This window comes from Chelonoidis abingdonii, chromosome 17 (assembly GCF_003597395.2).
Source record: "Chelonoidis abingdonii isolate Lonesome George chromosome 17, CheloAbing_2.0, whole genome shotgun sequence".
Classification (NCBI taxonomy): Eukaryota; Metazoa; Chordata; order Testudines; family Testudinidae; genus Chelonoidis; species Chelonoidis abingdonii.
The window spans coordinates 8440521-8722954 of record NC_133785.1 but is presented as its reverse complement, the minus strand read 5'-3'; the positions used below and the strand labels follow the sequence as shown (position 1 = coordinate 8722954).

General features: G+C 50.9%; 7 protein-coding genes and 1 long non-coding RNA gene across 8 annotated transcripts; 5 read left to right on the top strand and 3 right to left on the bottom strand.

Moving 5' to 3' along the window:
* The first annotated feature begins 3278 nt into the window (after window positions 1-3278).
* LOC116836213 (solute carrier family 22 member 6-B-like) lies at window positions 3279-11702 on the top strand. The gene is given in 8 exon segments (XM_075073086.1): window positions 3279-3647; window positions 6029-6132; window positions 6387-6544; window positions 9041-9215; window positions 9545-9668; window positions 9906-10024; window positions 10898-11115; window positions 11590-11702. Coding segments are annotated over 8 exon segments (1380 nt in total).
* A 10612-nt stretch (window positions 11703-22314) lies between these two features.
* Window positions 22315-60207, top strand: ATG2A (autophagy related 2A). The gene is made up of 42 exons (XM_032797711.2): window positions 22315-22609; window positions 29270-29432; window positions 30406-30549; window positions 31633-31735; window positions 32157-32319; window positions 32670-32816; window positions 33095-33191; window positions 34424-34588; window positions 35141-35283; window positions 35519-35603; window positions 36560-36797; window positions 37394-37553; window positions 38430-38528; window positions 39589-39762; window positions 39921-40173; window positions 40864-40966; window positions 41289-41448; window positions 41904-42046; window positions 42729-42889; window positions 43237-43394; window positions 43978-44128; window positions 44969-45162; window positions 45668-45748; window positions 46594-46700; window positions 47330-47422; window positions 48239-48309; window positions 48840-48916; window positions 49299-49469; window positions 50708-50834; window positions 51257-51480; window positions 51753-51982; window positions 52071-52206; window positions 52452-52646; window positions 53068-53169; window positions 54877-54961; window positions 55364-55550; window positions 56052-56124; window positions 57219-57301; window positions 57604-57725; window positions 58105-58259; window positions 59233-59385; window positions 59603-60207. Exons 1-42 carry the CDS (start codon window positions 22439-22441, stop codon window positions 59837-59839), a joined length of 6084 nt encoding a protein of 2027 aa, XP_032653602.1. The 5' UTR covers window positions 22315-22438; the 3' UTR covers window positions 59840-60207.
* A 3599-nt stretch (window positions 60208-63806) lies between these two features.
* Window positions 63807-74713, bottom strand: LOC116835178 (inositol-trisphosphate 3-kinase B-like). The gene is made up of 8 exons (XM_032797769.2): window positions 74616-74713; window positions 71172-71949; window positions 67623-67707; window positions 67136-67349; window positions 66655-66859; window positions 66198-66299; window positions 65774-65845; window positions 63807-65396 (listed from the first exon to the last, which is right to left on the bottom strand). The coding sequence occupies exons 2-8, from the start codon at window positions 71616-71618 to the stop codon at window positions 65157-65159; spliced, it is 1365 nt and encodes a 454-aa protein (XP_032653660.1). The 5' UTR covers window positions 71619-71949; window positions 74616-74713; the 3' UTR covers window positions 63807-65156.
* Window positions 74714-82114: 7401 nt separating this feature from the next.
* On the top strand, window positions 82115-97369 carry LOC116835160 (atypical kinase COQ8A, mitochondrial-like). The gene is made up of 15 exons (XM_032797735.2): window positions 82115-82221; window positions 87645-87790; window positions 88389-88673; window positions 88985-89051; window positions 91130-91207; window positions 92435-92557; window positions 92841-92926; window positions 93062-93202; window positions 93701-93782; window positions 94235-94328; window positions 94678-94819; window positions 95127-95234; window positions 96195-96260; window positions 96423-96509; window positions 97032-97369. Exons 2-15 carry the CDS (start codon window positions 87653-87655, stop codon window positions 97308-97310), a joined length of 1776 nt encoding a protein of 591 aa, XP_032653626.1. The 5' UTR covers window positions 82115-82221; window positions 87645-87652; the 3' UTR covers window positions 97311-97369.
* Window positions 97370-122194: 24825 nt separating this feature from the next.
* On the top strand, window positions 122195-151898 carry EHD1 (EH domain containing 1). Its single transcript, XM_032797755.2, has 5 exons — window positions 122195-122738; window positions 126851-126948; window positions 142419-142831; window positions 147736-147900; window positions 149123-151898. The coding sequence occupies exons 1-5, from the start codon at window positions 122335-122337 to the stop codon at window positions 149645-149647; spliced, it is 1605 nt and encodes a 534-aa protein (XP_032653646.1). The 5' UTR covers window positions 122195-122334; the 3' UTR covers window positions 149648-151898.
* Window positions 151899-157939: 6041 nt separating this feature from the next.
* CDC42BPG (CDC42 binding protein kinase gamma) lies at window positions 157940-216075 on the top strand. The gene is made up of 36 exons (XM_032797784.2): window positions 157940-158096; window positions 179824-179915; window positions 180322-180405; window positions 180774-180869; window positions 181374-181522; window positions 181694-181787; window positions 182063-182263; window positions 183571-183819; window positions 184095-184174; window positions 184641-184756; window positions 185490-185611; window positions 185948-186190; window positions 187371-187481; window positions 188082-188281; window positions 189479-189572; window positions 191936-192060; window positions 192592-192706; window positions 192914-193062; window positions 193545-193633; window positions 194651-194703; window positions 195377-195481; window positions 195870-195938; window positions 197691-197796; window positions 198129-198262; window positions 198710-198849; window positions 205570-205651; window positions 206146-206362; window positions 206771-206833; window positions 208507-209094; window positions 209513-209610; window positions 210062-210146; window positions 211256-211376; window positions 212236-212353; window positions 212757-212871; window positions 213338-213423; window positions 215423-216075. Exons 1-36 carry the CDS (start codon window positions 157940-157942, stop codon window positions 215486-215488), a joined length of 4812 nt encoding a protein of 1603 aa, XP_032653675.1. The 3' UTR covers window positions 215489-216075.
* A 2212-nt stretch (window positions 216076-218287) lies between these two features.
* On the bottom strand, window positions 218288-218552 carry LOC142047877 (uncharacterized). Its single transcript, XR_012657178.1, has 2 exons — window positions 218469-218552; window positions 218288-218437 (listed from the first exon to the last, which is right to left on the bottom strand). It is a non-coding gene; the product is annotated as an uncharacterized LOC142047877 (long non-coding RNA).
* A 1920-nt stretch (window positions 218553-220472) lies between these two features.
* On the bottom strand, window positions 220473-248998 carry SCYL1 (SCY1 like pseudokinase 1). The gene is made up of 18 exons (XM_032797799.2): window positions 248814-248998; window positions 247008-247148; window positions 245784-245906; window positions 244391-244611; window positions 243386-243476; window positions 241915-242070; window positions 241008-241166; window positions 239927-240034; window positions 239210-239323; window positions 235634-235789; window positions 234937-235125; window positions 234629-234704; window positions 234349-234531; window positions 231926-232065; window positions 222710-222811; window positions 221360-221662; window positions 220957-221023; window positions 220473-220873 (listed from the first exon to the last, which is right to left on the bottom strand). Exons 1-18 carry the CDS (start codon window positions 248928-248930, stop codon window positions 220749-220751), a joined length of 2571 nt encoding a protein of 856 aa, XP_032653690.1. The 5' UTR covers window positions 248931-248998; the 3' UTR covers window positions 220473-220748.
* Between the last annotated feature and the right edge of the window lie 33436 nt (window positions 248999-282434).

The following is a 282434-nucleotide window of genomic DNA, read 5'->3' as shown; positions in this document are numbered from 1 at the left end:
TCCCCGAACAATGTTGCCAGGTGTGACTGTACCTTGCTGGTGTATATTGGCCTGACACCCGCCCTGCCCTCCAGCCAGGTGGGGCTTTAAACTGTCTCCTGTGGGTGGTGTGTATTGGCCTGGCACCTACCCCTCCTCTGGCCTGGCAGGGCTGTGAACTGTCTCCCTCTGGTGATGTATATTGGCCTGACACCTACCCCTCCCTCCAGCCTGGTGGGGCTTTAAACTGTCTCCTGTGGGTGGTGTGTATTGGCCTGGCACCTACCCCTCCTCTGGCCTGGTGGGGCTGTGAACTGGTGGTGTATATTGGCCTGACAGCCCCCCTCTAAAGTGACCCTCCCTAGTGGGGAGCTCCGCATCTGTGGCCCATCCAGCCAGCAATGATGGTTCATGAGATGCAGGTTTCTGTCCTACTGCGAGCTGAGACCCAGCCAACAGATTTCATAGCTGCTGAGGAGCCACTACCAAGCTGGGCTTGGACCGGATCCTGTGGCCGAACTGATGCTTCGACCCCCTTTGGGGAAAATTGAGCAGAGTGGGGAGAAGGGCCTGGGGCTCTGAAGGTGTTGAGGGTGCCCTATTAGGTGCAGGGAGCTGGGGGGGAACTAGGCAGCTCAGCGAGGCTGTACAGGAGGTGGGGTAGCTGGATCCAAACTGCAACATTCACCAATGGGGCTGGAGTTTGGCGTGACCCTTCCGTGTTTGGTATGAGCCCCCAGGCAGCAGGGACAGGATGTGTGTGTGGTGGGGAGTGCCTAGGTGAGATTTCCTGCACCTCTTCCTGTGGCCTTCTGTACATTTTGCCAAGAGGTGGTGGACTAGAAAGGGGCTAGGGAGGGGTAGATTGGGGGTACCCCAGGGATGGGTGATTGGAGGGGCAGAGATGAGTGCCCCAGTGGCTGGGGTGGGGCAGAGAAGAGGGATGTGCAGTGATAGATCAACAGACCCACAGTTTAGGCTGTAGGGGGATGTGAGAAGTGCATGTGGGTCTTATCCAGGGTGATTTTAGATGATCTCCCAAGTTTGCTATTGGGCTGGCCCTGGACTGGAAGATCTCCTTGGGCTGGTGCCTGCAGGAGCATTCCTGGCCCCGATCCCTCCTGGGGGTGTAGGCGGTGCCCCCTGCTCACAGAGATACCGCACTGCTCACCCCCAGGGCTGCCATCTGGAGAAATGACACGGCTAGCTGAGTGCTGTGGATGCAAAGCAGAGCAGAGCCCTGACAGAAGTGAAGTGGTGATGGCCTGCTCACAGGAACAGAGCCCCTGCTCTGATAGGGCAACACCTTGAACAAAAGGGGCCACTGATGTGGGGTGCCCAGAGTGACACCTTGGCACCCCAATATTCACCACTGTCATGTAATTAGGATATGTCTTGTACAAAGTATGCCTTGTGAGGTATCGTTCTAAAAGTCTTGATCCGCTAGACAGTAATATCTCGTTGGATTGTATGTTCTGTGGTCGTATGTGAAGTTCTGAAGCTTGGCTATGTATGTGTTACTGAAATGTACCGTGAGGTTGCAAACACCCACAAGCAGCCTTTCAGGTACAACAGTAAAAAGGCATAACAACGTTAATGTCTTATTGAGGAAATGCACACAAGCACAAGGATTACCCCAGCGACTGCATACAACAGAAACCTCTCAGAGATCGCACTACACAATGGGAATTGTTTGACCCAGGGAGAAGACATAAAAGGGCGAAAATGACATTATGAGGGGGCCTCACTCTCTCTTCAGCAACGCACCTGGAAACACCTGAGGAACAAGGACTGAACTGTGGGAAGTGATGGTCACAGGCTAGAAGGATTTTTAGCCTGTGTATGAAAGCCTGGGAAAGCCAAAGCAACTTGTGCTTGGAGAATTTGCCAGCCTGTTTATCACTCAGGGTAAGAATTTGCTAATTTATATCCTACCCATCTAGTGTGTTAAGCTTAGTTTGGGTTTTTGCTTATTTACTAACGTAATCTGCTTTGTTCTGTTTGCTATCCCTTAGTATCACTTAAAATTTACCTTTTGTAGTCAATAAACTTATTTCTTGTTTATTTCAAAACCCAGTTTGTGCAATTCATATTGGGGGGAGGGAAGCTGTTCATATCTCCCTCCACGTTGAGGGAGGGGGCGATTTTTAGTCTGTACAGATCTCTCTGTACAATGAAAAACAATGTGATTTTGGGTTTACACCCCAAAGGAGGTGTGCACGTGAGTGCTGGGTAAAGTCCTGAGCTGAATCCTCCCAAAAGCTGATTTCAGTCTGTGTCTGCAGCTGAGTGTGTCCTTACCTGTGTGTGCTGGAGAAGGCTTGAGGGCCTAGCACAGCAAAGACAGGGTGAGGAAGCCCAGGCTGGTGGAACGGGCGGGCTAAGTGGAACCCCAGCACATCACGTGGCATCCTGGACGAGGGGTCTAATCCATCACAGTGAGAATAATCTGTTTTTTGTCTGTTTGGATAGTCAGGTCTTCTGGACCGGGACTATCTTTCACTGTGTGTCTATTCAACATGATAGGGGCCCAGATCTTGGTTGGGGCCTGTGATGGACCTGGCACAATGGGGCCCTGATCTGGGTTGGGGTCTGTGACGCACCTGGTACAGGACCTCGCTCATTCCCAATCCAGGTCTCTAGGCTCTACCCACCCACAAAGTTCAGTGCCAGGCAGGGGCAAAGCTGCGTTGGGGGTCTGCTCCCATTCTGGTCAAATCCTCTCTCACCAAACGCAACACTGCTGTCTGTTGCCCACTAGGTCTCCGTGGCTCATTAATGCCGCATGCTCTCAGAAGCATCCATGACGTGGGGGAACTGGAGCGGCACTCAGTGGATTCCACAGCTTCCAACCATGTGAGCCATCATGTGGGAATGACTATCAGTCACAGAGGCAAATCAGAATCCAAGCCCTAGAAGGAAATGCCCCAGTATCCCATTCCTCACAGCCCCTACCAAGCCAGCACCCCACCCTGGCACTGAATTGCTGCAAGCACCCCCTAGAAGGGAAAGAGTCTGTGTCCCATTTCCCATTTCATGACCCGGCTACTTGCCCCATCCCCCCAGCACCTTAGTAGATGAGTAATGCTTCTGAGACATATGTCCTCTGCTGGACCTTGTTCCCTTCCCCACTTCCTCCACATTTTCAGCCTCCCATTCAAGCCTGCCCTTGATGCTGGTCAAAGATTTACCAGGGCCAAAGGCCAGGCTAGAGCAGATAGATTGACTGGTATACGAGCCAGGGGCTCTGGAGAAGAAGAGCAGCCAGACAGTCAGGAGGAGGTTTCCTCCCAGCTTCCATGGCCCCTGGTGTCCAGCTGGAGAAGGAGCAACGTATGGGCTTCTTCCAAACCATCCTTGTCGCCCTGGTCTTCCTCCCTCTCCTTATGGTGGCCTCCCATAACTTCCTGCAGAACTTCACAGCTGCTGTCCCCAGGCACTGGTGCTACATCCCGGCGCGAGACAATGCCACCACAGAGGTGACTGGAGACCTCCTGAAGATCTACATTCCTATGGATGGCAACCAGGAGCCAGACAGGTGCCTGCGGTTCAGCACTCCGCAGTGGCAGCTTCTGGCCCCTAATGGCACCAGCACCAACACCACTGAGCCCTGCCTGGATGGATGGGCGTACGACAGGAGTGTCTTCAACTCCACCATCATCACGGAGGTACAGAGGGGAGCGTGAGGGATCATTCCAGGGGAGTGGGGACCTGGAGCTGTGACAACATTACGGGCTGGTTATCTATCCAGCCTCCTATCCATTCACCGACCCATCTATCTATGTTCCCACCTAACCACCTATCCATCCATCCACCCGTCCTCCTTGGTTTTGTGCTCTCACCCATAGTATCCGAGCCTGTCTCATGCGTTAGACTGGCATAGCAAGGTGTCTACTTGACTACATGGCGTCTCCGGCTCTCCTTCCTCTTGGGCGCATACAGACTGTGCTTGATGTAGGGTCTGTTGGATCAGTTTGGTGGCAAAGTGCTATCTAACAAGCAGCGGGACTATCGGGCTGTGGTTTAGCTACATGTCCTCTGGAAGTTCTCCTGTGGGCCTGAACCACTTGGCTGGCCACACCTTATCTCTGTGGCAGCTAGCCTGGGCTTTGTGGTCGCCGTGGTCCTGCAGGAGCTCCCTGCCTTGGCCAGCCTGACATGGAGGAGATGTCTCCACTGTAGCTATGATCTGATCCATGAATGCCTTTGTAAAGCAGGACCAAGGCTGTGCCCTGGCAGGGCCTGGAGCAAAGGGTGGGTGCTCACAGCCCTGCGGTACAGGGACCCCCGTGCTGCCCTGACTCACTAGAGGGAGCCCTTGCATAGCCTGCGCAGTCAATGTCAGCCAGGAGGTGACACAGGACGGGGCTTCTGAGCCAGCTGGAGGTGGGAGGAGGTAGCCTGGAGGCTGCCCGGTTGGCCATGCTCCATGATGACTCAGTGAGATCCTGAGATGCCCTCTCAGAGGTTTCATCACTTAAGCTAAGGCCCAGCTAGTTCAAGTAGTTGGATGGAGACCCTGACAGAGTGCTCAGCTTCTCTGGGGAGCCAGGCAGGGGCTCACTAGGGGCTGCTTTTCCCGTGGAGTCTGCACTGATTGTGCTGCTACAGGGAGAAGGGGGGTGGCTCCCTAGGGGGTGCTCTTATTGCTGACCCCAGCAGTAGGGGATGTCGTGCCACAGGAAGCCAGCTGGGTAGCTCAGCAGGGGGCACTCCCCTCTGAATTGGTGCTGGCCCCAGCGTGGCACTGAGAGTCTCTGTGCTTTAGGGAGCCAGGTGAGGGGGGACCTAGTAGGGGGCACTGCCTCCTCGCAGGCAGTGCTGACTCCAGTACCCCAGCGCAGTGCTAGGGGGGGCCTCAACAGGCGCTGGTGTGCCATGGAGCAGCGCCCGGGCTCAGTCCTGCTCTACAGAGTGGCACCTCTGCCTTGGCATCACCCCTTCTGGCGCTCCCCAAGGGCCTGTGACTCTGTGCCCCTCCTGCCAACCCATAGGGGCCTGCTGTGGCAGAAATTCAGCCTGAGTCACCCCTCTGAGAGCCGGGATAATGGATGACAGTCTGGTGTTTTCCTTGGCAGGGATCCTGTGCCAATCCCTTCTCCTGTTCTTAGCGCACCCGTGACATGTCATGCTGCCAACTGGCCCATGCCCAGCTGGGTTACACAGTAACCCGCTTGGAACAACCCATGATCCCCTGGTCCAGGCCCCACCCATCATTCCAGACCCCAGATTTGGCAGGGAAGGAGGGACACTGTCCTGTCCCCCCAGCCCTTGTGCAGGGCTGTGGAATCTCAGCTCCAGTCCTGGCTGGATGGACAGTGCCGGGCCAAGGCGGGGCTAAGGGCTTTGTCAGCAGCAATGGGTGGTACACGGGAGTGTGGTGGAATCAGCAGGGCATAAAAGGGGCAGAGGGCATATGAAGGGCATGGGTGTTGGCAGGATTGGGCACAAGGTGTGGGGGTCACAGGGCTCAGGTGGGCATGGGAGCTGCAGGTGGGCATGCAAGGGAGGTTCTGACCAAGTGGGTCTAGATGGCTGCAGGTGAGCTCAGATGGCCCAGTGGCAAATGGGGAAGGGGCACAGATGGGCACTGGGAGACCATCAATGGCTTTGGATGGCACAGGAGGGTGCTGAGATTTGGAGACCAGAGTTGGGCTCAGATGGGGCTTAGGTGGAATGGGGAGAGCTCAGGAGACGGAGGTGGGCTCAAGTGGGCATGGATGGCGCAGTTGGGGATTCCTGTCATAGACAGGCATGGGCCGCACCAGTGTGGGTGCGTGGCACAGCTGGGCACTGACTGATGTGGGAGGCTCAGCTGGACTTATGCCTGGCACAGCAGGGCCCTGGCCTCTACTTGCTGCCAGGGTACAGATACTAGCCAGGACTCAGGTAGCTCAGGTGGGCAGAGAAGACATAGGTGTGGTTCCTGGCCCTTTGTGCCAGCTGTGTCCCTGAAGCCCATCTGACTATGCAGTCAGCCCTTTGCCCAGCAGTGCGTAGTGCCATTTGGCACCCCAGGATTCACACCCCTCTCCCCACTCCTCCCCAGTGGAACCTGGTCTGTGGCCAGCGCGCTCTCAAGGATTTTGCCCAGTCCATCTACATGTTGGGGGTGCTGCTGGGAGCACCGGTCCTCGGGGGCCTGGCGGATAGGTGAGTAAAAGAGTATCCCCCCTCCCTGCCCCCCCCGGATCATGCCATGGGCCCATCCAGCCTGGTATCTCCCTCCCACATCAGTCCCATGGGCCAATCCAGCTGGGACCCCCTCACACATCAGCCCTATGGGCTCATCCACTTAAGTATCCCCCCTAGATCAGCCCAGCCTACTATCCCACCCTGCATCAGCCCCATGGGCCCATCCAGCCCATATCCCCCTTTCTCCAATGGTGTTATCTCCCCTGCTGCAGACTGGGGCGCCGGGCACTGCTGCTCTGGTCCCTGCTGCAGATGGGTGTGATGGGCACCAGCGCCGCCTTCGCCCCCAACCTGGCAGCCTACTGCGCCTTCCCCGCTTCTTCAGCGGAATCGGACTGCAGGCGCTTCATCCTCAATGCAACCAGCCTGAGTGGGGGGAGGGCTCTCGGGCGTGGGAAGCTTGGCATGGGGCGAGTGTGAGGGGGGGGCCTGAGAGATTGGGTGTGTGAAGAATGGGCGGCAGTGAGTACGTGTTGTAAGGGATGGTTATTGGGTAGCGGATTGCGGCTTGTGTGAGGGTGTAGAGGAGCTGTGACTGGAGTTTGTTGTGGAAGGGACTGTGTGGGGGGCTTGTGGCGGGGTGGGATATATGCAGGAAGTGCTTGGGAGGGAGGGATGTGTATGGGTTCTGGGGGGTGGGCCTCTGGCGGGCTCTTATTGGGGTGGGCATGCTTGCCCCCCCATGCTCCCCACCCTGCCCACCCAGCACAGGGGATGGGTGAGGCTTGAGCCCATTGCTCGCTAGGGTTTGGGCAGGCAGGGTGAGGTTGTTGGGTTGCCGTTCTCATCCTTAGCCATGCTCCCAGCCGGAGTGAGATTCTCATCCCCAGTTTTCGGTGCCACTGAGTGGTCTCACCCATTCTTCTCGCAGTGGCCAAGTCCTTAGTTCATGCTCCATGTTAAGCAGTATGAATTAAACTGCAGGTGTAAAATCCAGTCTCTGGAGAACATCCCCCGCTAGGGATGGTCATCAGTCTTTGTTGCCGAGCTTCAGATTTTAGCAAAGTCCCTCCAGAGGTAGAAGCAGGATTTAAGACAAAACAGGCAGATTGAGGGCCTTCGCCTTATATAGACTTTTCCATGTGTCAGAACACTCCTTGTTCCTACTGTTGGAAAAGTTACAGCAAAAACTGGACGTTTGCGAGTTCACATTGGGCCCAGTTTCCTTGCATGACCTCTGCTGAGTCACAAAGGCGTTATTTGCCTCACGTCTCATGGGTCAGTCTGTGTACGGTGATGGCCTTAATCGCCATCAACAGGCTATAGCTGAGCTGACACCAGCCTGTCTGCGGACTTTTTCCAGTGAAACACCGAACAAGTTTGAAATCATACAAATACACAGCCCAACATTTCATCACTTCAACTACAAAATATAAGACAACAGAACAGCACAAGCATAACCAGTAACCCGTAACCTGGTCTAGACAACCTTATAGATGACCGCCTTTACATAGGATTTGGTCTGCCACTACAGAACCTTGGTTGCAATCATGTTCTGGCTGTTGCCAGTTTTATATTACTAACGTCACAGGGCGAGTGTGAGGTTGGGGGTGGGGGCTGAGGGATTGGGGGGTCCATAGTATTCTTTCTCAATCTGAAACCTTTATGAGTCCAAAATGATGGTACTAGCATGAATTCCTCTAAGGCTTAATTACCAGCTTAGATCTGATACGCTGCCACCAATCTGGACTCTGAGTGCCCGATAAACTCTGGTCTCCCCAAAACCTTCCCTGGGCACCCCAAGACCCAGGGACCCCCTGGATCTTAATACAAGGAAAGTAAACTCTTTCCCTCACTAGTGCCTCTCCTAGGCTTGGGCCCTCCCTGGGTTACCCTAGAAGATCACTGGGATTCAGCTCCTTGAATCTTTAAACAGGGCTTTCCACCTCACCCAGAGGCAATACAGATTTCAAGCTCGTGTGAATCTAAACAAAGGGGATTCCCCTTCCCCTCCCTTCTTTCTCCCTGTCTCCCCACCACTTCCCTGGTAAGTACAGACTCAATTCCCTTGAGCCTCAACTGGGGAAAAAAATCAGACAGGTTTTTAAAAGGAAGGTTTAATAAAAGAAAGAAAAAATAAGAAATCTCTGTAAATACAAGAAGTAATATTTACAGGGTTCTTTCAGCGTATAGACATCAGAGAGAAAAGCCTCCCCCCAGCAAATTTACAATTTACACACACTTCCAGCAAACTACACATCTGCAAATAAAGAAATAACAATTTAAAAGACTATAACTGCCTTTCTATAATACTCACTCTTCTGAATATATAAGAGGACTGTAGCAGGGAATTGGCAAGACACCTGGTTGCACGTTCTAGTCCCTTCTGGACTCAGAGAGAACAAAAAAACCCAAAAAACCTACAAACAAAGGCTTCCCTCCACCGAGATTTGAAAGTATCTTGTTTCCTGATTGGATCCTCTGGGTCAGGTGTTGTTTGTTAACCCTTTTACAGGCTGAAAGAACATTAATCCTTAGCTATCTGTTTTATGACGGGGTGTGTGAAGAATGGGCGGCAGTGAGGGTCATGTGTGTAAGGGGGATGTTATGTGGGGCTGGATTTGGTGTGTGGCTGTGGGGAGCTGTGACTGGGGCTTTGTTGTGGAAGGACTGTGTGGGGGGCTGTGTGGCGGGGGGGATATGAGGAAGGTTGTTTGGGGAGGGAGGGAAGTGTATGGGTTCTGGGGGGTGGGGGGGCGGCGGGCTCTTATTGTGGGTGCTGCATGTGCGGCAGCTCTCCCTCCACTGCCCCCACCCTGGGCCCACCCAGCACAGGAGGGGTGCGGGCTTGAGCTCCATGCTCCCTAGGGTTGGGCAGGCAGGGTGAGGTTGGGGTGCCGCGTCTCATCCCTACCATTGCCCCCAGCCCTGGAGTGACGATCCCATCCCAGTTCCGGCAGGCCATGGTGTCCAACCATCCTCGCCTGCAGCCTGACGCTGGGCCAGCTGCTCCTGGCTGGACTGGCATACGCCATCCGTGACTGGCGCCAGCTGCAGCTGGCATCCTCAGTGCCCTTCTTCCTCTTCTTCCTCTACAGCTGGTAGGTGCCCTTGGGGCTGAGGGGCACACATCCACAGGGAGCCACGGCTCCAGGCAGGGGTGGCATTATGGGCTCAGGAGCTGCAGGATCCTGTGTCTGGGAGCCCAGAGGGGGCCCACAACCCATGGCAGCGGTAGCCTGTCGCCTGGTCCAAATGGAGACCCTGCAGCCCTGTTCTCCTGATAGACCAATTGTCAGGGAAGCACAAAATCCCAGATCTGTTGCCCAGAGCCCTGGGGACATGGGTGCCCGGTCTTCAGCAGCCACCATGCCCTCCTCTCTCTCTCTCTCTCTCTCTGAGCCCCGGTCCAAACCCCCCCTCTCCCCAGGTGGATCCCAGAGTCCGCACACTGGCTCATCGTCAACCACAGGCCTGAGAAGGCGCTGGGGAACCTGCGACGGGTGGCCCAGATTAACGGCGAGAAGCTGGAGGGGGAGGGCATCTCCCTGGAGGTATGGCGCACAGGGTACAGTCTCGGATCCAGTGGCTAGAGATGGAGGACCTGGGAGTCAGAGCTCCTGGGTTCTATGCCTGGCTCTGCGAGGGGAGTGGGGTCTAGTGGTTAGCGATGGTGGGGCTGGGTGTCAAGCCCCAGGGTTCTCTTTCCCTGGCTCTGCCCATCTCCCTCTCTGGAGAGGAGAGGTGATTTTTCTGCCCTGCTCTCAGCTCCAACTTTGTCTCCCTCCCAGACACTGAGGCTGGAGATGAAGCAGGAGGAAGAGAGCTCAGGGCCCTCCCGGCGCTCTGCCCTGGAGCTGTTCCGGACAGCGCCCATGTGTAGAGTCACCTGCTGCCTCATGCTGGCCTGGTAAGGGGCTCCCCTTGTCCCTATAAGTATCCCCCCAGGCTAACAATACTAGTGCGATGAACTAACTGGGGAGGGTGATTGCACCATTGTCTTCTGTTGAGTGGGATTCCCGTGGACTTAGATGGCAGGGGGCAAGGCTTTAGGGCAGCTGTGTGTCAGAGCCCCTATACTGCTAGCCAAGCAGGGGGATTCCTCAGGGCTTAGACAGCATGAGGTGAGACTTAGGAGGAGAGGAGGGGGATTCCCCTGGGGCTCAGATGGCAGGAGGTGAGGCTTAGGGGCAGAGGAGGGGGATTCCCCTCAGGCTTAGGTAGGTGAGACTTAGGGACAGATGTGTGTTAGAGCCCCTGTACTGCTGGCTGAGGAGGGGGATTCCCCTTGGGGCTCAGATGGCAGGAGGATCTGAGTTTTAGTCCCCATGCTGCTTACTCCCGCAGAGGATTCCGTAGTCAGGATGCGAGCAGAGTGTTTATCCCCACAGCACTGATTTAAGCTAAGAGGAGGCAGGGGGGGAGGCTCAGTTTTGCTTTGGCCCCCAAGTGTCTGGGTTTGTAATTAGGCAGGGAGTTTCTCCAGTGGGGAAACCCCCTGTAAGTAAATGTGGGTGTCACGAAAACCCTGCGGGGATCCCCCCATGTGAACAGGAAAGTCTCTCTCCCCTCCTCCCTCCCGAGCAGCTGGAGACAAAGACAGACAGAAATGGGGAGGGAGAACCAGACAGACCAGAGGACGGGAAGAGGCAGATATGAAGGAGAGACAGACAGAAAAGAGAGAGAGAGACAAACAGACGGGAATGGGTCTTGGAGACAGCCAGACTCTCTCCCCATTTGAGCCCCCCCCCCTCACCTCAGTTCTCCCTGTCCCATCCGACAGGTTCTCCAGCAGCTTCTCTTTCTACCACCTGGGCCTGAACCTGCAGCGCTTCGGGGGCATCAGCATCTTCCTGGTGCAGCTGATCTTTGGCGCTGTGGACATGCCCTTCCGCATGCTGGTGGCTGTAGTCGCCAACCGCCTGGGGCGCCGGCTCACGCAGGCCGCCTGCCTGGTCCTGGGGGGACTCTTCATCCTGGCCAGCGTCCCCGTGCCGCAGGGTGAGTCCAGGGCATTCGGCCAAGTCAGCATAGCACTCCCCGCTGCCCTGGGCTTCACCAGCATGCAACCCAGCCCAGATCAGACCCGGTAGCCCCCACTCCCTGCCATCTCAGATCAGACCAATGGGCCCATCCAGCCTGGTATCCCGTCCTCCCTGCTGTGCAGGAAACTGAGCCGGTGATGGTGCGGTGGAAGCTGGGGTGGCTTTGTTGATGGGAAGGAGGTTCGGCCAGTGGCCAAGATTGTAGCTCTACAGGTGGCCCAGGGGACTGGTAAGTGTCCGGTGCCCCTGCCCTGCTATGGCGCCATGAAACTCCAGCGTGGTGGGTTTGGTCCTGGGCTGCCCATCACCCAGTGCTGGGTCTCTGAGTTAGTGATAGGCACCCCCAGAGCAAAAGGAGATACAGTGCATTGGGGTGGGGGCTCTTCTCAGCCTGATGCATTCTGGGTCCTCCTCCCTTCTCTCCCCCTAGGCATGGAGGTGCTGCTGATTACCCTGACTGTCCTGGGAAAAGGGCTCTTCTCCTCCTCCTCCAGCTGCTCCTACCTGTATACCACTGAGCTCTACCCCACTGTCATCAGGTGAGTGGGGTGGCGCCCTCTGCTGGACAGCATCAATGGAGGCAGCATTGCCTGAAGCACAGGGAGCAGGGCTGGGAGCCTAGTGACTTGAGATGTTCAATCTAATACCCCCCGCACGGTGAGGAATGACGCCCTGAGGCCCAGCCTAAGCGTCCCATTGCTCAGGTCCAAGGTGTCCCTCCTTGGGGTTCCTCCCTCAATCAGCTAGCCATTCCAGTCCCTCCTCAGCTGGGACACGGTTGAGCTCTGTGGATGTCTCCAATTATCTGCGCCCTCCGGTCCTGCTGGGGCAGATCCTGCTGAGCCTCCCCATTTAGCTGGGACACTCCTGATTTCAGCTTCCCTCCCACCTGGGGTCTAAAGCAGCTGCTTCAGTGTCCCATTGGGAGCCCTGGAGCTGGTGCTGGGGACAGATTATGGGGGAGCGGGCCAGTGATGTAGTTAATGTGTCAGTAAAGGTGGGCAGCTGATGAGCTATGGTGAGATGGAAGTGGATTTGACGCAAGGGGGATATGCCAATAAAGAGTTACTTAGTTCAATAGGCAAATTTACGAAATCTGCTTATATTACTAACTTACCACAATGGTTGCTCAGTCCGTGGTCTTTCTTTCCCCAGGCAGACAGCGGGGGGTCACCTTACATGGAGGCCTCGCTGGCAGGCGTGGCAGCCCCATGGTGTAGATGACCCAGGCTTTGTCTCCTCCCTGCACCCTGCTCCTGTTTGGGCAGTGCCCATGCACAGCGGCTCCTGGTCATTGCTTACTGCAGAGACTTGCGTGGGGTCCCACTAGCCGACGGCAAGAAGCAGGTGGATGGACTAGTTGGTATGATGGGCACATTGAGGGTGAGCAGATCGGTGTGTCTGAGCCTGAGGTATGTGTCGGAACATGAGTGTGTGTGTGTACATGGACACGGTGCTGTGAAATGTATGAAAAATAGATGGATGCAGTGGTGGTGTGATGGATAGAGGGTGGTGTTATAGGAAGGCTGATAGATAGCGGGTGATTTGGGAGATGACTGGGTGTTGTGCATGGGCAATGGATGGATGGTTGCTATCTAGGAGGTTGATAGGGGATGGATAGAAGGACAGACATTTAAACACTTTACACAAGCCTTGACAGATAAAGACAAGCTTAGTTATGAATGTTCTTTTATTTATGATCTGCGTTTGTGCTTTGTGTCTTCTTTCTCCTTTGTTTTCAGAGGCATAAAGAAAAGGAGCAAAGAAAGAACTGAGAAAGAAGCAGGGAACCAAGAAAACCAAATTTAAAACACAGGCTCCTGTGTCAGCACTGGACTGGAACTCTGGAGACATGAGTTCAATCCTGGCTCCCGTGAGTGGGACACGTGTCCACTTCGTCACTTCAAGTGCCACATTGTCCCATCTGTAAGTGGGGCTATAGCTTCCTGCCCGCGATGGTATGGGCTAAATCATCAATCTATGGGAGCTTCAGATACTACAGATAGAGACCACACAGAAACTAAGATAGAATAAGAACCAGACAACCAGTTTTTTTCACAGAAGCAAAATTGAAAGGTGCTTTTAGCTGGGATCTGCAGCTTGGTTTTAGTTTTTTTGGTGACACTGCCACAAGGATGAAAGGGGGACATCTCCCACTAGACGACCTGTAAACCCTTGAGAGCTAGTAACATCTTTCCGGCACATATACAATCTACCAGAATGACCTACTTGCGTGTTGCACAACTGATTTACAGTCATGGCTGATCAGGGACTGGCAAATGCTGGGGGCAGAATTGGTGTGTTAGGAAACCCCTGCTGCCTCATTACCTTATTGCCTCATTGGATCTTTTATTACACGAGTTGATGGATCAGGCTTTGCATTTTTATTGATTATAAATTAAAGGGTACTAATTTCATTGGTACTGACAAGTATATGACACCCGATTAAAAGTCACCAGCTAAACACTGCATGGCATCATTCTAGCAGTAACTTTATAGGATTTATTTAGCATAAGTATGCTTGCTAAGGCCCTGTTGGCCTAGACCTGAAATGAAACAACTGTCTGTGTATTTAAATCAGTTTGCTCTATTATAACCTTGGTAAAAGGCCTATGATGGAATTCCTAGGAACCAAGCTGAGTATTTAAAAGCCTTGCTTAATCATGTATTCTAGGTTAAAAGCTTGTTTATTAAGATTTAAAACAATTATCAGGCATAGAAAGCCACTCTGGAATTGGGGAACTGGACTTCAGTCACAGGACCCTAAAAAATGGCCTGCACTGACCTGCCAAAAGTAAACGCAAGTAGGGATAACGGAACATCAGGGGCTATGTCAGTCAAGCGAATGTCGTAAGGAAGTAAAACAATTAGTCTTGCATTTTTGAATATTTTATGCCATATAGGGGAATATTAAATGGTTTGTGCAGTAAGCCATATATAAGCAAATAGTAAGGAATATGACTTCAAAGAATATGCTATTTGCGTTTTGAGCTATATTAAGCATTGATGTTGATTTTGTCTGGGAGAGAGCTGAAGCCTTGCACGGGGACATGCCGTCTCTCTGCCCACATAGCATATGTTATCTGATATATCAAATAAAGGTGCCTCAGCTGTCTGATCAAATCACAAGAGGTGGGTTGATCTTTCCCCCAGCAGTAGATTGGACTTTGAATGTCAATTTGCTTAGGCATATTAACATGGCGGTGTTTAATTTGTATACTTAACTTTTCTCATATCACTAGCTGTATTAAGAAAATCCTTTGCTAGTAAAGGGTTTGACATGGAAAGCTTTGTGTGACTCTGTTGAAATGCACCTATTTAATATTGCCTGCCATCGGCCAAAGGTGGGGTAGAACTGTAAATTGGTCTTCTATCCAGAAGGAGAAAGAAGGGAGACACGAGAATCAGTCGTATTTTCCTAGTGTACCTGTTTAATCCCCCTGTGCTATATCACCCGTCTGGAACAGAAGGGACCAAAACGCATACAGACAATCCTCTTTTGTAAAACCCCCCAACCCCCGAAACACCCATAGCCCAGTTCCAGGGAGCATACTCTTATCCCACCAGAACTGTTGCGTTTAAAAAGATTCAAGCAAAGAGCAGATTCTCTTGCTGCTTGCAACAGCAGACATCTTAGAATAGAACATATTTCATCACCAAACGCAACAGTGATACAGGTAGTGGGCTCAAAGACTCAAGGCTGGGGAAAAAACCAGTAAGGCTATGTGTGACAGTGCCATCGTGACACTCCCGCTGCTGTGAGCATCATCCAGCTGACTAGAACCCTCAGCTGAGGGAATCAATGGAATGCTCTTCCTCTGAAGTAGTAGTCGATGCAATGGTCAAAGCCTGGCGGATTGGTAGTGGACGGTATGCAGTCGTTGTTTTTGCTAGTTAAGTAGCCAGGTGGACAGCCACCTGCTAATATCTCTGGGGTCAACTGTACCAGCTTGTCGAATGCCTGGTTTCAAAATGGGCACTGGTGTTGTGTGGGAGGTGGCTCAACCTGCTGGATCCCCTTCCTGCTCAGCCCCCTCTGCTGATGAGCCTCTGATCCGCCTGTCCCTTGCTCTGGCTCAGGGTTATACCGCTCCATTTCGTGAACACCTTCTTGAGCAGTGGGACTGTAGCCCGTGTTTAGATTCCCTGCCGAAACAGTTGCACGTCTAAGTCCGCCCCCGAGTCCTACTAAGTTCAACTTATCCTAATGGCTCATCCTTGGAAACTCTCACACACTTAAGGCGTAGAGAGACTAGAGGTTTTCCTAGAATAACGCATGAGTTGCACAAGAGTGAGATAGATCAATAAGGGCACAAAGGAGGTAACTAAGGTTCATATAAATAGTATGATAGCTTTAAATGGCGTTAATGTTTCTTTTAGCCTGTAAGAGGGTTAACAAATACGGAACCAAACCCTGACAAAGAAGAGGACGCAATAGAAAACTGGATTTTCAAAGTCGGGAGGGAATTTTTTGGGGTCTGAGTCTTTTTCTGTCTCTCAGCTATGAGAAGGTTCTTCATCTTCTAATCTTCTTCCAATTGAAAGTACAGGTAATGAAAACAATATAGGCTATGTTGGTTTGGTTTATTTCCATGTGTGTTAGCTGCTGGAATGTGTCAAATTGGATATCTTTTTGAATCAGACTGTTTATTCATTTTTTCTTCTAAGCAATAGCCCTTATGTCATCTGAAACAGAAATATTGATGTCTTTTTCTTTCTTTTTTTTATATAAAGTTTCTTTTTAAGACTTGTTTGAGTTTTCCTCTGTGGGTAGGCCTAAGGAACAGGGAAGGGGGAATCTTTGAGGGAGATCACGGAGGGTAAACGCTCTGCAGCACCAGGGAATTGTGGAAGGGGACGGAGAGAGAGAATGCTTTTCTGTTTCCTTGTACTTGGGGTTGTCTCTTGGTGGATACGAGGAGAATGCTCTTGGTATTGTGAGTGTAAAAAGATTGCATCAGTATCTCCAGTTAGCCCAGAAGAGGAAGTCGGGTGGGAGAGAGGAGGGGGAAGGGAATGGGTTATTTCCTTTGTTGTGAGAGACTCAGAGTTCTGAGTCTTGGCGTAGCCCCAGGGAATTATCATAAGCATCTTTCCATTTCTGAACCTTAGCAATCCAAATGTGGGTGCCTAGCAATGAACCCCCAAGCTTAATTTACCAGCTTGGATCTATCCCTGCGCCACCGAGCAGGAAATTATGCGCCTGCCTCTCTCTGGTCTCACAAAACCTATCCCTGAAGGACCCAAGACTCAGAGACTTCTGAGTCTCACAACAAGAGGAAAACAACCCATCCCTTCCCCTCTTCTCTCCCACCCAGACCTTCCTCTCTGGGCTAACCTGGGAGTACTGATGCAACTTTTATCACACATACAAGAAGCATGTCTCCTCTAATCCCACAGGACAAACCCCACAATACAAGGAAACAGAAAAGCATTCTATCTCTCCTCGCCCCTCCCCACCCAATTCCCTGGTGACTGACAGAAGCTTTACCCGCCGTAGGAATCTAACACAAAGAGAATTTCCCTTCCTTCGTTCTTTAGCCTACCCAGGAGAGAAAAACTCAAATCAAGTTTAAATGAAAACTTTATATAAAAAAAAGAAAGAAAAAGACAATCAATATTTCTGTATCAAGATGACATACTAAGGGCTATTGCTTATAAGAAACAAAATGACATAAACAGTCTGATTCAAAAAGATATCCAATTTGAAAACATTCCAGCACAGCTACACCACATGTAAATACAACCAAACACAACATAAAAGCCTATATTGTTTTCCTACCTGTACTTACAAGTTGGAAACAGAAGATAGAGACAGAAAGACCTTCTCATAGTCTGAGAGACAGACGAAAGACTTCAGACCCAAAATTCCTCCTGACTTTGAAAAATCCAGTTTTCTGATGGGTCCTCGTGGTGTGTGGTTCCCTTTGTTACCTTACAGGTAAAAGAAACATTAACCATTAGCTATCTATTTTATACACGCCCCCCAAATCACACGACAATGGAAACTTCACACTGGCGCTGGTGTTTTTTCTAAAATATTTAAAACTAACAGTTATATAAAACCATCACTTTACATATACACCTAAGATGTACTACAGACTTCTACATCTTAAGGACAGTTTTATCAGCTGTATTCCGGGAACTGTCACGGGAGAGTGCAACCAGCTACTTTGTTAGAAGCTGCTGAAATGTGTTGAATTTTTCAAAATGAAATCTTGGAAGCTAGAACTCCAAAGAAGATATCTGTGTTTTTGGCTGTATGAAGCCACTTAGCGCAGCATGGGTCAGTTTGTAGCTGGAACCCCGTCCCCAAACATATGAACGCACACACCTAGCAAGGAATTTCTTAGGTGCATGCGTGTGGTGCTTGCACACAAAGCAGGCTCATTCCCTCCGGCTGTGGGCAGAGGACGACACGCGCACACACATGCAAAACACACACATACACACACTCTCTTAAAGTGTTGGGAGAGTTACAGGTCTATGGATTAACAGCAAATTCCGCACTTCAGCCCCTTTAAAGGCCCTGGGTTTGTCCCAGCCCTTTGTGGAGGCAAGCGTTCCTTCTGGGTGTGTTGTTTCTGTGGCCATGGAAATGCCACCTCTGGCTGGAGAAGCACATCTCTGCCCCTGTGATCAGGTGCAGTTGTGTGTTCAGGCTTCTGGGAAGAGCGATTCCCTTGGCATTGCCGTAGCTACCCAATTGTTTCCCCGGGAGACAGCCATTCAGTGCTGATGCCCTTTGATCACTCCGTCACAGCTCACAACCCTCACAGCGGGTTGTGGGTATTCGAAGTTCACATTGATTTGGGATTTGCATTTCAGCTGTGCTAGGAGCCCCACTTACGGGCCAGGGCTCCATTGTGCTAGGTGCTGAACATATTATTCGTGCTGGTGGAGGCCAGGCAGTACACTTGATGAGAAAGAACAGCATCATGTTACTGCTTGTAATTTTCCTAAGCAGCAGCAGGTGGCTTCACAGAGCTTCCTCTGCTTGCTGCACCAAATCGGCCTTATTGTAGTGGAATCTGGGCTCTTCCGGTTTTCCAAATTTCCCCATAATCCAGAGAGTGCTGCCCATTGAGACCTGGAACAGTCCGTGAAATGTTGGAATTGATTGTTCCCTTCTAGCCACTGATTTTGTGATTGCTGAGGAGCTTGTGGAGTTGCCTGTTGGAGGCAGATGGAAAATATGATTATTATTGTTAGAAAATAAGATGACTGTGGCGTTCCCCTCTGGTGTTATCCAGACTGGTGATCTGCTATGTCACTCCAATCCTTGATGCTGGGAGCCAACTTAGCCCTGCTCTGCTGTGAGAACCACCACTCCTCGGCTGTTCACGCACAGCCTTTAGCACGTAAGCTGCTCCTTGGATTGTGCAACCGAATGACACTAGCCAATATCTCTGGTCCCAGACACAACCCTAGGAACCTCCTTCTTGCAGTGTCCAGTTGTGCTCACTGGACGCTGCAATCTCATATAAGTTCATCAATTTAACAAATTGATATGTGCCAGGCTTGTTATCCCAAGGGGAGTCTCTGACACACTTCAAACCAAACACACTGCTTCAGGTAGAATAAACAAACAAATTTATTAACTACAAAGATAGATTTTAAGTGATATTAAGGCAAAAAGTCAGAGTGGTTACCAAAATAAAATAAAAGATAAGCACGCAGTCTAAACTCTCAGCCCTATTAGACTTAGCGACATCTAGATTAAGCAGCTTTTCTCATCCCATTGGATATTGCAGTCCTTAATATACAGTTTGTTCCTTAAACTTGGGCCAGTCTCCTCTGTTGGAGTATTGTCGTCTTCTCAGTGTCTTAGTTGCTTGCAGAGAAGGTGTGGGCAGAAGAAGGGCCCAGTATGTGTCCACTCTGTCTGTTTTATACACTCAGTCCATGTGTTTGGGGAGCACATGTCCAGCCATGTCAGGGGGGCATTCCTGAGTCTCCCCAGGCAAGGTTGAGCAATTCCCTGGTGTGGCCTCATGCAGGTGAGTCATTGCATTGTAGTTCCCTTGCTGGACAATAGCTCTTGATGGGATGTTTGACACCCCGCCTGTTGCCTCTGGGGAGCTAATATCTGGCTGATTCCCCAATTTACAGCATGTTTTAGTGACCACCATACAACACAATTCTCATAACTTCATATGCATTAATGATGAGCATATTATGGATAGAGAAATGACTTTCAGCAGATCATAACCTGTCCACTGATACCTTATAAGGCATGCTTTATATGTAAGATCAGATTATATGAAATGAGGAATATGGGGGTTTACCAAGTGGATTCTGCTCCGGCCCTGAAAGGGTTAAAACAGCCCAGAAAAGGGCTGGGGCTGGAGCAACAGCCTTTTGAGCTGGGCTGATTGGGGAAGTGGCAGCAGCTGGGCCATGCCCCAAACTGAGTCACAGGCCCTTATAAAAGGCAGAGAAGCCAGGAGCCCAGAGAGTCTGCCTTTGCCTGTAGAGGGAAGGGCCTGGTTGCTGAAACCAGAGCAGGTACCTAGGGAAACAGTGCTGGGGAAAGGCAGAGGAGCTGGGGAGTTCCTGCCTGGAAGCCCAGGGCTGTGCCTAGATTAGGCCAGGAGGTACTGGGTTGGTTGGGTGCAACCCAGGGGTAGGCCAAGGCAGCAGGTCCAAACCCCTTTGCTGATGATGAGTGGCTGATACTGCAGTCTGCCCCAGGGCCTGGGGCTAGACAATGACTGGCAGTAGCCAAGACACTGAAGCAAAGTGGGGATAGAGGGTGGGGGGTTCCCAGGGAGGGGAAACCCTTAAGAGAAAGGGATTACTGCTGGGGGGCAGAACCCCATGTAAAAGGGGCACTGGGGTCCAGGGGGGGACAAGGGGCCAGTAGCAGAAGGTGGATCACTGGCCTACAGCAGGTGCTCCAGTTGCAAGTTTGAGCTAATTCCCAGGAGTGACCAGCAGGAGGCACTGCAGGGGTGAGTCACGCCCGGTTACAAGGGGTTACAGTACACTCCCCCAAGGTATAGAATGTCACACTATTGTTGGTTGTTCTCTGTACTGAAGTAACTCTAGGAGTTGCAATGACGGAACAGGCCCCAATTGTGCTAGGAGCTGTACAAACACAGAACAAGTATAGAAAAGGAATTGTCTAACCACGGCTGAAGCTGCTGCCCATCGTGTATTCTCCACAATCTTCCCGCTTTCCTTGTGGAAGATTCAGTTTGTGGGGTTTTGGCAGCTGCCAGGAGAATTTGGGGAGACCATAAGATACCACAGCATCCCCTCCATAGGCCATGCTGCTGCCTGGGTTGTCATGATGTTGTTGTGCTCGATGCTGCAGCAGCATATGGACACCAGCTTGTGGTGCTGTGCCACAGCGAGGGCACTTTGCATGTCCTGCCAGGGTGACATTTCTGCACTACCACTGGGAGGACATTCTAGTGCAATTGGGTGATGTTTTGACAATGCCTCACTGGGTTTTATCCATGCCAGTTGTTGACATTTTCCTGGGGTGCAATGGCATTGTAACAACACAGTGCAGCACTATGACATCACACAGCTAATCACAATGTGATATCAGAATGTGACACGGTGACATCACAATACAGCATTGTGACGACATGAGGAAGCACACTGACATCACAATACAGCTAGCATGATGGTATCACTGTCATAGTGACATCATGATATAGTGCTAGGACATCACAAGGCAATGCAATGACATAATGCTGTGCTATGACATCAAAATACAGTGCTATGATATCACAATGTAACACAGTGATGTTACAATGCAGCACTATTGTTGTTCATCAAGTTTAGTATGGTATTGCCTAAGGAACAGCCAAGAACGCTACCCCATGGTGCTAAGGGCGCACAAACACAGAGTAGCAGGCAGATTCTGCCTCTAAAATCCTACATTCTCAATAGATCAGACAGACACAGCATGGGGGAAGGGGTATCTACACAGGCAGAGCAATCTATGTTATGGCAGCAAATAGCATGCTAGTTTAATGATTTTTGGGGGTGAGGAGGTTTTATTTTAGAGCGGGGGGGCTAAATCGGAAGAAAGGTGTAGAAAAGGATGATGAGGGGGACAGAGCAAGGGAGGAGATGGTAAGAGAGACAGGTGTAGAGTGAAGCAGGATGAAGAGAGTGTGAGGGTGGTAGAGGGTTAGAGCAAACAGCCAATCAGCATATGGCAGAGAAAGTCCAACCAAAACTGTGGGCAGTTCTTTGGCTGTCCAAAGGTCCTTGTTTTGGCTGCTTTTGTTCCTCCCAGCTGGAGTCTCTTGTTGGTTTAACAGTTTCACAGAATTTAAGGCTAGAAGGGGCCATTAGATCATCTCCAGTCTGACCACCTCTATATCACAGGCTAGAGAATTTCACCCAGTTACCCGTATATTAAGCTCAAATATTTTAGTTAACATCACAGCTAAAGCATTTCAGTCCCCAGGAGACTGAACTGGTATGTGCTACGGGCATGGCCCTGGTTGGGCCCAATTTTATTATGGCATTACAGGAAGGTGAAATGACATCACTACACAGAATGATGACATCACATTCCACTGAGAAGACACTGCAATGTTATTGCATCCTGCTAAGTCCCCGCCAATGTTTAATTGAAGCTTTCCCATCCCTCACCATGTCCCCTTCCAGGCATGGTATTATCTGGGGCTCTTGGCTGACGGTCCAGTGGCTAGGACTCAAAAGACTCGAGTCTAGTCTCTGCTATTTATTTGTGTGTGACCTTGGGCAAATCACGTATCCTCTGCCTTAGTTCCCTGTCTGTAAAATGGGGCCTTAGAAACTATTTCACGCCACTTCCTCGTATTGGCCCCTTCCCGCATGCGCTGTGCGGACGAGTGGGTGGCACCTATCTGGCACTAGGGGTGTCGCTTTCTAGCTCAGCCCACTGCGCCTATGCGCAGTAAGGAGGCGTCGGGACCTATTTAGCACCCGCAGAGTCCATTTGTTGCTCTGGTCAGTGGGACGCCTGCACGGTCCGAGCCTCGTCACAGCGGCAAAAACGCGCGCACACGCAGTCTCGGTCTCTGGACTCTATTTCATACCTGCCTGGGTCGCTTTGTGGCGCTTTACCACGGAGCCAATCAGAACAGAGCGCGAGGGGACGGGCCACATTCTCCCAGCCAATCACTGCGGCGCCTGCCCTGCCAGCGGGCCAGTGCTGGGAGAAAACAAGCCGGCCGCGGAGCCGAGCGGGGCAGAGGGAAGTTGAGGTGGGGCGGGCGCACCCCGGGCCGGGTAGAGCTGCCCCCAGGCCCCCTGTCCCCCACCCAGCCATGTCCCGCTGGTTCTTCCCCTGGTCCAGCTCCATCAAGAAGCGGGCCTGCCGCTACCTGCTGCAGCACTACCTGGGCCACTACCTGGAGGAGCGGCTGAGCCTGGAGCAGCTCAGCCTGGACCTGTACCAGGGCGCCGGGGCGCTGCGGGACATTCACCTCGACATCTGGGTGAGGGGCCGAGGCAGGGGTGGGGGCGCTGCGGGACATCCACCTCGACGTGGGGGGTGGGGAGCTGGAGGGGAGAGGTTGTGTGCTGCACGACATCCACCTCGACGTGGGGGGTTGGAGTGGGGCTGGAATCTGTCCTGAGGCATTGGAGGTGGCATGGGCCTAGATCTGTAGCTGGGAGCTGAAGGGGAAGAGGGGAGAACCAGGTGATGTGGGGAGCCCAGATGGGAGTCATATCCCCTGATCCATAGGGTTGAGGGCCTGGGATGGGGCTCAGGGAGGAGTAGCAAGGATCTTGAGAGGCATCTGCCTATATACGTAGATGAGGGACACAGGGCAGTGTGACTGTGGGGGAGGGGTAGGCACTAGGTGTATGCAGGGCCAGAAAGTAGACTGGTGACTGGGAAGAGAGGGTGGGTGCGATTAGTGACAGTGACTGATCCCACTAGGAAGAAATTAGCTTCAGGATGGGTTGTCATCCCTTGTGTGTTTCACTGCCTCCCAGCTGCCCAGGCAGTACTCCATGCTCAGGGTCATGTCTCTGAAATACCCAGCTTATAGAGCACTAACTGCACTGTGTGTTTTTGGGACGAGGCGGGGACGGACCACTTGGGAAGTGGCCTCATGGAGGAGTTGGTTAACCCAACTCCCACCCTGTGTGCTAGGATGGTCCGTGGGGTGCTGATGCTGGTATATTTCCATGGCCTGTTCCTTGCGGATTTCATTTGCTGGAGTGAAGTTCCATTGAGCCTATCTGGCCAGTCTCCTGGCTAATAGTCTCCTGGCTCCTGTGGGGGAGGGATAGCTTAGTGATTTGAGCATTGGCCTGCTAAACCCAGGGTTGTGAGTTCAATCCATGAGGGGGCCATTTAGGGAACTGGGGTAAAAATCCATCTGGGGATCCTGCTTTGAGCAGGGGATTGGAGTAGATGACCTTCTGAGGTCCCTTCCAACCCTAATCTTCTATGATATGAGACAACCAGGAAAGGGCTGGACAGACACCCACCCTCTTCTAGTCCAGTGCTCTGTCTCGTACCCCTACCTAGGCTGGTATGAAGCTAATGCTAGAAGTTTCACCCCCACTGCTGTGGAGCCGAACTCTGTAGTCTTACACCTTGTGGGGTGTGTGCTTGTGTCATAAATGGATAGGTAGGTAAGGGTTAAGTTTCTTTTACCTGAAAAGGGTAACCGAACACCTGACCAGAGGACCAATCAGAGAACTGGATTGTTTAAAGTCAGGGGCGGGAATTTGTATACTCGGGGTCTTTGTTGTTTTCTTAGCTATGAGGAAACAAGTCTTCTTCTAATTCTCTCCTAATACTTCTTCTAAACATCTGTAAGTACCCAGGAACCGCAAAGTAATTCAGCTATGATGGTCTTTGGGGTGTATTTACCTGTATGTTAATTTGTTGTGCTGGTTTAATTGGGCTATCTTTTAAATCAGACTGTTTCTTTATATTTTCTTATAAGCAAGAGCCTGTATTGAGTTTCTTAATGCAAGATGATTGTTTTATATTTTCTTTCTTTTTTTCTATAAAGTTTTCTTGTTAAACCTTGTGAAAGTTCTTTTCCTAGGGAGGCAAAGGGAAAAGCCAGGCTGTGGGCTATTTTCCTATTTGGGTCCAGGGAAAGAGCAGACTACGGGGAAAGAGACGAAGAATTCTCTCTGTTCTCTGGTGGTTACAGTTTTTCCCTCATTCCTGGAGCAAGGGGGGTGGCAGAGCCCAGCTGTGGGTATTTTGCATCTCCATTGTCCTGAGGGAAGCAGAAAAGCTGGTTTCTTGGGTCACACAGGTTAGCCGCGAGGCAAGCCTGATAAGGAGGGGGAAGGGGTTATTTTCCCTGCTTTTAGCATCCAAGGGATTGGGAATCTGGGTGTCCCACCAAGGGAGGGTTGGGGACACCAGAGGGAGGAAAGGGGGGATCAGGCCCCATAGATTAATTCCTGATCTGGTGGCAGCGAGAATATCCAAGCTGGTAGTGAGCTTGGGGGAGTTTCAGGTAAGCCCCCAAACTTTGGACGCAAAAGTCCAGGTTTGGGACAGGACCAGACTGGTGGACACTAAAGTCCAGGTCTGGGACTGGACGGCTAGATTACCACAGCTTGTATTTGAGCCATTCACCCACTTAGCCCACCCTTACATTTCTTCCCCTGGTTTATATTAGCAGCAGTGCAGTGCCTCAGTTTCTCCACCTTCCTTGGAGCTGGGCCACCGTTCCCTGTCTTCTGCCCACCTTGAGTTGGGGGAGGGGCTGCTGTAGCTGCTGGGTTAATAACCTTGCTGTCACCCCAGGTATAGTGTCTTAGGGAAGTGGGGTATGTCCCTGAGTGGTGGGTCGTGTCACCATGTCCCAAATAATAGCCCAGCATTGTGTTGTGGCAAGTGTCAGGCCCCGGTTTCCAGTGCCCCAGTGTGAAGGGAATGAGGGGACAAGGAAGCTGCATGGGGCCTGGGGTGTGTTGCTCGTGGGGTGGGGGAGGTTGGGAAGGAGAATCAGAGTGGAGCCACTCAGTGAAGCTGTGGCTTGGAATTGAGGGACGTCAACAGAATGGGGGGGAGAGAAGAGCCTAGGGGGCTGAGGGATGGGTTATGCTCAGTGGTTCTCAAACTTTTGTCCTGGTGACCCCTTTCACATAGCAAGCCTCTGAGTGTGACCCCCCCCCCAAATAAATTAAAAACACTTTTTCAATATATATTTAACACCATTATAAATGCTGGAGGCAAAGCGGGGTTTGGGGTGGAGACTGACAGCTTGTGACCCCTCCAGGTAATAACCTCATGACCCCAGGAGGGGTCCCGACCCCCAGTTTGAGAACCCCTGCTTGCAGGCATGTGCCGTGACTCATCTTTGAACTCTTGCAGAGGGGAGAGCACCCCCTGCTAAGTCCCCAACCCACTTTCTGAAGCACAAGCCCACCCAGCACCACTCTGCGGCTGGGACATTGGGTTCAGCACTGACGGGGGCGGGGGGGGGGAAGTGCTGCCTCCTGAGCCCCTCACTCACTGCAAGTGTCCCTGGCACTATGGGTGGTGCTTTTGTGTGATACGTCCCTGGTGGCAGTGGTCTGGTTCTGGTCCAACCTTTGGGAATTGGACTCTGGCAGCAGATGGCTCTTGGGTGTCTGTTTCCTCTGGAGCTGATCCACCTGCAGTGTATGTCTGTACCTCTGCGTCTTCTCTGGGCTGCTAGAAGCTTTCATGGCTGCTGCCTGTGGGGTCATTGGTCATCGAGCCCCCATTATTGCATCACATGCTGTTAATGGAGATGGAGGTGGGACAGGGTCACGGTCACAGAGAGGGCGGTCACCACAGAAGCTAGGTGAGTTGGCTGGCCTCCAGGTTTGGGTGCTGTAAAGCCATGAGGCGATGCATGTGGCCATCCACCTTCCCATCTCCTGCCCCAGTTCTCCACTCCCCTGCCCCAGAAATGCAACCACCTTAGGGGTGGGGCAGCTGGGAGGATTGGGGGTGTGGGGAGAGTCCCCAAAGGTTTCTGCCACCTGTACCGTCTCAGATCCTGACATCTCGTGGCTGGTGGATATTTGGGCCCTGGGATAAAGGAAAGGGGAATGGGGTCTGATTGGAGCAAGGTGGCATGGGGGGAGCAAGGCTGTTGGCGGACAGTCTGCTAATGGGTTGTGGCTGTCTCTTGCCCAGGGATCCCTGCCTGATGCTGCCCCCAATGCCTGCACTGCTTCCCCCAGCTGGTAGGCCCTGACAGCCAAGGGGGAATGGGCTCCTCATGGCATCTGAGGTACTGCAGCCTCATTTAATCCTGTTCTGTCCACAGTTGCCTGGCCACTCTGGAATTTGCTAGGGTCTCTTTGGCTCCCTGTTTTGGGAATGGACCCCCTGGGCTCTGCTAAGCTGCATCTGTGGCATCCTCTGTGGAAGCCTCACTAACGTTAATAATAGATTTCTCCATTTCTCTTCCCCCGAAAGGTCATTTTACACATGGGTAAACTGAGGCACAGAGCAATGGCAGTGACTGGCCCAAGCTTGCATGGAGGTTCCGTGGTAGAGTGAGGAATGGAATTCCACTGCTGTGTGTAGCAATTGAGGGGGAGATATTTCTGATGTCAATATCAAAATGGGGGAGTGGGGTCAAGAGGGTCAGAGTGGGGCAAAGAGCCAGAACTCCTGGGTTCTCTCTCCAGCTCTAGGCCCTCAGGTGGTGGTGCTGTATTGCGAGTGGCTTGGTAATGCCAGTTGCTCTTGGGTGTGCCCTGCTGGTTGTTGGGGATAGCCTGGCACCGCGGGTGAGGCTGCGCTGGATGTATATATTCATGGTGTGCCATGGATACAGAAAATACCAAAGGGGGAGGGGAGAGTGTGGGTAGGTGAGTGATCAGACCCCAGGGCTGATGAATGCCCTGAGCTCACGCCAGCACCGGAGCTGCTCATTAATCTGGTCTGTGACTCAGGGTTTCCTGACTGGCTTCAAAACAAGCACAGAGCTTCCGTATGGGGAGAGGGGAGGAGAGGCATTGTCTCTGATTGGGAAACTGAGGCACAGGGGCTGCACCTCCCAGTGGCACACAGTGAGTTAGCAGGAGAGCTGGGATAGAACCCAGGAGTCCTGTCTCCCAGCCCCCTGCTTACTGCTAGACCTGACTCCCAGCCCCCCCCTGCTCTAACCCACTAGATCCCCTCATGAAATCTGCTCCCTCTTGTTCTCTGCACTGGCCCAGCCCTGCCTTAGTTTCCTTGCCAGCCCAGGGGGTGGCAGTGGGGGATGTTGCCATTTTGGGCTGGCCAACCAGCCTGTAATCCTAGTGCCAGTGAGACCCGCCCCTTGCACAGAGGTGGCTGTTGTCCTACCTGCTGGGGAACAGGGCTGCTGTCCTTCATCAGTGCGTTATAATTAGCAGCTGCGGTCACTGTACACCTGCTAGAATGATGTTCCCCTGGCATGTTGGGACTGGCTTTCTGTGTCCCCCCACCGCCACTACTGTGTCCCACTGTCCCTCCTTACTTGCCCTCCCCTCCCTGCCATGTCTCAATCACCCTCCCTATTCTTGGCTTTCCAGGAAGCTGTTCCATGAGGCACAATACAGCCTCAGCTGGCTGCCGCTGGACTGGCTGCTTCCTTCTGCTCCTGTTAAGCTGTGTGTGACACATGGTGGCAGTATGGTCTAGTGGCCAGGGCACTGGCTGAGAGGCAGGACATTTGGTTTCTAGTCCCAACTCTGCCACTGTCTCTCTGTTCCTCAGTTTCCACTCCCATCCTTTGTCTGTTTCAATTAGAAGCTCATCAGGTCAGGGACTAGCCAGCACTGTCCTTGTGGGGGCTGATGCAACTGGGCGATCCTGATCTTGGTCTGGGGGGGGGTCTGTGTGACTCCCAGCCCAATGGGGGCCTCTGATTTGGGTTGGGGGGGGTCTGTGCAGTGCTGGGGGACCTTGATCTTGGTCTATGCGGTGCCTGGTATGATGGGGAACCCTGATCTTGTTGTGCACAATGTTTGGTGCCATAGGGCCCTTGATCTTGCGAGGGGGCGAGGCAGGGCTGTGCAGCCTCTGGCCTGATGAGGAGGGTCTCCAATCTGAGTTGGGATCCCAAGCATTATTGTCAGAATAATCCAGTAGCCTTAATACTTTAGCATTTTTATGAGGCCTACAATTAACTAGCTGGAAACCTTGTCCAGACAGCCTGCTACTTCCTCTGCTGAAATAGTTTTGCAACCAAGTCACCTGACCTCCCCAGCCCTTGTCACCAGAGTAGATTTTAGAACAACAATCCATGTCATCTGGCATCAGAGGGTGGATTCCCAGATAAGAGTGCAGCATGCAAGAATCAGCTAGCCGCTGGTGACATACAGTCAGCTCTGGAGTGGGGCACTACAGGGCATGTTAGCCTAGGACAGGAAGTGCAGCTTGAAGTGCTCAGGGTATTTGTACCCTGCTAGAATGTGGACAGGCCAGTTGGATTCGCACACTTCGCCACTCACCATTGAGGTTAACGATGGGCCTGAAGTGGAATCTGGCTGTTCCAGGCACTAGGAAGTTGTGAGCTGCCTCTGCTTGGAGTGGGGAATGCAGTGCTGAGTCAGCTCCCTGTTTCCAAAAAGGTAGCAAACTGCAAGCCAAACAGTGGCTCAAGCAGGGGTGGCTGCTGGGAGTCAGGACTCTTGGATTTTATTCCTAGCTCTGCCCTGGCTTGCTGTGTGACCCCAGACTCCCTGCCTCAGTTTACCTCTTCAGAGAATGGTAGGTATCAGAGTTACTTGGTGTGATGCTTAACCCCTCTGTCCTTCATTGGGGAAGGTTTGAAGGGGTAGGAGCCCTTGAGAGTGCAGGAGCTTAGTGGTCTTAGCAACAAGTTGGAAATCCCTTGACTCAGAGATGCTGCCAGTTTGAATCCTGACAAAATCACTTTGGGGCCTGGAGGTTAAATAGATGTAAACTCCATGAAGCTCTCAGCTGAGGGCAGCTCTGAAAACTGACATCCACTTTCTCTGCTGTCTTTGGTCAAATAACCCTATGCAACAGTGAAGGGAATATCTGCTGGCTTCCGCACCCCACTCCAGAGGTACCTGTATCAGCGCTGGGCAAGGGATCCTGGTATAAACAGCCCCCTTGCCCCACCCCAGAGGTGGCTGCATCTTTGTCCCAGGTGAGTGATCTCTGTCTGAATGTTCCTCTGTTCTCCTTGCAGTCGGTGAATGAGCTCTTGGAGTCAGTGAGCACCCCACTGGAGATTGTGGATGGCTTCATCAACAGCATCGCGGTCACCATCCCCTGGTCGGCGCTGGTGACGGAGAACTGCACCGTGGAGGTGACAGGGCTGCAGATCACGTGCCGGCCCAAGTACCGCAGCGGTGAGAGCTGGACCTGTGGGGTGGGGCTGCTCCCAGCCTCCTCCTAGTGTAGGGACATGGCCACAGCAGCCTGCGCTCTGGCTAGTGCCTGCTCCCCGTGCCCATTAGGGGTGTTGCTCCTTTAACTCCAGCTGTGGAGGCCTGAGCTCTCAGAGTGTGTGGTCCCAGGGGCAGACTGATAGCTGGCACTGGTGTCTTAATTTGCTGGTCTTTCTCCCTGCAATGCAAAGGTGCTCAGCATCTCTCGCCCTGCTTCGCATTTCCCATAAGCCCTGGTGATGATCGAAGGTTACAGCTGGCCAACTGTGTGAAGTGGGGTCCCCCCCATGTGAGTTTTGCCCTGCTACCTGCAGGAGAGGTGGTTTTAACGAACCTCTTGGGGATCCTGCCACTGTCCCAGCCAGGCCTCGATTGGGATCTCTGCTAGCGCACCGCACAGAGATGGACTGCACCTGACGTGAGGGCTCCAGGGTGGGGACTGACCTCACCAGCTGGAGTTCTGGGAGCGGGTGGCTGCTTCTGGAGGGTCGTTAGCCCTTTCAGAGCTGGGGGGCTTCTTGGATGCCAGCAGAAATAATTAATAGGGGCTCTTAAAATTGCTCCTACAGGCATCTCTTCCCCTCCCCTGCCCAGGGTGAGAGTATGAACCCCGCTACCATCACTGCCAGGTGCTGCACAGACCCCTCCAGGCCTGAGACCAGGCCCCCTGGGGCTGGGTACTGCACAGACCTAGTGAGAGACAGTCCCTGCTTGAGAAGGAGAACTATCCCCAACGTTAGGTGTGGAAACCAAGGCCTAGTGCTAGGGTAGCCTGGGGCTTGGATCCTGTTTCTGCCTGAGTCCCTTTCCTGTTCTGTGCTTTGAGGTGGACAGTGAGTGTGTGCCTGCTGGGCATTGCCTTTGGTGGATGGGGCTGTCAGTGCCTTCAGGGTTCACTGCCCCTCAGTAACGAAATGCCCCTCCGTTCCCGCAGCCACCCCGGGAACAGAGTCTCAGAGCTGGTCATCTTGCATGACCACGAGCATGCAGCTGGCCCAGGAGTGCCTGAAAGACCAGGCTGAGGAGCCCCCCCAGCCTCTTGAGGGCCTCGAGATGTTCGCCCAGACCATCGAGACGGGTGAGTCTCTCCCAGGATCTTCTAGGGCAAGAGCCAAGGAGAGTCTCATTGCAGATGGGGAACCATGAGCAGGTGGAGACCCAGGAATCCTGACTCTTGGTCCCACCCTGCTCTAACCTGTTAGAACCAAATCCAGTCCCAGAGTTGGAGATTGGGTCTTGGGTTCTGGTTCCAAGCCTCCCTTGCTCTAACCCACACAGACCCCACTTCTGTCCCAGAGCAGGGAATAGAACCTAGGAGTCCTGGCTCCCAGTCTAACCACTAATCTCAGTGGTAAGCAACTTTTCTTGTCTGTTATAAATTCAGGGTAACATAGAATCATAGATCATTAGGGTTGGAAGGGACCTCGAGAGATCATCTAAATCCAACCTCCTGCTCAAAGCAGGACCAATCTCCAAATGGCCTTCTCAAGGACTGAACTCACAACCCTGGGTTTAGCAGGCCAATGCTCAAACCACTGAGCTATCCCTCCCCCCCATGTACAGAAGGGTAGCACAGTGGTCTCCAAAGTGGGGGGTGCGCGGCAGGAGGAGCGCTTTTTTTTTTTTTTTTTTGGCTTTGGCAAAAATGGTAGAGCCAGCGCAGCAGGGGTGCATGCTCAAAACATTTTTATTGATAGGGGTGCGCATTCAAAAATGTTTGGAGACAACTGGAGTAGAAGATAGATAAAATGCTCCCATAACATACCACTCCACTGCACCCCCAACCTCCCAAAGGGGAGTAGTTGGAGAGAGAGTGTGGCAGACGTCAGCTGTGTGGCTGAAAGCCAGATAACCTGCCCTCCATAAGAACCAATATGGGACAGAGGAGAGAGGCTTAGTGCAGAGATCCCTGGGGTGGGAGATAGTATGGCCTAGTGAATAGGGCACTGGAGTAGGAACTTGGGAGACCTAGATTTTATTCCCAGGTCCACCACTGTGACTTTGGGCAAATATCTGTGCTTCCATTTCCCCATCTGTAAAATGGGGATAATAATACTGCCCTCCTCTGTAAAGCACATTGAGAGCTACAGATTGAAACAGAGGTAATTACTGCAAGATGGTCCCTTAACATCTCTGGTTCTCTCCGGCATCCCCTGCCCAGTGCTGCGGCGGATCAAGGTGACGTTCCTGGACACCATTGTTCGGGTGGAGCATGTACCCAGCAGCTCTCAGACTGGGGTGGCCCTAGAGGTGCATATTAAAAGGTAATGGGGGTTCTGCTCCTGAGTGTGGAGGGGGGTATCCGATGAAGTGTGGAGAAGGAGACTGTTCCCCTGGGGATCCTGTCAGAATTTGAGCTAAGCTGGGTCAAGTCAGGCTGGTACCTGGATGGGTGACATCCCAGAAGGAATGGAGTGGTACGGGAGCCATGTGGGGGCTTCAGTGAGGGATGCTCTTCCCCCTCTCAGTGTTTTCCTGATTCTCAGCATCCCTTGCTCTAACCGCCAGGCCCCACTCTCCCCCCAGAACTGGGGATAGAACTAGGAGTCCTATCTCCCAGCCCCCCTCACTGCTCTAAGTGCTAGTCTAAGTGCTAAGTACCCAGCTGTCTGAGGCCACCTTTGGCCCAGCTCTGGTACCCATGGAGCTGTGTCTAACTCCGTCCCCTGTGACTCGCTCCCGCAGGCTGGATTACTGCGACGAGGCAGTGAAGGACCTCAACCAGGTGCTTCCAGTTGACATCCACCAACCCCCGGCCTTCGTGCACAAGATCTTGCAGCTGAGTGGTGTGCAGCTGTACTACGAGGAGTTCCCTGAAAGCGCAGCCTCGCCTGTGCCTGGCCCCCAGGTATCTCCAGGCACAGCCGTGGGAGGGGAGAGGTGGGCCTGCTTGAGGGAGGGGAGTGGGTCTAATGTATAAGAGTCATGGCTGCCAGCCCCCTGCTCAAACCACTAGACCCCACTCCCTTTTCAGGGCTTAGGAAGGAACCCAGGAATCCTGGTCTGAACACAAGGCATGGGATTGTAAGAGAGAGCTTCTGGGTTCTCTCCCCAGCTGTGTGTGTTGGCAGCTCGGTATGCCCTGGCTGCCATGCGGGGAGAGCCCACTGAATCCTTTTGGGATGGGAGGGGCTGCTGGTCCCAAACCAGCCTCATCCATTTGTAGCAACCAAACTCTTCTCCTTTCCATTTTCCCAGCCCCAACCCCAGATGAGCGAGTCATTGTCCTCAGCCAGTGGAGAGGCGCCCGCGTCTCCTGACCGTCCCCTGCAAATTGGCAGCTGTTCTGGCTACATGGAGATGAGGATCAAACTCAAGCAGAATGAGGCCTTTCCCGGGCCCAAGGTGAGAAACATTGGGTGAGGGGGATCCCAACTTCCCGTTTTCCCAGCTGAAAGGGGGTCTCATGGAGATGTGGCATAGTGCACCACCTAATGTTGTTCACCTGTGGAACTCGCTGCCTCAGGAACATCCTGTGGCTGGGAGGGGAGCCAGAATGGATGGGCCCATTGGTCTGATCTGGGAGGAGGAGCTGCATGGGCCCATTAATCTGTTCAGTGGAGGTGTTGGGGGGGGAGAAGGAGGAACCTGCCTAGTGAATTCTGCTTGTCTCCTCTCCCCAGCTGGAGCTGGATGGGAAGCTGGGATCCCTGCACCTCTTGGTCTCCCCCCAGCAGATTTTCTACCTGCATGACCTGCTGACAGCACTGAGTGTCTCAGGTGAGCCACCGCTGGGAGGTCGTTCCACCCTTTCCTCCACCCCGGCTAAACACAGCTCTTGGTAACACCTAGAGAGGCTCCTGGGTTTTGTCCCCAGCTCTGAAAGGGGAAAGGGGTCCAGTGGGTTAGAGCTGTAGGAGGCTGGGAGTCAGGATGCCTGGGGAGAGGACTCGGGGGATCACTACCTGGTTTGCTGGCTTGATGCTCCTTCTGTTGTGAGAATCTTGGAGGAGCTGCTGCTGTGATCTGGGCTCAGCTATCCATGCCTAGTATCCCTGTGCCCCTGCTTTCGGGGCTCGGCTGTCTGTCTGGGCACCACATGCCCTTGCCACCTCTCTGGATGCTCTGCCAGTGACAGGTGCTGGCTGGGCTGCAGCCCTGTCTGGGGAGGGCGCCAGAAGCTTCAGCCCTTTACCTGAGTTTGACCCCTGCAGGCGGTTGGGGGGAAGCTTCTTCTGATTGGCTGTCTGACCCACTTGCCCACCTCCTGGGGCAGAGCAACCAATCAGAGCTGCTGAAGGAAGAGTTCTCTCTCCCTTGGTCAGCAACCTGAACCATTCCCCCAGGAGGGGAGGTGGAGGGGAGAAGCGCAGTCCTGAGGGTTCGCTGTGTGTCCCCCTCCCCGACCCCATGAGAGAGGCTTAGGTGGGCTGAGAGGAGGAGGGAGCAGCGAGAGCCCAGCACCTCAAGATAGCTCATCTCCTGCTCTCTCCCTCCTTGCAATGCCCAGCTTGGGAGAAGAGGGTGGGGAGAGAACCCCAGGAAGAGCTGAAGTGAGGCCACAGCAGATGGGGCTGGGGGAACAGGTTTGATTGGACACTGGGGAGGCAGAATTAAGTGCTGGGCAGGGGAGGAACAGAAACAGCCTCTGCTGCAGGAGCTCTCAGCCCCCTGCCCTACATCACCTTACCTAGTCAAGGGGCATGGGCACCGCACCCCCTCATGCATGGAACGAGCAGGGCAAGTCCAGAGACAGACCAAAGCCGTCATCTTTTCAGACGTCTCGTGACTCTTGGGGGACTGACTTGTCCCAACTTCCCGAGATCAGTACTGCCCTTTGGGTGGGGAGATCCTCGCTCAGCGGGGCTCAGCTGTCTCTGCCTGGCAATCCACGTGCCAGTGGGATCCAGCCCAAGCCCCTCTTTCCCCACCAGTACCCCAGCTGGTCCCCAGGGGCTATCTCCTCTCTGCACCTCCCTAACCTCCACGGCTCCTCCTCTCCCCAACCCAAGAAGCCAATGGCCTGCAGGAGAAGCTAAGCAAGAGCCGCCCACTGGACTCTGAGGACCTGAAGCTGATAGAACAGGATCTGAGCCAACAGCTGCACGGGGGCCAGGGCTTGGGGCCAGGCCGGCTTGAGGAGGAGTTGGAGAGCTTCGTGGGCCTAGAGAACAGAGGTGACGTCTGGGTGAGGTGCACTGTGGAGGAGGGGTGTTAGTGCTAGACTCTGCCCTACATCGGGGCCTGTGCGCTGCAGACAAACCCCTAACCCTGCCTGGGGAGCCAGGATGAGGAGCCTTGGCCCATTGGCTCCAGAAGCAGCATAGGCCACTCCCACTTGAGCTCAGGGAGGATTTCCCTCAGCTGGCAGCAACAGCAGGTCTCTTATCCTTTGTGTGGCCCTGCCGCTGCAGGGTGATGGAGATTACACACCGGGGCACTACAAAACCAGAGCATGGAGTTGTGCAGCCAGAGACTTTCACTGAGCTCTTCTGGTGTCCCTCAGTCCCAACCCACCACCTGTGTGTTATCCCAGCCCTACTCCCCTTTCGCCCCAGCTCTGCTGGTGCCCCTCAGCCCCCTTAGTGTGTGAAACCTTATATGAGGGCAGCAGTTTCTGGTGTGCCTGCCCCCATGCTGCATGGTCTCCCAGTACAACAGGCTGCCTGTCCCTCTGCTGGGGCTCCGCCTCCCTCCCGTGACCCTGCTTCTTCCCCTTTGCCTTCCAGAGATGTTCTTCTCCATGGCTGCCATGACAAGCAGCGTGACCTCCGTGCGCTCAGTCAGTGATCTCTCCGACATTGAGCTCGATTCCTCTGTGCACAGCGACTACAGCGCCTGCCCCCTGCAGCCGCCTTCCTTTGCACCAGGGGTGAGAATTTGCTGGTGTGGGGCGGAGTGGGGGGGCATAGCTGGCAGCATCTGGCACTGTTCTCCCTCAGCTCCCCCCTTTTCCCGTGTCTAGAACCAGGCGGAGCCCTCTGGAGCTGTCTGTGCCTGCTCTGCTCCCAAAGCCACATGGTCCCGGGAGCACCTTGCTGCCACCAAACCTTGTCTGTGCCACCCTGGTCTGGCTCTGCATCCCTAACCTCCGCTTCTCTCTGCAGCTGATCCTGAGCAGCCCCAGGCGCTACGGCCATTCCCCTTTCGCTGCTACGCTACCGGGCCTGCAGGGCTTGAGCAAACTGCCAGGTGAGTGGGGCCCATCCTGCTGGGTTCGTGCTGCACCTCAGTGGGGAACATGGGGTTCCACCCAGTGCTGGGAAGGCAGTGGGGTTTGGGGTAGAGCAGCCTGGACTCCTGGGTTCTATCCCAGCTCTGGGATGGTAAAGGGCTCTAGTGAATCAGAGCAGGTGGAGGCCTGGGAGTGTCTGCTTCTGGGTTCTATTCACTGCTTGGGGGGCTGCAGGCTTAGAGTCCATCCCTGAAGCTCACTGACTGTAGAAGTCATCCTTCACTCATGGCTGAAATCTGACTCAACCATCTAGGGGTAAGTGTACACACCTCTGGGGTGGAGCGTGGGCGCCGTTTATACAGGGATCCCTCACCTGACACAGAGATGCAGCTGCCTCTGGGTTGGGGCATGGGGGCTGCCACGTCCAGGTGAGTTTGAGAGGTAGAAGGCAATAACCCCCCACTGTAACTTGACTGGGGCAGCTAGGTTAGTGCCTCACCCCTGCGGGAGATCAACAAGCAAGAAGGGCCTCGGTTTCCCCCTCCACCCTGACCCTTCCCCTTTGGAAAGCCACACCTCTATTGGCCTAAGCTCTCTTTCTCCCTGCGAAGTTGTGGGGCCTAGGGCTCCTGAGTTCTATTCCCAGCACTAGGCTCCCGCCATCCCCTCCCTGCCCCCCACCACAACTCTGCCATTGCCTGGTAATCCCAACCTGCAGCCTATTCTGCTGTGAGGCATCCCCTGCTTGGAGGGAAGAGTGCCCTAGCAGGTTTCCCAGAATCCTCTGGAGGTTGGTTGTAATGCACCAGCTTTGCCTAGTGTGGGAGACCTGATGCGAGTCCCGCAGTGGGGAGAATGGCCAGTTGTAGTCCCTTTGCTAGCCAGGCTAGCCCAGGAGTGTTGGGACTAGCCTAGGGGGTGGGGAGCTCTCGCTGCCAGGACTGTCTGATCCGAGGTACCTGATCTGTTGCAGGCAAGGCCCCCCAGCTGCCCTCCCTGGAGAGCCTGCGGCCAGAGACGCTGCTCAAAGTTACGGTGGGCGGTCTCACCCTGACGGTCCCGCATCAGTGCCCCGGCCCGCCTGCCCCTCCCCAGCTGGCCCAGCGTTTCTTTGCCAAGTTGGCCTTCTTCAAAGACTCTGCCTTCGGTGGGCGGGACTTTGGGCATCTGCGCCAGTGCTTTGAGAAGGCCTGTCCTTGCAGTAACCTCAGGTAGGCTGGGTGCAGCTCCCTGCCCCTCGTGGGGAACACATGATACATCTTGGCTACTTCCTACCCCAGTCTGGGAAGTGGTATGGAGACAGGTACTAGGGGATGTTTTAGATGAGTGATCTCCAGGGGACTGGGGCATTGGGAGGGAGGGCCAGCATGGATTGTGAAGAGAGGGCACGGCACCCCTAGTGCCATGCTGGGGTATTGGGGCCAGCACTGATTGTGAGGGGAAAGCGCCCCTCCATCCCACTTCCTGCAGCACAGTGCCCCCTAGCACTGCACTGGGGTTGGCGCTGACTGAAAGAGGAGAGCACCCCCTCCTTGTGGCACAGTGCCCTCTAGTGCTGAGTTGGGGGAAAAGGAGAGCACCCCCGTTGCACTCCTTGCAGCACAGTGCCCCCTAGTATCTCTCCTGAGGCACTGGGGTAAGCCCTGACTGTGAGGGGTCAGCATCCCTCCACACCTCACTCCTTCAAGTCTCCCATCCATGTGCTGACTGTCCCTGTGCCTGCTTAGCTTGTGAGGTCTGCCTGGGCCACAGCACCGGGGCTGTCAAACCCCTCCTGCAGGCTCTGACTCTGCCTTCCCGCCCCCAGGCTTACTGGAGCAGCCGTACAGGTCACTTGCCAACAGAGAGCAGCTGGCTCCCTGCACATGCTCAGTTCGGAGGTGAGCTTCGGCATGCTGGAGATCCTGGAGTGCCTGTGGGCCAGCGCCAGCCAGGAGCGTAGGCAGCAGAAGCCAGAGTACACCGAGGTAATGGGTGGTGAGCGGATGGCAGAGTCACACGCAGGGGTGGGCACTGGGGTCATGGCTCTCCGTCCCTCCTCACTTCTTCTGACCTGACCGTGGCTGTTGCTCGGGGGTGTCTAGGGGGATGAGACCTCAGACTGTAGTCATGGTGTGCTGAGCCCCAGGGTCAGGGCTGGCTATAATGGGAAGGATCTGTTTTGCCTGGGAGCGGAGCAGTGCAAACACAGTAGCCTGGTGTGTCCACCAGGGGGCGCACGGCCTCACCAGAAATGGTCTATTGAAAGTTGATGGTCCTGTTTCAGCTTCTCAGACATGGTCTGTTTTCTGCCACAGACCAAAAGGTCTAATCCACACAGACTGTTCCAGTCACAAACAGCAAATGGAATTCATCAGTCATAGACTTATTCCCTAAGGTGTTATCATAATAATAGGAGATATACCAATCTCCTAGAACTGGAAGGGACCTTGAAAGGTCATTGAGTCCAGCCCCCTGCCTTCACTAGCAGGACCAAGTACTGATTTTTGCCTCAGATCCCTAAGTGGCCCCCCTCAAGGACTGAACTCACAACCCTGGGTTTAGCAGGCCAATGCTCAAACCACTGAGCTATCCCTCCCCCATGATATGCTGGACTGGCTTGGAGAACCGACTGTGTGGGCTAAAGGAAACGAGACTTGATGACTCTGTCCATTGCTAGGAGGGGACCAGGCCACCTGAGCCTTCTGTCCCTGACAGCTACTGTGCCAGCAGCCAATGGGATGAAACACTAGAGAAGGGTGGGTGGGTGTGGGGCAGCTTGAATCTGTGCTTGGGGAAACTGACAAAGTCTCTCATGTTTGGACCTGCTGCACAAGCCTTCACCCCACCCCTTTTCTCTACAGCTAATGACTTTCAAGAACCCCAGTGCCTTCACCTATAACTCCTCGGCCCGGCCCTGCGCCCAGATCTACTACAAGCAGTCTGAGAAGCTGCCATCCAAGGTGAGCAGCAGCCTGAGGCTGAAGGGTGTCTGAGATTCAGCGAAATTGGCGTGTTTTTTCTCCCTTTCCACCCCACTCACAGGGAGCAGAGCCATTGCAGGTTGCCGCTTGATGGCATTGCACTGGGTTCTTTCAGCAGGGAGGTGGGGGGATGCTGGTTGTCCTGGGTTATCGGTTTTGCTGTGATGGCAGCACTCCTGGGAGCATTGATCCTGCCCCTCTTCCAGGGAGTAGAAGTGCTCATGAGGTCAGGGCTTTGTTGGTTTTGCGTAGCTACTATTAAATTGTATTTCAGTAGCACTTGGAGTCCCCAGCTGAGATGCGGAGGAAGAGGGAAAGCCCTATTGTGCCGGGCACTGCACAGTCACAGCGAAATGGTCCCTGCCTGAAGAACTCAGTCTGTTCAGACAAAGGAAGGGTTATTCTCATTTTACAGATGGGGAAACTGAGGCAGCAAGTGGAGAAGTGACTGGTCCAAGGGTCACACAATGGAATAGTACCAAAGTGTCCAGAGTCCATTCCAGTCCCTTAAACCACATGCCCACCCTTCAGCAATGTGCCTGAACGGGTATGGGGAGAGGAGGTCTCTTGTGGTTGGTGCTCTATTGGCTTGGCCTGCGGGTGGCAAGAGCTCTCCTGAGCTTGGTACTCCATTTGCCTGGCCTGACTGTGGCAGGAGCTGTCCTGTGGTCAGTTGGCTTGACCGGACATGTGGCTGAGTGCCAGTAGATCTCAGTTCCACACGCTGGGACCTGCAGGGACATGTAATCTTACACATCTAGATCGGGCAGGGTTGCATCAGCAGCAGAGAAAGCCAAGCAGGTGGAGAGAGAAGGAAGCCTCAGCCTCCCTGGGTGATCCTAGAATAACACACTGGCAATCACAAGAGACCCTACACTAATACAACAGTCTGTACAGTCCCAGATGACTGGGGCCAGCACCTGAGTTTTCCCCTCACTCCAGTGCTCTGTAGAACAAACCCCCACCCCCACGCAGAGCAGCATCTCCCCTGGCTGGGGGGGTGTTCCCAGGGCTCTGATGGCTCTACCTCTCCCTGCAGAGCAATCTCAAGAAGGCTGGGGCTAAGCGAAGCTCAGAGCTGTTGGTGGAGCTGGCAGAGTTCCACTCTGATGTGGACCTGGGTGTCCTAGACCGGCTTGGATCCCTCCTCCATCTGGCAGCATCGGCGTCCATGCACGATCAAGCCCCCGGCCTCCATGCGGACATGCATGTGGTGAGTGTAGGGGGATGGAACATCTGCCAGGAGGGGGCATTGTTCTCAGATGGCTGCAGAGCGAGAGATGCTTGTGCCTGCAATGGGCACAGGACCCAGAGGGAGACCAGGCCCCTGTTAATCCTTTCCTCTCTCCCCGTCTTGTGGCTGGGCGCCAGGCAGAGTCTCTCCATGCCCCCGAGAGGCACACAACCGTGCGGCTGGCAGCACCCAAGGCCACCCTGCGCTTGCAGTTCCCAGTGCCAGACCTGCGGCCCGAGCCGGAGCGGCAGCCCTGGATGGAGAAAGCCGTGCGCAAAGAGAGCCTGCGACTGGAGCTGACTGATGTGGTGTTCCAGACGGAGCTGCGGGCAGGGCCAGGGGGTCACGGGGAGCCCACCCGGCTGGAGGTGACCTTAAGCGACCTGCATGGTGAGCATGGGAAGGGCTGAGTTGCAAGGCCTCCTGGGAAGTCTATTGCTGCTCACTATTCCCTATGGAGGTTAGGAGGCTGCTGTAGCCTCTGGGCTAGTAGACTTGGACAGTGGCTGCTCTGGCTCTAGACTCCATAGGTCCAGGGTTGGGTCCCTGCTGCCAACGACCCTCTCGGGGGTGTCTTGTTCCCTTGAGGAGCTGCAGGGACAAGGCATGAGGCCCACAGGGACCCCCTCTGTTCAGGTTGCATTGTGGGGAACATGGGGCCCCATGTCTCCTGCTGTAAAATAGGAAGGGGATATTTCTAAATGGATCCCTCTTGGTTTTGTAGACCCTTCAAAAACGTGAATGCTCTTACCAGAGCCATCCTGACACCGTTCTTCATTCTAACCAGTAGACTGCGCTCCCAGTCTGCCAGATCTAGGAATAGAACCCAGGAGTCCTGGTTTCCCACTCCCACCTCCATCTGCTTTAACCTTTAGACCCCAGAACAGAACCCAGGAATCCTGATGCCTGTGCCTCTCCCCGCTCTGCTCCCAGAGCTGGGGATGGGATAGCCAGGAGTCCTGCATCTTCACTTCTCCCCCAGCCTCCTTACAAAGCCCTCCTGGATGTAGGGTAGAAGGGCAGTGTTTGGGAGGGGGTGGGGATGTGTCTGGGCACTGAGTCCAGCCACTCTCCTTGCAGGTCTGTACGAAGACGGTGAGAGGCTCTCTGTACCCTGCATCCGGGTGAGCAAAGCCCTTGACCCTGCAGCCAAAGGACCGGGCAAGAAATACCTCTTCCCAAAGTGAGTCTGCTTTGGGGGGCTGATCTCCCTGCCCCATTTGCACCCCAGTAGGGGCAGCTCCCTCTGCCAGAGCCCCTCCCATCCCACCAGCTCCCTCCCTTATCTACATCTCAGCTGATAGTCATCCAATCATACATCCTCTGGTTGCATGGAGCACCCCCTGTTGTGGCGCACAGGGTTGGTGGGGGGTGGGGAGCTCAGATGTGTTGGGGGCAAAATTTCACTGCAGCATCTGAGAAGGGGTAGGTAGCCCCGTATAGGGTGGGGGTCTACATGGCTCACCCTGTGCCCTCTGACTTTCCCTCCCCCTGGCCCTGCGCAGGATCATGGTGACCCTGACCCCCCAGCACAGCCTGTCCCAGTGGGACTTGGCGATGGACAAGGAGGAGATGGATCTGTCAATGGTGGAGAGTCCCTGTGAATTGCGGCAGCCCGAGCCCTCCCCCTTCTCTTCCAAAAGGACCATGTATGAAACTGAGGAGGTAAGGGGGGCGGCCCTCCCTGGCGCTCAGTGGGGAGGCGATAGTGCTGAGGGTGGGAGCATGGAATGCCACCCTGCCTGCCAGAGGATCTGATCCCGCCAGGAAAGGTGTGAGTGGTCTCTTTGGGGCAGACGGCTTGGTTAGCCCACCAGGATACAAGGGATGCAGCAGGGAGGACCTAGGGTATGGGCTGAATGATCCTGAGGGAGGAGCCTCGGAGATGTGAGAACAGCCCAATTGGCGTTCTCAACCCCCTTCCATATCAGGTCCCCTTTCCATCTAGCTTGGGCTCTCCCCTCCCATTAACCAGTAAGGAAAAGACAGGGAGGTCATGACCCCTTACATGGGGGTCACAGCCTCCATGCTGAGAACCCTCCGGTTTAGTAGTTGGTTGGCCAAAGCAGGTGCCTGTCCCTTTAAGTCTTTAATCCCTCCTGTGCTGGCCTCTGCACAAGATGGTGATCCCTGGAGACCCTGAGGAGATGGCGGATTTCCAGGCTAAGACAGTGGCTGCCTCGCAATATGCCCTAGAAGTGACCCTGCCTAGTGTCCATATCTTCCTGCCCAGCAAGCAGTTCTACGAGAGCATCTATAACAGGTATCGGGGGAGGGAGGGGAGGGGAGGGGACATCTAGCTGTGTATCCTGGCTGGCAAGGAGCAGCCACAGGGCCAGGCAGCCTCTAAGGGTCAGACCCTGAATCCTCCCTGCCTGCCCCCTGGACTGTTGACCTTCCATCTGCAGAACGGGGCACTGGCAGTGTCCAACTCACATGGACCTGGCCCTGCCTGTGCTTGGGGTTGGAAGAGCTGTTGGCTGGGGCAGGCCAGGCCTGAGCAGATGGATCCCAGGTGGCCCAAGACTCTTGGGTTCTGGTCCCAGCTTTGCAAGGGGCGTGGCTTCTAGTGGTTGGAGCAGGGTGGGGCTGGCAGTCAGGGCTCTTGGGTTCCATCCCCACCTCTGCTGCCAACTTGCCGGGTGATCTTGAGCAAATTGCTTCCTGTGCCTGTCTCCCTACCTGCAAAATGGGAGGTGGCGCCTATTGAGTGGCACATCTTGTTCCCTGCAGCACCCTAGAGGCACCCCGTGAGAGTACTCGGTGGTAAGCTCTCTAAGGCAGGGGCTGTCTCCTTCTGTGTCAGTGCCATGTTCAGAACCAGGCAGGCCAGGTCTAAAACACCGCTGGGCCTGGGGAAGGGTTGGGAATGCTTTGAGGGGCTCGTGGGCTAGGGGAGGCAAAGGCATTTGTGGGCGTGAAGCATCTTTCCTTTACTTCCCCAGGATAAATAATGACTTGCTGATGTGGGAGCCAGCCAGCCCATTCCTTTGCTCCTCTGGGCCTGCGGGGGGTGCTGCACCTGGGGCCTTCTTTCCCAGCCACCCGCCCCCTCCCAGATATCGGCAGGACAACTTCAAGATGTGCAAGTCTGCCTTTAAACTGGGTAAGGAGCCATGCCCCTCCCCCCCAACCCAGAGAAAGGTTCCTATCACCCGCATTGACCTGTGACGCCTTAATGAAAATAGGGAGTGAAGGATTCTCAGTAGGGAATAGCATCACAGTTGCTTGCTTTGTGATGGATGCAGAATAAGGAAAGGGCTTGTGGGTCCAGAGTCTGGCTCTGTGAAGGTAGCAAAGGTCTAGTGGTTAGAGCAGGAGGGCTGAGAGTCAGGACTCCTGGGTTCTATACCCAGCCCTGATGTGACCTTTAGCAAGACCTGCCCCTCTGTGCCTCAGTTTCCCCATGCAGCAAGAGCTGCCACTAACCCTCCTCTTCTCTGTCCCCATCAGACTCAGACTCTGAGGATGAGGACTCTCACTTCTATTCACTGGACGAGGCAGTGGCTCAGCGGAGGAAGGGGGAGCAGTTGAGCCAACGCCAGCAGAGCCGTTTCTCAGCCGTGGTCTCTATCCTGAAGGGCAGGGTGACGGCTCTGTGCGAGGCCAAGGTGAGGGCAACCCCCAGGGACCCACTGCCCAGCCATCTCCTCTGAGCTCCAGCTAGGCAGGGCCTGGCCTGGGCACTGCTTGGATGGGAGATCTCTGGGTGCTGCAGGGAGCAAGGGAGCGGAGCCCTTCCCTCTGAGCTAGTGGGGATCCCAGTGTGGCACTGGGTGGTACTGTACTGCAGGGACCAGGATGGGGGCTGCTGCTTTTCCCTAGAACTGAGCTACTCCTTCTAGTGTTCAGGACAAATTCAAATCTGGTCATTCTCCTCTGCCTCTCCAAATGCCCACCTGCCACCCTTCAACTCCCTCTGCAATTCCAGTTAGGTACTGGATCCTTCCCTACTGTACCATGCTGCTGTGTGCTGTTGCTGTGTGCTGTTTAAATAAGCCTGGCACCCTTCCTAAGAGGTGACTGCATTTGAGCCCCAGGTGAGGGATCCCTATGTAAATAGCCTCACATCCAACCCCAGAGGCTTCTGCTCCTCAGTGCTGGATCACTGTTGCCATCTGACCCTTTGGGCTGGAAGGACAATGGTCTGCACTGGGGCATCTGACCCTCGTCATCCTTCCCCTCGGCCCCCAGGGTGAGGCGGGGAAGAAGGTGGATGACTCCCATGGAGAGATCGTGCTGGATGTGGACAACTGCACCATCTTCAGCGTGTCCCAGTACAAGGGCCAGGAGGAGCTTGGCTACCTCTTTATAGAGTCAGAGAGAGTCACTCTTTATCATAAAGGTATGGTTCAAACTGTGGGGGCGGGCTGGAAGTCAGGACTCCTGGGTTCTGTCCTGAGGGGGATCTCATCTGTTAGAGTGGGGGTTCTGGGCCTGATGCAGTGGGGGCTGGGAGCCAGGACTCTCCCACTGAGCCATGGATTCATACCTATCCCATGTAGTGGCTGGGGCAACTGGCAGGGGCCCAAGGTTACAGAATAGATCCCAGGGCTGCCAAGTTGCAGCCCTGCTCCCTGGCACACTGGACCCATCTGCCTTCTTCAGAGCCCTCTGGGGGGCGCTGTAGGGATCTCATGAAGTGCGGTGGAGCTGGGGTTTCACTTGGCCCATGCAGTCCAAAGGGCAGCAGGTCAGGCCTGTGCTGCCCTCTGTGCCCAACGTTGCGGTGACTTCCGGTGGAAGGAGCCAATGGGCCAAAAAGGCAGCTAGGCTAAGGCCTGCCAGGAGGCAGTTCCCTGCAGTGGGGATTGCAAAGGAGAAGGCTCTTGCATCCAGCGGCAGCTCAGAGTGGGGAGGGGGGACATCTAGGGTGGAGGTGGGTCTTAAAGAGACAGAGCAATGCTGGAGAGGGTGGGGATGCAGCTGCAAGAGTTAATACCAAGGTTACATCAGTAGCTGTCGGAGTGGGTTACGAAGGAGGTCAGGATCATTACCCCATTTTACTGAGGGAGAGAGGGGCAGTGACTCTCTACCTGGCATCACCCAGCAGGCCAGTGGCAGAGCTGGGAACAGAGCGTAGCTTTCCTGAGTCCCAGGTTAGTGCTGTGTCCCACAGGGCACTGGGAGGGGGTTGGTGGGAAGGATGGCTGGCCAGCCAGCCAAACTCTCTGTGTCCCCTCAGCTGTGGTAGAAGACTACTTCCTGGCCAGTCGTTTGGAAATCCCCAGCTTCACCCCCCCTGACAGGCTGCACCCCACGATCTACTCCTCGGAGGAGGGGGTGCTGAGCGGGCTGGCAGGCAGCAGGAAGGACAGACCCCTCAAGATGCTCTCGGCTGCCATCCGCATCAACCTGGACTTGAAGAAGAACATCAAGGTATCTTGTCTCCACTCTCGGGGTTGTGGAGGAGGGGAATCGGCTGGACAGGCTCCCTCTGCTCCCCCTTCTCCAAACAGGCTAAGAGCCAAAGCAACTCCTCTCTGGGATGGAATATTTATTGTTTTAACTTTAAAACATCTCAGCGCCAGCTTTCATCTGACTTGTCTGTTCCTGGAGGGTATTTCCTTGTAGGATCTCCTCTGTTCCTTCCCCACCTCAGGGAGCCACTGGAACAGTCCTGTCTCCCTGTGCTCTGCCCCCTGTGGGGGTGACTTGGCATGAACAGCCATGGGTCTGGACGGGGCCCAGCTGGGGTGGACTGGCATGTGGGGGTGCTAGAAGCCTGCTGGCCTGGTGGGTTTAGGTGGAGATGTACTAAGGGGGTTTATAAATGGATTCCCCCCCATCCCACCCCTTGCAGAGCCTTTCCCCATCTGGGGTGGTGGTCTCCCTGCTTTTTAACTTTGCTTCCCCAATCTCCCCTTTTGCAACCCAAATCCAGGAGTTCTTGGTCACCTTGCGGCTCGAAGGGGCCACCATGCGACATCATATGGCACTGACCAATCAGAGCTGGTACACACAGGTATGTCCTGGGCTGGAAGCACCCATCCTGGGGTGAATAGCAGAGGGAGCTCTGCAGTGTAGCAGCCTTGGGGCCAGGAGTGGAAGCTGGGACACCACCAGCATGGCTATAAGGTGTGGAGCTTTCCCAGGGGACAGATTGGATCCTCCATGGCTTGGACTCGCGCCCTGCTGTCCAGCTAATGGGAGTCAAACTCATTCATTGGGCAGGGCCCGAATCTCTGTTTAATTGTGGCAGTTCTTGCCCCTTGCAGGCGTAAGCCCCCACCCAGTTCCTTCCGCTGCCGTGATTAACTGTGGAATAGGTGATCTGGACCAGAGGGGACATTGCCCAGGGGTTAGGGCGTTCGTCAGGGACTTGAGACCTGGGCTCAATTCCTGGCTCTGCCATAGGCTCCCTCTGTGACCTGGGGAAAGTCTTTAGGCCTCTTTTTCCCTTCTTATAAAGTGGTGCTGGAGTGAGGCTGGGTGTCTGAATGGCTAGAGCACTGCACTGGGACTCAGGAGACCTGGATTCTATTTCCAGCTCTGCCACTGGCCTGCTGTGACTGTGGGCAAGTCATTTTGCTATGAAATTGGTTATACTCTAGGCACATGGAGAAGGCTGTGAGGCCTAAAAACTGACTCCTTTTTTCATGAAATCTGAGATTCCGGCCAACAGGCTGGATCTGTATGTCTGACACCCCTGGTCTAAAGAGAATCCTCCTAGTTCAACCACAGGGGATGGGCTGGATGTAGGGGATGAGGGGGTGTCCTCCAGCTCAGGGGATTGGTTCTGGTCTTTCTGCCCCCATGAAGACCTGTTGGCTGGGGTGTGCACGCTCACACTCTCACTCTTTCTTTCAGCTGATTGACTTCTTGGACGTACTGGATGATCCGATTCTAGGCTTTGTCCCCCCAGCTGTCATTACGGTGCTGCACACCCACCTCTTCTGCTGTGCAGTTGACTACAGGTACTGAGGGGAGCAGAGGCGAGTGGGCCGCCCGGGGAAAATGGTGGCTGTAAAATAGGAGAGGTCCTTGGCTGATTGTACAGGAAAAACAGAGGTGAAACAGAGAGAAGTTAGATTGGCAGATCTGGTCCTGGGTTCTGTCCTAGCTCAGAGAGGCAAGTAGAGTCTAGTGTGTTAGAGCAGGGGGCTCTGGGAGCCAGGACTCCGGGGTTCTATCCCCAGTTCTGGGAGGGGAGTGGGGTCTTTGTTAAAGGAGAACCTGGCCTGATCTGTGCTGTAGGCTCTCCTTCTTACTTTGGCATCCTGGATACGATGGTGGGAGCTTCTGTCACCTTGAGATAGTCTCAGCAGGGACAGGAACACTGGCCTGGCCAGACATGATCAGAACTGAGGTCCATCTGGTTCAGTGTTCTGTCTCTGGCTGTGGCCAGTACCGCGTGCTTCAGAGCAAGGAGTAAGGACCAGCAGAGGGCAGCCGTGGTTCATCTGTCCCCTGTGAAGTCTGCAATCCATCTTGGTGGGGGGCATGTGGCATAACCCTGCCATGCAGGGACGCTCCCTGGCTCCTTTAGCCCTCCCATCACACCCCACCTCCATGCTGGTTCTGTCACTACTATCTTGCCCCTCAGGCCTCTGTACCTCCCCATCCGCGTACTCATCACGGCTGAGACCTTCACCTTGTCCAGCAACATCATTGTGGATACTTCCATCTTCCTGCTCAGGTAGGTGTCCTCCAGCTCGGGACAACCCAAGGGAGCTGCCCTCTCCAGGGAGGGCCTGTCTCTCCCCGGGCTGGTGAGACCAGGGGGCTTGAGACCTGTTCCCTCTGGGTCGAGACTGGGCTGCGCACAATAACCAAGTGGTGCCATGTGTGGAAGAAGTTGGGGTCAGTAGCTCTGGAGCCGCCATCATGCTGCTGGTGGTGGTGGTGGGTGTGATAGAAGGAGCCCAGTACGATGGAATCCTGAGTGATTTCCCTACCTGTGTCTACTCCAGTTACCTGGGGAGTAGCCGTGAACTGCTGGGCCGGGCACGCGTATTGCAGGAGTCTCACCCCAGCATGCACAGTCTCTTCACGCCAGCCAGCACCCTGTATTCCATTCCCTGCCCCCTTGGGGCCAGGACAGAGCCAACACTCCTAGAAGGCCCTATGTCCGGTTCTCCATCATCTCGAACCAGCCAGTCCCACTGTTCTGGGGCCAGATTAGAGCCAGCGCCCCTAGAGGGGAAAGGCCCATGTGCTATTCCTTGTCTTCCCGCCCGGGGCTGGATTGGCACCAATGCCCTATAGAGGGGAAAGGACCCATATCTTATTCCTTGAGCCAACACTCCCCAGCACTTACTCCCTTGGCCCAGGGTGGGAGTCAGGGTCCGTGTCACAGGGCCAGAAGGCCCTGCTGATACCTATTGCACTGTGTGGGGCCCTTGGGTTCATGGTTACTGTACAGTGATGGACAAGATCTTGATTGTACCTGATCTGGTTGGCATGTGCCTACTGGAGGGGCAGCAGGGTTTAAGTCGCTCACCCCTTCCCCCAGGTTTATTCTGGATGACTCTGCCATCTACCTGTCTGACAAATGCGATGTGGAGACGGTCGATCTGCGGAAGGGTAAGAGCTGGATGGGCCGCTTGTCCGTCCTTCTGCTGTGCTCTGGGCACTGAAAACAGCAGCTATTTGAAAGGCTGCTGGGGAGCAACAAGTATCCCCCAAGCATCATGCCCCCATAGCCCCTCAGGCTGGGCTCTCAGTAGGTCTTTCAAGCTAAGCAAGCTTGCACCTGGTCAGTATTTGGATGGGGGAGCTGACCCTCTTAGCCCAGCATGGTGGCAGGCAGCTCTGTAGAAGACATCCCATATTGCTTAACAATTTTCCATCTGTGGATGTCAAGGGGCTTCCCAAATATTTGAATGGATTTAACCATCCCCCGTCCTGGGTGTGTTAATTGCTGCAGGGAAACTAATGCACAAAGAACAGGGGGGAGGACATGCCCAAATTAGAGAGAGAACGTGGAACAGAACCCAGGAGTCCTGACTCCTAGCCCCGGCTGCTCCAACCCACCAGGCCCTGCTCCCTTCCCAGAGCCCAGGATAGACCCAGGGATTCAGTCAGGCTGAATCTCTGCTCTCCCTTGGCCTCAGATTACGTGTGCGTCCTGGACGTGGATCTGCTCGAGCTGGTCATCACCACGTGGAAGGGGAGCGCTGACGGGAAGCTGGTGAGGCTCAGCCCAGCCAGAAAGGGTGGGGTGGGGGCAGGCCTGGTAACTGCAATGGAAATCCCAGAAGAGAACCCCCCACTTAAGAGGTGACTGCGCAGGGTGGGGAGGACGCTCCATGTGGCTGGATGCAGGAGGCAGGTGACTTCCCAGCCCTCCTTGTCCATCACTGTAGCCTTGCGGTGTGAGAGTCTCTTCTCCAGTGCAGCTTCTGTGTTTTTCGAAGCAGCCTTGCTGCGTTTTGAGCCTGTGGGACCTAAACTGCCCCACCTCCCGTCAGGAGCCCTGCACTGACCTCTCCCAAGGACCTGGGATCCCATTGCTCGAGCTCCCCACCCTAGTATGACGTGTACTGTCTCTCACTTGGTGTGTTCCACCCCAGACCCAGCCGCTGTTCGAGCTGCGCTGCTCCAACAATGTGGTGCATCTCCATACCTGTGCTGACTCCTGCGCCATGCTAGCCAACCTTATCCAGTATGTGGTCAACCACGGGGACCTCCACCCACCGCCCAGGCAGGACAGCCCAACGGAGATCGCTGGCCAGAAGGTGCAGGTAGGGAGAGGAAGACTGGACTGGTGTCATCTCTAGCTGAGAAGGTCAGGCTGGCTTGGTGCCTGGATGGGGGACCTGCATGGGGATCTTCCAAAGCTCTAGCTAAGCAGGGTCATGCCAATTCAGTGCCTGAATGGGGGACATGCTCAGGGATTTTTGGTAGTTGAGTTAGGTGGGGCTGAGCCAATTTGGGGCATGGCTGGAGGACTGAGATCCAGTACCTGAAGCTGCACCAATCAGAGGAGAAATAAGGCACTTTTTTTTAGCAGGGAGAGATCATCATTGCAGCAACTTATGCAGGGATGTGAGGTGGGCTCCAGGCCTTTAAATCAAGACTCTGTGTTTTGTCTCTGAGCTGCACTCTAGCTCAACCATCAGATCTGCGCTGGATGCAGGGATCTCATGGGGAAGTTCTGTGGCTTGCGGTTTGTGGGAGCTTGGAGAGGATGATCTGATGGTTGGGCCTTACAGCTGTGAAGGAAAGGCATATGCTGGAGGGATGGGGAGAGTTCAGTAGGTGGTGCTCTGCCCTAGCAATCATGCGGTGCTAGGGGGCAGTGTTCTGCAGGACAGGAGGACCCAGGCAGTGTTTCTTCTAATTTTTTTACGTCGAGGTGGGGAGTGAATTTTATGTCCACCAGTATGGAGGTGACGTGTGACACATCACCTCCATATTGATGCACATAACAAAATTAATGTGGTGGAGGAGGGGCCGAGAAGTTCAGTGTGTGGGAGGGGGCTCAGGGCTGGGGCAGAGGATTGGGATGAGGGCTCAGGTGGGGCTGGGAATGAGTTTGGGGTGCGGGAGGGGGCTCAGGGCTGGGGCAGAGGATTGGAGTGCAGGGGGGTGCAGGCTCTGGGCGGGGGGGCAGGGATGAGGGGTTTGGAGTGTAGGCTGCCGCAGGGCTGCAGTGAGGAGACAGGACTCCCCCTAGCTCTCTCCCCATCTACGGCAGCTCCAGCTGGACTGGGCTGAGGGAGGGGCTCCTCTCTCCGCAGCTGAGGAAGGTCTGTGCTGGGGCCTGTGGGGCTTAATAGGAGGCTGTGCAGCTTGGAGGGACCTTAGCTCAGTAGAGGGTGTCTCCCCTGGCCGTCAGCGCTGACCCGAGTGCCCCCCCACAGTGCTAGTGTGTGCTGTGCCCCAGGGAGCAGGGTGGGGCTGCTCTCCCCTGGCAGGGCTGATCCATGGGTACCCATCACTCAGTACATAACACCCCCTGGTTCTCGTTGGCCCTCAGCTGTCAGAGAGCCCAGCCTCGCTGCCCTCCTGCCTGCCTGCTGAGACGGCCACCATTAACCAGCGTGACCTGACTGACGCCCTCATCGACACCGACCGCAGCCTGAGGGACCTGACGACAGAGTCTGGTAGGGGGTGTCAGTGAGAGCCCAGGGAGCTGAGGGGACCACATTGTCCCCTCGTTGCCTCTTCAACCCCTTAGGGGCTGCTGGGCATGGTGGGGGGCAGAGGGGAATGGTTGGGGGCTGGGTGGCATGTGGCTGCCTCACTCCTGCTGCAGGGCTAGAGAAATTAGTTTCATCCTTAGCTCCCAAATGGTCAGCTGGCTGAATGGGCTATTCCAGGGATGGAGGGCCCCATTGGCCTGATCTGGGGCTTGGGAGGGGAATGTGGGGCGGGAGAGGCTGTTGACTCGATCCAGGGGCAGAGCGGGGGGGATGTCGGGCAGGAGGGGCCCGTTGGCCCAATCCAGGGTAGGGGGGATGTTGGGCGGGAAGGCAGGAGTATCTCATTGGGGCTGATCTCACCTATGTCCCTCTCCCCTCCCCAGGAGATGCCACGCAGTTGCACCAAACCTCCCCCGTTTCAGTGTATCTCTTCCCAGGGGAGAACAGTGCTGGGGGCAACTCCTGCCGCCCACCCTCTGCAGCCCTGCCCCCAGCCCCCATGGAAGTGGGGCTAGATTTCTGCTCCTCAGAGGGCAGCGAGGAGGAGAGCGAGGCCACCGACAATGACGACTTCTGCATCCTGGACGCGCCCGGCATGGGCATCCCAGTAAGAGGAGGCGGAGGCTGTGGGGCACATGGGGATAAGGGACCATGGGGAAGGCCTGGGGGGCTGTAACTGATATGGGGTGGGGCTTTGGGGTCCATGGGGAGCTGGGAGGGACAGGGAAAGGTTGAGGGTGGGGCAGGGCAAGGCCGGGTCCAAATGCCTGAATTTTTTTAGGAAGGATGAGGTAGTGGGATATTTGGGGGCAGGGCTTGGAACCTGGGTCCACTGATTTGCTCTGAGGCCTGCCTCTGTGTGTGTCTCACCCCCTCTAGCCCAAGGATGGAGAGCCAGTGGTGACAAAGCTGCTGGAAGGGCCAGTGCCCATCAAGGACGGCTACTTCTCACGCCCGCTGGGCAGCACAGACCTGCTGAAGGCCCCGGCACACTTCCCATTGCCTGAAAGCCGAGTCATGCTGCGTGAGATCTCAGTGGTCTGGCACCTTTATGGAGGGCGGGATTTTGGGGTTGGGCGCATGCCCCCAGGACACGCCCACTCGCCCAGGTGAGACCTCGCTGCCTGGGAGGCATGGCCTGCCCTGGGGCTGGGCTAGGCTAAGCAGCTCTGATCCTGTCTCTCCCCCGCCCTGCAGGATGAGACCCGGCCCGTCGAGCGCCCGCAGCTCCCCTTCCCGCTCCTCCATGGCCAACCGGCCCCAGAACACCTGGCGCACGCAGGGTGGGACTGGGCGCCTACATGACCTTCTCATGGAGATACAGCTCACCAAGGTGTGTGTGTGAGTGGGTGGGACTTACATCCCTCCCACAAAGGCTCTTCTGGGAAACTCCCTGCCACAGGATAGCGGCTGGGTAGGCTCATTGGTCTGACCTCCTTGTCATAGACATGATGTTCAACTCCCCCAACACTGCAGAGCCGTGTTCTGCTCCCAGCTCTTCTGTGGGGGGTGTCTGGCTTGTCAGGACCCCACACACACACACTATTATCAAGCCTTAGCCTCTTCCCCTCCCTCCAGGTGAGCTTCCAGCATGAGACCTACCCCACTGGGGCAGAGAAGCCGTCCGCGGAGCTGGAGGAGCAGCCAGTGTCGCGGCAGGTGTTCATCGTGCAGGAGCTGGAGATCCGTGACCGGCTGGCCTCCTCCCAGATCAACAAGTTCCTCTACCTGTACACCAGCGAGAAGATGCCACGCCGGGCCCACTCCAACATGGTACTGCCAAGGGGTTGACAGAGGGATGGGTAAGGGGCTGGGGTGGGATGGAGCAGATTACTAGAGTTAATATGAGGTGAGGGCTGGGGCTTAAGGAGAGGTTGTGGGGTAGGATCCAGGGCTGGGTTAGGGGTGAGTTCTGAGGGCTGGTGATATGGGGCAGCCACTGCAGCTAGGGGATGGGGAAGGTATTTGGGGTGGGCACTGGGGTTGGGAGAGGAGGCAGTGGACTCTGGGGAAAAGGGATGGGATCTGGGCAGGGGGAGGGCTCTGGGGGGAGCGTTTTGGTGTGGGGTGAGGGCTGGGTATGAGATCTGAACTGGGGGAGGGTTGGGGTGCTTGCTCCATCCCTGCTGAGGGAGGGCAGTTGATTGTACACCCCGCCTTTCCCCCCATGAGTGACAGCCACCTCCCCTCACAGCTCACCATCAAGGCCCTGCATGTCTGCCCTGAGGCCGGGCTGGGCGGCCCTGAGTGCTGCCTGCGTGTCTCCCTCTTGCCGCTGCGCCTCAACATTGACCAGGTGAGGGGGGCTGCAGATAGCTCCATGGGCCCTGCCTAGAGACTCTCTGCCCTGGCCCCACACCCTGGTTGAGCCCTGATCCAGATACATTTTTTCCACCCCCCAGGTCCCTAATGACCTGGCTCTGGATTCAGACCAGCACCCCCTCGAGGGGAAGGGCCATGTATGTCAGTTCCCTGCTGTGGGGCTGGATCAGAGCTGGTGCCCCCTAGAGCAGAAAGGCCTGTGTCTACATGTATGAATGGAATCGACTTTCTCTCCTAGAGCTCCAACTTCCTGGGCTTCAGCATTGTCCCTCCCCACTCCCCATTCAAGGATTCCCCCTCCTCCCACCCCCTCCTTTCCCAATGATGGGCTCTGACTGTACCTGGTGCCCCTTTGGCCTGAGCGATTTTTCCAGCATCTGATGTCTCGCCAAGAGTTCTTGTTTCCAAGAGGAGGAGAAATTGATGATGCGAAGGGGGCAAGTTCTCTGGTGCAATCCTGTCTGTTTACAAATAACTTCTCCACAGTCAGGGGTGAAAGTAATATTAAATTCTTACCAGGTATAGGGGCCAGCTCCAGCCCCTGGAATGGGCAGGGCCTCGGGCAGAAGGGGTGGGCTGGGGAATCAGGGGCTCTGGCAGCAATTTAAAAGGGTCTGGGGCTCCGGCTGCTGCTGCAGTGGTGGCTGGAAGCATAGGCGCCAACTTTCCCCAGCGCTGGTGGGTGCTTGCCCCCTACTCCACCCTTTCTCCACCCCTGCCTTGCCCCCATTACAACCCCTTCACCAAGTCCCTGCTCTAACTACGGCCCCTCCCTGCCCTATTGGACCCCTTCCCCAAATCCCGGCCCTGGCCCCACCTCTTTCCGAGCGCGCCGTATTCCCCCTCCTTCCCAGCTGTACAAAACAGCTCTTTCGCAAGCACTGGGAAGGAGGGGGAGAAAAGCGGGCTGGTGGTGCACTCGGAGGAGAAGGCGGAGCGGAGGAAGAGGTGAGCTGGGCGGGGAGCTGCCGGTGGGTACTGAGCACCCACCAATTTTTCCCTGTGGGTGCTCCAGCCCTGGAGCACCCATGGAGTCGGCACTTATGGCTGGGAGTCCCGGGTCATTTTAAATCGCTGGCCTCAGGGCAGCTGCCCCTTTTGCCTCCTCCATTGGCGGGCTGGCAGGGCTGCTGACAGGGAAGGGGCAGCAATGTTAAAACACTGTCGCAGCAGCACTTTAACATGGGCTGCATACGGGATGGTACCAGCTTTTTACCGGTATGCCCACTTTCACCCCTGCCCACAGTCCTGTGTCCCTGATCACTCCAGGAATGAACAGCTGGTTGCTTGCTCACAGTTTCCAAGTCTGTCTCTCCAGCTAGCCCGCTGTCCAAGGAGCTCTGTCCCCCTGCTGACTTCCAGGGGCACACTCACCTCCACTTCTCTTGCTGTCTCTTGGCCCTCTGCCTTGCACCCACACCCAGCTTTCCAAGCAATCCCCCAGCCCCTGCATTTGCAGGCGGTCTGGAAACCCCACAGTCCACATGGCTCAGGCTTGCAGCCTTGGGCAGTGGCTTCTATTGTTTCCAGCTCTTTCCCTCATAAAGGAGTTAACTTCTCCTTCCATTTAGCCTGAAAGAAGGGTAATTAGCGCAGCCAGGTCTGTGACTGACTGAGGGCTTCCCACCTTCCAGTATAACACTGCCTGTTGCTGCCTCTCCCTCCCCGCCCTCCCCACCAGGATGCCTTGTTTTTCCTGAAGGATTTCTTCACCAGCCTGGCTGTCAGCATTAACCCTGTGTTGCCCTTGGAGGCTGGGACAGAAGGTAAGTTGCAGAGTAGCCCAGACGGGCTGGCTGGCTGGGGAGGGATAAAACTTCCTCCTCTGAGGATCTTCTGGATCTTTGTAACCCTGGCATAAACCTTGCTCATGCTGGGGAAACTGAGGCAGGGGGGCAGACTCTCAGGCCACATGAGCGTCTGATCACACTAAGTGTTACAGTGACTGTAACCTGGGCTCCTGGCTGCTTTTCATGGGTTGTGCCTGCTACACTACCACCTGTCACCACAAGATAGGGGTGTTGCTAAGGCCTGAGCTGCCAAGAGCATGTACAGCTTGCTGAGAGAGAAAGTGTGTGTGTGTGTGAGTGTGTGAGAGAGAGAGAGAGAGAGAGGAAAAAAAACCTCTGCTCCATGACCACCTTTTCCCTCTCCCCTCCCCCCAATAGCCCGCCCAGATCCAGGGGTCCGAGCCAGCCCAGCCACCGAGTCCGAATCGCTGGGGAAGGAGCAGGAGGGGAGCCGGGGGCCAGGGTTGGTGGGGGTAGAAATGACAGCTTCTGTGGAGACTACGCTGAGTGAAAACAGCTCGTCCTCAAATGCCTCGTCCTCCACGGACCAACCCATCTACTTCAGGTATGAGATGCTGCTGCCTCTGGGGTGGGGCGCAGGAAGTGCTGCGAAGGGGAATCTTATTTTGAATTGAAGCGGTGGGTAGGGGAACATGAGGGGTGAAGGAGGCAGAACAGAAATGATGGAAGCTAGGACAACTGCCTGGATCACAGGGTTTCCCACAGCCTGATCCATAGAGAAGGTACCAGGGGAACCATTAATGACCATGCAGCAGCAGGACCTTAGTTACACGTTTTTGTCTGACAGAGTGCTTCATACTGATCTCTGCTCCCTGCAGCACAGCGCCCCCTAGCACCCCGCTGGGGTCAGCACTCACTGCAGGGGGAGAGTGCCCCCTGCTGAGTCCCCATCCCGCTGTCTGCAGCTCCAAGATTTTGGTGGTCTCCATCCAGGCTCGGGCCCTGTTTAGCATAAGATCTGTGCCCATGAGGTGGCCTGGCTGTAAGTCCTGCCCCCTCGTCTGCCAGTCTCTCTAGCTCTCTGTCCCGATTGGTTGATCCCCAGGGAGTTCCGGTTCACGTCAGAAGTGCCCATCTGGCTGGACTATCATGGGAAGCACATGACCATGGACCAGGTGGTAAGTGGGGCGGGGTGGGGAGATGCCAGTGAATCTCTGGGTGGGGCAGAGGTGGCGGGTAATTCCAGACCCCTGCTCCCTCCACAACTAGCCAAAGCCTCTTGCCTCCTGCTGGAAGGACTGGTGGTGGAGGGGGATAGTGTTGGATGAGTTCTGTGGCTTGAGGGCAGGATCTGGTCCTGGGTAGGAGTGGGCATGAGGGTGGGGGTTGGTAGTGGGGTGGCATCTGGCACTGGAGGAGGAGTGGATCTGGCCCATGGTGGGGTGTGTGTGTATGGGGGCGGGGACGACTCTGGTACTGGTAGGGGTTGGCGTAGAGCAGGCTCTAGAGTTGTGTCGTGGGGATGCTGCTCCCTCTCTGCTGGGTCTGGGAGTGCAGTGCTGAGCAGCCTCTCCAGGGGTGCAGAATCCACCCCTTTGGCTTATTGTCAGGTGGGCCTTAATGTAGCCCCAGGAGCTGACACTAGAGGGGGACAGTGGGACCATCCATGATGCCTTTGACCCTTAGGTCACTGGTTTGAATTCTGCTGGGGTCAGGGTGGAGTTAACTGGTGTGGAACAAGTTAAAGTGGTGTCAGTTGAAATCAGACTGGCCTAGGGAGACCCCATCAAAACTGACCTGGTTGCCTGGGCTGTGGGGACAGAGCTAACCTCTCTTGTAACCTGGGGGTATCTGGAGGGTGGGGGTGGAGACATGCCTGCATTTGGGGGGGAGGTGGTGGTTCATAGGAGGTGTAGTCCCCATTCTACAACTGGGGAAACTGAGGCAAGGAGGGCTGAGTGTGGGAATCAGGTTTAGAACAGAGGAGTGCCTGGCTGGTGGCACTGCTATTCGGGGGAGGAGGTTGTGGGGGTGTGCATGGCACTGTGGGGTAGAACAGTGCTGGGGGATGGGAGCAGGGGAATGCAGGGTACACATGATACAAGGGGAGTGGCGTTGGGGGGGCTGTGCATATATGGGGGAGCTGGATGGAGGTGTGGAGAATGGGTGAGGGATAGGGAGTGTTGTGGAGGGGAGATGCAGGGGTGGGCTGTGGGGAGGGGTTTTGGCTGTGCATCAACAGCGCTTTAACGCTTTCTCTCCCCCTCCTCAGGGCACCTTTGCCGGGATCCTCATCGGCTTGGCCCAGCTCAACTGCTCTGAGCTCAAGCTCAAGCGCCTCTGCTGCAGACATGGGTGAACTGTGGGGCCTGGGATGTGCCCAATCCTGCTAGGCTTGGGGGTGGGGGGAGGCGGAGTCAATGCAGGCAGAGGGTGTGGTCTGTGCCCATGCAGGGCTCAGACTATGGGATGGCGCTGTTTGTTTCTGCCCCGCTCTCTTACCCTGACTGGCACCACTGATCGCTGGAGTCCTCCTAGATTCTGGGAAGGGGCTGGGGTGCAGTCTGTAGGATGGCTCCAGGGCTTAGTCCTCTCTAAGAAGCATGGTGGGGGCGCCTCATTCTTTCCCACAATACTCTCTGTCTGTTCCTCACCAGGCTCCTGGGTGTGGACAAGGTGATCAGCTACGCCCTCACTGAGTGGCTGACGGACATCCGCAAGAACCAGCTGCCAGGCATCCTGGGTGGTGTGGGGCCCATGCACTCCGTTGTCCAGCTCTGTGAGTTCCCAGCACAGTGTCCCCTTTCCCTCTCCTTGCACAGGGATGCCCCCAGCTTTGTGCTAAGCCCCTGTGCAGGGAGAACCACCTTTCTCTAGATCAGTGGTGGAAGGCATGGGGCAGGAGGGGGGGAGCTGGGGGATGGGGGAGCTGGGGTGAGCGTGGAGAGGTGGGTGGTAAGGGGGATGGAGGTCTGGAGTGAGTGTGGAGTGGATGATGGGCATGGGGTCCCAGTGTGGTGGGGGTGATGGAGGCAGGAGGGACGCGATGGTGTCTGGAGGGGGAGGGTTGATAGGGGGCTGTTCACCTGTGATCTCTGCCCTGGGGTTCCTCCACTTCTGGCTAAGCTGCCTTTTTTTTTCCTTTCCTCCCCCCCTAGTCCATGGTCTGCGTGACCTGTTCTGGCTGCCCATTGAGCAGTACCGCAAGGACGGGCGCATCATCCGGGGGCTGCAACGTGGGGCTGCCTCCTTCGGGACCTCCACAGCCTCGGCCGCCCTGGAGCTCAGTAACCGCCTGGTTCAGGCCATACAGGTGAGAACCCTCCCTCCCATCCATCCACAGCCTGCGACAGGCCACTCCCCACCCCGGGGCTTTGGGGCAGGGCTGCAGCATGGCCCTATCCAGAGAGTGGGGAAGGTGGAGAGTGGGGAAAGGAGCAAGGGTCTGCAATAGCATCGGAAAGGGCTTTTCAGGTACTAAGCCCCCCATCCCCTTGTCATGAGGGAAACTGAGATGGGAAGTATCAGAGGGGTAGCCATGTTAGTCTGGATCTGTAAAAGCAGCAGAGAATCCTGTGGCACCTTATAGACTAACAGACGTTTTGGAGCATGAGCTTTCGTGGGTGATTACCCACTTCGTCGGATGCATGTAGTGGAAATTTCCAGGGGCAGGTGTATATATATGCTAGCAAGCAAGCTAGAGATAACGAGGTTAGTTCAATCAGGGAGGGTGAGGCCCTGTTCTAGCAGTTGAGGTGTGAAAACCAAGAGAGGAGAAACTGGTTCTATAGTTGGCAAGCCATTCACAGTCTTTGTTCAACCCTGAGCTGATGGTGTCAAATTTGCAGATGAACTGAAACTCAGCAGTTTCTCTTTGAAGTCTGGTCCTGAAGTTTTTTTGCTGCAGGATGGCCACCTTAAGGTCTGCTATAGTGTGGCCAGGGAGGTTGAAGTGCTCTCCTACAGGTTTTTGTATATTGCCATTGAGATGGGAAGGCACCTGCCCAAAGTTAGTGGTAAAGCTGGGAACAGAACCCAGGAGTCCTGGTTCGCAGTCCCCCACTCTCCTCTAACCAGCTAGCCCCTACTCCCCTTCCAGGATGCTTTCTTCTTGCCCTGAGTCAGTTCTGGCTCATAGGCCAGATCAATGGGGACTACGAGTGTCTCTGGGGAGAAAGGACCTGTGTGTATAGGGTGTGGGGGAAGAATCTGGGGTGTCAGGAGGGTCTCAATGGGGGGTGTTGTTGGGGTCTCTTTATCTCTTAATGTAACCTCCCACCCCCCAGGCCACAGCTGAGACAGTCTATGACATCCTATCTCCAACCGCCCCTGTGACACGGACCCTGCTGCATAAGAAGCACGCCCGGAAACTGCGCCGGGGCCAGCAGCCAGCTGACCTCCGTGAGGGTGTGGCCAAGGCCTATGATACCTTCCGAGAGGTATGGTCCCTCCCTGCGCTAAGGCCCATCCCCTTCCATGTAGGGGGCCAAGGCTACTCCTGCCACTGGAGAGTCCCTCCTAACCCTGCTGGGTGATGGGCCCAGAAGCATTAGGGTTGGGAGTCTTATCATTCGGATTCCAGTTAGAGCCGGTGTCAGGTACTTCCACAGGCTAACCCTGACCCCCCACTAACCGCTCCCCTTTGCTCCCTTGCAGGGCATGATTGACACAGCCCAGACCATCTGCGACGTGGCTGCCCGGGGCCATGAACAGAAGGGCATCACAGGGGCGGTGGGCGGAGTCCTGCGCCAGATCCCTCCCACCGTGGTTAAGCCCCTTATCATGGCCTCGGAGGCCACCTCGAACCTGCTGGGGGGAATGCGCAACCAGATCAAGCCAGATGCCCGCAAGGAGGAGTCTCTCAAGTGGCGGCTGGAGGAGAGCCAGGACTGACTGGGTACAGACTGTGCTACAGAGCCCAGCCCAGCCCCCCAGATGCTGCGAGGCTGGCCATCCCCTCCTCCTCTGAGGGGGGCGCCAAATCCCCTCCCCTTCTAGGAGCCGCTGGCCCCTCCAGCCAGGCCGTGCCAAGGACACAGTGCGGCAGGGACTGCAATTCAAACCAAGGAGCTGTAGTGCGAAGGGGGCATGTTGTCAACTTGAGACAAGGGAGGGGGGGCTAATTTACCCCCCCCGTGGTTGCTTGGGACTTGCTTTTATACTGATCAGCCCCTTGAGTCCTCCCCTGCATGATCCCTGCAGCCCCCTTCCCCCAAAACCAAATGAGGAGACTGAGTATTAAAGGAAGTGAGTGGTTTTCACTTAGTCCCTTGGCCTGACTTTTCCAGCCCCATGTCCCTCCCCAAGGGCCAGGCATCAGATCACAGGGAATAATGACCTTGGTCTCCCTCTTGCCTCTGTCCCCAGCCACTGGCATTGGGGGGGATTGTGGGGTAACAAGATCTTTGGCTGAAACCATCTGCCTCACCTGACCTCGTGTGGGGGAGGGTGGCCCTGTCCAGGGGTGAGGGGCCCAGATGCCTGTCCTGTTGCTGGCAGTGCCCACCTGAGTTATGTTCTCCCCCTCCCCCAACTTTGGTAATGCCCTACTTGCTCCTATCCATGCCATCCCAATTGTCGTTTTGCTGTGTTATAGAGCTGGCTGTGCAGCCGCTGGCACATGGTACTAGCTGGTGCCACTGAGCTGCTTTGAAAGAGTCACCCCCTTCACCTTCTTGTGCTGATACTGAATAACCTGAGCTGCTTTAGTCTGTCACTGCAAGGCAGGTGTTCTGGGCCTCAAACTGTCCTGGCACCCCTTCTCTGCCCCCCCTCCTCCCATTTGTATCCCTCTCTGGAGCGCTGCAAAAGTCTCTACAGACCTGCCAGCCAGTGGAAAGCGGTGCACCCATTGCCTGGCTTATTTTATCCCTAAGGGGGTGCAAGCAGGAAACAAATCTGGCACCCCGAACCTCCTAGAAAAGGCTTGTACCAACTGAGTTAAAGGAGCTTCTCTGTCAGCTGGGAGTGGCAATAGGCTATTATCCCCTAACAGCCACATTTGCCCCTTGCCCAGGCTAAACTGCTCCAGCTCTGCCTCCTGGGTCCTATCTTGCCTTTGCCTCTGGCATTGGGAAGCTCTGCATTGAGGGGCAGGGCCCATGCTTTGGGGCAGAGTCAGCTTCCTAGGGAAGCCAGGGGCAAATGGAAGGGGGGTGCCCCATAGTTCTGTCAGTGCATGAAGATGACTGGGGGAGAACGGGGGCCCCTGCACCTTCCCTTTCACCCAGCTGAACAGTCCAACACTGGAACCCTCTTTCCCCTGTCTGTGTAACACTGAGCTTCAGCCGCCAGGGGGAGGAGCAGCAGCGTTCTGTGCTGTGGGCCTTGGCTGGATGGTGGCTTTGGGGCTGGATATACCCCCCCGCCCCCAGCAGGTGGCAGGCTGGCACAGTGGAGGTGGCTGCTGCCCTGGGTTGGTGCTGGGGGGTTGGACATGGTGGGAGTAGGTAAGGGGGCCGTGCACCCTCTAGCATCTTTCCTGGCTCGACTGCTGTCAGCAGCAAGAATCTTGCAAGCCGAAGCCCCAGTTCAGCACATGGGCGTGGAGAAACCAACACGCACACTTTAGAAATCCGGGTCTGCCCTGTGTGGGTGCTTCAGCTCCCAGGCCCCATTCCTGCTCTCTGCAGTGGGGGTAAGAAACTGCAGCTGTGTCATAACCAAGGGCAGATTAGAGGCTAAGGGTGATTCCCTTCTCCTGGTTTTTGGGTTTCAGACTGTAACACACACATTCCCAGTCTATGGGTGTGGATGTACAGGGCCAGCTTTAGGCCGATTCCCATGAATTGGGCCCTGTGCCTAAGAGGGCCCCACAAGGTAAAGCCCCGGAAGACAACTGCTGCTGAGGAAGGACTCTCTGCCGAAGTGCCACCGGAAACAGCGACAACCATTTGAGCTGCCGCCGAATCGCTGCCATTCCATCGCTGCCGCTGTCTTCGGCCACATTTTGGCGGCAGCTCTTTCGAATTGGGCCCCGCCCATCCTAAAGCCGGACCTGGATGTACTGAGTGTCCTATTCAATGAATCAAGGGTGGGAGGGGTCAGCCCTGTGTCATGGTCAGTTTAGGGAAGAGACTGTGAAGGGGTAACTGCATCATGGTTGATAACATACAGGGGCCTAGGAGGCAGGCACCCTGGGGTGAACCCCTGCTCTGGCATAGGAGCTTGGGAAGTGCCTGTAACTCTCTGCGCCTATAGTGCCCACCAGCCCTGCTGGAGGGCTGAGGATAAATCCTGGAAAGATGGTGAGGGGCCCAGATACTCCAGGGAGTGGGGGGAGGGTGGATAGGGTCTCTAGTTGGTGTTAACCAGGAGCTCAGACAACATGCCCAGTAGGGTCCTTTCTGGTCCCAGAAATCCTTGTGGTCTTTGTCTCAGTGGAAGCGACTTCCCTTTCCAGGCAGAGACCTCTAAGCCAGGAGGCAGCCCAAGGAAAAGAGCCCCTGGGCTGGGAAAAGCAGGCTTGAGCCTGAAGCGAGCAAGAAGTTTTTAGCAGTGGGAGCTTCGATGGTTTAGGTAGATATGGTGGAGGGGGCACGGCAGGTGGAGCATGCCCACACTATGCCCAGGGGGAGCTGTGTCTCCCTGGCCTGTGCCAGCCGTGCAGGGGCAGGCTGATGGCCACAGGTGCCTGTGTGCACAGCTCTGGAATGAGCTGGTTTCCCTGGTTTTTTTCTCTCCCCAACCTGTAACCTTGGCATCAAGTCTCCATGGCAACACAGCCTGTGATTGCCACCCTCCCCCATGCAGCTCTAACAGTGGAGGGGGGCGGGGAGCCAGCTCTGGGGCATTGTCTTCAATAGGGGCAGGCATGAGACCCACCAGCACCGAGAGCAGGCCCCCACCAGCCCCAGGGCAGAGAGGGGAGAGGACAGCACTTGGTTAAGGAAGCAGAGGTGGGGCTAGAAGCCAGGAATCCTGGCTCTGCTGCTCTAACCACTAGACCCTTGCCCCCAGCAGGCATAGAGGTGCAGGAGTCCTGGCTCCCCAGCACCTGCAGGGAGGGAGCCCTTGGCTGCTTTCCCCACCCCCCAATCCCCTTCCCAGCTGCCCTGGGGGAGTTGCTGGCACAGCCCTGGGCCTGGATGTTTGTGCCTTGGTATCCATGGTGACAGGGTGGGGAACCCTCTGGAATGTTAGCGGGCCCTGACCACAACATGCCTGCAGGGAACCCCACATGCACACACACAGCAGCACTTCAGGGGAATCCTCACACACTGTGCCACAAAGGGGCCCAACCCCCATCCTCCCACACTGACCCTCCTGCTGTACTGTGCTAGGGGCCTCCCAGCATCCACCCCCTGCATGTGATGGGCTAGTGCATGTAAACAGGTGCACCCCTTCAGTGTCTGTGGGTGTGAGAGAGACATGGAGATGTGTCCTGGGGGGTTAGGGGTGATAGACACTTGCAAGAGGGGGGGAGCTGGGTGGCTGAGGGACAGCACATGGGACTGAGATAAGATTGAGATATGTGGCTGCTTTGGGGAGCTGGGTGGCTGACGAGGGAGTGGGGAGGGGGAGAGTGTGTGTGTGTGTGTGTTGTGTGTGCACACGCGCACACACACACACGCATCCCTGTGCAAACGAGAGGGTAGGGAAAGTGATTGTGTATCCCCCTACTCTGTGCCCACAGCTGTTGCCAACATTAGAACCCAGGAGTCCTGACTCCCAACCCCCTTGGGTGCTAACCCCTGGACCTTACCCCTTCTCCTTGCACAAGCATTCGCACACACCCCTTCCCCAGAACAGTTAGGCTCAGATTTATCTGTTCATTAAATGTCCCCCCACTGTTCCCCCTCAGCCAGGGGCCTCAGGTGCCTCTACGCAGACGGGAAAGCAGGGGCTGAAAGACTGCTGCTGGGTTAAGATACACTAAGGTTTTATTAAGGGGATGATGCAGTGAGCTGGGCTTGAGGGTTGTAACCTCCACAGATGGGGCCACCTCCCCCGGTGCCACCATCTCCTCCCTGGTCATTATGAGCCTGCATCACAGCACCTCAGGTGTGGGGAAGTGTCAGTCCTGTTCCTAAGGGCTCCTGGCACTTTCTGTAGGGGGGGCAACTCTAGCCCCTGGGGTAAGGTGATTGGTACCTGCTTGGCGGGACTGACACCTCATTAATTTTCCTCCATGGGGGGGGTGACACCTCCAGTTGTGGCTGAAGAAGCAACATGAGGAAAACTAGCAACCCTCCCCCGTTCTAGAATCACAGAACTTGCTGGGGCTTAAATTTAAACCCTGCCCTAACTTCTGATCCCCTGAAACTGGAGCAGCACCGGATCCTCCAAGCTAACTGGCCAAGGCTTTAATTGTTCCAGTTTTTCTTGGTCAAATTCCACCTCCACCCCACCCCTTTTTGTTTGTCCACCTCTCCTCTCCCCCTCCCAGCATGAGGAGCAGCCACCTATGGTGGGGCATACAGGCTGTCTGTACAGGGACCCCTTGCCTGGTGCTGAGAGGTAGCCACCTCTGGGGTGGGGCACACTGTTTATCTGCACACAGCTGTTTATCTGTTTATCTGCACACTGCATAACATGTTTTTTTGTATCCAATTCAAGCTTCAGCAGAGGAGGTTAGTAAAGGCTGCCCAGGGCGGCGTAGCCTCAGGGCTGCCTGGGGCAGTGGGGTGCTGTCATCTTGACTTCACAGCGGAAAATCTCCTTCCCATTTCAGGTGCCCAAGGGGGTTTTAGACTCCCTCCCCCTCTCCCAATTTGGGTAACCAGATCCACGGCCAACACTGCCTGGTGCTTGTTGGCAATTGCTACTAAAGGCGACCCCAGGCTGTGGCTATTGGTAGAAGCAGGGCCAGTCTGGGCCCTGACCCCACCGCCCATCCCCTCCTGGTGCTGACTGTTAGGAGTTAGTAGCATGAGTCCAGGCTGTGGAACCCTTGGCCCTTCTGCCTGAGAGCCGGGTCCCAGATTTCAGAGGCTGCGCTGACGGATACGCTGCACTCTGAGTGTGGTGGCGTTTCCTGGGGTGTCCTGTGGAGGAAAGACCCACTGAGCCCTGCCCCACCGGGGGAGGCACCATCAATGCCAGCAAAGATGCACTGGGGTCCTGGGGAGCCCCACACAGCTCCCCCACAACGGCCCTGGAGAGGAGGCGGGTGAGTCACATTCAGATGAGGTCTCACAGGGCCCCACAACGTAAGGCTCAGGGTGAGAGCAGTTCTGGGGCTTCCACAGAGGAGGTGGCCGCCCAGTCCTCAGGGTGCGCTGGGGGCTGGCATCTCCTCTGGCCCCAGAGTACGCTGCGCAGCCTGCAGGGTTTGGGTGAGGTGGTGCAGGCCGATCAGGTAACCGTCCTCGTGGCTGCCACGGGTCCATGCCACATCATGGCGCAAGGCCAGCTGGGGTGGTGCCAGCAGTGTCTTGCCGAAGTCGATCATCCACACATTGGCCCGGCCCTGGCGGTCATGGACGAAGAGCAGTGAGCTCCCAATGACCTGTGGGGAGAGATCAGGGGCATTTATAGCTAAGGGGCACCACCTATGCTACAACCCCAGGGAGGTGAGGAATGGGAAACAGGGCATTTCCCCTCCTAGGGAGCATCAGCTTCAATCCAGCCCCAGGGCCAGGGCGCTGGCTGACATGGGGGATCCCTTTCCCCTCTTGGAGGTGCAGGCTCATGGCTTGTGGGGGGTTGTCACCTTATTAGGGGGGTGGGTTTTGCCTCACACCCCTCTGCTCTACCGGGGGGCTGCTTTTCCCTCCTCCCTCTCTGCCGAACCTGTTCCTTCGCCCTGCACCTGGTGCTGTGGGCCCTCTCAGACTGTGCTGGGGGAGGGGGAAGTCTTGGATGCCTGGGTTCCCCTAGACTCACCTCGTGGGTGCGGAAGAAGGCTGATTCGAGCAGTGCGCTCCGCATGCTCTCCAGGCGGCTCTGGTAGGCTCTCTGTAAGGTAAAGGTGGGGGAAGCAGTCAAAGGGTACCCAAGAGAAGGGGGATGTCTCTGCTCTGTGGGGCAGAGGGGCATGGAGCAGGGCAGATAACCAAGCTGCCTCTCCCCACCTGAGGGCAAGTCCAGTATAGCATGACCACAGTGCCCCATGGCCCCGTGCTTTAGCCCCAGCCCTCTGGAGCTAGCCCCACAACTCAGCTGAAATTCCCCGATTGCTCTCCAAATACCACCAACCAGCCTTGTATCACCCACTGCCCCTCCCTGGCCTACCCGCTCCCGCAGTGCCATGCAGTGGGTGGCAGGGGTCCAGGCAGTGACCCCATGGGACCTGGTGCCCCTCCCTTACCAAGATGCTCCCCTGTCTCTTGGTGAAAATCAGGAAGGTGTCGATGATCTGCTCCTGGGTCCGGGTCTGTTTGAAATCCTTCTGCACAGCTCCCCCCTCTATCTGTGAGACACACGGCAGGGTTCAGGCAGACAGGCAGCCCCGGGGAGACTTCCCCGTACAGCAGCCATCCAGTGAGAATATGCAACTGCCTTGCGAGTTGATACAGGGCCCCTTCGCCTGGTGTGGAGATCCAGCCACCTCTAGGGTGGGGCACAGGGGCTGTTTATGTAGGGCCCCCTCGCCTGGTGCTGAGATGCAGCGACCTCTGAGGTGGGGCACAGGGGCTATTGATGCATGGATCTCTTGCCAAGTGCTGAGATGCAGCTTCCTCTGGGGTGGGGCTGTTTATACAGGGAGCTGCAGCGTGGAGCAAAGCCCCTGTATGGCTGGGATCCCCTATTTCCCTTTCACTCACTGTCACGCCCTCAATGCGGAAGCCCAGTGAGGCAGTGGAGCTGATGTGCTCGCGCCATTGCATGTAGCGGGGCTTGGTGACCGCCCTCTGGCTGTGCTCCTCGGCCGTAGCAGCGCTTGGATCCACCTTCACCATCTTCTGGTACATATCCTTGCGGGGGGTTGGCTTCAGCAGGGCCTTGGTCAGCTCTTCCTCCAGGTACGTCCTATGGGCAAAGGCAGAGGGGTGGGGAATGGGACGTGGGGGCCTTTTGCTTCTAGGGGGTTCCAGCTTCAATTTGGTCCCACGGCAGTGGGGCAGGAAAGGGATATGGGGCCTTTTGCCTCCAGGGGGAACCGCTTCTGATGTGGCTCCAGAGTGGAGTTCCAGCTGGCTCAGGTGGGGAGTGGCACAGAGGCCCGTTTTCCTCTAGGGGGCATCGGTTCCACTCTCCAGTGGCAGGGGGTTCCACAGGCGTATGTCCCCCATCCACTGCACTGACCTCACCCCCATCTTGCAGTCCATGATGCTGGGTGCGTCGAGGCCACGCAGCAGATCGTCCATCTGGATGTAGTGCTCACCGTCCTTCACCACCACACCGTGGTAGGCAGGCACGTAGGGCCGCAGTGCGTCATCCATCAGCGCCTCCAGGCAGGTGTTCTCCACGGTGCTAAACTTCTTCAGGATCTGGCCCCCCTCACTAGGCTTGAAGTTACCTAAGGAAAGGAGTAGGGGTAATGAGGGCCAGGCAGGAACCCTGGCATCCTGGGGCTAGTTGGGAACAAATGGGTGGGGGGCAATACCTGGGCAGGGAATTCCCCTGGTCAATGATGCTGCCACACTGAGAGACAGTGGCAAGGAATCCCCCAGGCCACCACTGTCCCCAGGCACCTGGACATCCAAGCCACCATAAAATGGGCTGAGAACCCAGCAATTCTCATTCTGCAGTAGGAACCTGGCCTGGAGTGCCCCCCAAAACCCCTTCTCACCTTCATGCCCTGCCAGCTGCACCCAGGAGCTATGACGCCGCAGGGACCAGTGCACCATGGTGAAAAATGTCTTCCATGACTTGGTCTAAAGGGAAAGAAGGCAATTGTCAGCATGGCAAGGGATCGTTCCCCAGTCTATTTCCCCTCCCCTCTGAAAGCGAGACTCTCATCCTAGCCTCCTAACACATAAGCAGCCCCTGAGCCACACCCCAGAGGTAGCTACATCTCAGCACTGGGTGAAAGATTTCTATTTAAACAGCCCCTCTGCCCCATCCCAGAGATGGCTACAGCTCAGCGCCAGGGGAAGGATCACTGTAAGAGCTAACCTACAGCAGCAGTGCTTTAATGTGGCTTGTGTGGTCGCAGCACAGCGCTGGGAGACAGCTCTCCCAGTGCTCTTAAAAAACCACCACTGGTGCACTGTCTACACTGGCGCTTTACAGCGCTGAAACTCGCTGCGGTCAGGGTGGTGTTTTTTCACACCCCTGTGCAATGAAGTTGCAGCGCTGTAAATTGCCAGCGTAGATCAGCCCTAAGTCCCTGCGCCTCACCTCAGAGGTGGCTGCATCTCGGCAGTGGGCGAGGGAGCTCTGTATAAACAGCCCTTGCGCGCCATACGAGAGGCGTCTGCATCTCCAGCTTGCGGTGTCCCCAGCTCATTGTTGTGTGAGCTGCCTGGCGCTGAGTCACTCCGGTGCTGGGGCTCAACCGTCCTTCCTGCCACCGGAGCTGGCTGCAGCCGCCTTACTAAAATGCGCCTGGGGGTCAGGGAGAGGCTAGTGCTTGCATGAGGGATGGTGCACGCTTCGGGGAGCAGGTGTGCTCCCGTCTCCCACAGAGGGCTGGGCAGTCCCCCGTAGTGCTATGGGGAGCTAGGGTGAAGGGCTGGCTGGGTTTCAAAGGGGAAGGTGCAGCTCTGCCAAGGAGGTGGAGGGGCTGTTTCCTGGATGTGTGTGTGTTCACAAACATGCTTGAGCGACTCCAATCTCAGCTCAGCAACCTTGGTGGGCCTAGGCCCGCAGGAAGGGAGCTCCCAGCTGCCTCGCACGTATGCACCCAACTACACACGCTGCAGGCAGAGTGGGTCTGGTGTGTTCACGCATTGCACAGCCTGGTGTGATGCACTGCTACACACACACAAACTGCAGGAGGGCTGATCTGGGCATCATGCCCTGTTGCTCACACGGGCATCCTGTACACACACTACAGAGCCCTGGAGCCAAGGCCCCCTGCAGTGATGCAAACACGCATGCTGGATGCAAACGAACCCCTAGAAAGCCTCTGAGCTAGGTATAGAGCAATGCTGCATATGAATATATGCTTTGCAGAGACACAAAGCCAGGGGCAATGCATTGATACACACACACACTTTGCAGAGGCACAGAACCAGGTGCAATCCATTGCTGATCTCTCTCACACACACTTTGCAAGTGCCATGCACTGATCCCAGCCTTGAAGCTTGGCTGCAGTGCCCTCCAGGGAGAGCTTGCACTAGGCACACTTATGCAATCCTGTGAGTGCCCTGTGCCCTCCAGGCAGGGCGCTGGGCCTGCTCCAAGCAGCACCCGCTCCCAACCGGTTTGCAGGCTGCAGAGGAAACCCAAGGCCTGGCACCCACCCAAAAGAGCTCACTTTTTCCACAACAGTCCGCTCCAACCAGCCCCTGGTTCTGTCAGGAGTCATATTAACCCTTCAGGGTGTGGGGGAAGCTGGGAAGGAGTGGGGGGGGGGGTAGATTCTGGAAGCAGCAGAGGCAGGTGTCCTGGGGAGCACAGGACAGGCTGGGAGCAGGGAAGGTTCCTGGGGGCAGGGGAGGTGGGAGGCATGAGACATGGGGAGCACAGGGAATCCCAGCGGGGGGGGGGCAGGAGGAGAGAGATGGGGGACTTTCCAATCTTGTCCTCCCCCAGCAGGTCCCTGGGGAATTCATCTGTCCAAATCTGAGTGTCCAGAGTGGGTGGGGCTGAGCTGGGTGCTGGTGGGGGAAGGGTGCAGGGAGGGGACGTGGATCCCCCCCTACACCCACCCCCCACTTCCTTCCCTGACATGCCAAGAGAAAGGTTGGAGCCAGGATGCGCCCTCGTATCCCTTCCCTACCCCTGCCTAGAGACTCATAGACTCATAGGTCAGAAGGGACCAATATGATCATCTAGTCTGACCTCCTGCACAAAGCAGGCCACAGAACCCTACCCATCCACTTCTATAAAAACCGCTAACCTATGTCCAAGTTATTGAAGTCTTCAAATTGTGGTTTGAAGACCTCAAGCAGAGAATCCACCAGCAAGTGACCCATGCCCCACGCTGCAGGGGAAGGGCAATGGGGTGTTGTGGTAGCAGATGCAAGGAGGGTATTGACTTTCCAGGTGCCTGCTCAGCCCGAGAAGGGAGTAGAGGGCTGGAGAGGGAGGTTCCCTGCCCCTCCCCCCAGCAGGCAGCTGGCACCAGTGATGCACAAAGACATGGACTGGCATGAATCCAGGGGGAGGGGCAGAGAACAAAGCCCTTGGCCCTGGTGCTGGCTACAGGGGACCCCGGAGGCCTTTAAGGGCAGCCAGCACTCCCCCCCCCACCCCCATTAATCACTGCTTGGCCTCCGCCTCCATGGCACCAGGAAGCAGGACCCAGGCACTGATCCAGCTACCAGGGGGATGCCCTATTTCCAGCTGCTAAGCCAGCCAGCCCTCCCCCAAACAGTTTCCTGCTCTATTGACTCATGGGAGGGGGGGCCATTTTCTCAGCCAGGGCTGAGGAAACCACATACAGGGAGGGGAAGTGATGTCACAGCCCAGAGGGGAATCCTCCTGCAGATACTGAGAGACTGAGCAGGGAGAGACAGGCAACCCCCACATAACACAATGAAGGCCTGCCCCACGCCCCTCTCCTGCAACACAATACAACCTGCATGCACAGCACAACCCCTATCCAACAAGCCCCTCTGTACAGCATGCACAACACAACCCCAACACAATACAACCCCTCTGTGCAGTGCAATCACAACACCACGCAACCCCTACCCAACACAGCCTCTGTGCAATAACTCCTCTGTGCAGCATGCACAACACAGCACCACACAACATCTCTGCAGTAACCTGCATAGGCCTATCCCCAGGGCAATGGCTGTGTGTGTACGTGTGTGTAGGGGAGTGTCACTGCACGGGCAGGGTGAAGCTAATGCACCCAGGGACCTCCTCCCGCCCACGCCTGCAGCAGGGCCAACCTCATGGCCGTGGGCAGGAAGGCGTGGGAGGCAGCAGAGATGCGGGGGAACGGAAAGGGGCCGCTCTTCCCACCCGCCTCTACAGCTCCAACCAGGCCTGAGGTGCTGGGGGGGAGGGAGTCTGAGAGTCACCTAAGGGTGTGCCAAAAGCTGGTACCCCTCAGTCCTGACCAGCAGCCCCCTGCTATCCCAGCCCTGGGCTCCTCCACCAGTTCTGTCAGTGCCCCTCAATCCCAATCTGTAGTCCTGTACTATACCAGCCCAGTTCCCTGGTCAGACCATCACACACCAAAGGCAGCATTTAGCTTCACCCCCCATGCCCTTTGTCTCACCTTCCTCAGCATCTTCCTCCGCCTAGGCTTCCCCTTCTCCTCTTCCTCACTGAAGACCTCATCAGACTCCTGCGAGGACTCGAAGGAGGAGCAGGTGGAGGAGCTGGAGACAGAGCGGCCGTGGCCACCACTAAGCCCACTCATGGCAAGATGCTGGAGCTTGGGGGCTTCTAGGGAACCTTCATTCCCCTTGGTCCCAGGAGGAAACGGGGCCTGGACTCCCTTTGGAAAGCCATCCTCAGGAGATGCCTTTGCTCCATCCAGGGCCAGCCCTTCTCCACCCACATTGATGGGGAACCCTGGGCCCTGGACCAGCTCCCCTTGCCACTCGGGATCCTCCAGGGCACCCTCCTTTGTCAGACAGGGAGCAGGGCAGCCCTGCCCTCCCTGAGCCAGAGCCTGGGAGATGCCTTTTGGACAGGCCTTGAGGCCATTAAGCCCCTCCATGGCTGATCCCGTTCCTAGATTCTCTCCCCAGGGCACTCCAATTTAGGGCTCAGCTCAGACTGACTACAGGTGGCATCTCCTTGCCCTGGGGAGCCTGACAGAGAGCGGGTTGGGGCGCTGCATTGCTGGAAAAGGGTGGGGTCTGCCTTGCAGGGAAAATAGCACAGAGAGGGAAGGGTTAATCTGATATGCTGGGGGCGAAGGGGGATGCTTGGTGGCAGCCCTTAGGAGCACCTTCCCCCTACACTCCCCCAGCCAGCCCAGCTCCAGGCCTGTGATCTCTGCCTGGCATGAACCCCAGGGCCAGGAGAAAAGTGATTTCACAACGAGCCTGAAAGGGGAAGAGAGAGAACAGAAAAGAGCTGTGAGGGAATTTTCCTAACCAGCTCTGCACCCCCAGAGGCCCAGCCCATCTTGGATAGGGTGAACAGATGTCCTGATATTATCAGAACTGTCCCAGTATTAGGGGTTTTTGTCTATTACCGCCCCCCCTTTGCCCTCCACAGGGCCCTATCAACCCCATCCCAATTTTTCACTTCTGCTATCTGGTCACCCTAATCTTGGGGATGCCAGGATCCCCCTTCTCCAGGAGATGCAGCGTTACAGACCAAGCTATGTTTCCCCATTTGGCCAGGAGAGAAACTGAGGCACAGAGCAGAGTCAGGGGGTCTGTCTCCATGATCCAGAACTCAGGACTCCTGCTCCTATCCTCCCCTCTACTTTAACCCACTAGACTCCACTCTCCCCCCAGAGCTGGGGAAAGAACCCAGGAATCCTGACTCCTAACTGCAAGTGGTCACTTTTGATTCCCTATGATCTAGTGTGATTGCTTGTGATCCACTACAACTGTGATCCATAATCTAGTACATCTGATCTGTCACAATCAATTGTGATCTATGTCAGTCAACATTCAACCAGTGTGTGATTTACTCCAGGATCTAGCCTGGTCTCTCAGGCTGTACTGTGATCTGCTGTGGTCTGGTCAGCTATATAGGGATTGTCATCTACTCTTTTGTTCTGTTAGGACCTGTGGGAAACAATTTTGATTGGCTGAGAGCCACTGAGCTTTCCTGTGATCCATTCAGATCTGCTGTCAAGTACTACGGTGGGGTGTGGACTTTGTGAACTGCTGAGAGCCAATGAGACTGTGATCTACTTAATGTGTTGTGAGTTCACTGACACCTGTTGAGATGTGTTGTTATGTATTGTGATTTGCTGGTATCTATTGAGAATTACTGTCATATACTGTGACCTGCTGAAATGTCCCCACAGATCAGCTGAGATGGGTTGTGTTCTGCTCTGGGGTTTACCAAGATCTGTGGGATCTGTTTTTATCTGCTGTAATCTCATTGTGGTCTTCTATGATCTAGTGAGATCCGATGAGATGTACTGCAATCTTATCTTCAGGGCTTCAGCCGGTTACCTGCTGGGGTCAGGAAGGAATTTTCTCCCCACAATTCACAACCGAACAGAGGGATTCAGGGCAGAGGGGGTCACCTTCCTCTGGAGCATCAGAGATCAGCCACAGATGGAGAGGGGACACTATACAGGGTGGACAGTTGGTCTGAGATGGTCCAGAGATTCCTCTGTCTTAGCTGCTTGGCTGGCAGGTCTTGCTCCCATGCTCAGGGTGTAACTGATGGCCAGATTAGGGGTTGGGAAGGAATTTCCCCAGAGGTCAGACTGGCAGGGGTGTCTTTGGGGTGTGATATAACGAGATCTGCTGTGGCACACTGGGATCTACTGGGACATTCTACCTGGGGAAAGGCCTTCGATCCTTAGCTCTTTGTTAATTGAAAACTAGATTCGCACAGATCCCTGGGGAATGGACCACAGGGACCAACACTGTCCTGAGTCCAAGAACGGGGACGGGTAGCTGGGTCTCCATGCTGGAGACAGCGGCTCCAGGCTCCAGCGCTCCAAGTGCATGCCTGGGGTGGCAAGCCATGGGTGGTGCCCTGCCAGTCCCTGCAAGGGCGGCAGTCAGGCAGCCTTTGGTGGCGTGCCTGCGGGAGGTCCACCGGTCCTGCGGATTCAGCAGCAATTTGGTGGCAGGTATGCCGAAGCCATGGGACTGGCGGACCTCCTGCAGACAAGCCTCTGAAGGCAGCCTGACTGCTGTGCTTGGGGTGGCAAAAAAGCTAGAGCCGCCCCTGGCTGGAGAGTGGGGGAAGTCAGGGAAAAGTGGGTTAAACACCACCACCACGCCCTGCCTCTCAACAGGGTTTTCCAGCCTGGCTCCAGGCCCAGCACTCTCCCTGGCAAAGAGTCCCCGCTTGGGGCTTTTCAGAAGAGGGTTGGGAATGAGATGAACAAACTGAATCCCAGGCCAGGGTTGTGGGCACAGGGGGAGGGGAGCCTGCTGGCCTGTAGCCATAGGGCAACAGCTGGGAGGGGGTGAAGGAGGCTGGGATCGCTCACTATGAGCAATGAGCCTGTGCGCCCCCTGCTCTACCCACTAGATTCCTTTGTGGGGCAGAGAAGAGCATATTATTAGGGGACGATGTGCGTGCAGAAAGGGGACTGGGGGGGAGCTCTCTCTGCCCCAGAGATGCACAAAGGGGTGAGGAGAGGGGGTGTCCTGCTGCCCTTCCACAATGATTCGTGTGCATGGAAAATCCCATGGACAGCTGCAGCCATCAATGGGTTCATTGGCCCAAGGGGGCGCTATGAGCTGGGGGAGAGGAGGAGGATCGGATGTGGGGACTAGAACCCAGGAGTCCTGGCTCCCAGCCTAACCGATTAGACCCCACTCCCCTCCCGTTCCCGGAGTAGGGGTTGGAGTCCTTTCCGCCATGTGGACCAGGAAATGCTGCAGTGACCCCTACCCCCAAGGAATTCCCGCGCATCGAGGACGGGCGTGGATCGGGGGGCGGCGTCCATGCCCCCGGGGGGGGGGGCGTCCTGCTGCGGAGCAGACGGGACATCTCCTCTCCCCCGATTTCAGTTGCCCCCACCCCGAGGGCCCTCCCACCCACGCTGCGCGATGTCCCCTACCTTCCGAGCCGGGGTCCGTGCTAGTGTGGCACAGGCATCCCCGCGCAGCGAGCCTGGCCGCGGCAGGGAGAGGGCGGGGATGGCGCGGGCGGGGGAGGGAGAATGGCTGACAAATTGCCCACTTAAAATTAGACCTGCGCTGCCCTCTGCTGCTCAGCGGAGGCACTGAGTCCGTCCAGGCCCGGGGGAGCTGCAGGAGTTGGGGAGGCTGCGCCTGGCGGTGGCGCTGGAGGGTGGCTGTGATTTGGGGCGGGGTCCGGACGCGGAGGGAACCACAATGGGGCATGGATCAGAGTTCAACAAGTCAAGAACCAGCGTCAAGTGTAACAACGCACAGTCAACCTGTGGAACTGGGCCGGGGGATGTGAAGGTCAAGACCATAACAGGGTTCAAAAAAGAGCTAGATAAATTCGTGGAGGATGGGTCCATCAATGGCTATTAGCTAGGCTGGGCAGGGATGGTGTCCGTAACCTCTATTTGCCAGAAGCTGGGAATAGGCAACAGGGGATGGATCACTTGATGGTTTCCTGTTCTGTTCATTCCCTCTGAAGCACCCGGCACTGGCCACTGTTGGAAGACAGGATAGTGGGCTAGATGGACCTTTGGGCTGACCCAGTGGGGCTATTCTTATCTTCTTAATTCTTTTAGAGCAGAACACCAAACCCTAGGCATCGCTCCATCTACCCACCCATCCTCAAATACACCCACCCGTCCCCAGAGCCACAAATCAACACACACCCCCATCAATCCGTCTATTCACTCATCCATTTGCATATAATCCCATCCATCAACCCAGCCCCAAATATACCCACTCATCCATTCCCATATCCATCTGTCCATCCCCCATCCTCATATACACCCACCCATCCTTTCCCATATCCATCTGTCCATCCACCCATGCCATGTACCCCCACCCGTCCATTCCCATATCCATCTGTCCATCCATCCATCCCATATACACCCATCCATCCTGTGATGTTGCACCTCGTACTGCTTTATAGAAATATGATTATGAATGTAAATAAGACATATCTGGAATATGTTTTATGCTAGATATGCTATGTACAGGGGCAGCTCCAGGCACCAGCATGCCAAGCGCGTGCCTGGGGTGGTATGGCATGGGGGTCGCTCTGCCGATTGCTGCAAGGGCAGCAGGCAAGTTGCTTTCGGCAGCATGCTTGCGGAGAGTCTGCTGCTCCCGCGGCTTCGGCAGATGTCCCGCAGGCTGCCGCCAAATCCACAGGACCGGGGACTTCCCGCAGACAAGACGCCGAAGGCAGCCTGCCTGCCGTGCTTGGGGCGGCAAAATACCTAAAGCCACCCCTGGCCATGTAACATATCTTTGCAAAGGTTATGATCTACTGAGTGTGTTCATCCTATTTGTATGAATGTATCATTTTTGTTTCTGAAAGTAAGAATATAAAATATAACTCTGAGGTCCTATTGTAATTATGCAAAGTGTGGCCATTAATGGTGGTTTGGAATCTTGATGGCTCCAGTTAACCAGGACAATTGGTTGTAAATGGCTCTGTTTACTTGTAAGTCTTCCTGTATACGTGTGTGCTGGCAAGTGGGTAATGAAGTCTTATAGTGACATGTGATCACATCACCTGAACTGGAATCCACCTTTAACCTGGTGCTTTTCCATTCAGAAGGAGGGGTGGGAACCCAGAGAGAGACAAAGGATTCCCATCTTATGCCAAAGATATATAAGGGGGTGGAACAGAACAAAGGGGGCTGCAGTCATGAGAAATCCCCTAGCTACCACCTGAGCTGGAACAAGGACTATACCAGGGGAAAGGATTGTCCCCAGACTAGAAAGGCGTCTAGTCTGTGAAAGACGCTTATTGGAATATCTCTGAGGGTGAAGTTTCATCTGTATTCAGTTTCTTACTGTATTAGGCTTAGACTTGCGTGTTTTTGTTTTATTTTGCTTGGTAATTTACTTTTTTCTGTCTGTTATTATTTAAAACCACTTAAATCCTACCTTTTATATTTAATAAAATCACTTTTTGCTTATAAATTAACCCAGAGTAAGTAATCAATTCCTGGGGGAGCAAACAGCTGTGCATATCTCTCTATTAGTGTTCTAGAGGGCAAACAATTTATGAGTTTATCCTGTATAAGCTTTAAACAGAGTAAAATGGATTTATCTGGAGTTTGGATCCCTTTGGGAACTGGGTGCTAGAGACGAGAATGCTTTCTAAGCTGTTTTCAGTTAGTTTCCAGTTTTGAGGGGACGTGGTTTAGACCTGAATCTGTGTTTGCAGCAGGCTAGCATCTGGCTAAAGACAGGGTATTGAAGTCCCAATCTGCCAGGGAAAACGGGCTCAGAGATAGTCTCAGCACACCAGGTAGTGGTCCCAAGTGGGTTTCTGTAACCCAACCCATCACACATCCACTCAGCCCCATACACACCCACCCATCCATTCCCATATCCATCTCCCCATCCACCCATCCCATATAAACCCACCCATCTATCTATCTCATATACTTCCATCCATCTGACCATACCCCCATCCTCTACATACTCACTCATCCATTTCCATATCCATCCATCCATCTCCATATACACACATCCATCCACCTAGCCCCATAAAGACCTACACATACCCTCATCCCCATAGCCACTCATTCATCTACCTATTCCCATTCACCACCCAACAATCCCCATATGCATCTTTCCACCCATCCATCCATCCACATACAAGCCCCAGCATCCACCCATCCACCTCCATATCCATCCTGCTGTCCCTATATCCATCCACACACCCATCTATCAATCTATCTATCTATCTAATTCATTTCTACTTTTATTCATTCTCTCTCTCTCTCTCTCTCTCTCTGGATCTATAAACTTCAGCCTCCTCCATGCCCCACCCCACTATCTCAGTTTTTCTCTATCCTTGTTTACATAATTTCTTCTCCAAGTATCTCAAAGCTTAGATTCCTTCATACACTCTTCCCTCCACCTTCCACATCCACCCCTCAGTGATTCCCCACTCCAGTCCCCTTCCACCCTCTTCCCCCATCCCTGCATCATTGATCCTCCATCTCAATCCCCCACCACTTCCCCCTTGCCTCCCCCAATCCTCTTGCCCCCTGTCTCTCCCACAGCCCCACATGCCATTCCCCAGCCATCTCCCCGCAACAGCATCAGACAGAGCAGGCTTTCCACTCCTTTATTACCCCTTTACTCAGAGTCCTCTGAGATCTCATAGACAGTGACATGCAGTTTGTCCAGGTCCCACTCTGCTGGGCAAATCTCCTCTCCCTGGGCCCCCCAAGCCCCTTGCAGCCCCTGAGTTTCCAGCGCCTCCCTGCGCCTCCGCAGCTCATTCAGGAAGCCCTGCAGCTCTCTCTCCATCTGGCTCAGCCTTCGTAGGTGTCTCTCCTTGGCCTTCCTCGGTGTGCATGCAGGGCGTGGAGGCACAGCCACTCCCTTGCTGCCCACCTCACTGCCTACCGTGCTGCAGCCCTCACTGGCCTGGCCGAGGGGAGAGAGTTGGGGTCAGGGCCAGGACAATTCCAACCTCTTGTCCCCTGGGGGAGTCCCAACCACCAGGGATGGACGGATGGATAGATAGAGGGGGATGTGTATGCGGATGGTTTGACGGGTGAATAAATACACAGATTAGCATGTATAGGGCTAGATGGGGGGATGGGAGGGGAGCATGGAGAGGATAGATGAAAGAACGGGTATGGGAGATGGAGGCGTGTGTGGGGATGAATAGATGGAGGGGTATATATGAAGGCGGATAGATAGAAGTATATAGTGGCCCCGCACATTTTGCCATCCTCCCCCATCCTGACATTTGTAACTGTCTCCCCGGATCCTCCAAGGACCCCATGGCAAACCCTCCCTGGCAGGCCAAGGGCAGTGTGTCTGTCTCATGTCGTGTGCCCCCCACTCTCCTCACCCCCGTCTGTCTCCAGCTGCGATGACCCTATGGGCGGTTTCTCTGCATGCCTGGCCAGCAGTGTATCTCAGATACAGAGGGCAAGGGCCTGGGCCTGGGATGTTCAAGGCAGGCAGCTAATCCCCCTGTGTCAGCAGGATTCCAGCCCAGGATGCAGGGACCATGGGAGGGTGTGTGATGCACTGGTCTGGAGCCACATGGCAGAAGCTGTCAGCCAAGGGACATGTACTCCAGGCTTTAGTCCTATCCTCTTTGGCAGACTGATGTAGGCTTTCACCTCTTTGCTGGACTGGTGGTCCCCCCCTCCCCTTTGCCAGGCCACTTTTCCTGCCCCCACCCTGTGCCAGGCCAGGGGCTCCACCTCCTTTGCCAGACTGGTGTGTCTGCCCCTATTCCTGGCTAGGGTTCTGCCCTCTTTGTCGGATTGGTGTCCCCACCTCCTTTGCCAGGCTGGCGTCCCTGCACCCTCACCTCACTCTGTGCTTCCTCGGCCTCCTCCTCTTCCTCACAGTCGGGATCCGTTGCCACAGCCTTGATGAGGCCATACAGCACAGCCACAGCCATCCCACACACCATCACCACCTGCACTGGGCTCTCTGCCCGGCCCTCGGCCCCAGGCCCTTCTTGCCTGATGCGGAATTGCTTCTCACAGGGTCCCTCGGCCCAGCCAAGGGTCAGGGTCCCGCTCAGGACAGCCCAGTGCAGCAGGAAGGGCAGAGACCATACCTGGGCAGCCATGGCCCGATCCCCAAGGAGTTGCCACAACCTGGCACATGGGCTGCTCCAGAACCCGCCACGACCTCACAGCCATATCCCATTGTGTCCTCACCACTTGGGGACCTCTCAGCTAGAGTGGCTTGGGGGGAAGGCACCAGACTGGGAGTCAGGAGGTCTGGATTCTGCCACAAGCACCCCTGACCTCGGGCAAGCAATTGAATCCCTCTGCTCCTCAGTTTCCCCATCTGTCAAACAGCAAGAATAATCCCTCCTTTGTCCATCTAGACTGGAAGCAATTCAGGGCAGGAGCCACCTCTCACTGTGCCCCACCTGGCACAATGGGGGCCCTGATCTGCCTTGGGGTCTGTGCAGCACTTGGAACAATGGAGGCCTGATCTCAGTTCGGTCTTCTAAAAGTACTGTCACAATAATAATAGGTAAAGCAATTTTGCTACCCAGAGACAGGAATAGAACATAAGAATCCTGGCTCCTAATCTTCTTGTCTAACCAATACTCTCTTGTTTAATGTCATCTGGAATTTGACATTCCAGACATCAGGAGGCAGTGCGTGTGTGTGTGTGCGTGTGTGTGCGCACATGCATGTGTGTGCATGTGTGTACACACTCACACAAACACAGAGCCCTGGTCTTTACTAAAGAGTTAAAACAACGAGGAGTCCTTGTGGCACCTTGGAGACTAACACATTTATTTGGGCATAAGCTTTCATGGGCTAAAACCCAATTCATCAGATGCATGGAGTGAAAAATACAATAAGCAGAGTATATATAGCACATGAAAAAATGGGAGTTGCCTTACCAAGTCGGGGGGGGTGGGGGCAATGCTAACAAGCCAATTAAATTAAGGCTGACAAGTTGACAAGAAGGTGTGAGTATCTGCAGAGGGAAAATTACTTTTTGTAGTGACTCAGCCACTCCCAGTCTTTATTCAGACCTAATTTGATGGTGTCTGCACCTTCTTTGAAATGGTCCACCTTGATTGCATTGGCCCCATTAGCGCTACAAAAAGTAATTTTCCCTCACTTGGTATTTTCCCCTTCTTCTTAACTATTGAGAATAGGCCACTTCCACCTTAATTTAATTCGCTCATTACCACTGACCCCCCCTTGATAAGGCAACTCCCATCTTTTCACAAAAGCTTATGGCCAAATACATTTGTTGGTCTCTAAGGCGGCACAAGGACTCCTAGTTATTTTTGCTGATACAGATTCACATGGCTACCACTCTGAAAACTAAAGAGTCTGGCCAACATAAAACAGCTTATGTCTACCTAACTCTGTAAGCCTCTATACTAAAATGTCGTTTATATTGATGTCACTTACCTGCTCCGCTGCATTAATAACTCCAGTTCCACAAGAGGTGTAGAGTCAGTGTTGATGTAGTTAGATCAACACAGTGTCAGTGTAGACACTGTGGTGCTCACAACTGCTGTTGCTGCCTTTCAGAAGCCATCCGACAATGCCCCACACTGAGAGTTTAGTTGGTACAAGTGCTCCTGGCGAGGACACATCACAAGGAGCAAATGTAGACATGCACAAGTGGTGTAATTACTCCAGTGTCTGTATGCCAACATAAATTAGCTTGTCAATTCTGTATTGTAGACGTGCCCATGGTCACTGACTGTATGTCACACACACATAGTCTTGCACAAGCATTCAATCTCTTACACACACATATGCTCTCTCCATCTCACACTGAGTGGCTAATACACAATCACTCACACATATTCTCTGTATTTCTAACAGTCTGTTTCTCTCACACTCATGCACTCACCTCTCAAACACAGTCCCATACACACTGTGTCTCTCAGACGTAGTCTGTCTAATATACACACACACAATCAAACACACATTCTGTCGTGCACATTCTTGTGTACACACACTATCTTTTAACACATGTACAGTCTGTCACACATACACACAAAACATCTTGTGCTCACACATACCCTGTGTCATGCACACACTCCCAGAGTATGCCTCTCTCTCTCACACACACAATCTGTGTTCCACACACACAATCTTTCTCCCGCTTTCGAACTCTCCTTTGTCATGATGCCTACAAAAACCTTAACAGTTAGGCTGCTGGTGTGCGAAAACCACTGTCTATCAAGCTAATAATGCCTCCTCTGTCCCTATCTGCCTGTTGTCTCTTATTCTTAGACTGGAAGCTCTTGGGGGCAGGGACCATCTTTCGTTCTGCATAGCGCTTAGCACAATGGGGGCCTGGGCCATGAGTGCGGCTCCTAGGTGCTACCACAATACACATCATAAAAAGGAAGCACGTCTTGTGTTTTGATTCAATTTTTGATGCTTTTTATTTCTCTTGCTAGGAACTTCTCCACCCCTCATCCCCCATGCACCCTGCACATCCAGCAGCCCCCCCCACACACACACACACACTGCACCTGCACCATGGAGGCTAACTGGGCACCCTGGGGGACGTTTAACCTAATGTCTCCCTGGACATCCCACTGCAGGCTCCCCTCTGGCTCAGGAGCAAGAGAGTCCCCTACAAGGAGCTTGTTGCCACCTTGAGTCACAGGTTGCTGATCCAGCCTGCCGACCCCTCCTTGTGAGCAATGAGCCTTTGGATGACCCTGTTATCCCCCGCCCGCATAACCCAGCGGAGGGTTGGTGGGCAGCGAGTGGCTCGCTTCGGGGAGCTCTGTGGGCACCATGCCAGCCCCGTGCCATAGGGCAAGCCGGAACGCTGGGATGCGGTGGGGGGGGGGGGGGCTTGGTGAGGGACTCGCCTACTTAGTCCCCATTGGCCAGGATCTACGGCGACGTCATTGCACGGGCTTGGGGAGCTATGCGGGCTGACAGAGAGAGGCTGAAAACAAAAGTGCTCGAGCAGCAGCCGGTCCAGACTTCGGATCAGGGGGTCCAGCTCCTCCCGCCCCAGGATCCGACAGACTGAGACCCCCCCGCCGCCCCTCTGGGGACCACGGAGGTAAAGAAACAACCTCTGGGTGCGGACAGGGGCAGGAATGGGGGGAGCGGGGCTGAAGGGGGATGTCCAGGCGGGAATGGGGGGAGCGGGACTAGAGGGAGGATGCCCGGGTGGGAATGGGGGAAGCGGGGCTGGAGGGGGGATGCCCGGGCGGGAATGGGGGGAGCGGGGCTGGAGGGGGGATGCCCCGAGCGGGAATGGGGGGAGCGGGGCTGGAGGGGGGATGCACAGGCGGGAATGGGGGGAGCGGGGCTCGCAGGAGGTGGAGGGGGATGCGCAGGCTAGGTTGCGGGGAGCGGGGCTGGCGGACTGTGTGTTCTGGCTGCGGTGAGAGGATCGGGGCTGGAGGAGGCATATGCCCGGGCGGCGATGGGGCTGGAGGGGGGATCCCCGGGCAGGGATGGGGGAGCGGGGCTGAAGGGGGATGTCCAGGCCGGAATGGAGGGAGCGGGGCTGGAGGGGGGATGCCCGGGCGGGAATGGGGGGAGCGGGGCTCGCAAGAGGTGGAGGGGGTGCCCAGGCTAGGTTAGGGGAGCGGGACTGGCGGGGTGTGTGTGCTCCGGCTGGGGAGAGAGGATCGGGGCTGACGGGGATGGAGGGGGGTGCTCGGGTGGGAGTGGAAGAGCGGCGCCGGGGTTGCCCCGGCTGGGATGAGGGGATCAGGGTTAGCAGCAGGGGGCGCCCGGGCTGAGATGGGGCGGGGTTTGCAGGGGATGCTCCTCAGGCATGAGCCCCGCCCCTCCTCCCCCCGCTGGTGGGGCTGGCGCTAGGTGCCAGGGGACGTGGTAGTTGCCCATGCGAACCTACGTGCATTTCTGCACACAAGCCCCGGGCTTATGCTGTTGCAACGCCTGGGCTGGGCTGGACTAGTAGGAGCGAGCGGGCTTGTTGGCTGCAGCACTGGGAAACAGGGAGGGCGCTGTGATGCACAGATCCCCAGCAGTGGGGTCTGAGGGAGGGGGGAAAGACAGGGGTACAGACAGAGGGGAGGGAATCTGAGCCAGTCATAGCCCTGGGATCCAGCCCAGTGGTCAAATTCTGTGGTGCATCCAAATTAAGCTAGTTCCTGGAGCCCAGACTAAACTGCCCTGACCCCTATGTCCATAGCCTGGTCAGTTTCCTAACCCCATGGCTAGGGAGTGAGGGGCAGCAGCAATGACCTCTGATTGCTGGCTAGGAGGAGGTCAGTTCTGACTTACTGTAAACTGTAAGGGAAATAAGCGATACAATATATTAATGACATGGGAATGATTGGGATGCAGGGCCTTTCCCTTGCAGGAAACACTAGCAGATCCAGCCCCTGACTGGGCCTTTGCCCTCTAAGCTAGTGGTTCTCATGAGGACCCTTAACAAATTTCACCTGAGGACCCCTAACAAATTTCAAATGGATGTGCGTACCCCTTTGGAAATCTTAGTCTGTGGATCCCCGGGGACCACGGCTTGAAAACCACTGATCTAGGCCACCAGTTCAAATGCCCAGACTAAATAGGCCAGCAATCAACAAATATCTTATAACAGCAAGATCTCAACCCTGTAACTAGCCTCACAAAGATGTTTATTTGTGGGAGCCCCTAGGAGCCCCAGTCATGGACCAGAGTCCCACTGTAAGAACATAAGAGCTGCTACACTAGGTGAGACCATGCTCCGTCGTCAGTATCCTGTCTCTAGCAGTGGCCCATACCAGAGCTTCGGGGGTGGGGGTGTAGAGAACAAGTCAATTATTGTGTGATTTACCCCTGTCTTCCACTCCAGGCTTCTGTTAGTCAGAGGTTTAGAGTCTCCCCGAGCATGGAGTTACATCTCTCACCATCTTGGCTAATCCATTGACCGACCATGAATGTAGCCAGCTCTTTTTTGAACCCCATTATATTGTTGATCATCACAACATGCCATGGCAATGAGTTCCGCAGATTAGTTGTGTGTTGTCTGAAAAAGTACTTCCTCTTGCTTGCATTGAACGTGCTACCTATTAATTTAATCGGGTGACCCCTGTTTTTTTTTTTTTGTATTGTGTGAAAGGGTCAATGACACTTCGCTAGTCACTTTTTCCACACCATTCATTGTTTTATAGACTTTAGTCATCTCTTTTCTAAGCTGGATAGCCCTAATCTGTTTAATCTCTCCTTGCCTGAAGCTGCTCCGTACTCTTGACCATCTTTGTTGCCCTTCTCTGAACCTTTTCCAGGTCCACAATATCCTTTCTGAGATGGGGCAACCAGAACCAGACATGATATCCAAGGTGTGGGTGCACCATGGATTTATAGAATGGCTTGACCATATTTTCTTTCTTATTTCCTATCCCTTTCCTAATAGTTCCTAGCATACTGTTAGTCTTTTTGACTGCTGCTGTACACTGAGCAGAAGTTTTCAGACGACCTTCCACGGTGGCCCCAGGTCTCTTTCTTGGGTGGTAAGCTAGGGAAGCTTTCTTGTGCTAGACACAGTACAAACAAAAAGATGTCTCTGCCCCAAAGGGCTTCCAATATAGCTGTGGAGCCCCAGTGCTGGAGTATCAAAGGTTTCTGGGATGGGGTAAGGTGGGAAATAGACTGTATGAACCTCTCCCCACCCCAATTTCCCATGATAACCTCACAATTTGTTTACATGGAAAGAATTTTACAAATCAAATTTACATGGAGCTCTGTGTGTTTTCCCTAGATTGCTAGATTTTCAAGCCAGGTGGCACCTTTCATTCCTCTTAGCGCAGACACTGAAAACCGATCTGTCAGTCTCCACTTCTGATTATGGAGTCAGTTTCTAGTCCATTTCACCCTCAGGGTCTCAGGTCCCAGCTCAGTGCTTCAGTGTTTGATTACAAATACCTCAAGGCCAGGAACAGATTTTGCTTTGCTTTGTTGTGAAATAAAAATGATCCCCACTGGAATTTTAAAAATTCCCAACCCCTTTCAGTTGGTCTCAGGTTTTGTGTAGAGCCAAATTTGACTTTACAGCAAACTCTCTAAAATCAGAATGGACAAAATCCTAAACTGTTTTGTATAGTATTGTTGTGCACTGTTAAACACATGCCATGTTCCATCCCAGAGATGGCTGCATTTCAGCACTGGGTGGGGGATCCCTGTATAAATAGCTGACGCGATCCCAGCCCAGAGATGGCTGCGTCTGAGCAATGGGCGAGAGATCCCTGTTTAAATAGCCCCTGTGCCCCACCCCAGAGGTGGCCACATTTCAGTGCCGAGTGAGCAATCCCTGTGCAACATTGCGGTTAATAATACCTAGCTCTTATATAGCACTTTTAATCTTTAGTTCTCAAAGCACTTTACAAAGGAGGTCAGTATCATTAGTCGTATTTTGCAGGTGGGGAAACTGAGGTACAGAGAGGTAAATGCCTTGCCCAAAGTTACCCAGCAGGCCAGTGACAGCTGGGAATAGATGAACTCAAGAATCCTGGCTCCCAGCCACCCCTTCCCTATCTATTAGACCCCACACCCTTCCCAGAGCTAGGAATAGAACTGAGGAGTCCTGACTTCTAGTCCCCCCTTGCTCTGATGAGTAGTTACCTTTCGCCTGCCTATATGCCCTGGAGAAAAATTCAATAGCAAGCTTGTGTGACTTCTCCAAAACTATATTTGGGGGCAGTGAGGAATTGAACCCCAGATGCCCTGTACTTTGCTTCTGGGTTGTATTCCTGACTCTGGGAGAAGAGTCGGTTCCAATGATTAGAGCCGTTCAGAGTTTGGACACCTGGCTTCATCCATTGTCTGTTCCTCCTCTCTGCTCCAGGCCTTGTGCTCTGTGGGTGTCCCCGAGCTGAGGGAACAAATGAGTGGAGGGTCACAGGGTGAGACAGGGTGTGCATGTGCATCTCAAATTCCCTGGCCCCCAGCACGTTTCAAACGTACTCCTGCCTGAAGAGACTAGGTGACTCAGAGGAGCAGCACAGCCTTTTTCCTGACCACAGCTGCGTCTTCCAATGCAGAGGAAAGATGCTGACTCAGCAGCCTCTGGGGACATGCTCTGTCTGGGGGTGCTCCCAGTCAGGGAGCTGCAGCAGAGAGAGCCGCCCCTCCCCACAAAGCCACCATGCTACCCGTAGCAATGGGTCTCTGGTGTAACACCTCTGGTGGTAGAAGGGAACTCGGTCTCTGGCCTGTTAGTCCTTAGCCTCTGTTGAAGAGAGAGGGTGAGGCCATCGGAGGCTGGGAACCAGGACTCCTGGGTTCTATTCCTGGCTGTAGAAGAAAGATAGCGGTTAGAGCAAGGGGGACTGAGAGGCAGAACTTCTGGGTTCCATTCCCATTCTCTGGAAGGGGAGTGGGGATTAGTGGTTAGAGCTGAGATTTAGGCTCCTGGATTCTGTTGCAACCTCTGGGAGGGAAATGGGGTCTAGTGGTTAGAACACAGGGAAACTGGGAGTCTGGACTCCTGTGTTTTATCCCCAGCTGTGAGAGAGGGGCTAGTGGATTAGAGCAGGGGGAGCTGGAAGCCAGGAGTCTTGGGTTCTGGCCCTGGAAGGGGGTGTTGTCTAGTGGTTAGAACAGTGGGGAGGGCCTGGGAGTAGGACTCCTGGCTCTCTCGTCAGCTATGGGAGGGAAGTGTTCTCCTGTGGTCAGAGCTGAGTGTCAGGATTCCTGAGTTCTGGCCCTGGCTCTGGGATGGCAATGTGAATGCTTCAGAGGAAGGGGTTGGTCAACTAGGGGAGTGAGTGGGCTAACGGTTAACATGGCTCCAAGGCAGTGGCCAGCCAGCCAGGGGCACCCAGATAGGGCTAGGCCTCTTTGCTGGGGTACACTGGCCGCCCTGCATGTAGCCTTATGCTAATGGATTAGCAGTATCTGTGACCTGGGGCGCAATGGCTAAGATCGACTGGCAGCTGTCCCTGCTGCCTCCTCTGCAGGTCCCCAGGGGATTAGCAGCAGGGTTAACCCCAGAGCTGACTGTGGGAGGAGGGCTGTAGGGCAGAGTGGAGTAGCTGGAGGCAGGATGCCAGCCTCACTGTCCAGCCTTTTAAGGGCTACACAAGATCAGTCGGTGAGGAGGCTCTCCTGCACCCCTGCTACTTCCGAGGGGCTGTAGTGATTAGAGTGGGGGAGCTGGGATTCAGGACTCCTGGGTTCAATGTCCAGTTCTGGGCAGGGAGTGGGAGTCAGTACTCCTTGATTCTTATGCTGGCTCTTGAGCAAAGTATATTAGGCTGGTGACCCAGTGAGGATTTGTACAGTAAATAATCCTGGATAATTTAATATTAGATTTTGTAATATTTATTAACAGAACCCCGACGCCCTGTGCCCCTGCTCTAACCACTAGCCCACCCTGCCTGTACACTCTGGGATCACCCCAGGTCATTCCTTCACATGCTGGGTGTCTGTGTCCCATCGGTGGGTTCAGGACATGTATCCGGACAGGGCTGTGTGTGTCTCTGTTCTGCAAGCTCCCTTGAGCTTTTAGTGGTTCCCTCTCTGCAGAGCCCTCCATGGCTGAGATCATGATGAAGAAGGGGCTCCCCCTGGCTGGCCGGACCCTGGGGGAGTTCCCAGTATCCCCTCTTCGCTTTGTGTCAGCATCGGGGGGCCGCCAGAGGAAACTGGACCGCTTCAGGAGAGGAGACAAGGTACAGATGGGTCTGGCCAGAAGCTTAGAATCATAACAATGTAGAGCTGGAAGGAATCTTGAGGGGTCATTAAGTCCAGCCCCCTGTGCTGAGGCAGGGCCAAGTAAACCCAGAGCATCCCTGACAGGTGTTTGTCCATCCTATTCTTAAACCCCTCCCAGGACAGGGATTCCCCTGGAGTTTAACTACCCTTAGAAAGTTTTTCCTAATATCTCACCTAAATCTCCCTTTCTGCAGATGAAGCTCATTACTTTGTGTCCTGCCTCCAGTGGCCATAGAACAGTTGATCCCCGTTCGCTTTATAACAGCGCTTTACGGATTTGAAGTCTGTTATCATGTCCCATTCTCTGATGGGAGTGTGCGTACTGGGAATGGGATACGGGGCCTTTCCCCTGTAGGGGGTGCCAGCTCCAATCTGGCCCCAGCATGGGACGACTGGATGACCCAAGGGGGCTAGGAATGGTGCCTGGGGCCTTTCCTCTCTAGGGGACACCGTTGCTGATCTGACTATAGGGTGGGAGGACAAGCTGGCTTGTGAGGGGAGGAGACTGGGACAAGGCCCCACCTATAATGGGGTGATATTTCTTCCCTTTCCCAGACTTGCAGCTCTGATGGGACCATTACATCTGGTGTTATCCCCAAATCCTTTTCCAGTCCCAGATCTGCTCGCCCAGGGTGCTGGTCTCCTGTGCTGGGGCAAGGGGCTGGCTCTCTGCTCTGGACACCACAGCTGGACCACGGCCTGTCCCTCTTCCTGGTCCACTCCATGGGCCCCTGGCGCTTGTACCATCACAACTCTCCTGCAGTGGGCAGGCTGACAGCTGAAGACGTGCAAAAGGCCAGAGGCACCAAGGTGCCACCCATCCGGCCCTACAGACATATGGTAAGGGGGTGGGTCTAGTGGTTAGGGCAGAGGTCAGGGAATCAGGGTACCTGGGCTTTATTCTCAATTCAGGGAGGGGAGGAAAGTAGTGGTTAGAGCAGGTAGTCAGGACTCCTGGGTTCTATCCTCAGATATGGGAGAAGAGTGGGGTCTAGTGAGTTAGAGCAGCGGGGCTGGGAGACAGGACTCCTGGGTTTTATTTGTGTCTGTGACCAGGCAGTGGGTAGGAGTACACAGGGCTTTCTGCTCCCATGCTGCCATGGGATGAGACAGGTGCTGCCTGGGAGAGTCACCCCTGCTCTGTTTTGCAGCTCAGTGACAAATCCTGTGAGCGGAAGGTCCCCGCGACTCGGCTCGGCAGGCTGGCCAGCTTTGGGGGTAAGAAGCTATAACAATGCTGGTTCTGGCGGGACCCAACTGAGAGTGCCAATTCAGGACAGATTGCTTAAAGCAGGGCAGTTACAGCCCACCTCTAAGGCAAACCAGACCAGCCAGCCAAAGAGGACCTTGATCTCACCCCACTGGCTAACCACAAGTCACACAAGCAATTCCCTTAGACACTCCAGTTTCCCAGTATCACCACCAGTGCCACTCGTCATGGGGATGAATAGTTATGAAAACCAGCACCCCAGTAAAAGAAAAAAGTTCTCTCGATCCCAAAGAACCAAGCCCCAGACCCAGGTCAATATACAGATTAGATCTTACCCACAAATCACGCTGTTGCCAATCCTTCAGAATCTAAAATCTAAAGGTTTATTCATAAAAGGAAAAAAATATAGATGAGAGCTAGAATTGGTTAAATGGAATCAATTACATACAGTAATGACAAAGTTCTTGGTTCAGGCTTGTAGCAGTGATGAAATAAACTTGAGGTTTAAATCAAGTCTCTTGAGTACATCCACAGCTGGGATGGGTCATCAATCCTTTGTGTAAAGCTTCTGTTTGTAGCAAAGTCCCTCCAGAGGTATGAAGCAGGATTGAAGACAAGATGGAGATGAGGCATCAGCCTTTTATAGTTTTTTCCAGGTATAAGAACCAGGGGCAGCTCTAGGTATTTTGCCGCCCCAAGCACGGCAGGCAGGCTGCCTTCGGGACCAGCGGACCCTCCACAGGCATTCCGCCGAAGGCAACCTGCCTGCCGCCCTCTCGGCGACCGGCAGAGTGCCCCCAGTGGCTTGCTGCCCCAGGCACGCGCTTGGCATGCTGGTGCCTGGAGCCACCCCTGATAAGAACACCTCTTTGTTCTTACTGGGGAAAATTACAGCCAAATGGAGTCTGGAGTCACATGGACAAATTCCTGCATACTTTGCTGAGTTATAAGGCGTATCTGCCTTCTCTTAATGGGTCAGTTGTATAGCTGATGGTCCTTAATGGGCCATCAAGCAGGCTAGGCAAAGCTAACACCAACTTGTTTGGGATGTCACCCAGAAGCATAGCTTGAAGTACAGACAGTACAGAGCCAATATTCATAACTTCAACTTCAAAAATGATACACACATATAGACACCATAATTATAACCAGCAAACCATAATCTTATCATAGACACCTCATTTGACCTTGTTTATACATGATTCGGTGCCACTACAGGACTTTGGTTGCAACCATATTCTATATGGTCCCAGATGATGTCAATAACGTCACAGAAGCATCCAGCGCATGCCCTGATAAGGGACAGTCTTCCCTGCACAAGGGCCCCAGCTGACCCAGGAGATGGGACATGGGGCATTTCCCCTCTAGGCAGGGCCGGCGCTTACATTTAGGTGGCCTAGGCAATCGCCTAGGGTGCCAGGATTATTGGGGGGCCGCCTTTTGCCAGCGGAGGGCGGCAGGCGGCTCCGGTGGACCTGCCGCAGTCGAGCCTGCGGAGGGTCCCCTGGTCCCATGGCTCCAGTGGAGCTGCCGCAGGCATTCCTGTGGATGGTCCGCTGCTCCCGCGGCTCCAGTGGACCTCCCGCAGGCAGGGGTGTGGCAGCTCCACCAGAGCCGCGGACCAGCGCGCGGGGCGGCGAAATGGCCATGCACCTAGGGCGCTAAAAACACTAGCGCCGGTCCTGCCTCTAGGGGGTCCCAGCTTCAATCGTCAATCTTGTCAGAGGGGCCCAGCGTTGAACAGGTCATGGTGGGGGATGGGTCCCTGTGGGGTCAGGAGACGCAGCTCAGCAGGGGGCGCTGTGTTGTGTATAGCATTAGCCCTGCTGCACCCGGTGTGGATGGACACACACACAGGCTGGCAAGCTGGTCTCCAGGGCAGCAGGAGACTGTAGGTCAAGAAGGAAAGTGTTCCCAGGGGCCGTGTCAGCAGCTCCATGGAGTTTAAGGGGTGACTTGTCGGATGCTTTGTGCGAGGGGGGCTCTGGAGGTCAGTGTGAGGGTGGCTTGGTACCCCCCTCCCCCGGTGGAGCAATGAAGTAGGGCTGGTTGGCCTGGTGTGTTATTCCTCCACTCTGTCCCCTAGGCTTAGCCGTGAGCGTCGGGATCGGGGTCCTGGTGGAAGCTGCCAAGAAATCCTTCCAGGCACAAACAGTTGTGAAAGGTGAGTGAAGGACACTGGTGGCAGCCCACTCACATGCTTGGACAGGCACAATCAGAATCTCCCTCGCACGCTCAGACACACTGGTGGTCGGGTATGGACACAATCAGAATCCTTCTCACACATTCAGATATGCTCCTGGTCAGATACAGAGATAACTGAAATCCCTCTCGCACACTCAGACACTCCTGTGGTCAGGTGCAGACAGTTGGAGTCCCTTGCACGCTCATTCACATGTACACATGTGGACATACGTGCTCTGGTGAATACACCTGGGACCCTTTTACACTAACTCACCCCCAACAGTAGCAGTGTTGGAAGCTGCCTTGGGGGCAGGGGCTCAATGCACAAGATGCTTGGGCACCTGCTTACATAGAATCTCACACTCCATGGCTCACGTGCACACTCAGTGTCTTGCACTATTGGACACCCATTTCCATGGTGCACTGAGGCTGCCTGGAGACCCCTGCCCTGTGTGTGCACAGTGGGAGTGGAGCACATCTTTCCTGTGACCTCATTGTCTCCTGTGGGGATTGGGGGAGAAAAGCGGGTCACAACCAAAGGGCTTGAACCTGTAGCTTGGGCTGGAGGGCAGGGCACCAGCTGGGCCAAATGGCCGGTGTGATTCTAGTGCCAGAGGGAGCAGGGGATTTGGATGTGGCCGCCAGGCAGGGCGGGGCCCCTTACCAGCAGGACTTTTCCAGTGATGTGGGGGGTAGGGGCACTACTAGCGCTGGCTGATTGGAAAGGATTCATGGAGGGGGGAGGTGAACAAATCAATTTATTTGGGCTTCAGAGCCTCTGGAAACGATTTGTCACTGGTAATGAAAGGACATGTTAGATCAAAAAGTCGTTTCAAGTTGCAAAATTGCAATGTTTTGTTTCAGAGCTGACCCAGCTGGCCCCTGCAGTTTCTCCTGAATCATGCTGAAAGATTGAAAAATGTCTTTAAATGAAAAAAGTGGCAAAATCCACATGCCTTTGGGAGAGGTTTGGGGGTCGTGGAATTGCCGTTTGTCAGTGAAGTAACGGGTGGGGTGAAAAGGATAAGCCAGCTCCAGTGAGCAACACCCCTCCCTCCCTCCTCCTCCCGAAAGGGGTACTTGGCTGCCAGATCTGTGATGCTGTGGTTGACAGGCAGGGATCCATGCTGTTGGGGGGGGATCTCCCCAGCGGTTATGGGGGGTTAGCTCTGACCTGACCACTCCTTTGTTCTCCTGCCACCTCCAGGTGAGCCATCACCCTCGAGCTCAGGTGCCCTCCTGTCTGAAGCCAATGCAGAGAGGATCGTCCGGACCCTGTGCAAGGTGCGGGGCGCGGCCCTGAAACTCGGCCAGATGCTGAGCATCCAAGGTGAGGAGGCAGGAGGATTGGGAGGGGGGCAGCCAACACCCCCAAATCCAGGGCAGGATTCCCTACAGCCTATTTGCCAGGGCTCCCTAGCACTGAACTCCACTGCGTCCCCCAGGTGTGGGGCTAGCTGCGGAGACAGTTCCCCAGCCAGACCCCCCTTCGCTCTGCGCAGTATCACGCCACTGCTCCTTCCCTACAGCCTGGCATTGTGGGGAGTGGCATCCCCAATGTCACATCCCCCCCAATGCAGCCTCTGATGCTCCCCCTGCTTTGTACCCCCCAGATGATGCTCTTATTAACCCTTCGCTCCAGAAGATCTTTGAGAGGGTCAGGCACAGCGCTGACTTCATGCCCACTAAGCAAATGATGGTGAGTGGGGTCTGGGAGGGGACAGACTTGGAAGGTGGGAGGACTGGGGGGGTGGGGGGCATGGGAAGGGAGGGGCCAAACCTGAAGTGTGGGGGTAGTTGGCATTGACCTTGCAGTTCTCCCTTCTCCATGCAGGGGGTGCTGAACAGCGAGCTGGGCCCAGACTGGCGCAGGCGGCTGGCCTGGTTCGAGGAGCGCCCCTTCGCTGCTGCTTCCATTGGGCAGGTGCATCTGGCGCAGCTGCTGGATGGGCGCAATGTGGCCATGAAGATCCAGGTATCAGCAGGGCTCAGGCGAGCCCAGATGCCCCTGCAAGCAGCCCAAACTCCCCGCAAGCAGAGCAGCGGTCATGTGGAGGCTGGTCTTCCTGGGTCGCTGGTGGCAGCCATTAGAGGCCGCTTCCCCTGGAGCACTGGGCAAAGGTGGCCATGTTGGAGGCCAGTCCCCCTGGTGCACTGGTGGCCATGCTGGAAGCTGGTTTCCTGGAGTACTACCTGGCAGTGATTTCACCCCATCCAACTGGCCACCATGTCCCAGTCTGGCCCTCTGTGGCTGATGCCTGTTTGCCCAAGGGGCTGATGAGAAAGGTCTAGGCATCTGTATGATTGGACTGAAGGAGCTTCCCTCACCCATCTGCCGGTGGCTGCATTTAACCTCCCACTCTGGCTCCTTTGAGGACCTCGATACCCCCGTGTACCCCCTTTGGTTCATGACATCTGTGCCATGGGCAGGCCCTGTGGCCGCTGGGTCTGACCCTATTTCCCTTTCCCCCAGTACCCAGGCATCGCCCAGAGCATCAACAGTGACGTCCGGAACCTCATCTCCCTGCTGAGTCTGAGCAATGCGCTGCCTGAAGGTACCAGGTCCCAGGCCCAAGGGCCGCATTCCTCCTGGGTGCTACCACGCCTTGCCCCCTCCTGGTCCCAAGAGAGCCCAAGCCATCCTAGGCCTTTCCCCAAGAGTCGGGACCCTGGTGTCCTGGCCAAATCCCACCTCTTCTAATGACATTCTGTGATCGTGGTATGTGTGGGGACGGGGCTGGGAGCCAGGACTCCTGGTTTCCATCCCCAGCTCTGGAGGAGAGTGGGGTCTAGTGGGTTAGAGCAACAGGGACTGGCAGTCGGGATTCCTGCGTTTCAAGCTTGACCATATATGGCTTTGGGCAAGACCCTTTCCCTCTGGGAGCCTCAGTTTCCCTGTCTCTGGAATGGGGATAGTGACAGAGGGTGTGACTCACTCTGGGCTCCGAGGTGCTGGGCTGAGCTGGGCGCTGGCACTGACGTCCCTTCCTTGCCCACTTCCCCGCAGGGCTTTTCCCTGAACATGCCATCGAGGTGATGAGCCGTGAGCTGGCCTTGGAGTGCGACTACAAGCGGGAGGCTGCCTGTGCCACGAGATTTCAGTAAGTGCCCATGTCAGTGTCACATCCACACTGGCCCAGTCGCCCAGGAGATGGTACAGTCAGCCATTCTGGCATACTTGCCTGGGGGCTGGTGTTGTCAGCCACACTGGCACAATCACTTGGAAGAGTGGTACAGCTGGCCACTCTGGCACAGTTGCCTGGGAGATGGTACACATTGGCCTAACCGCCTGGTAAAGGGATTGTACGGGCGGCCGCTCTGGCACAGTCACCATGGGGATGGTACAGGCGACCACTCAGGCACAGTCCCCCATTGTGTGTGCGTGTTGGGGGGTTAGGCTGGTACAGAGCCCACACTGACACAGCCTCTTCTGTTTCGTTCCCCCCACAGGCAGCTGTTGCAGGGCGACCCGGTGTTCTATGTCCCATCGGTGATCAGTGAGCTGAGCACCCAGCGGGTGCTGACCACAGAGTTGGTGCCCGGCTTCCCCCTCGACCAGGCCCAGGGGTTGGACCAGGAGACACGCAACAGGGTGAGGCGGGAAAGACACTTGCATGCACATGGGATCCCACGTGCTGGGACACACTCCTAGTCTCTCTCTCACCCCCTCTTGGGATCCTCCCATTGGATGCCCTCTGCTCACGCCTGCCTCAGGATCCTGAGCCCGCAGACCCTGTTCCATGCCTGACCCTTTTCCCCTTAACTCTGGGACATGGAGCCAGTGCTGCTGCTATCGGAGAGGGGCAGTTCCCAGCCTGATCCTAGTGGGGGAGGGGGCCTGTCATGGGGAGGGGCAGAGCAGGGCTGGGGGCCATTGTGTTCAGCTCTCGCTCCCACAGATCTGCTCCAGTATCCTGGATCTCTGCGTGCGGGAGCTCTTCGACTTCCGCTACATGCAAACCGACCCCAACTGGTCCAACTTCTTCTATGAGCCACACAGCGGCAAGGTACGGACACCCCCCGTTGCCCTCCATATCAGAGCCATCCAGGAGTGACCCCTTTCCCTGAAGGGGCGTCCCTCTACAGCTCCACCATGTCGGAGCCAACCAGCCATGACCCCCTTCCCTAGGGTGACCAGATGTCCTGATTTTAAAGGGACAGTCCCAATATTTGGGTTTTTTTTTATATGGGCTCCTATTACCACCCACTCCGTCCCAGTTTTTCACACTTGCTGTCTGATCATCCTACCCTTCCCTGAATGGGGGAGCCCCCTACTGCCCTGTGTTGCTGCAACCCTCTTCCCAGCATAGGGAGAGACCCACCACCCCACACATCTGCCCCCTCCCCACTGCACCTCTGTCTTTCCATGTCACAGCCTGCCAGCCATGCCCCCTCCCCAACATGGGGGGATTCCCCCCTTCATCCTGTCTCCCTTCTACAAGCAGTGATCTACTACCCCCACCCCACATGTCCCCGCACTATGTCCCTGCCCCCCATGCCACAGCTTGCCAACTGTGCCTGAATGGGCTGAGGCCCACCCTGCATGGCTGACACCCCCACTCCCTCCCTCTTATCAGATCCCCCTCCCCCAGCTGCACCCCTCACTATGAACCCCTCAACCATGTCCTACCACCCCGCCACGTGCCTAGACCATGTACCCCACCCCAATCATGCAGGAGATATGGTCCGGATGCTCAGCGCCAACCTGCCCCACAAATGTAACACGTCCCACAGTACTGTCCCTAGGGCACAGCTTGGGGGCCACCCCTGACCATGGGCAGCAGCACTCCTTTCCCCCAGTAGTGTCACTCAGTTTGGGTCCAGACAGCCCAACTCCTTTCCCGCCCAGCACTAACAGTGTGATCTGTGGGGGAGGGTGGGCTGATCCCTCCCCTGCCCCCATAGCTCATTCCAGACCTGGGCTTCCCAGCTGATTCTGACTCGCTCTTCCCTGTGTTGGACACCAGGTGGCGCTGCTGGATTTCGGAGCCACCCGCAGCTTTGACAAGGCCTTTACGGATCAGTACATTGAGGTGAGACTACTACTGTCCAGCAGGGGGTGCTGCAGGGAGGAAGGCAGGAACTCTGGCTGCTGATCTCTCCCAGCAGAGGGCGCTGTAGGGAGCGGGGCAGGAGTGTTTTGAGCCCTGTGCCCATCTCACAAGGCCTCTGGGCTGCTCTGCTAATGGTTCCAGATCATTAAGGCTGCGGCTGAGGGCGACCGGGCTGGGGTGCTGCAGGGATCCATTGCGCTTCGGTTCCTCACGGGCTATGAGACTCAGGTGAGACCCTTGGGCCCCTCCCTGGCCACAGCATGGGGACTGGGGGGCCAGTGCCCAGATGATGGGGGGCAGAACCCTGCTCCCCCAGCCATCTCCATGCCTCCAACCTCTGCCCAACTTCCCTGGCTCTCCTAGCCAGTTCCCTGCACCTACTCCTGTCTGCCTGTGTGCTCCCCTCGGTCACCTCTGTGCTCCCGGGTCCTGCCAACCTCCCCATACCTCTGACCCTCAGCTCCCTCTGTCTCCCCTGCTACCTGACCCCACCCTATGTCTGCCAGGCCCTGCTCACTGCCTCATCCCTCTATGCTCCCCACCCTGTACTCTAACCCCCTCCATGCCCGCCTCGGTCCCGTCCACCATGTTTCCCTCCAGTCCTTGCCCACCCGCTCAGCCCTCTCTGTGCCCTCAGGTGCTCTCACACTACCATGGCCCCTCATTCCCCCAAGCTCCCAGCCTACCCCCCATACTCCTCCTGCCCCTAGGCATGCTACCCTGGGCCTGTCCTATGCTTCTCTCCCCCAGGCAATGAAGGATGCCCACGTAGATGCTGTGATGATCCTGGGCGAGGCCTTTGCTTCTGATGGCCCCTTCGACTTTGGGGCCCAGAACACGACGCTCCGGATCCATGCCCTGCTGCCCATCATGCTGCAACACCGCCTAACACCGCCCCCCGAGGAAACCTACTCCCTCCACCGCAAGATGGCTGGCTCCTTCCTCATCTGTGCCCGGCTTGGTGCCCGCATCCCCTGCCGGCCCATCTTCCGCAAGGCCTACACCCGCTACTGGGGCCAGGAGGGCTGAGACTGCAGAATGTGGGTGGCATCCTGGTAGGGTGAGGGGCCCCAGCAGACATTTGGGAGTGTGGCACCAACAAGGGGGTCCTGGGAGCTTACGGATGCCATCGTGGAGAATACATTGGGAGCCCTTGCGCCTTTGAATGATTGCAGTTTCAAGGAACCTTTCTGGGTTGAGCTAAAGGGATTTTTGAAGGAGACTTCATGGAATGATGGGAATTTCAAGGGAGCCCTCAGGTTCATGACACTTTCAAGGGGGCTCTCAGAGACTGGAGAATTTCAAAGGGGCCCTCATAGAAGGGTGAAACTGGGAATTTCAGGGGACCCTTATGGGTAGGTTTCAGGTGAGTTTTGAGGGAGCCCTCATAGAATGAGAGGCGTTTTGAAGGAGCCCTCATGGAATGAGAGGAGTTTCAAGGGAGCCCTCAGGGATGTGGGAGTTTCAAGGGTCCCTTATTAGGAAGTCTTATTTGAGTTTCAAGGGAGCTCTTACAGGATGATGAGATTTTTGAGAAAACCTTTAAGACAGGGAACGCCAAACAGAGGGAACCGGGGAGGGGGTGATTGGGTAACTGTCATGGACTTGAGGAAAGGTGGGGGGGTTCCCCTTTCCCACCCTGGTCATGCTGGTGAATTCTACACAGGGGAGCCCAAGGCCTGTCGCCCACTGTAACCCTTCCCCCCACCATGAGTCTGCCCTCCATCCATCTCCGCACCCAACTGGGATCCCCCACCCAGAAACAGGCCCTGTGGCTCCATGGGGAACCCTCCACTTCATGCTGGCATCAGAGGCAGAGCAAAGGAGTTGATGTCTTGACCCTCTCACAGCAGGGGAGAGACCCCATCTGTCTCCCCATCTGCACGTATCTCCCCAGCCAGTGTAGCCCATTGCATTGTGGGGTATGCCTGTCTTCCCCTAGGGGCAGCACCCGGCATTACACCCCATGCACACTACAGGGTGCGTGCGCGTGTCCTCACCCAGAGCCTGAGCCAGGCATTACAGCCCATGCACTTTACTGTTTGGATATCTTCCTCCAGGGGCAGCACCAGGCTGGGTGTTTGTGCGTGTGTGCATTTCCAAGTAGGGGCTGAGACAGGCTGTTGCAGCCCATGTACATTGCTGTACGGCTTTGTCCCCCTAGTGGGAGAACCAGGCACTGCAGCCCATATACAATGCAGTGTGTGTATGTCTCCCCCTAGGGGCAGAGCCAGGCATTGTAGTCCAGGCACATTGCATTGTGTGTCTCCCCCTAGATGTAACTAGGTAATGCAGCACATGTGCACTGCAGTCTGGGTGTATTCCCAGAGGCAACTCTGAGGATTGTAATCCAAATGCAGCAATATCCCCAATAAAAATGAAATGCTGAACGGGTGTGTTTGTGTGTGTGTGTGGCAAAGCCATGGGGGGGCAATGAATGGGACTTCACAATGGTGTCAAGAAAAGCTCGTGCCCGACAGCCCAGTGTGAGGCATGTCTCCCCCTGCAAAATGGGGAGGGGAAACTAGACCCGTGGATTCAAGGATGCTCTTTGGCTATTACAGGGCCTTTTCTGATAGCCAGGTCTGGGAGATGCAGGTGGGGCAGGCTCTTCTACTCTGCTTCCAGTTGCTGCATGGGCTGAGTTATAGGTGGAGTGACCCCTGCTGGCCAAAGATGAATAGCAGAAGAGAGTCGATTCCAAGCATAGGGGAGAGGACTCAGACTTGTGCCCCAAAGGTGGGCAGTGGATCTATCCTTGAGGGCAAGATGGGTTAGCAGTTTCAAAGTGTGGGTTGGGACCCCAAAGAGGGTTGCAGTCCCATTTGATTGGGGTCACCAGGGCCGGGCCAGCGTTAGACTTGCTGGGGACATGAAGCCGGAGCTCTACCCCCACCCAGAGTTGTGGGGCTCTGTCTCCGCCCCCTCCCCCAGGGTCAGGGAGTGATTTGGTTGCCTGAAGCGCTGGGCTAGGGGCTGAGGGGCTATGTTCGTACATTGCACTACTTGCAGTTAGCCTGTGGGGGCAGAGTGTCTCAGCCCCTTCCATTCATGCACCTTTGTTCCTGGTGGCAGGAGAAGGGGATGGAGCACTAGGGTACAAGCAATAAACTCCCAATCCCTCCCCTCAGCCACATGGGGAAGATCAAGGACAGGGCTCCCAAGGGGAGAAGGTTAAAAAACTGCACTTCTGCCATATGACCACTAAGTGGCATCCCTCAGGCTGATTCACCCAGTGCTGAGATGCCGCCACCTTTGGGATGGGGTGCAGGGGCTGTTTATACCAGGATCTCTCCCCTGGTGCTGAGATGCAGCCACCTCTGGGGTGGGGTGGGGAATTGTTTTAACAATGCTGCTCAATAGCTTAATGCAGAAGAATCCTGTATCTCACTGAAACAGCAGGGGGCATTTACGGAGGGAGCATGGAGTGTCCGTGAATTAGCACTTGCCCCAGACACATGACATACAAGATCATTGATAATGATAGGAGATATACTTATCTCCTAGAACTGGAAGGGACCTTGAAAGGTCATCAAGTCTAGCCCCCTGCCTTCACTAGCAGGACCAAGTACTGATTTTTTTCCCCCAGATCCCTAAGTGGCCCCCTCAAGGATTGAACTCACAACTTCAGGTTTAGTAGGCCAATGCTCAAACCACTGAGAGGTGGCCGGAGCTGAATTTCACTTTGAGGCAGGGCCCTGAAGGGTTAAAGGACTGTATAGCTCCCATTACAGACAAGGGCTCTGATCCCCAGGACTCTGGCTGCGAGGGTCTCCTCTTCCTAGGAAGTCCTGTGGGAGGCATTGAGAAGAAACCCTTTGTCTAGCAGAGACACCCCTCTCTTAGGCCGAGCTGCGCTCACTCCAGCGACCTACATTTAAGATCAAAGTGCTGAGCGACGAACATGACTGACCATTTGGAAAGGAGGACACATGGAAAGCCAGGGCATCTATACCTCTACACATCCATTGCTGTCCACTTCCCTTTCCATCCATCCCTGCACTCATCTACCTATCAGTCTGTATCCACACCAGCCGGCCAGACACATACCCTACAGCCAACCATCCCCTCCCCCTACCTACATCTCTCTCTGACTGAGGTTCTTTCCAACACGCCCTGACTCTCAGTGCAGGGCTGAGGTTTGTGGCATAGGCCGTGATTCCTGGAAACTGATTCCCTTTGGGATGGGCTCATCACACACTTTCCCCCCCTGCCCCACTGTATCTCCAGGAAGTGGGGAGCTCACATGCACACACACATGCACACACTCCCCACGCTGCCCTTGGCCCTGACACGCCACCCAAACCGAAAGTTCTCTCCCCTCCGCCCCTGGGACCCGCCCTGCAGGCTAGTGAACTGCCTGGTTGCTTTCTAGAGATAAGGTTGGCGAAGGATCCCCAGACTGGGCCTCCCCCCTGTGTGGGACACATCCCAGAGTCATGCGGGGGGCCCCAACTCCCCTGTGTAGGGTCAGAGCTGCAGGTGCCAGGGCAGGGGAGCCAAGAGTGAGTATCTGTGTAGTACCCACTGCAGGCTGGTGTTCAGCAGGGGTGTGTGAGCCCTTCTGGGGGAGGAGGTTTGCACACGTCCTGGGCTTGGGGAGGGGCTCTTCAATCATGATTCAGGGTGGTGGGATTTGGGTCCACATGTTATTCTCAGAATGACTCCCAGCCCCCACCCACCTGTCCTAACCACTAGACCCCACGCCCTTCCCAGAGCTGGGGATAGAACCCAGGAGTCCTAGTTCCTTCTGGGGTGTGTCCCCACACCCCTAGCACAGGACTGTTTATCTTTAACCTTTGCCAAGCACTGTCGCTGAGCTTAATTGCCCCTCTAACCATGAGAGGGGAAGGGAGCATTGCTTGCTTCCTTTGCCTGGGTCTCTGACCCACCCCCCAGATAAGAGGGTTGATGGGAATGGGGATATATAACGATTAATCCTGGAGTTCTTACAAGGGGTCAAAGCCAATGCAGGAGGAGGGCTGGGTGCGTTAGAGCTGGGGGTGCTGGGAGCCAGGACTCCTGGCCTCTATCCCAGTAGTTCTCAAACTTCTGTCCTGGTGACCCCCTTCACACAGCAAGCCTCTGAGTGTGACCCCCCCTTTATAAATTAAAAACACTTTTTTACATATTTAACACCATTATAAATGCTGAAGGCAAAGTGGAGTTTGGGGTAAAGGCTGACAGCTTGTGACCCCCTATTTAATAACCTCAAGATCCCCTGAGGGGTCCCGACCCCCAGTTTGAGAACCCCTGCTCTATCCCTAGCTCTGGGAGGGAAGGAGGGATCTAGCAGGTGAAAGTGAAGGGGGCTGGGAGTCAGGTCACCTGGGTTCTCGCCCCAGCTCTGCGAGGGGAGTGGGGGCTGGGGTTAGAACCAAGAGGTCACGGACTGAGCTAATCTTTTGACATTTAGCCCCCAGATGGGGTCCTTCCATTTGGCCTTTGACTCCTCCGGGGGGGGCTGTAGGGGCAGCCCCTCCTTGCTGTGGGGGAGGAGGGCTGGGTTGTGGCTGGCTGTACTTTGAATCCCGAGGTGCTTATCAAATATTTACAGCCAGGCTAATCATTAACTTTCTGGTGCTTTATGGGCCTGGCCTCCTGGTGAAAAGATAGCCCAGCCCTGCCTGGCCCATCAGTCCCTCCAGCCCTGGCACGGTAGGGGGTGGCGGAGGCACAGCAAAGGGGAGACAGACAGACAGACCGACCCTAGGGAGATGCCGAGGTAAGACTCTTTCCAAGGGTTTTTTTCAATCCACCTGGTACCCTCCTCCATTTCTCTGAACCCAGCATTGATCTTTTAACCTCTTCATTTCCAGACAGGTTGATGTGCCTGCAGGGCAAGAGTCTCACCTGCCATATCTTTTCCCGACCCCCTTGGAGGGACTCAGGGGCCATCTCCGTGGCACCCTGGAAGGTGTCCCTGAATGCTTTACCTGGCATAGAGATGCAGGCACTCATGGGCTGAGGCGCAGGGGCTGTTTACTACAGGGGCCTTTACTCATCAGTGAGATGCACCTGCCTCTGCAGACGGGTGCGGGGGCTGCTCATACAAGAATCCCTTGCCTGGCGCTGAGATGCAGCCACCTCTAGGGTGGGGTACGGCTGCTGTTTAACAGCACACAGCAACACAACAGTTTGAGACGAGCAGTAAAGGGGAATCTGGTCTCTCATTGACATGGCATGGGGGATAGAGGCCGGATGGAATCAGCCCAGCTGGGATGTGCCCATCACAAAGGCCTAGTGTAAAGTAGCTTGGGAGCTCGACAAGCCAAACAGGCTTCAGAGCGCTTGGCCTTTTGATGTCATTGCAACCTCTCAGTTGCACAGCAATAGGAAGGGACAGAGCCCCATGCGGGAGTCAAGACGCTCCTAGGTGTCTGAACAGGAAGTAGATATGGCTTTTCAGTCTGCTATTCTGGGATTCGGGACTCCTGGGTTCTGTCCCTGAATTTGAGAGAAGAGGGGTCTAGGGGCTGTTGGGCATCAAGACTCCTTGGTTCTAGCCTTAGCTCTGAGAGGGGACTGGGGTTTTCAGGTCAGAGCAGGCAGGCTGGGAGTCAGGACTCCTGGGCTCTATCCCCAGCTCTGGGAGGGGAATTTGGGGGGAATGAGGGGGAGGGGGCTGCTGAATGTCAGGAATCCTGGGGTTTACTGCCCCCTCTCTGCTGCCCCCATGTGAATTCATTTGTCTTACCAGAATCTCTGTGTTTCTTCCTCTATTTCCCTACCCAGCCTGGCCCATGCTCCTGTGTGCCCTTGTGTCCCCTCCCTGGCACTGGGTCCTGTCCCGACCGACGCCCCAGGGTGCGGGATCCAGGCACAGTTTATGAAGGAGAAAGGTCTGGTTTATTTCCTTGCTCCTGTCCACACTTCTGCCCTGGAAGTTATTGGTTCATAGGGAATAAGGCTCAACCACCCACCAACTGGGAGCTCCTCCCTAGAGATTGACTGGCATGGAAGCCCCCCACACCACTCCCTACAGCACAGTGCCCCCTAGTGCTGCACTGGGACACTGACTGAGTGGGAGAGCACCCCCACCCTGCTCGCTGCAGCACCAGGAGCTTTTTCTATCTTGATCCCTGCTGAGATCCATTTAGGTCATTTGGGGCCTGGTACAATTAATAAAATCCTTAAATCTTTTTCAGAGTTTCCTCCCCCATACACTTCCTTGAAACCCTGGACCTTTAGGCATCCAGCCCACAATCTGTCAGAGACCTTGGGTCCCACTGGATCAGAGTCCTTTTCTTATGGCTCCTTATCAAGGAGCTGCCTTTAACAGCACTTGGCACCCCAGATGCCAAGGGACGAAGTTCAGCTCCAGGCCTGGGTGCTGCAGGCAGTGCAGATCGTAAAGCAAGCAGGCGTCATTGCTTTATTGCCCCACACGCCTTATCGCCCCAGCTTCCTTATTGCCGGGGATCTGGGCTAACGATCCCGTGGATGGTGAACTTGTGACTCTGTGCCAGTTTCCGGGTGGCTCAGTAGGGAAATCTCTCCTTTCCCTGCCCATGCCCCAGTGCAGCACTAGGGGGCACTTTGCAGCAGTAAACAGGATGGGGGGGCTCAGAGGGGGTGCTCTCCCCTTGCAGCCAGTGCTGTGCAGCCCTCAATGTCCCAATGCTGTTTAGGAGTGGCTGTGCTGCAGTGAATGGGTTGGAGGGCCATTAGGGGGCACTCTCCCCTCACAGTCAGTATTGATTTGACACAGTCTGGGCACGTTATCATTTGGGTAGCTCCATTCTGCATCCTTTATTCGTGTTTCAGCAAATCTACTTCTCTTCCTGTCCTAAACCTTTGTGCAGCTGCATCTCAGCGCCAGGTGAGGGATCCCAGTAATCCACTTTTGCATCCCACTGCAGACAGCTACATTTCAGCACCACACAAGGGCTCCCTGAATAAACAATTTCCATTTAGCTGGTGTTACAACTTCCACATTTCTGACCAGAAGTTTTAAACCACCAAAGAAAAGACTCCCCTACTGTGAACCAGTCCGTGGGCTTGTACTGAGTCCAGTGCTTGCTGGGACAAGATTCTGGAGTACCGTGTAGGTACATATGTAGTGCATACATGATCAAGGCTTGTGGCTATGTATCTCACTAGCAAGTCACAATGTCTTTGTTTTAAATTGCTCCTAGTAATTTAGCCCAGAGCTGGCTGCATCTCAGTGCTGAGAATCACTCTCTGGGATGCTTTGGGATGCTCTAGAAATATTCATAAGATTTATTATTAGGCTAATATCAGAAAGAGGGAGAAACAACTCAGGAAAGGAGAAAAGACAAAGCCGTATCTGCTCCTGTGTTTGTATGGCACGTCGCATCTCTGGGGCAATTCTTGGCTGGTCCCAAAGCACTTCCATGATAAACATGAAGATCAATCCATAAAAAATACTAATAATTGGTACTGGTTTCCTTATTCCTTCAGGCGCCTAATTCAGGATCCCCTGTCCCTGGCAGGTGACTATCTCTTTCCCCACCTGAGTCTGGCACACAGCTATCACCTCCCACCAGTGATGGACTGTCCAAGCATCACCTGGAGAAATGCTTCCCCTCGAACTCGGATCCTGAGTGCAGGAAGCCCCCATTGCACATGATCCCCTGGGGCTGGAAGTGACCGACCCTGCAACACAAACTGCCTTCTGCCTCGTGGGAGACTGCCCGCTGCTGGAAGGTGATGCCTATTGGATGTAACAGCAACTCCATGTGGAAGGTTTCATCCCTTTTCCAGTGGGGCTGCTGTTATTTTTGATAGGCTGTCAGGAGCATCGCATGGAGCAGAGGGCAGAAGGGGGGAATGTCAGCTAGAGAGTGCTCGGGATGGGGGATAGGAGATGCTGGCTCGAGCCCCACCCCCACCCCCAGAGGGTGTATACGGGTTAGGGCCTCTAGGTATTACTGTAATACTCAGAATAATGCACATACCATAATGGGGATCTTAAGCTCAATTGGGGCCTCTGGATGCTACCGTAATACTATTAATAATGCACACATAATTGAACCCCAATCTCAATCAGGGCCAGGGCCGGCTCTAGCAATTTCGCCGCCCCACGCAGGGCGGCACACTGCGGGGGGCGCTCTGCCGCTCGCCGGTCTCGCGGCTCCGGTGGAGCTCCCGCAGGCGTGCCTGTGGATGCTCCACCAGAGCCGCAGGGCCAGCGGACCCTCTGCAGGCACGCCTGCGGGAGCTCCACCGGAGCCGCCTGCCGCGCAACCGGCAACCGGCAGAGCGTCCCCCGCGGCATGCCGCCCCAAGCACGCGCTTGGCGCGCTCTGGCCTGGAGCTGGCCCTGATCAGGGCTTCTAGACACTACCATTCTACCACTAATAACGTGCACTCCAGACGGAAACCTGATGTGGGTTAGGAACTCCTACTGTTACCATAATACTGCTAATCATGTGCATCTCACAATGGCATTGGGCCCTCTAGATACAACTTTTATACTACTATTAATGTGCACCCCCTAATGGGGCCCCGATCGCAGCTGGGGCCTCTAGGAGCTACCATAATATTACTAATAGTGGGCATGACATAATTTGTTCCCCCTCCAAATGGTACAGTAATACTGCTAATAATGCACAAGCTTTAAGGAGGCCCAATCTCAGTGATACACTTCACACAAGCTGACAACAGCCAGTCCCATGCTGGGAATCAAGCTGGAGATTCAGAGGGCTCCGGCCAGCTCTCCCTTGTCTGTTGTTCTAGATCTAGACAGTGGGGCGGTGGGTGAGCAAAGATAGGAGGGGAGCTAGGGAGCCGGTTTTCCACCTGAAGCAGGGCTGGAAGGCGGCTCTGGGACACAGTGGCTTTAAGACTGGATGGGGGCAGGGCAAATAGGGAGCAGCCCCCCAAGACCCAGTGCACAAGACTATGACCTATGAATTGACAGCCAGTCCTTCTGCCGCCTCCTGGCTGTCAGTTCTGTAGGGCACAGGTATGTTCACCTCCATGACTTCAGCATGGTGATGGGGGTGGGTGTGCCAGGGAGCGATGGGTTATGTGGGGCTGGGGTGGGGGAGATGGGGAAGACCTGAGAAGGGGAAATAAACTGGATTCCCAGCAAAGACGTGTGAGGCTTCTTATTGGCTCTGCAATCCATGTGGGAGGCTGGGGGGAGCTTTTCACCAGCATCTTCTGGGCACCACGAGGTTAATGGTATAGCAGGAGTCCCAGCAGGAGCGGCGCCAGGGTTTTTGGCGCCCTAGGCGGGGGTCCTTCCACGTTCCCGGTCTTCGGGGCACTTCAGCTGCGGGTCCCGGAGCGAGTGAAGGACCCGCCACAGAATTGCCACCAAAGACCCGGAGCACGGAAGGACCCCCCGCCACCAAATTACCGCCGAGGGTGGCATAATGCCGCCCCCCCAAATTCTGGTGCCCTAGGCGACCACCTAGGTCACCTAAATGGAAGCGCTGGCCCTGAGTCCCAGATACCAGACCCCCTACCTCATTAGCTGCACACTCTGGGGGATGGGCAGGGGGAGCTAGGCTCTGAGACCGTGGGGGAACTCATATCGGAACACAACCATCAACCCCCATCCCAGGACCACAACTACTCACCCCAGCCTGAAACCCCTCCATCCTGAGGGCTGGTGCCAGGCTGAGGGGTGTGCCAGAAGCTATGGGTCAGGCCAGGCTTGGAGGGAGTGTGTGCCAGGAAGTACATGTGAAGCCAGGCTTGGGAGGGGTGTGTGCTAGGAGGTCTGGGTCAGCCAAGGTAGGTAGGGGTGTGTGTGTGTGTGTGCGCGTGTGTGCCAGGAGGTCTGGGTCAGGTCAGGCTGGGGGGGTGCTGGAAGGTATGGGTCAGGCTATGCCTGGGGGGAAGGGTGTGCCAGGAGGTCTGGGTCAGGCTGGGGTGTATGCCAGGAGGTTTGTATTATGCCAGGGAGAGAGGGGCAGGAGGTCTAGGTCAGGCCAGGCTGGGAGGGGGTGTGTGCCAGGAGGTCTGGGTCAGGCCAGGCTGGGAGGGGGTGTGTGCCAGGAGGTCTGGGTCAGGCCGGGGTGTGTGCCAGGAGGTTTGGATCATGCCAGGGGGGAGGGGCAGGAGGTCTGGGTCAGGCCAGGCTGGGGGTGTGTGCTAGCTACGGGTCAGGCCAGGCTGCTGCTTGGGGGGTTTCCAGTCCCCCGGCCAATCATGATAATCCGGTTCCCCCGCCAGCGAACAGAGTACACCAAGCCCTCCCTGCAGTAACCAACTGTATCCACCAGGGGGCGCGCTAAACTCGCGTTTGTCCAAGGTCTCACAAGACGCTAGCAGCAGAGCTGAGGTTAGAAGAACCCAGCAGTCCTGACTCTCAGGTGCCCCTTCTTCTGCTCTGATTCACTAGGCCCCACTCCCCTCCCAGAGCTGGGAATAGAACCCAGGAATCCTGCTGTAAGCAGTGGGGAAGGCTCCCCCTCAGGTGACACAAAGGGGACATGTGGCCCCTGCCCAGGCTGGAGTTTAGCTGGTGCTCCCTGGGGTAACGGGGTTCCCTGGCCAGCATCCCTCCCCCGTGGTCAGCGGAGGCTGTCTGGGCTAGGCACGGGGAGGAGGATATGAGCTCATGGGGTGTTGGCTGCTCTCTCCTGCCAGCTGCTTTGCAGTGAGCTCAGCACTGGGCTATGAGAGGCCATGGCTCCAGGGATGGGAGTGGGGAGGGGTTTCATATGATGGGAGGAAGGAGTTGAGGCTGGGGCTGCAGCTGCTCAGAGGTTAATATACGTGGCTTCCTCCTTTGGACTCCAGCCATGCTGGGGAGTGGGCCCAAGCGGGATAGAGCTGTGGCTCTCAACCTTTCCAGGCTACTGTACCCCTTTTGGGAGTCTGATTTCTCTTGCGTACCCCAAGTTTCACCTGACTTAAAAATTACTTGCCTACAGACTCAGACGAAATACAAAAGTGTCCCAGCGCGGTTACTGAGAAATTGCTCACTCTCATTCATACCATATAATTCTAAAATAAATCCATTGGAATATAAATATTGTACTTACCTTTCAGTGTGTAGTATATAGAGCAGTATAAACAAGTCAGTGTCTGTATGAAATGTTAGTTTGCACTGACTTTGCTAGTGCTTTTTGTGTAGCCTGTTGTAAAACTAGCAGGGGCGGCTCTTGGTATTTTGCCGCCCCAAGCATGGCACGCAGGCTGCTTTCAGCGTCTTGCCTGCGGGAGGTCCCTGGTCCTGCGGATTCGGCGGCAGCCTGCGGGAGGTCTGCTGAAGCCGCGGGACCAGTGGACCCTCCACAGGCAAGCCGCCAAAGGCAACCTGCCTGCCGCCCTCGTAGCGACCAGCAGAGCGCCCCCCGTGGCTTGCCGCTCCAGGCACGTGCTTGGCGTGCTGGTGCCTGGAGCTGCCCCTGAAAACTAGGCAAATATCTAGCTGAGTTGATGTACTCCACAGAAGATCTCTGTGTACCCCAGGGGTATACATACCCCTGGTTGAGAATCACTGGGTTAGAGCAGGGGGCTGGTAATCAGGATTCTTGGGTTCTATTGCCAGCTCTGGAAGAGGAGTGTGGTTTAATGGTTAGAGCGGAGGAGTGCTGGGAGTCAGAGCTCCTAGGTTCTGTCCTCAGCTCTGGCAGAGGAGTGTAGTCTAATAGTGTGGGGAGGAGGTGGGAGGCTGTGAGTTAGAAACTGGGATTGCCAACTCTCCAGGAATTAAAGATTATGTCATGTGATGAAATCTCCAGGAACACATCCAACCAAAATTGGCAACTCTGGTCAGGACTCCAGGGTTCTCTTGCAAGGCTCATATCAGTATGACCATGAGACGAACTGGATAAGTAAATATATTTGTGTAAGTGTTTGCAGGACCAGGGAGGATTTGATCTAGCAGAACATATGGGAGTATCTAGAGGCCCTGATCAAAATCAGGGCCCTCGTCAGGCCAGGCACCACACCGGCAAAATTGGGGCCCCTATTGTGCCAGGCACTATCCAGAAACACAGTCTCTGCCATGAAGAGCTCACAGTCAGGGCTGCCTCCATCTTTTTTGCCTCCCCAAGCAGTGAAGAGGAGGGGGGGAAAGCTGATCGGTGGCAGTTCAATCGCGCCGCTTCATTCTTTGGCAGCAATTTGGTGACAGCTCAAAGAGGAGGAGAGGGACTGAGGATCCTGCCGCCGAATTGCCACCAAAGACCTGGACGTGCTGCCCCTTTCCATTGGCTGTTCCTTCACTGGTGTCTGGAGCTGGCCCTGCTCACAGTCTAAGCAGACCAAGCCAAGATTATTCCACCCCATTTTACCTCTGGGGAAATGGAGGCACAGTGTCTGACCCAAGGTCACACAGGCAGTTTTTAGCAGAGATGAGACTAGAACCTAGCTTGTCTAGCTCCCCATAGACTCTAGGACTGGAAGGGACCTCAAGAGGTCATCAAGTCCAGTCCCCTGCCCTCATGGCAGGACCAAATACTGTCTAGACCATCCCTGATAGACATTTATCTAACCTACTCTTAAATATCTCCAGAGATGGAGATTCCATAACCTCCCTAGGCAATTTATTCCAGTGTTCAACTACCCTGACATCAAACATCATAACCACAAGCTCATCCTTTAATAGCCTGGGCATAGGGCTAATTGTTCCCACCAACTGTCCTCTGCCAGTGCTGACCATGGAATGAGAGCTGTCCTGAGACATCATCCGGAGCCAGGATTTTATGGAGGAAGCAGCCATTCTGCCGGGCAAACACCCCAGCTTTGTTTACAAGGTGTGACCAGCCAGATGGGCTAGGGAGAGGGAGCAGTAGAAGCAGGAGCAGAGCCAGTGAAACAGCTGAGAAGGGGGAGGTGTTGCAGTGGAGAAGGCTCTTGCACCTTGCTCTATGCTAATACCCCCTCAGACTCCTCTGCATTCACTGTAGTGTCCCTGTGCCCCAGGGCCCTTGATCTCCCTCTCCTCGCATATCAATGCTCTCCACTTTCTCCATCGACTGGGTGCAAGAGCCCTCTTCTCTGGAGCTACAGCACGCCATGCTTGGGGAGAAGGGCATGCAAGAGCTTCTTTCACTGCAGCCCCCACCCTCACTTTCTCTAGGATCTGGATTATTTCACTCCGAGAGAAGCTCTGAGTTTGGGACTCTGCCAGCATCATGATAAGTGTTAAGGCTGGGTCTCTTCTGTTTTCAGAGAGGAAGCATATTAGCATGTTACATGAACAGGGGAGCATTTGCTGTTCAGGCAGGGAAGTTTCCTGGTTTTCAGAGCTTGTTAGGGAGTCTAGACTCCTGAGTTCTGCCCTCAGCTCTGGGAGAGAAAGCGTTAGGGCTCCTGAGTTCTATTCCCAGGTCAGGGAGAACACTGCTCACCCCCTGCTGAGTGCATATGGCCTGCAGGAGCCTAGCTTCTGAGCAGATGTTGTAGGGGTTGGGACTCTGCCTAAGACCCTATTGTCTGAATCTCACTCCATGGTCATTTTCTAATTAGATGGAGTCTTCTGTCTCCCTCCGAGCTGGTACTTTCCCCTACAGGTGGGGACATTAACCCCAAAGTCGAAGCCAAATCCTAACACACTCAGTCCCATGCTGCCTCCCTTCAGTTGGACACAGGGTCATCCTTCACTTCCTGTCTTAAACTGATGCTGCATGCAGCAGCCCCCTGTCCCCCACCCCAGAGGCTGCTGCAACTCAGCATTAGGTGAGGGGCCCCTGTGTAACTAGCCCCCCACATTCCACCCCAAAGGTGGCTGCATCTCCTCACCAGGTATGGGAATCCCTGGATACTCACAGTGGCCCACCCCTACAGCTGGGATCCCTTTATAAACAACACCCGACCCCAAGCCAGGGGTGGGTGTATCTCAGCCTCCACAAAGTTCAGCTGAATACTTGAGGGGGCGGGAGAGGGGAATGACAGGGCATGAGAATTGCAAAAGCCTTTTGCAGTCCCGGAGGGGTCAGTGAGAAGCACAAACAGGGAGTGGTCAAGCCTGAATTCTTCGGCTGGTTGGAATGTGAGCCAGGAGGGTGAATGGCTGGGCAGGGTTTGAGGAATCGTTGCCATGATCCTCTCCCTGTGAGTCTTTGGTTTTTACTGCCTGCTTTCCCACTCCTTCCCCAGCTCTGCCATGAGCTACAGTTTTTCTTTGCTTGGGAACCTGGACAGCAAACTTTTAATAGCGGAAAAAATGAGGCACCGGCCCCTTAAGGGGAATCCGCAGCCTCTCTCCTCCTGTTCTCCCTTATTTGGAAGGACAACTGGGCTGATTTTGTTCTGGTTTCTTGGCTTGGGTTCTCAGAGGCATTTTTAGCCATTGGTATTTAATCCCCAAGCAGCCCAATGGCATCCCCCATTCCCACAGCCAGCTGGAGGGGTCCGCTGGGACAAAGGCTGGTGCAATGAGATCTCTTTGGAGTAGGGCTTTGCAAAGAGCATTGTGTCACGGAGTATGGGGGAGTCCGGTCTTGCACCCCTCTTCCTGGGACTCACAGTGACTTTCAGCCAGCCGGTAAAACAGAAGGTTTATTGGACAACAGGAACGCAGGCTACAGCAGAGCTTGTAGACACAACCAGGACCCCTCAATCAAGTCCTTCTGGGGGTTCAGGAAGCTTAGTTCCCAGCTTGGGATTCCCTGAATTCCAACCACCCAGCCCAAAACCGAAACTGAACTAACCCCCTTCAGCCGACTCCTTCCTTTGTCCGGGTTCCTGGGCAAAGGTGCTGACCCCCTCCCCCCCACCTGCCTCAGGTTACAGGCTTAGGTCCTGTCCCTCACCTAAAGTCCTCCCTGGCTCTCCCATCCCCCACACAGACAGTCCCTACTGCATCACACATTGCTTGCAAAGCTAGCCCTTTAATGTGGTTACAGACATGGATATGGTTGGGCTGGATCAGACCCATGGGCCCACCCAGCCCAGTATCCTGTCTCCAACATTAGCCATCATCAGACGCTTTGAGGGAACGTGCAAGAAAACTCTGTAATGCACAAGCATGGAGCAGCTGGCCCCATGGGCCAGCAGTCAGGTCAATTCTCTTTCCATTCCAAGGGACAGTAATAAATGTAACCCCAGGGTGGGCAGTGGAGCGTAGAGCCCCAGCACAGGATTGTTCTATATAGCTCACGCCTCCCGAGAAGGGCAGTGTGGTCTAGTGGGTAGGGCTGAGGTTTGGGACACCTGTTTTCTAGTCCTGGCTCTGCTATGCGACCTTGAGCAACATTCCTTTTCTCTTTTGTATCCCCTTCTGCTGGTATTGTAAACTCTTTGGGGCAGGGACGGTCTCTCACTCTGTTTGTATGTGCAGTGCCTGGCACACTGGGGGCCCCCATCCTGGTCAGGGTCTCTGCAGAGCCTAGCACAATGGAGGCCTCAATTTTTGTTAGGGTCTGTCCAGTGCCTGGCCTGACACTACTCCAGTCTCAACTGAGACTTCTAGTTACTACTGACAGGTTCAGAGGAGCAGCCATGTTAGTCTGTATTCGCAAAAAGAACAGGAGTACTTGTGGCACCTTAGAGACTAACAAATTTATTTGAGCAGAAGCTTTCATGGGCTAAAACCCACTTCATCAGCTACATGCAGTGGACAATACTGTAGGAAGATATATATATATACACAGAGAACATGAAACAATGGTGTTACCATACACACTATAAAGGGTACGTCCAGACTACCTGCCGTATCGGCAGGTAGCGATCGATTTTTCAGGGATTGATATATCGCGTCTCATCTAGACGCGATATATCGATCCCCTAATGCACGCCCGTCGACTCTGGAACTCCACCGGAGCGAGCGGCGGTAGCGGAGTCGACGGGGGAGCCGCGGACATTGATCCCACGCCATGAGGACCCGAGGTAAATTGACCTAAGATACTTCGATTTCAGCTACACTATTCATGTAGCTGAAGTTGAGTATCTTAGATAGATACCCCCCCCTCCCCCCAGTGTAGACCAGTCCAAAGAGAGTGATCAGTTAAGGTGAGCTATTACCAGCAGGAGAGAAAAAAAACTTTTTGTAGTGGTAATTAAAATGGCCTATTTCCAGCAGTTGACAAGAAGGTGTGAGGCACTGTAGGGAGAAAAAATAAACATGGGGAAATAGTTTTATTTTGTGTAATGACCCATCCACTCCCAGTCTTTATTCAAGCCTAATTTAATGGCATTCAATTTGCAAATTAATTCCAATTCTACAGTCTCTCATTGGAGTCTGTTTTTGAAGGTTTTTTGTTGTAATATTGCAACTTTTTAGATCTGTAATTGAGTGACCAGGGAGATTGAAGTGTTCTCCAACTGGTTTTTTGAATATTATAATTCCTAACATCTGATTTGTGTCCATTTATTCTTTTACGTAGAGACTGTCCGGTTTGGCGAATGTACATGGCAAAGGGGCATTGCTGGCACATGATGGCATATACCACATTGGTAGATGTGCAGGTGAACGAGCCTCTGATATTGTGGCTGATGTGATTACGTCCTATCATGGTGTCCCTTGAATAGATTTGTGAGCAGAGTTGGCAACAGGCTTTGTTGCAAGGAAAGGTTCTTGGGTTAGCGCTTTTGTTGAGTGTTGTGTTGTTGCTGGTGAGTATTTGCTTCAGGTTTGGAGGCTGTCTTTAAGCAAGGACTGGCCTGTCTCCCAAGATCTGTGAGAGTGATGGACCTTCCTTCAGGATAGATTGTAGATCCTTGATGATGCGCTGGAGAGGTTTTAGTTGGGGGCTGAAGATGACGGCTAGTGGCGTTCTGTTACTTTCTTTGTTGGTCCTGTCCTGTAGTAGGTGACTTCTGGGTACTCTTCTGGCTCTGTCAATTTGTTTCTTCACTTCAGCAGGTGGGTATTGTAGTTGTAAGAATGCTTGATAGAGATCTTGTAGGTGTTTGTCTCTGTCTGAGGGGTTGGAGCAAATGCAATTGTATCGTAGAGCTTGGCTGTAGACAATGGATTGTGTGGTGTGGTCTGGATGAAAGCTGGGGGCATGGTAAGTATGAAAGTATGGTAAGAAAGCTGGTAAGTGTAGCGGTCAGTAGGTTTCCGGTATAGGGTGCTGTTCATGTGACCATCACTTATTAGTACTGTAGTGTCCAGGAAGTGGATCTCTTGTGTGGACTGGTCCAGGCTGAGGTTGATGGTGGGGTGGAAATTGTTGAAATCATAGTGGAATTCCTCAAGGACTTCTTGACAGCTCTGGGGTCCCCCACCTGCCCATGCAGCTCAGAGTTTCCGGGTCTCCCCACTGTCCACGGAGGCTGGGAAACTGTGAGGGCCCCCACTGCCCATGGTGACTGAGACCTGTGGGGCCTCCCATCATCTGCAGAGCTCCAGGGCCCCGCCAGCTCACAGCTCCATCCCTGCCACCCTGGGGCTGAAGCAGAATATGTCACAGAGGTCTCTGGAAGTCATGGAATCTGTGACCACTGTGATGTAATCTTAGCCTTATTGACAGGCCTCTTCAAAAGGGTCCATATCTCTCCATCTGGAATAGACTGGCCTTGTCAAGGTTTCTCTGGCTTTTCAACCCAGAACAACAAAATGGCTGTTAGGATGTAAAATGGGAACCAGCCTGTAAAAATGGAAGTCATTTCACAAAGCAGACTTCACAATGTGATCTCCCCCTGTCAGTCAGGATGCCTGGGTTCAGTTCCTGGCTGTACCCTAGACACTTATTTTGGGCCAGGGTTTCAAGCCCTGATCTTTATGGAAAATATGCAAAGCCCTACTCCAAAGAGAAGGCCAATTCTTTTGGTGCCTAAAGGGGGGCCCATAATTGCTCTGTGCCTCAGTTTTCCCTCTCTGCAAAATGGGGATAATGGTACATCCCTATTTCACAGTGGGGAGTGCAAGGATAAATACACTAACATTGGCAAGGTGGTTAGATGCTACAGTCACGGGGGCATGTAAGTACATAAGAACGGAAATACTGGGTCAGACCAATGGTCCGTCTAGCCCCATATCCTGTGACAGTGGCCAGTACTAGATGCTTCAGAGGGAATGAACAGAACGGGCAATTACAGAATGATCTATCCCCTGTCATTCAGTCCCAGCTTCTGGCAGTCAGAGACTTGGGGACATGGGTTGCATCCCTGACCATCTTGGCTAAATAGCCATTGAGGGACCTATCCTCCATGAGATCAGGGCCGGCTCCACACACCAGCTCAGCAAGCAGGTGCTTGGGGCGGCCAAGGGGAAGAGGCAGCACGTCGGGCTCTTTGGCGCTAATTTGGCAGCAGGTCCCTCAATCCCTTTCGGAGGGAAGGATCTGCTGCCGAATTGTCACCAAAGAAGAAAACAGCGCAGTGGAGCTGCCATCGATCATGATTGCAGCTTTTTTTTTTTTTTTTTTCCGCTTAGAGTGGCAAAAACCCTGGAGCCGGCCCTGCGTGAGATCATCAAATACTTTTTATAATCCAGTTATAGTTGTGATCTTCACAACCTCCCTGGCAATAAATTCCTCAGGTTGACTGTGCGTTGTGTGAAGAAATACTTAATTTTGTTTGTTTTAAACCTGCTGCTTATTCATGTCATTGGGTGGCTTCCTTATTCACTTTCTCCACATCATTGATTATTTTATTGATCTCTCTTGTAGCCCCCTCTTAGTCGCCTCTTTTCCAAGCTGAACAATCCTAGTCTTTTTATTCTCCCCTCGTACAGAAGCTGCTCCATCCCCCTAATCATTTTTGTTTCCCTTCTCTGTACTTTTTTTCCAATTCTAATACAGCTTTTTTGGGATGTGGTGATCTGAACTGCATGCAGTATTCAAGGTGTGGGCATCCCGTGGATTTATATAGTGACATTATGATATTTTCTGCCTTATTACAGTTCCTAACATTCCGTTAGCCTTTTTGACTCCTGCACATTGAATAGATCTTTTCAGAGAACTATCCACAATCACTCCCAGATCTTTCTTGAGCGGTAACAGCTAATTTAGATCCCATCATTTTGTATGTATAGTTGGGAAAATGTTTTCCAATGTGCATTACTTTGCATTTATCAACACCAAATTTCATCTGCCGTTTTGTTGCCCAGTCACCCAGTTTTGTGAGATCCCTTTGTAGCTCTTCGGAGTCTGGCTGGGTCTTAACTCTCATGAGTAGTTTTGTATCAGCTGCAAATTTTGTGACCTTACTGTTTACCCCTTTTTCCAGATCATTTATGAATATGTTGAACAGCGCTGGTCCTAGTAAAGATCCTTAGGTGACATAACTATTTACTCCTCTCCAATCTGAAAACAGACCATTTATTCCCAACCTTTGTTTCCTATCTTTCAACCAGTTACTGATCTATGAGAGGACCTTCTCTCTTATCCCATGACCGCTTACTTTACTTAAGAGCCTTTGGTGAGGGACCTTGTTAAAAGCTTTCTGAAAGTCTGAGTACACTATATGCATTGGATCACCCTTGTCGACATGTTGTTGGCTCCTCAAAGCATGCTAATAGATTGGTGAAGCACGATTTCCCTTTACAAAAGCCATATTGATTCTTCCCCAACAAACAAATCCTGTTCATCTATGTGTCTGAAGTTAGGCTTACTGGCCTCTAATTGCCGGGATCACCTCTGGAGCCTTTTAAAAAAAAATTAAAAATTGGTTGTGATGGGTTGGGTCACAGAGACCCACTTGGGACTGCCACCTAATGTGCTGAGACTACCTCTGAGCATGTTTTCCCTGGCAGCTTGGGGCTTCAGTGACCTGCCTGGTTTGAGCCAGACATGCTAGTGTTGCAAACACAGACTCAGGTCTGAACCATGTCCCCCAAAAGCTGCAGGCTTAACTGAAAACAGATTAAGAAGTGCTCCTGTCTCCAGCACCCAGACACCCAGTTCCCAATGGGATCCAAACGCCAAATAAATCCACTTTACTCTGTATAAAGCTTATACAGGGTAAACTCATAAATTGTTCGCCCTCTATAACACTGATAGAGAGATGTGCACAGCTGTTTGCTCCTCCAGGTATTAATTACTTGCTCTGGGTTAATTAATAAGTAAAAAGTGATTTTATTAAGTATAAAAAGTAGGATTTAAGTGGTTCCAAGTAATAACAGACAGAACAAAGTAAATTACAAAGCAAAATAAAACAAAAACACGCAAGTCTACGCCTAATACAGTAAGAAACTGAATACAGATGAAATCTCACCTTCAGAGATATTCCAATAAGCTTCTTTCATAGACTAGACTCCTTTCTAGTCTGGGCCCAGTCCTTTCCCCTGGTACAGTCCTTGTTCCAGCTCAGGTGGTAGCTAGGGGATTTCTCATAAGTGCAGCCCCCTTTGTTCTGTTCCACCTCCTTTTATAGCTTTGGCTATATAAGGCGGGAGAATCTTTTGTCTCTCTGGGTCCCCACCCCTCCTTCTAAATGGAAAAGTACCAGGTTTAAGATGGATTCCAGTACCAGGTGACATGGTCACACGTCCTGGGAGACCCCAAGCCTTCATTCTTCCCAGCCTAACTCACAGGAAGGTTTGCAAGTAAACAGAGCCATCTACAGTCAATTGTCCTGGTTAATGGGAGCCGTTAAGATTCCAAACCACCACTAATGGCCCACACTTTGCATAATTACAATAGGACCTCAGAGTTATATTTCATATTTCTAGTTTCAGATACAAGAATGATACATCCATACAAATAGGATGAACATATTCAGTAGATTATAAGCTTTGTAACGATATCTTACAAGAGACCTTTTGCATGAAGCATATTCCAGTTACATTATATTCACACTTATTAGCATATTTCATAAAATCATATGGAGTGCAACGTCACACCCTCCTCCTGAACTTACTGCCAGAGACTTGGACAGTGACCATGGCGGAGGCAGTATACCTAAAATTCCTCATTGGGCTCCCCTCTGCGGCAGACACTCCTGTGTCCCCAAAAAGGGAAGGTGACCTTGATCTAGCTGTGGACTCACAGCTACCAGCTATGACTAACCCTTCTCTGGCCAGCAAAATCCCCCACCCTCTCCCCTTCACTCAGGTTGGGCTTGTTTTCAGGTTCAGGGTCCTTGGGGTCTGTTCTCACTGCAGCAGTCACCAGGACCCCAGCTTCCACCTCCAGGATACACGTCTCTGTGTACCTCTTCCACTTCATTACAGCCAGTTCATGCTTCTGGGACTCAGTTTGTGCTTGTCTCTGGGCCTCGATTGCTTTGTCTTTTAAGTCCAGGGTTTGCTGGTGGGCAGCAGTTTCTTCTTCCAGGGCAGCCTTTTCCCTGGCAAATTGCACATCAGTTTCCATTCGTCTTCCCTTGAGACCATCACTCGATGAGCTGGGATACCACAGAGAACCCCCTCCTGCCAGAAGAGGCGCCCCTCCACTCCTGTCTTGCTGAGTTAGACGCTCTAGTCAGCTTCAGCGTAGACACAGAGGTTGGGCCACACCCCTCTGCAGTTCACTGAAACTAAGATGCACTCAGCTCAAGGGCTTCTTAGTTAACAGAGACCTTCTCAGTGCCCAGCACTCATATGAAGTGCAATGTCACATTGGTGTCACATTAGCTATCCTCCAATCTCCTGGTTTAAGTGATAGGTTACATACTCATATTTGAGTTCCTTCAGAATACCATCTGGTCCCCATGACTTATTACTGTTTAATTTATCAGTTTGTTCCAAAACCTCCTCTACTGACTCCTCAATCTGGGACAGTTCCTCAGATTTGTCATCTAAAAAGAATGGCTCAGGTGTGGGAATCTCCCTCCCATCCTCTGCAGTGAAGACTGATGCAAAGAATTCATTTAGCTTCTCCACAACAGCCTTGTCTTCTTTGAATGCTCCTTTAGCGCTTCGATCATCCAGTGGCCCCACTGATGTACTTAAAAAAATTTAAGGCATCCTGCTTCTGATGTACTTAAAAAAAATTTTTGTTTGCTGTTTGTTTTTTATTCTTTTACTAGTTGCTCTTCAAATTCTTTTTTAGCCTGACTAATTATACTTTTACACTTGACTTGCCAGAGTTTACGCGTCTTTCTATTTTTCTCAGTAGGCCTTAACTTCCAGTTTTTAAGGATGCCTTTTTGCTTGTAACTGCTTCTTTTACTTTGTTGTTTAGCCATGGTGGCACTTTTTTGGCCCTCTTTCTATGCTTTTTAATTTGGGGTTATACATTTGAGCCTCCATCATGGTGTTTTTAAAAAGTTTTCATGCAGTTTGCAGGCATTTCAATTTTGTGACTCTAACTTTTAATTTCTGTTTAACTGGCTTCTGCATTTTTGTGTAGTTGCCCTTTATGAAGTTAAATGCTAGTGTGGAGTAACTATGTAGATGGTCCCCAGAAGATGAACTAAAGGCTTGATCCCACACACATTGACTGACGATTCCCAGCGACTTGATGGGACTCTTTTCACTGGCTTCAATGGGCATTGGATCACACCCTAAGTCAACTGTTTCCCCTTTGGAACAAGCAGTTTGCCAACACTTGGGGCCTTGCCAGGCTGTTTCTGAGAGGAGTAGGAAGAAGAGAATGTGAGGCAGGTATCTTTTCTGGTGCAATCTTATTTATTTGCAAAGAATGTCCACACTGTCCTGTGTCCCTGATCACAGCAGGAACAACCAACCAGCAGTGTTCATGCACACAGTTTCCAAGCCTGCCTTGCTAGTCAGTCCTAGAAGAGCTCTTTGCTGCCTCCCAAGCCCGCACTCACCTCTTCTCCTCTTGCTGTCTGCTGGCTCTCTGCCTCTCTCACATGGTCACAGACTCAGCTTGCCAAGCAGTCCTCCAGCCCCTGCATTTGCAATCAGTCCCAGGGAAACCCCGCAGCCAACAAACCTGGCTTAGCCATGCTCATGCTTTTCCATGCAGCTGTTTGCGTTGGGTGGTTTCTGTTGTCTCCAGCTCTATTGCTCCTTGCGTTTTTTCCGAAAGAAGGGTGGTTCGCACAGCCAGTGGCTTTAATCAGGCTGCTATTGATACCTGCCAGCATGCGGAGAATTGTCCGGGAGGAGGATCTGAAAGGAGCTGGGTGATGGGGCATAGCAGCAAGCCTTTACTTAACAGTGACTCATTCCAGAACTTTGCTGACTTCACCCGTGATGCAAGAGCCCACTGACAAAGCAAGGTTCCAGATCGGTTGTTAATGACACAGAGGAAGGTGAAAGGAGCGGCCAAAGGGGCCAAAATGGATGAGGGCAGCTCGGGTGAGGGTCAGGCCATCTCTCTTTGTGTATATATGTATATTTGGGGAGCTATAGACAGAGGCAGTGATAAAGGGGAAAATGTGTTTGTCCAGCACTGAGATTCTCCAGGAGGAGAAATGGCAGTGACTGGGCGGAGGGCATGATTCACTCCAGACAGGAAACTCCTCAAATGCTAGAATAGAAACATGAGCGTGATCCTCCCTCAATCTCCTCAAATCTTTCTCTCTACCCATTGTCTCTTCCCTGTTTCCTAGAAACATAAGAACAGATCAGTCCAGGATTACTCCCTTCCCCACCACACTGAATCAAACCAATGGGCCCGTCTAGCCTGATATCCCTCCTTCTTCCCGCCTAAGATCACCTCACTGGGGGTAAGCTAGCCCAGTATTCCCGCATCCCTTTTTTCAGCAGTCCCAGATCAGACCCATGGATCAATCTAGCCAGATATCTAGCCTGGTGTCAAGAAGACAGTGTCAGGGGATTTGATGGGATGATGTCAGGCAGTTTCAGGGATGATTTGGAGTGGCAGCATCCAGCAGGATAGAATCAGAGGGCAACTGGGGAAATGGTGTCAAAAGATTGGGGGGACAGCATCAGAGGATTTGTAGGGATGGTTTCTGGAGGATTTGGGGGATAAATTGGGTGGATTTGGATGACAGTGGCTGGAGGACTGGTGTTGGGGCAATGGTATTCAGGAGGCTTGGGTGTTTAGGGGGGTAGTGTCAGGAAGTTGATGGGTCATTTCAGTGGACACTGTCGGAGTTGGGGTTTGATTTCAGTGAATAGTGTCAGTGGCTGGGGGAGTTGATTTTAGTGGCAGTGTTGGGGGTTGAGGAGTTAGTTTCGGTGGTCAGTGTTGTGGGGTTAATTTTGGTGATCAATGTTGGGTGTTAATTTTGATGGGCACTGGGGAACAGGCAGGTTGATTTCAGTGGGTAGTATCAGGGAGTGTGGGGTTGACTATTTTGGACAATGTCATGGAGTTTGGGGGTTGATTTTGGTGGTCAGTGTCAGGTGTTTGATTTGGTGGTCAGTGTTGGGGAGCTGATTTAGGTGGGCATTGTCCAGGGATTGTGAATCGATTTCAGAAGGCAGTGTTGGGTTTGGCCTGTTGATTTCAGTGGGCAGTGTTAGGTGGTTATTTAGGTTAGGGTGACCAGATGTCCCAGTTTTATAGGGACAGTCCTGGTATCTAGGGATTTTTCTTATATGGGTGCCTATTACCCCCCACCTCCTGTCCTGATTTTTCACACTTGGTATCTGGTCCCTCTAATTTAAGTGGACAGTGTCAGAGGCTTTGGGGTTGATTTCAGGATAGAATTGCCAGTTTTGATTGGAGGTTTCCTCACATGACATAATCTTTAATTAAAGATTAATCTTTAATTTCTGGAGATGCCAGGACAATCCTGGAGGGTTGGCAACCCCTAATTTTGGTAGGCATGTCGGGGCTGGGGGTTGATTTTGATAGGTGAGTCAGGGGGTGGTCTGAGGAGATTTTGATTCACTGACAATGGTATCTGAGACGCCCACCGTGGGGGGAATCGGGCCAATGGGGTGGCGAGGAAGCACAGGGTGAAGACAGCCACCCCTCATTGTAACTGTGGCTTTGGTCAAACTCCTGCAGCCCCTGAACACCACATGATCCCACATCAGCCTATGGTTGAGGCTACTTTTGCCTCAGTAACTGTCATGGCGGCTGGTGGGGGGAGGGGCGGAGTTCCACCTCGGTAACTGTCATGGAGGGCAGCGAAAAGCAAAAGGCGGACGAGAGGGGCGGAAGTGACGCCATTACGATTGTGGCGCTGTGCCAAGGAGCGTTTGGGGATGAGGGAGCGGGGCGGAAGCGGCCCAACTGATGGGCACCAATCAACTTGTCAGGGGCGTGGCCGAGGGGCGGGGATCCATATAAATACAGGCACTGAGGGGGGCTCTTCATTCAGTGGCAGGCGGCTGAGCACAGTGGTGGGCGCTCCCGTCCCGGCTTGTAACGCAGCCTTCCCCGCCCCTCCAGTCCCCGCAGCCATGTTCAGTTGGGTGAGCAAGGACGCGCGGCGGCGGAAGGAGCCAGAGCTGTTCCGCACGGTCTCGGAGGGGCTGAAGCAGCTCTACGCCACCAAGCTGCTGCCCCTGGAGGAGTATTACCGCTTCCACGACTTCCACTCCCCGGCGCTGGAGCCGGCCGACTGGGAGAACAAGCCCATGGTGCTGCTGGTGGGGCAGTACAGCACCGGCAAGACCACCTTCATCCGGCACCTCATCGAGCAGGACTTCCCGGGCATGCGCATCGGGCCCGAGCCCACCACCGACTCCTTCATCGCCGTCATGGGCGGCGAGACCGAGGGCGTCGTCCCTGGCAACGCCCTGGTGGTCGACCCGCGGCGGCCCTTCCGCAAGCTCAACTCCTTCGGCAACGCTTTTCTCAACAGGTGAGCCGGGAGGGGGGGGGGGCACGGGGGCCTGCAGCGTCGCTCGCCCCCTTCCTTCCCCACGTGAGGGCGGGGCGCGGGGGCTGCGGCGCCCCTCAGCGCCTTTCTCCCTAGGTGAGGGCTGCCTGGGGCCTGCATGGCCACTCATGGCACCGCAGCCTCCAGCTTGGCACCGTCCTCAACAGGTGAGAGCCTGAGTACGGGGGGACCTGCAGCGCCGTACTCAGTAGGTAAGTCTGGGCTGGTGGGTGGACATGACTGGTACTGCATAGCAGCTCCAGTTTGAGCTTAGTGCCATCTCTAAGAGGTGAGACCCTGGTGTGAAGGGATGTGGTGGGGGAGGAGAGACTGCCAACACTACTTGTCAGCCCCCAGACTTATGGCAACCTTCTTCATGCAAATCCCTGTACAGACTCCTGCATAATACCCCCTCTCCAAAGCTAGAGTTGAGGCTTTCATCTGTTGAGGAACATGGTCACTGGGGTGGCACCCTGGTAGGTGGGGATGGGAAGCTGCTATTGTACAGTTAATGCTGAGCAGAACCTAACTGAGACCACCTAGGGCCTCCACTAGACTATTTATTTACAGGGTCGTGACAGGCCCTATACGTTCACAAGTGGGTCCTGAGGCCAAAAGTTTGAGAACTGCAGCTCTAAGACATAGTTCTTGGATGCCTCACTCTATAAACTCTGCAGCCAAATTCTCTTAACTCCCTCCCTGCCCATAAGCAGTCTTTTGCCTCTGAATGGCCTCCGGCAGAAGGGGATTTTTGTGCGGAACAGCATAGTGATTTCCTATCTGTCTCAGATTTTGATAGCGTTATTTTGGCCACCTCTAACTGGTGCATGGAGGAGGCTCTGAATGAAATTGACTAGGAACTGACCCTAAACAAACATGAAACTGACTGGGCATTTTCCCAAGCTGAAATGGGAGAAATTAATATTAAAGCAAGTTAATTGAAACTTCCCAGATTCCAATCATCAAAACCAAAGATAGTAACTCTTAAGAAGGGGGCATAGTTCTTTCTAAGTCTCTTAACATGGCAGCATTCCTTCACAACTGAAAGTCCAATTCTCTGGTCCTGCAAAGGGGTTCAGGAGCTCCCTTGGAAGCAGAAGTATTGCAGAGTACTCCTGCCATGTATCCCTGCTCCCAGGGCTCGCATGAAGCCTCTGTACCAGCTGGGAGGTCCCTTCTTGCTCAGTACTATTGGCACCTGTAATAGCTGTTGGCAATGTAAAGGGACCTGATTTAACTGAAACACCCACTTAGAGCTTTCCAGGCTCTTAAGGTAACATCCCTGTTTTACAGATGGAATAACTAAAAGGCAGGGTTGAAGTGACTCAGCCAAACCTGTCCACAGCTGGTGGTAAAACCCAGGTCTCCTGATGCCTGCTGTAACTTTGAGCTTGTTGATGGTTTGTCACCTAAAAGCAATGAGTTGCCAAGTCTAACTTCTCTCAAACTAAACCAATATCTATTTTAGGATGGGTTTTCCCCTTGGGCTTCCCTGGTCTTGTGCAAAGGTGTGACCTCCATAATACAGAGGGTCATGGAAATGTTCTGATGCCCTAAGGCTCTGCTTGAAACCTAATGTTAGCAGAAATTTCTTAGCATGTGGCTGCTTCTGTAGTTGAAAGGGGAGAGTGAGATTAAAATAGAAAATTGTGACAAAGTGAAACCCATAAGGAAGTGGGTAATTGAGGCGCATCCAGCCACAGGTTCTCATAACACTCATAATCATTCAGAAATGGGTTCCCTGTCCTTGGTAATAGAAGATGATTTCATAGCTGACCATGAGGGTGTGATGCAGGAAGGCATGAATGAAACACTTGAAAGCCATACTAGTAGCATAGCATGCAGCTTGAACTCATGATCAGGGCCCCTCTCTATTCATGGCTGCTTCCTCTCTGCCCGGAAGGATGCCTTTTGGACAATTCTAGGTCAGCCTCTACTAGCTGTTTGTGGGCTGGCTTGTTTATAAACTAATTCTAGATGGCCTTTAAACATCAGTGTTAAATGGTCTCTGGAATGTTGGCCTCTGGTCTTCCTGTTGGAGGAGAGTGAAGAGTGTTAATGCTTAACCCAAGTTGTCTCCTCTTGATGGGCTAGTATGTTTAAAAAGGGGTACAGCAACTTTAATACAGTATCTGTTTAATCTAACTGTCCTAGCCAATGGGTTCTTCATCTGGCATGTAACAAAAGCTGTCTCTTGCATTCATCCTAAAGCTCCTTAAAGGAGCACTCTGGGGTCTCTAGGCTCAGTAAAGGAGTAACAGGTTTATTCTCACATCCTTGTTTTTCCTCCCCCTACCCCCACAGCTGTGCGATAATCACTATGCTAAGGGTGTCTGTGTATGAGCAGCAAGACATGCAGTTTGAAACTAGGATTTTTTTGGTGTCTGGAAGAAAATGTAGAATGTCCAGCTTTTAAAACTGCTCAGTCTCTTCTGAAACACTAGGGCTGGGGTTGGCAACCTTTTGGAAGTGGTGTGCTGAGTCTTCATTTATTCACTCTAATGTAAGGTCTCGTGTGCCAGTAATACAGTCTAATGTTTTTAGAAGGTCTTTCTATAAGTCTAATATATAACTAAACTATCACTGTATGTAAGTAAAGTTTCAGAATGTTTAAGAAGCTTCATTTAAAATTAAGTTAAAATGCAGAGCCTCACAGATTGGTGGCCAGGACCCAGGCAGTGTGAGTGCTGCTGAAAATCAGCTTGTGCGCATGTCATAGGTTGCCTACCCCTGCATTAGGGATTAAGGCTTACATGAGTCTTGTGCAGGAGTTGAGAGAGTTCCTGCCTCCTTATGAAATCCATGTCAGATCAGCAGGATTGCTTTGCTGTTTTAGTTGATCAGACTCTTCCTTTCTGCATAGCTAACTGAAATCTCCTCCCAACAGAAAGGAGCTGCTGATTCCACTAAGCAACTAAAATTGCTGTGGACTCAGCTTCTGAAATAAGAACAAGCTAAAGATCTTTCCAGTTCTGCCTAGTGGAAAAATAAATGAATTCCAGCAAATTATCCCTCTTCTAGATGACTCATCTTCAAGAGAAGATCTGATCAAAAGTTAGGAAACAATGAATGGAAGCATTAGATTACCAATCATAGTATTGGCACAGTGGAAAGGTTAGGTGTAGAATTCTAAAATCTGTCACTCTTTACTTTAAAAAATATGCTGTTTTGGCATCAAGCTTGCCACTCTGTCAACAGCTGGAATGTATAAAGTGCACTAACTTGCAGTATTGACTGACATTTCCAGTTAATATTCCTAATGACTCACATTGCTGCTTGCATCTAACATTTTGCTATTGGGCTTAAAGGTTTCAGATACCAGAGAGGAATAGATGTTGGGCTGGTGTAAATCAGAACTCCATTGAAGCTGGTCTACACCAGCTGAAGAGCAAGTCTGTTGTCTTTGGGGTTTAATAGAAATGTCTCTAAACAGCACTGCTCCAGTATGGCTCCCTTTTTCTTTAGCCTTTTTACAGCATATAAGGCTGAAGAGAAGGTGTGTTGATCTGTAGATGATGCACTAATGACACTCTAGGTTTAATTTAAAGGGAACTGATACACTGGTACCTTAAAATTGGTCAACTGCTAGTAAATCTGCCAAAGAAGCTGCAGACTCTCTCCAGTTTCTTTCACATACTTGTAATGCAAGAGATGAACCTTCCTAAGGTAGCCACTTATAAGACAATGAATCACAGAGGTGGAGTGACTTAGATGCCCAAGGGGCTGTACAAACATAATAAATGACAGCCCCTTCCCCAAAGAGCCTGCTATCTAGCTTAGCACTCCTCCTCCTCCCACATACCTGAGGCTGGATTTATGCTTACCATACCCTGTTAGGTAAAACTCTCCCTGCCTTACAGATAAGGGAGTTAAGGCAGTGGGGAGGGTGGTGGGGTGCCAGAGGGGTGGGGACTTGCCCCTGGTCACATAGGGAGTCTGGCAAAGTAGGCGATTGAATCCAGATAGCCTCAGACCCAGCCTACAGCCTTGACCACGTAGCTGATCTTCCTTGTTTTTTTTCTTGCCTCTGATCTTTTACATACCACAGAAGGAAAGTGCCCAGCCTCTCTAATTGAGTATCTCTTCTCATATAGGTTCATGTGTGCCCAACTACCCAACCCTGTCTTGGATAGCATCAGTATCATTGACACACCTGGTATCCTCTCAGGAGAGAAGCAGCGCATAAGCAGAGGTAATTGTTTGCTTTAAATGCATACCAGTGCCAACATTGTATGAGAATTTCCAGACTGGATCTGACAGACCAGTGGGACCATGGAGCCCTGAAGTGTGAAACCAGGGATACCACATAACAGAAAAACAGACTAGCTTGAGCCAAACTTGACTATCCCTCACTCTTTTTCGTTTCTTATAGAGATGTGGTCTGAAGTACATGCTGCTGTTGTACCAAATGCTTTGCACACAAGTTACTGCTCCAAGCAAAGGCTGCTGGATTTGTTTCACCTCAAAGGCTAAATAGCTTGACATGCTTAAGTCATCCACTTAACCTTCCTGGTTCTCTGTCTACCAAGGCTTGAGATTTGCTCCCAGTGTCAACTCCTAATATAGAAGTGATTGGCATCACTAAATCATATTGCACTGGTGGCTAAAACCCACTGCTAGTCTGGCGTTCTGGAGCTGTCTGGTGTCTTGGGAGCTGTGAATGTTCTCTGGTTTTTGGGTTTGGAAGAGAATAGTGTAGCAGAGGTGATCCCTCACTTGGAAAATCTGTCCGAAGACTAGCTTGAAGTAGATCTGAGGAGCTGAGACTAACTGTGAAGCTGAGATAATGCATCTGATGTCCTAATACAATGGTTCTGGAGTGGACAAGTCCAGTTCATCATGGGAGGCTAGCATGGCACCTCCTGGATGTATGCAGGATCTCTTGTTGGGTTGTCAATGCTTTAAGGCTGTTTGGAGGAAGAGCAGCATGATCTAGTGGCTAGTGCATTTAACATGAAGTTGAGGAGTGGTTCTATTCCTGGTTCTGCTGTGACCTGGGACAAGTCACTTCCCCTCTCACCCTGTCTGTCCTATTTAGAATAGAGGCTCCCTTGCTGTGTGGAGGGCTATGAAATAAGAGCAGGCTGTTGGGGGTCAGTACTCCTGGGTTCTATTTCTAGACTGAGGAATGCAGTGTAATGGTTAGAGCTGGCAAGTTGGCTCTCCTGGGTTCTAGTCCCATCTCTGCTTTTGCTCTGGGGTAAGTAGCTTAATGTGCCTCTTTCTGTAGCATAAAATGGGGATGACACCCTCCCACCTTAGTTAATTGTGTAGCATGCTGCTGACAATGCTTCACAAAGCATGTCAGATCATCTAAATGAGTTACTTAGCTGAGCGACCTCTCAATGAGTGTATATGGTCTGTTTCCTTTCCACTGCACTGGAAGTAGGGACAATGGCTGGCTGAGTTTGCATGTTCATATCAGAAAAGCTGCACCTGTTCAACTAAATCTAATTAAATTGATGTAAACCTCAGATGTGTTTAGCCCTTACTTAATCTTGTAACTCCTCTTACAAGCAGAACCAGTTTAAAGCAAGTGTTGAACAAGATTGAGTTCAAATATCTAATGTGGATGCAGCAGTGTAAGCTAGGGGTATGTAGTCACTGTGGGGATCTTAGGTGACAAGCACCCGGGATAGTTAACGCCAATTGGCTTGCAGCATGGCTGCTAACATACTTGCACTACTGTCTTTGCAGCTATTGCATTCCCCAGATCATTAGGATTTGTGATGGTACATCCCATGGTGCTTTGTATAACAGTCTATGCTACTTTGTTTTTGTGAATTGTAAGAATTCATCTCCTAAGTGCACAGAAAAAATTGTGGGAAGGCATTGGAGAACTAATAGTACTTGAGTGATTTAGCCTGTCCTCACTGCAGGGTGGCTTACTAGCCCAAGTGAAACAGAACCTGGACTCTAACCCCCAGCCAGGCCAGCTGAAAGTCCCTGTAAACCTAGGTGAGAGGGCTTTGTGTATGATGGGAGTAGAGTGCTAGGGGCAACGCATGGCTAAAAGCTTGGGCTAACTCTCTGCAGCAATATATACCCAAAATAGATGGGAGACCTCATTCAAGGTGTTCCCATGATACTTGGGATGATGGACAGATAAGAGATGGGGTATAGTTATGCTCGAAGGTGTTTGATCTATAGACATTGCAGAGGTGCTTGAAGCTGTGGCTGTGTTAAATATGGCAGTGGCTTCATGCTCTCCCCCATTTTCCCCCCCAAATCAATAGGGTTTTATCTGAAATGTTGGAATTAGATGTACTGGTCAAAAGGGATCATGTTGCATCCTGACTAACACCTCATGGCGTTGAATGTAGGGCCCCACTAATTCAGCAAACCAGCTCTCTGGATGGTAGGCCACTATTGTCCCTGTCCTACAGATTTGGGTGGAAAACCTGAGGCACAGGGTGGAAGTGATTTGTGTAAGATAGGTGAGCAGCAGGGATGGGGAATAGAACCCTGGTGTCTTGATCATCCAGTAACTCCTGATCTAAACCACTAGACCTACTGGCTATAGACAGGAGAACCAAGGAGTCCTGGCTCCCCATTCTGTGCTCTGGTGAGTTACCTTTCTGCCAGGTGACACTTCAGCTCTCACTTGACTGACTCTCATTCTAGTATTCTTCAGCTTAATGCTTTTACCACACTAGCTGCACTACAGATTCAATGGACAGTTTTCCAGATACTACTGCTTAATGTGTGCAGTGATGTTGCCTCTGAAATGGCTTCCTCAGCTGTAGCCTGCAGCACCTGTTGGTGCCATGAGACCTCTGGAATGCTAAAGCCAAGTGGCATCTGAGCCTGGAAGCTAGCTTCCCTGTAGAGTGAGCTCAAGGTGGTGCAATTTGGAATGATCCTTAGTTCCTGGGGTATTTTGATAGCCACTCTGGCTTCCTGAGAGCTGTCTCCTGCATAGATGAGCTTAAAGTAGAAACCTGAAGCAGCATTGTCAACCCTAGTCCCCATCCCAGAGCTGTTGGCTCCTTTAAGTGCCTTGGGAGAAACACCAATATCTTGACCTTCATCTGAGAACCCACTGTAAAGAGGGCAGGACAGGCTGACTTCTGATTGCCCTAGTCATAGGTAGGCTTGGCAGAACCTGATTTTTAGCACTTTCCCACAACATGATTTCTTTAAGTCCAGGAGGGTAGGGGTCAGACAGTTTAATGCCATGTTGAGATTCAAAATACAATCTTTAACAATTAAAACAAACTGTCAACATATGCCAGAATATACAGAGTAAATATCCCTCCAGCTAAACTCCTTTGCCACCTCTTCTCTGACAGCAACTTTTGAGCACTAATCTGTTGGCATGCATAGTTCCTAGAAGTCACAGCAGAGATTGGGGCAGAGGCCATCTTTGTGCGTGCACAGGGCCTAGTACAATAAGACCACAAAGTGAGAAGGAATATTTATCCACATTTTATGGAGGGGTGGGGGGGAAGGAACTGAGTCAGTAGTAACTTGCGCAAGTCTGCAGAGTTGGGACTAGTGCTCAATCTTGTGAATCCCAGCCCATTTCCAAAACCACAAGACTAGCCTGCCTTTCCTTCTAGAGCAGAGGTCCCCAAACTGTCATGGAGGAACATTCAGGGTGTGGCAGGGCCAGGCCAGCCCCCACAGGGGGCAGGGAGAGGTGACCCACTGGCCCTGCCCCGCACACACCCTTGGGCTGATTGCAGCCCAGTTGCAGCTCCACACTTGGCCCTGGTCTCAGACCCACCCCCACCTGCAGCTTTAGCCTTGGCCCCCTTACCTCTGTCTACTGCCCCACTCCTGGCATTCCCCTGAAAAGTTTTTGGGGATCACTGTTCTAGAAGCAAATGCTCTGTACTGACCTAGCTCTTCTGGCTCCCAAGCAGCATAAATATTTACCGCTAGCCCCATTGGTTCAGAAGTTCTGAACCAAATCTCAGGCCTTTTATTGGTCTATTGGCCTAGTGCTGGCTATGATCCAGGTCTTGAGCTAGTGTTTCACTTTCTGTTGGGTTCTCAATGTTTCTGCCAAAGGATCTCACTCTTCTGTACCCCACACAGCTTCAAAGCACCCCACTGTGACTACTCCCCAGTGGAGAAACTGGGCTTGTCACTTCTGTGCAGAGGCTTGTCCCTGTGCATTCCTTTCTGTGTCCATCTCTCTGCTTGTTCGGATCTCTGCAGAGTCTTGTAACTTAGTTTGGCTCTTCCTGAGTATCAAAATCCTGGCATTTGATTGCACTGCTCCAGAAGCTCTTGCTGTATTTGTGACTTCTTGGTTATGGCAAAGGCCGGAAGGAAAAACGTCTTGCTTATTAATCACATCAGCCTTTCCAAACTGATATTTTTTCCAGTGACTAGTAATGCCTGCAGGAAACTGCTCTCAAAGATAAGGCTCTTGCTGCCCCTAGTCAGAAAGAAACCAGGATGTTCCACAATTCATGGTGCTTTTTTAGTGTTACAATTCTACCCCTCCCCCTTACAAACCACAATTTCTTTATAATGTAAGAGCTTAGCTGTATCTTATTCCTGTAGTGAGACTTTTGAGCCACTTTAGAGAGAGAGGCAGGTCGCTTCAGTCCCCAGAACATCTTGTAGGAAAACAAGGTCTGAAATTCCTTTTTTAATTTCCAAACTTTCATTGGGACATACTCTGCAATTTCTGGTCTTATGCTAGTGCTTCAGGTATGGCTTGCATGGGGGAAGCCTGTGCTAATGATGCAGGTACATAGTTGTGATTCTCCATGGCTGACATTTCATGCCTCCAAGCCTGGCTTCCAGTCTCAGGCTGCTAGGTAGCCTATTTATCATCTGTTCCCTTTGTAGAGAGTTGCACTTAATATAAATTTCTACATGTAAGGATGGTGTGTATGCAGTCCAAGCAATGACTGAGGGTATAAGAACTTCAGACGTGAGAGGCTGGAATGGTGCTTTCAGGTGGTGCAAAGAATCCTGACTTAGCTGCCTGGCTAGCCTGTGCTCACATTGCCAGGGTCTGTCTTTGATCACCAGATTTGATGTAGGAAAGGAATTTCCCCTAGGTCAGATTATCATGGACCTTGAGGTATTTTGGCCTTCTGCAGCAAGGGGGTCTGGGTCACCTGCTGAGATCACCTAATGTCTCAGCTAATTCCCTGCTGTCACAGGGGCCTCAACCATTGGTGGGCCTTGAGCTATATACACTACAGCTTGTGAGTATGTCACTCAGGAGTGTGAATAAGCCACCCTTGAACTACTTAGATTACACTGACCTAAGCACTGGTGTGGGCAGTGTTGCAGCATAGCTATTGCTGCTCATGAGGGGGCTGGAGTAATTATGTTGGGGAGGGGGGGAAGAGCGCTCTCCCATCAGCTTAGAGCGGGGATTGGCAACCTTTCAGAAGTGGTATGCCGAGACTTCATTTATTCACTCTAAGGTTTCATATGCCAGTAATACATTTTAATGTTTCTAGAAGGTCTTTCTGTAAGTCTGTAATTTACATACAATAGTTTTGTTGTATAATTAAGGTTTTTAAAATTTAATCTTCATTTTAAATTAAAATGCAGGGCCCCTGGACGAGTGGTCAGGACCTGGGCAGTGTGAGCTGATTTTCAGTGGCACTCGCATGCTGCCTTGGGCACCCTTGCCATAGGTTCCCTACTCCTGGCTTAGAGCATCTGCAGTGACACAGCTGTAAGTTCTGTAGTCTTGGTCTCAGGAGACTTCTGTCCCAGACACAGAACATGAGGACTGAAATGTTCTAGTTTAACTGAAGTCATCAGACTCAACATAAGGGTATTTGGGTAAAGTTTAATGGCCTATGATACACAAGAGGTCACACTAATGGTCCCTTCTTGTCTTAAAATAAGGTCATCTGACCAAGGATGGCCCCAGAAACAGTCACTATTAATGCTGAGTTTTCTCAGCTGATGAGAACTGTTCATAGTGTTTCTCTAGAGCAGGGGTAGGTAACCTATGGCACAGGTGCCAAAGGCAGCACCTGAGCTGACTTTCAGTGGCTCTCACGCTGCCTGGGCCCTGGCCACTGGTCCAGGGGACTCTGCATTTTAATTTTAAATGAAGCTTCTTAAAGCTTAAAAACCTTATTTACTTTACAATGGTAGTTCAGGTCTATATTATAGACTTAGAGACCTTCTAAAAAGTTAACATGTATTACTGGGATGCTAAAACTAAAGTTAGAGTGAATAAATGAAGACTTGGCACCACTTCTGAAAGGTTGCTGACCCCTGGTCTGAGGAATACTCATTGGAGGAGCCATCTGCTACGTGGAAAATAGCCTTTATCCAGTCTAAATCCTCCCCAATGTTCTGATCTTAGCCAATTAGCATTCCTTCTGTTGGAGTCTGGAATCTTAGCTGCATGAAGGGTGCCAGATGAGGTGCTCTTGAGATTTCAGTCCTGTTCTCAGGCATTTCAGAAATGTTTGCCACAATGGTTTAAGGACCTTTCTTAAGCAGGAGTGGTAACTTCATCTGTGCCCTATGTTGTCCCTGTGGTTAAAGTGCTGGACAGGGGGCAGGGTACTTGGCTTCAATTTCCAGACTCCCTGTGGTCTTGGGGAAAGCTGCTTTGTCTCTATACTTCAGTTTTCCCACTTAAAGCCAGAGAACAATCTTTACTTTCCAGGGAAGGTGGACTAGAAAGGGATCAGGTTCCAAGGTTATGAAGGGGCAGACATGGGTGGACTTGCTGACACAACCAGCAATTCTGTTGGTGACTTGGATACACACCTTGTTCATGGGTGCAGACCCACCAGCTCCTCACCTCAGATGCTAGTGATTTCCCATAATCTTGGCTAGGGATTAAACACACATTCTAGGGTGAGTGGCCCTGCATCCCTTCCACCCCATGTGGTCTGAAGCAAATTAATGCCCTTGGATAGGCTGCCTGTAAAGAGCTTTGAGTAGTGCCAGACTGCTGTGCAGAAGAGCTAGCTTGATCTACTTCTACCTGATGCTGCTAACACTTTCTTCTGAAGGTCTGCCAAGTTTTCAGTGGCAAACTGAGACTGGAAGTTGTAGAGTTGTAATTTACTCTTAACTCAGCGGGGGAATTGAGAATCAGGAGTCCTGGCTTCCCCAGTCTGACCATACTGCTAAGGCATAAGTGCATATCAGAGCATCTCAAGAATGCACAGGTCAGCTGGGAACTTGCTGTTTAGAACAGCTTTGAGCACAGCTTGCTTAACTCTTTCTGTTCCTGATTTACATAACTGTTCTGCACAGTATTGCCTTCCATTGTGGGTCTTGCTGAGTCACAGGAAATCTGGAGTCTGCTACATGCAAACTTCTATTCTGTGATGTAAGGGTATTGCTCAAATCAAAAACAAATCCAGTCCATGTAACTAGGGTAAGAAGGGGCTGGTGAACATATGTGAAGACTGTCTTTTGCAGCTACAGAGGTGCTGTGGGGATTTAAGTCCTGTGCATGGCTTAATGTTCCAGCATAAGCATACTTCAAATGATCTTAAGTTGGCTGAGATTTTAGACAATGCCTAAGATGAGATTTTAAATAGCTGAATTTGCTGCCCTCTGCAACTCATGGCTTGCTGCATAAACTGTAGTCTTCTACCTCTGACTTGTAGCAGTGCATTCTGGGGCCTCTAATGCACCAGTACCAGCAGTCCCTACTCTATTAATAAATATGGACTGCTTTGTATGGGGGAAAAGCTAGTTGAACAAGAGCTTCCCAACAACACCAAGGGAGAGGCTTTTTGTGTAGGCTGGCCCTGAGAAGAGCCATCAGTGATTTTTTTTTTTTAAGTGTGGGAAGGGGTGTGTGGCATGGGGTGGTGCTGTATCACTGTCAGCTTAAGACACTACAGCCAGTTACACTCACTTGGTTTTGCCTTTGGGAGCAAATCAAAGGCATCTCTAGCCCAGTGGTCACCAACTGTTCAATTGTAATTGACTGGTCAATCATAGAGGATCTCCCAGTCAATTGCAGTCTCCAGCAATGCAGTGTGGCTGCCACTAAGGCAGGCTCCCTGACTACCCCAGCTCCACACCACTCCCAGAACTGCCCAGTGCCACCCTTGGAGGTGGGGCAGGGGTCTCCCTCTGCTCCTGCTTGAAAGTACCACCCCCACAGCTTCCATTGGCCAGGAGAACTGCAGGGGTGGTACTTGCAGAGGGGCAGGGTGTGGACCACATGCCCACTGACACCCTTCCCTTGGGCCAGAGGGGCACGTTGGTCCCTTCCAGGAGCAGCATGGGGCCAGGGTAGGCAGGGAGCCTGTCTTAACTGCAGCTATGCTGCAGTACCTGTGGGTGCTGCTAGAGGTAAGGGCTGCCTGGTAGGAGGCCACACCCCAGCCCTGAGCGCCCTTGTGGAGCCTGCACGCTCTTGGAGCTTGCACCCCTCACCCCCCTCCTGCACCACAACCCCTGCCCAAGGCTCAGCCCAGAGCCCCCTACCCAGCTTGGTGAAAGTGAGGGTGGAGGAGAGCAAGCAACATGGGGGAGGATGGAGTGAGGGGGGCAGAGCCTCAGAAGGGGTGGGATGTATCCTGGGTTACCCATAGATTCAGGAAGTGGTCTTGGGCATAAAAAGGTTGATCACTGCTGTAGCCTCTAAATGACTGACTCAGTTGCTGACGAGCTCTGGAGCCTAGGACATCTAGGAGCTGTTGCACAAACATAACTACATCTTCCCCTTGTAACATTCCACCTATTCACCACTGAAACTAGCTTTGCCACTGTTAACTTCAAGGCCCTACCCACAGATAAGGCAGTTACTTCAGCCTCTGATGCAAATATTACTCTGAAATGCAGCACATGTTTGAGGGAAGCACTGGATGTGAGAAATTGGGCAGAACCACCCAGTGACTTGAGATGAGCCTCCCAAGTGACTAATTGCTGGACGCAAAACCCTAAAAGCCTACATTGTAACACTTTATTAAACTACATTGCAAAGTGGCAACAGAGTAACTTACTACAATGCATAGTGCACTGCAACTTGTTTACTACATGATGTAGTCTTTCTGTCCTGTATAACCTCAGTAAAGAGAACAGCAGCTCTGGCTAGCCAGAAATGGGAACACTGAATGAGGAGCACCAAATTTCAAAATGAAAGGGAAGAAATTCCTCTACAAATGGAGTTTCCTGTGGAACTTGGTGTCACATAAGGAGCCTAGCAGAGTTCCAAGAGTCGCTAATGTTCCAGGGAACATTCAGTTGTTACATTTTCAGCTTGTCTTGTGGCAGTACCTGAAGCCCCAGACATGGGCAGGACCCCATTATGCCAGGTACTGTACACAGACAGCTCAAAGATCCCTGCCCCAAAAATACAAGCAAAGGACAAGAGCCAATAGGTGGATGCTCAACTGAGACCTGGTCTAGTGGATCAAGAACTGTCCTGTCTCTAGCGCTCAGTTCAAAAGCTTGCAGGATACTGGGGGTAGAAAGTGAGGAATAGGATAATGACTTGATTCTTAGGTCTCTTACAGTTGAGACACAGGTCAGTGAGGTAATCCTTATTGGACCAACTTCTATTGGTGGAAAAAGCAACCTTTCAAGCTTACACAGAGCTCTAATATTGTGGGACCAACTTGGCTACAACATTGCAAACTTGCAGTTCTGCAGAAACATGGGATGTTTGTGGGTCACTGATTCTGCTTGAATTTGTCAAGGGGAAGACAGACTTTCTTTAAACCCTACTTGGCAAAACTTGCCAACCAAGGCACAAAATTTACTTGTGTCCTTGTCATCACAATATAACCCAACCTTACCTATAGATTGCATTGCTCCACTCACAGGAGAAGCAAAGACAAATCTGTTCCCCTTGAACAGTCCCATGCAGTGTCCATGACTTTTCTTAACCTCTAATTGTGCTCTTCCCAGAAGCAATTGAGAGGCTGTAGGGGAGAGTTCCTCATTTGACCAAACAGGCCACAACTCCAGGAGGAAGTTAAAGGAAACTTTCTTAAAACATTGTTCTCTCAAAGATCAGACCCATAGCAGGGATCAAACTTGCTGATTCACAAGCAGCTGTGGGATTGGAATGTGTCTAACATTCCTCATGTATTGTAGGAGCACTGATCTCCAATTCTTTCCATTCCTGACTCTGCAATTGACTAATGTTGTCTTGTAATGTGAGTCAAGGCAGATAGGTGGGGAGAGCCAACCTCCACAATGTACCCTGTACTCACCAGAATATGCCAAAATCTTAACAGGTTCCCTATAAAGTTATGATTTAAGGGGGAGGAAGCAGGGGAGGCCCCAGGGCAGAGGAGACCTACTTGTGGGGCTAGGGGCCCCTGCAGGGCCTGGGGAAAATTGCCCCATAGCCCCCCTTTACCTTGTCAGCAGCTCAAAGCAGCAGGATGACTCAGGAGCTCAGCTGCTGGCCGCACTGCAGGGGGGGACATCCTTGTGGGGCCAGGGGCCCAGGGCAAATTGCCCCGCTTGCAGCCCCTTTACCTTGCCAGCAGCCCAGAGCTCAGCTGAGCTGCCCTGCCCAGCTGCTGGACATGCTGCAGCTCTGTGGGGTGGGGAAAGCAGAGGAGAGCCCAGGGGAGACATCCTCATGGGGCCAGGGGCCCCTGCAGGGCCTGGTTCCGGGGCAAATTGCCTCACTTGCTCTTCTTCCCGCCCCAGGTGGCCCCAGAGCTCACAGCCACCCCTTACCTTGACAGCTGCTCAAAGCATCAGGATGAAGCTGGAGCTCAGCTGGCACTGGCTGGCCATTCTGCAGCTCTACAGGGGGGAGCAGGGAATCCTGGGAGCTCAGGTGGGGGACAGTATGGTCCCATGGGCCAGAGTTGTTCTCCCTGGCTGGCTCTTTAACAACTGGTTCTCCATTGGCATCTAATTTAGCAACCGATTCTAGCAAACCGGCTGCAGCTCACCACTGGGTAATACTGAGTGCCTTCCTGTGAGGAAATGTCAGGTCAAGATTGCAACAGCACTGTGTATTGTACCTGTCAGGTGTGGTTCAGCAGCCAGGGATAGTAAGGGAGCACACTGTCTTAAAGGGCTGTGTTCTTTCTGCCTTGCTTTAAAGGAGCATAATGCCTTATCTGTGTTCTGTGCAGGTTAAACCTCCAGACATCCCATAAGGGGGCGGGGGTGTACTCAAGCTTATGTTGCCAAAGGTCCCAGTATAGTGAATTTGGCAGAGCTTGTGATAAAACTCAAGTGTCTTGACTTGATTCCCCTGTCCTTTCCATTAGCCATGCTGCTATAATTTCAGCAACCCTTGGTTTTTTATATTGGCCTTAATGTGTATCTTTCTTTGTGGTAAATAAGATTACCCCAAACTTCTAAAACCAATTAGTCATACAAAACACGATGGCTTGTAGTCAAAGCCAGATTATTTCACGGTATAACATCTGGGACATAAAAGACAGGCCCAAGCACTAGGAAAGTAGGCTGGGGCTTCAAGTAATCCTGAGATTAAGACAGATCTGTTTTGTCATCTGGCTTGGGGCTTTAGTAGTCCTACTTTCAAACTCTCCCTACTGACCATGAGACTTTTTTAAGGAGTGTTGTATAACATGGTTCTGGGAGCCAAGGCTTTAAGAAATGACATCTTGTGAGTTGGCGGGGCCCATACAATGCAGGTCTCTGCCTTTTGGGGTTCTTCCAGAGGAACTGGCAGCTGTTGGTATATTGGTTTGTAGTGTTTGCTCTTAGACAGACAGAATTCCCCTCTGTAGTTCTGAGAAGCCACGGTCGGTTACTTCCCATTTTCAGTTCATTGTCAGTAAATTGAACTCATTTTGCCACTGAGTCAATAGTTCATCAGCAGAGCAATGGACTCAAGTACTTACACTCCAATCCTGTGTACATAGCCAGATGTAGGAGGCAGAGGCAACTGGGATTCTCCCATGACATAAGGGATTCGATTATGCTGTGCAACTAAACTTGAGAAGCTATCTTTGAATCTGGGGAGATAACATAGTCCCAGCTGCCTTGCTCTAGACACTGGAGTTCACTCCTGGGTCCTTTTCCTAGTGCTGCCAGTGATCTTTGCTGTGACAAGTGCCTTCCCCCTGTGTCTGTTTCCCCTCTACCCTCCTATGCTGCCAGCTCTAAGTCGGGTGTCTAGGCACAATGAGATCTTGATCTGAGCTGGTGCAGGTCCTTTAGGCACTATTGCAGTACAAACTGACTCTGGAGTACATCACATCACTCCATTCTTGATACCAGGTATCTAGAGCCTTTGTATATGAGTGCTCTAAAAGGGCAAGAAGTGTAAATGCTGTAGGATGCTTACCAGTGCCACCTTCTGAAGTTTAGTCTGAGTTCTTGAGTTTAGGGCAGGCAATATAACCCAGTGGGCAGGCACACTGGATTAGGACTCCAGCTTGGGTTCTGTTCCTAGCTCTGCCCCTGGCCTAGTGTGAGGCCTGAACCAGTCATCCCCTTCCCCCTATTTGTGCCTGAATTTCCCTGTTTGAGAATAATGCTCCTCTGTAAAGCAAGGCCTGTGGAGCGGGAGAGGGAATCAGATGGTATCCAACATAGTTTGCATAGCAGTGGGGCTGCTACTTAGAATGATTGAGGGACTCTTCTTAATGGTGAATACTGTTGAGTCCCTCTGAAAGCTCCAGAAGCTACCCATCTTTGCCACAATCACCCTAGCTAAAGGACTCTAGTCTCAGGAGACTGAGATTTGAGTCACTTTATAAAACATATGCAGCATTTAGCTGAATGCTGGGAATTCTCAGGATGGATTTAGTCTCTGCTTCAAGAGTGAAGTCAATATCACTTCTCCATACTGCCCTGGAGAGGAAGGATGGATGGTGTAGTGTGCTTAGGGAGCATCTTAGCACTTGGGAGTTGAACCCAGGTCTCCTAGCTCAGACAACTTCCTATGTGACCTTGGGCAAGTCCTTCAGTCTCTGCCACCAGCTGTACAATAGGGATGATAGTACTGCCCTGCCTCGAGATGAGAAGCTAAAGGCATTGGAGATTGAGGCCTTTAAATATGGGAAGGGGAGTGACTACTGAAGTGACTCTTTATTGAATGAGTGGCTAAAGGTTAGCGCTCTCCTATGTGTAGAGGATCTTACATCTGTTACACTTTAGATTGAGGGGTCCATGAAAGACTTAGACTGAAAACTGAATAGAATTCAGCAATATATACACAATGGATTTCCAAATGAGTCTGCCTCCTTTTAAAATTTTGTAGGGGTCCACAAACTTAAGACTGTAAAGCACTGAGATACAGCACCTAGTGTGCAGAGTTGCTGACTCAGTCTAAATAGACAGAGGGAGCTGAGGCACAGGGGAAAGGAGTTGGCCAAAGTAACATGAAGGCTGTAGAAGAGTTGGGAATCAAACCTGAGGGTCCCAGTCCAATGTCTTAACCCCAACCACCAATTCTCTCATGTAGAGAGATTCTGCTGGCTGATCATGGAGTCTGCCTGGTGTGCAATTACACCTTTTTAGTGAAAGGCTTAAATGCAGGCATCCTGATGTCTCTCCAAATGCACAAATACAGGATGTTACTGTTGCCAACTTTCACATTGTAAATCAATCTAATCCCATTTCAAAATAAGCCAGTCCCTAAGAACCCCAACACTCTGACTAGATCCCACAGCATGCAGTCTGGATTGTGGTGGGACTGCTGTGCACCCCTAACTCTCACCCCTCCTTGCCCAGAGCCTATTTAAAAAAAAAAAAAGCAGCAGCAAGCTACTAGGCAACAAGCAAGTCAGTTAAGACAGAAGCCTGTTTTTATGGGGGTTTGACATGTCTGGAAGAGAGCTGAGATGTTGAAAGTCAGCATGAATAACCCATCCTGCAGTGCTGACAGTGACATCTAATTGTTTTGCAAAAGGGTATGATAACATAGCTGCCATGCAGCCAGGCTCAAGCTGTGACTTGGGCCTAGCTAGATCATAAGCTCTCCCAGGAGGCCCTGACTGTATTGTACTTAGCACAAAGGTGCTGTGATCTTAGTTAGGGCCTAGGGTCCCTAGGTAGGTGGCACTTTCCCTGAGTTATAAGTAGATGTGGGTGGATTTTTTTGGTCAAACTCTTTGGTGAAAATGCAAATTCAATAACATGCTTCACAAATTCATAAGACAGGGTGGGTGAGGTAATATCTTCTATTGGTCCAACGTCTGAGAAGCTTTCATAGCAGTTTTGCTCCATTTTTTTTTTAAAAATTGACAACACTATTTGAACAAAACACTTCAATGTCTTTCCCAGTTTCCTTGAAGCTTATTAAAATTCAAGACCTGTAAATGGTCAAATTCAAAACACTTGGTTCAACCCAGAACAAGTTGCTTTCAAAATTGCCAATGGACCAAAACATCCTTGTCCAGCTCTATCACCCTGAGGTGCAGTTCATAAGCTCTGTGGCATTTGGTGCAATTTCCCAGATGAGATGGGGAGCAAAGCTTAGCTGGCTCTCAAATGAGACAATCCTTTTGTGATGACAATTGTCAGCTGTTAGAATCTTGCTCCAGAGGTGGCAGCACTTTGAGCTAAGCAATTCTTGTGTAACTTGCATATCTGCTTGGGGCATCCTGTGTTCACATGGCACTGCACTGCTGGAAGTGAGATTTCTTAGACTGGAGTGCATCTACTACTGCAGGTAGCAGCCATACAGCACTGTCTCTAGCATTACTAGAGGTTAAAGTAGCAGGCCATGCTCCTGCTGCAGAAAGTCTGATTGCAGACTCAGTCATGTGGGGTTTGCAGTTCCAGGAGGGTGTTCAGTCTCAGGAATGTGGAGAATGCTCAGTCATTCCTGTAGTGGCCAAAGCACAGGCCTGGGACATTAGGAGACCTGTAATGTTTGGGGGCTCTATCATGGACCAGATCCTGTCACAGTTCCTGCTCCAAAGAGCTTTATTCCTAGGTTGTCCACTGGCCTGCTGGTTGACACTGGGAGAAGACACTTTCCTCCCTTCCAGGTCAGATTTGCAGAAACAGGGGGAGGGGTGGGCCTTGCACAGGCAGAGGTTGCCTTCTGCAGCATGGGTCATCTGCTGGTATCACTAGATGTCTCACTGCAACAATTCCCTGCCATTGCAGGGGCCTCTGGCACTGACAGCCCTTTGGTTTCTCTTGTTTTCTAACTGGGGCTCACAACAGGTTCATCTCCTGCGGGATGAAATGCTTTGGTTTCACTCAATTGTTTGGTATGGGGGTATCTGGTGAAACTGAATGGCCTGATAGACAGGAGGCCAGACTAGATGATCTGATAGTCCCCTCTGGCCTTAAACTTTCCCTTATCTTTAAACCAGGGGTAATGAGATCTTTAAGATCTAAGCTTGGAAAAATAGTGTGTGGAAAGCTCAGCACCAGTACTTCACCTATCTAATCCTGTGGCATGAGCTGGGGTTCTAGAACATCAGTTTCCTAGATGTGTAGTATAGTTTGCACTGACTGGTAGTTCATCTGATCCTGTTGTGCTAGGTGGTGGGCACAATTCAGTCCCTGATTACTTTGATTGGAAGTTCTCAGAGGCAGTCAGTTTGCATAGTGCATAGCACAACTTCTGTTCTGTGCCTGGTGTTGAGCCTCCTAGGTGCTACCCCAACACAAATGAGTAAAACAAAAGATGAGAGGAAACTGAGGCATGGGGGCAATGATTTGTCAGGGTCAGTGACAGGACTGGGAGTGTAGACCCAGGGTCTCCAGAGTCCCAAGTTGATGCTCTCCTCACTAGCTGCTGCCTTAGCTGCAGTCCTTGTGTATAAACATCCCTCTCTCTCGCAGGCTATGACTTTGCTGCAGTACTGGAGTGGTTTGCAGAGCGTGTGGACCGTATTATCCTCCTCTTCGATGCTCACAAGCTGGACATCTCAGATGAGTTTTCAGAGGTGATCAAGGCCCTGAAGAACCATGAGGACAAGATTCGGGTGGTGCTGAACAAAGCTGACCAGATTGAAACACAACAGCTGATGCGGGTCTATGGTGCCCTCATGTGGTCACTGGGGAAGATCATAAACACCCCAGAGGTGGTACGGGTCTACATTGGCTCCTTCTGGTCCCAGCCACTCCTCATCCCTGATAACAGGAAGCTCTTTGAAGCAGAAGAGCAGGATCTCTTCAAAGATATCCAGTCCCTGCCCAGGAATGCTGCACTCCGCAAGCTCAATGACCTCATCAAGAGAGCCAGGCTAGCTAAGGTATGGTGTCCCAAGCATTCCCTCTAGTGAACCACAGACAGTGCTACATGGGTGGGATTTGGTCTAGATGAAGCCTTCTGACCAAGGACGATACTTGACTAGCATTTCAGAGTTCCCCTGACCAAGTGCAGGGATGTGCCTATTGTGCCAGGTGTCTGATCTCAATCTAGGGGGAGAGGTGCCTGCAGAGTCCCTAGCAAAGATGGGGAAGGGGGAGACATTACACTACTCACTGCAGAGCCCTAATGAGACAATACCTGCCCCAGAGAGCTCAGCCTGAATATCCACAGGGTGGGAAGAGACATCAAGCGGGGTAGGGGCTCATTCAAGGTTGCACAGTAGACCTGGGAATAGCAACTACCAGTGCTATCTCAAGCTCCCTGCTCTAACCCGCTAGGCCACATCTTCCCACTCAGGGCTGGAAGAGCACCTAGAGTCCTGACTCCCAATCCATGTTTCCACTGCTTTAGCTGTGTCAATATAACCCCCTAATGTAGATGCACTGGTGCAGATAGTATCTGCCATTTAGTGCAAGCTCCTAGTGCGATAACAGCCATGGCTCCAATCCGAGGCATAGCTTGTACTGCCTGCTGACCTGCAGTGGCTTGTTCTCACCACTCCATTCAAACTAATGGCACTCTAGTCCCAGAAGTATGGGTTTTGTGATAAGATAGAATAGGGATCTTCTGGGTTCTATTCCTGGCTCTGCCACAACCTAACTGACAGCTGCATTTTACAGCAGGGAAACTCCTCAGATTAACGTTCCTTGCTGGAGAGTCTTGAGTCAGTTATGGGACAGAAATTATGGAAATTTCTCAGCCATGCTGAGGAAATTCCACCTTAAACCCCAGTGGCCTTAAACTATTTACCTTGCAATAGACTCTGCACCATTCTGGGCATTATCTCTTTAAGGCATCACTCTTGCAGATAAGCTATCTGCTTGCTAGCCTAGCTAGAGAAATGCAGCTCTTTATGGGAACACACTGTTTTTATGGCTGTTTTCAGTTTCTTTGAACTAGCTGGAAGGAGCTGTAAAAATCCTGATTGTTTCAGAGAAACCACAGGGCTCAGCATTGACATGGGTCAGAAATAGCTCCTGAACCCAGAGCTGGCACTAGGCTTCTCAAAGATCCAAACTGCTGCGTGGTTTCAGCACAATCCACATTAGAAGGAACAAATATCTAGCTGGCCAGGCCTTCTAAAAAATAGTGCAATTTCAAACCCTAACTCTGATTAGTCTAACAGATTAAATTCTTGTTCTGTGTGCATGACTGTAGTACTTACAGCATGTTTTAAGTCATCAGATATGTAGGAACACAAATGGATGGGACCACCTGGGTCATGGCATCCAGTCCCTGCTATTGTGGGCAGCAGTAGTCACATCCTGGTCAAATGGATCCAGCTCCAAACTAGTTAGGTTGTCTTCCTACTGGGAGGCTGTTCCAGAATCTCCTTATTTTCAGCCTCAGTAGATTCCTGGTCAGTTTGTATTGTTCTTGTGCCAATATTGTCTTTGAGCTCCTATAGCTCTCTTCCCTCCCTGAGGTTTATCACCGAATGTATTTATAGAGAGCAATCAGATCCCCTCTTAGCCTTTGTTTTCCCTTACCCCCAAGACAAAACAAGCACAACTCTTTTTAGTCTCTTTTTGTAAGATAGGCTGATCAGGGGCATGAAGAGCCAAAGAGCCCTTCTCTGCATCTGGTCCAATTTGGATTCATCTTTCTGTTGATGGTATCAGTTTGGATACTAGTTTGTAATAACTCTCTCTCCCTGTAGAGTTAGTTAATTCAAGTGGCCAGGTGAAATGCCCAGCACATACCTGTTAAGGCTCTGACTCAGACATTTCACTTAGATTGCCACTTTCCCTGGTACTGTCAGTGGACTCCCCAGGTGGGTGTGGGGGAACAGCTTTACACTGTCTAATCCTGTCATGGCAGGCTGCACCCCTCAAAGCAAGTCTATGTACACTAGCCACCTGAAATGATGCTTTGGGATGCAGTGTGGGTTAAGGTACCAAGTGGGAGTCAAAAACTTGGGTTAAATACCTGGCTCTGCCACAAACTTTCGGAGGGGAAGAGACTTCCCAGCTTAGTCCACTTCGCTTGAAAGCAGTTCAAGAGGCTGTCTGGCATGTGACTACCTTGCGAGTTGGTCCCTTCCCCCCACCCCTTGACTCTTGGAGTATAAAAAGACTGAATCCTGATCCAAATAGCACTGGTTTGACAGTAAAGACTGCCCCAGGCAGGATAGCATTTCCATGGTAAACTCTATCCTTGTCCTGCCACTGCAGGCATAAAAGCCATCAGTGCAGCAACATGTGGGGGAGGGCAGAGAATCTGCCCATTAAATGAGCTGTGCATACAAAGAGCAAGAATCCGGTTTCATGTGATAAGTTGTCCAACCTTTCCAAGGTCCTCATGATCCTAGCATGCCTTGCAGATGGATGAAGGCTTTGAAATCACTGCTCTAAAAAGCAGAGAAGTTTGAACAGATCTCAAAAATGAATCCAGGAAATCTGCTAAGCCAGCAAGACTTGCTCAGTCACAACTCTTCAGAGACTGAAGAAGGTCCTACGCTCAAAGCACTACAGGAATGCCAGTCTGCTGCAGTGGCAAAGCACTACTAGTGTGCATGCAGCTATACTGGCAAACCTGCTCTTGTTGGAATGAGCCATACCAACCTCCTGAGCAAAATGGGCTACACTAGGAACACTGTTTAGGACTCAGCATAGGTGCAGCTCACACCAACCTGCTAACAAGGTGGCATGTCAGCATAGCTGTGTGGAACAGTATGATTTCCCAGCATAGCTACAATGGCAGCAGTCAGACCTGGGCCAAGAGGTAACTTGTCACTGTCTGAGGCCCTGCATGAGAGAAATTTCTGATGGCAGGTGGCTCTTCAATCAAGCAAAAGGCAGAATGAGATGAAGTAAGACATTCAAACTAGAAAGATGCAGATGTTTCCCAGTGAGAGTGGGTGACTGTTGCAAGAACTGACTAAGGAATGTGGTAGATTCTCCATTAAGCGGGGTCTTAATGGACTGCATGTTGCTCCAAAACAGATGCTATAGCTTCAAACAGATTATGGGCTCCATATAGCTAGGTGAAGTTCTCACTCTACTTTAGTGCCTTACAATCCTAAATATACCTGTGGCATCCTGGAGCCAGTATCCCCATTTTACTGCTGATTCAGTTTTCCAGCCTATAAAGTGGCTTGTCCAAGGTCACTCAATGAAGTCTCAACTCCTAGGCTAGTGCCCTAACTACTAAACCATCCTTTCTGTCTAGCCTTTTATGCAAGAGGCTGAGCTAGATCAAGGGTCTTCTGGCCTGAATATCTGATGGCTTGGGCCTGATGACTGCTCCGTAGGCTGTTATCACCCATTCAGACTCCAGTCTTAGGATAACTATCAGAGTGCCTCAGGAACTGAAGTCTCAGTGAAAGTCAATGGGGTTTAAGGAACTAAAGTCACCTAGATGCTCTTGAAAACTTTATCCCTAGGCTAGTGCCAGTTAAGCCCACTTGGCATTCCATGGGGAATGCATTACTAGGTCTAACCTGGCACTTGCCAGACCTGGGTTCAAGTCTGGATCTGATCTTGATGTCCAAGGGAAGAGACTTGCCCAGTTCCCCACCTGTAAAATAGAGAATCCTTCTGTACTTCAGTAGTGAGGATAAAATCCATTGTGATGCTTAAATGCCCATATCTAAATAGAGACAGAAGATTTGTGGGAAATATTGAGCAAGAGGCTGGGAAGCAAAGCCAAGCCACTATCGCTGCAGGTCAGTGAGGTACCAGCAGTCTGTGGCTAAGCTTCCCCACAGGCTGGGTCCTGAGTCAATGGTCCCTGGTGTTCCAGTAAGAACAGCTATACTGGGTCAGACCAAAGATCCATCTAGCCCAGTAGCTTGTCTTCAACAGTGGCCAATGCCACATGCCCCAGGGGAAGTGAACAAAACAGGTAATCAAGTGATCCATTCCCTGTCACCCATTCCCAGCTTCTGGCAACACCATCCCTGCCCATCCTGGCTAATAGGTCCATCAATGGCTATCTTCCATGAACATATTTAGTCTTTTTTATAAGATACATATGCAAGTAACAATTCTAGATTTGGCCACCAGGTAAATACTGATTGGATGGGAGAAGCTGCTACAAACCCTCCCTGTGTTAAAATAATGGAAGCTCCCCACCCCACAAGGGCCTACATGACTGGGGCCAACAATCAGAGCTTTGCTTTTTAACACAGTAAAGGAAGGGGACATCTGAAAGCAGGAAGGCAAAACCAACAGGTAAAGCCTTATGGTACTGACTAAGGATCTTATTGTATCTACTGATATACTGGCAAGAGTTTGACAAGAGAATCCTCCAAAAACTTTCTACCTCAGTGAGACATGTTACATTCCCCAAGTAAAATACTCCCCTCCTTTACTCAAAAAAACCTCCAGTCATCTCCAAAACTCCTCATGCTTTCCAACTGAACTCCTTTAGATCCATCAAGTTTCCTTCCCTAGCACCTGATGGAGGTTCTGTTAAGTGATTCTGTTCCTGGCTCTGCTCCTGCCCTGCTGGATGACCCTTCCCCACCCCTGTACCTCAGTTTCCCCTCGCTAAAGTGAGAATAAAGCTACTTGCCCTATGTATGGAACTACCTTTGAGATTGACTCATGGGTTTTGTAGAGTGACTAGGGCATCTCACTGGGAGTCAAACTCATAGGCTCTATTCCTGGCACTGAGGGGAGTGTGGTCAAGTGGGTTAGAGCAGCAATGAGGCTGGGAGCAAGGATGCCTGGATTCTACTTCCTGCTCTGGGAAGGAATTGGGAGGTCTGTATTAGGGCAGGGGAAGTGGGAACATTATACTGTCAATCAGGCATCCTAGCTCATCTCTTCCTTTCCCTAGGTCCATGCCTACATAATCTCTTCTCTGAAGAAGGAGATGCCCAATGTCTTTGGGAAGGAGAGCAGAAAGAAGGAGCTGGTGAACAACCTGGGCGAGATCTACTTGAAGATTGAGCGGGAGCATCAGATTTCACCTGGGGACTTCCCCAATCTGCGCAAGATGCAGGTGTGAAGTCATGCTGTGGGCGTGGAGGCTGAAATGCAGTTTACCCTAGGTCTTGAGCTATCCTGATGAGTTTTCATCAGACATCTAGGCTCAGTCACTGCACCTGATGTTAGCTAAGGTCAACTTCTTGCATGCCCCAGACTCCTGTTTGCTGGTGGCCTTAACTGGCTTTCCTCTGGCATGGAAATGAATCTCATTAGTGGCCCCCCACCACTATGGATGATTAGGACCATCCCTGTCTTATCTGGTCCTCCTGCTGCACAGGTGATCCTGTGATTCCAGGTCAGAGTTGGGCCAAGACTTCATCTTTAAGGCAAGAGAGATTCCCTCCATGCCACTGTTAAATCCAGCATGGCACTGATACAAGGCAGTGGCTGGGCTTCTCTAGTAGCCTGGAGGGAAAGTGCTCTTGCCGTCCAGGACTGGGGCTCCTGAGAGCAGGGCTAATCTGAAAGGAAATGTATTCTCATGGGAAGAGCAGAGGGTGCTGGGAGCCAAAACTCCTGAGTTCTGTCCCCAGTGCTGGGAAGAGTGGGGTCTAGTGGGTTAGAGCAAGAGGTGCCTGGATTTGGGATTCCCTGCATCTAAAATACTTCCTGGAACCACAGGCTAATCTCCTGTCTGGGATAACTTATTTCCACTCCCTAAGGAAGGTGAACAGGCCTCTATGCAGGGCACACATGGGCTGTTCTGGGGCAGACCGAAACAAGCTGCCAGCTATCCACAAATGTGGAGAATCCCTGGCTTCTTGCTTAGGGAAAAACCTTATTCCTATATGCCCTTAACAATAATTTCCCATTCCCCATGGTTCAGTGTGCCACTTGGAAGCTGTCCTCCATTCCAGAGGTGGCTGCAGACAGTGCTTCACAGGCCACTTGTAAAGTCTAAGGCCTGAGTGTCTGGAATGAGGGTTGTATCCAGGGGCTGGGGGGAGTGGTCCAGGAGGGGACAGATGAATTGAGTGGGTGCAGCTCAAGGTGGGCACTGGGGATGGGTTAGGGATGGCCTTGTTTAGGAGCATAGGGGGATTTTGGATGGAGGGTGTATTTCAGCCTGATTAAGGGATAGATGGGATTGGGGACAGCTGGGCATGGCTGGGCAGGGGAATGTGGGGATTGAAGAGTGGATTGGAGTTGCTGGGTATTGGGTAGGATAGGGGAGCAGACTGCTCCCAAGTGCCAAAGCCCACCCTGAATGCTAATCTCTGCCATCTCTTTCCCAGGAGCTCCTGCAGAGCCAAGACTTCAGCAAGTTCCAGCTCCTGAAGCCCAAGCTGCTGGACGCAGTTGATGACATGCTGGCCAATGACATTGCCCGGCTCATGGTGATGGTGCGGCAGGAAGAATCTCAGATGCCCACCCAGGCAGTGAAGGGCGGGGCCTTTGAGGGCACTATGAATGGGCCCTTTGGCCATGGCTATGGGGAGGGGGCTGGCGAGGGCATTGATGACATTGAGTGGGTGGTAGGAAAGGACAAGCCCAGCTATGATGAGATCTTCTACACCCTCTCACCTGTCAATGGTAAGATCACAGGGGCCAATGCCAAGAAGGAGATGGTGAAATCCAAGTTGCCCAACACCGTCCTGGGCAAGATCTGGAAACTGGCTGATGTGGACAAAGATGGATTCTTGGATGATGAGGAGTTTGCCCTGGCCAACCACTTGATCAAGGTGAAGCTAGAAGGGCATGAGCTGCCTGCAGAACTGCCCCCCCATCTTGTGCCCCCCTCCAAACGCAGACATGAATGATTCCCCAGGGTCCTTTAAATGGGGGATGGGGGAAATGGGCAGCCAGATGCCTGGATTTCAACCTCTAACTCTGCTAAAGATCCACAACCCCTGAGAGCTGGTGGACAATTTGAATTTTACTTCAAAGGGCACTGAACTTGCACCTTCCTTCCAAATGCCCCATCTAAGCGAGTGATAAGACCTGAATGAAACCCTCATACATGTCGTATTGTGCACAAGAATGCTATTTTAATATATTCAAGGCAACATTTTTGTTCCCCTTCTGTTGTTTGGGTTGCTGCCCCAGGAGCTGCTAATGCAACTGGTTTGTCTTCCTAAGGTGTTGAATGAAGGCCTGTGTGTGGCAGAGCAGCATGGCTGAGCTGCAAACATCAGTTCAATCCCCATGCCTGGGAGAACTGCTCACAATCAGCTTTACCCTTGTGCTGGGATGGCACAACTGTTCCCCCCCCAGCTGTCTGACTTTTTTTTTTCTGGGGAAGCAGGCACTGTAACTTCCCATAGTGGTGAAGCAGTTCTAATTCTTTTTGGAATGTGGTCCAAACACATCAGTTCAGTTCTCAGCTGACTTCCCCCATGTACAGAGCAGTTTTTATGCTAATGACCCAGGTGGCTGGTTTTAAGATGAAGTTGGGTCACTTCTCCAGGGCTTCCTGATCTCCCCATACAAAAACATTAACAAGTTAATTACTCTTGGCTCTAGCTCCCAAAAATGTAGACTACTAAATTGGTGAGGGGTTCTTAAAGGAACATGGACAGACCTCTCTTTGGTGGGGGAACCCTGGTGCTGCTTGTTGTGCCTTTCACTCCTGGTCTCCTCTTATGGAAGACAGCAAGTCTCATACTTGCTTTGAATCCCCCTCAGAGCCCTCACTTCCTCTTAGACACCTTCACTAACCTGGCTTCTTGTCAATTTCACAGTCACGCTTCCCAGAACTGAGATGTGGAATTTCTCAAACAGGAAGACAGTCTATTCCAGAGAATGCCTCTTCCTTAAAATGCCACAGGTGTGATACCTCACCTCACTGTCCCAGGCCTTGTCTCATCGGTTGCTCCAGTGCAGACTGTTCCCTCTGGTTTTGCCCTTAAGTGATGTGCAAGGTATTGCCTAATCTGAGCCTGTTAATTCTCACCCTGTGTCACTGACACTTTGCACTGCATCACATGGTCAGGTGTTCACATCTGTCTAGAAACATTGATCCTGGGAAGCCTTGGAATTACCCTCTATGTAGGGTAAAGACTGTTACTCTGGTAGCATGCTTCAGTCTGATGCTAGTGGTGGTCATTAAACTCAGCCTCTTTGTCAATCTCCAGGGCTAGATCTGGAACTGTTAGGAAAACTTGTTGGGAAAGGGTGGCCATGTTCCTGTTTCACTGCTACACAGGCCATGATTGCAGTTCCTTAAAGGTGCCTGAGTTTTTTGGCCTTCTCTGTCAACTTCAGGGCCCTGCCAGCAGCCCTCAAAACAACTCGTCTGCTTGCAATTTTAACCACTCTGTGCCAACATTGAGGACCTAGCCCAGAGACTGCAGCCTTTAGGAGCACCTACAGTTGGGTGCACAGAATCCTTCTGGGATTGGGCACCCAATTTAGGCTGTTCTCAAACCTTCAAGAGGCAGAGCTTCCTGTGAAGCAATGGTATCAGTCCTGGGAGAAGCCTAAAGGGTTTGCCTCAGAATCATCCTGCCAGGCTGTGAGATGGGGATGGTTAAAGTGGAACGCTCATGTGCCTTATTCTTGCAACTGTTGGAGTGGAGGCAATGTGCATAGATGGGTTTCTTAGTGCTTTCACAGGCAAGCAGCTAAAAATGCTTTTTTCCAGTATTCCCTATCGGCTGCTTAACAGCCTGGCTCTGCCCAGTATACTTGGTTTGTGGGCTGACTCCACTGATGGAGAATCAAAATCTTTTTGGTATCTTATTGCCAGGGGAGGAGGAAGGGGGTCCAGTATTTCTGGCTGAGTCCATGTGATAGTCAAGAGACTGAAGCTCTGATACTTCAGGTAACTAGCTAGAATGTTCCCAGCTTCTGGGCTTCTCTCTGGACTCTTGTGCCAAGGGAATGTCAGACTTAAGGACTCTGCTCCAGCATCTGTTAACTATGTATAGTTACCTCCTGTACAATGAAGCAGTTCTCAGTAGGGGGGCTAGGGGAGGGCCTCCCCAAGCCTGTGCATCAGAGGGAAGTGCGCTCTGTTTAAGCCTGTCTAAATCTTTTTTGAAACATTAAAATGTATTGGCAAGTTCTGCAGCTCCTGAGTCTGCGTCCTGTCCTGGGAAATGCTAGGGGAGGTGGCTTCTGAGGTTTGTTAAAGGGACTGCGTCACATCATAACAGATGGACTTGTGCTGCAAGAACTTCTACCAACATGGGGCTCCTGCAGGAGTATCTCCTGAGCTGGGGAACTGCTCTTCAGTGCAGGCCCAAAACACCAGCCTAAACTTGACCATGGACCCACATTAGGAGGTGGCCCTAACATTGCATAGTTTCTGTTTGGTGGAGGGAGAGGTGGCCTGTGTGTTTCTCCCTGAAAAGAGAAATGGGGTCAGCTGCTGCTTAGTTTACCTAGTAGAAAGTTATCAAAAGGGTAGGGGGGAGAGGGAGAAGGGACTCCACTAAAGTCAATGGCAGAGCTGGGAATAGAACCCATATGTCCAGAGTCTGATACCCTAACTGCTGAGATGCTGCTTGCTGTCTGGAGGAGGAGGATTAGTCCCCTTCATCCACTTTACAGATGGGGAAACGGAGCCAAGGGGAAGCTGGGATTTTGAACCAAGATATCTCGCCTGCCAGTCCATGGCCTTTAACCACAAGGCTACCTGGCCTCTCTAGTGCAATGTATCCCATGGGGAAATGCTTATCCCTCCTTAAGCATGGCTAACTCTGCTCCTGAATGCAGCTGTTATACCATGTTCCAGCTCCTGTAATGGAGTGAAGACTCCACTGAGTGAAAGCAGTAAGGGGAGTAGGGAAGGGGATAAAGAGCTGGAGGGAAGAATTGAAGTGTGGGGAAACCTGATCAGCTGAACAGGAGCTGTTGAGGAGGCAGCTCTGGCATAGCTGTGGGGTTGAGGGGTAGGAGTGCAGGAGCTTGAGAGGGACAGATGTTGGGCAGTATCTGTTTACAACCAAACAGTAGCTGTTGAGTCTGCCTAGAGGAGGAAGCTGCTGATGCTCTGGACCTTCAGGGCATCTTCCTGGTGTGATTAAGTGCATGTGTACACATGCCCATACCCTTCCTGTCCCACAGCTTCCCTCCCTTCCCAGCTGGTGGAGGGGATGGGATTTTCCTATGAGACCTGTTCTGCATCCTCAGTGGGCTTTCCTGGGCCCAGTCCCAGAGTGTTCCCTGGGCCCAGTCCCTTCAACACCCAAGCTCCTATTATTAATCATCCATTCTAACAGGTGACTGGCAGGCTGTGTGTGGGGAGGATGGGCTGCTATGCCATGGGGCAGTGTCTCACTTTTCCTGGAGAGGGTGTAAAGTTTCCCTCTATCAGAGGGAAAGGATCGACTCCTCAAGGTGAGAGTTTGTATGCAATGGGGTTGGGGGAGGTGGAAGCATGGCAGAAAGAGAAGCTTGCCTGCAGGGCTACTGCTGGGAAGGAATGGGTTGGGGGAGTAGTGGCACCAGTGTTGAGACTTGGTGAATTCTGTGGGTGGGAAGGGTGGAATGTGGGAACAAGTAGTGGGTGGAGGCAGCATGTAATGAGACTGGATTCTGCTGTGTGGAATACAGAAAAGGGCGGAAGGGTGGGATGCTGCTACCCTCTCCTGTGTGGAATGGATACTGCAGTTGTTCCAAAAGCCTTGTAGAGCCAGTATCCAAGAGAGTGGAGACTCCTGGTCAAAGCTTACTCCTTTAAGAGCTGCAGGATCTGAGTCCTTCCATCCTTGACATGCAGCCTTGGATGCTGGAGTTCAGCTGGAAGGGTCTTTTTGTACCCCCTGCTGCTGAAATGCAGCTGCCATTTGTCTGCAGGGAATTAGTTTTAGGGCCTGGTATTAAGCAGGGGGGAGGGGATTGTTTGGCACCAGCAGCTCTGAACAACTGAGGGTGGGGGATATGTAAAGTGCAGCATGTCACAGGGTTTAGAGGCCCACTCTGCCTTAGTTGGGGCTTTTCAACTGAGGGAGGGTAGAATCCAGGATTGGGCCCTCCCATTAAAAATAAAATGGCCTGATTGTACTGCACCCACTGGAAGTGTTGAGTAGGGGCAGACCTAGAGAGGGGAGGAAGATGGGCGACCATGATCTCACCCCTCGTGAACTGTCTGCTGCCAGATGGCCAAATGTTCTCACGGTTTCCATGCAAGTGCAGGTTAAACAAAATGCTTTGTGGGAATGTCAGTTTCACCAACTGTTGGAGTGGAGCGATGTGGGGAGTCAAACTCTTTGAGACTCCCATATTGTAACTGTTCAGACTTTAAAATTTTAAATAGATTCTATTGTAACTTTCAACAGGCAGTACAGTAAATGTATTGTGCTCATATTAGTCAAAGTCCTTTCACTTTTGAGCTGAATCACATGTTGATGTTCCTGAATCAAAATTCTATTTTGTGGGAAACTTTTTCTTGCAATTTCAGCTTTTTTGCCTCAATTTGGAATGGGGAAGGGGGGGGAGTGTTGTGAATGGTGGAATTTTATGCAGAGGAGAAGTTCTTGGAGGTATTTTCACTAACTTGGTGAGGTCACTTCCTAGGCTAGGACTCCCCCTGTATTCTCTATGCTGGGAATAAGTGTGGGGGATTCCTGCTCAAGGCTGGATTGCATCTACAATCCAAAACAGCTAGTGAGTTGCTGTAGGATAAGAACTTCTAATGTACCTTTAACCCCTTCCCTGCTGCGACTGCCACCTCCTACTGTCAGATGAACTGAGGGGGGACACAATCATTAGATCAATCTTTACAGCATGTGCTGTGAGATGGGTAAGTATAACTATTGGTGGGAGAGTGGCTTGCCTGAGGACAAGCAGTCTGGTGAAAGTAGGAATAAACCCAAAGTCCTGACTCCCACCCCTGTCCTTTTGCTATAAGGAGATGTCACCACCTCCCAGCCTGGCCCATGCTGTCTGGGAAGGCTGTACAATGTTTTGGGTCAGATGAGCTGTGTGGGTCTGGCATCAGTTGGTGCTGCTCTAGCATGAGACCTTGTCTCATTTCTCCTAATGACTGGGCACAGTGTTCATTGGAAGCTTTCTGCTGCGGTGGCCTAACAGCAGGGAGAAGTCTCTCTTCCTCGACATGCCAGCTGGGAGAGGGATGGAGTCTGAGCTTGGAGTCAACCCTCAAGCTTCCTTGGTTTAGCTTGGTCTTAACTCAATAACCTGCCTTTAATTCAGTCATCCAGCAGGGGGTAGTGTTGCTTCACATAAGTTGCTTCCTGCCCCTCATCCCTGCCATGGCCTCTCCTTAAACTGTGAAAAGAAACCTCACTGCTGTTGGACCTATGCAGCTTGGTGTGATGGGGGACCCCAGTCAGGCTGGGGAGAGCAGTCTATTCTGCACTTGGCAGACTGAGAGGCCCCAGTCTCTGTTGCGGCCTCTAGGTGCTTTCACAACATAAAAGGGAAGTTAGCATGGCCAAGAGGCTAGTACAAGGGATTGAGACCTAGGACACCTGGGTTCTATTCCTGCCGGTGTCCTATGAGAGCTTGAATGAGTCCTTCTCTCTCTACCCAACATGGCTGTTACTCCTCCCACATTTTGTCTGTTCAGACTGCAAGCTCTTTGGGGCACAGGCTCTATGCAGTAGATGGCATGCTAGGGGCACTGATCTGAGTTAAGGTTCTTTAGATGCTGCCCTGATACTAATATGCACATGCCATGGTGGGGCATAAAGTACCAGTTGGTGCCTCTAGGCTAGTGATTCTCAGTCTATTTACCATGGTGAGCCACATATGCAGGTCTGTCTTAATCTGTATGGCCCTGAGACTGTCACATGAGCTGCAAATGTGTGCTGGTTGGGTTGCAAGCAGCCTATGGGCTGTAGGTTGAGAACCACTGCTCTAGGCCTTACTGCACTGCTGGTGGTAACCCACACTGCATAATGTGGGCTCTAGCCACTATCCTAATGCTGCTAGAGAGGGCTGCATTGCCCTTAATATCTGAACAGCAGCCCTGTTTCTTCCCAGGGTGGGGAGCTGAGAGAGGTCTGCCTGAGACCCTCAACTTTGCCCCCAGCCACAGATTGGTCAGTCAAACACCAGTCTCTGTGTGCCTCCTGACCTGGTGTGAGATGAGTTGTCTGGATCAAGCAGACATAGTGTACTTAGATTTCCAGAAAGCCTTTGACAAAGTCCCTCACCAAAGGCTTATGAAATTACGTTGTCATGGGATAGAGGGAAGATCCTCTCATGGATTGAGAACTGGTTAAAAGACAAGGAACAAAGGGTAGGAATAAATGGTAAATTTTCAGAATGGAGAGGGGTAACTAGTGGTGTTCCCCAAGGGTCAGTCCTAGGACCAATCTTATTCATAAATGATCTGAAAAAAGGGGTCAACGGTGAAGTGGCTAAGTTTGCAGATGATACTAAACTGATCAAGACAGTTAAGACCAAAGCAGACTGTGAAGAACTTCAAAAAGATCTCACAAAACTAAATTTCATTTGCCATTTTGTTGCCCAATCACATAATGTGGATAAATGTAAAGTAATGTACACTGGGGGGGAGGAGGGAATAACCCCAACTATACATACAATATGATTGAGGCTAATTTAGCTAAAACTAATCAGGAAAGATCTTGGAGTCATTGTGGATGGTTCTCTGAAGACATCCACACAGTGTGCAGCAGCAGTCAAAAAAGCAAACAGGATGTTAGGAATCATTTCAAAAGGCTAGAGAATAAGATGGAAAATATCTTATTGCTGTTTGTATAAATCCATGGCACACCCACATCTTGAATACTGTGTACAGATGTGGTCTCTTCATCTCAACAAAGATATGCTGGTATTAGAAAAGGTTCAGAGAGAGGCAACTAAAATGATTAGAGGTTTGGAACAGTCCCATATGAGGAGAGACTAAAGAGCCTAGGACTTTTCAGCTTGGAAAAGAGGAGACTAAGGGGGGATATGACAGGTTTATAAAATCATGAGTGGTATGGAGAAAGTGAATAAGGAAAAGTTATTTACTTGTTTCCACATATAAGAACTAAGGGCCACCAAATGAAATTAATGGGCAGCAGGTTTAAAACAAATAAAAGGAAGTTCTTCACACAATGCACAGTCAACTTGTGGAACTCCTTGCCTGATGAGGTTGTGACGGCTAGGACTATAACAGGGTTTAAAAGAGAACTGGATAAATTCATGGAGGTTGAGGCCATTAATGGCTATTAGGGTGGGTAAGGAATGGTGTTCCTAGTCTCTGTCAGACGGTGGCAATGGATGGCAGGAGAGAGATCTCTTGATCACTGCCTGTTAGGTTCACTCCCTTTGGGGCATCTGGCATTGGCTACTGTCAGCAGACAGGATACTGGGCTGGATGGACCTTTGGTCTGACCCAGAATGGCTGTCATGTCTCGTTTGGGTTGCCAGTGAGGAAGGGGGTCTATCTTAGCCTGGCCCTGGTGGGGTTGGCCTAGCTCCTCCATGGCAGAGCAGAGGTGGGGAGAACAAGCATGTGCCATACCTCTCTCATTCCATCTGCCTCTCTTTCATTCTAAGCTTAATCTCTCTCTCTCCCCGCCCCCCCTTGTTTTCTTTCTGTTCTCCCTTCTCCCTCCAGGGGCTCTCCTGTCGTCCATCCGCCCCTGGCTGGCTGTCACTCCTCACCTCTTCATCCCTTCTCTTGAGCCAGCCTTCCCCGAGACTCTCCTTGTTTGCAGCTTTGCCTCTCCAGCCACCCCCCTGCCTACCCCCTCTCTTTTTTTCCATTGGCCGTCCTCCATCTATCCAGCCCCCCTCGTACTTGCGCCCGTCTCTCCTGCCATCTCTCCATTCCTCCCCCTACATACCTTCCTTCCCTCTATTTCCCCCCTGGCTCCTGTCTGTCCATCCGTCCTCCAACCACATCCGTCGGTCTCCCTCCATTCCTCCTCTTGTGGTCTTCCTTCCCGCCCGCCCCCCGCCTTTTCTTCTGCCCCGCTTTCCCCTTCTCTCCCTTCCCAGCCCTGGGGGCGTGGAGCTGTCAGAGCACATCTGGCACAGCTGGCCCCGCCCCTTCCCCACCTGGCCCAGGTGTCAGTAACTCCCTCCCCATTGGGGGCCGGCCGGCAGGGGCGGGGCCCGGGCCCGGGCTGCGGGGAGTGGGGAAGGGCAGGCAGGCAGCGAGGCTGGAGCGGCTGGAGTGGGGCAGCATGTGCAGCCCGGTGGAGCGGCGCCTGGCCGGGCTGCGGGAGCTGCTGCAGGGGCCCGGGCTCGAGTCGCTGCTGGACGTGCTGTTGTGCCTGTATCGGGAGTGCAGCGGCGCCCCCCTGCGGCGGGAGCGCAGCGTGCAGCAGTTCCTGGAGTGGGGTGAGTTTCCTGCCCCCAGAACGCCGTGCAATGGGGGCTGGGCCCTAGAGTCCTACGTGTTAGAGGAGGCTGCCCCTCATAGGTCGTGCAGTGAAAGACACAGAAGCCTGTCCTGTAAATCCGCCCCCCTCCCCCCAGCCCTGTGCAATTAGAGGGGAGCTGTAGGCTGTGGGGGCTGCTCTCAGGGTGCGATGGGAGAGCTGACCCTGGGGTGCAATAGCAGGATATACTGCTGCCCAGCACTCTGCAATGTGGAGTGGGATATTGGAAGGTCAGGAAGGGGAGAGGACTTGCCCACGCCAGGTGTGATGGCTAGGGGTCACCCATTACACAAGGTGGGGGATCCCTGTGGTGGGTGGGGGCAAGGCAGGAGTGGCTGTGCCTGTGTGCCCCCTTACTTTGCATCGCCACTGCACAATGTGCCCCCCCCTCCCATTCACAGAGGGGCGGGGGGAGGAAACAGAGGTGTGAGCATGTAGCACAAACTCTCACACTGCTCCCTGCAATGCTTACCCCACCTCCTGCCCTTTCTTCCCTGGGTCTGTGCTGATTGAGGAAAGTAGCTGCTTTTATTTATATAAGGAGGTGGACACTAAATGACCCACTAGGGACAAGTCTGAGACTTGGCAAACCCATGTCATTCAGCCCCATCAAGCAGTTGGCTTGAGTCTGGATCACTGCTAGGTGCTTGGGGCTTGTCAATACAAGGAAGCTATTCTGAAGTAAGGTAGGGTGTGAATTTAAAGCACAATAGTTATTGTGGAACAGTTCACTCTTACTCTGGGCTAGCAGTGCTGGTCAATCACCCTGTGCCACGCTGGCTTGGCAGGGCTCTTGTCATTACACTATCAGAGCCTCTCAGTCTGGCTGGCTTATCCTCAAAGTATCTATTGGCTAGCAAACCACTTACAAATGGGGCAAACTAAGGCAGAGAGGCTGTAGTGTGTTGCCCATAGTGAGACAAGGAGTCAGTGGCAGAGCCGGGGCTAGAACTCAGGTCTCCGGAACCTTAACCACAAGTCCATCTGTGCCAGATGTGCGGCACCGCTTTGGAGGACGGTGATGGATTGAGAGGTGGTTTGATCAGTGTACAAGTATCTCCAGAGAGAAGAAACAGCAGGTACTAAAGGGCTCTTTAATTTCTAGCTCTTGGTTCTTATTCTACTGTTCTCCACTAGATTAGTCAGAAACATTCAAGTTAGAGTTAAGACTCCACTGTTTCTCAGGGACCAAACTCTGAAAGCAAGGGGTGGGGTGAGAGGGAGGGATACTCCATGTCTTGATGTCACCCACTCCAAACTGGCTGCCCAGCTGGAAGATGCTCCAGTCAAACATAGGTTCATAGACTCCATGGCCTAAAGGGAATGTTGTGGTCATCTGATCTGGCCACCTGTGTAGCACAGGCCAGAGAACAGCCCCGGTATCATTCCTAGAGCAGCTGTCTAAGAAAAACATGAGTGATGGGGCTCAGGGATAACTGCTGTGGTATTCTCTGGCCTGTGTTATACAGGTGGTCAGACTCGGTGGTCTAATGGTCCCTTCTGGCCTGAATCTATGAATATTCTTGTCATAGTGTGGCAGGAGCTCCATTTTAGTTCAGGCTGAGACATTCTTGCTGTTTAACAGCCAGTTTTTTCTAAGTGCTCAAAAATCCACCTGCTGCCTTTATTTAAAAATACAGAATACCTGCCTTCTAACCATCGAGCTGTGTTCTCATGGAGCCTTTGCTGTAGCATCTGGCCATCTTTCTCACAGAAGGAAACCTACACATTTGATACCAGAGCCTGTAAAAAAACTTGTAAATTTCCTGTTTGGCCCATCGCTACCAGTATATTGTCTTCTAGGAAACTGGTCCCTCTCATGCTCCAGATACAGAGCGAATGATGGGAGGGCTCAATTTTTTCCAAAGTACATAAGGATTTCTGGGTGCACAAATGGAGATCTTCCTTAAAGAAGCCTGATGGAAGGGGTCCATTTAAGGCACATCCAGTTGGGAAGTCCCCAAATAACTAAGTGGCGATTTGAAGCTGTTTTGTTGACAAAGGAAGGTCCCTGCCCCAAAGCTTGGTCTAAACAAAGGAAAATAGGACAGGGGAGGGAGGCTGCCAAGTGCAGAACTTTGGTTCTGAGAGTCATTTGTACATCTACTGTAATGGGTTGGCCGCAGCATCGCCAATGCTTGGGGGTCTTTTTCTGTGTGCTGCCAATCTCTGAAGCCCCAGGGCTACATTCATTTGCACCAGCTGTGGCTCTGTCCCCAACGCTGGCTGAAGCCTGTAGGTCCTAGTAAAGAATGTGTTGTAGTTCCATGCTCACTCCAGTGGAGGATGGCTGCTCTCGCACCACAGACCAAGCCTCCTGAGATAAGTCGATCAGCTAATAAATGGGGGGGGAAGAGGGTAAATCGGGATCTCCTGGCCTCATAGCACAAGAACAAGGGCCCACAGTGAAGTCTGAAGGTAGCAGTAAAGACAAGTGCAAAGCACTACAGTTTGAGAAGGAAAAAAACAAATGCACAGCTATAAAATGGGAAATAGCTGGCTAGACAGCGGTACTGCTGGAAAATAATTTGGGAGTTGTAGTGGATCACAAACTGAATGAGCCAACAGTGTGGTGCAGTTGTGTGGCTTTTTTTTTTTTTTTTTTTTTTTTTTTTTTAAAAGCTGATCTTATTCTGGGGTGTATTGTATGTAAGACCCAGGAGGTCATTGTCCTGCTCTGCTTGGCACTGGTGAGGCCTCAGCTGGAGTGCTGTGTCCAGTTCTGGGGGCCAGGCTTTAGGAAAGATGTTGATTAAACTGGAGAGAGACCAGAGAAGAGCAACCAAAATGGTAAATGTCTTTAGAAGACCTGACGTGTGAGGAAAGGTTTAAAAAGACCCAAAACCTGGGCATCTTTAGTATCGAGAAAAGACTGAGTGGGGACCTGATAAGTCTTCACCATCCTCTTTAAAACAGCCCTTAACGTATTTGACCAATTGTTCTCCATGTCCACTAATGGTAGGACAAGAAATAACGAGCTTAATCTGCAGCAAGGGAGATTTTATTTCAAACATTAGAACATTTTTCCTAACTCTTAGAGGAGTTAAGCTCTGGAACAGGCTCTGAGGGAGGTTGTGGAATCCACATCACTAGAGTTAAGAACTGGTTGCAACAAACACCTGTCAGGCATGGCCTGGGTTTACTTGATCCTGCCTCAGTATTGGGGCTGGACTTGATGACGCCTCGAGGTCCCTTCCAGCCTGACATTTCTATGACTTTATGAAACTCGCACCGGATCAAAGGATAGAGTACTTGTTTTAGACTATGGTACTTGCTGCCACAGGAAGTTACCGAGGCCAAGAATTTACCAAGCTTCCAAAAAGGATTGGACAGGTTATATGGATAACAAGAATATCCAGTATAGCTAATGTTACCAAACGTTGGCAGGGCTATTAAACCTCAGGCTTCAGGGTTTAAGCTCATCTTTTTTTAATTGATTACTAATCAGGAGGAGACCTTCATTGGGAATATATTATCTTACATCAGCTCCCTCTGGCGTTCCTGCATCTTCCTCTGACGCATTAGCGGATGGTGTTTTTGTATTGCTATAGTGCCTATAAGTCCCAGTCATGGGCAAGGTGCAGTACAAACACTAAACAACTCTATTCCTGCCCCCAAATTATGATGATCTAAATTCTGGGTTAGACAACCCTCTGGTCTGAGCTAGTCTGGCAATACCTATTTTCCCAGGTCTAACCCCTGGGTCTGCCCCTCCCTTGTAAAACTGAGGCTGATAATTCAGCAGCCGCAAAGGGTGGGTGATGACATTTCATTAGCTAATTGTAAAGTGCTGTGTTCTCTCCTTCCACTCCCTGAGAGCTGGTTTGCAGGAAAACAGGAATCTCTGTGCTGTGTGAGTTTGCATCCACTCCCACTGCTTACGTGTATTCTCCATGCTGGGAGTGATTTATGCTGCAGGAATGAAGATTGGAGGGGGCGGGGGGGGAATGATCCTGCTTCCGTGTTCTTTGTTTTTGTTTTAAGTCCTTTCTTCACAAGTGAAAATGTGGGAGAGATTCAAAATGAGAAGGCATGACTCTGTGCCCTCCTCCTGTGTGAATGTGAGAGCTGCATCAGGCCCTAATGTCTTGCCGTGAGGGCATCTCTACTCCGTTTGCAATACCATTGCTCTAGGACTAGAGTGACTGAAATTTGGGATTTCTGCTTTGCAGGACATGTCAGACTTGCTGAAAACTGTTAATTTTAGAAATACGGAAACACTGTTTTCAAAATGTAATACCTATCCGAGCAGGTGCTCAGGGGAAACTGACATGATTCTTGTCAGTTTCACTCTGCTCTCCACTGAATGACAGGTGACACTAACCTGAATCATGTGAGCAGCTGCTGAGGACCTTGGGGATTGTATCTGCCCTGGTTCAGGGGACCCAGGACTTCCAGCTTACCAGGTCAGCTGGGCTGGGCTGGCCTGGGGAGCCAGCTGCCCCAAGACACTGGCTAATAGTAGGGAGCCTGAAAGTCCTGGCTAGAGAGAGCTGAGCTAGAAGGACCCATTGTAGTTCTCTAGTCTGATTTCTGTGTATCCCAGCTCCTAGGACGTCTCTGAAGTAACTCCTGGTTGAACTAGGACTGCTCTGTTAGAAATACATCTTGTCTTGATTTAAACATTGCCAGTGATGGTGAATCCACCACAGCCCTTGGTTAATTATCCTCTCTGTTAAAACGGGCACCTGGTTTCATTCTAAATTAGTCTTGCTTCTGCTTCCAGCCATTGGGTCGTGTTTGACCTTCATCGGTTAGACTGAGGAGCCCATTTTCAAATTAGGATTCCTCATGTGGGTACTGCTAGACTGGGACCAAGTCACCCCTTCACCTTCCCTTTTGTAACCAAAGCAGAGTGAGCTCTGGGGCTTTAAGGGATGTGTGATAAGTTGTGAAGATGCCTCCAGTTGTTAGACTATTTCTATCCATAATAGATCTGTCTTCATGCATACTGCAGTTGGACCCAGCAGCCTTAGTCATAGATAAAGACCCATTGTGCTAGGTCAGGGGTAGGCAACCTATGACACGAGTGCCGAAGGCAGCACACGAGCTGATTTTCAGTGACACTCACACTGTCTGGGTCCTGGCCCTGGTCCGGGGGGCTCTGCATTTTAATTTAATTGAAGCTTCTTAAACGTTATTTACTTTACAAACAATAATAGTTTAGTTAATATATTATAGACTTATAGAAAGAGACCTTCTAAAAACATTAATATGTATTACTGGGATGCGAAACCTTAAATTAGAGTGAATAAATGAAGACTCAGCACACCACTTCTGGAAGGTTGCTGACCCTTGCACTGAGTTCTGTACAAACTGAACAAAAGACGGTCCCTGCCCCGAAGAGCTCACACTCACACTGGTCTGGCTCTGGCCCAGCAGCCTGCTTCTAGTTATTTTAAAGGAGTGTGAGTGAATTTTTGGAAAACCTCAGGTTAGTCAAAAACAAGCTCTTCTGAAAGGTGGAGGCCACTGGCCTCCTTCCTCAGGCATCTTAAGTTCTGCCCTGTAAATAGCTGACATTTTCCAAACAAGTTTCAGAGGAGCAGCCATGTTGGTCAGTATCCACAAAAAGAACAGAAGTACTTGTGGCACCTTAGAGACTAACAAATTTATTTGAGCATAAGATTAGGGGAGCAGGCGTGGGCCAGTTGCTGCCCAGTCCCCTGCACTGAGACTGGGGGAGATGTCCTGTTCCATCTGACTAAGAGCATGGGGCTGTCCCAGTTATGCTAGACGCAGCCCAGACCTGCCTGCCAACAGAGGTATGTCCCCATGGGGCTAGGTTCTGTGCAGCCTCCTACCAAGAAGCACTTCCTGCCCCAGAGAGCTTTCAGTCCAAGCAGAGTTCACAATTAATGAATTTTCCAGTCCAGAAAGGGGTTGTTATAATCTAATTGGGCTGCATGCAGCACCCTGGCTGGAACACTTGCTTCTTCCTGTGTTGAGCCGACAGGCTGGGGAGGGGCCCGGATCTAGCGCATTGGGACAAAACATCGAGACTTGATTTAAAAGCTCTGCAGGTGACGGGGGAATCCCCCTTTCCCTGGGTCTCCAACAGACAATTTGCTTCTGCATTCCCAGTGTGAATTTTAATTCCACTCCCAGCTGCTGGTTCTTCAAACCCTCCCTCTGGGTTAAACTGGGGCTCATTTGCCCTTCCAGTTGAGAATCGTTCTTAGTTTACCAAGCCATTGTGGATGGAAGACCTGGTCCCTGAAAGAGAGCAGTGTCATCACCGGGCACGCAAGGGGATGAGGCATGTAAAGCACATGCAGGAGTCGAGGCTTCAATCGGCTAAAGAAAAACATAATTGTACAACCTTATTGCTCAGGCCTGGCCTACGCACAGATTTCATACTGGTGGTTGTGGGGGTATGTGTGAGAGACGTACCACGACGTCAGCTAGTGTGGATGCTCTTTCATAGAGTTTAAGGCCAGAAGGGACAATGAGGTCATCTAGTTTGATCTTTGGTGTATCTCAGGCCCTTTTAACTTCACCCAGCCACCTCTGTACTTTAGTTAGACTAGTCCATTTCAGTTCTTGGGCACCTGACCCCTTGTGAGCCCTGGGTCCAGAACAGGAGAGACCACCAGTGCCTGTTCCTCTGCCGTAACAGAGCCCTGAATGAGGTTAGACATGCCTAGATGATCCCAGCAGGTGACCCCCACCCTATGCTGCAGAGGAGGGCACACCCCCTGCCACCCCCCCCCGGTCCCTACCAGTCGGATGTGGGAGAAATTCCTTCCCAATCTGAAATCTGCTGATCAGTAAGAACCTGAGCATGGGAGCAAGATCCACCACCAGGCATCAAAGCCAGCGAATTCTCTGAACCACCTCAGAGCCCTAGTTTGACTCCGTCTCTAGCTGTAGCTGATCTTTGATCTGTCAGAGGAAGGTGAGAAAATCCCAGCTACATTTGGCCAATTGTGCAATGGAAAAAAGATGTCTTTTTTCTGTTCTGCAGGTGCCCCGTGCCTTAGATTGGTCTATCTTATTCCCCCTCCTGTGTGGCAGTGGTTTTCAAGTTTTCTAGGCTGTGTACCCTTTTCCAAATGGAGTCTACTGTATACCCTCATCTGAGAGAGGGTCATAAAATACCTACAGTTCCATTGCCAAGTCTTCATATATGCATTGTCCACCATTACAGGAATTTTTGCACATATCCCGGGATGAGAACTCCTGTACCTAGGGTTACCCGTGCCCTGGTTTGAAAGCCACTGCTCTATGAGAATAATTGTCCTAGTATATGTACATTGATGAGAGTAAAACTCTGGCTATGTCAGGTGCATTGTGCCACTTTAATAACTACAGCAGCATTAAAGTGATACAACTACTGTATGCAGACAAGGGATGAAAGCAGGGGTAGTCAATAGGTGGGCTGCAGGCTGAATCCAGACCACCAGATACTTTTGAATGGACTGTGAAATCTTGTTTACTTATGATCGTTATTGGGTTTTTATTATTTTCTCTGGTGTCTGGACCTTGATGGAAAAATAATTGACTACCCCTGGCTTAAAGAGAAGGCACACACTCTAGGCTAGTAATTGAGACAGCTGGGTTCTAATCCTGCCTCTGCTACTCCTGTAATACACAGCATGGAGAACGCTCTTGTTCAGTGTCTGCTTGATATAGAGAAATAACAGGAAAACCACATATTGTGTCTCCTAGGGCAATAACGAAATTGGCCACAGTAGCTTGTCCTCCCTGTGTGTGTGTCTGCTTCAAATCTTCAGCAGATTTTGGGGTGTTTTTTTTTTTTAAACTTGTTTGGAAGAACAGCAATTTTAAATCGATCTAAAAAAATCTTTGAGGGAGGAACCATCTCTTGTTCTGTATCTGGACAGTACCAGACACAAGGGTCCAGGTCCATGAGTGGGGCTCCTTGGTACTGTTGCGATACATATAATAATCTAAATATTGCTTCCTTGGCTCCTTATTTGACAGACCTCTTGATCTCCAGCAGCCTATAGAGTCACCCAGTGGAGACAAGACTTTGCTTTTTCTACCACAGTAATACACTAGAAAGGGATCTGAGAATCGCAGTCATCCAAGGCAGCATCTCATTGCGTGCCGCCTGCCACTCCTGTCTGAAACGCTCGGCTGTACCAGCCTTTTTAAAAAACATCTATGATGTAATTCTTACCTCTGCTGGCTACCTTCTTGCGAGGCAGTGGAAATACGATTACTCACGCTCCCCAACTGCACAGGACCCGTTTTTCAGGTTTAGGCGCTGGCTGCGTTAGGTAAAGCACTTGATCTTGCTGTAGGAGCCAAAAACCTCAGAAAACCATGCCTGGTACTTGGCAGGAAATTACCTTTTATTTTTTGTTAAAGTTAAATCAATCATTTTGGCGGCAGGGCATATTCTCCGTGGGACCACAGCAGATGCTTGTGCGACTAACTTGAAAGGAAACTTGATTGATTTCCGCTCATGATCTGTATTTCGAAGATGATCGGCTGTTTAAAAACAGCTTTTGAAATCCCCTCATTTTTACTGCGCCTTGGTTTGTATGACAGCAGGGGCTGGGGGCCCTGATGTGCCAGGCACTGCACAGACCCTGATCCAGATGCAGAGGGGTGGGAGAGGCATTATGGCAGGTGCTTGAGCAATAGGAGTAAGGTACAGCCAAAAGATGCCGACCAAGATCAGGGTTCCCTTATGACATGCACATCATTAGTAGTCCTGTGGTAATGCCCAAAGGGTCCCAGTGAGAGCAGGGGCCCATTCTCCGATATGCAGGAGTAGTATGGTACTGCTATGTTGCTCTAACTCAGACTAAGGGGCCTGCTGTCAGGCCAGGTGTTGTCCCCTGGCTGAGACTGAGCCCCATTTACGGCATCTGTATCATTGCTTGCGCTATAGTTGGGCCCAAAGGAGATCCCTTGGCATGGGGAGCCCTGCACACACCCAAAATCCCCTGATTGTTTTGTTTTAACACCTTCTCCTAGGTAAGAGTGACTCATACTCCATCTCAAAGCCAGGCCAATGATGGCTTTCTGGTGAAAGCACTGCACTAACCTGCAGGACACCTGGCTTCAAGGGCTGGCTCTACCGCACAGTTCTCGGGAACCCTCAGCCAAGTCACTTCATCTGTGCCTCAGTTTCCCTTGTCTGTAAAATAGGGATGGCTTATTCACTCCATCTGCTTGGACTGTGAGCTCTTCAAGGCAAGGCTGGTCTCCCATTGTGTCTGTGCAGCACAGCTTGAGGGGGTCAGGGATTTTCCCCAGATCTTGGTCAGGGGTGTGTGCGCAGCATTTGGCACAACTAGGGCCCCCAGATCTTGGTTGGGGAAGGGGGAGGATGTCTGTGCAGCACCTGGCTTGGTGGGTCTCAGATCAGACACTTTGGCACAGGGCTGCCCAGAGGATTCAGGGGGCCTGGGGCAAAGCAATTTTGGGGGGTGCCTTCCATAAAAAAAGTTGCAATGCTATAGAATACTATATTTTTGTGGGGGCCCCTGCAGGACCCAGGGCCTGGGGCAAATTGCCCCACTTGCATCCCCCACCCGCCCAGCGGCACTGCTGCAATACAAACATCTCCCTGTACCTTTTGCTATCAGTGAGTAACTGCCAAGGCTGAGTGGGGATGATAGCTACTAAATTAAAAAAAAAATAGCACAAGTGTCAACTGTGTGTGCATGTGTGTTGTTCCTGTCGTCAGGGTAACCTGGCTGGAATCTTGGTTGGCAGGTAACTTTTGGATCCAGCACTGCCTGTTGATTTCAGAGGGCTCTGTCTGTGTCGAGTGACTGATTGACTGGTAAAAGAACTGAGGCTTCCTGCAAACTCTGAGCTGTTAAAAAGGGACACTACCAATTTTTTACCATCGCCTGTCCAGCTCCGGCTACATCAGTGTCTGGTTTGCCTCAGCCTTGCACTGAATTTGCTGGAGCACTCCTGGATTTGCAGTGAGAAAGGAATCCGGGGCCCTTTGCCAACGCTTTGTGTTCAAGTTCCATTTCAAAACAGGCAGGTGGAGGGTTAATAAATCACTAGCTGTTTTAATGAATAGCTGATGAATTGTTACAGCTGCTTATCACTGTCTTTAACCTCTTGTGTGAGGTGTTTATAACACATGCTGCCTGTGCCTCTTATGTGCTGAGAACAGCTGTTTGTCACTATGTTAGTGTCCCATTTAGCGAGGTTAATAAGTGTAGCTCACTTACTAGATGTGTTATGGTAGCACATGAAAGACCAAGAGTGGGAACCTGTTATAGGGTGCACATTATTAGTAACATTACAGTAGCAGCTGTGACCCCACCTGAGAAGGGGGTCCCCATCAGGCCAGGTGCTGCTACTCGTATGTTGAAACCATCCCTGCCTGGCAGCACTCCCACTCGCAGTATAGGGTGGGAGGGGAACCTGGGGCACAAAGGGGGGAAGGGACTTGCCCCAGGTTAAACAGGGAGTCTGTAGTAGAGTGGGGACTTGAATCCTTATCCTACAAGGCCCAGGTTAGTGTCCTAACCACTGAGCCAACCTTCCCCTGTGGAGGCCTTTGAATTGTGTTGCATGTCTCAGATAGGTGTTAGGGCTGTTCTTTGTTTTCCTTAGGGTCCAGAGTTCACTGTTGAAGTTGTTGGTATGAGATTGTGTGTGAGAGAGAGAATAGAGCTAGTGAGAGTATATGTGTAGATAGCTGGTGTGTGTGTGTGTGTGTGTGATGTGAGAGCATGTGTGTGGATAGCTGGGATGTGTGTATTTAGCTGATGTGAGAGCATGTCTGGGGATAGGTGGGGTGTGTGTGTGTGTATAACTATGTAAGGGGTGGAGTATGCCCATGTGCATGTATGTATGTATGTATATACACAGCTGGTGTGAGAGCGCACACATGTGTGTACTTCACTTTCCCCACCACAGCAGAAAGGGCAGGTAAAGGGTGTGTAACGGGGTATCTGTGGTATGGAATCCTCCTCCTTAATGCAGGTCAGTGCAGGAAGCCCTGTGTTAAGACACCGTCTCGCAGCCCTGCTGAGCGTGCACACTGGGATGGCAGCATCAAGCCTCGAGCTGTTAAATGTCTTTTGAAGGGGGTTATTAATGATCAACTGTACAGAGCAGGGCAAATGTGAGTCACACTGGAACCTGTTGGCTTGGGGCTTGGTCATCGGGGCTCTCACAGGAGTCAGTGCTGCTCTTATGAGTCAGGACTCTGCCAAAACCTCTAACTTAACCGCTAACAAGATGGCAGCTGTAGCGGCTCACTGCCCTAGGATGCATTTGGTTAGTCGGAAAGGTATTGTGGCTTGAAGAGTAAGTGCAGAGAAGGGAGAGGGAAATGGAGCTGTGGTTAAAATACAGGCTGGGAAGTCAGCGCTCTAGGTTCATTCCAACCCTAGTTGCACTAGAGAGTGGGGCCTACTCTTTAGGGAAGCGAGGAGTGGGAATCAGGCCTTCTGGGTTCTATTCCCAGCATGGGAGGGGATGTGCGTGGGGCAGCAATTTGTGGTTAGAGCATGAGATTAGGTACCAGGGGTGTGGGGTCTAGTGGTCAGAGCAGGGGGACTGGGAGCCAGGACTCCTGACTTCTCTTGCCATCTTTCGGATAGTAATCTAAGCACAGCACCAGGAAGAAGGGTGGTCTTGTGGGTAAGTCACACAGGCATGTTTTCAGTTGCTTGCTCTGCCACAGGCTTCTTATGTGGCCTGGGGCTACTCAGTCCTCCTATCAGGAGAATAATCCTTCTTTTGTCTAGGAGAGCATAAAGTCCTGGGGGCAGGAATGGCTTGATGCGACTGAGAGGCCCTGATCTTGGGGGATGGTGGGGGCTAATCTTTGTTGGAGGATGTCTGTGTAACGGGGTCCCTAATTTCAGTGGGGGCCACCCAGTGAGTGAATGGGAATCTCTGCAATGCCCAGCATGATGGGGGAGCACCAATCTTGATGAGGGCTGCAATGGGCTAGCGTAATACTGATCATACAGGAAACCCTACTCCCCCACATGCCACCTCAGCCTTGTGACTCATGGGGGAGCATGTATGTCAGCTCTTTACTTCCCAGTAATAATGATAAGCCAGGAATGAATGGGCTGGGCTGGCCGGACATTCCAGCACCGTGATGCAGGAGCTTTGTTGACCTGGTGAAGAACTTTTCAATAACTGAATGGCTGTTAAAGGAAGCTCCGCAGCTGTAGCAAGAGGGAGACCTGGAACTATTTTATCGACAGCTTCGTTGACACTCAAAAGGGTGTAAGTGAAGGCGTGAATTTTAACCGATACAGTTATGCTGGTTTAGCCTCACGGGTGTTGTTTGGTTGAAAAGGATGTTGAAAAATCAGGGTGTGCGGAGAAGAGCCACAACAATGACCCAAGGGCTGCAGAAAAGGCCAGCCAGTGAGAGCAGACAGAAAATCAAGAGGGGACTTGCTCACAGGGTAGAGCACCTGCATGCGGGTGGGGGGAATCCCAGATACTAAAGGGCTCTTTAGTAGAGAAAGGCAGAACAAGCTCCCATGGCTGGAAGTTAAAGCTAGATATACTGCAATTAGAAACAAGGCAGCAATAATTCCCTATGAAGGTGATTAGCCAGTGGAAGTGGTGGAGTCTGTCTCCTGATGCTGCCATGTCCTGTCTGGCTGCCTTGCTGGAGGATGCTGTAGCCAGTCACAAGTTATTGGGCTCAGTACATGGGGACCAAGTGGGGGAAACTCTTTGGGCTGGGATATACAGGTTAGATGACATGATCTTATGGTCCCTTGAAGGCTGTGAAGCTAGACACGCATGTTCTAGTAGAAGAGGGACTTTTTTCAGGTTAGTTAATGCCACTTGGGAAAGGGTCTAAGCTAAAACCTGAAATGCCACTTTTGTGCGATGTGTCCCCATGGGGATTGTACACCATGCCTAGACCGATAAACTATAACTGGTAAAGCTTTCCCGGGTGGATAAGGCCTAAGGAACAGGATGCGGGTGGTGAAGAGACAGGAAGTGCTGTCTAGTGGTTAGAGCTGGGAGGCTGGACTCTGGGGTTCTCTGGGAGGTGTCTAATGGCTACAGCAGGCAGGTGGTAGTCAGGACTCCTGGGTTTTATTCACAATTCTCTCTCTTCTGCATTGTCAGCTACAACACACAGATGCTGCTGCCACCAGCAGTCACTCTAGAGAGGTTTTCCCAGCCCCATGCCTCAGTTTACACTGATTATTTCCCTTTCTCTAATGGATGTCCTGCTAGGCTGTAAAGGGCTCTGATCCTCCGCTAGGAAGGCGTAGGGAGAGTTCGAAGTGTGAGTTATCAACGTTTGTCCTTCTGTGTGCAAGGTAATGGGGGTGAAGCAAGCTGGTTGTGAAACTAATGCACCTTATTTTTATAAAGCATCAGTGATGCAAACAGTGTCTCAGGCCAGGTCCTCCAAGCTATTTAGGCAGCTGCCTCCTATGGGGGAGGATCTGGGCCTCAGTGCTTGAGAGAGAGAGAGTGTGTGTAAAATAATAATAATAAAAAAAAAAAAAAGGAAGAGAATGAAGGAGGAGGGGAAGCGTGGCCTAGGGGCTAGCACTTGGCCTGAAATGCAAGAAACCTGGTTCCAGTTCCCAGCTCAGTCACTGACTTCCTCTGTGACCTTGGGCAAGTCCCTTCCTCTCTGTGTGTCTTCACTTTCCCATCGTGCCAGGCACTGCACAGACCCTGCCGGAGATTGGAGCCCCATTGTGCCAGGCACTGCACAGACACACAGTGAGACACAGTCCCTGCCCTGCAGAGCTCACAGTCTGAATGGACAAAGGGTGCAGTATTCAGAGGGGGAACCTGTGGCCCAGAGCAGGGAAATGATTTCCTTAAGGTCGTGCAGGGAGGCCATGGTAGTGCTGGGAATTGAACCCAGGTTGCAGACTGGTGCCCTAACCTACTTCAGATGTCCTGCATCCTAATTCAGCTGCATAAGCCTATGGCTGTCCTTTGCCAGAGCTGCCAACCTGGGAGATTTTAGCAATGTTCCTCAGGCACAGGCAGGGCTGTGGTTTGCTCTGCACTTGCCAGCAGGCCCCAGCTTCACGCCCCTCCTGACCTCAGAGAGCCACTCATTAACATGCTGCACAGTGCCCAGGGGTGGGTGTTGGGCGTGCCCCATGCCCAAGCATCCTGTCATCTTCTCAGCGCCTGCTGCAGAAATCCACAGCCTGGCACAAACACCAGGGACTGAGAGACACCTACCGGCCTGGCTGGAGGAGGAGAACTGATCAGAGGGCCTGTGGCTGCAGTTAGTAACTCGGCAGTGAAGGAGATGTAGGACTTGTCTAAATGGGAAAGCTGCAGGGGCTTCACATAGGGAAAGTGTTACCAGTTATACAGCTCTAGTTACTCCAGCATAACCCCCATGGGGAAGGATGTACCGCTGGTTAGCAGGCTGGCCTGGGACTTAAGAGACCCACGTTGCCTGCCCTGCCATGGCCTTCCTATGAGATGTAGGGCACATCACTTAGCCACTCTGTGCCTCAGTTTCCCCACCTGTGCAATAGGGATAACAGCATTGTACTCATAGGGATGTTGTGAGGATGAAGGCATTGAAACTGGTGAGGTGCTCAGATATTATGGAGATAGTCAGACAAGCAGCGGCGGCTCCAGGCACCAGTGCTCCAAGTGCGTGCCTGGGGTGGCATGCCACGGGGGGGCCTGCTGGTCCCTGTGAGGGCAGCAGTCAGGCTGCCTTTGGTGGCTTGCCTGTGGGAGGTCTGCCAGTCCCACGGATTCGGTGGCAATTTGGCGGTGGGTATACCGAAGCTGCAGGCCTGGCAGACCTCCCCCAGGCAAGCCACTGAATCCGCGGGACTGAGAACCTCCCCCAGGCAAGCTGCTGAATCCACAGGACCGGGAACCTCCCGCAGGCAAGTCACTGAAGGCAGCCTGCCTGCCGTGCTTGGGGCGACAAAAAAGCTAGAGCAGCCCCTGCAGACAAGGACACTAGTAAATCTTGTCTTGCCACAAAACTACTTATATGTAAGTAAGCACACAGGTATCCCAGGGTGCAATGTTCCACTGATGGGCTTTCTGCATTCTGGAGTTTTTCACATGGTGGGTCTTTGGCTCTCCCGTGAGTCCTCTCCAGCTATCCCATAATGCATCTGGTTTTCATGAGCCAGTGCTGTTTTCAAACAGCTGCTGGCTTGTTTTCAAACTGCAAAGAGAAAGCATCGCAATCCAGGCAGCCATAACTGCTAGGGGTTGTACCAGTACAATGATATCAACTAAACAAATCACACCCTAGCAGACATAATTATGTGTACCAGGGCACAGTCTGGGTGGAGACCATGCCTTCTGCTGGTAGAAGAATGGCTTTTTTGGGGTTAGCTTAAATCCCTTCCCAAGAAACCAAAACTAAACCAAAAAAGCTCATTCATCCCAGAACGAGTGTTCCCACATCAGGGGTTACAATGGTAGAACTATATTGATTTTAATTCATACTTGATCTGATGCTGACACACCTTTCCCACAGACAACAAGGTAACACCCGAAGTTGTACTTGTGCTGGTAAAAATACGGACACAAGCTGGGGAATTTTGAGTAGAAGTAGAGAGATCATGTTACTTCTGTATTTGGCATGGGTGCGGCCACTACTGGACTACTGCTTCCAGTTCCAGGGACTACAGTTCAGGAAGGATATGGATAAATTGGAGAGGGGTCAGAAAAGAGCCATGAGAATGATTATAGTGAGAGACATCAGGGGCTCAATCTGTTTAGTTTAACAAAGAGACGATTAAGGGGGAACTTGGTCATAGTCTGTAAGAACCAACGTGGGGAAGGGAACAGAAATTGGCTAATAGAGAGCTCTTCAGTCTGGTGAGATCCAGTGGCTGGAAGTTGAGGCTAGGCAAATGCAGGCTGGAAATAAAGTGCAAATTTATAACGGTGAGAGTAACTAACCATTGGAACAACAGCCCAAGAGCAGTGGTGGATTGTCCATCACTGACCATTTTAAAATCAAGGTCGGATGTATTTTTGAACAGATCTACTCCGGTTTGAATAGGAATTATTTCAGGGAAGTTCTTTGGCCTGTGTTATGCAGGAGGTCAGACCAGAAATATGATCACAGTGGTCCCTTCTGGCCTTAGGGTCTATGAATCTAATATTGCCCCCTCCCCATTGCCCCCTTGTGCCTCCTAATGCTGCCCCTGCCACCCCTCTGCTCCCCACCAGTCAGAACCCACATGGTCCTTTGAAATGGGTTTAACTACGCTGCTGTAAATTCTCTCTTTTAAGCTTAAACTGTTGTAATTGTCAAGGGGTGGCTCCAGGCCCCAGCACGCCAAGCACATGCTTGGGGCAGCAAGCCATGAGGGGTGTTCTGCCGGCACCGCGAGGGTGGCAGGCAGGCTGCCCTTGGCAGCTTGCCTGCGGAGGATCCGCTGGTCCCGTGGCTTCGGTGGACCTCCCGCAGGCGTGGAGGGGGTCAGAAGAGAGCCATGAGAGAGATTAAATGTGTGGGAGCTTTGTATACCAAAGAGAGGGTTAAGGGGTGACTGGAACCGACGTGGGGAACAGAAATGTGATCACAGAGGGCTCTTTGATTTGCAGACAAAAGTCTAATGAAATCCAGTGACTAAACGGAGTCCAACTGGAAATAAAAACGTTTAACTGTGAGGGAAATTAACTCTTGGAACACCTGACCCAGGGTGGGGGTGGATCCTCCAGCACTGGCAATTAGAAAAACCTGCCATCTGGAGTTCCGACGGATCTGCTCTGGTTCAAACAGGGAATTAATGCAGGGATGCTCCATGGTCGGTGCTAGACTGGAGGTTGGACCTGGTGATCACAACGGTCCCATTTGCCCATGGAACCTATGAATCTAATGCTGCTCCCTCCTCATTGCCTCCATGGCTTTTAATATTGCCCCTGCCTGCCCCCCTAATTCTGTGTCTCTGGTCCCTCCTTCTGCACCCCAGCACCTCCTGCTCCTAACCCCACTAGTCTCTCAGCAGCCCCCAAATCTACTCTGTAGGGAGCGTCCCTGTGGTTGCGGCTGAAGCAGAGAGGCTGTTTGTTTTTCTTTACACTGCTGGCGCCTGTTCTTCTGTGACTCAGCTGGCACCTGCCCCAACGTGCCCGGGCACTGGCCGTCTCTCCTATTGCCCCACTGGGGAGCTGGACTCCTCCCCGTGCTAGGTGCGCCTCCAGAACATGGGGGAATAGAACCCAGGTGTCTCGACTTCCAGCTTCCCCATTGCTCTAACCCACTAGATCCTACTGCCCTCATAGAGTTGGGAAGAGAACTCAGGAATCCTGGCTCCCAGTCCCTGCACCCCACTATTCTAACCCCTAGATCCCTGACCTTCACAGACCTGGTGCTAGAACTCTGGAGTGGGGTCTAGCTGTGGGAACGGGGGCACGGGGCTGGATGGGGGTCAGGTCTCCTGGGATTGATTGCCAGCTCGGGGTGCGGGGGTGGTGTCCAGTGGTAGGAACAGGGAGGGCTGGATTGCAGTATGCTGGTCAGTAGAGCTGAGTCACTGCTGCCCTCTGCTGGCTGGCAGCAGGCCTGCTCAGCTGTGTGTCATCAGCTCCATACTGCTGGCGGCTAATGGCAGTTGTCCATTAGCTGAAGGACGCAGGATTTTGGCAGCAGGAGGAGCTGAGCTGTCTCCTCGCTGCTGCTGCGAAGTGCTGAGTGGCCTCAGCATGCCAAGCAGCGTTATTGTTAGATATTGAGTCTGGAACCACACAGGGGAGGCACTCATGTGTCATAGCTTGTGTAGGCCAAGCACTTTGCCTACCCCAATGCTCCTTGCCTCCTCCATCCCCCAGCAGCTGCCTCGGGCCACCTTCCCAGCCCCCACTAGATCAGGAACTCCCTGCAACCCCCCACCCCTCCCATCAGGAGTGTTATGTGCTCCTCCCACTCCCATAAGAGGGTCCCCTTTTCTCCCCCCACTGCCAGCAGCTCTGTGTGTGCCCCCAGTCCCACCAGCCATACCCTCCATTCTCCTCAGTGGCACACACAGTGCCCCCTTACTCCTCCCCATGCAATGAGCTCTGTATGCCCCACCCCCACCCCAAGATCCCCCCACCCCAAGATCCCCTATTATTCTCCTTGCCAGGATTCTGTGTGCCTCCCATGTTTCGCTCCCTCCCATACCCCGCTCCCGCATTCTCTCCCCACGCCAGAGGCTGAGTGCAGGCCCACATTCCACACACACCCCCCCGCAGGTCCCTACTTATTATTTGTCTGGGCAATGTCACTCCAGGTGTGGGGGCATCTCCATGTTACACTCTACTGGGAGGCTGAGCTGAGCAGGGCTGGTGTTACGCTGGAAGCATTAATAGGTGGCCCTCAACCAGTGCTTTGCTCTGTAGACAACTGCAGAGGTGCTCGGAGCTGTGGCTGTGCAGAGGCTCAATGGGTCCCCCTTTTCGCCTTCTGGTTTCCTGATTTGCTCCAGAATCCAGAAGATTCTGGGCAATGATGCCTCGACTGTTCCCTGAAATGCTGGAAGCGATTGGCTGTGGTGCTCATAACTTATAGCCTGGCCCACAGACAGACCCAGAAATGCCAACCGAGTGTCAGGGCCTTTGTGAGCTGGGCCAGGGTTATGGTACTGCCCACAGGCCCCAGCCAAGAGCGCAGCTCCGTTATCGTGTGTGTGTTGTTTGTAGTATTATGGTAGATACTAACTGGCCCAGCTGAGATCGGGCCCTATTACAGCATGCGTGTTTCTAGTAACGTTATGGTAGCACATCAGGTGTGTGCAGTGTGCACAGAATATCAGGGTTGGAAGGGACCTCAGGGGGTCATCTAGTCCAACCCCCTGCTCACAGCAGGACCGATCCCCAACTAAATCATCCCAGCCAGGGCTTTGTCAGGCAGGGCCTTAAAAACCTCTAAGGAAGGAGATTCCACCACCTCCCTAGGTAACCCATTCCAGTGCTTCACCACCCTCCTAGTGAAAAAGTTTTTCCTAATATCCAACCTAAACCTCCCCCACTGCAACTTGAGACCATTACTCCGTGTTCTGTCATCTGGTACCACTGAGACCAGTCTAGATCCATCCTCTTTGGAACCCCCATGGCTGTGTTGGTCCTATAACAGTAGCAGCTACAGACCCCAACTGAGTTCAGTCCCCCGTTAGGTTCTGCACGTTACTGTTAGGGTTACAGTAGTGCCTGGAGGCCCCTTCTGAGCTTGGAACACTGTGATTGTGTGAGGCCAACTAGCTCGGTATCCCCCGACTCTCCCTGCCACCCCCAATCACACCTGGGGCCCACCCAGCCTGGTATCCTTCCAACCCTCCCTGTCACCCCCAATCACAGCCGGGGCCCACCCAGCCTGGTATCCCCCCCACCCTCCCTGCCACCCCAGCTCAGACCTGGGGCCCACCCAGTCTGATATCCCGACCCACCTCCTCTGCCACCCCAGCTCAGACCTGGGGCCCACCCAACCTGTTATCCCCCCCCCACCCTCCCTGCCACCCCCAATCACACCCAGAGTTCCACCCAGCTTGATATTCCCCGCACCCTCCCTGCCACCCCCCATCAGACCCAGGGCCCATCCAGCTGGTAAGGTCTGTCACTCTGTAGCTGGGATCCTAGTGGCTGGGTGAGGGCCTGTGACCGGGCTGTGGGAAGCAGATCTGCAGCCTGGCAGCCTCCCCTGTGTGGTTCCAGACCCAGCTCTGTCCCTGAGGGAGGAATGCAGCGATGCAGGTTCTCCCAGGCACATCCAGGCCAGACCACTCCCTCCACGCTGCTTAAACTAGATGTCATTGCCATCACTGTGCACAAGTGGGAAAGAAAAGTGTGAAGACCCAAGACTCCTTCACTGGCTTCTGCAGTAGCTGAGGACAGCACCCACGCGTCCTGACTCCCAGCCTATCTGATCTAACCCACTAGACTTCACTCCCCCCTCCCACAGCTGGGATAGAACTCAAGAGTCCTGGCTCCCACTTCCTCTGATCCAATCACAGGACCCCGCTGTCCTGTCAAAGCAAGGATCATGAGTTTTGGTTTGTTATTGTAGGGTAGCCTGCAGAGGTCTGTGCACACCCAGAGATTTCCCATCTGGCCACTGTTGGGTGTCTCACGTCTGCAACGAGTTTGATGGGTCTCAGCTGTGTTCCTAGTGACACCTGTGCTCCAGCTTCTCTCCTCACCCTCAGTCTCCTTGGTGAGATCGGGGGCTGAAATGACCTCAGAGTCAGACACTCTCTTTCCACTTCAGGCGAGCTATCCCAATCTCTGTCCTGGGCCGAGGGGGCATGGCATGATGGAGCATGCCCTGATCACGCTGTGCCTCGGGATGCTGCAGAGAGGAGGGGGAAGGGGCACCTCAGGCAGGTGAACAAGTTGGTGCGTAGCAACTACAAGTGCCTAATTGGAGACAATCTGGAAAAGTTACAACATCGTAAATCACTTTTGCGTTGTGCTTGCTGCTGTGAGCGGGCAGGGAGGCTGGGTTTTGTGCCTGGCTCTGGAAGTGGGGTGGGCCTAGGGGTTAGAGCAGGGGGCACTGAGAGTCAGGACTGATGACTGGTGGGAGGGTGATTTATACAGCTCTGCCCAGCAGCCCCAGCCTTTGATGCACATCTGCAGACCACCTCCCTGGGCTGTGTGACCCTTGGCAAGTCCCTTCCCCTCTCGGGGCCTTTGTTTCTGCTGCCACCCGTGCCTGTCTTGGCTGTAGGAGCTTTGGGGCAGGGACTGTCTGTCCCTCACTGTTGGGTCTGTGCAGCGCCTGGCGCAATAGGGCCCCAGCCTTAGTCAGGGCTTCTGCACCCTACCGTAATACTCCTAGCAATAAGCCTGTCACACTCATCCTCTCTGCAGCCTTTGAATGTTACTCTTACTGGGGTAACCCCACCAATCCCAACAGTGTGGGTCCTTGCCCCCTCTAGGGGCTAATGAGTGTGCTACTGCTCTGAGCTAGAGGCGCTGTGCCCAAAGGTTAAGGTTAGAGGCTGATTGTTTTAAATCAAGCAGTTCTGGCTCTAATTCCCTGTAAATAACCCAACCAGATACATCTGTGTTATGGTAGTGCCCAGAGGTTGAAAAAGAGATCAGGGCCCTATTGTGCTGCCCAGATGCTGACTGAGACCAGGCACTGCACAGACACCGACTGAGATCAGGGCCCCCATTGTGCCAGGTGCTGCACAGACCGAGAGTGAGATCAGGGCTCCATTGTGCCAGGCGCTGCACAGACCGTGAGTGAGATCAGGGCTCCATTGTGCCAGGCGCTGCACAGACACACAAGAGTGAGTCTCTGCCCAGAGCTCACAATCTAACTAGACAAAGGAAGGATTCTTTGCCCCATTTTACAGGTTCAGGAGCCAAGTCCTAGAGAGCCAAATCTCTGACTGATGGAGATGGGCACAGCTGCACTGGTCAGTGAAGTCACAACCATTTACACCAGCTGAGGATCAGTGCAGAGCCATTCATTGACTTGTCAAGGGCAAATGGGGAGTCAATGCTGGAGCCGGAAGCTTCAGCCTAGTGCTTTAACCACAGTGCCAGCTTTCCTCTTTCAAACTGTTGATACACCCAAGAGGCCTGACTCGCAGCCCTCCCTCCCCCCGTGCTTTAACCCACTAGACCCCACTCCCAGCCCAGAGTCAGGGATAGAACCCTCGAGTCCTGACTCCCATTTCTATGTCTGGGTTCCAGCCACTAGCCCATCCCTCTGTCTCCAGGCAGCTCCCCTCATTTGCAAAGTGCCTGGGCAGTGCTGCCCAAACTGAGGTCTCTCTCTGTGTCTCCCTGTCCAGCCACCCCATTTGTCACCAAGGTGAAAGAGATGTGCCTGCGCCGGGAGGACTTTGAGCTTCTGAAGGTCATCGGGCGAGGGGCCTTTGGTGAGGTGAGTGCTGCCAGCCATCCCTGCTTGGACTCACGAGGGGCTAGTGGTCCTCAGTTTTGGCCATACTCCCAGGTGCAGTGCCAGGCACCCTATCGCCTGCTGCTACCACTGTATCCTACTGGCTGCGGTATCACCTGGTGTCACTGGGTGGGGCTGGAGCTGTTGGTGCCCTGCAGGGCACAATACCGCCTGCTGTCACTGGGAGGCTGGGGAGGTCCTGGGGCACGTGGGCGTCAGGTAGCAGAGGGAAGACCAGGGAGTGGAGCTGTAGCAGGTTATTCCCACGGGGGAGAGGGTAGGGCTCCATCCACCCATGGTCCCTTCCTGCTGCCCCTGCAGCTATTTCGGGGCCAATTCAGACTGGCTCCTGGAGGTCTCCTCTTTGATCCCATTCTCTGGCCACCAGGTGGCAGTGGTGAGGCTGCGGAACAGTGAGAAGGTTTATGCCATGAAGATACTGCACAAGTGGGAGATGCTGAAGAGAGCAGAGGTACCTAACCCTACCCTCAGACTCCCCCACCCCTACCCCAGAACACTCACCACCCATGCTCCCCTCCCTCCCATCCCACAGATTCCTGGGCTAGTGGCAGTGAACAATGGCAGGTATCCCATTTTCAGGCTGGATGGGCCCATGGGTCTGATCTGGAATGGTAGGGGATGGGGGAGGGATACCAGTCTGGATGGGCCCATGGGTCTGTCCAGAACAGCAAGGGGTCGGGGGAGACTGGGCTGGATGGGCCCATTGCCCCAGTGCAGCAGCACTTTCTGCAGTGGCCTTGCTATGACAGAGCCCTGCAACCTCCCTGCTCTGGGGTGCATCCCCTGAGGCCTCGCCATCTCCCTGCAATCCTCTTGTAGACAGCCTGCTTCCGGGAAGAGAGGGACGTACTGGTGAAAGGGGACAGCCAGTGGATCACTGCCCTGCACTACGCTTTCCAGGATGAGCAGTACCTGGTAAGACTCTCCCTTGGGGCGAGGGGAGGGCGGTGCTGCATTCCAAGCAGACCCTTGGTCCCTTGAGCACCATCTCCTTGCTCCCATGGACCAGAGACCCTTCCCTGGAGGAAGCGGCTGCATAGGCCTGGTTTAAATCCTGCTCCGGCTGCAACCAGAGGAAATTTTTAGGCAGTATGCATCTGGTTGCCAGCAGGTGGCGTAGTGGGTACTGGGCATTGCCAACAGGATGTGTGTGGGGCAGGCTGGGCATTGCCAGCAGGTGGCGCTGTGTGAGACAGGCTGGGTATTGCCAGCAGGGGGCACGGCATGGGTGGCTGGCATTGCTGGATGAGTTGCAGGTGCTGGATATTCCCAGCAGATGGTGCTGTACAGCTGCATTGCTTGCGGCTGCCGTGAGTTATTTTGCATGTCCTGCAAGGCTCATTGCAGGTGACTGGCGCAGCCTCCAGGGAGGGAATTCCCTGCCCCATCTCCCCAACTAACGCTGCCCCCTGTCTGCAGTATCTGGTGATGGATTATTACGTGGGTGGGGACCTGCTGACCTTGCTGAGCAAGTTCGAGGACCGGCTGCCGGAGGACATGGCCTGCTTCTACCTGGCCGAGATGGTCCTGGCCATTCACTCCATCCACCAGCTGCAATACGTGCACAGGTACAGCCTGGCTCCCAGACCCCCCTGCTCTAACCTGTCGGACCCCACTCCCCTCCTAGAGCTGGGATAGAACACAGGAGTCCTGGCTCACAGCCCCCTGCTGTAATCATATAGCCCTGTTTACTTATCAGTGGCTGGTCCCTCTCTGCCTTCTCCCCTCTCTCCCCACAGGGACATCAAGCCAGATAATATCCTGATCGACATGAATGGGCACATCCGCTTGGCCGACTTTGGCTCCTGTCTTCGACTGCGACCAGATGGGACGGTGAGAGGCACAAGCTGCCACAGGCACTGAATGTGTGCTGCCTGCAGAGCAGGAACCCTCAGAGACCCAGGCCTGGGTCAGCCCCTGCAGCCTATTGCCCAGGACTCTGGCCAGTCTAGGGTTACTGCTCCTGGGCAATGAGGCTCCTAGCCCTTCCCTTGTGGAGATGGAGGTGGATTGACCAGCTCCTCTCTGCTCCGGGATGTAGATCCCATGGGATGGGGGCTGTCATGGCCACACACGGAGATAGACACCCTGTCTCCCCTCCTGGCCAGGTGGAGTCTGCGGTGGCAGTGGGGACCCCTGACTACATTTCCCCTGAGATCCTGCAGGCCATGGAGGACGGAAAGGGGAAGTACGGTCCTGAGTGCGACTGGTGGTCCCTGGGCGTCTGCATGTACGAGCTGCTCTTCGGGGAGACACCCTTCTATGCCGAGTCCCTGGTGGAGACCTATGGCAAGATCATGAACCATGAGGTGAGCCTGGCAGGGCAGGGTGCCCTGGCCAGGCCTCCCTGAGCTCGCTGAGGGGGCCTTGGAACAGGGGATGTATGGTGCAGGCTTTGCTGCAAAGAGGTGGATGCTTAGGAGAGTCTGAGAGGAGGTAGGTTTGTGAGGAGGGTTGGAGGAATCTGTGGGTAGATGGGGAGGGATGGATGAGGAATGGGGATGGATAGATGGGTAGATTAATATGGGTTGATATCTAGATGGATGGATGGATGGATACAGATGGATGGAAAAATATGGGTGGATGGATGGGTATGTGAAGATAGATAGATGAATGTGAGTAGGTGGATGGATGGATGGATAGATGGGGATGGATGGAGGGATAGGTAGATGAAGATGGATGGATGGATAGATTAATATGGTAAGGTGGGTGGATGGATGGGGCATGGTGATGGATAGATGAATATGGGTAGATAGGTAGATGGAGGATAGATGAAGATGGATAGATGAAAATGGGTGGGTGGATGGGGATGGGTGGATGCGGTTAGAGAAGGATAGATGAATATGGGTGGATAGGTAGGTAGATGGATGGGGAATGGGGATGGATAGATGGGTAGATTAATATGGGTTGATATCTGAATGGATGGATGGATGGATGAATGGAGACAGATGGAAGAATATGGTTGGGTAGGTGAAGATGAATAGATGAATATGGGTAGGTGGATGGATGGATAGATTAATATGGTAAGGCGGATGGATGAATAGGGCATGGTGATGGATAGATGGGTAGATAGATAGATGGATGGATGAAAATGGGTAAATGGGGATGGATGGATGGGTAGGTAGATGAAGATGGGTGGATGGATAGATGGATGCATAGATTAATATGGTAAGGTGGATGGATGGGTGTATGGATGGGGATGGGCAGATGGGAAGGAAGGGAGGAATGGAAGGGTAGATGGGTGTGGGTGAGTAGATGGAGTGGAGGGAAGGAGAGGGATGTTTCATGAATGGAATGGAGGAAGGATGGGTACATGGGGCTGTATTGTGATAACTGGGTGGGTAGAGGAGGATAAATATGAATACATCTGCATGTACTTGAATAAATTGTGCATACAGGAGACTGATTTGTGCGGCCATTTCAATCAATTGTGTGTATTCATGTTAATTTGCATACATTGTGATCATTTGGCATGTGTGCTGATAGCTCTGTCCAGAGGTGCAGATAATGTGATGGGCAAAGGGGCATCGAGCTAGGAAGCCAGCAAGGAACTCCAGCCTGACTCCCCCCATCAGTCCCTCCGCACTAAGCCCCTTTGCCTTGTACCCCTCTCCAGAACCACCTGCAGTTCCCCACTGACATCACGGACGTGTCGGAGGCAGCCAAGGACCTGATCCAGGGGCTTCTGTGCCGCCAGGAGCTGCGACTGGGCCAGAACGGCATTGAGGACTTCAAGCGGCACCCCTTCTTTGAGGGCATCGACTGGAACAACATCCGAGCCAGCACGCCCCCCTACGTGCCCGAGGTCAACAGCCCTGCAGACACCTCCAACTTTGATGTGGACGATGACACGCTCAAGGAGTTGGTGAGCGCGGTGCTAGGGGGCACTGTGCTGCAGGGTGGGGTGGTGGGGCTCAGTAGGGGGCACTCTGCTCTCACAGTCGGTGCTGGCCCCAGTGCTATGCTATGGGGTGCTGTGCTGCTGGCAGGGTCTACTTTCCTCTGAGGCACAAAGGTTCACTGAGGTTCCTCAGACTCTGTGTAAACAGCCCCCATGTCCCGCCCCAGGAGTGGGAGTTTATCTGCGCTGGCTGCCGTGATCTCTTTGTGATGTGTGTCGTCCCCTCTCTCATCTCCCAGGAGACGCTGCCCCCTGTTTCTCATAGTGCGTTTACTGGCCACCATCTCCCCTTTGTGGGGTTCACCTTCACCTCCGGCTGGTGAGTACAAGCCCCTGGCAGGGACACCCCGTCCCCTTCCACAGCTGTTCCCCTGGGGGCCAGAGCAGCCAGTGTTGTTATCACTTCAATGCGCATCCATGATCCCCTCTCCCTGGATCAAACCAATGGGCCCATTCAGCCCATCATGCCCCTCTCTGGGCTGCCCCAGGTCAGACCCATGAGCCCCCCCCTCTCTGCTGCACTGAGCCCATCCAGCCTGGTATCCCCTCTTGGGCCATGTGTGAAATCAGTGCTCTCTGGCCAGGACTGAACTCATCACCTTGAGATCTAGAGACATGAGACTCTAGGGGTTGGGCTGAAGGACCATCCAGTCTGGGGATGCCAAGGCTTCTGCCACTTGGTGCAGCCACCAGGGGGAGACAAAGAGCCACATCCTGGGCTAAGCTGACCTTTGGGATTTCCGGACCAGTTCCAGCTCACGCACGCCCCTTCCCGTGTCCTGCAGCCCAGTCTCCGAGCAGAAGCCCCCATCCCCTTCCACATCACCTGCCATGGCCCAGCTGGAGAAGAAGATCCGGAACCTCGAGAAGGAGAAGCTGGAGCTGGCCCGGAAACTTCAAGGTGAGGCAGGTGGTGCTCCGAGGGTTAAAACCCAAAGATCTGCCCTGTTTAGCAGCTTAGATGCCCCCTCTTGTACCTTTATCCCTGTGGTCTCCACACACCTGGTCATGAATGTATCTGCATCATCCCCATCTGGCAGAGAAAGTGACAATGAGTCTGGGAACAGAACCAGGGTGGAGCTCTGCCTGCCAACCTCCTGTTCTAACCCACTAGACCCCTGACCTTCCCAGAGCTAGGGATAGACCTCAGGAGTCCTGACTCTCAGCCCCCTGCTCCACTCCACCCCTCTCCTCTCCCAGAGCTGGGGAGAGAATCGAGCAGTTGTGTATGAGGGATGCCCTGGGAGGGAGCTTGCAGCCATCTCTCTCCTTCCTGTTTAGTCCCTTTCACCCAGTTTTGGGGGCTGACCCATTTTGTTTCCACCTGGAATTTCCCCATATAGACATGCTGCCCAGATTCCCACCCCTACCCCCACCCTAAGTTTCCAAAGCCCTGGCCAAGAACCCAGAAATAGGGAGCTTGAAGAGAGAAATAGAGTTGTAGTTGTGTAGAAAGTTGACAGGTACTGATGCCTGTGGGATAGCAGCCATGGATCAGCTGGGGGATATATCTGCTCTGGGATCTGATCTGGGGTAGTGGGGTTGTGAGAGAGGAGACTGGACTGGATGGGCCCATGGGTCTGATCAGAGGTAAGGAATCCCAGTAAATTCCCTGGTCTCTCTCTCATGCTCAGAGAACCAGTCGGAAGCCGAAGACATGATAAAGCAGCGGCTGGAGGGGGAGGCATCTGGGCAGGTGAAAATCCTGGAGAAGCAACTGAAATTGCTCAGACAGGAGAGGAACGAGGCCCGTAAGGTGAGACACTCCCAGGAGTCCTGCTACTGCTCCTTCCACCTGTGTAGAATAACTGGGATTCCTCACCTGGCACTTAGATGCAGCCACCTCTGGGGGGCGGGGGCACAGGAGCTGTTCATACAGAGAGCCCTTTCTTGGTGCTGAGATGCAGTCGCCTCTGCGGTGGAGTGCGGGGGCTGTTCATACAGGGATCCCTCACCTGGTGCTGAGATGCAGCCGCCTCTAGGGTGGAGTCTGGGGGCTGTTCATACAGGGATCCCTCACCTGGTGCTGAGATGCAGCTGCCTCCGGGGTGAAGCACAGCAGCTGTCTTTAACAGTGATTGTACCTCCACAGGAATTGTCGGAGGCCCAAGAGCGGCTGAAGGCCCAGAGCCAGGAGCTGCAGGAGCTCCTGGGCAGGCAGAAGCAAACGGCGGAGGAACTCCGCTGCACTGAGGCCAAGTGCGGGGACCTGCAGGCCCAGCTACTCCGGCATGTGCGCCAGCTGCGGGAACGTCAGGAGGAGACCGAGGCAGCTGCCCGGCGTGTGGATGGCCTGCGCAAGGAGCTGGCCCGCGTGGAGACTGGGCGCAAGGAGGTAACCGGGCAGTGCCCACCCCTTCCTGGCTGCACCAAGCATGGGACGCCTCCTAGTGAGGAACTTGCATGCACTCCTCACCAGGCCACGTCCCTCCCTGCTGTGTGCATAAGATGCCCCCTGGTGGTTGCCCTGCAGCTTTGCACTGTGCAGCACCATCCTCAGCTTCCCAGTGCTATGAGTGGAACTTTGCCTGGTGGTTCCTTGCACCCATGTATCATTCAGCACTGACTGCATCCCCCGCTCAACACCCTCTGCTGGCAGCCCATCAGCTGTGCATGATGCTGAGCTACATGCCTCTTGTGCTGAATGCACAGTGCCCCCTGCTGGCCAGCACTGTCTCCATTCCCCAGCTGGCAACGGGGAGGCAGGGCAGGGGTTAAATCCCAGTTATCTGGCAATCAGTGGCAGTGGCATAGTTAAGATGGCAAGGCAGAGTTGTGCTGGGGTAGGAGGTTACCTGGACTGCTCTGGGCAGGACTGTGCTGTGGGCTTGGTTAGGGGTGCACCTGAAAAATAAAAATAACCCCTCCCATCAAAAGGACTTTGCTGCTGTGTCCCCCAGTAATCCTGGTTCCCCTGTGCTGTCTCTGAGGCTCTCTGGGTGGCTTGGAGAATGCGGGGGCAGAATCCAGCCTCCTTGTGAGTTGCCTTAGGTCAAGAGGGGCTGGCACCCTTGGGGGGTGACCTCAAACAGAGAGGAGGTGTGCCAGGGTTAGAAGAGGGTCCCTGCTGCCTTTGGACCTGACTCCTGTGTGCGTGCCTGGGGTGGGGGCACAGGCAGGAAGCATTTGGCCTCCCCTCCTTGTCCTGGGTTAAGCCCCTTCTACTGGGACTTAGTCTCTGGGCCCTGTCCTCCCATCTCTTGCCTGAGGCTGGGTACTGAGTCCTGGTTCTTTGGGCCCTGCAAGCCCGTGTCACCAGGGGCTGGCAGTGGGGGGATGATTTAGGAGTGGGCTGGGATCCATGCCAACCCTCAGCCAGGCCCCTCACACCCTGGGGCCTGGTCAGAGCCATGTCTCATTCCCCACCCACCCCCCGAGCCAGCCATTCCTCCTCCCCCGGGCCTGACTACCAGGGAAGGGCCCAGGTCCTCCAGCGCCCTTGCCTCAGGCCTGCAGTTTTCCCAGCCCTGGGGCTGTGGGGGGTGCTGGAGGCTGATGGCCCCCCACCCCCACAGCTGGAGTCTCGGATCAAAGGTCTCTCCAGCGAAGTGTCCAAGCAGCAGAAGCTGAAGGAAAGAAGTGAGCTGCAGGCGAGGAAGATGAGGCAGGAGCTGGAGGGGCTGAAGGTGAGGAGGAAGGGGGCTGGGTATGTGGGGAGTAACGCACTAGTGCCCCTTGCACAGGTAGGCAGAGAGTGCAGCCTTCAGAGCATTTCCCTCCCCTGCCCGGCAGGGTCAGTGAGAGCATGTGGGCCCTTAACTGGTCAGTGGGAACCCCTGGCGGGGGCAATTGGTGAGCGCATGAGAGACCTTAGGCTGCTCAGTGGGAGTCCCTGTGGGAGTGTTTGGCAGGTGCCTGAAGGCTTCTGCTCAGTCATTGCGGCCCTGGGGAGGGGGGCTAGTGAGTGCATGAGGGTTCTTTGCCCAGTCAGTGGGATCCCTGGGGAGGGGGGGGGTTGGTGAGCACGTGAGACCCCTTGTCTGGTCAGAGGCGTCCTTGGGCGTCAGTTGGTGAGGACGCAAGGGACCCTTGCCCTATCAGAGGGGATCCCTGGGGGCAGTTGGTGAGTTGACCCATCCGTTGGGGTCCCTGTGAGGAGCATTAGGGCCCCTTGCAGGATTAGGTATCAGCTCTCCTCTTTGAACAGTTAGTGATATACTGCATAAGCACCCCCCATGGTAATGGGCAAGTGGGTGCCTGTGGCTGAACTCTCCTGCCCCCTGCAGGCGAAGCATGGCACAGCCTCTCTGGACTCAGCCGGCCCCAACCACACCAAGGACCCCACACTCCTGCGAGGGGACCTGCAGCCCAAGGGGGAGCGGAGGAGCCTGCGTGAGCCACTGCAGCAGAGGGAGAGCCAGCAGGGGGTGCTGCAGGGTGAGCTTGTCCCACTGCACGGAAAACTGGAGAAAGCCAGGAAGGAGAGGTGAGTGGTGATTTGAACCCAAAACCTTCTCCTGGGCTCAGCATCCCCATTGGTCAAGGGCAGGGAGGGGAATTACATTTTTTCTCAGGGAGGAGGGGGAGAAGGAAGGTGGATTTTTCCTGTGAGATAATTTCTCTTTTTTTATTTGGAGATATTTTTTCCATAAGAAAATGTTTGGAGTTTTTCTTCGTTTTCCTATTTCCTTTTTCCTCCCTCTTCTCTCATCCTCTTTGATTTCATTTCTCCACTTCTCCCCCAGACCTGGACACCTCATTTTTTCCAATAATCATTTATTTTTGCGTCCTAGGAATTTTTTCCCTTTTCCCTGCTTGGTCGCGTTTCAGGAATTTGGGGAGTTTCCGATAGCGAGAGTGACCGAATGAAGGAGGAGGGGGAAGGACCATTTATTCAATTCCATTTAATGGTTAAAAGGAGGGGAAAGGATAAAATTGTTAATTTGAAAAAAAAATTTTTAAAAAAATCCACACTTTTAAACCCAGATTACAGAGGAGGAGTTGGTAAAGAAACGTCCTTCAGACACAGTTGATATTGTGTGGCCAAGCGCTTACAGCCCTAGACTGGGTTCTGTTCTAGGCTCTGCCACTGGCTTGTTGGGTGACCTGGAGCAAGTCAGTGCCTCTCTCTGTGCCTCAGTTTCCCCATATGTAAAATGGAGTTAATGATATCGACCAGATTTTTCAAGCAGTAGCTCTCAACCTTTCCAGACTCCTGCACCCTTTTCAGGAGTCTGATTTGTCTTGCATACCCCCAAATTTCACTTCACTTAAAAACTACTTGCTTACAAAATCAGACGTAAAAATACAAATGTGTCCCAGCACGCTATTACTGAGAAATTTGTACCAGATCATTCTAAAATAATTCCACTGGAATATAAATATTGTCGTTACATTTTAGTGTATGGTATATGCAGCAGTATAAACAAGTCATTGTCTGTATGAAATTTTAGTTTGTACGGATTTCGCTAGTGCTTTTTATGTAGCCTGTTGTAAAACTAGGCAACTATCTAGATGAGTTGATGTACCCCCTGGAAGACCTCTGCATACCCCTGGTTGAGAAGCACTGTGGTAAAACACTTTGAGAGCTACAGGTGGAAAGTGTTGGATAAAAGCTAGGGATTAATATCATTATTTCTTTTAGTCGTGGCTCTAATGTTCTTTTCCAACCGCTGGGCTCTAGTTTAAGGGAACATAAGGAGCTGAAAGACCAGAACGAACGGGAGAGGACTTTGCTGCAGGAAGAGAACAGTAAATTCGCCCAGGAACAGGAGAGGGTAAGAGGAACTTGAATCTCTCCATTTCTCCAAGGTGGGCTTGATTTGGATCTTCCAGAGTTAATGGGGCTCAGCCTCTTGCAATCTGGTTGCTGCTGGGTTGCATGGCTGATGTGCTGTGGGCTGTACTAGCAGCTGCTGTCACTGGGTAGCTGCAGGGGCTGCATCCTGCAAGGTGCAGTATCGCCTGATGCTACAGGGGCATCTCCTGATGGGAGAGTGCTGTGGTCTGCCTGCTGCAGCCGGAGGGATTGCATGTGGGCTGCAGGTAGCAGAAGAAGGGGTCTTGGAGCAGTGAATGCAGGCTGCAGTGGAACTACTGGATCTTAGCCCCCAAAGGCAGAGTACAGGGTTGCTGGAATGCCTGCAGCATGCGGGAGGAGGCACAGAGCCCTACCACATGCCCTAGCTGGTACCTGAGGGCCGGCCTATCTCATCTCATTGGCCAGCAGAGCAAGCTCTGCCCTGCGCTCGGAGCTGTACATGAGCAGCTGTTTGCAATGGTGCACTACAGCTTGAATTGGCCCTGAAAAGCCCAGGAACAATTCTGCATGGGGCACCCTCTACTAGCAATTTAAATAGCTGTTGTATGTAGATAGAGCTGTCCCACGTACAGCGCACTCTCAAGATGCTCTTTAGCTGGCTATAAACAGATCTCTCCCATGTGTTAAAGCTGACCACTAGCTCTGCTGTAGTTAAGGTTGAGAAGCTCTTTCTGTTTAAAGGTCAGCTCTATCAGGTGCTGTAAAATTCACATACTTAACTGAATTGCCTTGAAATTTGGTTTGCCTCACAGGGGCACAGGGTGTGGTTAGTGATCCAAATTTGGGGGCATTCAAACAAGAGGTTCCTGAGATACAGCCCCCCAATTCCCCAGCATTTCTTAATGCTGACACTTTTTCATCAACTTTGATTGCGCAGATCTGGGGCTCACACTGGGGGTCTGATTGTCTCAAACACTTCTGTGGCACCTTATAGACTAACAGAAGTTTTGGAGCATGAGCTTTCGTAGGTGAGTACCCGCTTCCTCGGATGCATCCTCATTCTCCAATATGTCTGTTAGTCTATAAGGTGCCACAGGACTCTTTGCTGCTTTTACAGATCCAGACTAACGCGGCTACCCCTCTGATTCTCAAACACTTGTCATTTATCCCTGCTAGTCCATGGCATTGGCACCCACTGCTTTTTGCGGGAAGCAATATTGAAAATGTTATTTGGAAAAGAGTTAAGGTGTCTGGCTAGACTCGTGCTCTAAATGCATTGCAACGTACATGTGCAGAGAGAATAGGCAAGATGGTTTTGTCACTCACTATTTGCATGACCTGGATGGACCAAGGGGACATGCTGCGGGTACTGAACCTGAGCATACGCCTAGGCAATAGGCAATGTGCATTTAAAACCTGCTCTGCTGAGAAGTCAGAGAAAGATTTGCTGGCATGTTGATCCAGTCCGCCTCCATCCGAGGGAGGGGGAGCAAGCTGAGGTTATTTGGGGAAATGTAATCTGAGAACAGCAGATAATTAGGAAAATGCATATGCCTTAATTCTGGATGTCCTAGTTTCCAGAGGTTTGAGTTTTGCTAAATTTGATGTTCCGGAACAGCAAGAGATCAGCCGTAACTCTGCATTAGCCAAGTTTTTGGCCAGTGAATAGAGCATGCTTGGGACACTCAGCGAACAAGCTAGCTACGTGTGGACAGACCTCGCTTTCATGGCACCCTGAGTTAAAAGAATAGGAGGGATTTGAGGGGAGAGGGGAGGTAGAACTGCCCGAACTTTTTCCATCAAAACTTTTTTTTTTCAGTGAAAAATGGAAATTCAGGCAGATGGAAACATTTTGTGAATTTGGGTTGACTTCAGCAAATTGTTTTGGTTGAAATCGAACAAATCAAAAGCTCCAAAACTTGGAACATGTTGACTTGTTGATGTGAAATGAATTCTCATTTGAAATTACCTTTAATTTTATTTAAAATAACATTTCAAGGAGGGAAAGGGACTCGAAAATGACACATTTCAATTGACCTGAAATAAAACTATATAAAAATAAAACTTTTTTTGCCTTTTTGATTCGTCGAAAATTCCAAAAAACCTTGGTTTTGGGTCGACTTGATACAATTTTTTATCTGATATTTTGGAACTGCAAGGGGATGAAAGTCCATTCTCCACCCAGCTCTAACTGCAGGGTCCTTCCTTCCAAGGTCCCTGTGGCATTGTCTTCCTCTCCTGTTTGTAGGGTGATCAGATGTCCCGATTTTATAGGGACAGTCCTGATTTTGGGGTCTTTTTCTTATATAGGCTCCTATTATCCCCCACCTCCGTCCCGATTTTTCACATTTTCTGTCTGGTCTCTCTACCTGTTTGCAGCTCCTAGGCCAGGTGGAGAAGCTAAATACAACCAACAGGCAGCTAGAGCAGGAGCTGCGCTCACTGGAGGACCGGAGAGAAACAGTCACTAACTGGGAGGCCCAGATCTCTGACATTCTGAAGTGGTATGAACCCCCCATGCTGAGCTGGGTGGTCCAGGGATTAGATCCCCTAGCAGGGCTCACTGTGGGGTGAGGTGGGGTGGGGTGAGAGCACACGAGGGTTATCCTGCTCTCAGAATGAGACAGCATCCCATCGTACCAGGGAACAACAGTATAGCCTGCAAGCCGGGACTCTAGGTTTTGTTCCTGGCTCTGGGAGGGGAATAGTGTCTAGTGGTTAGAGGAGGGAGCTGGGCTGGGAGTCAGGACCCCTAGGTTCTATCCCTAGCTCTGGGAGGGGAATGGGGTCTAGTTGTTTGAACAGAGAGGGTTGGGAAACAGAACTCCTGGGTTCTATTTCCGGCTGTGTGACTTGCCCCAGATCACTTACCCCTCTCACCTGGTTGACATGAACATGTTGGGCTGGGAGCTTCTTTCTCTTGGATTGGGAAATAGGTTTCAGGGGCAGATGCTGCTGCCATCTTGGTCCCACTTGGGTTTGTCTAGATGGGTCCTGGCAGGGCTTTCTCCTGACTCTCTCTCTCCCTCCCCCAGGGTCAGTGACGAGAAGGAGTCCAGGGGCTATCTCCAGGCTCTGGCCACCCGGATGACCGAGGAGCTGGAATCCCTGAAACACATCAGCACAAAAACCTCAGACGCCAGAAGCCCAGTATGAGCTCAACGGGGTTGTGTGGGGCTGGATTGGAGCCCTATATCCCATTCCCCACCCCTCTGAGCCAGCCAGTACCCTGCCCTGGTGCTGGGAGTGGAGCTGGCACCCCCTAGAGGGAAGGCCAGGGGTCCCATTCCCTCTGATCCAGCCAGCCCTGGGGTTTCCCTGCTCCTAGCTCAGCCCTTCCTCTCTCTGAATGTGAAGGACAATCACTGGAAGGCCAGGCGCCTGCAGAAGATGGAGGCCTCGGCCAAGCTGGAGCTGCAGTCAGCGCTGGAAGCCGAGATCCGGGCCAAGCAGGGTGTCCAGGAGGAGCTGACTGAGATGAAGGCTGCACACCTGGCCACCGAGCGGTGAGGCGGGTGGGGAGCTGATTCTTGTTAGCCGGGAAAGGGGTCGGAGCCCCATGGCTTGGGACACTTGCCTCAGACAGCTGGGGGACTGTCGGTGGCTGAAATGGGACTCGAACCCAGGAGTCCTGGCTTCCCGGCCCCTCCTGCTCTAACCACTAGATGCCATTGCTGTCCCAGAGCTGGGACTAGAACCCAGGAGTCCTGGCTCCCAGGACCCCTGCTCTAAGAACCAGATTCCACTCCCTCCCAGAGCTGGGGATAGGACAGAGGAACCCACAGCCCCCTGCTACAATGACTAGACAATGCTACTGCTTCAACAATTTTCACCCCTTGAGATGTTCATCAGGGTAAAATCTGTCTGGGGAGGGGCTGACGCCTCTGCCGTCAGCTGCGTGAGCACAGCGTTGTGCTGCCCTGGCCCCGTGGCACCTTTGGAGCAATAAAGACAAGGGTTTCCCTTGTTGTTGGGATATTTTGACAAGGAAATTGCAAGAGGCCGAGGCGCAGAACCGGGCCCTGCAGCTGGAGCTGGAGAAGCTGAAGGAGGAGCTGAAGGTCAGGTCTGTGGAAGGTAAGGCCCTGGAATTTCCAGCCTGGCTGAGTACACACACAGGATGGCTGCTGTGTGGTTACTGCTCTAGCCTGGGGCTCCCCAGCTGAGATCAGGCATCTTCGGGTGACAGGGGGGATCCCTCAAATGAGATCAGGGACACCCCACCATGCCAGGGGCTGCATGGACCCTCTGATTGAGATCAGGGGGGCTGCCCTTTGTCCTTATCAGCCCCACCCTTGAACGAGGTCAGAGGCTCGCCTGTTGTGCCAGGCGCTGCACCAAGACTGGGGGACCCAGTTGTGCCAGGCACTACACAGAGTGTGATCAAGGGGCCGTGACGTGCTGGGCACAAAACAGACCCATGGTAAGAGAGTCCCTGTCCACGAGAGCTCCAGGCCTAAACAGAGGGTGAGAGGGGCAGAGAGGAGAAGGGATTCTCCTGAGGTCACGGGCAGAGCCAGGAATAGAACCCAGGTGTCCTGCGCCCTGCTCACTAATTCCACTCGCAGCTCAGTCATGGCTTGACCTTGGGCAAGTCACAGAGTCACTCTGGCCTCAGCTTCCCCATCTGTAAAGTGGGGAGAAACCATCTTTTGTCTGGCCAGGCTGTCAGCTCTGGGGGACTGAGACTCTCGCAGTGTGTGCAACAACTGGTGGAGGGCACTTGGCTCAACCGGGGTGGGAGATCCCTGCGTGGGGGCCCACCTTGATGTCATTTGGGGTCTATAGACGCTATTGTAATAATTCAGTGCTGGTGGGACACACTTAGAAGTGGAAACTCCCAGTTCCCGGCCCTAACCAGCCAGTCATGTTCTCATTGACCTACGCAGTGGTTGTGTGAACTGGCTTCTGTGTGTGTCTATGTGCCATTGTCCTTTGCTGGGTGCAATGGGAACTTCTCCACCATGTGTCAAATCACCTGTACTGCTAGCAGCTAATGGGGGGGATTCTCCTTTAGCGCAAATAGGTAAAGTCTGTGCTTTTGGGAGGGAGGAGCTGGGGTGTGCTACGTGTGAATCTTTCTCTTTCTTCTAGGCACAAAACAACAGGGGCCACTAATTCCCTTCCTATCGTTCTGGAGTGCGGAGGTGCGTCCATCAGGCTGTGGCTGGAGCAGGGCAGGCTGGGAGTCAGGGCTCCTGGATTATATCTTGGCTCGGGGAGTCGAGGGAGTTAAGACTCCTGGGATCTGCCCACAGTTCTGGGTGGGGAATGGGGTTTGTTGGTTAGGCTGGGGGGGGCTGGAAGTCAGGACTCCTGAGTTCTATTCCCGGCTCTGGTCTCTCAAGACACTGACACAGGGAACTTTGTGTTTTAGCTGCGTGCAATGATGGTCCCACCCACCCGTGGGAATTAATAGCCCCTTGATTCATATGATGCCTTCTAGTGCCACTCTGGGGTCAGCACTGCCTGCAAGGGAACAGCGCCCCCTACTGAGCCTCCACAGCGCGCCACAGTGCTGCTCTGGGTTCAGCATTGACTGCAAAGAAACAGCGCCACCTACTGAGCCTCCACAGCACCCCACAGTGCTGCTCTGGTTTCAGCATTGACTGCAAAGGAAGAGCCCCCCCTTCTGAGCCACCACCCCATTCCCTCCAGCACAGCACCCCCTAGTGCCATACTGGGGCCAGCACTGGCTCAGAGGGGAGAGCACCCCGTAGTGCCATGCTGAGGCCAGCACTGACTCCAAGGGAGAGCGGTCCTGCCTCATTGCCTTACATGCCGCAGGGTTGGGTTTGCATGGTGCTTTTTCTTTGGCAGAAGGATGCGATCAGTTTTGGGAGCCCCCCAGACACGCAGGAGAATCGGAGATCGGCCGAGGAGGCCCAGCTGCGCCCAGAAGGGAGACGAAGCCTCCGAGCCAACGTGAGTTGTAAATGCTAACAGCCTTGCTGTGTGATGCTCCAATGAGGAGCTCAGATGGAGGATGTAGCTCTTGGCTTACCAGGGCTCACATTTCTACCCCAGCCCAGCCCATGGCAGTCTGTCCCCAGCTCTGGGAGGGGAGGGGAGTCTAATGGATGGGAGTGGGGGCCTGAGAGCCAGGACTCCTGGGTTCTATCCCACCTCTGGGAGCGGGAGGGAGTGTGGTGAGTTAGAGCAGGGTGGGGTTTGGAGGCAGGATGCCTGGGTGCTATTCTTAGCTCTTCCCCAGATTTGATTTAGAAAAATTCACTTACTTGTAGCTCCTTTGAAATGTTTCCTCCGAGCTCTCTGTGCTGACTCTGCCCTCGCTCTCCTTGCATCCTCACAGCTGGCTTTGAGCAAACCCCCAGCACAGGTAGCCGTTGCTGCAGAAGGAAGCAGCTCAGGTGCACTCAAGGTAACCTGGGGCTTGTGTGTGTTTGCTCTGTTGTGTGGGGGAGGGCGTGGAGTGTGTGTATATGGGGTTATTTTAGTTGTGTGTGTTGGAACAGGGGGTTGGGGGTTGGAAGTCAGGACTCCTGGGTTCTAACCCCAGTTCTGGGAGGGGGTGGGGTCAGGCTGGGAGCCAGGACTCCTGGGTTCTCTCCATGGCTCTGGGAGGGGAGTGGGGTCTGGTGGGTTAGAGTGGGGTCAGGCTGGGAGCCAGGACTCCTGGGTTCTCTCCATGGCTCTGGGAGGGGAGTGGGGTCTGGTGGGTTAGAGTGGGGTCAGGCTGGGAGCCAGGACTAAGCGTTGTATTTGTGGCATTTCAGCGTGTGTTGGTACTGTATGCGTGTGTGGTTTTTGTTTGTTCATGGGAGAAGGTTTTGTGTGTTCAAGTTCTCTCCGTGTTTCAAGTGCATGTTTGCAGTCATGATATGTGATTGTGCTGCTACATAAGATCAGAGCCTTCTTCATTTCCACACTTAGCCAGACGATTTCTCAACATGTGGCGCAGTGGCTGAGTGGTTCAGGTGCTTGGCTATAGCCCGGGAAGTTCTGGGTTTAAGTCTTGCTCGATCTCACCTGGACAGGCCACTTCTGGTCCACTCAGCTACAACTGGGTACCTGATCCATCAGGTTAGGGGAGCCAAGTGTGTTTGGATGTGGTGCTAGCCTGTGTGTACCATTGGCTAGGGAAACTGATGGGCTTTAACCACCTCAGCCTGATGGCGCAAGGTGGACTTTGTCTATGATAGAGTCTATGTGATAGTTGGGGTGTGTGTACACATATTTAGGCATCTTTGTTTCTGCACACGTGGCTAGCAGAGAAATCCTTTCTTGCCCTTTTCTAATGGATTTACGTAAGTGCGTGTGTGATGTAAATCTGTGTTTATATAGGCCTATGGTTGTGGTTTCTCTCTGGCATATGGCGTGAGATACATGTGAAAATAGAGCACTTGTGTAGAGAGGATTTGGTGTGTGGTGTTGAGGTGTCCATATGTTTGGTGTGGGGTGGGTGTGATGGGGAGGATTTATACCATGGATTGTGTGGGTGTGTGTTTCCTGTGTGTGGTGGTGTGGGTAAGTGTGTATATACTTGCCAGTGTCAGACAAACTCTGTCTAGTCAGCTGCCATGGGAGTTTTTTTTCACACATGTTACTACACTGTGTGTTGCATTCGCTTTGTATGTCTGCCTGTTGCATGGCAGGGAGTGTTTGGGTGTGTGTGCAGGTGACATAAATCCCCTGCAATTTCCCTGATACTGTATTTTTTTTTCTGCGTGTGTTGAGAGTGGGGGGGGGGGGTATTTAGAATGCCCAGAGTGTGCGGTGTGTAGATCCATTACAGATGTGTTGTGTACAGATGGGGTGTTCTCTGGATATGTATGTTGTGAGCATGGAGGTGTATGTGTCAGTGTGGTTGTGCAGTTGTATGCTATGAACGTGGGGATGTGGCATGTGCGGCTGATGTATGTGTGGTGTGTTTGTTGCATACTTGTATGCTGTGTGTGTAGCTGTCTATCTAGGGGTATATTTAGGTGCGCATGGGACTGTGCTGTGGGTGTCAGATGAATGTGGGTGGTTAGTATGTGTGTGTAGTGCATTGCGTGGGTCTGTGTACACACACTGGACAAATGCCCATTTATCCCCGTGTCTCTGGCTTCCCTAAATCCCTCCCCCACCGCAGATTGAAACCCCTCTTTGTTGTTTCCCCCCCATTTTCCAGCCAAAATCTCATAGCTTCAAGATGCGGAGCTTCGCTGTGCCCACCAAATGCATGCGCTGCACCGCACTCATGGTGGGGCTGCTGCGCCAGGGCTACGCCTGTGAGGGTGAGTGAGGCCGGGCTGGCTCTGCCCCGTGCGGGCCCCGTTGCAATTGCTTCCCTGAGGTGAATTCCTGAATGGGGCTAAGCACTGGCCTCTGGGCCTGGAACCCAGGTCCCTGCCAGGCTGGGCACTGAGTGCTGGGCCATGGGGCTGGTACCCAGGTCTTCTACCAGGTAGGGCACTGGAGCCTGGCACCTGGGTCTCCTGCCAGGCAGGCTTGGATGCTGGGCCCTGGGGGGTGCCTGTGTCTCTGGTCCCTCTCCCTGCACCAGGTGCCTGTCAGAGTCCGTCTCCTTCCCCTCACTCATGCATTGCATCCTGGCTTCTTCCTGCAGCTTGTAACTACGTCTGCCATGTGTCCTGCGCTGGGGGCATGGCCATCTGCCCCACAACCCCTGAACAGCTCCGGAAAACCATGGGGGTCAATCCGGTTACTGGGACAGGCACAGCATTTGAGGGGTATCTGTCGGTAAGTCCTCCCGCCCTCCACGGGTGCCCTGTGTCAGGCTGGCTTTTGTCTGATGTGGCGTGGCAGAGGTGATTCTGCGAGCACCCTTCCCCCGATCTTCTTGGCTGTGGTGAATGTGGTTAAAGCAGGGGCACAGAAGTCAGGATTCCTGGGTCCTCTCCCCAGCTCTGGGAGGAGAGCGGGGTCCAGTGGGTTATCACAAGGGGTCTGGGAGCCGGGACTCCTGGGTTCTATCCCCAGCTGTGCCACTGATGTGCTGTATAACTTTAGGGAACTCGCCTTGTCTGTATCCGATTCCTATATGACAGTCACCCTGTCCCAGGGGAAACTGAGGCAGGGTCAAGCCCTGCTGGGTATTATTAGCACCCAGGATGGTGCACCAACAACAGGCCAAATCTTCCTGTGGCGAATGGGGCTGTAACCGTCTCCCCTTCCCGATCCCCGCAGGTGCCGAAGCCGGCGGGGGTGAAGAAGGGCTGGCAAAGGGCATTCGCCATGGTCAGCGACTTCAAGCTCTTCCTTTACGACGTGCCAGAAGGCCGGGGCTCCCAGTGCGGTGTCAATGTCATGCAGGTCATGGATATGAGGTAGGGAGGGGCACAACCGGCGCCCGCAAAATGCAGGGAAAGGGGACCCACAAAGTGCCTTATTGGTCAGTCCCCTGAGCCCACCCAGCCTTGCATCCCTCTCTGTCATCGCAGATCATCGCCTGGGCCCAGCCAGCCTGGTAACCCGCTTCCTGCCACCCTGGCTCACATCCCTGGGGCCATCCAGCCCAGTGTCACTCCTTTCTTTGCCTTCCTGGATCAAACGAATGGGCCCAACTAGCCTGGTATCCCCTCCAGGCTCTGCTGCCCCAGATCAGACCACTGAGCCCACAGGACTGAGTGCAAGGCAAGAGCGCCCCCTGCTCAACCACCCTGCCTGCAGCATAACGTCACTGTTGCCCCAATGGGTTTACCACCCCTCCAGATATGAAAATCACTGCTGAGTGAGTCGTCGAGTTGTCTGTTTTCTCCCTAGAGCTCATGTAGGTTGTGATCCTGGTGACTGGGAAAGAAACTTCTGCTCCCTCGGGGTTTCCAGTTGTATGAGTTTTATTCACTAAACCGAATAATGAAGCAAAAAGCATGACATAAATAATCCATATGAACGGGTTGATACCAAATAAACTGCCGTATTAGATTGATTAAACCACATGCATAGACAATAAAGCCAGAAGAGACCAATCTGATCATCTAGTCTGACGTCCTGTGTTGCCCAAGCCGTAGGCCAGCCCTGAATTAATTCCTGTTTGAACTAGAGCAGATGTGTTAGAAACACACCCAACCTTCATTTAAACATTCTCAGTGATGGAGAATCCACCCCAGCCGTAGATCAGGTGTCCCAAGAGCTCATTCCCCTCACTGATAAACGTGCACCTCATCTCTAGTCTGAATTTATCTAGCTTCAACTTCCACTTTTGTCTGCTAGACTGAAGAGCCCCATGCTATATAGACTGTGATCAAGTCATCCCTCAAGCTTCTCTTTGTTAAGCTGAACAGCTTGAGATCCTGGAGTCTCTCACTGCAAGGCAGGTTTTCCAATCCTTTAATCCTTCTCGTGGCTCTTCTCTGACCCCTCTCCAATTTATCCACATCCTGCTTGAATTGTGGGCCCCAGCACTCCAGCAGTGGTCGCACCAGGGCCAAATACAGAGGTAACTGAACCTCCCTATTCCGAGTCAAGACTTCTGTGTTTCAAATGAACCAACAATTCTGGAGAGGCACCACTCGTACGTGAGAAGAGCAGCAGTCTTGTTTAGCTCTCAGCCCCTAAGTGACCGGGCTTTACCGGGTCCAGTGCCACTTGACACAGGTATATTCTGGTTGAATGGCTGATATTGAGAGGGTCAGATCAGTTCAGGTTGAAGCTAAAGCTGAGGCTACACTCTGATGCCAATGAAGGCAGCATGCCCAAATCATGGGCAGTAGCAATCTCTTTCCCCGGCACAGGGTTACATAGAAATGTCAGGCTGGAAGGGGCCTCAAGAGATCATCAAGCCTAGCCTGCTGCACTGAGGCAGGGCCAAGTAAACCCAGAGCATCCCTGATGGATGTTGTCCAACCTGTTCTTAAAACTCTCCAGTGATGGGGATTCCGCCATCTCCCCAGTAACCTGTTCCAGTACTTAACCATTCTGGAAGTTTTTCCTAATCTCTCACCTAAATCTCCCTTGCTGCAAACCAAGCCACAGGCTCCTTGTCCCACCCTCAGTGGACACGGAGACCAATTGATCCACTGTCCTTCTTATAACAATCTTTTACCTATTGAAGGTTATTATCAAGTCCCCCTTCAGCCTTCTCTCCTCTAGACTGAACATGCCCAATGGCTCAGGCTTTCTAAACCTCAGATTGTTTTTGTTACTTTTCTCTGGACTCTCTCCAGTTTGTCCACCTCTTTCATACAATGTGGGGCCCAGCCTGGACACAATACCCCAGCTGAGGCCTCACCCCATGATAGTTACACAGACCTCCTCTGTGTAACTATCATGGGGTGGCTGGTCCCTTTAATGGGTGTTGGCCCTGTTTAGGGCTTCTTTAAGGGGAATAAGCCCATCTCAGCCAACTTGTGAGCAATTAACTGTCTCGGTGGCTGGCTGGCAGCTCATTGACTAATGTGCGCCTGACTGTGCTAAAAGGCTAGCAGAGCTCAGTCGGAGGGGTTGCTCTTAGGGGCATGGTGCTGCTAAGGAGAGGCGCCCCCACAGAAGGGAGCAGGTGGAGGACATCTGCCGGCTCACCTGAAAATGTCATTTATCTGCATTAAAAATTGGATCCGCTTGAAAATTTCCCTGTGAAATGTTTGTCCAGCTGAAAATGGTGACACTTCCCAGGGCAGGGAACATGTTGATTTTGACACAGTCTCATTGCAGGAGGCATGGGAACGGTATGTCTATTAGCTTGGAACGTTCCATTTTGACATTTTTGGAATGGAACATTTCAACCTTGAGTTTTGAAATGACTTTTTCTTTAAAAATCACTTTCTAAAAAATAAATCAATACAAGAAGTCAGAATCCAGTTGAAACATTTTGATTTCTTTAAACTACATTTGTTGAAGATTATTTATTTTGTTGAAAAATTTTATTTTGCGGAAAACTTCATAGTTTGTTGTCTTCCCCCCAGTTTTGCATTGAAAAAGATTTGAAATGGTGGGAACGGAAATTCCAGGTCCTGTCCAGCTCTATTATCAATACAGCTCCTCACCCATGTAATAGAGGCCACGTATGATCTTTTAGACAAAGAGGTGGACTTGTTTTAGGTGTTTGAGAAATTAATTTGTAGGTGCTGTTCTCAGATTCTGTGGGTTCTAGCCCCCATTAGAACATAAGAACGGCCATACTGGGTCAGACCAAAGGTCCATCCAGCCCAGTATCCTGACTGCTGACAGTGGCCAATGCCAGGTGCCCCAGAGGGAGTGAACCTAACAGGCAATGATCAAGTGATCTCTCTCCTGCCATCCATCTCCACCCTCTGACAAACAGAGGCTAGGGACACCATTGCTTACCCATCCTGGCTAATAGCCATTTATGGACTTAACTCCATGAATTATATCCATTCTCTTTAAATGCGTTATAGTTTCCTAGCCCTCACAACCACCTCAGGCAGGAGTTCCACAGGTGACTGTGCACTGTTGAAGAAAACTTCCTTTTATTTGTTTTTAAACCTGCTGCCATTAATTTCATTTGGTGGCCCTAGTTCTTATATTATGGAACAAGTAAATAACTTTTCCTTATTCACTTTCTCCACATCATCATGATTTTATAGACCTCTGTCATATCCCCCTTAGTCTCCTCTTTTCCAAGCTGAAAAGTCCTAGGCTCTTTAATCTCTCCTCATATGGGACTGTTCAAACCCCTAATCATTTTATTGCCCTTCTCTGACCTTTTCTAGTGCCAGTATATCTTTTTTGAGATGAGGAGACCACATCTGTATGCAGTATTCAAGATGTGGGTGTACCATGGATCTATAAAGAGGCAATAAGATATTCTCTTGTCGTATTCTCTATCCCTTTTTTAATGATTCCTAACATCCCGTTTGCTTTTTCACTGCACACTGCATAGACATCTTCAGAGAACTATCCATGCTGACTCCAAGATCTCTTTCCTGATTAATTGTAGCTAATTAGCCCTCATCATATTGTATGTATAGTTGGGTATTTTCCAATGTGCATTATTACATATATCCCATTAAACTTTATTTGCCTTTTGTTGCCAATCACTAGTTTTGTGAGATCTTTTGAAGTTCTTCACAGTCTGCTTGGTCTTAACTGTCTTGAACAGCTTAGTTCATTGCAAACTTGTCACCTCACTGTTGACCCTTTCTCCAGTCATTGATGAATAAGTCGAATAGAACTGGTCCTAGGACTGACCTTGGGGACAGGACGGTGCTAGTGTTTTAGCGCCCTAGGCGCCACACCGTTTCGCGCCCGCACACTGGTCCCGCGCTTGGTGGACCTGCCACAGGCATTCCTGCGGGGGTCCGCTGATTCACGGCTCTGGCGGAGCTGCCTTAGGCGTGCCTGTGGGAGGTCCACCGGAGCTGTGGAGCAGCGGACCGTCCTCAGTTTCTGCGGCAGGTCACCGGAGCCGCCTGCCGCCCCCCCCCCCCGGCAAAATGCACCCCCCAATAATCCTGGCGGCCTAGGCAATTGCCTAGGCCGCCTAAATGGAAGCGCCGCCCTGCTTGGAGAACACCACTGGTTACCTCTCCATTCTGAGAATTTACCATTTGTTCCTACCCTTTGTTCCTGTCTTTTAACCAGTTCGCAATCCATAAAGGATCTTCCCTCTTATCCCATGACAACTTAATTTAGATAAGAGCCTTTGCCGAGGGACCTTGTCAAAGGCTTTCTGGAAATCTAAGTACACTATGTCCACTGGATCCTCTTGTCCATATGTTTGTTGATCCCTTCAAAGAACTCTAGTAGATTAGTAAGACATGATTTCCTTTACAGAACCATGTTGACTTTGCCCACAATTTATGTTCTTCTTGTGTCTGACAATTTTATTCTTCACTTAAGTTTCAACTAATTTGCCGAGTACTGACGTTAGACTTACTGGTTGTAACTGCCGGGATCAGCTCTAGAGCCTTTTAAAATATTGCGTTACATTAGCTAACTTCCAGTCACTGGTACAGAAGCTGATTTAAGGGACAGGTTACAAACCCTAGTTAATAGTTCCCAATTCACATTTGAGTCTTTCAGATTTTTGGGTGACAATGCCATCTGGGCCTGGAGACTTGTTTCTGTTAAGTTTATCAATTAATTCCAAAACCTCTGCTAATGACACTTAAATCTGTGACAATTCCTCAGATTTGTCACCTACAAAGGATGGCTCAGGTTTGAGAATCTCCCTAACATCCTCAGCCGTGAAGACTGAAGCAGATAATTCATTTAGTTTCTCGGCAATGACTTTATCATTTTTATGTGCTCCTTTTTCATCTTGATCTCCCAGGGGCCCCACTGGTTGTTTAACAGACTTCCTGCTTCTGATGTACTTAAACATTTTGTTATTACCTTTGGAGTTTTTAGCCAGCTGTTCTTCAAACTCCTTTTTGGATTTCTTATTACATTTTTACACTTAATTTGGCAGTGTTTATGCGCCTTTCTGTTTACCTCACTAGGATTTGACTTCCACTTGTAAAAAGATGCCTTTTTATCTCTCACTGCTTCTTTTACATGATTGTTAAGCCATGGTGGCTCTTTTTTAGTTCTTTTACTGTGTTTTTTTAATTTTGGAGTGTACATTTAAGTTGGGCCTCTATTATGGTGTCTTTGAAAAGTGTCCGTGCAGCTTGCAGGGATTTCACTCTAGTCACTGTACCATTTTACTAACCTCGTTTTTGCATAGTTCTCCTTTCTGAAATTAAATACTACAGTGTTGGGCTGCTGTGGTGTTCTTCCCACCACAGGAACGTTAGATGTTATTATATTATGGTCACTATTTCCAAGTGGTCCTGTTGTAGTTACCTCTTGGACCAGATCCCGCGCTACACTCAGGACTAAATCAAGAGTTGCCTCTCTCCTTGTGAGTTCCCGTACCAGCTGCTCCAAGAAGCAGTCATTTAAAGTATCAAGAAATGTTGTCTCTGCATTTTGTCCTGAGGTGACATGTACCCAGTCAATATGGGGATAATTGAAATCCCCCACTATTATTGATTTCTTTATTTTGATAGCCTCTCTAATCTCCCTTAGCTTAGTCACTATCACTAGCCTGGTCGGTGGTCGATAATAGATCCCGACTGTTATATTCTTATTAAAGCATGGAATTACTATCCATAGAGATTCTATGGAACATGTGGATTCATTTAAGATCTTTACTTCATTTGATTCTACATTTTCTTTCACATAGAGTCCCCACCCCCACCCTCCGCACAACCTGTTCTGTCCTTCTGATATATTTTGTACCCTGGAATGATTGTGTTCCATTGATTGTCTTCATTCCACCAGGTTTCTGTGATGCCTGTTATGTCAATATTCTCCTTTAACACTAGTTCACCCATCTTATTATTTAGACTTCTAGCATTTGTGTACAAGCACTTTAAAAACTTGTCACTGTTTATTTGTCCCCCACCCCATCCACACTCCCTATCAGTCACCTGCTGTCTCTTGTTTGTTCTTGATGCCCCTCTGCTGCTGTTGATGGGGAATAGGAACAGAGGAAAATACAGAGAGGCTGGGGAGGTCATGGGCAGGAGGTTTTTGTAACCAACAGAGCATTCTCCCTTCCTTGACATTCTTCCACTTTCAGCAAATAGCAGCAGAACCCAGTGGCAAAGCATGTGCCTTATCCACACTGAGGATAAAGCCTACTACTGCTGCCAGTTACTTTAATTTGGCAGGGAAATGCAGAAAAACCACCAATGGCTGAAAGTTAAAGCTAAATGAATTAGAAATAAGCTACATTTTTTTTCCATAGTGTGGGTGATTAATCTTTGGAACAAACTCCTGAGGGAAGTGGTGGATTCTCCACCTCTGAAAGTCTTCAGATCAAGCCTGGCTGCCTTTGTGGAAGATATCCACAAGCAACTGGGTTCCATAGAGGGGTGATGTTCTCTGGCTTGTGCTGTACAGGAGGTCAGACTAGATGATCGAATGCTCCCTTCTGGCCTTAAAATCTGTGACTGTAGTGAGCAAATCTACATCCCTCTCCTTTCCCAGGCTTACAGTTGCTCTGTGGGGCACAGCAGCAGACACGGGGATGTTGTAAGGTGCAGCTGGGGAGGTTGCACTGGTTGGTGCTGATGCCTGTCGTCTTCTCTTTAAAGGGACGAACAGTTCTCGGTGACGTCGGTTCTGGCCTCGGATGTCATCCACGCCAGCAACAAGGACGTGCCCTGCATATTCCGGGTAAATTCTGGGAGTTGGGATACTTACAATCTTGGGTGTGCCTCAGGGCCAGAGCAGCAGAGCTCTGCAATCATGTCACGCCAGCCTGGGTCACATGACTCAGTCCTGCAAGTTCCGTCTCAGTCATCTTGTGTGTCAGATCCTTATTGCAATGGGCAAGTGCTACTCGGTTACATCACTGGTGCAGAGCTGGCATCATTGCATTTACACCAGGAGTAACTGACATCAGAATCTGGCCCTGGCCGCATTGTAGTCAGGGCTTGAATCCCAGATTGACCCAGGGGAGCTGAGATCTGAATCCGGCCCTGACTCCATTGTAGTCAGGGCTTGATCCTGAATTGACCTGTGGGAGTTTAGATCCAAATCTGGCCCTGAACCCACTGCAGTCAGGAGATGACCCCAGATTGACCTCCTGGGAGCTGAGCTCCGAATCCAGCGCTAAACATCTGCATCTTTTAGAACAACGCTAAGCTGCCCTCCCCTGCTCCCCATAGATCACATCCTCCCAGTTGGCCACGCCTCCCACCACCAGCTCCCTGCTGCTCCTTGCTGACAGTGAGGCTGAGATGAAGCAGTGGGTGCAGGTGCTGGTGGAGCTGCACCGGATCCTGCAGGAGAACCGGCACCACGACCGCTCCGTCTATATCCTCAAGGAAGCCTATGACAATGGCCTGCCACTAATACCACAGGCCCTCTCCGCTGCTGTCATTGGTGAGCTGCCATAGGAGACAGGGACAGACCACCCAGGGAGGACAGTGGAGTCTGCTGGGTCGGGGGAGGGGATGGGAGCCAGGACTTCTGGGTTCTATCCCAGCTCTGGGAGAGGAAGTGGAGTCTAGTAGGTTAGAGCAGGGGGTGACAGGGGGGAGGGGGGTCAGGACTTATGGATTCTATGTCCTGCTGTGTCACTGACTTCTATAACTTTGAGCAAGTCCCTGCGCCTGCCTTTGCCTCAGTTTCCCACTTTGTAAATGGGGAATAATAAAATCCCCCAGCTTCCCAGGAGGTATTGCCGTGTGAGAGCAGTCAGGGCCCATAGGGAGGAGCCAGCCTGTGCAGCCCAGCCTTTTCCACATCCAGGCTGCCTCGCTCTGACATTTGTCCCTGTCCTGCCTGCAGACCGGGAGCGAATCGCGCTGGGAACCGAAGAGGGGCTGTTTGTGATTCACCTGCACACCAATGGTAAGAGCTGTCATGGGCTGAGTTCGCAGGCATATGGGAAGGGGGGTTGGAATGACACACGCTTGCAGCTGGGCTGGTCTGGGGCCCAGCAGGGGAAGAGCTGGGTGGCCTAACTTGGCACTAGTTAAGACTCTGGATCAGATTCAGATCTTGGTTACATCCTGGTGTAAATCTGGAGCTACTCCAGAGAAATCCTTGAGGCAGACTGGATTTTAGTTATACTACTTGTTATGTATAAATGGCTAGTAAATCTGGTGTAGCTGCACTTAGGTCTGTGGACTTAGGAGCACGTGTTACTCCAGTTTGTACCCGACAATAAGTCAGGAGTAAGTCCATTAAGTCATTCTGATATATAGATAATCTGTTATGAACGGGGGGTACATCTTGGGTATGAGACAGATTCTGTTAAATCTGGTGTGAATCTGGAGTAACTTCGCTCAGTGAATTGGGTTTAGGGACGATGTTCTGGTTTCAGTGACATGGGTTGAAGTCTGGAGTAGTTCATTTTAAGATAATTAAAACAGAGCTGGTCTCTGTTACACATTGGTATAAATCAAGAGTGACTCCATTGACTTCACGGGGCTCAGAACTGCATTCTGACCACAGCTACATGCTGTCTGAAGTAGCTGCAGTCAAGTTGTTGAGCCAGATTCCAGCCTGGGTCACAAACCTGGTGTAAATCTGAAGTAGCTGCACTGAAGTCACTGGGGTGTATTCTGATTTCAGTTTCACACTGGAGTAAATGTGGAATAATCCGTTCTAGGTAATTAAGCCAGATGCTGGTCTGACCTCTAAATGCTGGTGTAAATCAAGATTAATTCCACAGAAGTCCATTATACACTGACTTTATTTTGGACCATTGGGTCACACCCTGACATTATGCATAATCTGATAGAAGTCCACCGAGTCAAGTTCTGGTCTCTGTTACAAATTGGTGTAAATCTGGAGTCACTCCTGGAGTCACTCCAGATTTACATCAGTTTGTAACTCAACAGAAGTCCACTGAGCCAGATTCTGATCTGGGTTACAAACGACTGCAGAGGGAGAGTAGCTCATGGAGTTAATTGGAGTCTCTCTGGGTTTACACCTGTTTGTAACTCTGCCAAGCCAGAGTCTGATCTAGGGTGACCAGATGTCCCAATAAAATGGGGACTGTCCCGATTTTGAGGAGTTTGTCCCACGTCCCAACCAGAGTACGGTCGGGATGCCATTTGTCCCAACATTTTGTTTCCTGGTCTTCAGCGGCAATTCGGCGGAGAGTCCTGCAGTCGCAGACGGTCTTCAGCAGTATTTCGGCAGCGGGTGCTTCTGTCTTTGGCGGCAAGGTTTATTACCCCCCGCTGAAATACCGTCGAAGACCAGCTGCAACTGACGGGCTCTCCACCAAATTGCTGCCGAACTCCCAGACGAGTGAGTGTTTGAAAGAAAAAAAAAAAAAAAAGCCCCCCCTGCAGCGGTCCTGATATTTTCCCCTTAACAACTGGTCACCCTAGTCTGATCTCAGTTACAAACCAGTGTGACTCCTTGAGCTACTCTAGATTTAATAAGGGATTGCTCCAGATTTACACCAGTGAGTACCTAAGTATCTCCCTTCCCAGTGTAGCCTCCGTAGCACTCTGGCAATGCTGACTGTACATCTCTGACTCTCATCCTTTGTCTGGCTTGGTTTGCAGAGGTGCTCCAGCTGGGCGACTGCCGGCGGGTCCAGCTGCTCCTTGTCTCCCCCCAGGCCCAGGTACTTTCAGTCCTGTGCGGCAAGAACCACAGCGTGCGCTTCTTCTCCTGGGTCGAGCTGGAGACACCAGAGTCCCCAGGGACCAAGATCACCGAGACCAAGAACTGCCAGACCATGGTGTCAGGGCTGATCTGTCGGGGAACCACCTCCGTGCTGTGCGTGGCCTCCAAGCGCCAGGTGCTGTGCTACCAGCTCACCCACTCCCGGCCCCACTCCCGGCGCATCAAGGAGATCCAGGCCCAGGGCTACGTGCAGTGCTTGGACATCATGGGTGACCGGCTCTGCATAGGCTACCCCTCGGGCTTCTCCCTCTACCCCCTGCTGAATGAGGGGGCACCCGTCCACCTGCCCCACCCCGAGGATCCCCGTGGAGCAGCTGTGGCCCAGATGGAGGCCCTGCGGGCCGTGGAGGTCAGCCTGAATGAGCTGATCCTGTGCTTCAGTGGGCTGGGGCTCTACGTGGATGGGCAGGGCCGGAGAACGCGGCAACAGGAGCTGATGTGGCCGGCAACCCCCCTGAGCTGCTGTGAGTGGTGGGTCTGTGGGGTCAAGGGAGGTTGGGGGCAGGCAAGGGAAGATGGGGTTGGTTCCTGCTTTCAAAGATGCTGCATTCATGGAGCAGAGGAGAGCAGCAGGGGGCAGCAAATGCCCCATCACCAGAACTGGCTACCCCAGTTCACATCCATGAGGCCATCTATCCTGGTAGCTTCCTCCTCCACTCGCCTGCCACCCTGGATCACACCCATGGGCCCATCTAGCCCAGTATTGTCACACCACAACCTCTCTGCTGCCCCGAATCAGACCTATGGGCCCATCTAGCCCAGTATCCCATCTTTGACAGGCCAACACCAGATGCCCTCTAGTGGGCACCCAAGGGAACCGACAGTTGTACTGGCTGGGATTTGCATGCAGGTTTAAAATGCCCTTGGTCTCTCAACTCCTAGGCTACAGCGCCCCTTACCTGAGTGTGTTCAGTGAGAACGCCCTGGATGTGTTTGATGTGCGGAAGGCTGAATGGATACAGACAGTCCCTCTGAAGAAGGTGAGGCTTTTAGAGGGAAACAAGCCCCGGGACCCAGGATTTAGCGAAGTCTGGGGTGAATGTGGGACGGATAGGCTGACAAAGCTCAGCAAAACTTTTCTTGGTTCATTCTTATTTTAATGGTCCATTAAATGGGGCTGGGAGCCAGGATTCCTGGGTTCCATTTGCAGCTCTGGGAGAGGAGCAGTTTCTAATGGTTAGAGCAGAGATGGCCTGGGAGAGTTCCTGGTTTATATTTCCAGTGGTGAGAGAAGAATGGGGTCTAGTGATTGGAAAAGGGTCATGGTGGGAGCCTGGGTTCTCTTTCTGGCTCTGCCACCATCTCTTTGTTTGAAATCTGGGCACTGCCATAACCTCCCTGCACCTCAGCATGGGGGTTGCGATGACCTGCCACCCAGCAGCTCCTTGGGAACAGCAGCCTTCCGGAAATGACTCTTATTCTCTTACTCAGGTGCGGTCCCTGAACTCCGAGGGCTCCCTCTGCACCTACGGCAGCGAGAAGGTGCGCCTGACCTATCTCAGGAACAAGTCTGCAGGTAACCACCCACTCCCTCCTGCTCCCTGTTCCAGGCCGCCCAGTCGGAATACTGGGGGGGCTCAGCCCCAGAGTGGCCTCCCATCTCATTTGCACTGACCTCAATGTGGACTAGAGCCATTGAAGTCACTGGAGTTACTCCAGATTGATACCAGCGTACCAGCTACAGGCACTGGCTGCTGTCAGGGATGGGATATCAGACTATGTGGGCTCATGGGTTGGTTCTGGTTCTGGCAGTGCACCTGGGCTAATAATCTTACTGCCATCTAGAACTCCATACAGCAAAGACTAGTAACATTATGGTAGCAGTGTTATGGCAGCTCCTAGAGCCCCAATTAGGGTCCTATTACTATCTGCACATTATTAAAAGTATTACGGTAGCACATACAGCAGTGCCCCCCCAGCCCCACCCCTGATATTATCTCTCCTGCCCTCCCAGGAGCCACAGTTGGAGGCTGAGGCAAGAGCTGCGGCTGGGGCTGCACCCGGGAGCAGAGCCAGGGCACGGCTGGGAGCCAAGGCCGGGTGCAGGGACTACAGCTGGGGGTGGGGCTGCGGCTAGGCCACAGTCAAAAGCTGGGGGCCGAGGCTGGAGGCAGAGTGGCGCTCCCTCATTGCACTGGCCCAGACCCCCGCCACGCACCCTCCCAAATGTTCCTCTGCGCTCCCCTGTGGGGTGCACCCCACAGTGTGGGGACCACTGATCTAGAGGCACCAGAGAGAGATCAGGGTCCCATTATGTGCTCTCCATTATTAGTAACTTTATGGTAGAGTCTAAGCTGAGATTGGGGTCCCATTGCTAATATTACAGTAGTGCCTCATGGCACTGACCGAGATTAGGGGGCTCCCTTGTGCCACACAGTGAGAGACAGTCCCTGCCCGGTAGGGCTCACAGCCTGAATGGACACAGCTGGGAAGGGAAACCGAGACGCAGAGGGCTGAAGGGGCTTGCCCCAGGTCAATGGCAGAGATGGGAATAGAACCCCGAACTCATGATTCCCACTCCAGTTCCTCAAGCCACTAGTCCAGGAGAGACAGGCGCCTCGTGGCTGAATTGTGTAACTGCAAGTAGACCCACCATCGCAACCTCATTTCACCCCTCTGCTCCAGACCAGGATGAATTCAATGTTCCCGAGACCACAGACAACACCCGGCGGCAGCTGGTGAGGACCAAGAACAAGCGGAAATTCTCCTTCCGTATATCAGCAGAGGAGTGGCAGCAGCAGAGGAGGTGAGGCCAGGGTGGGGCAGGGGAGAGGTGTGTATGTCCTGCACTACCCTCCTGTCCTCACCCAGAAGCCTGGAGGGCGAGAGAGGCTTGTCATTCCATCCTAGCTAGTACGGTGCACATGCTGTTTGTATTCATGGGAATACTGTACGGAACACGATAGTGCCTGTAGCCCTCAATCCCAATAAGGGTCCCATTGTGGTGTGCGTGGTGTTAGTACTATTATGGTAGTACCTCCAGGCCTACACCTCATCCTGCCTGGCGCAATGCAGATGGTCCCTGCCCTGAAGAGCTCACAGGCTGAGCAGACAAGCAGATAGTTCTCACCATGTTACCGGGGGCGGAGAAACTGAGGCATAGGAAGGGGATAGTGACGTGGGGCAAGGTCACACAGGAAGTCTGTGGCAGAGCCAGGAACTGAAGTGAGGTCTTCTGAACCCATGGCCAGCACCCTAAGTCCAGTGGCAGAGCTAATGCGGGCAGGGAAGTGACTGCCCAGTCCCCCCCAAAACCATTAGGTGTATGTGTGGTGCCTTTCCACGCACCTTATGCAGGTGATAAATGGAGGTGTACAGCATGAAGGTTCACACAGCTGGAGAGCCTGCCTGCACTCACCCCACAGTGCTGGCTCCTGTCCAGCCAGGTTGGGCCTGGCTCATCATGCTGGGTGCTGCCATCTGGGACACTGGGTCATATCTGTCAGACAGACAGACACACAGGGAGGACATGTTGACAAAGCATGTCCCCCACCCCCATGTGTGTCTGTCTGTCAGCGTGCCCCCCCTCTCCCAGCGAGGGTGTTGCAGAGCCCACGGTCAGGGCACGCTCCAGCTATTCTTTGCTTCTCTTTGTTACCTTGTAGGGAGATGATGCGAGACCCCAATGTGAGGTCAAAACTCATTTCCAGCCCAACCAACTTTAACCACCTGGTGCACGTGGGGCCGGGCGACGGGCAGCACCGGCTGCAGGACCTGCCTACGGTGAGCACTTGCAGGGGTGGGGCTACAACCAGCTCTGATTTTGCAGAGAGGGCAGGATCTTCTGCCAGGGTGGCGTTTACCAAAATCTAGCCCTCGTGATCGCAAGAGACCCTACAATAACAAGCCAGCCTGGGTGAGCTGGAGCAGCCCTATAATAACAAACTTGCCCTTGCAGTGAGCCTTTGGTGACCCGATGGTAACAACTCACTCTTGGCTTGGAGGTGTCACCTGTTTGAAGGGATATAAGGAAATAGTGAGAGGGGTGTGGGGGGAAGGGTTACCTGGCGAGCACCCTCTGCCTATGCTCTCCGTCCTGCTGATGTTCCCACGCTAAGCCAGGCTCCCCCCAGCCCTGTGCTTCCCCTTTCCGGGCTTTCAGCCCTATGCTGATTGTCTCTCGCAGGCCCAGGAGGAGAAAAGACGGGAGTCACAGGCCAAGCTGCGTCGACGCAGCTTCACCAAGACCCGGCACCCATCGTCCTCGGGCAGCGACACCGCCCTGAGGGACTCTGCATCTGGTAAAGGGACCCAACTGGAGGGGGAATGAATCGGGGAGGGAGACACCCCTCAGGTCCTGTCTGACCCAGAGTGGAATTACTCTCCCAGAGGACAGCAAGTCCTGTGAGACTAGCTGTGCTTCTCAGCTCTAACCACTGGGGATCGCTGCAACCCCATGCACCCCAAATCCCCTGAGGCCACGTTCAAAGACCCAGAATTGCAATGGGACCCTGAACCCTTTAGAACAGAACAAGGATTCCTAGTGGCTAGGGTGGGAGGCATGGGAACCAGGACTCCTGGGTTCTATTACCAGCTCTGGGAGGGGAGTGGAGTCTAGTGGTTAGAGCAGGGTGGGGGCTGGGAATCAGGACTCCTGGGTTCTATCCCAGGATTTAGGACCCAGGCTGGCGGTGGTCCCAGATTCCCTGTGCAGTAACTGGGAAGGTTTGCACCAGCCAGTGACGACAGCTCTCTGTCCCCTTGCAGCGAAGCGTAAGTCGGGCAGCTCCATCTCTGATGACTCCTTCACCTCCCCACAGGGCCTGTTCACAGGCACTGACATGCTGACGGAGGTAAGAGACCCCAAGCAGCCAGACCTGTCCGAGGAGTGACAGGCCTCCCTTGCCAATACCCTCAGCGTCACCTCACTGAGAGGTGAGGGGCAGCAGCACCCTAATACTTAAAGCTATTTTTCAAGAGATAGCCTGGTTTGGTAGTGAGGGTCCTGGGCTGCGAGTCAGGACTCCTGGGCTCTGTTCCTGGGTCTGCCACTGACCTGCTGTTTGGGCAAGTCCCTTCCTTTCTTGGTGCCTCGATTCCCCTCTCACCCTTTGTCACCTCAGACAGCACGACGGGGCCTCGATCTCAGTGTGGGCCTCTACGTGCTACTACTGAAGCATTGGTCCACTGAGGCAGGACCAAGTAAACCCAGAGCATCCCTGACACCTGTTTGTCCAAACCATTCTCAAAAACTTCCAACCACAGTGATTCAGGAGCTTACTTGCCCTTAGAATTAGAAAGTTTTACCTCATATCTAACCAAATCTCTCTTGCTGCAGATTAACCCCATTACTTCATGTCCTCCTCACCATCCTCTTTATAATAGCCTTTAATATGTTTGAAGACTGTTACTTGGTCCCCACTCTGTCGTCTTCTCTCAAGCCTAAACATACCCAGGTTTTTAACCTTTCCTCATAGGTCAGGTTTTCTCAACTGTTTATCATTTTTGTTGCTCTGCTCTGACTCTCTCCAATTTGTTCACCTCTTTCGTAAAGCGTGGACACAGCACTCCAGCTGAATTCTGAGCAGTGCTGAACAGAGCGAGACAGTTATCTCCTGTGTCCCTTACATGTGGCACTCCCTTTAATACACCTCAGAATATTAGCCTTTTTCACAGCCGCGTCCCATAGAGTGGATCACAACTTGAATGTGATTCAGCAAACCCACGATCCTTTCCAGCAGTTCCGCTGTCCAACCAGTCATTCCCCATGTTATAGTTCTGTTTGATTTTTTTTTCTTCCTGAGCATAATACTTTGCACTTGTTTTATTGAATTTCATCTTGTTGATTTCAGCCCAGTTCTCCAATTTATCAAGCTTGTTTTGAATTCTAATCCTGTCCTCCAAAATGCTCGCAACCCCCACAGCTTGGTGTCATCCACAAGTTTTATAAGCAAACTTTCTATTTCATTATCCAAGTCATTAGTGAAAATAATGAAGCGTGCCAGACCCAGACAGGCAGACACCTGCGGGACCCCACTAAATGCATCCCCCCAGTTTAACAGTGAACCATAGTTAACCACTCTTTGAGTTCAGGTTTTCATCCAGTTTTACAGTAATTCCATCTAGACTCCATTTCCCTAGTTTGTTTTTGAGAATGTCATGTGGGACTGGATCAAAAGCTTTACTGAAATCAAGATAAATCCCATCTTCCGCTTCCCCCTAGCCACTAGGCCAGTAACTTTGTCAGGGAAGGAAATTAGGTGGGTTTGGCATGATTTGTTCTTGACAAATCCATGTTGGCTATTCCTTAGTCTTCTAGATGCTTACAAATTGATTGTTTACTAATTTGTTAGAATATCTTTCCAGGTATCAAAATTAGCCTCACTGGTCTGTAATGCCCTGCGTCCTCTTTGGTCCCTTTTTTCCAAAATAGGGACTTAGTTTGCTGTTCTCCAGTTCTCTTTGAGCTCACCCATCCTCCATGAGTTCTCAAAGATAATCACTAACGGTTCCAAGATTGCTTTCACTTAGGTCCTTAAGCATCCAAGGGTGAATTTCATCAGGCCCTGCTGATGCGAAGACATCGAACTTCGCTAAATATTCTTTAACCTGTTCTTCCCCTACTTTGGCCAGTGTTCCTTCCCCCTTGTTGTTAATATTAGTTGAGTATCTGGTCACCAGGAATGTTTTTAAGGATGAAGCAAACAATAACTGTCTTGGGGCCCTGATTTTGATTGGTGCCTCTGGGTGTTTCTGTAACCCATGTGGTGGTAATCACAGGCTGCCCTGCTGTGCCAGTTCCTTGCTTCTGGTGGTCCCCCTCCACCCTAACTCTTCTCTGTCTCCTTGCAGATCTCGGATCAGACCCGCAGTCTCCACCTCTCTGTCAGCTCCAGCCAGGGGAGCTCCAGTTCTTAAGTGGCAGGACCGATGCCACAAACCAGCCCCTCCTGCACATGATAATCTGTGTATTTTAGCTGGAGACGTCACTGCAAGGTGCTGTAATGCTGCTGCTGCTGCCATCAGTGGAACATTCCCCTCGCTGAGGCTGTGCTCTGCAACTGGGGAATTTGTCCATCCTGTATTGAAATACATAAATGTTGGTACCAAAATATCTCCACCTATCTCTCCGCCCCCCATGCACCACCCAAAAAACCTTTGCCCCAGGACATACCACTTACTGTCTCTAAGACACCCCTGTAGAGAGGAAGCTAAGTGTTAAAAGAAGTGAAGAAAGATCCCCCTCACACATGCATGCTTTCACCAGAGAGAATAGCGCCTCCTTGCTTCCATTCCAGTCTTTGCCTCTGGATAGCGCAATGGGATGATGCCCCAAGTGGTGAAAAGCCTGAAAGGAAGCAGGTGAAGGTACACCCTAACTTACCTGGGGAGTTGGAGCTGCATTGCCTGAAGAGCACACCCTGCTGGCCATGGCTGGTACTACTGCAGTACTTGGAACCACTAGAGCAGAAAGCATCAAAGATCGTGGTGGGGGGTGTTGCATCTCCCAGAAATCGCCAAATTCTAGCAGCCAGCTGAATCAGGGATGGATTCTGCTTTGTTTTTACTGCTGTTTAACAGAAATGAGTCCAGCTTGGGCCAGATTCTCATCTCAAATTATCAGCTGTATCGATCCATTGGCATAAATCTGGTTTCAATCTGGATCGTCTTGTGCCACTGTATATCCAGGGTTCTTTTTGAACTACTCAGGGATTGGGTTGCTTTGCTGAATGGTGAATGTTAATCCTGGTTGTATTTCCTTCAGTGTTTCCTTAAACTTTGCCATAGTTCTGCAAGAACCAAGAGATGCTGAAACCAAAGATTATCTATTTCCATTCAAAGGGGAGAGAATCCTTCCAGGAATTCAATTTCTAGAGGACACTTATTTAAAGATACAGGGTGGGTCAAAGACCGGATTTATTTAGGAAGCAAATGTGTAAATAATTGGACAACTGCACCATTAAATGCTGTGCAAAGATTTGCAGTCTGCTCTGTTCTATACAGCAAGGGAGGATGTGCTGAAAGAGGGACAGAAGCAACTGATCCTCTAAGGTGTGGGGGGTTGATAAGGCACTGGTTTTTAATAGCGCAGGTGATTAAGCTTTGGAACAGTTGTCCAAGAATTGTGGACTGATTTTCCATTGCTGGCAGTTTTTACACCAAACAGGAATTAATTCTGAGATGATGATGGCATTAAAACTTGCTGGGGGGGGGGGGGGGGCGGGGCGCTGATCAGTGTGGAGCGCTCAGCTGCCTCCTCTGTGCAGGGGCTAGTTTGAGGCCAGGCCATGGGGAGACATACACACACACACACACCCCCCATAGTGGCGTTTTCCCACCTGCAGCCAAAAGCTGAGCAAACACCCTTTAACCATAGCAAGTGTCTCCTATTGGTCATGGCTGTAGCCAATGGGGACGCAGGAGCTGGGTACAAATATGGATATAGCCTGTGAGTGAGAGGTGGGTGAGCTGGAGCAGTGGGCGGGTGTGAGCACCCTGGAGCCGCTGCTGCAGAGTCCTGATCCTGCCTCCGATGCCTTCACCTTTCTCCGCTCCAGGCCAGGACCCTCTAAAGACTAGACCTGGTGTGTCTTTTTCCAACGTGCTCTGCTAAGAGAATATCCTCCATGTTGTGTCTCACTCTTAAAAGAGACTCGGTATGTGTATGTATATTACGCTCTAATGGCTTTCTGTTGCTAAGAGCCTACCTCAGTGTGTGTGTGTGTGTCTGTTGCTAAGACTCGGTGTGTCTCTGTCTTTCTAGCTGGCTGTTGTCTAAGTGCATAGACTGTCTCTTTTTGGCTGGTTGTGGCTAAGCAGGTAGACTGTGTGTGTGTGTGTTTTTCTGGCTGTTGCTAAGAGAGTGAGACATACATAGAGTGAAGCTATGCTCTTAGAGATGTATACACTGTCTCTCTGGTGGTCACTAAGCATAGCCTCTCTATCATTGTGTGTGTGTGTAAAAACAAGTAGACTGTGTGTCTCTCTCATGCTTACTCTTAGAGACACAGACAGAGCAAGTCTCTAGGGCATGGCTACACTATGAAATTATTGACTCATGGAGTGATGCACTCTGGGTAGCTATCTCCCAGACTCCACTGCCCACTGGAATTCTGGGTTAAGCGGCCAGTGTCTGATGCAACTGGTTGATAGACTGGAACGCCCATTCTAGGCCCAGCAAACAAGCGGGACCATATAGGTATGGGATGAGTCCCATCCAAGGGCTGCGAAACATTCGCACGTGTACGGCCACTTTCGTAGAACTTTGTCAGTTACTCTCCCCTGCCCTGAAGCGCAGGAATACCACGCTGAAAGCTGCCCTGACAGCTGAGAAGCGATGATCCCAGTAAGCACTCAACTTCAGCTAACAAGGGTAGTGACTCTGGGAATCGTGGACGGTTTTGCTGCAATGGGGTAATAGAGATATGCGTTGTATCTTGGCACCATTACCATTGGGGATGTTGAAATGCCAATAGTTATCCTTGGGGACTCAGCCTACCCCATGGCTCATGAAGCCAAACACAGGCACCCTGGACAGTAGGAATGGTGGCAGAATGGACTTTTTTAGACCTCACCGCAACCAATATTCCCATTCTTATTGCTGCTTGCCGGGTGCTCCATAATATCTATATCTGGGAGATTAAGGGGAAGATGGTACGGGGCAAGAGTTGTGTGTATTTCTCTTTGATGCAAAACTGCCCCCTTTGTTGAATATTGTTTTGAATCCATGCATTCTTTATTTATTTTTTAAAAAAGGGAGATCACAGACAAGGTAGCCTAGGTGGGAAGAACAAGGCTACATTGCTTATTGTAGCCACACTACAAATCAAAGATGGTTAAATGACAGCCTCTGTTGCTTGGGCCATCCTCTGGAGTGGAGTGGCTAGTTTCTGATCACGCTCGCTTAATGCTTTCCTGGCCTCTGTCTGCCTCCATCCATTCAGCTGTGCCTGAAGAGAAGATGGGGAAACATTTGCACCTGCTGAGGGGGATAAAAAAGGAGAGTAAGATTTAAGATGATACATTTCTGAGAACAAATGAGAGAGACTTTCACAGTGAATCAAGCAATTCACAGCAGACAGCACATGTGCTTTAGGTAGAAGGTCGCATTTTGTCTTGTATACTGAGCACCTGCCAGTATGGTGACACATCACACATGGCTGGGCAACAGAATTCGGTTTCCAGGCAGCCACGGTAAACCAAAGGGTACGCAGAGTTGCCTTCATAACAGGTAGGAATGGTTTTGAATGATATCACTCTCCTGAAGCTAACAAAGAATGAATGTTGCTTGACGATGACCAAAACCCACCACCATTCGCTGCCATGCTGTGTGCTGCAATGATTCCAGACTACTGGCTTGGCATGGCAAAGTGTCCTACCATGGAGGATGAAATAAGGCAGCCCCCCCCAGAAACCTTCTGCAAAGGCTTTCAGAGTACCTCCAGGAGAATTCACGCTCCATCCCCAGCCACGTTAAAACAAACTTCTCCAGTAGCTGTATTGGCCACAAATGCTGCCCAATTCTTCACAGCAAAATCAAACAGTAAACAAAATTGCTTTGTAACTACATTACGGGGTTAAAATGTGCACTCACCAGAGGTGTCTTCGCCAGCTTCAGTGTCCGGGAAATTGCCTTGGAAGGGTATCAGCTCCAGGGTGATGAAAAAAGCCTGGCTCCTGGGGAGAATGGATTCTCCTCTTCTTCCTCATCCATAAAATCATCCTCCGTGTTGCGTGAGACTCCCCCCTTGCAGGTGTCCACGGACAGTGGTAGGGTTCCCCCCAGAATGGCATGCAGCTGATCACAGAAGCAGCATGTATGGGGCTCTGACCTATTGTTGGGTGTCCCTAGTGTAGCCTCACTCCACCATGTCCTGTGCGATTTTTGCATTTATATTAGCATTTCTTCTTTTTGATCAGAGTTCAGCCTGCACAGTCCTGTTCAGTTCATGCTGGAACTCGTTTGCAGTTCCCAGGGGACTGCATGGTCACCTGTGCTGCTGAGCTTGCCATGCTGACCAAACAGGAAAGAACATTCAAAATTTCCTGGGGCTTTTCCTATGTACCTGGCTAGTGCATCGGAGTTGAAAGTGCTGTCCAGAGCAGTCACACTGGAGCATTCTGGGATAGCTCCCAGAGGCCAATTCTGTTGAATTGCGTCTGCATGCACTACCCCAAATTTGACCCAGCAAGGTCAATTTTAGCACTATTCCCCTTGCCGGGGAGGAGTACAGCAGTCAATTTTAAGAGCCCTTTAGGTCAATGGAACAGGATTGGTTGTGTAGATGCATTAAAATTGATCTAACCATTTAGTGTAGACCGACCAGGGCTCAGTCAGTCACACAGAAAGGCTATTTAGATAGACACTATCACTAAGAGCGTAGCCTCTCTCTGTCTCACTCTCTTTCAGGCTGTCATCTAAGAGCAGAGCCTCTGTCTCTTTCTGGCTGGCTAAATGAGTAGCATGTGTGTCTCTCTCTTTCTGGCTGGCTGCAGCTAAGAGCATACCCTCTGTGTATGTCTCTCTGTCTCTTTCTGGCTGACTGGCTGTCCATCTAAGAACGCAGACTGTGTGTGTCTGTCTCACTCTTACTCTTAGTGGCTGTGCCTTGCTGTGGCTAAGAGCGTAGCCTGTGTGCGTTTGTTTCTGTCTCTTTCTGCCTGGCTGTGGCTAAGAGAGTAGACTGTGTGTGTGTTTCTCTCACTCTTAGTTTGTGTCTAAGAGACTAGACTTTCTCTCTTTGTCTCTCTCTCTTTCTGGCTGTCACTAAGAGAATTAGACAGTGTGTGGGTGTATCTATCGCTAAGAGCGTAGACTGTGTGTGTCACTTTCTGTCTTGCTGTTGCTAACTGTCTCTCTCTAAGAGTCTAGTCTGTAAAATGTCTCTGATTTAAACACAGATCATTTAAAATTAATTTATTCCTACATCCTTTATATACAAGAAAGATTGCAGCACATACAGGAAAAATGTAAATAGCCACACAATCACAGACCCCTATCTGCTTTTTACTGAGAAGCTGCACAGAATAAATACAGTAGAATGACAAGTTTGTGCATCTCTCTGCATGTGAGTGTACCTGGCTGAGGGGGTGTCCTTATTGCTGATGTATGTATAAACTAACATTCTAAGAGCATATGTACAAGCTATAGCTAAAGCTTCCACTGCTCTGTTGCCCATCAGTCCAGCTTCCTGGCGCCCAGTTTCATAGGTCCCTTTGCCACCTTCCTGTCTGCCCGTTTAGCTTCCATCTCCTTCTTCCGCTCCTCTCGCTTCTTGCGTGCTAATTCTGCCCTGCTGAGCCCTAGGGAGACACAAGAATTCCCAGCTAGTAGGAATGGCTGGATAGAACAATCACGTGCAACTTTGCTGCTTCAACAAACTCACCCTGGTCAGAGTCCACAGATTCCCAGTTTTCCTCTGTACCCCAGTCGCCAATGGCATCCATGCGTCTCTGGCAATTGAAGTTAGACACAGAATTAGAATTCAGGGGAGTCCTTCACAGGTATGCACTATACTGGTGGAAGCACTCAGTACACATTTATCTTTCCACATGAAGTAGCTAAGCCCTAAACTGAGTGGGTATCCCAGCCTGCCTTCCCCTGGAACATCAGTTAAACAGGGTGTGTGGGGGGGGGGGGAATAGCACTAGCTATTTCCTGGCCTTTGAGGGGTGTGTACACCCCCCCAAAAAACTCCAGAACAATGTCATCCAGGTAGTAAGTGGCAGAGCTGGGAACTGACACACACACCCCCAGCATCCATGATCATGAGACATGGAGAAACTTACCTGGGTCTCTGTTGTTGACTTCTGAGTAGGGATTATGGAGAAGAAAGGATCTGGTTTCTCTGCACTTGATGAGCTGTCCCAGTCATATTCGCTGGCCAGTTTGGTCCCTTCTGGCTGGGCCAAGGGAGCTTGCTGTGAGGGGGTCGGTTTCTGCACTGTCCGGGAATCAAAATCCTCCTCCCAGCTGTCCTCTGCCACAGAGCTTTGTCCCTGAGCGCCCCACTTCTTGTGACTCCACGTGGATCCAACCTCCCAACCAGAGCTGGTCCAGTCTGACTCCTGTTTCTTGGAGGAGCTGCTAGTCTGTTAATGATTTGGGGGTGGGGGTGAGGATTGATCAGAACAACCAAAAGAGGACAAATGAGCTATGAGAGAGGAACTGAAGGGGCTTCTGGACTAGTCATATTCTACCTGCAAGATTTAGAACAGGCGACTTTGAGCGCCCAGGCTCAACAGATAAAGGCCAGGAATGGGAAAAGTCTTGCCCGCCACCCTAACCGCTAGACCACACTGTCTTTCATCCTAGCAGGGACTTGAACAATGGTTATTCCCATCTGAGGGCCATATGGTGACTAAGGCGAGAAAGGTTGACGGACTTAATTTAAAGACCACAATCAAATCGCCTTTTAACCTTCTCTGGGATAAACTAAACAAACTGAGCTTCTCAAGTCTCTCCCTATAAGGTGGATTTTCCAGACCTGGAATCATTCTTATAGTTCTCTGCTGACCTCTTCCAATTTGACATCCTTTTTGAAGTGTGGACACCAGAACCAGACACTGTATCCAGTAATGGTGTCACCACTACAATAGACGCTGGTGATGCCCTCTTCCTTTACTCCTACTCGATATTCCCCTGCTTACACGTCCAAGTTTGTCTGCGCCCTTTCAGCTCTAGCATTGCCCTGGGAGCACTTGGTTATTTATCCTGATGTCACTGTAGTCCAGGATACAGTTCCCTTGCCCCATTACAGTAATTTACATTCTTTGTTCCTAGATGTAATAATCCTTAGTTCTTATACAGCACTTTTCAGCAGTAGATTTCAAAGCATTTAACACAGGATGTCATCCCCATTTCCCAGATGAGGAAACTGAGGCACAGAGATTTGCCCAAGGTCAGTGAGCAGGCTGTGGCAGATCCAGGAATAGAACCGAGGACTCCTAAGTCCCAGTTTAATACCCTATCCACTAGGCCACACTATTGCCCCTACACCCTTCCCAGTTGGTATTAGCTTGAGGGTTACTCGCTCCCTCCCAGAGACGATGGAGACCACATGAAAGAAAGGGACACCTGCACTTAAGACAGCACATGGTGCAGGATCACAGTGATAGCATGTGCGGAAAGTCACCTACCATCCTGGCCCCAGGCTTCTTCAACACTAAGGCTGGTTCTGACCACTCCGGGGTGTTCCAGTCATCCAGGCTCACCTGCCCTTTGGCTTGCTCGGCCTCTTGCTACAAGCAAAAGCACAGAAAATGAGGCACAGCACACAAGGAAGCAAAATCTCAAAACAGGCAGCAATAGAGCCTGCAGCTAATTTGGCAAAAGTCACTGGATGGTGCTGTGGTGCATACTTTTCTGCATACGAGCAGTGGCCAGTCTTGGAAAACATGCAAAGCTGTTGTTAACTTGGTGATGCATTCATGTATTTTTTTCAGGGAAGCTATTGCAAGCAGTGCAAGGGTATTTGCTGCCTACCCTTCAAAGACAGTTCCTCACCTTTGTAACTGTTGTTCTTCGAGATGTGTTGCTCATATCCATTCCAATTAGGTGTGCGTGTGCTGCGTGCATGATCGTCAGAAGATTTTTACCCTAGCAACACTCAATGGGTCGGCTGAGGTGCCCCCTGAAGTGGCGACCTCATGGCACCGGATATATGCCCCTGCCAACAGAGGGGAAGGAGGGCAGGTTTGGAATGGATATGAGCAACACATCTTGAAGAACAACAGTTACAAAGGTGAGTAAAAGACGGTTACTCATCTTTGTAACTGTTGTTCTTCGAGATGTTTTGCTCATATCCATTCCAGTAGGTGTGTGCGCGCTGCGTGCACGTTCGTCGGAGACTTTTACCCTAGCAACACTGGAGTGGCGTCGCTATGGCGCCGGATATATACCCCTACCGGCCCGCCACTCCTCAGTTCCTTCTTGCTGGCTACTCCGAAAGTGGGGAAGGAGGGCGGGTGTGGAATGGATATGAGCAACACATCTCGAAGAACAACAGTTACAAAGGTGAGTAACCGTCTTTTCTTCTTCGAATGCTGCTCATATCCATTCCAGTAGGTGATTCCCAAGCCTTACCAGCGGTGGGGTTCGCAGAGAGACATTGCGGAATGTAAGGATCGCTGAGCCAAAGGCGGCATCGTCCTCTCGATTGCTCAACCAGCACGTAGTGAGATGTAAAGGTATGCACGGATGACCAGGTAGCTCCCGGCATATGTCCTGATGGGAAACGGTGGGCCAGGAAAGCCGGCGCGACAAGGCTTGAGCCGTAGTTAGATTGGTGTAGTGAGGTGGCCATGCGGACATGACCAAGTCCATAGCAAACGTCCGGGATACAGGAAGTCCCCATGACGAGAGCCTCTGAAGAAATAGGCAACCTTTATGACGCCTCCGCCCACTGCCATAAATAGCGGGGCCGAGCGTCTGAAGGATCTTAGTCTCTACTAAAGGCGAGGCCCACAGGAACATCCAGGGTGTTGCCTAGTCCTTGCGCGATCATCGCTCGGATAGAAGAACCTGGTAGAAAAATGTCTTGTGTTAATATGGAAGCCAGAGAACACCTTGGGGAGGAAAGCCCGGTGTGGGTCGTAGCTGCACCTGTATCTTGTGAAAGGATAGTGTATGGGGTCTACCCCAAGCAGGAGCCTCAAAACCCATCTGGCCCGGAGATAGCACCAGAAGGCCATCTTCCAGGACAGTTAGAGCATGAGAAGTGGCTTAAGTGGCGTCGAAGGGAGGGCGCTGTGAGCCTAGAACAGGCATAAGTTGAGAATCGACCAGGAAGGGGAACAGAGGCTTAACCTGGGGTTAGAGTCTCTCCAATCCCTAAAGGAATCTTGAAACATAGGGTGAGAAAAGGTGGAACTGCCCACTTCCTCCGGGCTGATAGTGGAGATTGCAGCCAACTGCACCCTTATGAGGAAGAGTGCTAACCCTTGCTGCCTTGAGTACAGAAAATACTCCAAAGACCACAGGAACCGAAACGGCTTCAGGAACAAGGGAACGGCTGTATACACAATGAGAGACGTTTTCGCTTGGTGAGATTATGTCGCCACGCGTGGAAGTTTCCTCTCCCAAGTAGGACCGTTGGACCGGCTGAGCAGCCGCACTTCAGATTGGTTTAACCAGAAGTAGCCATGCCGCGTAGGTGCAGGGACTGAAGTCCGGGTGGTGAAGCCGCCGAGTCCTGCGTTATAAGATCCGGGGCATGAGTGGTAATGGTATCGTGAAGGATCTAGGGACAGGTCGAGCAGCAGGTGTACCCAGGCTGCCTGCAGCATGTTCGGAGCGATTAGGAATCAGCCTGTCCCGTCCCTGCGGAGCTTGAGCAGTGCACTCTGTGGACCTAAAGGAAAGAGTGGAAAGGCATTACAGTAACCCCCTTTTCACAGCGAATGAGGAACGTCCGAAGAGACCCGGGAGCGACCTGTTAGGGGAGCAAACACCTGGCACTTCTTGTTTCTCCTTAAGTAGCACAAGAGGTCTCATCGGGAAAGCCCACTTCCGGATAACAGAAAGCAGGATTGGTCCGACGCCATGGACCACTCGTGGCCAGGAAAGACCGGCTCGCGCGCGAGAGTGTTTCCGGACCTCGCGCGCAAAGAAAGCTACCACGTCTATCGACCGGCTATACCAAGTCCCACAGCCTCCATCGTTCTTGCAAAGGGAGATCGTGTCTCTCCTTGCTTGTTATGTAATACATGGCGCGTTGTGTTGTCTCGGAAAACGCCAACACAAATGGCCGAATGTTGACGAAAGCTTGGCGACACCAAGTGCAGACTGCTCTCATTTCGCGGACATTGATATGGAGCTTCAGCTGCAAGGAACCAAAGGCTTGGGTGCGAAGACCGCCAGGTGTGCGCTCCACCCCAAGAGAGGAAGCGTCTGTTTAGATGACACCGAGGCTGTAGGCGGAATGGAACGGTCGACCCGCATCACACCAGGGAAGAGTCACCCACCAGTTGAGGGAGCCCAGCAAGTGTGACGGATCGTGATAGTCATGTCTAGGGCACTCGCTGATGTAGACCGAGCAACCAGGTCTTGAAAGGGCGCATGCGATCTGCGTGCTTCAATCACGAATAGGCACGCAGCCTCATGTGACCGAGAGAGTGAGGCGCGTGCGACAGAGTTGTGGGAAAGCTCGTAGTCCCTGAAGAGAAAAGACTATAGATTGGAACACTCTGTGGGGGCAACGCTGTTTGCAAGAGTTGGAGTCCAGCATCCCCATTGAATTCTATCCTCTGGAGAAAGAAAAGGATTTGTCCTAGAATTAGGATCAAGACCTAGACTGAGAAAGGTCTTATGATATTACATGACCGTAACCTGAAGCCTCGGAATCCTCTCGAATTCACCATCATCAAGAATATGAAATACAGAATCAAAGACGGATGGAGGTGGGCGCGAACTACGCCATATCACTTCGTAAATCACCCAAGGGCCGTGGAGCAGCGAAGGAAGACCGCAATATTGGTATGATGACGATTTACCACGAAGGAAGAAACCTTCGTCGGGGGTAAACGCGATATGAAATATGCGCCTCATGTCGAAGCAAGCGTACAAAATCTCCTGGATCCAGGGAAGAAGATGTTCCCCAGGACAGCCATGCGGAACTGAGCTCTATGAACTGTTCAGAGCGTCAGTCCTAGGATGGCGAACTCCCTTTCGCCTTAAGATAGGAGATTCTGGAATTAGAAATCCTCGCCCCTTAAATAGCCTAACCTCCCTATGGCTCCCAACCAAGGAGCCTGAAAAACTTCCTGCAGGAGGAGTTGCTCGTGAGAGGCGTCCTTGAAAAGGGACGAGAGGGAGGTGGAGGCGGGTCGAAACAACTGAAGACATAGACACTAGTCCACCGCGCTGAGGACCCAAGCGGTCCGATGTTAATCTGGACCACGCAGGAAGATGCAGCAAGCGGGTTGGCGAACTGAAATGGGATCCTGGGAGGAAATGGTACAATGCTCGTCGGCGCACCTTCGAAAAGTTTTGCTTCGGTCCCGCCGGTGGTTGTGGACGGAGTGTTACCCCTTGAGGCCCAACGGCATCTAAGAGTCCGCCTTCTCCTCCTGGAGAGTCCGTCTCGTCGGGTGGGGTGAGGTCGCTGGGGTTTGGGTCGGAAAGGACCGTCTCTGAAGTCCCTGCGGCGTGTGCATTCCCAGCGAACCATGACCCACGCGAGTTGTCCTTCAGACTTGGAGGCGAGGTCGTCTTCCTGGAGAACAGACCTGACTGTCAAAGGGTAGTCCTGTTCGTAACTGCAGCTCCGGTATAGACCCTATGCTTGCAGCCACAAATGCCTCAAGCGGACCCCTAGAAGGCGAGAGTTTCTAGCCGCCGAGTCACGCATCCAGTGAGCCCGGAGGGGGTCCTGCAAATTTTCCCTTTCTCAGAGAGCTGAAGAACTCTTGGCGGGAGGTCCGTGGGTACAACTCTACAAATTGCCTAACTGCCTCCGGTAAAACTGTATCTACTCAAAGGCTTGCTTGATTCGCCCACCCTGACTGGAGGCCTCCACAGAGTAGATTTCCTGCTCCAACAATCAACGCGGGCCTCCCTGATTGGCGCAGGAGCTTGTTGGCCAAGCCTCCTTCGTTGACGATTGACCACCAACGAGCAAGGAGGAGGTGTACATAAAGGTATTCATAACCTTTCGATGGACCGAATATTTGCGCTCATAGCCCCTTTGCGTAGTGGTACCGATGCCGGGGTGCCAATGTATCTGCCACCTGTATGGAGCAGATAAAGGGGAGGCCACCCGTTGGGGCCTCGCCGAAAGAATGCTTACTCTGTTCATCACTTCAAGGAACCTCCTCCAACGGTAAGTTTATGTGAGAGCCACGCGTGGAGGAGGTCCTGTGCGACCTAAGGTCGATTGGGGCGTCCAGATGTGTGCCGTCCCCTCCCACTGCCTCATCCGGGGAGAGGTAAGGAAGAACCCAAAGGGACAAAGGGTCTTGGAAGACTCTGGTCGTGCGGACGCCTGGGGCTGCTCTTGCTGTCATGCCCGGCAGGGGATTGCTCGGAGTCCCCGCTGGAGGGGGTCTGCTCACCGTGGACTCCGGTGCCCGATGTTCGGAGGGGACGGAGTGCGGCGGCGGATGGTGGCCACCTTGGCTCTGGTGATAAGCCCATGGGGTCCAAAAGGGCCACTGATGAGGACCTTGCTGGTTGTCCGACTCTCCGTATGATGCCGTCTCGACATGAGAGGAGATCGACGGCTGACGAGATGGCCATGAAGGGGCGGAGACCATGTGATGAAGGTCTCTGCAGCCACTGGAACCGTCCCTATGTGGTGCCGGGGAGCGGCACCGGGAGTCCTGACGATGCCGAGAGCATGACCGGGACCTACGATCAGCACAGTGCCAGGAGGTCGACCGGCGCCGAGAGTCGCCGTGCCGAGATCGGCTGCGGGAAGTACGGTGCCACGAGTGGTGCCGAGATCTGGAGCGGTGCTGGTGATGCCTGGACGGCGACCGGGATCTCGAGCGGTACCACGAGTACGACCGGTACCTTGATGGGGAACGGTACCAGGACTGCAAGCGGCCGCGGGACTGGGATCGATGGCGAGACCGTGAGCGTCTGTGGGACCTGGATGGGGTCCTGGATCGGGACCTAGAACGACGAAGTCCCATGGTGCCGGGCGAACAAGGTCGTAGAAGGGCCGGCTTGCCTATAGACTGGGGGACCCGCACCGGCGGTGCCGGGGGTCGAGGCAGCTCAGGCTCCATTAGGGCGATCAGGTCTCGTGCTGCGGAGAACGCCTCCGGAGTGGAGGGCACGATGAGCTAGACCGCGGCACACGCTGGGGAGCTGGTAGGCACCGGGCTCAACGGCTCTTCCGAGGCCGGAATCAACGGTGCAGCGGATGTCGGTGCCGCAGCAGATGGTAGTGCCGGGCAGTCCGGTTTGGCTAAGCGCTCTGACTGCGGTGTGGATATAGTGGCCACAGGAGGCTTGCGCTTCTTGCTCCGAGGCGAGAGCGAGCAGTGCCGGGCAGAAGCTGGTGCCGGAGATTGGTGACTCGGCGTCTTCCCGGAAGGTGTGCGTTGCAGTGCCGAGGAGGTGCTTGGTCCCGGTGCCGCAGACAGTGCCGAGGATGGGGGAGTTAGCACTGCCTCCATCAGTAACTGTTTCAGGCAAACGTCCCGCTCCTTTTTAGTTCGGGGCTTGAACGCCTTACAGATCTGGCACTTGTCTGTTAGATGAGGTTCACCCAAGCACTTAAGGCAGGAATCATGCGGGTCTCCTGTGGGCATCGGCCTACGACAGGCCGCACACGGTTTGAAGCCCGGTAATCCAGGCATGTGCCCGGTACCAGGGTAGGGGAAGGGGCTAACCCCCGATCCCTTCTAACTATCTACAAAAAACTACTAATAGAACGATAACTAACTACTGTTAAAAGTTCAACTATATACAGAATTCAAGAGAAAACGAGTGAATCGCTAGGGAGGTGGAGAAACAGTTAGACTGCGCTCCACAGTTCCAACGACCGACACGGGCGGTAAGAAGGAACTGAGAAGCGGCGGGCCGGCAGGGGTATATATCCTGAGCCATAGCGGCGCCACTCCAGGGGGCGCCCTGCCGGCCCACCGAGTGTTGCTAGGGTAAAAGTCTCCGACGAACGTGCACACGGCGCACACACACCTACTGGAATGGATATGAGCAAGCACTCAAAGAAGAACCATCTTTTCTTCTTCGAATGCTTGCTCATATTTATTCCAATTAGGTTACTCCCACGCCTTATCTAGGTGGTGGGGTCGGAGTGAGATGTCGCGGAGTGAAGGACCGCTGAACCAAATGGAGCATCACCCCTGGACTGCTGCACTATCGCATAGTGGGAAGCGAAGGTATGTACTGATGACCAAGTTGCTGCCCTACAGATCTCCTGTATGGGCACGAGCCAGGAAGGCGGAGGACAAAGCATGAGCCCTAGTAGAGTGGGCACTAAGGTGCGTAGTCAGGACACCAGCCAGGTCATAGCACGCACGGATGCATGATGTAATCCAGGATGAGATGCGCTGTGTGGAGAGCAGGAGGCCCTTCATTCGGTCTGCCACCACTACGAACAGCTGGGTCGTCCTCCTAAAGGGTTTTGTTTGTTCAATGTAAAAGGCGAGGGCCCTGCGAACGTCTAGGGAATGCAGCTGTTGCTCTCGTTGAGAGGCATGCGGCTTCAGATAGAAGACCGGAAGGAAGATGTCTTGGTTGACATGGAAGGCAGATATCACCTTAGGAAGGAAGGCAGGATGTGGTCTCAGCTGTACCTTGTCCTTATGAAACACCGTATACGGTGCGTCCGACATGTGTCTCGCCGAGGTGATAGCGATGAGGAAAGCTGTTTTCCAGGAAAGATACAGAAGCGAGCAAGTGGCCATTGGCTCAAACAGGGCACCCATGAGCCTGGATAGGACCAGGTTGATGTCCCACATAGGGGCCAGATGCCGAATTTGTGGGTACAGACGTTCCAATCCCTTGAGGAACCTGCTGACCATGGGATTGGAGAAAACCGAGTGCCCATTTTCACCCGGGTGGAAGGCCGAAATTGCTCCTAGGTGTACTCTGATGGATGAAACTGCTAGGCCTTGCCGTTTCAAGGACAAGAGATAATCTAGGACGGTAGGTACTGGCACCTCCAGAGGGGCAGTATCACTCAGGGCACACCAGCAGGAGAAACTTTTCCATTGAGCCAGATACGTTGACCTAGTAGAGGGCTTTCTGCTACCCAAGAGTACGTGCTGCACTGAGCAGGAGCAACTCAGCTCAGATTGAGTTAGCCATGCGGCATCCATGCTGTGAGATGGAGGGACTGCAGGTCCGGACGACGCAGTTGGCCATGCTCCTGAGTGATCAGGTCCGGCCACAACGGGAGTGGAATTGGTGTGGTCACTGACAGATCGAGGAGAGTGCTGTACCAATATTGCCTGGGCCACGCCAGGGCAACCAAGATTAAGCGGGCCTTGTCTCTTCGCAATTTGAGAAGGACCTTGTAAACCAATGGGAATGGAGGAAAGGCATAGAGCAGATGATCTTTCCACGGCATCAGGAAGGCGTCCGATAGTGCCCCTGGAGAGAGCAGAACACCTGGCACTTCCAATTCTCGCAAGAGGCGAAAATGTCTATCTGGGGAAACCCCCACTTCCGGAAAACAGAATGGATAATATCCGGGCAAACTGACCACTCGTGAGCCAGGAAGGATCTGCTGAGGCGATCTGCCAAGGTGTTTTGGACTCCCGGGAGAACAACGCCACCAGGTTGATCGAGTGGGCTATGCAGAATTCCCACAGGCGAATGGCTTCCTGACATAGGGGGGGATAATCGCGCTCCCCCTTGCTTGTTGATGTAAAACATGCCCATTGTATTGTCTGTGAAGACTGCGACACAAGGGCCCTGAAGATGTTCACGGAACACCTGACACGCCAGGCGTACTGCTCTCAGTTCCCATACGTTGATGTGCAGGGCTATCTCTTGTGTGGACCAAAGGCCTTGTGTCCAAAGGTCCGCAAGGTGAGCGCCCTAGCCCAAAGATGATGCGTCTATGGTTAGGACTAGGGAGGGCTATGGGGCATGGAATAGCATCCCCCCACATACGATGTTGGGGTTCATCCACCAAGACAGGGAGGTTAAGACTTCTGTCGGTACTGTGAGCACCGTGACTAGATTGTCTCAGCCTGGACGGTAGACTGATGAGAGCCAGGCCTGAAGTGGGCGGAGGCGTAGTCTGGCATGTCTGGTCACAAAGGTGCAAGACGCCATGTGTCCCACTAGGCCAAGGCACGTGCGTGCTGTCGAGGTCGGGAAGCTTCGGAGCCATGGATAATGCTCACCATGGACTGGAAGCGGGCGGTAAGAAGGAACCGAGGGGGTTCTGGGTTGGCAGGGGCATATATCCGGCGCCATTAGGGTGCCACTCCAGGGGGTGTCTCAGCTGACCCACCGAGTGTTGCTAGGGTAAAAATCTTCTGACGATCATGCATGCAGCACGCACACACCTAACTGGAATCGATATGAGCAAGCACTCAAAGAAGAATCTTTTTAACTACAGCAGGTTCTTGGGGCAGAACTGCTTCTGGGGAACTGGGCATAGGGCATTGGCAGCTGGGCTGAGAAATCTAAAACAGGATTGCCCTGCATGCTGTTTGTGACCACCTCTGCCCCAGGACTGTGCATGCAGAGTAAATAAATAAATTACACTAAAAAATTGCCTCTCACTCTACAAATTTCCCCACCAGACTATAAGCTCCCAAATCTGCTCAAACTCAGCAGAGAGGTCACGAGTCCTTACTCCAATCACTGAGGCAGCCCACCTGTCATCCTCAAACAAACCCTATTGCTGACAGAAGTGTGTTGCTCACCTCCAAGCTTCCCCAGTCATCATCGTCCCATCTATCTGTGGAGTTCTCTTCTTCCTCGGCCACATCCCCCTCCAGATCCCACCGGCTGGATGGAATGGGAGCTGCTGGCAACGTCGCCGGGGAAGTGATGTGGCTGGCTCCTTGAAGACAAAAGCCTACAGTATTAGAAGGTGTCCTTTCTCTGACAGTGGCCAGCACTGAGCACTTCAGAGGAACTGCGCCCAAGTTTTCTCCTATTACAGCTAAGGCTTGTCAACACAGGGACTGCTATGGCTATACTGATCAATTTCCCCAGGGGATCCCTTCCAAATCCCTTGTTCCTTTAATATTTTAACGTTGAAGGATGCTAATTGCTGCCATCACCTGAATCTTGGATCCAAAAACAATCACAGCCCTAGTTACAGCCAATGGGTGTGCCAAGCAGACTCAATGGAAAGAGCAATTAAGCAACTTTACGTAGTAGAGACAGCTACAAAGAATGGAGGGATTGACCAATGCATCTGGTAGGTCAGAGCCAAGACTGCAGGGACTAGGTGATCAGTTGCAGCCTGTGTGTGTGTTGGCGGCAGGAAGCCCAGGGAAGCACTGAGTATTTGAGAGAGGAAGCGAGGGACAGAGCTTCTTGGGCACAGAGTGATAGACTGGGATCAGGTTACTTCCGAACCTTCTCTGTTACACTAAATAGATCGAGCTCCTTGAGTCTAAGTCCCCACATGGGGAACAGAAATTTGTCAGTGTAACACACAAAGACCTAACAAGATCCGATGGCTGGAAGTGGAAACTAGAAAAATTGAGACAGGATACAAAGCACATATTTTGAATAGGGTGCAGAGAGAATTGTGTTAAATCAGCAAGCAGGAAACATGGATTTAAATCATCCATTTTTAATTTTATTTTACATTTGTACGTTTAAATTATTTGCCTAACCAAAAGTTATTTTCACTGGTTGTAATCATTAAAACTTGCTGATTTGCAACTAAATATTGCCTTTACATTAAATGTGATGCTATTTTTTGCTAACGAGGTGGACGCACTACACCAGACATGGGCAAACTACAGTCTGCGGGTCAAATCCGGCCATGGGACCGTCCTGCCCGTCCCCTAAGCTCCCGGCCGGGAAGCCTATTCCCCAGCCCCTCCCCCGTAGCCACGCTGCCCACACTCTGGCCTGCCACTCCCACTGCGTGGGGTGTGCAGCTGGCTCTGGCTGGGAGTCATGGCTGCAAGATCCTGCTGCTGGTAAGGGGGTGGGAGCGGGGGGCTTGGATAAGGGAGCGAGGGTCCTGGGGGGCTGTCAGGGAGGAGAGGACAGTTGGATGGGGCGGAGGTTCTGGTGGGGCGGTCAGGGGATGGGGAACAGGGGTCAGGGAGGGTTGGGAGTGGGAGTCCCGGGGGGGCCTGTCAGGGGGCGGGGATGTGGATAGGGATCGGAAGGGCAGTCAGGAGACAGTGTGTAGGGGAGTTGGATAAGGGGGTGGGATCCTGGAAGGGGGCAGTCAGGGGACAAGAAACAGGAGGGTTGGATGGGTTGGGGGGTTTTAGGGGGGCAATCAAGCTGGGATGTTTTTCTAAGAGACCTGCTCTATTTCAAATAGGGATTAACACAAGGAAATCCTATGGCCTGTGTTACAGCAGAGGTCAGACTGGATGATCACAGGGTCCCTTTCTTTAATCTTGATCAGAAAACTGCCTGCTGTTGTTTGTTTCTGCTGTGTTCAGGGAAACAGGACTTTGTGTGCATTCTTTATAAATAAACAAGATTACATCAAGATTAAAGTTGGGCAAAACAAAATTCAGCAAACAGTAAATTAGCTAAAAATGCATTTTGAGCGGCACTAAAACTATATGCCATATTGACCCTTAGCTTGCAAATAGTTTCAGTTAAAAAAATTATTTCTTTTCCCCAAAAATCGTCACAACTGTTTCTTTTGACACTTTTGACTTTTTGTTTAGAAAAGTTTCATTTACAAATTTAGCTTAGATTAAAAAATAAACAAACAAAAAGTGTTTTGTGTTTTTTATTTTGCTTCAGGTGTTTTTTTGAGCTGAAACAAAGTTTTTCATTTCAGCAACCACCACCATCACTACCGTCAAAAAAATTACATATTCGCTCAGCTCTAACTGAAAATATACCTGACTTGCGTAACTGATTTCCCTTTTTCTGGAAACAACCCTGCAAAGCTGGTCCAAATACTGACCAACTGCTTGAGCCAAAGAGGCAACCATCCTTACTACTACACTCTGGCTAGTCTTCTGTAGGCCAACTACGTGTCACGCAAACAAGCATTTCCTTCTATCGCTTGAGATTGTGCTGCTGGCTTCAGTGAGATTTGCCACATGGCTACTCAATTCTCTGATGCCACCACCCCAGGGTGAATAAAGCCCAAATCAAGCTTTGAGATTACAGCTGTGCAAAGACTGACCGACAGTGGGTGGCTCCGGTGCACCTCCAGTGGGGGTTTCCACAGCTGTTTGTTCTACCGTGGTCCCGGCGTTTGTTCGGATTAGCTTCGATGTAAATGAAGAGACCCCTGTCACAGCCCAGCCTGCCCAGCTGGCAGCTGCTCCCATCCCAGGGCTGGTTGATGCTGCGTGAACATCCTTCTCTGCAAAGGGAGCAGAAAGAAAAGGGGAAAAAGGTCCATTAGTTCTGTTTGGTGTTTAAATGTCTGAAAACTTCAGCACGATATCAGGATCGCTCACCCAGTTCAGAAAGCTGAGATGGGTCTTCAGAGACAGTTTCTAGCTTAGTCACGAAGCTTCGAATGGCCTTGAAAGTCTAGGAGATTTAAGTTACTTTATTATTATATGCTGTAGAGATACCCACATCATACAGTGGGAGCCCTTGTTGCACCAGTGACTGCACTGACCCCCAACTGAGATTGGGAGCCACCATCACACTGGGCACTAGAATGGATTGGTCCAAGGTTGGAGGCCCCCACTGTGCCGGGCATCAGAGCTGGAGGCTTGGAGTTGGTGGCTCTGCAAATTTCACTGCAGATCCAACTCACCTGATCCCTGACTGTCTTTTCAGGGTCAACTGTCAGCGCACAGAGAACCGGCAGGATTTTGAATGCACAGTCATTCATAGAGTAGAAGTTGTGAGTGGCAGCGAATCCCAAGACACCTGCTGCCCGGGAGGGAGCAAATGGGTCTTTTGTGGCACGGCTGAAGGCAGAGATCAAAATTCTTTGTCTGGTCTGGAAACAAGAGAATGGACAATTTATTATGTGTATTATGGTAGCACCCAGGAGCCCCAGTCACAGACCCACTGTGCTAGCCCTGCACAAATACATAAAAAAACATTCCCTGCCGTTATGAGTTTTCAGTGTAAATAAACTAGACAGACACAGGATGGGAGAAAGGAAGATTACCCATGTTTTACAGCCAAAGAACAATGAAGGTTATACTGACTTTGTAGCAGAGCCTGGAATCAAATCCAGGCCTTCCAGGCTCTGGGGTGGTACTTTAACCACAAAACCCTCCTGTCTCCTTCTCCTAAAAGCTAGACCACTGCTGGGATCTACAATCCACAATTCCCCACTTAAAGAGGGTCACAATCTTCCTCTGCATCATCAGAAGCCTTGGTGAGAAATAGGCATTTTAAAGAGAAATCACCCTGGGAAAGAAATCAGGGTCTGTCTTATTTTCCCCATCCCGCCTGGCATCGGGTCCTCCTGGAGTGCAGGAAACGATCTCACTACTCACGCTGGCATTGAGGTAAGGACCGATCTTTCCAAGGCACACAGTGGTGTTGCAACGAATGGGCCCCTGGTCATCCTTGGCCTGCAGACGGGCAAAGTGCTTCATCAGCTCCACATTGAGATTGTTCTCGTTCAGCTTGGGGGCCAGCAGCAGCATCGACTGTGAGGGGAGGAAGACGCTGGTCATGAGGTAGTTCAGGTCTAATAACATCTAGCTCTTACACAGCACTTGTCATCAGTAGCTCTCAAAGTGCCTTACAAAGGAGGTTGGTACTATTATTCACATTGTATACATGAGGAAACTGAGTCATGGGGCTGTTAAAGTGATTTGCCTAAGGTCACCCAGCAGGCAAGTGGGAGAGAGAGGAATTTAATCCAGGTCTTCTGAGTCCCAGTCTAATGCTAACCCCTTAGGCATGGTGCCTCCCTAGCTCATAGGATGTGTTGACAGCATGGCTAATAACAGGGAGTAACTCCTAAAGCATCCCTTGTTGTACAGCTGTAGTAGGGCTTTTATCCTCTGTAGGACACTAGAATTATGCAACATTTATATCGCAATAGAACTCAGAGGATTTGGGCCCCATTGTGTCAGGCAAACAGAATAGTTATAGCTGGATTAAACCTTTTTGACAAAACAGTTTTTCATAGAAAAATAGTCTGGTGAAAACTGAAACAATGTGAGAGACCGTGGGTTTCGATAAAATTCTCAATGGAAGAAAGTCAAAGCGATTTGTTTAGACTGTTTCAACTGTTCATTTAACTTTATTTTGTTTCTACTTCTATATTATAATAATTTTAATATTAGATTATATGTACCGTATTGACTTACATTTAATATTTTATAGTGTTTTGACAAACCAAACTATTCCAACATTATTGATACAAAATGAGAGACTAAATGATTCACAGTTCCATTTTATTTCGCCGTTTATATTATATTCATTTTTAATGTATAGTATAATTTATATATTGTTTTGACATAAACTAAATGCTTTTACCTTATTAAAATGAAACAATTTGACATTATCAAAACAAAACGTTTCAATGGTTCCAAATCAAAATTTTTCAGAGCTTCCATTCTGTGGAAAATTTAGGAATCAGAATAAAAATCATTTTTGAAATGTCAGAATTTCCCACAGAATGGAAATTCCATTTCCCAGCCAACTCTAAAAACATAGCAGTCCTGCCCCCAGACAGCTTAACAAGTCTGGGCCCCATTGTTTCAGGCACTGTACAAACATATAATAATAGTAGTAACTGTCCCAAAATCAGGCAACAGAGTAACATCCCTTGGGGTTTGGATCTGATATCATGTCCTGCAGTGACAGATATTTCTATAGCCCTTTGTCTGTCAACGAATCCCCTTAGGATAGTGGCAAGGGTTGGGTTAAAGCTCATTAAAACTGGGAGAGACGGGGGTAACTGCTGCCCTTCATTAAAGGGAGTTGTAAGAAGTATTAACCCCTCTTTATGGACTCAGAGCTGAAACAGTAGGGGGCCTGCAAACAAAATGTGTGTTTTGGCTCCTGAGGCTGCTCAGGCATTTGCATTCAGGAGGCAGAGGGGCTTCCCTGGGTATTGTTTTAGTAGAGGAGTGAGAAGAGAAAACAGTCAGGATGCACCAGAAACAGAAGCACTGGGAAAGGGCCCTGAGAAAAAGCCAAGAGAGAGCTTTTGAGTGCTGGTTGAAAGCAGCTGGGAGCAAAGAAACATCAAACAAAGATGTCCTGTTGTTTGATTCCTGCTGTGTTCAGAGAAACAGCACTCTGTACATTCTTTGTAAATAAACGGGATTGCATCAAAGAAAACCTGATGCTATCATCAATTTCTCCTCCTAACCAAACAGCCTGGGGGACCCCAAATTTTGGCTAACCACTCAGGTCAAAAAGGGGGAATATCCAGCTCCTAACATTCATATATCCCAGAGCAATTTACAAAGGAGGATCACTATCACTATCTGCATTTTTCAGATGAGGGAAGAAGACAGGTGGATGACTTGCCCGAGATGAATGGCAAAGCTGGGAATAGGTTTCAGAGTGGTAGCCGTGTTACTCTGTATTAGCAAAAACTATGAGGAGTCTTTGCGGCACCTTAGAGACTAATCTGTTAGTCCCCACATAAATTTGTTAGTCTCTAAGGTGCCACAAGGACTCCTGGTTGTTAAAGCTGGAAACAGAATCCAGGCCCAAGGGAAGTGGGGGAGGGAGAGGTCTCAGCTGGAGACATTGGAAAGGGGTCTAGTTTTCAGAGGGTGGGTGCTCAGTACTTCCTCCAAATCAGGCCTCTTTCTAAAAGGCATCAAATCAGGCAACTAAAATCACTAGTCACTTTTGACAAATCCTTGCACGGGTCTCCTGAGTCCTTGGTCCAAAGCACTATCTTCAGACCTTATTGCCTATCTATCCAGCCAACGTACACAGCAAAAAGTGTACCCTCTGAAAACTGACAGGACTCAGGACAGACTTGTCTGAGGTTCTTTGTGGGAAAGACTGTCCAGATCATGCAAACCAATATCACATAAAATCTCCTCCCCGTGTAGAGGTAAGAATTAGCAACGGGGTCTGACAAGATCAATAGTCCAAAGCAGCATCATTTTCCCCCTTAACTCCACACCATCAGCATCCTTCAAGGAGGAGGAACAGAGTAACCCTGAAATTGATTTCTAGATTATAAAGTCAGAAGGGATCACTGTGTTCATATAGCGCAGGGGTCACCAACCTTTCAGAAGTAGTGTGCCAAGTCTTCATTTATTCACTCTAATTGAAGGTTTCGTGTGCCAGTAATACATTTTAACATTTTTAGAAGGTCTCTTTCTATAAGTCTATAATATATAACTAAACTATTGTATGTAAAGTAAATAAGGTTTTTAAAATGTTTAAGAAGCCCCCCTAGAACCCTCCTGGACCGGGGGCCAGGACCCAGGCAGTGTGAGTGCCACTGAAAATCAGCTTGCATGCTGTGCTGCCTTTGGCACACGTGCCATAAGTTGCCTACCCCTCATCTAGTGTGACCTGTATCACACACAGACTTCTCTATGTTAATTCCTATTTGAACCAGAGCAGATCCGTTGGAAAAACATTCCAGCTTGATTTTAAAATGATCAGTGATGGAGAATCCATCACATCCCTTGGCAAGTTGTTCCAATGGTTATTTATCCTATTAAAAATGTGCACCTTATTTCCAGTCTGACTTTTTCTAGCTTCAACTTCCACCCACTAGGTCTTGTTAGACCTTTCTCTGCTAAACCGAAGAGCCCATTAAAAAGGTTTGTGGCCCATGTATGTACTTACAGACTGTGACCAAGTCACCTATTAAACTTCTCTCTGATAAGCTAAATGAATTGAGCTCCTGGAGTCTCTCACTATCAGGCAGGTTTTTCAACCCTTTAATCATTCTCCTGGCTCTACTTTGAACCCTTTACACTTTCTCCATATCCCTCTTGGAAGTGTGGACATCAGAACTGGACACAGTATTCCAGCAGTAGTTGCACCAGTGCCAGATACCGAGGTAATGGAACCTCCCTACTCGAGATCCCCCATTTATACATCCAAAGATCACATTAGCCCTTCTGTTGTTCTACCTTCACTGTCTGCTCACGAATGGCTGGGTTGGTGTCCAGGAAGCCATGAACAACGTGGGGAAAGATCTGGGTGTTGACGGTTGGTTCGTTGAGGTATTGGATGAAGTTTTCCATCTGCAACACACACACACGCATGTATGTGCCACCAGTCAGGACTTAACGTTTAGTCTAGTGCTGAGGAAGATCTATGCACAGTCAAAATTAGCAGGGCTCGACATCATCTGGGGAAAGCCAAGAGGAGAATCCAGATCTCCTGATTCCCAATCTCCTATTCTAAGCCCTTGACATCACACCTCTCCACAGCCAGGAACAGATCCAGAAATCCTGGCTCCGAGTCACCCCTGCAGCATGCTTCTTCCCAGAGCTGGGCACAGAACCCAGACGATCTAATTCTCAGTCCTCTTGTCCTAACAACTAAGGGTACTCTCTTCCAAAGCAGAGCCCAAAAATCTGGTCTGCTAATTCTTTGATCTAGCCACAAAACCATTCCCCTCCCAGAGCTGAGACTAGAACCCAGGAGTCCCAACTCCCATTTTCCTTGGTTCTAACCACTAGACAGGCACCATTCTTCTCCCAGAGCCAGGGACAGAACCCAAAAGTTTAGACTCCCCATCCCGTCCCTGTTCTAACAAGAACAGAAAAATACTGCTCCTGCCAACCAGTCTGAGCCCTGGATCTGCCCAAGTGCACAGATGCAAAGCAAGGCCGATCACTGACCTGCTGCAGCAGCCGTATCCTCATGGCTCGGTCGGTGGAGGAGAACATTTTGACAATGACAGGTATGATCTTCTGCTGATACTCTTCAGTGTTCAGGAACTTCCCCACCTGCAAAAACACTGGAAGTTAAAGAGGAGGCTTTGATCCTGGAGGAGAGGAGGGGCACACAAAGCTTTAGTGCGGAGATGGAAAGTGATGAGGTGGGCCCATGAGCCTTCCAGAGCTAAAATAATCGTAGGTGGGCCACATCAAGAAATTAATCTGTAGATGTTTCTGGAGTACTGACATCAGCTCTTGGCACCATCTCCAACATGGTCCATGTATCTTGGGAATGGAGTCTTCATATTTACACACACACACACACACACACACACACACGACCTCCAAGGCCATGTGTCACTTGATGAGGAATGTGTAGTGATGGCACCTCTCTGGCCTCAGTGTCCCTTTTCCGGGCATGGGGTGGGGTAAAGTAAGGGAAGGAGGGGTGGGAATGAGAGAGCACACAGAGCCCTGCCATGGAGGGAGAATCAAGGACTCTGATATAGGTGGAGTGAATGTAGCACATCCAGCCCGCCATAAGAGGCGGGCATTGCAGGGAGTCCCTGAATGAGAGGGTGGTTCACAGCCCACTTGTGCAGGAAATGTAGAGATGCAAGGACCCCTGGTGCATGCAACATGTGCAGCCTACAGAAGCAACAAAGCGCGCAACCCCTTAATAGGGCAGTTTAGCCCTAAAATGCCTCTCTCCCCCAACTTCACTGAGTTACAGGCGGAGATCCAGCCCTCTAGGGCTCTGGCAAACAGAGCAACAGTCTGTTCCCACTTTGAACTGTCCCTGTAGTGTTACTTTGTGTTTGTCTGTCTCCTCCCTGTCCCTTCCATAGGTCCTGCCCAGTCGCTGGAGATCTCCAGCAGCAACTGCTCTCCCCTTCCCACAAGCAAAGGCCACTTGCCAGCAGTCCTTGCTCACTCTGGGAACTACAATCCTCAGAATGCCCAAAGACTGGAAACAGGCCTATAGCCCCATCCTGTCACAAGACGTAAACAGAGGAATGCCACCATTAGAACAGCAGCTCACCTTGAAGAGTGGGGTCAGGATGACAGCACCAGCGCTACCAAACTCAAAGGCTGTCAGCAGCTGTGGGAGGATCTTGTGCCGGCAGAAATCTTCAGGGAAGGTGTCTAGGTTGTTGCTCAGCTCCTGGAAGAACTTCTGCCGTTCTGCTGGTTCCTTAATCTGCCGGGACAGGGGGAAAGGGAAATGGAGTCACTGGACAGACTAGCCTGCTCCTTGTGGCTCCATTCTCCCCTTTGGAGCTGCCAACAAGAGATCCAATGACAATGGTGGCTTGGATGGCGCAGTCTCCTCTCCCACTAGGAAATGGATGGAAATACAGCAAGTTCTTGTTCTACCATACAGGGGCATGAATTTCCAGCTCTGCTAACATGGGCTGGAGTTGAACCAGTGACTTAAAGCTGAAGTGGTCTTTATCCTATATAACCCTGAATCCATCAGTCCCTCCCACATCAGAACTAATGCCTTGTGGAATGAAAAGACACCTTACCCTTTTTCCTGCCCCCTAAGCCAATCAGTCCCCATACCCTGCAGCAGGATTGACACCAGTACTCCCTAGAAAGGAAAGGCCTCACATCCCATTCCCCACCTCCCTGATGCAGCTAGTCTCCCCCTCAGGGCTGGTGCCCTCTGGAGGGGAAGGGCCTCATATCCCATTCCACGCCACAGCCAGTTCCCTCTCAACCTCCCTCTAAAATTAATTGTGCTCCAGAAGCCACTTTTCCCCATCAAGCGAACATATAACAGACCCAAGACAAAGTTCAATGGGACCATAAACCAATGCAGGGGGTCCTCAAGCCCCAGCAATTGATTGGACACTCTCTTGGGCACCTCTGGCCTACATACAGGAGTTCTAATACTTTCCACCCTTCCTGACCGGAGGTGACAAGGCTACAGGCATCGCTCTCACCTGGATCTCTTCCAGGAAAAGGTTGGTCTCTACAAAGCTGTTCTTCATGAAGCCATTGGGGCCCCGGCAGTTCTGGAGGAACTTGGCAGGGTTGGGGCGGATTTTGGGGTTGGCCCCCACCAGTTCACAATAGTGGGGGACCAGCGACTTGGGGATCTGGAACAAGGATACACAGATTCTACAGTCAGGAAGAGGTGTCCCCCATGTGTGTTAAGCATTTGCTATGTATATTAATTAGTTTGGGATCTTTTCAGTTTGGATGGCAAAGCAGCTGACAATGGCCAATGGATCTCATTATCCCTGTTTTAGGAATGAGGAAACCGAGGCACATGAAAACAGGCTGAGCAGCCCAAGGAGACACAGCAACTCCATGGCAGAACTGGGAAGAGAACCCAGGAATCCTGACTCCTGTCCCCACCCCTCCCAAAGCTGGGAATAGAATCCAGGAGTCCTGGCTGTTTCCCTTCCCCCACACTAATCACTAGACTTCCCAGCCCTTCCCTCCCAGAACTGGGAGTAGAACTCAGGAGCCCTGACTCCCAGCCCCTCCTGCTCTAACCCCTAGATCCCACTCCCCCTAGAGTTCCTAGCTCCCAGTTTGTGCCCTATCTATTGCACTCCACTGCTATTCTACAGCACAACCACAAAACTCTTTACCAGCCCGTCTGAAATTGCACAGCTGCATAAGGGACTGCTTAAGGAATAGTACCTGCACAGAGGCTGCGTAAAGCAAAGAGTGATCTGCCATCCTTGTCATGCTCCTATAAGTTTGGCCAATAAACAAAACAGAAGGGCCACTATTTAGCCACAAGATGGACAGATGCAGGGCAATATGCTACCAGTTCCCCACCAATGCACCCCTATAGAAAACTGCATTGACTCACCCTCACATTAACAGGGTGAAGCTGACAGTTAGCTCTGGGCATGTGGCCTAGCGAACTGGGACAAAGGAGACTTTGGTTCTATTCCTGACTCTACCATTGGCCTTCTGGGTAACATCTTGCCCCTCTGTGCTTCAGTTTCCCCATCTGTAAAATGGGAATAATAAGTCTAACCTCCTCTGTAAAGCCTCTATGATCTACTGATGAAAAATGCTACATAAGAGCTAGGCTCTATTATTACTGAAGTCAATGGGGCCTGAAAGATATATTCGCCCTGCATAGCACATTGCAAAACCCACCAGCAATCAACTGTCCCTGCTGGGTCCCTTCTGTGTGTAACCCTGATCCACTCCATGTGGTGCTCTGTCCCCCTGTAGCCATGGCTGGGCCAAAGACAGAGGTTGATGAGTCTGCTGCAGCTTGGTTCTTTCAGCACACATCACAGAGGCTCCTGATTCCGGGTTTGATTCCTGTTGCCAACAATCCACCCACCGGTGTTATATTACAAGTAGAGGGATTGGAGCCAGGCGGATCTGCTGATTGATTACTTTGCCAGGCTCTGTGGGTGGGAAGGGGACTGACCACATTACCTTGCCGAGGGATCGCAAGGAGGACGGGCGGGGTAGGGTGCCATTGAAAACCTCCCAGATAAGGCAGCCAAGACGCCACATGTCCGCAGACCTGGCACAGCAGAAGAACCAATGTAACTTTCCCCAGTGGTTTCCCCATGGGGAAGGAAAATGTAACCCAGCTGTATTTTGCATAGCATGATCCAAACCCCAAGACACTTCAGGGTTAGGGAGAAAGGCTATGCAGGAAAGTAAACAATAGGGGAGCTTGAAATGAGACAGAGGCTCTTGCATGGGCGTGCACACACACTGTCAAGAGGTGGCAGGGATTAGATAAGCAGAACAGCCGTAGAGGGGGATACAGCAATTCTGTTTGCAGACAAGCGTCTTGCACACACAGAGAAGAAGCAGGTGCCGGGTGAACTGAGAGAAGAGCAGAGAGAGAGAGATGCAGGGATGAGGATTCCTGAGGGCAAGAGGCTGCAGAAGAAAAGGCTCTTGCACATGCACACAGCGGGACACTGTGGAGAAAGAAAGACTAGGTCATGGAGGGTGACTGGAGAAAGATCACAGAGTGAGTTAACAATGAGGAGGGTAATATGGAACTGGTCCCTGAAATAACAATAAAACCCCAGCAATGCATGTCCGGCACACTAAGCAGAGCTCACAGCCTCTCCCTTCTAGACCCTGGGCTTGGTTAGTTATTGGGCTCAATGCAGGGATCATAGGGAGAAATTCTCTGGCCTGTGCTAAACAAGAGGTCAGACATAATGGTCCCTTCTGGTCTTAACATCTACAAATCTATTTGTATTACACTAGTGTCTAGATAGGCCCTGACAGAGATTGGGAGGCCTCTGTCGTGCCGCGGGTGCTGCAGACCTCACTCAGCTGAGATTAGGGGGCCCATTGTACTGGGCACTGCACAGTCACATAGTGAGAGAGAGTCTCTGCCCGCAAAGAGCTTACAGTCTAACTAGATAAAAGGGTGGGAGGAGAGGAACGGGCCCCTCTCCATCTCCCACTCACCATTTCTCCCCAGGGGTTTTGCTGTTGTCTGTTTTCTCTGGTGGGTCGTATCTCTCCAGCTCAGGAATCCCTTTCCGAGGCGGGGTGTTGTCACCCTGGGTTGAGTACATGTAATCCAGGCCACCCAGCTTCCACTCACCAGCGCGGTCCACAAAAACAGCAGCCATGCACACATTATTGTGGATGAGGTTGCAGTCATTCACCAGGAAGCTGAGAGCTTTCTGGAAAGGAAAGGGAAGGACAAGTGAGAGGAGCAATCAGCTGGGACCCTCGTGAGAAGAATTTTAGAGACAGAATGGTCTAGTTGAGGGGTGGAATTGGGAGTCAGAACTCCTGACTTCCATTCCCAGTTCGAGGACAGGAATGGAGTCTGGTGGGTTAGAGCAGGGGAGTCTGGGAGCCAAGGCTCCTGGGTTCCATTCTTAGCTGTAGGTCATGAGTGGGGTCTAGCTGTGAGAGAAGAGCAGGGGGGGCTGGGAGTCAGGAGTCCTGGGTTCTATTGCCAACTCTGCAACTGATTCCCTGTGTGCCCTTGGACAAGTCACCTTCCTTTTCCACACCTCAGTTTCCACATCTATAAAATAGGGATAATGCTATTCACTTGACTCATAGTTGGTTTACCCCAACATCCTGGATCAGACAATATGATAACATAGTGGGGAACGGCAGAAGTCTCTTTCTAACCTCAGTTGGGTCTAACCTGGACAGTTCTACCCCTGGACAGATCAAGGAATCATTGGCAGGACTGCAGCCCTCAACAGCTATCCCTGGTTAAAGAAGACGCAGAAGAGGTGTGTTCTGTCTGGGCACAACTCGAAAACTCACCAGGGCACAGCAAAATAAATCATCATTACTATGGCAGCACATTGCTCCATTAAAACTAGGCTTGGAAAGATTAGATTTTTATTGGTAAATCTCAATTTCACTGTACACACAAACCAACGAAAAAATATCTCCTTCAGTAACAGAAATTTATAGATAGCCAAAGTAAGAAAAATGCTGTTTAAGCACATAGTAGAGTTTGATTAAAGGATATTTACTTTTTATATTCTGACATGTGAAGTTGACAGTTTGTTTTAATGGCTATAAAGCTTTAACTTTTTGAATCTCAACATCTACTGCCATTAAATAATTAGCCTGAGACCCCTATTGTCTAACCCCAGTCCCATAATTTCCTGCAGCTGTGAAATTTTAACATCAATAAAAATTGAAAAACAGGTTAAAAATAAAGATCAATATTATCTGTCAAAATTAAAAACAATAAAAATCTATTTCTGCCAAGCTTAATTACAACTGAGAGGCAACTAAGGCTGGGGGCTGTGGGGAAAGGAGTTGGTGATTTAGGATTTTCTATACAGGCACAACCCATCTGCTTGAGATCACTGTATCTTACCACAATCTGATGGAGGCCCCACGATATCTCCTGTTCGTTTAGCCCGCCAGAGTCTGCTTTCGACTTCAGGTAAGTACTCAGAGATGTCACAGGCTCTGTCACCACGTGCAAACATTTCTCTGTCTATCCCCCCCCCGCAAAAAAAACACCATGTTTCTTCTTGTTACAGAAGCACCTAGAGGCTCCAACTGAGACTGGAGCCCCTTTGTGCTGGGCACGTTATTAGTAGTATAACAGTAGCATTGTGAAGCCCCAACCAAGATCGAAAGGTCCTGTTGGACCTGGCATTGCACAGACCACAACTGAGATCAGGGGTCCTGTCGGGTAGGACGCCACAAAGACCCCCACAACTGAGATCAGAGAGGCACTTCACAGACCACCCCCAACTGAGACTGGAGATCCCTGTTGTGCCAGGCACTGCACAACCCCTCTCCAACTGAGACAGGGGCCCCTGTTGTGCCAGGCACTGCACAATGCTCTCCTTTCCTCCACTAATTGAGAGCAAGGACCCCTTAGTCCCAGTCACTGCACAGAATCTCCCAACCAAGATAGGGGACTGCACAGACACAAACATCCCAGCAAGATCAGGGACCCCCATTGTGCCAGGCTTCACACAGATCCCGCCACAAATAAGATCAAGAGACCCTTCATGCCAGTCACTGCACAGACACCACTGCACCACCAACACTAACTGACCCATCCCCATTAGGAGGTCCAGCATGCAGCCCCTGGCATGGCAAAAGGCCCAGATCTCTGTCAGGATCCATGTGGTGCCCTAAAGAGGATCGCCAATCTTTTCAGGGTTGCTGGGCCCTACCATAATACAAGTAAACAGATAATAAATAAATCCATCCACTAAGGGAAGACAAAAGTGTAATACACTGTGCTGTCCCACTGTAAGCTGGACATGTCAGGTCACACCGCTTTATCCAGATTCACGATTGGCTGCAGTTTCATAAAGGCAGCGGATAAATAACATAATTCCATCCATTATCAAGCCAGCACCCTAAGCATTGGTGTTTTTCAGCATAGGAAACACACACTGGGGCAGAGATCACCCTTTACTCCATGCCAAATGTGATTCAAATCCAGCCCTGTTCAGGGCCTCAGACACTACCACAAACCAAAATCATAATCATCAAAGCCTGTGGATATGGCCACAATACAAAATCATAAATATAACAGATGCTAGGTACCACCACAAATAAAAATCATAACCAGTACCTCCAATCCATCAATGTAGGACAGAATATTGGGGTGTCGGAGGGTTTTAAAGCGTTTGAAAGCTGCCTTGGCGACCTGTGTCTGTTCATCCGAATTAGGTTTAACTTCGTAGACAAAAACAGATACCAGCTCCCCTGTGGTCTGAAGAAAAACAAAAAAGTGTTATGTGCTATTTATTTAAGGGTGTCTATCGTCCTATAGTATCTGAGCAGTGCTATTATCCCCATTGTACAGATGGTGAAACTGAGGCACAGAAAAAGGACATGACTTTGCCAGAAGCTGGGAATGAGTGACAGGGGATGGATGGATCACTTGATGATTGCCCTGTTCTGTTCATTCCTCTGAAGCACCTGGCCTTGGCCACCGTCGGAAGACAGGCTACTGGGCTAGACGGACCTTTGATCTGACCCAGTATGGCCGTTCTTATGTTCTTACTTGCCCAAAGTCTGTGGAACTGAACCCAAGTCTCCTGTGTCCCATGCTGGCATTCAAATTGCTGGCTCATCTTTCCTCCCATGTGGGACAGGGGGAATCAGGGATGGTCTGTTTGGGGGAGGCAATGTAATCGAGTGGACAGAGCATTACACTCATAAGACTTGGGTTCTATTCCAGGCTCAACTACTGGCCTGTTAGGTGACATTTGGCAAGTCCCATCCCCACTCTGTGCCTCAGTTTCCGTACATATAAAATGGGGATAATGATATCAACTTGCTTTGAAAGGGGGTTTTATGATCTACTGATGAAAAGCTCCATACTAGAGCTAAGTATTAAATAATTATTACTATTATTATTATATGGACCCTATAATGAGGGTAACTGTCTGCCTTGGGGGGGGTGGAACACAGCAAACATTCTGGAAGCAGGCTAAACCCTCCCATTTTCACGCTGCTATTTGTCCCCTGACCCTAGGAGACTACAATTAGTACTAGATCCAGACCTTGGATGTCCCCCAGCTGCTTTAGAAAGTGGTGTGTGTGCGTATGGCGGGAGATCCTTGAGACTAAGGAGGAACTAGAGAACCCCTCAATTGGGGGTCCCTGGATCTTTATTTTTGGGGATGCTCAGGAGTGGGGAGAGCTTGGAGGGACCCTGAAAATCCTTGTTACTGGCGGAAGGAATCACCTAGAGGGCCCCCTGAAACATCCCTCCATCCTAGTGGGGTCCCCCTGGAGCCCCTTCTATCCTTGAGAACAGTATCTGAGGGGAGGCTTGGACCACACCCTCCCATAAACCAGGGGAGAAGCAAAACTCTGGGGATCGTTAAACACCTGTTCTGGGGGGGTCCTGGAAACCCTGCCTCCGTCCAAGAGCTCTCTCAAACTCCCCCTTTACACCAAGAGCAGGGCTTGAACCCCACCCCCCTATATCCCCCACCTCTAGCTCAGGCTGGGGAAGAGGAGCCTGGATACTCTCTACACCCCGGCCAAGGGATGAGGGCCTAGAAACCCAGTCTCGAACCCCGGACTGGGGGGGAGGGGTTGGAAACCTCCCCCCGTACCCCGGGATGGGGAGGGAGAGGCCTGGAAACCTACCTCCCCCCCAGTATCCCGGGTTGGGGACCTTGGAAACACACCCACCCCCGTACCCCGGGCTGGAGACAGGGAGGCCTGGAAACCTACCTCCCCCCGTACCCCGGGCTGGGGAGCCTGGAAACCTCCCCCCGTACCCCGGGCTGGGGAGGAGGAGGAGGCCTGGAAACCTCCCCGTGCCCCGGGCTGGCAGTCCCGGTGGCGGCGGCTCCAGACCGGGGAGGCCCCGCCACGTCAGGCGGGCGGAGGCCGGGCCAGGCCCAAGGGGGGGATTCACCTTCCTCTTGCCCCGGTGCAGCTGCCAGGGCCCCGCGGGCTCCCCCCGCTCCGCGCCCGCCTCCGCGCCGAACTCATAGGGGAAATCCCGGACCGGGTCCCGGGAGAAGAACCACATCGTCCGGCCTGGCCGCTCCGGGACCGGGATCCGGCTCCTCCGGGCTGCACGGAGCAGACGGGCCGCCAGGGGGCAGCAGAGAGCGCGGCGCTGCCGTGGGGGGAGCGGGGAAGGAGGCTGGGAGGGGCTGAGCAGGGGAGCAATGATGGGGGAGGGGAAGGCCTGGGGCAGAGCTAATCCCGGAGGCTGCCCCCTCCTCCCCCCGCAGCCGCACACTCCGGTATGGGGCAGAAGGGTCTCAGCGGCTCCTGCCAGCTGCCGCCTTTGTTTTGCTGGTGGAGCTGTCCAAGCACAAAGAGGTGACCTGATTGTCCACAGGGTCCCACAGCAAGTGAGTGACAGCCCGGGAATGGGACCCAGGAGTCCTGCCTCCCAGTCTCTGCTCCACTGCTAACCCAGGCTCTCCTCCTTGAGTCGGGAATCAAACTCTGTCTCCCAGCCTCTGTTCTAACCATGAGATGACCACCAGCACCCCCAACATTTTTTGTGTGGAACTGTTTTTCGTTTATCTAGTATAACTGAGAAATTAGATGTGTTCTGTTCCTAGCTGTGCTGGGTGACCTTGGACAAGCCATTTCACCTGTCTGTGCATCAGTTTTCCCCTCTGTAAAATGGGTATAATGATACCAACCTCCCTTGACAAGCACTTTCAGCTATAGCGCTGCTATCTAGGAGCTAGGTATTATTGTGAAGCTTGACAAATTCAGACTAGAAATATAGTGCACATTTTTTAAAGGGAAGGTGATTAACTACTACTAGAATAGTTGGCCTTGAGGTGTGGTGGATTTTCCATCACTTGGAGTCTTTCAATCAAGGCTAGATGTCTTTCTAAACAATCTGTTCAAGCGCAAACAGATTATTAGCTTAATGCAGAAATCACTTACTGTGTGAGGTTCTCTGGCCTGTGTTATACAGGAGGTCAGACTACATGATTATAAAGATCCCTTCTGGTCTTAAAATCTATTAATCTATACCTCACACAATAGGACAGAGGTGAAGAACCTTTTTTCTATACTGGGTCATTGACTCAGAAAAAAATCAATCACGGGCCACACACAAGTAAAAAGCAAGAGTCTGATTCAAAGCCCCCAGCCCCGCCCCTTCCAGCTCAAAGCCCTGAGCCCTTTCACTACGGCCACCGGCCCTGCCCCAGGCCAGCTCCCCAGCCCCAGAGGAGTGCCTGAAGGGCAGGTGGCACGTGGCCCCAGCCCCAGAGTACCAGGAAGGTGAACACCACACAGCCACAGCCTTTCTAGCCCCGGAGCACTAGGAAGACATGCAGTGCGCGACCACGCCTCCCCAGTCATGGAGTGCTAGGAGGGCAGATGAGCAGCACCGCCGCAGCCTGCCCAGCCCCAGCTGGAGCACAGGGGGACTGGAGGAACTGCACACTGCATGGCAGTAAATAGGAGAGGGAGAGGCCTGGGCAGGTTGAAGCATTAGCAGGTCTACACCTGGCTGTTTAGGGAGGCATAGCCTCCTCCAATCTATGGTACCCGCCGCCCATGCACAGGCCAGATGAAAGTAAGCAACAGGCTGGATCCAGCCCACAGGCCATAGGTTCCCCACCCCTGCAATAGGGCTTTGGCATCTGGCATTTTGAACCCTGATTTGAGGTATTTAAGTATTGCTACATTCAGTGTTGCATTGTCTAACTGATTTAGTACCAGAAATCTAATTTTCAGAAGAGATTTAGGTACTTAGGACCCAAAAGCCTATGGATTTAGGCTCCAAAGTACCTAAATTTCTTTTGAAAATTAGATTTAGGCCATGTCTCCTAAATCAGTTAGGCATTGAAACACTGAGTGCAGCAATCCCTAAATACTACTTAAAAGCTGGACCTAGGTACTGTCATAATACAAATAATAATATCCTGTGTTATTCAGTTTCCCCAAGATATCAAAGTTTCAAAAGTTAAATCCCTTTACCTTTCACTTGTATATTTTTATTTAATTAATTCCTTTCAGCCTCTTTTAAGATCTGTCATGCTGACCAATATAGTCTGTTGTTTCCTTGTGCTCCCCTATCTGTCTGTCTGCATCCACGTTGTCTCTTGACAAAGGTAATCTTACCCCCATTCATATATCTATTCAAAAACCTTCTGCAAAGATCATTTTCTAGCCTTTCACTTTGCTGATGTCACCCCTCCTTGTCTCTCTCCACTGGCTCCCTTTTCTTTATTGCATCAAACATAAGCTACTTGTCCTCACTTTCAAAGTCCTGCATGTCTTATGCCAGTAGTCCCCAAACTATGGGGCACATCCCCACTAGGGAGAAACAGAGGAATGTCCAGGCAGGGTACGATGGGGCCTGGAGCCAGACTCCACTGGGAGCAGGGAGGGAGTGCCATCCAGCCCCTCTCTGCCCCGAGCTCCACTCCACCCACCAGGTCCTGGCCCCAGCCATGGCCTGACTCCCAGCTTTTGTCCCATCTCCAGTGGGGTGCAAACCAAGTAAGGGGGGGGGACGTAGCCAAAAAAGTTTGGGGACTACTGCCGTGTGCCACCTGACCTATCATCTCTCATTCACTATCAAGAGGTTGACTCCTGCCTCCGCGGTGCCTACGCTTCCATTACCCACTTGTTAAATTAGCAAACACCCAGGGCTATCCAGGCACCAGTGCAGGAAGCAGGTGCTTGGGGCAGCCCATGGAAGTGGGCAACACGTCCAGCTCTTCGGCGGCAATTCAGCAGCAAGTCCCTCAGTCCCTCTCGGAGGGAAGGTCCTGCGGCCCAATTGCCGCCAACGAATGAAGCAGTGGTGGTGGTAGAGCTTCTGCCAAAGTGCCACCGATAACGGCTTTTTTTTTTTTTTTCCCACCACTTGGGGAGGCAAAAATGCTGGAGCTGGTCTTGCAAACACCTTAGTGCATCCTCCCATGCTGCCCCTGTAAACATTCACAAACTACTTCATCTTCCTCCTTCAAATCTCTCTTTTGTTGTGATGCCTACAAAAAACTTTACAATGGTTAGATTGTTGGTGATACTGAGCATAGGTGCTGACTCCATGGGTGCTCTGCGGTTGGAGCACCCACAGGGAAAAAAAGGTGGGTGCTTGCCCCCGTATCAGCTCCCCCTCATTCTCTCCAGTGCCTCCCTGCGGATCAGCATCTCCCCCTCCCTCCCTGTGCCTTCCATCCACCGCAATCAGCTGTTTCATGGCATGTGGGAGGTTCTGGAGAGGATTAAGGAGGAGTGAAGATGCAGCACACTTAGGGGAGGGGTACAGAACTGTGTGGGAAGAGACACAGCGGGCCAGGAAGAGGTGGGGTTGGGCGGAGCAGGGGTGGAAAGACACGGGGTGGGATGGGGCCTTGAAGGAGGGGTGGATTGGGGGAGGGGCCTGGTGCAGAGCCAGGGGGTGGAGCACCTCCCCGTAGTCTGGAAAGTTGGTGCCTGTGGCACTGAGATTGTCTCACATTGTCTCATTGTTTCCTTGTACTCCCTCTGTTGGCCCTTGTTTTATTCCTAGATTGTGAACTCTTTGGAGCAGCGACCATCTTATTTGTACTACGCCTAGCACAATGGGGTCCTGGTCCGTGACTAAGGCTCCTAAATGCTATTGCAGTACACACAATAAATAATATTAATTGATTTTGTGTCCAGGCTTTCTAACTACCAACCTTATTAATTGGAACCCAGGCTATTTCTCTGACAGCCCACCCCATCTGCTCCTCCTTTTTGAGAAGTCCCAGTGACCTCACTGTACACTGTGGTCTAAAAAGTGTTTAGCTACAGGAACTAAATGCACTGTGAGAGGAAGCAGCATTCTGAATCATACATTGCAATTTTGACTTCGATCACTAGAAGGAGCTAAAGGTGTGCAAATAAATTTCTGTTCCTTCCTAAATCTGAGCTGTCTGAGCAAGAGGAAGCAACTCTCACACAGAGCAATGATTCCAGAAAATTCTGGTTTGAACCAGAGATACAATGTAATTAAAATAGAAAATGATTGTATGGCTTTTTATGCTAGAATGTCACTTTTAAATAGTCTCTACATAAAAGAATAAATGGACACAAATCAAATATCAGGAATGGTAACATACAAAAGCCAGTAGGAGAACACTTCAATCTCCCTAGACATTCAATAACAGATTTAAAAGTAGCCAACAACAAATCAAAAACAGACTTCAAAGAGAAACTGCAGAGCTACAATTCATTTGCAAACTTAACGCCATTAGGGCTTAAATAGGGACTGGGAGTGGCTGGCTCACTACAAAAGCAATTTTCCCTCTCTTGTTATTGACACCTACTCATCAATTACTGGGAGTTGACCACATCCATCCTGACAGAATTGGCCTTCTCAGCGCTGGTTCTCCACTTGTAAGGTAACTCTCTTCTCTTCATGTGCCAGTATATTTATGCCTGTGTCTGTAATTCTCACTCCATGCTTCTGAAGAAGTGGGTTTTTTGCCCACAAAAGCTTATGCCCAAATAAATCTGTTAGTCTTCAAGTGCTGCCGGACTCCTAGTTGTTTTTGTGGATACAGACAAACATGGCTTTGTAGACTGTATCAAAGGTCTGAACAGTGACATTCTCTCACTGATTTAACTCTGAGAGGCAAGGAAGCCCAGGGAATTGCACACTTGCATCTAAGGGGCCAGATAACCTTGTGGTTGAAACAGAGTTCAGAGCCAGAGTACTCAGGAGATGGCCAAGTAATTCTTGTGTGATCCTGGGGGGCTAATTCTGCATGGTTTGAGTAATCTTTACTCACACAGATAATCCCACTAAAGGGAATGGGATTATTACACACATGAGTAAAGGATGCAAGATCTATTCTGTGCCTCAATTTCCTCTTCTCTCAAAGCTTGTTGACATACACAAATGCCTCTTGCCAATAGAGTCAGAGCTGTACAACCATGCTAGTGTGGATGCAGTTATACTGGTATAAAGGTGCTTTACTATGGTATAGCTGTTCATATATCAGGGGAGTAAGCTATATTGTTATAAAGCCAGGTCTATACTACAAACTTCTGCTGGCATAGCTATGCCAGTCAGGGGCCTAATCTCTGACAGAGCCTAATTACTGACAGAGCTGTGCCAGAAGAAGCCTCTAGCATTTTTCTGGTATAAATTGCGTCCATACTAGGAATGCTCTGCTGGTATAGTATACCAGCATAGCTATACAGTCAGAGAGCTCCTGTTGTAGATCTGGCCTAAGACACCTTTACATCAGTGTAACTGCATCCAAACTAGGTATTACAGTGGTATAATTATTTGGTAAAACACACCTCTCCCCAACAATATAAAATCTGTGCATAAACCAGACCTCACATAAGAACACAAGTGGATGCACATATGCAAACACATATAATGTAAATGTACATATACACATGCATGTAACATATGTCCACAAATGTGCATGCACACACAAAGGTATGCAAACATACATATATGTACATATGTACACACACAGGGTATGCAAACAAAAATAGACAGGTGCACAAACACAAGTATATACACAAGCACAGGTACACAAAAACCACATATATGCATGCACATAGCAGGCATCTTTGCACTTTCTCTTATGCACAGATTGAGTTTCTCATAAAATTCTGCAAAGGCAACACATTATCCTCCTCCAAATCTCTTCTCGCCTCCGACATGCTCCCTATAAATCACATTAGAATGCTTAGGTAGTTGGTGTGCTTCAGCCACTGCTTATGCTCTAATCATACTTGTCACATTGATAAAAAGGTAAGAATGCAATGTACCTTCTCTCTTGATGTCTGGGACAGAGATTGTCTTTTCATTATGTATGTGTGTACAACGCCTAGCTCAATGGGACCGAAATCTCAGCTGGGCCCTCAATGTCCTACTCTAACACTTGTTACCTACTTGACAGTTCAGCTAAGTAATATCACAGGTAAACTGTTAGGATGCCAAGTTCATGAGTGTGAAGTACCTTGAGATCAGGCAGGGCAGAATTACAAAGTAAGATTGTAAATTGCAAAATGCATTACTGCATTATTTGCACTGACCTTATTACAAGGCTGGAATGGGGGGCAGGGGGCACACAGAATCCCTAGTGTGAGGAGACTTGGGGACCCTGGCATATGGCTGAATGAGGGACACAGAGCCCCAGGCATTGGGGTAGTAGGAAGTTGCAACAAGTCCCTGAAATAGAGAAAGATGGAAGGATGGCACACAGGGGACTTGTGGGGGTGAAATGGTAGAAGTGCAAGGAACCCATGGTGTGTGCAATAAGCTTGGCCAACAAAAACAACAAAATGTGCAACCTAGTTTACACTGCGGCCTTGAGTGGCTATTCATATACCCTGTTTCTGAAATGACTCACTAGGTGAGACCTGCTCTCAGGAGTGTGACTTTTGTACTGATATAGTTAACTGATTCAATCCCTCATGTAACGGTTATGCCAGTATAGCTTATTCTTCTTCATGTATGGAAATAAACTATAACAGAATTAGCAAATTAGCAAAGGGGAAAAAGGCAATATTTTCAAACATGAATGTTTAAAGTTAGTTTCATAAATAAATTGGCCTGATTTTCAGAGGTGGTAGGCCCCCATAGATCCAAATTAATGTGGGAAGAAGCACAGTATCTGTGAAAGTCAAAAGTTATATGTAGGTGTCTAAAGATTGACTTAAGTGTTCAATGTTCAGCACCCAAGTTTGACAATTTTGGGCCCCATCTCATGTGTAGGACGACACTGGTTGATCAGGTAAATGACACTAAATGGAGTTAGGGTAGTGTCAACACTACAAGATTTTTCACTATATGTTTCTGAACCAAGTTTCTTCATTATGGACAAAAGCAGACACATTTCTGCCTGATTTCATAAGAAGTGTTTAACATTGAAAAGATCGTTGATCCCACCTTGTTCAAAACATCAGTCATGATCTCTAGCTTTTACATATTTTGATTAACCATATTTTCTCTCTGCTATATTTCTCGAGATTTCACTAAAGCCTCTCATTGGCTCTTGAACAAATGTAATAAATATAACACATGGCATCAACGTTCCTTTACAATTTACCATCCAGTAACTCTTCCCCCATCTTAGCGAGTTACATTAGTTTTAAAACCATGTACTGGGGGTGAATAATTTTTCCTTAAGGAAAGCACACTGCTGTTCCAAAACGTTCTGTCAGTTCAAGCTTTTAAGACTCTTCAGTGCCAGTAGGTCTTGTACTTAAAGCACCCACAGGGGAAAGAAGAGTACATCTGGAGGCAGTGCAGTCTAGTGGGAGTCAGACCAGAGTAATTCTATTATTGTTTCACTGCTACTTACCTGTTTCCACCACCCTAGACACCCACTTAATGCTTTCCTCCCTGTTGCAAAGTACTTGGAAATCTAAAAACAAGAAACACTATGTAATGTTGATTATTAAAAAGATCCAGGCATCCCTATTACCGAGAGGCCAAATCCTACTCATCTTACTTACCAAATAGTTCCACTGCAAACAGTGGGACTATTCTCATGAGTAAGAGCAAGATTTGGCCCCAAAATGGCTTTTCTAGTCTTGTATCTTAATCCTTTCATGACCGGAGCTTGATATTTGTGGTGCAGCCATGACACTGGTTAATGCATACAGTGAAGGCTCCCAGTTCTGAAGGAGAACCCCTAAAATTTACAATGGCTAATTAATTTTAAACAATTGGCAATCGCGTGCTGCGAGCCATATTTGAGGATATCCAGAGTGCACTGGTTTACTATTTCTGTATTGATCGATGCAACTTGTGTCTGCCCAGATGCAGGCTTTTATTTATCGATCAGCCCCAATACTAATTGAAGTAGTCGTGTGGCCTAAAGCATAGGACTAAGATCTTTGTTCTAACCCTCACTTTTACAACAGGAAAGAAAATCACTCCCTTGGTGTACCTCAGTTTACCAATCTGAAGACTACTACCCTACATTTCAAAGTTAGAGAAAGAATCTTAATATTTTTAAGCATTGATTTTTGAATGGGAAGACAGTATGTACGCTAATAAAGAAATTATTGATCACCATCCAACTCTACAATACAAGCTGTACAGCACTGAATTCACACTATATGCTCTTCAACACAGCAGGGAACTTTTCTTGCAAGTTTGTTGATCACCACATATGTAAAAGGCACACTACACTACACAGTAAAAAAAATCAGGGAGTGGAGGGAAGAAGGCGCAAGTGAAAGCTGCACTCATTTTGCACTGCAACACACATTTTCGAAGTTCAGGGTTTTAAGACTTTTACTATGAATAACCTTGATCTGAAACTCATTTTCTACAGAACTAGGTACACTTTAAGAGAGGAGGGTTGCCAATGGATAAAGCACTGGACTGAGACTCAGGATATCTGGGTTCTATTCCCAACTCAGCCAGTGGCCTGATGGTTCATCTTAGGCAAATTGCTTCATCTTCCTGTGCATCAGTTCCCCTATATGTAAAATGGGGATAATAATGCTTACCTTCTTGATAAAAGCATTTTGAGATCCACTGATGAAAAAGCAATTATAAAAAATAAAAGCTAGGGGGGTTATTATCCGTATTATTATATAAATCAGCAAAGCACCTCAAGAAAGACACCAGACAAAAAAAAAAATTGTATTCCAGATTTTATTGTTTAAATCCCCCTATAGTGAAATGGTTGAAGTACAAATACGTTGTACAAGGCAGCAAGAGATTCCATCTCCATCACAAGCTAAAACCCTCATAACTTCTAACGCATTGCAATGAAGTTAAGTAATAGCTGTTGAAAACAATCAGGTTAGACTAGTCAGCCATCGATGCAGTTAAATTAAAACTTTTTACAAGGCCGGCAGACATCTATTGCTACACTCACTAAAATTTCAATGAGTTTCTGCAGTTGTTCATTACCATGCTTGGGTTGCCAAACACCTGCCAGTAGGAAGCTGGTTTAGAAGCAAGGCAAATTATTTAATGGTGTCAACAAGAAACTGGTTTCTGCATGAACAAGTTGTTGTTCAGGGTGGCTGGTCAGGGACTGTAAAAGGTTATTGTAATTTTCACAGCAGGACACTATGTCCATTAGATCTTTGATTTTTAACCTGTGGTCCAAGATTCCAAAAGGCAAAAAAAAAAAAAAAAAAAAAAAAAAACAAAAAAAAAAAAAAAAAAAAAAAAAAAAAAAAAAAAAAAAAAAAAAAATAGGGGTCAGCAAATGAAAAAAAGGTAGCAAACCACTGCCCTAGTCAGAGGATTGTCAATTAGGACTCCTGGGTTCAAGTCACAGCTCTGTCACTGACTGGCTGTGTTAACTGTCCTCTCTGCACCTCAGTTTCCCATGTTGTAAAAGGTGAAGAGTTACTCCCACCATTGTGAACTGCTCTGTGACCTACAGACAAAGTGTTAAGTGCAAAATATTATCCAAGTACTGTCTGTCCAGGCAAACAGCTCTAAATTTCCCCATGAAAAAGTTACTCTCACCTAGGAAAACCCACACTGAAGTGGTCTGTATTTACGCCTTTATGCTACAAGAAAGCAAAGACACTGTAGGGATTTGAACCCCATCCTGGAAACCAGGAGTGCCAACCACCAGCATCTTTTGCTTTTTTTGTTAATATAATAAAAGGTGAAAAGCAAAACCTGAGAGAACAATCTGTTCTCTCAGGAAAAGAAAAACCTTGAAAGAGCACTGAAGAAATCTGCTTCATCTAAGTAAGCTTCTACTTCTGACAAATCACTTATTTCGAGTTTGTTAGGACACCTGAAAAAGTCTTAGCAGAGAGTTGCAAAAGCCCTCCCAAAAGCCACCTTACAATAAAAGACAGTTGAAATTTACTTTCTAATTGTTTATTTACAGACAGTATGGCGGGTACCCACCCCCTAACATTCTTCCAAAGCACCATTGTTTTGATTTCTGGTTTTTAATGTTAAGTATTTTGCCATCTGTTATGTCTAGATTTACTATTTAGTTTTGGGAGTTTTGCCTGTCAATATTATTCTGAGTGTTATTTGAAGGTAAAACTATTTTAGTAAGTTTATAATTAAGCATCATTACATTTTTTAAATGTGATGTTAGCCTCCAAAGTTAGGAGAGTTCCAGGCAAAGTATATTATCCCAATTTTTTGTACACTTACATTTTAGAATTTTACCTTAAGAGAAAACCGCATACCAGTGACAACGATCCATGCTACCAGCTGAAGCAAGAGGAAAAGCGCTGTATGTAGGCTGAACTAGGTACTGAATAGCAGGTTTCTGGAAAAAAAGTCTAGCAAAAACTGGTTGTGGTTTGTCCCTGCCTGCCTCCCCCTCCCTTAAGTATTCACGTCATTTTAAAGTATAAGCCATGAGCTGAGACTTAGTATTTTTAAATGAGGGGGTTACATGAAGTGATAACATGCCTATAAGTACACAAAAGGTACTCAACATTACTTTTAAAGTAATGTATTAACTTGCTCAATATATAGTTTATGCAAAGAGCATCTTTTGAGGCACATATCCTCAGTATATGCAAAATTTATATTACAAGTGCAACCCCATTGCCTTCAATAAACTCATGTAATTTTAAGAGTGACCTGGATGTAATTGCTTTGTCGTCATGTCAGTTTTGTCACAAGATGTCTGTAAAGGTCCAGGGTTCTCCTACTTTTTAAAGCCTTTTCTGTCTTTAAATGGGGACACCTGCAAAAGTCTTAAGCAAAAGAGGTCTCAACCCATTTTCCCCCACCCACATCCCTAAAAAGACTCAGATACAGTCTCTCATTTTAAATTGGTGCAATTGCAGCATAAAGCTTGATAAAAGTTAATTATTACCCCCCCCCTTTTTTTTTTTTTATTGTGGGTGGGGTGGGGAGGAGATTCCAATTTTTTTGAATCTTTTTATCTTTATGGTAAATACAGAAAAGTTTATTCACCTGTTTGCTTTTTGTCCACTGTGGTATTTTCAATTCATTGGGTCTGGCTGCTCCTTCTACAGGTCTGTGAAAAGTAATCTTAAAACTAGGTTGCACCCCCCTTTCCCCCCAAATTCCCAGTAAACTCCATGAAAATGAATTAAATTTTTTGTTCTAAAGTAAATTAAGAACTATTCTTACTGGGTTGGCTTCTGTGGCCCATCATGAAGAACTGGCTTGTTTGGTATTTTCTTGAAAGAACTGTTAAAAAACCAAGAAAGGAAGAGACCCATACAAAAAGCAAGGTACCGAAAATGGTCACTAAACTGGTGGAATTTAAAATGTCACTTGCCAGTTAGTTTCCTGGAGGATTGTTGCTTGTTTGGAAGCTTTTATTTCTTGTCAATGAGATGTTTTAGATGTATCTGGAAGAGACTAAAGGCTTCAGTACCCCCTCCCCCTACCCCCACCCACTTCAGAAAGGGAACAACAAAAAGCAGTTACCTAAATAAAGCAGCACAGCCAAAGGAACTTGGATCTCAGTCACATACACCGACTGCTTAAAGCTGCAGGGAATTTTACTCGAAGGGTAAAGAGCTCCTTTCAATACACAGGCACTTGTGTCATTCAGCTGTATTTTTTTCTTTCAAACAATCACTACTTCACACATGGACAAAAGCTTTGGGACAGGTATTTCAATCGATTCAAATGGTCTACCCAAGCAGATCAAGCATACTGCACATTACTTGCCAACAGACCAGACCTGCTTCAGACACTGCATTCTCTGCGAAGTCTGTAAAAAGAAAAGCTAGAACAAGTTGTGAGCCCCTCCCACCCTACCCCTGCCACAGTCCAGATATTAAAAAAAAAAATGCTGTTAATGTTTGAAGATACATTGGTTTAACTCACTGCAGGGGCCTTCACATACACACACAAGGTGTGGGGAACAGAAGAAAGCGCCAAGGCATGTCAAGCAAAATCATCCTGAACAGCTTCATGAAGGGATGGATCAGGGTCTATACATTATGAAATGAAGCTTCTATAAAGAAAGACATTTAAAAAAAAATTGCTCATTTCCCCCACTAATGTTAATTGGAAGTAGAAAATGAGACGTCACTAGCACTGAAGGAAATGGTTGCAAGCATTGTTAGCATGCAAATTTCTAAATATGCAAACTGACTAGTGTTAAATTTAACAAATTATTGTGCAGTTAAGTTTTCCCAACTATAAGTCAGTTTTAATTTTAACAGGACTTTAGCTCTGAAGACAGAGCAAGTCTTATTGCCAAAATTTTACTTGTTATGAACTTACTCCAATTGGTAAGTTTTGCCCCCACTGGTCTAGTTTAAAGCATTTTAGAAATCATTCCTTGGGCAGATACTTTCCTTAATTACAGGACTTCTATTGCCAAGTACCTTGATCTACATTTGTCTCGATGGAGAGGGGTGGAGAGAGGGGGAAGGGAAAGATTCTGCAAAGATTTTCCTGCCTGAATAAAAAAAGTATTTCAGTCTTCTGTTCAATTCCTGCTCCCGTCCAATTAAGATCAGGTGTTCTTGGAGAAAGATTCTGAAAGATTAAAGAAGAATCCCCCCCAACACACTGCCCCAGAGCTAACCACACAAAGAACACTGACAGCACATTTTTATTAATAAAAATGAAGACAAACTGTCTATTCTTAGAGCACATCAGTAACTTTATTAACAAAGTGCCTTTATAGCTTTTTTTTAAAAATCCCATGTTTTCTGCATATATTTTAATGCTACAAAATAGCAGAAAAATAAGGTGTTTTTTGGCAGCATAATGTGCTGTTTGGTATAGCATTTCAGGCTCTCAAACTGTAGGCCTAGAGTAGGCTCAGCCTCCAAAGGAGGATATACGTTGCATGTTTGCTCCTAAGCACCACAGCATAGCTGCTATGCTTGTCTGCCTGTAGGTGATGGGCAAATCCAACTGTGGCCTGTGCACAGAGGAGAAAGGGATTTAGAAAGTGGAAGTGCAGCCCTGAACAGGCACAGGGGTAGGTTAAGTCCCTTATTCCCATTCCACACACTGCTAAAAGCTGGGAATGGGAAATGCCAGTTCAGATGTTTAAAGGCTTCCACTGCTTCATAGCATTTAAAAAGTACATTTCCCTAACATGCAATATCTGCTGATATAATTGATAAACTTATCTGTAATAGATGCCTGCTTGTTTTTTTCAGCTCCCAGATGAAATGAAGCAAAACTCCTCATTAATAGTGCAGAAAACCTCTCTCAGGTAAACAGTGGAACACAGCACAAGCCTCCTCTCAAATCCAACAGTAGTGAAAGTTGATCCCAAATTAGATTGTGGTTTCAAAATAATTCATATTCTTTCTTCAAATCCATAAGATTTAGGTAGTAATATTCATACCAAATAGTTTGGTAGAAGCCATATGTATTTGCATATGCATTTTTTTCTGCCGGTATTTTCTTTCAATTTAATTGCAATGATGTGGAAGTAGTTGTTCACTGCGTTAATGAAATCAAGTATTTCAAGGAGGACATTTGCTCTTTACTGCATATAATTTTGAGATTTCTTAGAGCAAATATTCTGATCAGATATTTGATAGTCAATGCTTATTACTTCAAATTTTTAGGTTTCATTGCTTATGGCTTTTTTTTTTCCGTTGACACATTGGATTTTCACTTGTTAACATCTGGGATCCTTTTCCATCAAGTAGTAAGGAACATTAGAATCTTTTCTGCCTTTACTTATCATTCGCCAAGCTGTTCCCTCTGCATTTATGAGGCCATATTTTCCTCAGGGCTCGTTGGGGCTATGATTCTGATGGCGGATCTGAAAAATGTCTACAAGACAAAAGTTGTTCCCCACACCATGCCCCACCCCCAAAAAGAAAGACACATTCAAACTAAACGCATTACAACTAGGTTTCTTACTTTTTTTAATTACTGTGTTTTAAATTTTAAAATTACCGTGTTTACATTGATAACTGATCTGCTCTTGGGTCTTGATTTTTTATTTTTTACTATGACAGTTAAGTGCACTTGACAGTTTTACAGGATTTTAAGTATGGTGTAACATACTGTGTTGCATTTTTTAATACAAACAAAAAAAAACTAAATAAAAAATGTATTAATTCCTACACTCAAACAAACCCACATTTCTAGGTTACAGACAACTGAAAGCAGAATCTTACTTGAAAAATACACAAGCTACCATCAGAAGGAATCACACCAGGGTCATTAAGCAACTTCTTTCTCTCTGAAGTCTCTACAGTAGCATTAAGTTACATTAAGCACCTGGAAAAAAATGCCAAAAAAAGAAAAAGCCACACACCACCATATCCAAGGTTTCAAACCGATTCCCCCAAATACAGATATGCACCAAAATATGCGTCTAGACACCACAACCCTAATAGTTACAGAAGGATTTGAATGTGTGTTTTATCTGTAGTCCATATTAATTTGGACTAGTGGAAGCTTTCCACTTCTGAGAGAGTATTTTCAGTAAGTTTTATGCTACAGGGGAAAAAAAAAATTAAACAAGCTACTTTGTGTTAGTCTGGGTTACAGTTTTAACCTTGTCTATTCTTTTTCTAGCATTGTGTGCTTTAAGTATATACACATGCATATGAGCTCTGTGTAAACATTCCCGATTACTCAATGGGGCACCTCCTCAAGAACAATTTAAAGTTACGTTATGAGAATTACTTGCCACAATTGAAGCGGAACATTCTTTTTTTCAGTCCTAAGTTATGGATGTTTCTGCAGTTTAGGGAGAGAATCTGAAGAACATATAGACGATTATGTTGCCCCACCCCCGCAAATATGTCAAGTCATATAAAACTGCACCTAAAATTCCACCCCAACACACATACTGTATCAAAGATTGTCTGTTTTGTTTGTTTACTAGAGAAAACTTAACTTTCAAGTTCTGGACTAGCCAAGCTCTTCAGTCATCCTCTAAGGCGAATTTAAGAACGACCATGAATCCTGAATACAAGCTCCAATCCAACTTTCCAACTCCATTTTAGGTAAACTGTCCTTTCTTCCAAGGCAAAAGCTGCTCCGACTCTGGGGAATGTTCTCCCAACAGCACAGTAGACAGAACCACCACACTTCTAACCAAGCCAATAGGAACTATAGTATCTGCAAAGAGTCTAGAAACAAGCTTGTTTTTACCCCTACCCACCACCACCCTTTTCAACATACACAAAAATGTTTCCCTCTCCCAAAAAAAAAAAGTATCTTTATAGTTTGATAATTAAAAGTGTAAATTACTTTATGAAGAATCCAAACTTATAAAAATAGAATATAATTAACTTGCATTTCCCTCTGTCTGGCCAGTTTCTTCACACCCTTCAATTGATATCTACAGCTGCAATACCGGTCAGTCACATTTCTAAACCACTGCCATCATCAATACAATAGAGGCTTTATCCTGATTACTGGTTCTCTTTTATCCTTTACATTGTAACCTCTCCAGTCGTCTGGCTCTACGACCTAGACACACCTAGGGGGGAAAAACACTGAAGAAGTTTCTGGTCCCCTTCCCCTCCCTCAAGGAAAAAAATACACTTTGAGCAAGACTAGCAAGAGCCTTTTCCCTTCCCAATAGAATGCATGACAAAAATACATTTATTTTCTCTTGCTAGGAACAGCAAGGAAACATGGGGAATAATATACATTACCTACAATATTTTAAGACGTGAACAAACAAGTTTGTTGTTCTGTTTGGCAATAATCGTTTAAAAAAATTATATGCGATTTGCTTACACTTCACTGTCACCAGAGATGCTTGTCGCTCCACCAGGCTCACGACTTCCCCAATTTGGGTAGGGTTACAGCAATATAGACGCTAGCTACAACTCACTCCTAAAGCCGAAAGGAAAATTCCAGCAGTTTTCTAAACACTCGGGAAGATGACCACACTCTCCAGGCCTTGGCAGACTGCCCATTAGCTTCCAGACAAGATGCAATGAGTAAATAAGCCTGCAAAGAGAAAAACCTACGACACACCACGACTTGACCCACTCCAACAAACCCCCTCTCATAACAACAGACACTTTTACAAATTACTATTAATAAAGAGTATAGCAAAGAAAATAGTGTTTTAAAGAAATCAAGGAGAAAGTAGGTTACCAACTACAGGTTAAATTATTGCTGTCTTCACTCATTTTTCCACTTCTGCCTTTCACAAAGGAATCTTGATCTAGAAGCCTCTAATCTATTCTTTCAAAAATTTCTTGCTTGATCTTGTTTTCCGTGGTTCTTTTTCCTCTAGTTTCACCAATTTGCACTGGCTCTTTTTTCCCCTCTAACTTCACCAATTTGCACTGGCTCCTTGAAATCCTGTCTTTCTAGCTCCACTGAATCCACATTCCGCCTTGGTCAATGCATCAGATGTAAAATGGCTGGTTTTATTCTACTCCTTTGTCAGCTATTTTTTTTTTTAAACGTTTTAGCCCAAGACACATTTTTTCCACTTGGTCCAACACAAAATATACATCTTTTAAAGATTATTCTTGATCTTGAAATAATTTTCATACACAAAGTCCTTTGAATTAATAGTTATAGTATGTTACGAATTTATCATTTTGATTTTTATGACAAAAACTGAGCTAGTCTGCATTAACAGATTAAATTCTTCAGCAAATATTACTCCTTAGATTTTACAAGTATCAACGTAAGTCTTTTTCACCCTCCTGTCTTCACATTTTTTAACTAATCTGTCAGGGCACAGTTACCCATCTACTATAGATAGATATATTTTGCTCATCTTTAAAATGCAACTCCCCTTCTCTCTTCCTGGGTCCTCTTCTAAGTTACCTTCTGCCTTCTAATATTACCAAAAAAAACAAACCACAACCTTCTCTCTTCTCAGTCTCCTGTCTTGAAAATCTTCCCAAACCTTGTGTTTCTTAATATTTTCTTTTCTAAAAATCACTTCATCTTTTTAAATAAAATCTTTGTTTCTTCGTATTTTCTTCTGCTTGAAGCAGACTTAATCTGGCGTTTTAAAAACAACCAGCTTAATTTATTTTTTCACCCCAAACTGGTTTAAAGCACGTTTTGGGTTTCAATTTATCTTCAATTTTATTTTTGTCTTGTTTTGCTTCTAAATTAACTTCATTTTTTAAATCTTGTTTTTTTCTTATCTTCAAAATTTTAATTTTTTCTTTTCCAATTATCTTCAAATTTTAAATTCTTCTTTTGGCTTTTTTTTTTTAAATGTAAGATCTATATTTCAAATTTTAGCATTTTCTTAATCTTCAAATTTTTTTCTTGTTTTTTTCTTAAATTTATCTTCAAGGTTTTCTTGGTTACATTTTTATTTTGGAGGCATTTAAAATGCCCTTTTTCTTTCAACCTTTACCCAAACCTCCACTGATCACCCTCCTGCACTTATTGAATACTTCTGATTCTTTGATTCTTCTCTCCTCTTCCAATTGCCTTTCATATTATAAATCTTCATATTTCTTGTTTCTAAGAGCTTTAAGTGGTTTAAAAAACCAGCAGCGCACTAGTTAACCGTATCTTTTTAATTATCAAACTATAATTAATATTTTAAGAGTAAAATCCTCTTTACCAATTTACTTTAAAAAATATTAGCTATAGTTTCTAACAGATATTAATCTGGTTTAATTTTTTTTTTTTAAAGCTATTCCTACACTGTTTCCTTTCCCTGTTTTATTTCCCTCTCCACCCACCCTTTCTCCCTAGCTCTCCTGCCTGCAACTCTAACAGTAACTGGGGAGGAGGACATTTTATAGACTGGTGACAGACTCACTAACTGCAGCATAGCATCTCCTTCCGCCCCTCCTCTGCTAAGGGGGAGGGAAAAACAAACAAAAAAATAATCCCTGAAAAATTCTATAAAGTTTTTCAATGTCCATTCACTGAAATGAGTGGAGTGGATTTATTTGTTTTTCATTAGAAATAAAGAAAGAAATTAGTTCACTGGAGAAATTTTGTTTCTTTTGCTCTGTAAATGGGTTTATTAGACTGAGCCATCCTAATGAATTTGTAACAAGATCCTAAATCATTTTTCTAAATTCTTTTTTTAAGGTGAGTGGAATAAATCCTCCGTACAAAGCCAGGCATGAAAATAACTTCTCAATTATTTTTATAATGTTTTAAATAAAAACATACATAGCTTTAGTCTGAACATAATCTTTTTTATGCAGCATCATGGTGTCTATGACAGTAAGTTTTGGCCTATATAGAAAGTTTACATTTTTTCTTGTAAAAAACAAGACCTATAATGCCAAATACAATCCTTTAATTAAAGGTTTTGATCAAAGGTGTATATTCCATATTCCAACTAAACGGAGAAATGTTATGTAGCTTACATTTGAAAATGATTTTACTTCCAGTCTACCTACCTATATGTCTGAATAGTTATCCTTGTTTACTGCTTGCAATAGCCATTATAAGACTTTGGTATCTGGTCAAATAAATCTAAGTCTATGAGTTTTAATACAAATTCACAGTCCCACTGAGTCCTTATAATGCCATTGATATTTAAGCAGAAAAGTTCTCCATTAAGTTTATGTTTTAAAACATTTTGCTGTACCATTCACTATAAGGCCTGATTTACAATATTTAAATTACCAAGTATGTATGTTGCAAGGACTTTTGTCAACAGGTTATTCAAAATAAATACATCTCAAACAAATGGAGGATTTTTTTTTTTAAATAACCTCACTGGTTCAATTTTAAAAACTTCATTAACTTATTTTGTTGCTTTGTGAAGACTGATGCTTTTGAAAACTTAAATGGTAAATTAAGACACTATGTAGATTTAGTAACTTTGATTATGTATATAAGGAATTTGTTAAGTGAGGAAACTAATTCTTTGTATTTGTTAATATCAGCGATACTGTCTCTCTTTTACTATTTTTAAGCAAGACAAACATTTTGACTGCTGATGAGAAAAGGAATACACCCAAAGAGACTTTTAAATACTGACTTGTAGATTTCATTTGTAAAAATTGTGAAAACCTGTCAAATTCTTTAACACAAAAAGAGTGTAGATAATTTCTGCAGCTTAAATAAAAAAAAATTCCAGTTTTAAATTCTGGTCACACTTTCAAAAGGGATGAGGTGTGGTCTATTAATTCAAATTGGGAGTTATTTTTTAAATATTTTTTTCTGAAAAAAGTATTTTATTTAAATTAAGGCTGATAAGCATTATTATAGCTGGAAAACAACAAGGTATGGAAAAATCAACATTTATATAAAGGTTTGTAAACCCTTATGTCTGATGTTGATTTCCTCAAAGCAAAAAAGCAGTATGTGTGTGAGTGTGAGAGAGAATGAATTCTCTCTTTGGTTTGAACCCTGTTTGTGCTTTTTTTTTTTAAACACTTACAAATTAGTGAAATGACCCTAATATATATGTTTGTTTCTAGATACGTTGCTCGTAATTAACACAAAGTAAATTCTGGGGCTTTATGGGATTGTTTTAAAAATCACTGCTGGGGCAAAACATTCTTTTCCAATTGCTTGTGGTTGATCATTTCAACATTCAAGAGCACCTAAGACAGCAAATTATTAAAACTCTCACAAAATCCTCAAAATTAACTCCAAAACGTGATGGTTTCAGACTTACTTCTGAGGAAAAATTACCCAGTTTGAATCTCATTTGTCACTTAAAGAGACAAGGTTCCTCAAATTCTTGATTCCCATCAATTAAAAGCATTTCACCCCCCAGCAAACATTTGTTGTCTGTAAAATCTTTCACAAAAATTCAAAATCAATCAGCCAAAAGTAAACCTCCACAAAAATCAGAAGTTTTGAGTAATTAAGGAGTTAATTTCCCTCAAACTTTTTTAAATCCCTGACAATAAGCTTAAATCTTGCCCACACACCGAAAAAAATAAATAAATAGTTTTGGTTTTGAGGTAACATTTACTCCCTGATTTCCATACACAAGCATAGTTGCCATTTTTAAGTGACCAGGCCTCAAAGGTATTCAATCCCCTTCACAGCAAAATTATATAAGTTCAAAATGAACCAAACAATGAGATTTGGGGGTCTTCTCTGAGGTAATACACCCTCCCACCCCCACTCTTATATTGAGCATAAGCCTTATATAAATCTGACAGGGAGCCGGACATGAACCCCCCGCACAAATGTGGGCCTTTAGTTCAGTATTATGGCCTATGCACTGTGTTCACACTCAAGTCTCGCTCGAATGGCATGGGGGAAGGGAGACTGAGTGGCGGAAGGATATCTAGCGTGAGGAAGGCCGAATTGCTTGTGGCGCAGTAGCTATTTCAGACGATGGGCGGGGGGCAGTTGGCTGGCTAATTCTATCCGGCTCAAACCGGTTCTAGCCTGCTCCTGGCTGGCTAAAAACAAGGGCTGCAGTGGCGCAGTGGAGCTGTGCGCATGTCTGCTCCTCGCCCACTCTGCTGCAATGACTCAGGAAGTGGGGGGAGGGCAAGAGAGGGAACTTAACCTCTTCTCTCTCTGCTGAAACCAGAGGGTGGGATCTAAATGTTTGCCCATAAACCACAATAAGCACCCCCCCCCAGTAGAAAATAAGCATTTAAAAAATGCCACCTAAAACAAATGCATTTCCCTCAAAACGTCACCCCAAAATATTACAAGTAAAAGCTTTTTGCTCAAAGATTGCCTTAAAAAAAGCATTTGCACCAGTTCCCAGACCTCCAAGTAAACACATTTCCTCCTCAGTCCCACAATATGCAGAAGATCGCATTATCCCCCTCAAGAAAAGTCATTTGCCCAAATGAAAGCGCCTCCCCCAAGTGAAAGTATTTCCCAACTTCAAATTGCCCCAGAAGAGCATTTCTCCAAGAAAAAGTATGTTCCCCCAAATAGATGCATTTCCTCTCTCAAAATCCTGAAGAAAAATATCAGAGGGGTAGCCCTGTTAGTCTGGATCTGTAAAAGCAGCAGAGAATCCTGTGGCACCTTATAGACTAACAGACGTTTTGGAGCGTGAGCTTTCATGGGTGAATACTCGCTTCGTCAGATGCAGGTAGTCTGTTAGTCTATAAGGTGCCACAGAATTCTCTGCTGCTTTTGAAGAAAAATAGTTTTTCCCAAGCAAAAACATATTGCCAGGTACGATAAATCATGGACACTAGTTCCTATACAGGACTTTTAATCTCATAGTGCTTTACAAAGGAGGTCAATATCATTATCTCCATTTTACAAATGGGGGAAACTGCTTCCCTACTCTGTGCCTCAGTTTCCCAGCAGGCCAGTGGCGGAGTCAGGACTAGAAGCCAGGTCTCCTGAGATGCAATCTGGCCTAGTAGATGAAGCATTTGAGTGTGCCGCAGAATTTCTCAATACACACATTCTGCTTCCCCTCTCCTCCTCCAAGTAACATTTTTTTCCAGTTGGGGTGTAGAGTGATACGTTGTAGCCATACAAGCTGTCCTAAAGCTGGAGTACAAGGCAAGCAATACCATGCTAGCTACTCACAGTATTGCCAATCCTAAGCATACAAAAGCCTCACAAATCAGGCCTAAAGCCACCTCCCTAGACTAATTAAAAAAAAATAAATCATGATTTTTAAGACAAATACATTTTGGGTTCTTTTTATTTGCCTTTTGGTTTCTGAGCCTTTAGGGTATGTTTGTAATTTTCAAGCTTTTCACTGCAACTATGAGGGCTAGAAACTCACTTAAAAAAAAGAAAAGAAAATTCTGATTTCTTCTCCTAACAACATGAATCTAGAGAAAAGCAGAGTCAGCTGAACCAAAGGATGGTTGTAAAAAGATGGAGGATAACTTTGAACTGGATTCTGAAAGGAATAGTGGGAGCTAAAGGCATATTTTGAGGAGGAGGAAAAAGCATGATTGAAAAATCAGGAAGGATAGATCAGAGCCTTTTAATCATCATGCAGTAAAGCACACTAGCATTAGATTGCAATTTTGCCATTAAAAGAATGATAAATTCAAGGCACATTCACAATGGTTATGAAATTAAGTCAGTTTTTACCATGTAAGAACTGCAGTTTTAGCCTTTTTAAACAAATTGCTGCTACACACCAAGTCAGGAGGGTAAAGATTAATTCCATTTGTACTGACGCAAGGAGGAACAAACATTAAAATCACATTTGCAAAGAAAACAGAATCTTCCGAATTCTACCTGCAAAACTTTGTTCCTGAACTCCCCAGCTTCCAGTAAACAACTTACATCTCTGTCAACATTCAAACATTAGCTGCCACAGGAGACTTAAATTCCAGGCATTTTGTTATTTACTGTAAATATTTTCACTCAGATTCAGTGTAACAGATTTTTAAAAAATCCTTGCCCCTCCCGACTGTTTGCTTGACCTTGCTTTGAGATAAGGAGTTGTGGCAGTCTTCAAGTTATATTACATTCTCACCATGCTCAGTAACTCTTGAACTCCTCTTACCGGTTTCCATTATATTAACAAGCCCATTTGGTTTAGGCAAAAGCAACATTTATAATGTCTTTGTTTTTAGTAAGAATTGTTTGTTCACACATATTAGTAAAAATGTGTGTGTGTGTGTATCTATATTATAATCTCAAAAGTGTGTCTGTACATCTGGGATAGTGCTTAGACTATCCACAAATACAAAGTTTATTTTTAAAAATCATATGATACATATAGTACATAATCAGCAATAACCCAAACTTAGGTGAATAAATTTAAGAATATAGTTTAGATATTAGCATCCAAGTATTCAGGTACATCACTCATGAAAAGTTGTACAGAGATGTAGTTGTGGAAAGCAAAATATATCAACGAGAAAAGATTGTCCCTCAGTAATTGAGAATTAGGTTAGGCTGTCCATTTGGAAAATACAATCCATCTGGGAAGTATTTCAGTTACTTTCCTTAGTGCGCTTCTCATCTGCACTTCAGTTCATCCCTCCTGGTATTGCCCAATGTTCAACAGGATTTTGTTGCAAATCATTTCATACCTCTGTCATCCATTTTCCCCTCTGCTTTAATCTGCTCAGCTTTTCCAAACTGGTTTCTATTTTAATAAATACATGATCCTTTAACCCCATGTAACTTGCATGCTTACAGTCTTCACTATGATTTGGTCTTTTTAAATGGAGACAGAATGAACTCAATACCAGCTACTTGTGCAGTTACTAGATATACACCCACCTGTTCTCTACTCAGTGTTAGAGCAAGATGTCTCTAAAATATTCACATACACCAGCTCTCTGTAAACCCTATAAGATTCCCTGCACAATTTACTAATCATAAAGGAGTAACAGGAAAAAAAGAGAATGCAGTACAGGGTCTGGGCGGTGGTCTTCAGGGTGACAGAGTAAGCAAGGCATAGTGACCATGGGGGCTTTGAGTTAATGTGGAAGTGTGTCTGGGCTGTAACTTTTGGGCCATATGTCTCAGTTTGCCACAGCCTAAATTTGGGACACACACAAATTATCCATGCAGGGAAAGCTGAAATTAAGTGGGATTAATTCCTATAGTGTAACTCTTTTTATAGCCTCATTTCTCAGATTCTTTATGTCTGGTGAAAGTATTTTTCACTAGTAAAATAATTAGATGACATCACATTTATATGGAATATAGATAAGACGTCATCTACTCATAAAAGTTGTTCCAAATATACCAGTATAGTATACTTAAGTGGTATAAACCCCTAGTGTGGATCTAGTACACCAGTTTAAAAGGTGTTTATACTGGTATATGTGAGCTCATAAATTTAGTTTCACAGAGTTTACGGCCAGAAGATACCATTAAATCATCTTGTCTGAGCTCCTGCCTAAACCCAGGCCATTCAATTTTATGCCTACCAAGCCAAATGACTTCACTTAAACTAAAGAATCAGTCCTTAAGAGACTAAATTGGTGTATGCCACAGGTAGAGAACAGGAGAAACAGAGGCACCACAAATGCCCAGGGCTCCTGCAATAGCATTAAATTGATTAGGTGACACACTCCCAGATGATCACAGCAGACAATCCACACCTCATGCTGCAGAAGCCCCCCACCTCCCTGAACCTTGCCAGTCTGACCTGGGGAAAATTCCTTCACAGCTCCAAATTCAGAGATCAGTTAGACTCTTAACATGTGAGCAAGACCCACAGCCAGGCATCCAAGACAGAAGATTTTCTGTACCACCTGAGAGCACTGGTCCATCTTTACCAGTAACCTGCCTCTAGCTGTGGCTGATCTGATTGATGATGCTTCAGAAGGGAGATGAAAACAAAACAAACCACCTAAATTACAGTTGTGCATCAAGAGAAAAAAAAAATCCTTCCTAGCCTCTGCAGGTGACCAGCTGAAGCTCTGAAGCATGAGAATAGATTATAGTTCTTATAATACAGAGTTACAAGTGTTACGAGCATGTTGAGGACAATTATTTAGGCTTCATGTAAATGGGAAAGGTTTTCCAGCATAAGTAGTTATATCACTATAACCTCCCATATGGATAATCATTTTGGTATAAAATAATCTTTTTTTTGGTTTTGCTTACATCACTTGGGGAAAGATTTAAGCTAAAGTGAAAAAAAGCCACTTTCACACAGGAAATACTGGTTTCCACAATGGGTTATACCAACATAACTATGCCTGTATAACTGTAACTAGTAAAAAGAACAGGAGTACTTGTGGCACATTAGAAACTAACAAATTTATTTGAGCATAAGCTTTTGTGGGCTATGCTCAAATAAATTTGTTAGCCTCTAAGGTGCCACAAGTACTCCTGTTCTTTTTGCAGATACAGACCAACACAGCTGCTACTCTGAAACCTGTAACTACTAAGGGCTTGGCTACACTAGAAATTTCAAAGCGCTGCCGCGGCAGCGCTGCGGGAGCGCTGTCGCGGCAGCGCTTTGAAGTGTGAGTGTAGTCAGAGCAGCAGCGCTGGGAGAGAGCTCTCTCAGTGCTGCACGTAAACCATATCCCTTACGGGTGTAGCGTGCAGCGCTGGGAGCTGCAATCCCAGCGCTGCCACCCTGATTACACTGACACTTTACAGCGCTGTATCTTGCAGCACTCAGGGGGATGTTTTTTCACACCCCTGAGCGTGAAAGTTGCAGCGCTGTAAAGTGCCAGTGTAGCCAAGGCCTAAGTTTGTCATGAAGATGGCTCTTTGGCACCTTTATACTAGTGTAACTCTTTCAATTACATAATCACACTCTTAACTGCAATAGTTAAATTGGTACAGAAACTGCTTAGACTAGATTAAACTGTGCTAAGCAAACAAAGGATCCTTTATTTACAGCACAATGAGCTCAGAGCCCACTGTTTTTGTCACAACAATCTTTATATCTTTTTCTGGCCTTCCCATCTATAACAAACAACAGCCCTTCCTGAAACCTGTTTTGTAGGAAGCAAAAAAAACTAATTAGAATTAATAATGCTGTCAAAATTGTACTCTGTTGAAAAGCTGGTGGCAATATTCTACAGCCCCTAAAAAAAGACATTGTTCTAAGCAGACCACTAGAATGATCAGAAAGACCTTATCTTTTATGCTCATGAATTATTTAATAGCAGGGAAAATGGAGCTGCCATTATTATAAACACAATTAAACTGAGTCACCTGGCAAGACGAACAGCAGTTTGAGAGGAAACACGATGCAGTGGGGGAGGGGGAGGAGAGAACTGGCAGAGAGCTCTGCTGCTGAATCAATAACTCTTTGTCAATCAGGAAGGCACCAGAAACCCAGTCTGCAGATTCCCCATCCCCCATACAGCTCTCCCCCCACCTGGGCATGTCAATCGTTGTTGGCAGCACTAGATGAAAACAGAACTGCAAAGTCGTGAACAAATGCCACGCCATACCTCTGGGTGCCTCATCTCTAACATTCGTGCCTCAGAGGTTCAGTTCCCCCTCCCCTCTCAGCTCCAGTGCATATAAAAGAATCAACTTTATCAAGCATTTTCCTTTTAGGGCTGGCTCAGCCATTTTCACTGCATTGCAGCAGCAACTGGAGCGTGAAAGGTATTATAGAAAACCCTCGTTCCCTCTTCTGCAGCAGTAGTAACTCACTTCTGAAAAATAGGGATTATTATGATACGTTCTTTTGACCTAAAATTGTAAGTTGGGTCAGTTACCCCCCACTTCTCACCATTAAATGGTCCTTGTCTCAACTCAGTTTCGGACTCAGTAACTGAATTGGGAATTAAAGGTACTGCTAAATACTAAACTACACAGTAAGACCTCTTAACCAGCTCTGTGATGCAGGTGGTTTGTAGGAAGAAGAGAACTGCTTATTAAAATTCCGTTGAAAACTGAAGGGAAAGTTGGGGTGATTTCGCCACCTCTGATGGAGTCAGCCCCTGACAGCTGTTCCCTCTGCAGCTCAGTTTGGGGAAAGAAAAATTCCTGCTATGCACCACAGGCAAAAGTATTCCTATACCAATTTCCTGGAGTAGGATTCCTGGTCTGCCCTACAAGACCTTCACTCCCATTTCAGATAGCACAGGATGGCACAACCCAGTTCATTAATGTGCTCAGTATATGGAGGGGCTCAGCAAAGTGAGTGCTGTCTTTTCCTTGGGTAGGTGGTCCCACGAAAGCATTAAATGGAGAAATAAATTACTAGGATCCCCCATCCCTCAACCTGTCAGCACAAGCACCCTCAAGAAATTGGGCTTCTTGTAGGCTAAAGATGGGAGTGGGGGGTATTTTTCTGAAAGACCCTCACTAAATATTGGTAGCAGCTCACTGCTTTTGACACTCTGTCCACCATGTCTCCTGTTAGGGGGTTGTCAAACAGATAAGGCATTAACCCTTAACTTTTACCTGTAAAGGGTTAAGAAGTTCAGTAAACCTGGCTGACACCTGACCAGAGGACCAATAAGGGGACAAGATACTTTCAAATCTTGGTGCAGGGAAGTCTTTGTTTGTGCTTTTTGTTTTGGGTGTTGTTCGCTCTTGAGATTAAGAGGGACCAGATGTCAATTCAGGCTCTCCAAATCTTTCTAAACCAGTTTTTCACGTTTCAAAATTGTAAGTAACAGCCAGGCAAAGCAGATTAGTTTTATTTTTGTTTTCTCAACTTGTAAATGTCCCTGTTTTTGCTGAGAGGATTTTACCTCTGTTTGCTGTAACTTTGAACCTAGGCTAGAGAGGGTTCCTCTGGGCGATACGAATTTGATTACCCTGTAAAGTATTTTCCATCCTGATTTTACAGAGATGATTTTTACCTTTCTTTTTAAGAACTTGATTGATTTTTCCTTGTTTTAAGATCGAAGGGGTTTGGATCTGTGTTCACCAGGGAATTGGTGAAGCCTCTCAAGGCTGCCCAGGGAGGGGAAGGTTTTTGGGGGGGAGGGACAAGAAGTGATCCAGACACTGAAATTTCTGGATGGTGGCAGAGTTACCAGATCTAAGCTAGTAATTAAGCTTAGAAGTGTCCATGCAGGTCCCCACATTTGTACCCTAAAAGTTCAGAGTGGGGAAGGAACCTTGACAAGGGTGTATGTGTGGACATCAGCCTATTGTATAATTGTGTGGATAAGGCTTTATCTTTGAAACAGTCGAAGGCCTGGGCCCAAAATATCTAAAAAAAACCACCTGAAGACTGTTGTTGACAACTCCACTCTTCTGGTCAGATGGATCTCTCCACAGTAAGAATAAAGCTCATCTGTTCTGGAGACAGAACATTCTTGGGGGGCTAGTCCGACCGAGACTGTGGAATTAATTCCCCAAGGAATTAAGGATCATCAAGCTTTACTGTCTTCTGCTCCAAGTGCAAGTGCATTTCTCTAACATAAATACACAGCAATGTATTTAAAGAAACAAACACTGTCAAGACATTCCACTTCACATGCTTCTTTCCCTGGGGCAAGGTTTAGAGAACAAACCCCACATGACAGATATGAAGTCACATTGCACTACTAGAAGTAACTCAGATGATGTTTAAAAAAAGTTAACGGTACAGAGTTTAAGCATCAAAGTTTCTGGTTATCAGGGAATAATGTACAGATTATCAGTGGGTGTGAAGTCTAGTTTAATATCGGATGGCGTAAGGAATACATAATCTGCAATATCCCCGATTGGAGGTAAAAGGTTAACAGGTCAAAGTACAGACACTGAGCTAGGAGGGTATGTTGTTCATATGATGGCTATGTTCAAGTGTGGAGTATAATGAGTGGATATGATGATGAGGATGGATTGACCCTCATTTGGTGAGATTTAACCGTCAGTGAGTTTATGGTTCCAGTTCATATGGTCCAATGGAAAAGGCCTCTCAGTCTCTTTCTCATAGTTGATGCATGAAGTCGCTCCGGCTCACTCCCCTGGTACTGCTCGTGTCTGGTTATGTGTTCGGTGTAGATGTCTCTGGACCATTGGATGGTGTCTGAGACCATGAGACTGTGATGAGTGACATATAAGAACCTATACAGAATAAAATAGGTGGGAGTAAGTGTGGTGATGGAAGTTGGAGCAGAGGTGGGATTGGAGTGGGAGCTACAAGAGCTGGTGCAGCATCTCTGCAGAACTTCCTGGACGGTGGACTTTCCCTCCAACACCCATTAATACTAAGTAGCTGGTGGGGAGACCGGACATGAAGGGTTTGCCTTAATTGCAATACAACTCATTTGTATTGAAGCCTGAGTTGAGACTACTCAGGTGAGCAAGAGCTGCAGGACCTAGAGAGTGCAGTGATTGGCTGTGTAAGCCAAATTTTGAGCCAGGCTCAGCAACCATAATCATGGCCAGATTTCCCAAATGGATCAGCACACTGGGAGATGAGCTCTTTAAAATAAATCCATCCACACGGGTCACAGCAGGAATAGAAGGATATTGAGTGTTTTTGAAAAGCTAGGCCCTTATTTCTTTCAGTGCCTAAATGGGAGACAGAATTATTTGGAGAAAATCTGAGCCCAATTATGGAAACTGAGCACTTGAACTCTTTTGAAACTTTGGTCCTGTACAAATAGGATTGTACAGATATGTATTGGGCTTGGATGGATAGATAGTTCCTACAATATAATAGTTTTATTTATAAACCACACTTCTGGACAAGGTACTGTCTAATACAGAGGTGGGCAAACTTTTTAGCCTGAGGGCCGCATTGGGTTTTGTAAATTGTAGGGAGGGCGAGTTAGGGGAGGGAGTCGTGGCCTGATCCCCACCTATCTGTGCCCCCGACTCCTGCCCCATCCAACCCCCACTGTTCCCTGATGGACCCCCCTTCCAGGCACCAGCAGAGGAAACAAGTGCTTGGGGTGGCCAATGGAAAGGGGCAACGCGTCCAGGTCTTCGGCAGCAATTCGACGGTGGGTCCCTCAGTCCCTGTCGCCGAATTGCCACAGAAGAATGAAGGGGTGTGTCTGAGCTGCCGCCTAAGTGCCAATCACCATTTTTTTTTTTTTTTGCTTTGCCGCTTGGGGCGGCAAAACTGCTGGAGCCGGCCCTGCCTCTGCCCCATCCACACACACCCACTCCCTGTCCCCTGACTGCTCCCTGCCGCCCCATTCAACCCCCCATCTGCCTGACTGCCCTCTCCCCCAGGACCCTGCCCCCATTCAACGCTCTATTCCCCCCACAACCACCCTGACCCCTATCCACACCCCTGACCACCACCCCAAACTCCCCTGCCCTCTATCCAATCCCCCCCTGCTCCTCGCCCCCTTACCATGCTTACCCTGCCGCCACCACGCAGCTCAGAGCACCAGATCAGGCTGGCCTCTGCAGCTGCGCTGCCCCAGGAGCTCACAGCCCTGCTGCCCAGAGCATTGCACTGGCAGTGGGGTGAGCTGAGGCTGCAGGGAAGGGTAAATAGTGGGGGAGGGGCCGGGGGTAGCCTCTCAGGCCAGGAGCTTGGGGGCCAGGCAGGACGGTCCTGTGGGCCTGCTGTAGTTTGACCACCTCTGGTCTAATATAATAAAGCTACAGTTTAAAGACATCATCATAAAACACCACCCTCATTATAACTCAAACAAATTAACTTAACTAAGGATGAAGAAGTGACAGATGGGATGAGCTACCCCTGGGAGAAAGAGAGCTCTCAATTTAGAGTCTTGTCTAAGCTAAGGACAGTATCTGTAACATTGCAGCATACCTCCCTTTCCCCTCCTTGTGCTGCAATGCAGTGAGAGCAGTTGGGTGAGCTAATCACCCTGCAGCTCTTGCTATTTAAAGGAACCTCTAAAAAAAGGCAAATCTGATTTTTCATTTTTCAAATGGTGTCTCGTAGGATTGGAACAACTGCGTTAAAACCACCTATCCCTACTGATGCACATGGCACTTGATCCAAAGTCCACTGAACTAAATGAGAGTCTTATCACTACATTATGTAAGTGCTTATATTCCTTCAGACGTTTGGTCTCCCAACCCCAATAATAACTAGAGATAACACACATAAAATCCATGGATCAAAACAGGTCTGAACTTTGGGGGAAATTTGAACCCACATCTCAACTTTGTTTGGGTCAGTTCTCTCATAATCTGTAGAGGTGATTCAGACATACCTACATCTGACCTTCATGCTACTTCCAGATGTCAGCAACCAAGGCACTACTGGCAGTTAGCCTGGAACAAAACTGTGTGTGTATACAAACAAAAGGCCAGGAGACCTTGTACGTACCCCATCACAAGCTGCCCCACAGTATTCAAAATCAGAGCTTTTCCCACTGGCCTCTCTCTCTTTTCTCACATTGAAGGTACAGCTCAGTTGTTCTCAACCTATTTACCATCATCGGTTGCATATGCAGTTCTCTGTGTGTTATGTGGGCCACATCCATACAATACACACACTACCTGCATGGCACTGAGAATATCACACTTGTGTTTGACTAAAACATCTTCTAGAAATGCATTTGAAGACAAGAGAGAGAATCCACCATTTCTGTGGGTAGTTTTTCCCCCAGTGGTTAATCACCTACACAGTTAAAAGTGTGTGCCTTATTTCTAATTGGTATTTGTCTGGGTTTAGCTGCCAGCTAAAGTCTAGAAAATACCCAATACTCATCACTAAGTGCTATAATGAAAATGACACTGTTGTTCTCTAGCAATTTAATCAGTATCTGAACTGTTTGTCACTTATACCATCATCTTTTGAGACAGATGGTTACCATAAATCAGAATTCTCTTAAAAGCACCACACTATCCTGTCATTATCCCCAACCCCATCTGACTCATTTCCAGATGGGAAAACTAAGGTGCAGAGTGGCCAAGGAATTTGCCTAAAGTCACACAGTGAGTCAGTGGCAGAGCTGGGAGCAAACAGACTTGTGATTAGTATATTTGCTTTAATCTCAAAACGAAGCTTCTTCCCAAGAGAGAGGTGTAGGGCAAGAGAATGGCAGCACTATACCTCTGGGCAGGACAATCTATTAAATGGAGATAATAATGTGTTAGTTAAGGACTGTAAAGCATTTTGAAGGCTAAATGCTCTAAATCAGTAGTTCTCAGCCAGGGTTCTGGGGCCCCCTAGGGAGCCTCAAGCAGGCCAGCATTAGACTTGCTGGGGCCCAGGGCAGAAAGCCTAAGTCCCACTGCATGGGGCTGAAGCCCACGTTCCGGAGCCTGCCACCTGGAGTTGAAGCTGAAGTCTGAGCAATGTAGCTTCATGGGGGCCCCAGGCAATTGGCATGCTTGCTATCCCCTAGCCTGGCTTTTATATGCAGAAAACTAGTTATTGCAGCACAGGTGGGCCGTGGAGTTTTTGTAGCATGTTGGGGGACGGGCTCAGAACTCCTGCTCTAAATAAGTCCCTCTCTTCTGCATTCCACCACCATGTGAGTCATACAGTGCTGTAAAGCTAAACACAGTCCCTCCCCCACACAGCAAAGCAGGCATATGTCAAGCTTTGTTTACAACGTAGACACAGGATCACCCATCACTCAGGGTTATTTCCGTGCTAACATTCATCGACCTTTGACCTTTTCCCTGCAAGGGCTGCTGTGGTAACAGCCAAGGAAAGGAGTTTGGATCTCAAGAATGATTACAAAACCATAAACATGGGAGAGGCCCGCCTCTCCCTCTGCATTCCTGCTTGTTTAGTCTGGTCTCTCCGCATTTGAGCTTTGCTAACAACCACCTCCAATGCTTGCCTAAAAACTCACCAGATCCAGAGTCTTATTTCTGTGTGTGAGGCAAATTTTCATTTCCTGTTTTCTCCTACCCCTCCTCAAGCAAAGTCAAGAACACAGAAATTAAGAGCCATCTCAAACTGCTTCAACTGGTCCAATAAACTAGCTTCAGGATCCTAACCAGACATTGGTGCTACTACTATAGTGCTGGTTACTAAAGGAAATGATAGATTAAATGAATTCCCACCTTTCACGTGGGTAGAAAAACTCCTTCTTTGCAAAAACTAAATCTAACAAAACCTCATGTGAAACATGTCACATTTTACAGAGGTCGCGATTTATGCATGAATCATTGGTACGACTGGAAATCAAACCTTGAACTTCTGACTCTCTAGTCCCCACTTTAAACTGTTGGCAACATTATCTCTGGTCCTGAAAGATACTTGTACTCATCCCTCTTGCCACCCAGTTTTCCTCCTGAGGGTGCTGAATTTGTAACATCACATTCATTTCTCTGGAACAGGCTTATGTTTTTCTTGCAGGATTGAGGCAGTATAACAACATTTCCCCCAATCTTATAGCTTTTAGTTGAGATTCTCTGCTGCAGCAGAGAAGGCACAACTCAGGAGGAGGAAGGATGTAAAGGCAGCTTTATTATGAGCTGCTCCAGGGACCAAAATGCTCCCGGAACAGCAATGTATAGATATAGGGCAAGGGACAGAACTTTTCCTTAATCTGAGGATTTAAAAGCACTTTATAGAAAGTTAAGCATCTGAACTCCCTTGTACAGTGAGTGGGTATTATACTATCTCCACTCATCAATTTTAAAAATTAGGAAACTAAAACACTCAACCTCCTTTTGGTCTGCTCACCGCACAGAAGGAGGCAAGGACAACTTGAGAGATGAAGAAACTAAAGCACAAAACCCCTCCCCACCCAACTAATGCTCTACATGGACTGAAAACTCTAGAGTGACAGTCAGGTCAAGTCCAGCCTAAAATTTAATCACTTACATCCAAGAATAAAAAAAAAAGTGTTTTTTTTAATCCCAGTTAATTGGATTTTTTTTTTTAAATCACATTACCAGGAAACAAGTTGATTTAAAACAAGTAATAGAGCAACTCTGATCACTGCAGCACTGAGCAAATGCCAGAAAGTACTGTAAAAGTGACACGAATGTCTAGAAATTAAACATCTATTTTTATTGTCCTAGTCAGGGCTGCCCAGAGGCTTGAGGGGGTCTGGGGCAAAGCAATTTTGGGGGGCCCCTTCCGTAAAAAGAGTTGCAACACTATGTTCTTGTGGGGGGGCCTGTGGGGCCCAGGACAAATTGCCCCACATGTCCCCCCCTCTGGGCGGCCCTTGTCCTATTTTAGCACCGAAATGCTGTATTGACTGATCGCTACTGATATTTGATAGGAGGAAGATTAGATTTTAACAAACAACACAGTGAAAAGTAAATGAGATTATTTTGTTAAATTATTTCAGGTCCTGCCATCCTGAATGCTGCGGTAACATGGGGAGCAGAAGGGGGGGCTAGTGATATCTGTGCTGTGCAGTTGTTTTTAACAGAGTCATTCCATAATGTTACATAAGATAATTCAGGGTGATGGGCCACATGATGTCTTGGATTCAGTCCTGCTACCACTGGAATCAGTGGCCAAACTCCCAATAGTTTCAATAGGAAGCAGGATAGCACTCTTGGTTCCCAGCTGCAGGGAGGTGGAAGAGGGAGGGG

Excerpts from the sequence above, each read along its gene's own strand:
- LOC116835178 (XM_032797769.2), bottom strand. The coding sequence starts at position 71,618 with ATGGAGGGGCTTAATGGCCTCAAGGCCTGTCCAAAAGGCATCTCCCAG. Across the intron at positions 67,708-71,171 it reads GGAGGAAGATGCTGAGGAAG|ACCAAGTCATGGAAGACATT; the intron begins GTGAGACAAAGG and ends CTTTCCCTTTAG. Across the intron at positions 65,397-65,773 it reads CCTTCTTCCGCACCCACGAG|GTCATTGGGAGCTCACTGCT; the intron begins GTGAGTCTAGGG and ends CTCTCCCCACAG.
- LOC116835160 (XM_032797735.2), top strand. The coding sequence starts at position 87,653 with ATGGCTGAGATCATGATGAAGAAGGGGCTCCCCCTGGCTGGCCGGACC. Across the intron at positions 87,791-88,388 it reads GCTTCAGGAGAGGAGACAAG|ACTTGCAGCTCTGATGGGAC; the intron begins GTACAGATGGGT and ends TCCCTTTCCCAG. Across the intron at positions 96,261-96,422 it reads TTACGGATCAGTACATTGAG|ATCATTAAGGCTGCGGCTGA; the intron begins GTGAGACTACTA and ends TAATGGTTCCAG.
- EHD1 (XM_032797755.2), top strand. The coding sequence starts at position 122,335 with ATGTTCAGTTGGGTGAGCAAGGACGCGCGGCGGCGGAAGGAGCCAGAG. Across the intron at positions 122,739-126,850 it reads GGCAACGCTTTTCTCAACAG|GTTCATGTGTGCCCAACTAC; the intron begins GTGAGCCGGGAG and ends CTTCTCATATAG. Across the intron at positions 126,949-142,418 it reads GAAGCAGCGCATAAGCAGAG|GCTATGACTTTGCTGCAGTA; the intron begins GTAATTGTTTGC and ends TCTCTCTCGCAG.
- ATG2A (XM_032797711.2), top strand. The coding sequence starts at position 22,439 with ATGTCCCGCTGGTTCTTCCCCTGGTCCAGCTCCATCAAGAAGCGGGCC. Across the intron at positions 37,554-38,429 it reads AGAAGCCAGAGTACACCGAG|CTAATGACTTTCAAGAACCC; the intron begins GTAATGGGTGGT and ends TTTTCTCTACAG. Across the intron at positions 40,174-40,863 it reads GACCTTAAGCGACCTGCATG|GTCTGTACGAAGACGGTGAG; the intron begins GTGAGCATGGGA and ends CTCTCCTTGCAG.
- SCYL1 (XM_032797799.2), bottom strand. The coding sequence starts at position 248,930 with ATGTGGTTCTTCTCCCGGGACCCGGTCCGGGATTTCCCCTATGAGTTC. Across the intron at positions 235,126-235,633 it reads GTCCTTACCTCAATGCCAGC|ACCAGACAAAGAATTTTGAT; the intron begins GTGAGTAGTGAG and ends TCTTGTTTCCAG. Across the intron at positions 232,066-234,348 it reads ACCGGAGCCACCCACTGTCG|GAGCCAGCCACATCACTTCC; the intron begins GTCAGTCTTTGC and ends TTTGTCTTCAAG.
- CDC42BPG (XM_032797784.2), top strand. The coding sequence starts at position 157,940 with ATGTGCAGCCCGGTGGAGCGGCGCCTGGCCGGGCTGCGGGAGCTGCTG. Across the intron at positions 179,916-180,321 it reads GGCGAGGGGCCTTTGGTGAG|GTGGCAGTGGTGAGGCTGCG; the intron begins GTGAGTGCTGCC and ends TCTGGCCACCAG. Across the intron at positions 197,797-198,128 it reads CCAGGGCTACGCCTGTGAGG|CTTGTAACTACGTCTGCCAT; the intron begins GTGAGTGAGGCC and ends TTCTTCCTGCAG.